Genomic DNA, 288,358 nt, shown 5'->3' with positions numbered 1-288,358 from the left:
TAAGATGCTTGTTCCAGAAACGGAGTTTTAAAACACTCCCCTTATTACGTTTTTGCATAGACCAGATTGCCCGTTGCTTGATAGTTAACCTCAAGAGCTTAATTAAACAACATAGAATAAGAAGGAAGGTTGAGAGAGAGCATCCTGTCTGCTTCAGGAATAAGTCTTTCCTTTCCTTTCTCTATTCTGGCAAGAGGAACTGGGGGTGGTCTTTGATTTCCCTTTGTTGAATGGCAATTGCAACGTGAAGAGAGCTGCAATGAGTGTCACTTTAAAAACAAAGTCCGGGCTCTTTCTATTCAGAGCGGACAAAAGAACGAAGTTGTGCAGCTGGGTGATGATGCTTCTCCCCAGCAGCTGTCAATGAAAAAGGACTGTGGACTTTGGAGAGACGTCATGCGTCCCAACAGCTCTATCCAAGGTTTTCTGTATTACATGTCAGATGATGGATGGTAGGCATTCTGAATTCTAAAAATAAAAGTGTGGCTATAGATTTTTGCCCGAATCAAGATGGGTCTGATGTGTTTTAATTATTGATATCCCAGGTCCTATCTACCTTGCCATATAATGCAGTTTCAAAATGCAGACTAACTGCTTTGAACTGGATTATATGAGTCTACACTCACTGCTGTATAATTGAGTTCAGTGTAGTTAAACTGCATTCAGAAACTGGATTATATGGCAGTGTAGATGGGACCTCATATAATGTAGTCAAACTGCATTCATTCTACAGTGTAGATGCATCCCAAGTGTCCCAACAGGTCAAGTATCACATAAAGTTAATGTTTCAATGCCACATCTCAGAATACTGAAAGAATTGTAAGTTTCACAATCCACTGAAATAAAAGAAGGCAGTTGGTAGATTCATTGCTGCAGGGGTGGCGAATCCACTTTTTGTTGAATGACAACTTAGCTGGTGCTGTATCTCTGCAGGGATAGGGTCCAGTTCTAGCAGGCGGTGAACCTTTATTTTTTGGGATTTCTATACAAGCATTTTAACTGCTAAAGGATCTGGGGGCATCAATTTCCATTGAGTATGGCTTAATTTCCAAGAAATTGGTAAATGACTTAAAAGTACATCTTATACAACTACATGTTTCAAAAATTGCTGAAATATTAAACTGGCATGGAGAATAACTTACATTTTAAAGAGATGCTATTTTTGAATGTCTCCAAATCCTATGTTTAAAGAAGGCAGGAAGCAACCTTTTATGACATACATTTTAGATATGTCAAACATACTTGGATGACTTTGAACAATTGAGGGTTCTCTGGGATATTTTAGGAGGGGAAGGAAGTTGGCTTGAGACAAATATATCTCTTCCTTTTCCTATTTCTGTTATCAATTCTCAACCATTTATGACATACCTTATAGCTGTATCAAAAATATTTTGGATGACTTTGACCAACTGAAGGTTGCCTGGGGCAAAGGAAGACAACATAAGATGAATACATCTCTTCCTTTTCACTATTTACAACTATCAATTTGAACTATTCCTGAAACAAAGTCTTCAAGGATTTTTTTTCCTTTTAAAGGACAGAATGTGATCATCATGCAAGGAAAATATCGAGATGGATAGTACGAACACTAAATGTCAGTCTTTGGACCATTATGAAAATGGGCTGCATTCATAATATTCCCTGTCCTCAGGTCTCACTATAGTCATTTTCCCAATGAATACATGCATACTGTGCTATTTCTTTTTCGCATTACCATCTTTGTCATGGCAAAGAGGCTATCAGAATCTTAATGTCTCAGTTATTTAAGCCATTTCTGTAGTCTTTATATTTTGAACAACCTCTCTGTTTCACTTCTTCCCCCACAGGTTATTAATGCTGAGAATGGGAATTGCCATCAAATTGCTGAACAATGAAAAGGCCAAAGTATTAAGATTGCTATTATCTCTGCAACAAAGATTGTAACAAGGGTGTAAAGAGAGCCTGAGTGAATTTAGTATGAGTGGCAAACCCTCTCTGCCCGCCCTTTCATGACATTAACTAATATTATACATTACTGGTGCCAGGAAGTGAATGCAAAGACTTCCAGGGCTTCTACGTTCCCTTCTACACTGCCATATGCAATCCAGATTTTCTGATTTAACTGGATTATATGGTATTCTCATATAATCCAGTTCAAAGCAGATATTGTGGATTATCTGCTTTGATAATCTGGATTTTATGGCAGTGTTGAAGGGGCCTACATTACTCACTGGTGTTTATGAGATACAGCATTTAAAGTCCTGCAACCTTCCTTACCTCACCCCAACTTTTCTAGATACTGGGTTGTTGTATGTCTTTCGGGCTGTGTGGCTGTGTTCCAGAGGTATTCTCTCCTGACGTTTCGCTCACATCTATGGCAGGCATCCTCAGAGGTTGTGAGGTGTGGATAAACTAAGTAAGGAAAGGAAAGAATATATATCTGTGTAGAGTCCAGAGTGTGGCAAGAGTCCTTTGTCACTGGGAAGCCAGCATTAATGTTTCAGTTAATCACCATAATTAGCATTGGAAAAGTTTTTGTCTCTTGCCTGGGGGCAAGATACTGTATTGTGAAATTTTACAAGGCTTTTATTTCTTTTTCAGAGGGACCTGAAAGTCAACTTTATGAAAAGCAACATTCATGATTGGAGAACAGTTGAATGACTTTTCCATCACATTTGAGGTGAGTGGTTAGGTCACGAGAGGTTACTAAGGGTGCATTTAGACTGTTAGAATGAATGAAGTTTGATACTACTTTCACTGTCATGCATCAATGCTATGGAATCACAGAAGTTGTAGCTTGATGAAACACCAGCACTTTTGAGCAGAGAAGGCTAAAGACCTTGTAAAACTACAGCTTCCATAATTCCATAGCATTTAGCCATCCATTGTACAGTGTAGATGCACCCTTAATTGAATCTATTTGATAGATGATATAGAATACTGGTCAGTTTTTCCAAGCTCTAGTCATACAAAGTAAAGCATGAGGTAGTCTGTGAATGTGTTCTTGTTCGCATCTCAGTTTATTAGATCAAGATAAGATGGTCTGAATATGCACAGCTGCCTTCCAGTTCCCGCATTGCAATTGCACTCAAAACGTAATCTTTCTATACAACTCTGATAGGTGGTTATTTTGACAGTACCTCTGGTTGAATTAACTGTATTTGTCTTCAATAGGGCTGTCACATTGTTCAGTTTGATTGGTTAGGGAGGAATGTCAATGTTGCAATGAAGACATCTGACTTGAAACATAAGTCAACATTAAAGCAGCAGCTGATCAGGGTGATATTTTGACAAAATTAGGGAGTATTATCCCAGAATCTCCTAAGCAGAATGGCAAATGAACATGCTGACTAGGGAATTGTGGGACTTGCATTCTTTTAAAAAAGCAACATTTCCAAACTCTGTTGTTGAAGAGCATGTTATAGAACATTTTTGCTCCTAGAGAATTCCTTTCTATGCTAAAACTATTTTGCACAAAATTATTATAAAACATGTTTGAATGATTTGAAATTATTCATGACTTCAAACTTGGAACAATGTCTGATAGAACTGGGACTATTAAGTGAAGATTAAGGGTTTTGTGTTTTCTAGTATCATTGTGACCCTGAGTATGCCTCCTGACTACCGTGCATGGTAAAAATGCTCTGCAGATTTGTTGTTTCTGCAAAGGCTGTTTCCATAGCAAAGCATGGACCTTTGTACTGAAGCTATACAAGAATAAGGGTTCAGTCACCCATTTACTTCCTTTTTTAAAATCTGTTTCACCATTTACTTGCACAAATAAAGAGGTGTCTTGGGATTTGGTCTTGTACTAATAGATTTTTCCATGATGCAAAAGCAGTATATTTTGACTGAGTGTTTGAGGAAGCCTGGTCAAATTTCGTATCTCCCAGAATATTGGGATTGCAGTCATCATCATCATCATCCCTAGCTAGTGAATTTAGCAAGGTTTTTGGACTTTTGTGGATGATCTCTACATTGGCTTCAAGCTGCTGAAACTTTCCCTTTCTGTGAAGGGACGTTAGCCCACCATAATCTCACCTGGAAGTTCAAAACCCCATCTGCACTGTATTCATTTGAAACTGCACTATGTGGCAATGTAGATGGGGCCCAAGAGGCTGGCTATTCTGAAGTCAGTGAGATGTCTGTTCTGGGTTTTAGTATGAACTTTAGAGGAAATTTATAATTCAAAGAATGATCATGACAAGTCCGACTGCATATTCCTTGCTTAAGGAAACAGTTTGCAGTGTTCTTGACATTAGGTGTGCTGTCAAGGAACTGAAATTTCAACACCTCAAGACAAAGATGTGTAGTGTTATGGCTAAATCTCATATGTCCTCTGTCTTATTGGGGTGCATAAAGGCATTTTTTTTATTTTGCAGCATGCTACCATCTCCATATGTTTAAGCAAATTTGAAAAATTAAATGCAAAAAAGAGAATAAGTCATGTAATCACATGGTATCTGCAGGCAGCCCATTGTGGATTGTACCTATAAACCTTTCATGGTCTGAACAATAGGTTTGTGTAACTGATGTGGCCAAATTCTAACACCATGGCCCTTCCATGCAGCCATATAACCCAGAATATCAAGGCAGATAATCCACAATATCTGCTTTGAACTGGGTAATCTGACTCTACACGGCCATATAATCCAGTTCAATGTGGATTTTGCACAGATGTGTGCGTGGAAGGGGCCCTTGACTCATCCTAACTTGACTTCTGGCTGCCCTTAAGAACATCTGGAGAGTATTGTTGGTTATCCTGAATTAAGCGGCTTTGTTCTGATTCAGACAAAGTTGGGGGTGCTCAGGAGTTTTCTGGAACTCTGGAGTCACAAGGCTTCGGTGCCATCTGGACAGATGAATCTGTTCAGCTTCAGACTGGTCAACAATCCAGATGGGATGCTATTACCATTACCCTTATCCTGTGCTTATCAATAGAGTGAAAAGGGGGTGGATTATACCTGTGATACAGCCTCTGCCACCCTTAGCCAGCCACAGACTGGCCACATTGTTTGAATGCCCAATCACCATCTCCCAAAGCTGTTACTATATTCTCAATTAAAGAACAGAAAACAGAATGTTGGTGGACAGGAAAAGAGATTTAAAGATGGGCTTAAAGCATAGACACCGAGAACTGGGAAGCCCTGGCCCATGAGCATTCTAACTGGAGGTCAGCGGTGACCAGCAATGCTGTGGAATTTGAAGAGGCACGAACGGAGGGCGAAAGGGAAAAATGTACCAAGAGGAAGGTGTGTCAAGCCAATCCTGACCGGGACCTCCTCCCACCTGAAAACCAATGCCCTCACCATGGAAGAACATTTGGGTCAATAATAGGGCTGTGCAGTCACCTACATATCCACCGCCAAGACACTGCACTTGAAAGGCCATCATACTTGGATGAGGGATCCCTAAATAAGTAAGTAAGCAAGCAAGCAAGCAAGCAAGCAAGCAAGCAAGCAAGTAAGTAAGAATCTTATCTATATGTATTCAATCTATCAGTCAGTTGAGGACACAGAACTAACTGATTATGTTGAGACCAGTGACTTAGCAATTTGGGTGTATAACATTATTAGTGGCCATATTGAAATGAGCCCTATGGACACCCGCATTGCTCACTGCAATGTAAAATTCAAGTCTACCCTCTGGCAGCTCATATGTTGGAAGACATGGCTTGCTGAGCAAACATGACGTCAAGTTTCAGGATCCAATGAACAACTACAATAACCACCAGATTTTTAATGTCATGTTACAGACCTTCAGAAGAGAAGAATTCTGGAATTATAAGTGACATTTCAAAAGCCCTGTCTTTATAAGCCAAACATATGCACAGAAAATCTAATTAGTATAATCATTTTTTTCTCAGCTCAAACCATCCCCAGAGTAACTTTAATGCAACTTCTAAAATTAATTAGAGCGTATTATTTCTTGCAGGAAACAATCATTCAGAGTTCTCTGTGCAAACATTATTCCTCTACTTTATCTTTTAAAATATTCTCTTGATCTCCAGCTAAAATGCCAGATAATAACATCATTCTTAATATCAAGTGAGGCTGCTGAAGTCTGATGAAGTGAAAGCAGTGTACAGATTACTTCTCTTTATAGTTAAGTGAGAGTTTCTAAAATTCCTATTAAGAGGGTTACAAAATGAGAAGGAAATCATGAGTCTGTTAGAAAAAGGGGTATCTCCTTCCTGCAGATTTTCCGAATGAGGCATAATTTATAATTTCAAGTCCCTTATTTCTCCCGGAATAGAATTGTAATTGAAGCTGGCAATCTTATACCCATTTACTTCAGGGTAAGGCCCAGTGAAGTAATTCAGGACTCACTTCTGAGCTGATGACTATCATAATGTGCAGTCTATTTCCACTTAAACCTATATTTAAAAAAAATAAACTTCCCAAATAACCTCATCTTATCCACTGGTCATATAAAAATCCATAATTCTGACCCTCAAACCTGCCCTTGACTTATATACAAGGTTGACTTATACATGAATATATACAGTACGTAATGCACATATTTATTCCCTATCAGGAGCCTTCCAGGCAGCTAAACCTTTATCTTTCTACACTGTTACTTCTCTTCCTATTCAAGGTCCTATGGTGCATTGTGAAGGAACATATGTGCTCAATCTAGCTCATTTTTAATGGATTAAAAATAGAAGCAGAGGGACTATGTTTAAATAAGTGCCTCCTTTAATCAAGTGTCCCATGTGCCAAAATAGACTGAAGGGCTTGTTTTCATGGAAATGTTCAAGAAATGATTTCAGGAACAATATAGGAAGAGTGATGAGATTATTAATGAGTTAGATTCACACAGCTGGGTCTGGGAAAAAAACCCTCTAACACATTCTATTTTAAGATCATCTGTCTTTTTATCATTACGTCCACTTGGCAAAGGATTCTTTTAGAAGAAATTGTTTGTTATGTGTGGGATGCTTTCATTTATTTCTACAAAACTCTACCTGATTCACACAGGTCAGCAGTTCCAAACAGACTTTACAATTTTTTATGGTCACAGCGAGGCCTCTGCTGCCGTCAGAAAGGTTGCACAGATGCCTTGTTCTGACATTGGCAGAGTTGTCTGTGGTATTCAGACAGAACTCCTTGGCTATCTGGGAGTGGAAAAGGGACATAGACCTGATTCAATCCTTTTCCATGCACTGCTGGCACCAATGTCAGTCTGGACAGCAGAGTGGGCCAACATAGACTAGTTCCTACAATCCAAACTGTCCCAAATTTGTGAGATACCCCAGAGTTTCCAGAAAACTATTCCCTCACTTTGCCAAAGCAGGGTAAAGTTGGAGTGTATCCAATTTCCTGGGATACACACTGGAAGCCTTTGTTCATCCTGAAGACTGCCACTGGTCTATTCCTGGGTGAGTATGGGTTTGTTTTGCCCATATAGATAAGTCCATAGTCTTGTAGACAATCAAGAGCTTTGTAAGTCATAGCCGGCACTTGAAGGACACTAGCTTGGATGGAGGAGGCATTCTTTGTTCCAGTCCTCACTGTGCTTTACCACTCCTGCAGCTTCCTGTATCCTCTAACTACATTTTCACTGGGTGATGATCTTGTCCTTTTCTAGTTCTTTCTGGCTGCAGTACTCTTCTCTAAGATCTGAGTAGCACAGAAGATGCCAAGGGAAAACCTTTGTCTTCGTTGTGACATAAGGGATGTTAGTTTTTGTGTTGCTGTCACCTTCCAATTCCATAAGTACCTAATGTTATCACCTTGGTCCTGTGATGAAAATAGATACTACACCAGGCCATATTTTGGTGGCATTCTGAATTCCATAGTGAGTACAGTTGCTAAATTTTGCTCAGAACTCCAGAAAGTTTTTCATTGTATCTCTATGCTAATCCATTCCTAGTGGCTTTGCTGGACTTTATTCCATTGGGGTAATAGCATGAAAACCAGGACGAGTATGGGGATGATAAGAAGTGATTAAAATACAAGGAATGGGGGATGCTGCATTAAATGATTCCTTGAAAAAGGTTGGGGAGGGCTATGGGAAAATCTACATTAGCTTGAGAAGGGTCACAGCTATCTTATTTCTATTCTTATTCCTTACTCTATAGATGCTTTTGATGTTGTAGTTCAAACATACCACATCAAGCCTCCGTGACATGCAGCCAGATAGGAGGGGCAAAAAGTCATGACATACATTGATTCTGAAGATGGTGGAAGTGCCCTGGGATCCATAAAATCGCGTTCAATATTGCAGTTAACATCTCAGGTTAGCAGTGTTCAGAAATGGATGAGCAGAAGCATAAAAATCTTTGAAGTGCTATATTTTGAATTGCTAATTGAATTGACAGAGCCCAGTTTCTGGCTGTTTCACCTCTAAAATGGAGATTTTGGGCAGGTTGGATTTTGGAAGACGGGGAAGCAAAAATCTTCTTAGAATTGCTGGTAAAAGGCACAGAGAACTATGTATAGGAATTAGAGGTCTCAATGATGGAGAGGCTGGCCCTGGCCTTATACCTGGTCCTAAAGATAAAAAGGGAAGGAAAACTCATGTAAGGTAAGATGATTCTTTCTGTGGCCTTAAAATAAGACAAGACAAGATGGTCCTGCCCTTATCATTGGCCATCAGATAAAATAAAATAGAATAATAAAGTAGGGTGGCTCTGGCCATGTTCCTGATGCTAAAGACAAGAAAAAAGTACATCAGAGCAAAAATAAAACAAAAGCCAGGTCAGCACGCAGTTCTGAAACCTGGCTGTTTTCCTATTAACTAGCATTAGGAAGCATGGCTTTAATCTCAGGGGCCTTATTCCAAAGGCTGTCCAGACTATTTGAAGTGGAAGACAGTTGAGGGGCAACTAACATACTGTGGCTCTCTTTCCTCACATGGTAATAGCATAGTTTCCCCACTTGGTATTTTCCTTTATTTATTATTGTTGCAATGGCTAGTCTCCAGTATGCTTACTCTCCTGTGTTTCCCCCCTTTCCCCAACATGAAAAAAGTGTTTTTCAAAAGAAGACTACCCATTGCAGAAAATGCAGCCTCCTTTCCACTTCTCAGACGGGGTGGGGTGGGGGGTAGGGGGTACTTCACCTTTGCTCCACCCTACAACTGGACATCTTTTCCTTTGGTGGATTTTCTGCCAGAGATGAGCTCACTGCCTCAAGATACCAGCTTCTATCCCACATCAAAAGGAAAAACTTGGTCCTCTGGATGATTAGTGAGAATCCAGCTTAGTACCTGGTAGGAAAACCTTTAGGTGGAGAGACAGAAATACAGACAACCATGACAAAAAAAATATAAATCCAGTAAATCAATATCCTGTTAGGCCATGACAGTAGTAAATAGCTACCTTTTCAAAGCACAGAATTAATCAAGGTAGGAAAATGGGGTATCTTTGAAAAGTTAGTTTTTGGAGGTCACTCTTTGGAATCTTCTAGACAGCATGACCACTGGTAAATAAATGGTTATTTCTCAAAATGTATTCCTAAGTTTAAATGGGGAAAAAACCTTTCTTTATCTCCTGATCTTTATCTTCTTGGACCCGAAAGATGCTGGCAGTGGATGGTCCTTGGGTCCAGCACTTTTTCTACATGGATGCTGACAACCAAGCTCCTACTATGGGTGGCTTCTTTGTTCCAGACCAGACACTCCATTTCTCCTTGGTAACAGCCATCCTAATGGACCCTTATTATCTGTCCCTCACTGGAAATTATGCCAATGCTCCTTCAGAATTGGCTGAGAGCTGTGCTGAATCAATGAGACAGCTGGCACCCTCCCCGGGGACTGAATGTGTTTACCTTTTTGATTCATGCAGTCTCCGCTTGCTGAGATACAGGATGCCATGAGTGATTTCTCTTTGTGGCAGGTGAGAACAAAAGAGCTTTGTAAACCCATTCAATAGAAGTTGGAGACATGGTGCTCTATTGATTACAAAAATACAGACGCAGTCCAGAAGCATTTTCTCTGTAATTGATTTCTGTGTGAGTTGGAGCTGAATCGTAACAAATAAAGCATTTCATACCAGTATTGTCCTACATATATATCCACAAGCGTGCCTGATCTCAGCAGTAGCACTTGATCAACTGAGCTCTCAATTTTTTCACTGAACAAAATTGGCCCACTGGAGATTATGTATCTAAAAAATCACAGATTTAAGAGATTTGTGTGAACGTACATCTTTTGCTTTCTGAATTACATGGATGTTGCCATGCTAATAATTTGTCACACAATATCAAATAGGTCGGTACTTACTAAAGGCTATCAAATTTATCATGGCAAATGTGTGAAATGCTCCAGTGTCAGCTATTGGCAGGGGAGTGGTAGATTCATTTTGGATTTTAGTCTGAATATTAAAGGAGTGATCCAAGGAACCAAACCTTGGTCCTGAAACTGGCTCTGATCATATTTACCGCCCCACAGATATGAACACTGCCATTGAAGTATTCTGCCTAGTAGATAAATTTCTTGATATATACAAAACAATATTTGCTTGTATCTGTGTGTGTTTCTTTGCAGTCAATGGATTTCTACTACTTACGTTGAAATGCAACCCCTTCCATAATGACACATGTTTAGAATATAATTGTATTAGTCTGTTGTAGCAAAAATAAACAAGGATGCTCCTCTTGAATTTTGTAATTATGAAAAGCATTGGATGTAGCCATATAATGTGGAAATCTAGTAACATTGTGAAGATACGTGCAAAGATTTTGATATATGTGATCTCAGGTTTTTTTGTTGTTCGTTTGTATAAAGATATTGCAAGCAAAATGCCAAACTATGTATTAAAATAATATTTGACATTTTCAAGAGATCTTTAAAGAATTCTTGAATGTGTTTTCAAGTGTCTCTAGGTTTTATTTGCTCATAGCCAAGTTCAAGTCACTTTGATTTTTCAGAATATGATGAGCTGCAATTTGGAGTTTTAGAAAGTTCGAAATCTTTACAATATGTGTTGCATAGAACAACAACAACAACAACAACAACACCTTGATTTAAAACCTATTGATTTCAGTAGAATGAAGGGCTGATTTTCCTGAAGAATTACATCTCCTGTGATGTACAGGAAAGGCTTGATGACTGCACCCAATTATCTTTGGATGATAATGGCAAGAAACAGATGTTACTCACAGGGGTTGTCGATGTGAATAAACTTCTCAATTCCTTATTACCTAATTTGTCCAGAATACTGGTAATGGATATTGTTTTATTTTTAGAACTCCATTCATTTTGCATTTTATAACAAGCATAACTAGCTCTTCTAAATAGTGGTGAAAAATCATTCTGGAAAGTGTGTATGGAAAAGGCACCCCTTTCTCTTTCCCTCCTGCTGAAAGACGAATTTCATTTGTGGGGAAAAAATGTTTGTGTAAAAATAAACCTGGGGCCTTTTCACACCACCCAATTATGGTTCTATGGTTCCACTTTAACCACTATGATGGCTCCAGCTTATGGAATTGTAGCATTAGTCATTTGGTGAGGCACCAGAGCTCTCTTGGTCGTTTATTCTAAAAGCAGCTGAAAAAGTGAAAAGACAAAGCATTGATTGGGACTTCTTTCAGATCAGGACAGTTGCTGGATATGAAAATCTGACTTTCCAGATAATTATCGCAGAATTCCTCCGCATCAGCTGTGTTGCAGGCATGGGCAAACTTCAGCCTTCCAGGGTTATTGGACTTCAACTCCCAGAAATCCCGGCTAGCTTACTGGCTGTTAAGAATTGTGGGAGTTGAAGTCCAAAATACTTGGAGGGCTGAAGTTTGCCCATGCCTGCTATATTGGAGATAACTATGGACAATAGGCTCCTCAGCATTGAAAATTTGAACAGCACTTCCCCATGGCTGAAGTTGAGCATCACCTCCAGACGCCGGGGATAAAAGCGGAAGGCTTTTACCTTTATGTATTGTGTATGTCATTGTTGTTCAGGCATTGAATGTTTACCTTTTATCTGTATATTGCAATCCTCTCTGAGTCCCTCCAGGGAGATAAAGCAGAATATAAATAAAGTGCATTATTATTATACTGTCTTGGACTGCTGTATGCCAGCAACAACTGGAAGTCTGTACTTATTCACTCTTATACTGATGGGTAGGAAATTCAACAAAGATGGGATGGCAATGCTGAAAGAACTGTTCTTAGCCACCATGAGTTGGACTTCCAAGGGATACTGCAATAACTATTTTCCCTGAAGACCACAGAGGTATAAAGGGATAAAAACAGCTTGGAAATATTACTTATTTTGACCAACAATAACCAGATTCCCTCAACTAGCATTGTCGGTTGCCATATTGGTTAAGAATTTGGAGGGTTTTGTGCAAAAATGCAACTGTTCCAAAGTTTTTGAACAATCCTTGAGATAGAAATCAATTCACTCCTCCTTATGGCCCTTCTATATAACCCAGAATACCAGGGCAGATAACCCACAATATCTGCTTTCAACTTAATTGTCTGAATCTACACTGCCATATAATGCAGTTCAATGTGAATTTTATACAACTGTGTGGAAGGGGCCTTGGTGATATTACCTGTGCTTTGACTACTTTCATCAAGCTATTCAGAAACCAGAATAGCTTGACAATGGTAGAAGTCATTCCTAGCTGCTGACCCTATCTGTTCTTGATTTCTTCTGATTTCTTGGCTGCAGCCTTAATTCTGATTAATGACTGAGTCAAGGTTTGGAAAATGGACAATTAGAGAACTGATCAAGATCTCAAAGTGTAAAGATATATAATTAAATGCCAAAGTTAGGATTATCCATGCCAACGTATTTCTCCTTTGTATGCTTAGTTGTGAAAGCTAGACGGTGGAGTATGGAAGAAAATCAACTCTTTTGAAATGTGGTGCTTGTGAAGAGTTCTAGAGGTACTGAGGCTGGATCTACACTGCCATATAAAATCAAGATTATCTGCTTTGAATTGAATTATATGACAGTGCATGTTCACATAATCCAGTTCAAAGCAGATAATGTGGATTATCTGATTTAATAATCTGGATTACATGGCAGTGTAGATCCAGCCTGAGTTTGTTAAAAGGACAAATAAATGTTTCCTAGATCAAATCAAGTATTATATCTCCCTAGAAGCCAAGATGACTAAACTGAGGCCCCATCTACACTGCCATAAAATCCAGATTATCAAAGCAGGTAATCCACGTTATCTGCTTTGAACTGGATTACATGAGTCTTTGCCCTTGTTCAGAAGATTTCACCTCACATTTTGTAAAATTTGGCTTGTTATAGAAACAAGAATTGGTGATAAAACTTCAGTGGAGACACCTTTTTCTGATTATAAGTCTTCCAGGAGTGAATTTCACTGTTTTTGGGATAGATTTCTCTCATTTCCTGTTGTCCCGACTCTGTTCTTAACTATGAGTCATTTGTAAGTCAGATATTTGTAACTCAGGGACTGTCTGTATTTGACTATACTATGACTCACAAGAAAAGACAATAATGCTTCGTAAGGTAGAAAAGGTGATAAGAAAAGTGGCCTGATCTGGCAACTTAGACACTGGATCAGGTTCTCATGGTGCCATTACAGGGACTGCCACTTATTGGGTGACAGCTGTGCTAGGGATCCAGTCCTATGACAAACCAGGGGGCGGTGTGTGTGTGTGTGTGTGTGTATCTGAAACTGTCATCCTGTGTTCTCAGGCCACCTGAGCCCAGGGAACGTGAGATGGCACTGAAGACAGTTGCAGCGATTTCAGGATTGTGGCTCACCCCCCACCAGGGCAAAGCCTTGTTAAAGCCACCTTTCCTCAGTTTGAGTCTTCTGTGGTGTTTAGTTGCCCCTGGGCTTTTTTATTGTGTCAGAAGCGAATTGAGGCAAGTTGCTTCTGGTGTGAAATAATCAGCCGTCTTCAAAAACGTTGCCCTGGGGATGGTTGGATGTGCTACCATTCTGTGGGGGGCTTCTCTCATGTCCACCGGGCTGACCCATGTACACACTGACCTAAGTGGTTGGTGTAGATGATCCCTTAAAAGTTTCTGATTGATGGGGTTGCCATAAATCAAAATCAACATGAAGGCACTCCAAGACAAATTTGTCTGCATATAAGAAGGGAAGTATTGGAAGTATCAGTGGCCCCTTCTACACTGCCATATAAAATCCAGATTAACTGGATTATATAGCAGTGCAGACTTTGATAATCCAGTTCAAAGCAGATAATGTGGATTCTCTACTTTGATAATCTGGATTATATGGCAGTGTAGAAGGGATTCACATCAACTGAAATAATCCAAAGCTGCCTCAGATGCAGCACTGGAGCACTCTGGAGCCCTTTTTGAGTCAAGACAGTTGGCCGAGTCAACCGTGCATTGTGACCACCTTCTTAGCTATTTTGCTAGTCAAAAGCAGCTTGCTGGAAGAGCCAGACTGGTGATGTTGTTTTGGTGGTCAGAACAGAACACCCACGCTGGATCTACACTGCCCTATCTTCCATGATTTGATCCCAGATTATATGCTTTGTATTGGATTATATGCACTGCACTGCCAGATAATCTGGGATAAGAAGATAATCTGGGATCAAAGCCTGGGATATAGGGCAATGTGAATCCAGCCACAGTGGTGGGTCTGTTTAATATGTGGACATTGGATTAAGCCAGATCCAGCTATCTACACCATAGAAACACCAGAGTAAATCAAATTGCTAGTCCCTTTGTGCTGGATTAAGGGCTGAAAGTAACACGTCTTCTGTGAAAGCAGCTGTATGTTATGTGAATTACTTGTAGTGGTTGTTAGATGAGTCTATTTTTTGGCCCATGTAGACATGACCATAGTAAGCAATCTTGAATAAAGGCCATAGAAACACTCACCAAAGAAAACACAATTTATTTGGTAAGTACCGAAGATCTATGATAACAAAACTTAAGAAATATGCCTGGATGATTGAAGATACCAGACTTTTGAAAGGTTGGATGAGGGCAAAGAGTAAGTACTTCTAACCTTCTAGTAGCATTTGTCTTTTTCTCTAAAAGAAGCCTAAACGGCTGCCAAACCAAATGCTTTTTCATCCCTCCGTCTCTTTGTTTCTGAACACAATTTATATAACAGCTTGCATTTGAGCCTTGCTTTTTTAAAAAGTGGAATGTCTTTTTTTCCTTCCTCTCCCTTCTTCCTTTTACCTAAGTAAGGAAGAATGACTATGCGGTATGAAGGTGAGGTGCTGTAAAGCAATTACCCAATGCTGCTGGAGAAAGAAACAAATTACAATCACAGAACAAACTGTATTTGTCAAGGTATATATTATCCTCCTGTGGGATGTGGGAGACAAGAAGCAGGGTGTCTCATCTTAGGACACCGAAGTTCAACGTTTTGTTGTGGTGTATAATTTTCTTATGCTGAGGTTCATATTTGGGTTCCAGTAAATCTACCATTGATTCACATAATCCTTTAATATACATTCAGAAAAGGGCTTTTAACATATAAAAGATATGAAAAAGAAGTTATGAACAACTCAGTTGGCTTCTTTCAATAGCAAGAAAAATAAGATGTAAGAGCAAATTTACCCTGTTGATTAGGCAGTGCTCAGAATAAGTATTTTCAAGACTCTCATTGCCTCCTTTATCTAACCTTTTTAAAAAAAATTATGCAGTTGATTGTGACCTTTTGGTAAGTGGAGACCAGCTAGGTTATTATTTACAGTAGGTGTCAGTTTGTGTCTGACTTCAGCAGAAGAGGTTGTACTCAAGACAGAGAGAGAGAGAGTGAGAGAGAATGAGTCTTGACATCAGTAAGCCTTCAGAGAAGGAAACTTTTTATCTGGCTAATATTGCCATTACTTTTCTGTAGTAATTCCTCCCAGCCTAATGAACCACATTTTGGCTCATATCAGACCTATCTCAGCATATTAAATCAAGCTATGCATGAACCTAGTCCTCAAACACTTTTCTCTCTATCTCCTCTTCTCTCCCAGTCACTGTAGTAGAAGCCTTTTGGTATTAATCATACATTCCCATCCTATCTGAATAGAGAAGATATGGTTTCCGGAAACAGAATAAGGCTGAATCACAAAAAAAACCCATGAATCATTATTTCAGAAGCTGGTTTGTACTGATAGCAAGTGGCAAACTATAGTTAAATATTTTTGTTTGAGAGGTTAATACGGGAATTATTGTTTGATGGTGATTTAGTGTAAAGCAAGAGGGCAATACTGATACTGTTCCTGACAAGTTAGGACAGTTGAGGCAGTGTGTGTGTTTATGTTTGGGGGGGGGGGGTATGTAAAACCCCTTCTTTGTTAGTAAAGGTTTCCCCTGACATTAAGTCCAGTCATGTCTGACTCTGGGGGTTGGTGCTAATCTCAATTTCTAAGCCAAAGAGCTGGTGTTATCCATAGACACCTCCAAGGTCATGTGGCCGGCATGACTGCATGGAGTGCCGTTACCTTCCCGCTGGAGCAGTACCTATTGATCTACTCACATTGGTATGTTATCGAACTGCTAGGTTGGCAGAAGCTGGAGCTAACAGCAGGCACTCACTCAGCTCCCAGGATTTGAATCTGGGACCTTTTGGTCTGCAAGTTCAGCAGCTCAGTGCTTTAACACACTTCACCACTGGGGTAGACCTTGGGAAATTTAGTTTTTGGAACTACAGCATCCAGAATTCCCCCAAAATCTCGAGGTGTAGTCCAAAAATATCCAAGTAAATGTTTACATACAGTGCACACATACAGTAACACATAGGCCTGTCAGAAGGCCAGGGCCACCACAATATATATTGTTGGCTAGGGCAAAATACTGAATGCATCTTACAAATAGGTGTATTTTGCCTACAGTGCCAGACAATTGGAGACAGACTGGAAGCTCAACTTGATAAACTTGAGCACAATCATGAGGATGTAAAACCCATTGAAGTAAATGCAAATTATATCTGGCTTCACATGTCTAGGATGTTGATAGACTCTAGCTAGCTGGCATTGTCCCCCTGATGTGCGATGGGAAGTTGCTGCCAATTGTGAGAGAAATAAGGTTGAATACTGTGAAAGCCACTAACTGTATGGCCACCAGCCTCCTCCTAGTAGACTTAAATCAAGGAAAAGCTTCCTGAGAACCACCACTCCTCTAAATGTTTCTCCAGCAACAGCAAGAATATCCCCATGGGCAGCAAAATCAGACAATTCCAACTGGATGGCCCCACCACAAGTGTCTTCCTCCTGGGGCAAACCCATATTGGGCAACTTGGAAGTCTCTGAACAGACTCAGAAGTGGAGTTGGAAAATCAAAAGACAACCTGGAAAAATGGTACTATGGTGCGACTGTGGAGCAGAACAAACAACTCTGCATCTGTATGCTTGCCCACAATGCCCTGCCTCATGCACAGAGGAAAAACTGTTTAAAGCTACCGACAATGCAGTTGCTGTTGCCCGTTTTGATCTAAAACTATTTAGCTGTATGTGGTCAATTTATTTTATCAGTTTTAAACTTATTTTATGCAATGCTTTTGACACAAAATAAATAAATAAATGTATAGGACCAATCAATTAACACTATATTGCCCTTACCTGAGAAATTGTTCTTTATGTCCAGTGTAGCCACACCAACTAAAGGCAAATGAGAATATAAGGACCATGCTTTATCAGATCAAATATCTGCGTAAAGTAGCATTCTGTCTAGAGACTGACTCCCATATTCCTACAGAAAGCCTACTAGCAAGATATTACAATAGAGCTGTTATGTTTTCCAGCAATTGGCATATAGAGCTATACTTCCTGTGATACTGGATGTCATATACAGCTATTATAACCAGTAGCCATTCATAGGCTTATATTCTATTTTAATTTAATGTCATTTATAAATGTATCAGTTGCCTTTTGGCCCAGTTTTGTCTGATTGACTTTGACACCTGTCCAAGTTGGACATTTTGGGATTTTCTATCTCCAACAAAGGCAAAATTCCAATGAAAGCAAAACTTTCAAATGTAATCATTGTATTACAATGGAAAAGTTTTCTTTTCTAGATGTAACAGTGAGGTACTTTGAAAAATTCAGTGTTCTCTACCTTGGAAGGGAGTAGTCAATGTTTTACAGGACAGGGGCACCTGGATCTCAAGAAAAGTTACTTTTCTGTTAATGGAATTGAAATTTTGCTATCTGTCTTTTATTGCACTTTGTCCCTTGTCTTTACATGGCCAAGAAGTGGAGTGGCCGTTTCTTGCATTGAAATAAATCAGTACCATCTTAACTGACAACAGAGTAACATATGAGATAGAATGCAGGTCGGTGACTCTAACATTGTTTGTCACCTTTTTATCCAATGTGGTTTTAACATCTTTGTCTGATGAAGAAACCAGTCAAGCTTGCATAATGTATTTTATGCTTTGGGGTTGGCAGAATAATGGTATCGCTCCTTTGTGGGTTTTCAATTTTGTTGTATTTTGCTGCATGATCAACATGGCTATCCCTGAAAATGTGCCCATCATTACAACTCAGTTTTCTTTATTAAAACATTTTTATCCTGCTGTATATCAGGAAATTGATGTAAGAAGATTAAATTGACCAAAGAGTCATGCTGGAGGATCTAGAAATTGCTGGTTAACATATTAATCACCCCCACAAACATTAAAACCACAAATGATGCGTTTCTATCTAGACAAAAAGCATTTTTTCCAGACTATGCATCTGTACACAAAATGTGGCAATTTTATGCAAAACTCTTATGATAAATTTCCTTTTTTGTGTAATACAGAATTGGCCATTTTTGACACTTGGGCCCCATCTACACTCCCATATAATGCAGTTGGACTCATATAATGCAGTTTGTTAGAGCATGTAAAATCAATTGGTGAGTGTATTAACTGAAAATACAAAGCACGAAACTGATTGGTTGGGCTACACCTGGGGAGCTAAATAAGCTTGGGAGTTGTGGCAACAGTTACATATAGTTTTCTGTGCAGGAGTTTACCAAGGAAGGTTTGCTCCTGGGCTGCTGGAAGAGACCTTTTTACATGGACATTTAAGGCCTATTTGAATCTCTCTCAAAAGACATTGTGTGAGTCAGTGCAACTGTTCATATGATTGTATATATGTTGCTCTGCATTTTGAAGAGTAAACTTCTTGTTTTTTACTGATCATCTGCGTGACATATCTTGTCTCTGGCAAGACAGTGTATGGATTGGTCAAACGTGAACGGTGGGTGATTTTTCATTCCTCCAGGCAGTTTAACTGCATTATATGAGTTTACACTAACCACATACTGCATTATATGGCAGTGTGAGTAGGGCCGTAGTTATATAGGTCATTCAGGCTGCATTCCTGTTCTAGTTTAACAGGGCTTACTCCATGGCAAAGGAGGGGGTTGCAACAAGTCAGCAATAGTAAATCTCACTATAATCCCTGTTAGATTATTAGACTTGTAGTCAGCCTTATGAAGAGAGTTTTCTTGAAGTTCCTTTAAGCTGTGTAAGTTACTTTTGGGGATTTCAAAACCCTGATCAGAATAGCCATGGTGGTTGAGGGATCTTGGGAATTGTAGTTCAAATGTAACATTTCTGAGTTCTAGCCAAAGGACATGCTTTTCTACACTTGTCCTTTGCATGCAATCGCTTCTTGCCATCTTCATTAGGAACCTGCATGAAAAGTGGTGTTAGAACCAAAGAAGTCCCTGGCTAAAAACTCTGTTTTTTTCTCTCCTGTCTCCAATATCCTCCCCCTGCCCCATCCCAGCCGTAGCAGAGTCTCTCCTTCATCTTCTGCATTAGTAATTTCCTGCTTGAGTGCTCCTCTGCTATAAAACAAGCTTGAAGATTTAGCGATCTGGAGCCGCACACTTGAGTAACAGCACTTCCATTTCCCTTTGACAAAAATTGGCACCTTGCTCCTGCCTAGCAAAAAGCCTTGGCCCCTGTCAGTCAGACTTCAGAGGCACCGAGAGCAAAATCTGAGATGGAAAGAGCAGCGTCAGCCATTTCCACAAGAGCATCTCAGGCCTCCTTTCTTCCCTTCCCTATCTCCTTCGTACCACGGACTGGTGCTCCAGCGTGGCTCTAATTGCCTAAGCACCTGCGGTCTGAAAAGCGATACATTTTCAGTTTCTACATATAGTGAACACCCAGATATCAAGCGAGTGCAGTTGCTTAGAAAATGAAATTTTGTTTCACACCAAGGCAGGCCTTTTCCAGCTTGAAGTCACATCTTGTACTTTCAAGAGGCGTAACTCTCAGAAAAGGGTCTAGCGAAACATTACCGGAATTGGGTTTTTCAAAAATCTCACTCGTTCATTTATTTATTGCAAGATCAAACTGTTGTTATTAACTCCAGAATCTATTTGGGATTCTGAGTGGCACAGTTTCACTGGTAGGCATGCTTAAAATCCTGAAGGGTGAATCTATTTATTTATTTTTTATTTATTTTGTTTTATATCCCACACTCTCTCCCTCATAGAGGCATTAATGCTACACTGTAGAATTAATGCAGCTTGATACCACTTTAACTGCCATGGCATAATGCAGTGGTTCTCAACCTGTGGGTCCCCAGGTGTTTTGGCCTACAACTCCCAGAAATCCCAGCCAGTTTACCAGCTGTTAGGATTTCTGGGAGTTGAAGGCCAAAACATCTGGGGACCCACAGATTGAGAATCACTGGCCTAATGTGATGGAATCATGGGAGTTGTAGTTTTAAAAAGTCTTGAGCCTTTGCTGCTATAGAGTGCTGGATTTTTTATCATGTCAGAAGCGACTTGAGAACATATTGCAAGTTGCTTCTTGTGTGAGAGAATTGGCCATCAACATTGACACTCAAGGGATGCCCCAATGTGTTAGCTAGGAGGCTTCTCTCATGTCCGCACAAGCTAGAGCTGATAGACAGGAATTCATCCTGTCTCGCGGATTCGAACCGGCAACCTTCAGATCAGCAACTCAACCTTCAGGTCAACAGTTCAGCCGGCACAAGGGTTTAAACCCATTGCACCAGCGTGGCTGGTGCAAGCTACAGCTCGCATCATTTCACAGCATTGAGCCATGGCAGTAGTACTAAACCATATTAATTCTGCAGTGTAGAGGCCTTTTTATAACTTCTCCTGACCTGACCTCAAGCCTGTTCTCCAATGATGTCAGTTGTTCCTCATAAGGTTTCCTCATAAGTTGTTCCTCATAAGGTTTAATTTCAGTGAACCTAAAGTCTTCACAGAAGCGTAGAGAAGGGGTTATTTCCTATCAGATCTTGTTAAGTCACAGCTTCCACTTCTCTTGATGATACCTTGGAAATGTAACTTTTTGAATCATAATGTTCTTGTATTCTGTGGGATTCTGTGAGTTGAGGTGCCATTCCTGTGGACGTTGACCATGAAGTTATCCTGGGGAATCTGGACATTGCTAGAGAGTACATATTAATCAAATCTGTGAAAAATCAAATCCACTAAAGTTAAACATGTGGAAGGACTGCCCCCAGAAGAAACTGGAGGCACGTCTAAAGATACTCAATATAGATATATTTTAAAAGATCTCTAGTTAAGACTTGTTTGACCAATAAAATACCCATATTTTCAGCACCTTGAGACACGTTCCCCAGTTCTTCTGTTTATTCCATTGGTTGCTCTCCAGTTTCTTCTTGGTCTCAAGAGCTGCACTTGATCTCTCGTGAGGATCCACTGGTTACATGTTTCCACCCCTGTTGTGCATTACTCAGTCCATTTCCTTTCCCACTTTTCCATTTTTCCCTTTAAATTCCAATGACCAGTTAGCATTCTGTGGCCAATCATTCTTGGAGTGGAAGTAGAGAGTTGTGGGTCACCCCTAACCCATCCTTAGGGGTATTTTCTAATGGTTCTTGTGTACAGCATGACCTTCATATCCATGGGCGTTATATTCCAGGGCTTTCCTGGATATGCAAAACAACAAATAACAATACACCCTATTGAAATTAAAGACTTTTGGCCCAAAAATATCATCGAGTTGCGCTGAAGAACCTTGAAAATGCTTATGGAGATTATATATTCTTTGAGGTGCATAAATGAACCTGAAGATGCTGGTTTGACAGATACTGTACCCCAAGTCTTGGGGTTCTTCAAGAAAGCTGGTAGATCCTTTTGGAGGGAGATAGGTGATACTCTTAGGGCTATGCAAGGAGCATCATTTCAGCCCAGACAGTAGAAACAGAATGGAAATGAGTAATGTAGAGCATGCAATTCATATTATTATCTCCTCCTCCTCTGGTTTCACATTATACTAGGTATTACTGATTGGAGTTTTGGACCATCCATGATTCAGAATCTACCCAAGAGCTTATAGATTTTTCTCCAGGCCCTAAGTTACAAAAGTTGTACCTTACACAGAACAAATACAAGAAAGCAAAAATTGCATTGGAACAAATAATTCCATCCCACTGTTATTTTCAGCACTGGACAGCTTTATCCTACCATTTTTTTAAAACCAAGTGATCCCTGTTGCAGTTTTACATTTAGGCACAAGATGACAGTAGAGGACTTACAATAGCTCTCTCAATTAAGACCAGGTTTTGTAAATCACTGTTGTTGTCAAAGGGAAAATACAAAGGGGATTTTACACTAAATGAGGCAAACCAGGAAAATTGGTCATTTCTCTTCCTTCAGATAGGACTTCACTGCCTCATTTTTAAAAAAGTGCTGTCAAGAGTGAAGCAAAGAAGAACCAATGTAGAATGGGGAACACTGTTTTTCTGTTCTTTTTGGTCCTATTTAAGCAATGCTGTATTAGATTGGTAACTGGTTCTGCGATCTAGTATGGCATCAGCTTAATACAGAGATTCCATCTACACTGCCAAATAATGCAGTTTCAGAATGCAGATTAACTACCTTAAACTGGATTATGTGGCAGAGTAGACTCATATAATCAGTTAAAACCAGTAGGTCCATTATCAGATTTAAATGAATCATATAATAATAGAATCATAGAGTTGGAAGAGACCTCATGGGCCATCCAGTCCAACCTCCTGCCAAGAAGCAGGAAAATCACATTCAAAGCACCCTGACAGATGGCCATCCTGCCTCTGCTTAAAAGCCCCCAAAGAAGGAGCCTCCACCACACTCTGGGGCAGAGAGTTCCTCTGCTGAACAGCTCTCACAGCAAGGAAGTTCTTCCTAATGTTCAGGTGGAATCTCCTTTCCTGTAGTTTGAAGCCATTGTTCTGCATCCTAGTCTCCAGAACAGCAAAAAACAAGCTTGCTCCCTCCTCCCTATGACTTCCCCTCGCGTATTTGTACATGGCTATCATGTCTCCTCTCAGTCTTCTCTTCTGCAGGCTAAACATACCCAGATCTTTAAGCCGCTCCTCATAGGGCTTGTTCTCCAGACCCTTAATAATTTTAGTCGCCCTCCTCTGGACGCTTTCCAGCTTGTCAACATCTCCCTTCAACTGCGGTGCCCAGAATTGGACACAGTATTTCAGGTGTGGTCTGACCAAGGCAGAATAGAGGGGTAGCATGACTTCCCTGAATCTAGAGACTATACTCCTATTTATGCAAGTCAAAATCCCATTTTTTTTGCTGCTGCATCACACTGTAGGCTCATGCTTAACTTGTTGTCCACGAGGACTCCAAGATCTTTTTCTCACGTACTGCTGTCGAGCCAGGCGTCCCCATTCTGTATCTTTCCATTTCATTTTTTCTTCGTAAGTGGAGTATCTTGCATTTGTCCCTGTTGAACTTCATTTTGTTAGTTTCAGCCCATCTCTCTAATCTGTTAAGAACGTTTTGAGTTATCCAACCCTTGGAATTGATTACTCCAACCTTTTATAGAGTCAGCACTTTGGATAGTTCCTTCAACAATTCTAATTAAAATTCAGAGTGGAGTCTACACTGACAAGGATGTGATCAGCCTCTATAGGGCTGCGGATAGAAATCTGAGGGGCTGGGGGTATAATGTAATGTCTTGAATCCCTGAATTAATTTCTACCAAGGTTAGAATATGGAGCCCCGGTGGCACAGTGGGTTAAACCACTGAGCTGTGGAACTTGCTGACCAAAAGGTCAGCGGTTCGAATCGGGGGGGGGGGGGGTTGAGTTCCTGCTTTTAGCCCCAGCTTCTGCCAACCTAGCAGTTTGAAAACATGCAAATGTGAGTAGATCAATAGGTACTGCTCCAGCAGAAAGGCAACAGCGCTCCATGCAGTCATGACCTAGGAGGTGTCTATGGACAAGGCCGGCTCTTCAACTTAGAAATGGAGATAAGCACTAAGCCCCATAGTCAGACATGATTAGACTTAATGTCAGGGGAAAACCGTTCCTTTATCTTCAAGGTTAGGACAGCTTTTGACCTTCTAAATATTTTGCACCGTAACTCTCATTATCCTTTAATATTGGTTGAAATTCCTGGGAATTGGTCCAAGTTTGCTTTTGATTTATAGTATCCTAGAGATTTATTACACATGAATATTAAGAAACCAAAAATAATAACCATAATGATTGATATAACTTATTTGAAATGAATGGTGAAGACATCAAAATAGTTAACGATTTTATATACCACAGTGTAGTGGTCTGAGCATCAGACTATGGCTCTGGAGACCAGGGTTCAAATGCCTGCTGCTCAGTCATGAAAACACACTGGGTGACCTTGGGCAAGGCACACTCTCACAGCCTCAATAAGAGGCACCAGCAAATCCTTTCTGAGCTTTGCCAAGAAAACCTTGTGATAGGTTCAACTTGGGGTTTCCATGAGTCAAAGATGACTTGTCAGCATACAACAACACAACATAACATGTATATGTATGTGTGTGTGTGTATAGATAGATAAATAGATAGATAGAAAGAGAGTGCGTGTACCATGTATACCATGTGGTATTAGACACTTATTTCCTGCACTATATCCCTGACTATTATTAACTTGTCACTTATTTTGTATATATTGTTTATTGTGTTTACTCATGTTGTGAGCTGCCCCGAGTCCTTTCTGCCTTAGGTATTGTGTGTTCTCAGGAGGAAGAAGTAAAGCTGTGGCTGCCATTTTTACTCAGCATTGTGAATCTCTTTCCCACAGCACTGACCAGTAACAGTCTGTGGGTCTCTCTCACCCACACAAACACCAGGGAATAGGGAAAAAGTTTCAGTTTGCTACTGAGCCCAAAGAGATCATCCCATAAATGCAGATTGTTGTACCGTACTTCATAAAAATGAGACATTCCCTGAAAAAAAGCCATAGTGTGTCTCCTTGAGGAAACATAAATATAAGACAGTGTCTTATTTTCGGGGAAACATGGTATATCATAGAGGCCCCCAGTGGCACAGTGTGTTAAAACGTTGAGCTGCTGAACTTGCAGACCAAAAGGTCCCAGGTTCAAATCCCGGGAGCGGAATGAGCGCCTGCTGTTAGCCCCAGCTCCTGCCAACCTAGCAGTTCGAAAACATGCCAATGTGAGTAGATCAATAGGTACCGCTCCGGCAGGAAGGTAACGGCACTCCATGCAGTCATGCCGGCAACATGACCTTGGAGGTGTCTATGGACAACGCCGGCTCTTCGGCTTAGAAATTGAGATGAGCACCAACCCTCAGAGTCGGTCACGACTGGACTTAACATCAGGGGAAACCTTTACCTTTACCTATGGTATATCATGGATTCTGTTGATGGTTCCTTCTGCGCGAACCTCCATATTCATCTTCACACAATGTTCTTCCACATTTAAACTCCCAACACCATCTTTTTACAATATCACATGACACAGCTTGTCCACGTATATTATTGTGGATATCTGTAGGCGTCATACCCTTCTTTTGCAGGTACTTAATCCTGGCTCTCTGCTTGACATGATCCATTTTCCTACTGAACCACCACCTCTACTCCTTCACGAACCGTAATGAAAAAACAACATGTAGAAAATTTTAATAATATATATATATCATATTACGGGAGCCTCTGGTGGCACAGAGTGTTAAAGCGCTGATCTGCTGAACTTGCAGACCGAAAGGTCACAGGTTCTAATCCGGGGAGCAGAGTGAGTGCCCACTGTTAGCCCCAGCTTCTGCCAACCTAGCAGTTCAAAAACATGCAAATGTGAGTAGATCAATAGGCACTGCTCCAGCGGGAAGGTAACAGCGCTCCACGCAGTCATGACCTAGGAGGTGTCTATGGACAAGGCCGGCTCTTCAGCTTAGAAATGGAGATAAGCACTAACCCCCATAGTCAGACATGACTAGACTTAATGTCAGGGGAAAACCTTTCCTTTAGCATTTTAGAATATAACCTTGTATTTTAGTTCTAGTGGTCCCTCCAGGCCATCCTCTCTTCCATCCCAGTGGTCTTTTTTCTTTTCAGATTCATATGTTATTTGAGTGATTATATTCCCTCTGTTTATGTGATTGTTTGGTCAATTGTTATGTTTGGTTTTTGTTTTTAATTCTTATAGCGTTTTATAGTGTTTTCAGTGTTTTATTGTATAATGTTTTATGCTGATTTTATATTGGAAACTGCCCTGAGTCCCTTTCGGGAGAGAGGGCGGTATACAAATAAACTTTTACTTACTTACTTACTTATTTACTTACTTACTTTATCTTCAAGGTTAGGACAGCTTTTGACCTTCTAAATATTTTGCACTGTAACTCTCATTATCCCTTAATATTGGTTGAAACTCCTGGGAATTGGTCCAAGTTTGCTTTTGATTTATAGTATCCATGCAGTCATGCCGGCCACATGACCTTGGAGGTGTCTACGGACAGCACTGACTCTTCGGCTTAGAAATGGAATTGAGCACCAACCCCCAGAGTCTGACATGACTAGACTTAACCTCAGGGGAAACCTTTATCTTTACCTATATCATATTCCATTTATTCTGAAATAAATGAAATTTCAGAATTGAATTATAAGAGCAAGATGCTAACTGAGAATGTGACCTCTTATTGCTAAAATATTTTTAAAATAAATTAAATTAAAAACAATTGCGGGAGCAGCAGAATGTTTACTATCACTGTTTTACTTAAAGATGTGCTTGGGTCCAGAACGGCGCTGTCAGCCTCTCAATGGACGGAAAAGGCTTGACCCAGACAGGGAGCTGAAATGGGTTGAGCAGGCAATCAGTCACTTCCTGAATAACAGCAGAGGAGTAAGAATGCATATCGTTGCGAAACATATTTTACATTGTGCACAGAGTTTATAGCAAGCCCTGGAATTGGCTCCATCAATTACATCAAGCCGTACAGGCTGGTGAATGGATGTCCAGAGTTTCTTCCTGATCCACAGTCTTGAGAAACCAATAAACGAGGATTTGAAAAAAACAAAAATAACCTGAGAGGGGAGGTGGGATATGGCAGGCAGAAGAAAGGAGCTCCTATGGTTAGAACAAGGGCCTTGTCCTGTAGCCTTTTATGTAGGGCTGGCCCTCTAGGGAACACCTTTCCCACTTTTCAGAGATTTGGAGAAAGGTTGAAGAAAACACTTCCTTGAGGCATTTTTAGAGGTTTCTCTTGATTGACTATTTCTCTTTCGGGCTTTTATTTTCACTAGTGAGTAATCTTGGCTCTCCTTGTTTGTTGGTTGGTTTTTAAGTAGTAAAACACACAAAAGTGATGGCCATGGTTGCTAAACAAGGCCTTGGGGTTTCAAAGTCCTGAACTTTTCTTGACATGCCACATTAAATGCCTAGTATAGGGCTGAAGGAGATTTTCTTTTCATGTATTTGTTTACTCACAAGTAAATGCGCAGAGCCTCAATCAAGATGAGCGTAGGAAGGTCTAAATCCATTTCTCTCTGCCTTTAAAAATAAAAACAATTGGGAACCTCAATTGTTTAGCTCCAATATAGATTTTCTGCCTTTTAAAAATTCATGTCTGGAAACCAGCAATTGTAGTGGTTTGAACATTGGAGATGAAGGTCTGAATCCCCCGCCTCAGACATGGAAATCCTTTGAGTGACCTTGGGAAAGTCACATTTTCTCAGCCTCATAGAAAGGCAGCCAGTCCCTCTCTAAACAAACCTTATAAAGAAAAACGCAGTGGTAGTCTCACGTTAGGGTTACCTAAGGGTCCTTCCACACAGCCATATAACCCAGAATATCAAGGCAGATAATCCCTACCAGGGGCTCCCTGTGGCACAGTGTGTTAAAGCGCTGAGCTGCTGAACTTGCAGACCAAAAGGTCCCAGGTTCAAATCCCGGGAGTGGAATGAGCGCCCGCTGTTAGCCCCAGCTTCTGCCAACCTAGCAGTTCGAAAACATGTCAATGTGAGTAGGTCAATAGGTACCGCTCCAGCGGGAAGGTAACTGTGCTCCATGCAGTCATGCCGGCCACATGACCTTGGAGGTGTCTACGGACAACGCCGTCTCTTCAGCTTAGAAATGGAGATAAGCACCAACCCCCAGAGTCAGTCATGATGGGACTTAACGTCAGGGGAAACCTTTACCTTTACTAATCCCTACCAGACAGGCCCTATATTCCAGGATCCAATCCCAGGTTTTCTGTTTATCCCAGATTATCGGATACTGCGGACTCATATAATCCAGTTTAAAGCAGAAAACCTGGAATCCGCTCCTAGGATAAAGGGCATAGCAACAAAGGGGCAGAAAGTGGGGGTTTCCACAGGAACATTGCGGTTTCCTCTGTGGGGAGAGGTACTTGTTTACCTTCTAGTTTATTTTATTTATTTCTAGTGAGGTGTCCTTCCATTTAGTGAGGTGTCCTTCCATTTTTTTCTAATGCTATCTTTGTCTTGACAACTGCTCTGTATTTTTCTATCTTGAGTCCAGCTCTATATGGAATATGTGTAAATATGCTGCACTAGATTTTATGGCTTATTCCAAAATTTCCAGTGATTTTTTTAATACACTGTTTTGGGCTGAATGTGTGCTTTTATTTATTTACAGTATTTATATTCCGCCCTTCTCACCCCGAAGGGGACTCACGGCGGATCACATTACACATATGCCTTGACATAGAACAAAGACAAAGACAAACGCAGGATCCGAGCTGGCCTCTTGACCTCTTGGTCAGAGTGATTTGTTGCAGCTGGCTGCAGCTGGCTGCTCACCAGCCTGCGCCACAGCCCGGGCACTCTGTCCTTGGACAGCTTTGAACTGCATTTTGGTGGCTATTGGAACTGCCCTGAACTTCAGTCTTGAGGATTGTTTAGTGTTCCTTGACTTTCATTTGGCAATTTTTCTTCTCTCCCACACCTTGCATTCAAACAATTTCTTACTATCCATAGCAAATTTCACTCAGCTTAAAAAGTGGTATGACAGAGGATTAATCAGTCCCTGTCAAATCAGGATAGGTAGGAGGTGTGGTATCACACCACTTGTTGTTACTCATGGATGCCTCCTAAGGAATCCTGGGTTTTATAGTTCGGGTTGACTCTGGCTAAGACTTCTAAATGTCCTTCTTTGAACCTCAGGATGCCATAATATGCAACCATGGCAACTAAAGTGAAATCTTGTAGTGCTGTAATTATGTGGTGTGAAAGGCTCTCCTTGGTTTCTTAAAAAAGACTATTTGAGGAGCAAAACAAGCTTAATGCCCTAGAAATAGTTTCTATATGACAAATTGTACCCAGCGGAGAGAACTGTTCACCATTTAGAGGCACTGCCTTGTTAGCTTGCCAGACTGAAAAATTGAGACCAGGCCTGTAATGGCTGCATTTAAGAGGGTATCGCTTGTTATAGAACCACAACATTTGCTGCAGTTTCCTCTTCTACACAACCAACAAAAGTACAGGAGCCCTCTCCAGTTTTCACTCTGGCAACTTTAATAGCCAAGGATGCTAGGTTTCCAATAGGAGCCATATTCACAGTGTTTGAATGATGCTTATTAGGGCTGTGCAAAGAGTCATTTTTGCCCTGTATGTTGGATCTATTTTGTAAGATCTGTACATACGATGCGATTTTCAAACCACGAGTGGCACCCATGCAAAAAAACTTAAGATTCAAAACACTTACCTATGACTTTTTTGAAGAGTTCTGTAAGTATTGTAAGTGGCTCCAGGTCTCCATTGTGGGTGCTGCTTCTCCCCCGAAAGGGCTGGGTTTGGTTCCTCCAAAGGGCACGAGGAGATGGTTAGGCCCAGAGTAAAGCCCCAATCTTTGCCCAAAGGGGGCAGCAAGGGGGCAGGAGGGACATCTAGATGGATGGCCAGACAAGGAAAAAGCCTTCTGGCACATGGCCAACCCAGAGAGAGACAGGCAGAGACCATCACTTTAAAAAAATGTTGTTCATGAAAACTTTTTAAAATTTCCAAAAGATCAGTGGATGTATGAAATGTTCTAAAATTTGGGGGGTAACAGTAGTAAATGTTTTTCTACAGCTGTAGCAAGTATCGTCCTGATAGCAATAAAAATGAGGGAGAAAGTAGCCCCGGAAGCTTCCTCTCTTGCACAATTACATAACGAAATAGCAATGAAACTTTCATTATATTGTTATAGTCACCCCTTACAATATTTTAGAAACACTTCAGAAACAATTCACCACCACCTCCTAATTGAGTAATGAGAATTGATTTTTTTTCTCCATTAATCGCATAGGCCTAATCCTTATGATTCACAGGCAGTAACTTTGTCTACAAAGTTAAGTTGTTTTAGGCTTCTAAGAGAAATCTGGTTTTGTGTTGTTAATGCCCTTTCACCAGTATGCCCAATACAATGTTTCCTGTGTTTACTCTTCTATTCTAAGGACATGGCATAATTTGTGTGTCTTGGCATGCAAAGTCTGTTTCCTGACTATACTCCACTTGACTGCAGAATAATAATAATAATAATAATAATAATAATAATAATAATAATAATAATAATAATGTTACTGTGAAGTCAGAAGATGATAGGAGCCAGTGATCTAGGACTCTATTGACTCCAACTAAGCCCATCAGGCCTATGCCACTTATTTGAAGATCTAACACCACGAGAAAGGAAAGGAATAAGCAATAAGTAAGCAGTAGTAGATTCTTCTCAACATCTATTCTGTCTTAACACATCTCTATCACTTTTTGCCACTTACATTGGCAATGGTTTTCCATTGATAATGTCTTGCCAGTACACTGATATACATTTCTCTCTGCCAGCCTGTAGAAACTTTGGAGTAAAACTGCCTTTCCCAGTTCTAAAGATCACACTTTAGAAGCTCAACAAGAAAATGTGTTTTGGCTCACTAATTTTCCATATTCTATAGTCACAACATAAGAATTATGCAATTATTTTATATACCTATATAGCCAGGGTCATGTAAACGTGTCTCAGGCCAAAGGGGGTCCTGAGCGGAACAGTTTAAGAAGCCCTGGTCTAAGCTTCATCTTGTAGTGACCAGCTGGTCTGGGAGTCCACAAAGTTACTTTCTGTCGCACCTCAAGTTAGTTTCACCTTGCTGAACACACCAGGCTGTACACAGGTTGAAGTCTTTTGTAGTTTATTAGGAAATAGGAAATAAATAGTTCTTAAAAGGCAAAAGTAAAGATCTAAAAGATTGTTGCAAAACCAAGGCTATAAAGAATAATCCAAGAAAACATTAGGCATAAAACAAGGTTCCATTAATACATGACAAAGTCCCATGAACTTGAATACACAAAGCTGCAGGATAATCCAAGAGAGCAAGAGCTGCTTCTAACTCAAACGAAACATTGCTTTTGACAAAGATTTCTCTCTCAGCACACCCTTTAATATTCCCTGCATAGCATGAATGCATTTCTTTGGCCTCTGACCTCTTTCTTGTTTGCTATTTTAACACTCCTGCAAACCCGAAATTCAAAATGACCAGCTCGATCTAGAGATTCCGTTTCATCAAGGCCAGACAGCTCATTAGCAGCAGCCTCTGTCTACATGCTATCTAACTGGGAACTCTCCTCCCTTTGCACCTGGATAGCTTTGGTATCATTATCAACACCATTCCCTGCTGTGGGAATGCCTCCCTGCTCCTCATCTCTCACAGCAGGGACACTCTGAACCTGAATTCCCATCAGAGTCATCTTGAACCTGAATCCCATCATCTTGAACATCTGGAACCTGAATTCCACAATCCCCATCAGAGTCACTCTGAGACTCCAGCTGAGTCACAACACTTTCCCTCCTCTGATTTTGCTATAGAGGATTCCTAGAGGGGATGAATCTCTGGACCCTTTTATTATGTGTGCTGGATTTCAGAGCCAGTAGTCTGACATTTTGAGAATGCACTTTGCTTTGAGAACTAGCTGCATAGAAATTTGCGATAAACAAATTTGCCAGGAGATAGATAATGTAAGTATTTCCTCTACTGATTAGTTAAGAGTGTGTTTCTTCCTACAATCAAATCCACAAGTAACTGCTGATTTGCCAGGCTACCACCCAACCAGCAGTTCATATACAATATATATGGCATAGAAACCTTGGTGAGCTATGCCTCTGAATACTGCATTCTGTGGGATCACAATGAAAGAGGGCTGTTATCTTCTTTGTGGCCCTCTTGTGGTCTACTTGGGTGACTCTGATTGGCCACTGTGGGAGTGGGGCAGGATGATGGACTAGATACATCTTCAATCCAATGATCTAATAAAGGTTTCAAAGATCTTAAGATCTTAAATTAAGCCACAATGGACTCAGGCAACAGTTTAGGAAGAGCAAAGATGTTATGTTCTCGCTATTGCACAGTCTGTATATCCAGAGGCATAGATTGGAGGGAGGGGGGCAAAATAAAGGCATTATTTTCCCAAATAAGAGTTCTGACAGCTAGTAAAATTTTCCTTCAGTCCTTACATTTTGATACTTGTAGAATGTGAGACCTTAGAATCATAGAATCATAGAATCATAGAATAGTAGAGTTGGAAGAGACCACATGGGCCATCCAGTCCAACCCCCTGCTAAGAAGCAGGAAATCGCATTCAAAGCACCCCCGACAGATGGCCATCCAGCCTCTGCTTAAAAGCCTCCAAAGAAGGAGCCTCCACCACGGCCCCGGGGAGAGAGTTCCACTGTCGAACAGCTCTCACAGTGAGGAAGTTCTTCCTGATGTTCAGGTGGAATCTCCTTTCCTGTAGTTTGAAGCCATTGTTCCGTGTCCTAGTCTGCAGGGCAGCAGAAAACAAGCTTGCTCCCTCCTCCCTATGACTTCCCTTCACGTATTTGTACATGGCTATCCTCTCAGTCTTCTCTTCTGCAGGCTAAACATGCCCAGCTCTTTAAGCCGCTCCTCATAGGGCTTGTTCTCCAGACCCTTAATCATTTTAGTCGCCCTCCTCTGGACGCTTTCCAGCTTGTCAACATCTCCCTTCAACTGTGGTGCCCAAAATTGGACACAGTATTCCAGGTGTGGTCTGACCAAGGCAGAATAGAGGAAGAGCATGACTTCCCTGGATCTAGACGCTATTCCCCTATTGATGCAGGCCAGAATCCCATTGGCTTTTTTAGCAGCCGCATCACATTGTTGGCTCATGTTTAACTTGTTGTCCACAAGGACTCCAAAAACCTTGAAAATTGTGCACACTTAGAACTCTCACATGTGTTTGTAATCCCTTAGTAACGTGGTTTTCCCCATTTTTTGGATACCTCGATGTATTTAAAATCAAGGTTTCTACTACAACACTAGAAATTTGGGGAGTGAAGGAATATTTCATTTTGGGAGTCAGAATCCTTGCTTGGAGGAAGGCAGTGCCCACATTGTGCCATACTATAAATATACCCCTTTGAGTGTCAGTATTTCTACCACCACTACCATTCTTCCATTATCTCATCCACCTCTGTGCCAACCCAACTGCAGCTGGTGGTGCCTGCCTATCATGTCCTTCCAGAAAAAAAGGTTGTCAAACTGCTGATCTGTAACAGATTAATTTCCATCCAGACATCGTGGCTTAACCAAGCTGTGAATCAGGCTGAAAGAAGAGCAGCTATAACTTTTGCTATCAACTGCTCTGTCTTCAACTCTATTGCCTTTTGGGAACCTGTCAATTAACAATCCCTAGGGTGACCAACATAAAGAATCTCACTAATTGGATTTTAATGACAAACTTCACTTTAGTCATGCAGCAATTTTTGTAATCTAATTATCTCTTTTGGAGGACCACCCATGTCATTGCTGTTCTGCACAGTATTATGTGCTTGCTCACCATAGGCCTCCCCTTGTATCATTGCTGGGAGGTATTTTCATGCACAAGTGTGTATGAGTAATTAAAACCATGACATTCCCCAGAGTATTGTTGAAGAAGACCTTTCACATCTGATAAATTAAATGCGTGAGATGTAAAAACAAAGAACTATGATATATTTTATAGTGCTGTGATCTTGTACAAATCTTCTAGAGATGATTCTTGTCCTTCAGAGTAATAACAATAATAATAAATATTTATTTATATCCCGCTTTTCTCCCTCACGGGACCCAACGCGACTTACAACCTATTAAAATCACATAAACATTCAGAGTACATCAATAATATGAGCATAATAGGATAAACAGATTAAGATAAGCAACTACAGTACAGTATACATTCAAGTTCATGAGGCATCATGAGTAGCCACAGAGCTAGGATTTGTTTCTTATTCTTTGGTGGTTTGTTGTTAGTCAGAATGCAGATTTTATTGTTCTGTAGTGTGTACATATGTATAATCTACGTTGGAGAATTGCTGTTGGATGCCAGACTTGGACAAACTTGAGTTTTATACTTGGGAGACCGGGGGTCAAATACTTATTCAATGATGGAAACCCATGGGGCAATGGAAACCAACAAGATTAATGTCAGAAAAGAAAGATTTATTTATTTACAACATTTATACCCCGCCCTTCTCACCCAAGGGGACTCAAGGCGGCTGAGTATAATATAAGTTACTACACTTGGACCAACTATTACTTAACAAGGCATAACATCACTCATTTTGTGATATAAGTGTAGCATGTAGAGTTACTTTTATAGTCACATGGTTTGTCCTTACTAAATAGTGGAGGAGGAATACTGCATAGTGCATTGTTGCCTTGTGTTGCAGACTCAGTGGCAGCAGGTGGATTCTATGTTAGGTCAAAAGTCAATTCATCTGCATTTTAGTTCATACTTTAAAGGGACTCTTCAAGGTAAGAGGACAATTTTGTGGACAGCATCTTGGATAGCTTCTTCAAAATGAGCATTAAAATTCAGAAGGCATTTGTGACTCCACTACCATGGAAGCTGCCACCTGCTACTGTGTCTCTTTATGCTCTGTTGTGGCTGTTGAGCTGAAGGCAAGGTGGACAGGAGGCAAGCAGGGTTGTTTTTTCTACGACAGCTCATAGCGGTTTAAAAAAAGCAATTAAAAAGCAACTACTGTATCTTACTTACTTTCGAGAAACAGTAATGCAAACAGATAACTACCATGGCAACTACTTCTGACCACGAGAAATGAATGATAAATTATTACTTTTGAAAAGTAATTTTCTGAGTTTTAATCATGGTCCAATAATTTTACAGAAGTCCTGCTCTTAGTGGAGAAAAGAACTGTTAGGTTTGGTAATATGGATCCATATAAAAAGGTAAAGGTTTTCCCCTGACATTAAGTCTAGTCGTATCCGACTCTGGGGATTGGTGCTCATCTCCATTTCTAAGGTGAAGAGCCGGCCTTGTCCGTAGACACCTCCAAGGTCATGACTGCATGGAGCGCTATTACCTTTCCACTGGAATGGTACCTATTAATCTACTCACATTTGCATGTTTTCGAACTGCTAAGTTGGCAGAAGCTGGGGCTCACCCCACTTCCCGGATTCAAACCACTGACCTTTTGGTCAGCAAACTCAGCAGCTCAGCGGTTTAATCCACTGCGCCACCGGGGGCTCCATGGATCAATATAGCTGTCTGTATATGTAGCTACCAGGGACTACCACAGCATCTTTTATTTGACATATAACACTATACTGTTGGCTGAGGCAATTTGCCTCCTTGAGCTTGTGGTGGGCCCCCATCTTAGACTTCCTACAACAGCTACCTTTGGCTCAACTTTCTCAGTGCTCCTCTCATCCTTGTAAGAGGCAGTGTACCAGTCTGATAGGATGGGAGAAATTGGCCAGTTTTCCTGATTTGAAAGGATTTTATGGACCTTTTCAGCCCATCTCATCTCTACCACAGAGGTAGAGAACACTGTGTTATCTACAACAGAGAGCAAGGTAGGGGCCTCCTTGGTCTGAACCCATGCTCCAGCTGCAGATGAGTGAGTCCCTATAGCAGCTTATGGTAATACATTGGACCATTGTTGCTGCCATTGTCAATTCAACTCACTGAAGCGAAATCGACATAAAGTCACAATTCCAAATGTACGCAGTAGGAAGTAAGCCCCATTGAACTCGGTTGGGTTTAACTTCTCAATAAACATGGGGAGATGGCGCTGCCAGCCACACCACTTCACTTAATTGGGTTGCGGATGAGTCTGCCTGTGAACAAAATCAAATAATATATTCGTGGGCTTCTTGGGTGGTAAATGGAGATTGCACGGATTAAAGACAAGGCAAGAGGGCATAGTTTGCATACCAATCTCACACTCGGTAACAACTCTAAATACTCTTATTTTAAGGTATGCAGATTTTCTCTCTCAATAAATATTCATATGCTCTAGTTAAAAGTGCCTTGTTCAGCAGGCATAACCTGGAAATCATCTTTGATGATGGGAAAGGGCCAAGGCTTAGTGACTGAATGCCTGCTTTGCATACAGAAGGTCCAAGTCCAACCCTTGGCATCTCCCGGTGAAAAGGTGACTCAGTTTTGAAAAGTACTTTGGAAGGCTAGAGTTTTACAGGATCTCCCTGCCAGCATGTCCACTGGCTGGGGAATTTTGGAAGCTGTAATACAAGAAGTAATTTGTGCAAGCTCTGACATTAAGAATCAGGACAGAACATGTCCCTGAACACATGCAAAGCCTAAGCATTTGTGATCAGTATCACAATTGAAATCATAGTTTTTGCACACACAAAAATCCTGCTCAGCATATGCTTCGTCTTTCCTCTAGTATCCCTTTTCAGTAAATCACAATCATAATCATGATGTCTGATGATCAATGCACTCTGCTGCCCTTAAATCTGTACCAAATGATAGAGCGAGTTAAACTGATTTTATTGATATGCTCAAGAACAAATAGTTTGGGAATTCTAGCCAAAGAACTCCACCAGTGTCAACTGGATTAAAGGACTCAAGGTTTTTTTTTGAGTGGGAGGGCAATATATCTATCTCTATATCTGTTTATTTCTGCCAGGATTTGGTGATTTCTTAAGGCCAGATTCAACCCTTTGGACTCTCCAAGAATCTCATGGATTTCAAAAATGCCCCTCCAATTTTTTTGTGTGTATGGGAGGGACTGGAAGTTTTATGGCCAGATGTCTGGTCTGGTTTGGAAATTTTAAAAAAATATTTTAAATAGAGGGTGGGAGTTCCAATGGTAGCAACCCTATTTAAACAGGAAACTGCTGCTGGTGTAGACATCTACACCAGAATACTAGTGGACTCCGAATACCTCCTGGACTTAGCGCTGACACTTGATGCTGAGATGTCAGCAGTGGCAGAGAGGCCTTTGCACAATTAAAGGTACCTCAAGAAGTCTGACTTGACTATGCTGGCCCATGCCTCAGTTACCTCCAGGTTGGACTACTGTAACACACTCTACGTGGGGCTGCCTTTGAAGACAGCTCAGAAACTGGAGGTAGTACAAAGCTAGCACCTCACAACCTCTGAGGATGCCTGCCATAGATGTGGGCAAAACGTCAGAAGAGAATACTTCTAGAACATGGCCATACAGCCCGGAAAACATACAACAACCCAGTACAAAGTTCGGCGGCCAGGTTGTTAACTGGAGTGAATTACAGAGAGCGATCAACCCCCCTATTTAAATAGCTCCACTGACTGCCGATAAGTTTCTGGTCTCAATTCAAGGTGCAGATTATCACCTATAAAGCCCTAAACAGTTCGAGACCTGACTATCTTCGCGACCGCATCTTCCCCTATGAACCTGCATGATCTCTAAGATTGTCTGGGGAGGCTCTCCTCTCACTTCCACACCTGTCACAAGCATGGTTGGTGGAGAGAGAGGGCCTTCTCAGTGGTGGCCTTCCGGCTCTGGAAATCTTTCCCTAGGGAGATTAGACTGGCACACACCCTGTCCACTTTCCATAAAGATCTAAAAACGTGGATGTTCCCCTGTGCTTTTGATTAGGCAGTTCCTCAGATAATTTTGGGCCCAGCGATGGTCTAAAGTCTAATCCTTGCACTTTACTACTGCTCCCTACCCAGAGATAAAGGACTCCTCGATGGCGTAGTGGACTAAAGCCTCGTGACTTGAAGGTTGGGTTGCTGACCTGAAAGCTGCCAGGTTCGAATCCCACCCGGGGAGAGTGCGGATGAGCTCCCTCTATCAGCTCCAGCTCCAAGCGGGGACATGAGAGAAGCCTCCCACAAGGATGGTAAAACATCAAAACATCCGGGCGTCCCCTAGGCAATGTCCTTGCTGGCTGCCAATTCTCTCGCTCCAGAAGCAACTCAAGTTGTTCCTGATACAAAAAAGGACTCTATTTTATACTATCCTTCATTCCTATATTCATCACCTGGCTTTTGCACCTTATCCATCAGCCCTGTCCTTGCACTAGCCCTGCTCGACTCCAGAGACTGTTTACTACCCAGGCCATTGGTGGTTGATCGATTGTGTTTTATACTGTATTCTGTTGTGTGTTGCTTTATATTGTCTTATTATGATGTTGTTTTATGAATTGTATTATGCTATATTTTAACTGTATTGATTGGACTTGTACCCATGTGAGCCACCCCGGGTACCTTTAGAGAGATGGAGGCGGGATACAAAAATAAATTTGTTGTTGTTGTTGTTGTTGTTATATAGTGGTCTAGGTGATTATGGAGGTGTTAAGATAAAACAAAAATACATCTGGGGACCCAGTTTCAGCATGAAGGCCACCCTCTCTCTGATTAGTATCATTTGTGAACTATTAATTTAATTGGATTTAATCCAAGTAGATTTAATCTATAACTAAAGCTGGACTTATTAAGACCACAAAATCAATAGAACTGACATAAGTGTAGATTTACTAAGTTCCCATCCATTCAGTGAATCCAGTGTCCTCAAGAACTAGCAACTTGAATTTAGGCCAGTGCTTCTGCCCTTAACACAGGCTGCAGGATACTTTGTTCACTTCCCCACTTAGTTTTCTTGAAAAAGAAAAAGAAAAGGCAGAAATGAAGAGTTACTCTAGATTTTCACACAACTTAACTTCCCAGCTGCTTTATTGTTGCCGTTCCCCCTCAAAGTCAATGGCGCTAAACTGATTTAAATCCAGTCTGTAGTTCTGAATTATATAGCTTATCTCATCTTTCCCTCTTTCTGAGCTCACTTCAGAGACCAATTTCAATCAGAGTGCCTGGAATGATATGGACTCCCTTCAGCAATATGTTCCATTGAAACCAGTGGAGCTTACTCCCAAGTAAACACTGCAGTTTCTAGTTTCAAAAGGCAATCTGAGGTAAAATGAGGATGAAAAAAGGACAAACTTTGACTCTACATTGGGAACACCCTGCAAGGGAGACACACAAATTGCATTGCCCCCATCATATTATAGATGTTTATGAGAGTGATGTCACATATGAGAGGTGAGGCTTTGGGCATCTTTGGTCATGCAGTTAAAACGGTCCTTTCTTGGGTCTCAATCTGCCTTCTTAGGTTTCCCAGACTGAGAAAGCCCTTTGGGTCTCCTCTTCCCATGTTGCCATCATTTGGTGTTTTCCCAGATTTTGTGCATTTCCATTCTAAAAAGTTGAAATTGTTATCCTCAGGAGTCAGTGGTAGCTGATGGCTTCCTATTAAGTAGGTAAAGGTAAAGGTTTCCCCTGACGTTAAGTCCAGTCGTATCCAACTCTGGGGGTTGGTGCTCATCTTCATTTCTAAGCCGAAGAGCCAGTGTTGTCCATAGACACCTCCAAGGTCATGTGGCCGGCATGACTGCATGGAGCGCCATTACCTTCCCGCTGGAGCGGTACCTATTGATCTACTCACATTGGCATGTTTACGAACTGCTAGGTTGGCAGAAGCTGGAGCTAATAGCAGGTGCTCACTCTGCTCCCGGGATTTGAACCTGCGACCTTTCAGTCTGCAAGTTCAGTGCTTTAACACACTTAGCCATCAGGGCTCCTTTTCCTATTAAGTAGGATTGCTCATTTCAGTCAGGCCTTATAGATGTTAAATGAGCTATCCAGGGTGCTGAACCCTGAGTTCCAAATAGGCCCAGCAGCTTGGATAATGTTGCTGTAATTGAGTTTGTTCCTCAGGCTGAACAGGAGTGGGCCACTCGTGGTGCTGGGCCTCATTTCAAAGCCCTCTGAAAGTGATTAGTAGAGAACTGCCCCACTGGGTGGAGAGGAAGAAGGAGAACCAGGGAAGGGAAAGGAGACACTTAGTTTTATTTTGCCATTGTATTGGCAAACTGTGGCAATGTATTGCTGGTGCCAAAGAAAGAGACACTACTCTCCTTCCAGTTTTTAAGGACAAACACTACCTGAGCAGGCAGCTGAATCTTTCTTCAGACCTATGACTTGACCATGTCCTTCTCTGTACTTGGAAGCAGCAGGCTGACTTAAGCGGTGTGAGGCAGACAGCATGGCAAACTGCCCTATCTTCTGATACCTTGCTGCTATCTGGATTCTGTTTCAGCAATTTTGTTGTGAGGCCTATTATTGATGGTGAGTCACTTTTTTGCATGTTTAAAGTACTTCCTTCCAGAGTATAGGTCTTCTATGCCAAGACCAGGAGAAGATCACAGGTCACTTGCTTCCATCTATTTGATTGGCAACTATAAATGGCAGCAACTGGCATCCTGTTAGTGACTTGCATGTGCAGAAATTTATTCCTGGATAGGGCACAGTGGGCTTTTACTTGCTTTTCCCCCCTCTATCCAACCAGCAGATACCAAGCCATCAGAAGAGATCTTGCTGTTGTCTGTTAATGGTGGGGAGGAGAGGTGGTTCGGAACATGAAGATCTGGCTACTCTCAGCTCTTGGTGGAAGGAAATGTGAGTGGGCACTCTCATTTTCTCCCAATAGGACTGAGCTGAGACCAGTTCCTTCCTTATGATCTTAATCAATCCCATACTCTTTCCCAACTCCATATGTAAGTGTCAGCAACAGGGAATGTTCTTGCTTCTTGATAGCTTCTGCATGTGTGGAGTTATGCACAGATGTTGGATCTCTGTCAATGTATAGTAAAGGTGAAAGTTTTCCTCTGACTTTAAGTCTAGTCATGTCGGATACTAGGGGTTGGTGCTCATCTCCATTTCTAAGCCTAAGAGCTGGTGTTGTCTGTAGACACCTCCAAGGTTATATGACAGCATGGAGTGCCGTTACCTTCCCGCCACCAAAGCAGTACCTATTGATCTACTCACATTTGCATGTTTTCAAACTGCTATGTTGGCAGGAGTTGGGGCTAACAGTGGGAGCTCACCCCACTCCCCAGATTCAAACCACCAACCTTTTGGTCAGCAAGTTCAGCAGCTCAGAGGTTCAACCCACTGCACCACCATACTACCACTTTTAGTAACTTCGCCAAATAATGTATATGCAATAGGCCTGCAAAATGATACCATTTTAATACCTGGGATTTATAGTACAGTGACGAACTTGTAATTGTCTGTCACAGAGCTATTTTGTGCTCTCTTTAATCACAGCTTAAAACATTTCTAAAGATTTTATCAAACCACAAACAAGATACTAGTTTGGCCCCATTGTTCTGACTTGTGTCTATCTCTCCTGCCCACTTGCTTTGTTTGAGAATGGCCTGGTTTAAATTCTTGAGTTATGGCAACTGATTGTAGTTGCTGGGAAATGTGATTATAATCTAAAAGATAACCAGTATGGTGTACTGGTTTACATGTTGGATAATGACTCTTAAGACCATGGTTCAATTCCTCGCTTGTCCATGGAAACCCACTGGGTGAACCGGGGTGAGTCACATACTCTCAACCCAAGGAAGCCTTAGCCTTATGGTTTAAAAAAATACCCAATAAAGAATTGTATTAAAATTCCTAAATTAAAACAATTCCAAACAAATTAAGAATCAAAACATTCATAACACACCCCTTAAAAGAGTTTTGTAGAGGTAAGCTAAGAATCAAGGGGCCATCTAAATAAAACATTCTCTGTCTTCCTATGGCAAGACAGCAGAGTCAACCAAGCTGGGCTGTGGCACAGCTGGCTAGTAACCAGCTGCAATAAATCACTACTGACCGAGAGGTCATGAGTTCGAAGCCTGGGTCGGGTTAAGCCCACGACCATTAAACAGCCCGGCTTGCTGTCGACTTATGCAGCCCGAAAGACAGTTGCATCTGTCAAGTAGGAAAATTTAGGTACGCTTTATGCAGGAGGCTAATTTAACTAATTTACAACACCATAAAACTGCCAGCAACATGCCAGAAAGGAATGAGGAAATACAGCCACTAGTGGACGGTGAAGCAACAGCTCCTTCTATGGCCGAAATTGTGAAGCTGGAATGTTAAATGCCTCTGTGTCTGTCTATACTGTATGTTGTTTGTCTGAATGGCATTGAATGTTTGCCATATATACGTTCATTGTAATCCGCCCTGAGTTCCCTTTGGAGTGAGAAGGGTGAAATATAAATACTGTGAATAAATAAATAATAAATAAGCCTTCTGTTGAAGGTTTTGTACTACTTGGGAGAGAGGAAAGGAGGCAGGTAAGTAAGAGCAGGTAAGCAGAAGTAGCTGAGGATTTCTAGAGTTTCTTAATTTGTCTTGTTTGTTTTACAGTAGCTTCCTCTATTGACCAGGCTGGGAATTGTGTTGCTTGTAGGCCACATACTGCCCTTTGAGGGATCCTGTGAGTTCTTTGCTCCTGGTTCTTCTCCAAATGCAAGTTCACAAAAAAGTAAGAGAGAAACAATGGGCTGCAATTTGTAGTTTAGTGAGGCAACAGCACTCTTGGGAAGAGTAGACTATAGACCTTGTAAAACTACAACTCCCAGGATTTCACAGCATTGAATCATAGCAGCTAAAGTGTTGTCAAGCTGCATTAATTCTACAGTATAGATACACTCTTGGATATCTCCTTCACAATTTGGACTAAAACCAGAATGGATTCAGCACCCCACCGACATGGAAGCCACTGTTTGCCTTCTTCTGCCTGTCTTTAAGACATGTTTATGGAACCAAATTGAGGCTGCAATGTATTCAGTCAAAGCTCACCAGAGTGCCCATTGCAGCCTCCCTCCTGGTCACATCCAGACTCCAGTGCAGTTTATCTAAAGGTACTTAATCACCAATCAGCCTTTTTTTATTACAATGTTCTAAAGCAAGGCCTCTGAGTCGAAACAATATTTTAGAGATTAGTATCAAAACGTCAGGGGCCAGTATTAATCACCCTGACGTGTTCCTAGGGAGCAGGTACTTGGCAGGACAAATGAAGTCCTTTTCTTTTTTCCGCTAGACTAGAGCATTCATGGGATGACTGTCTCTCTCGGTTTCCTCCTTTGGAAGATGATAAATCACAGCCTTTTTCAACAAGTAATGAGAGGTGCCGTTGCTGAGCTTCACTCATTAGACTCTTCCCGGACAAATGCAAGGCTTCCCCATAGCTTCAAAAGGTGGGGGTTATTTACCAAACATTGGAGACTTTTTTTGTGGGACTACAATCCCCAGAATTCCCCAACTAGGGTTCAAATTTCCCCAATTTTGTAAATAAGCCCTATCTGGTGGATTCTGGGTGCTGTAGTTAAAAATCCATTCCAATATCTATTCAGATTTAAGTGTTGTTTTCTCTTCACAAATGCAAAGGACTTTTCCTTTTTCCTTTTCTTATTCCTTGTTACTTTTATATAATTTTTCTGTAAGGTCACACAGGGCATGATATCAAAAGGTATGAGAAGAAAAAGAAATAGATGCCTACCAACATAAGCATTGTAGATAGATGCTAAGGATCATATAGGACAAATCTCATTTGCTGTTGCCCAGCATACTGTATGCAATCCAAAGTGTTCCAGGGAAAGATAGATTAATACTAACTGCATCCTCTGAAAGGAAAACAGCCCTGCAATATTTTGGATACCAATAGCCTAAGACATCTTGCAACACAATAGTAAGATTGTTGTAAGACTACCCTAAGCTTTTAGGAGCAAGATAAAAAAGGTTTTCCCCTGACATTAAGTCTAGCCGTATTCGACTCTGGGTGTTGGTGTTCATCTCCATTGCTAAACCAAAGAGCCGGCATTGACACCTCCAAGGTCATGTGGCCGGCATGACTGCATGGAGCACCATTAGCTTCCCGCTGGAGCGGTACCTATTGATCTACTCACATTTGCATGTTTTCAAACTGTTAGTTTGGCAGAAGCTGGGGCTAACAGCAGGAGCTCACCCCACTCCCTGGATTTAAACCACTGACCTTTCGGTTAGCAAGTTCAGCAGCTCAGTGGTCTAATCTGCTGCGCCACCGGGGGCTCCAGGAGCAAGAGCAAAGTGTAATTATTTTTAAAATACTAAAAATAGCCAAGTAAAATGACAAATTCAGCCTTTCTAAAAGAAAGGCTTCCTCATGTTGCGAAAGATTCCTGTTTGTTGTAGAACATGACTTTGCTTCTTTCTGCTATCTTGCATGTAATGCTCTCTATTTTGTGATTAATTACTGGAAGGTAAACATGGGCTTCATTGGCCGATCTGGATGCTGAAGTACATGTGTCAGAGGAAGCCTAAATCATGGTACGAAAAACTGATTAATAATGGTAAGATATATCTATTTTGACATATGGTTTGATTGTGAAGTGATCAAGATGGCACTCCAAGTTTCACCAATGATAGCTGGTTGTATTCATTGAATCTGGTTTGAATAATGGTGGTAGAACAACATTCCACCAAGTGTGAGACCAGCAGGCTCCTCCAGCAAATAAACTGTTATAACTAGAATTTAAAGCTAGGATTTTACATACATCCTCAAGCATGAACTGGAACTCCTTTGATTGTTGTTAGAACTACTAATCCAGCTGCTCTGTTGTAATTAGCTTGATTAACTCCATTTTGATAATAGCTGACATCCCATCCATGACTTCTGTTGTTTTACTGAACTCTTCCATTTGCGCCACGCCTGAAATTCTATAACTGCAATATCATGCGCCCAGGGCCATTCCATCAGGGATTATGGCTAACATGCCAGACCCTGAGAACATCCCTGTAAACAACAAACAATCTCTGTATCCTTTATGTACAAATCACATAGACCTTGGATAAGAATTACCACATATGAATTAAGCATTGCTCACACACACTTTTTCTTTCTCTTTGTAGCTCTGAAGTCTTATAAAATACTGACGCTTGACATAAATTTGAACGATCCTGACCAGTACTGTGAGTGGGCTGGACTGAAAGCAGTGCTGAGCTTGGTCTTTCCTTTGGCTAAAGTTATTGTTTCCTGTCTTGTTTGCTTTCCTGCTCAGTTTTAGGGCTCATCTTACCTTTGTATCTCACCTGAAACGATGCAGTGGGGCTGATATTACAGTTTTATCATAGAGATCATGCATGAGTGAGGATGAGAAGCCAGCTGCTCAGATGGCATATGCCATACTGACCCCGATAGATAGACACCCAGTCACTCAAGATATGGATCTGTGCTCTTCTGGGCCCCATAAGACTTCACAAGAACATGCTTTCTTTTGGGAAAAGAAAGCAGATATCTTCTTCTGGAATATTCCCAAAACAAGGGTTCATTTTTTCCCCATAGATTACAAGTCCCATTTGGCTATTTAATATACCCCTCTCATTTATCAAAAATAGAAGGGACCCTCTTCTGGAAGAGTGCTGGGATCACAAACTGGCCTTGGACTCACTGAAGATGCCCACCCGGACTGAGATGGCAATTTAGAATAAACAAAAAATGCTGGGAAACTACATTCTTGCACTCATGCTTCCACTCATCTAGTTGAGGGCTGTCTCTACCAGTAAAGGCATAGATTTTCAGTCTAAATCCTATTGCTCTTGGACTAGCTTTGGAATGCTTCTGAGGAATTTCTACTCAAGTTACTTACTATAGATTGGTGGTTCCCTACCAATTCTTTCATGCATTTTAAAGCTGGATTAATTTGTCCCTAGGAGATGTCAATTTATGATCTCTGGCCATTTGTCCACTCTTGGAGCAAAAAAACAAAACAAAAAAAAAACAAAAAACAAAAACCCAAGAAGAGAGACATGGAGGATAAAGGATGGGGGTTACTCTGGAATTCGCACATTGAGGCAGAGCACTAAGCCTGTCTGAACTTCCAACAGTCTATGGTCCGGGGATGATAGGAGTTATAGTCCAACCTACTTTTGGGAAGCGTGAACTATTCAAAAACTGTGAAAGGCATATTTTCAAACAGTTGTCTTATAGGGTTGCTGTGAGCTTTTTGGGCTGTTTGGCCATGTTCTCCTGACGTTTCACTCACATCTTTGGCAGGCATCCTCAGAGGTTGAGAGGTGTTGTAAACTAGGCAAGTGGAGTTTATATATCTGAGGAATGTTCAGGGTGGGAGAAAGAATTTTTCTCTGTGTGAGCGTGAGTGGTGCAATTGGCCAGCTCAATTAGCATTGAATAAACTGGCAGCTTCAAACCCTGGCTGTTTCCTGCCTGGGAGAATCCTTTGTTGAAAGATGTTAGTTGGTCCTGATTATTTCTTGTCTGGAATTCCCCTGTCTTCTGAGTGTTGTTATGATTTACTGTCCTGATTTTAGAGTTTTTAAAATACAGTAGAGTCTCACTTATCCAACACTCGCTTATCCAACATTCTGGATTATCCAACACATTTTTGTCATCAATGTTTTCAATATATCATGATATTTTGGTGCTAAATTCATAAATACAGTAATTACTACATAGCATTACTGCGTATTGAACTACTTTTTCTGTCAAATTTGTTGTATAACATGATGTTTTGGTGCTTAATTTGTAAAATCATAATCTAATTTGATGGCTTTTTCTTAATCCCTCCTTATTATCCAACATATTCGCTTATCCAATGTTCTGCTGGCCCGTTTATGTTGGATAAGTGAGACTCTACTGTACTAGTAGCCAGATTTTGTTCATTTTCATTGTTTCCTCCTTTCTGATGAAATTGTCCACATGCTTATGGATTTCAATGGCTTCTCTGTGTAGTCTGACATGGTGGTTGTTAGAGTGGTCCAGCATTTCTGAGTTTTCAAATAATCTGCTGTGTCCAAGTTGGTCCATCAAGTGGTCTGCTATGGCTGACTCCTCTGGTTGAGTTAGTGCCTTTCATGTTCCTTGATTTGTGTCTGGACAATGCTGTGTTTGGTGGTCCCTATGTAGACTTGTCCAGAGCTGCATGGTATAGGGTAAACTCCTGCAGAGGTGAGAGGATCCCTCTTGTCCTTTGCTGAAGGTAGCATTTGTTTGATTTTCTTAGTGGTTCTATAGACAGGGTTGTTGTATGTTTTCCGGGCTGTATGGCCATGTTCTAGAAGTATTCTCTCCTGACGTTTCGCCCACATCTATGGCATCCTCAGAGGTTGTGAGGGATCTATAGACAGTTTCTAGGTTGTGTTTCTTCAACACTCCACAGATATATAAACCCTACTTGTCTGGTTTCCAACAGACCTCACAACCTCTAGGGATGTCTGCCACAGATGTGGGTGAAAAGTCAGGACAGAATATTTCTGGAACATGAACATACAGCTCGAAAAACTCACAGCAACCCAGTGATTCTGGCCATGGAAAGCCTTCCACAACACAGTTGCCTTGCCTTCTTTCCTGCATGTAGTTGAAAGCTCAAAGTTGTAGTGGGTCACGATTCTGACTATTTAACCCAGGGGTCCCCAAACTAAGGCCCGGGGGCCGGATGCGGCCCTCCAAGGTCATTTACCTGGCCCCCGCCCTCAGTTTTATAATATAATATTTTTATATCAGTTTTAATAATATAATATATTGTATATACATATAATATTGATAAATATATTATAATGTTATACAATATAATACTAATAATAATACCATATAATAATGTTAATTATTTGTTATATATTACATATAATATTACAGTATAGTGGTATAGTTCAATATAGTAACATATGATGCTAATATTGTGCTATGCTAATAATATAATATATTGTATGTACATACAGCTGCTCTGAGTCCCCTTCGGGGTGAGAAGGGTGGGATATAAATGTAGTAAATAAATGTAGTAAATAAATAAATATATAATTTTAGACTTAGGCTCACCCAAAGTCTGAAATGACTTGAAGGCACACAACAACAACAACAATCCTAATTAACCTGACTACCCTGTTTCCCCGAAAATAAGACATCCCCAAAAAATAAGACCTAGTTGAAGTTTTGCTGAATTGCTAAATATAAGGCCACCCCCGAAAGTAAGACCTAGCAAAGTTTTTGTTTGGAAGCATGCAGGATTGGTAAATGTACATACCATAGATTGTTGTACATGGAAATAAAGGTAGTAACAAGAAATAATAATAATATTATAATAACTTTATTCTTGTATCCCACCTCCATCTCCCAGAAGGGACTCAGGGCAGCTTACACAGGGACAAGTCCAACAACAACATAAATTTACATATGAACAGAAATTTAAAACAGTAATTTAAAAACAGTATAGCAATAAAATATAATATAGACATTCTTGAAAGGATTCACAGTTTGGTTATGCTGTTTTGTGATGACAACTACTGTACAGTAGATAATAAATGTTCATTTTTTAAATAATTCAACCATAAATGTGAATTCTTTTTTGTGGAAAAATAAGACATCCCCTGAAAATAAGACCTAGCACATCTTTGGGAGCAAAAATTAATATAAGACACTGTCTTATTTTTGGGGAAACAGGGTATCTCATTGGCCAGTAGCAGGCCCACACTTCCCATTGAAATCCTGATAGGTTTATGTTGGTTAAAATTGTTTTCATTTTTAAATATTGTATTGTTATTTAATTGGTATTGTTGTATTGCACTACAAATAAGGCATATGCAGTGTGCGTAGGAATTTGTTTGTATTTTTTTTTTTCCAAATGATAATTTGGCCCCTCAATAGTTTGAAGGATTGTGGACCGGCCCTCTGCTTAAAAAGTTTGAGGACCCCTGATTTAACCCATTCAGCGTTGTGTGATTTTTTTAAAAAAAAGAGTGTCCCTGGCGATGGAAGGAAAGAGAAGGATCTCTTTTTCACTTCTGCAGAAAAAATGGAATGCAAAGATACAGAATGGGGGACACCTGGCTAGACAGCAGTACATGTGAAAAAGATCTTGGAGTCCTTGTGGACAACAAGTTAAAGGTGAGCCAGCAATGTGATGCGGCTGCTAAGAAAGCCAACGGGATTCTGGCCTGCATCAATAGGGGAATAGCGTCTAGATCCAGGGAAGTCATGCTCCCCCTCTATTCTGCCTTGGTCAGACCACACCTGGAATACTGCGTCCAATTCTGGGCACCACAGTTGAAGGGAGATGTTGACAAGCTGGAAAGCGTCCAGAGGAAGGCGACTAAAATGATTAAGGGTCTGGAGAACAAGCCCTATGAGGAGAGGCTTAAAGAACTGGGCATGTTTAGCCTGCAGAAGAGAAGGCTGTGAGGAGACATGATAGCCATGTACAAATATGTGAGGGGAAGTCATAGGGAGGAGGGTGCAAGCTTGTTGCCCTGCAGACTAGGACACGGAACAATGGCTTCAAACTACAGGAAAGGAGATTCCACCTGAACATTAGGAAGAACTTCCTCACAGTGAGAGCTGTTCGACAGTGGAACTCCCTCCCCCGGACTGTGGTGGAGGCTCCTTCTTTGGAGGCTTTTAAACAGAGGCTGGATGGCCATCTGTCGGGGTGCTATGAATGCAATTTCCTGCTTCTTGGCAGGGGGTTGGACTGGATGGCCCATGAGGTCTCTTCCAACTCTACTATTCTATGATTCTATCTGCAAGGAAGGTGATGTGAGAACTCCACGTTCCTGTCCCAAGTCCTCTCCTCCACCCCTCCCGGCGGAGACAAAGGCGAAGGCTGCCAGCCGTGTGTCGCCTTCTCCTGCCGCCTGGCTCGCTCTCTTTCTTTCTCGCTCTCTCGCTCGCTCTAAGCCCTCTCCTAACCCAACTTTCTCTTATCTCGGGTGCCAGACTTCACGCCCCATTTCTCGAGCCATCTCGCGCTCGAGCCCCTCCAGTCATCTCCGGGAAACCATCGGAAGGCATCAAGCGTCCCTTTCAAGTGCGGTATTATTTGTGCGGGAGCCAAGGGCGACGTCATTATTCATATTCATGGGATATTAATTGCTCAAGAAGAGGAGGAAGGAGGAGGCAAGAAGAAGAGGAAGAAGGAGAAAGGAGAAAAAGAAGAGAAGTGGACGAGGAAGATGAGAGAGGAGGAAAAAAGGAGGAAAGACAGAAGGAGATAGGAGGAGGAAGGAAGAAGAGAGAGTAGGGGGCAAGAAGAAGAGAAAGAATAATCCATCTCATCACACTACGGCAGTGGTTCTCAACCTGGGGTCCCCAGATGTTTTTGGCCTTCAACGCCCAGAAATCCTAACAGCTGGTAAACTGGGAGTTGCAGACCAAAACCATCTGGGGATTCCAGGTTGAGAACTTTGCACTACATCTTGGATCCACTTTAAATCCACTGTAGAGAGAGGGCTTTAAACAGCTCAGCCAGACAGGTCCTGGGCCTGACCAAACTACAAATCTCAGAATTCTGCAGGAGGCAGAAACCGGATTTAGAGTGCATTCATGTTCTAGTGTGATGAGGCAGATAGACTCATAGAGTTGTAAGAGACCTTGTGGGCCATCCAGTCCAACCCCATTCTGCCAAGAAGCAGGAAAATCGCATTCAAAGCACTCCCGACAGATGATCATCCAGCCTCTGCTTGAAAGCCTCCAAAGAAGGAGTCTCCACCACACTCTGGGGCAGAGAAAGAGTTCCACTGCTGAAGAGTGAGGAAGTTTTTCCTAATGTTCAAAAGGAATCTCCTTTCTTTACTGTAGTTTGAATCCCTTGTTCCTCGTCCTAGTCTCCAGGGCAGCAGAAAACAACCTTGCTCCCTCCTCCCTATGACTTTTTAGTACATGGCTAATATCATGTCTCCCCTCAGGCTTCACTTCTGCAGGCTAAACACGCCCAGCTCTTTAAGCCGCTCCTCATAGGGCTTGTTCTCCAGACCCTTGGTGATTTGAGTCGCCCTCCTCTGGGCACATTCCAGCTTTAGAGTCAACATCTCCCTTCAGTTGCTGTGCCCAGAACTGGAGACAGTGTGATTCCAGGTGTGGCAGAATAGAGGGGTAGCAGGAGCCCCCGATGGTGCAGCGGATTAAACCGCTGAGCTGCTGAACTTGCTGACCAAAAGATCCGTGGTTTAAATCTGGGGAGCAGAGAGAATTGGCCGTCTGCAAGGACGGATGTTGTGATGTTTTTACCATCTTTGTGGGAGGCTTCTCTCATGCCCCCGCATGGAGCTGATAGAGGGAGCTCATCCGCACTCTCCTCGGGTGGGATTCGAACCTGGCAGCCTTCAGGTCAGCAACCCAACCTTTAAGTCACAAGGCTTTAACCCTCTCCGCCACTGGGGGCTCCTGGGGAGCAGGGTGAGCTCCCGCTGTTAGCCTCAGCTTCTGCCAACCTAGCAGTTCGAAAACATGCAAGTGTGAATAGATCAATAGGTACCCCTCCGGTGGGAAGGTAAGGGTGCTCCATGCAGTCATGCCGGCCACATGACCTTGGAGGTGTCTACGGACAAGGGGAGCTAGTCGGCTTAGAAATGGAGATGAGCACTAACCTCCAGAGTCGGACAGGACTAGACCTAATGGCCGGGGAAAACCTTTACCTTTGCTAGGACTTCCTTGGATCTCTGAAGAGAGGATAGGGGGAAGAAATAGGAGAGAGAGAGGAGGAGGAAGAAAAGGAGGAAGGGAAAGAGCGTGGGAGGGAAGAACGAGCAGGAAAGGAAAGGAGAAAGGGAGGAAAAAAAGCAAGGAAGGAAAGGAAACGAAGCAAGGGAAGCATCTGGGGTGACGAGGAGGAGAAGGGGGGAGGCAGGGGAAGGCTTCTTTCGGGTCCAAGAGAAGGGCGCCCCCTGGCGGCGGGGCGGCGGCGTTGCAGGGCGCCCAAAGCGGGCTCTGATTCGCTTCTTCACCCCCCCCCCTTCCTCCCCGCGGAGGGTCGGGGCGAGAAAGGCTAGAAGCCCCCTTCCCGCCCTGAGTCTCGCATCCGCCTCCTCCTCCTCCTCCTCCTCCTCCTCTCCCCCTCTCTGCTCCTCTCTCTCTCTCTCTCTCTCTCTCTCTCTCTCTCTCTCTCTCTCTCTCTCTCTCTCTCTCTCTCTGCTCCTCGCCTCCCTGCAATGACTCTGGGACCGCGCTCGCAGGCTTTTTCTCTCCGGCGCTGGCACCGCTCCGCTTTCCCCCCCCTCCTCCTCCTCCTCCTCTTCCTCCTCCTCCCCCTTCCTCCCCCTCCCTTCCCTCCTTCCTTCCCCCGAAAGAGAGGATCAGCCGCCCAGGTCTTGGCCGCGAGATTTGGATCGAAAGTTAAAGAGCGAGGCGTCGCGGAGAGCCCCGAAGTCCTTCCCGTAGAAATCTGAACCGAGAGCCAGAGAGAGGAGGACCCTTGGCTGGAGGCTGCCGAGGAGGAGGGCGGAGGAGGAGGCTGCTTTCCCGCCTCCTTCGGGGCAAGTTTGCCGTCCGAGGGTCGCCTCCCTTCTCTCCCCCTCCTCAGAGGCTCGGGGGCCTCGTGGGGACTTCGTGGGGACCTCTCGGGACGCGCCATGGGGGGCCAGCGGCCAAGGCGGGACCCCGAACCCGTGTAGACGCCGCCCGAGACCGGAGCCGCCGGATGCCGGGCTTCTCCTATGGACTCTCGCCGGAGATCGACGCCCGCTTTCGGACCCCAGAGGCAGTAGGTAGACCGGGTTATCCCCCTCCCCTCTCATCGCGGGACAAAGGGTCTATGTATATGTATGAGTCTGTAGGTGAGTTCAAGCCCATTTCAGAATGCCTGGATGTGTGTGTGTGTGGATCTGAGAGAGCCGGGGATGTTCTGGATCTAAGCAGCACCGTCCTCGTCCTCATCCTCGTCCTAGGTGTCAACTTTGGACCCTGGAGTTCAACACGGGTTCAAAGCTACTTCAGAGTAACCCGGGTGAGAGAACCCTTGGGAACTCGTCAACCTTGGAGCCCGGAGCACTGGTTCAAAGCTATTACAGAATGAGAGACCCCTCAATGGTTGCGTGTGTATGGATCCAAGGAGATAACCTTGAGACGCTAGAGTCCCGATTCCAAACCAGTCGGAGGGTGTCACATCGGGGGGAAAGACCCGTGTCTAGGCGTGAGTGTGGATCCAAGGAGCAATCTTTGCCCGCGAGTCAGCCTCAGGACGCTGGAGCCCAGGACACGGGTTCAAAGGCTGTGCGGAGGGACAGATCGGTTGTCTGTGGGGACCACCTTAGGAAGGCGTGTTAATTTTGGACGCCGGGGCCCAGAACACGGGTTCAAAGGCAGTTCAAAATGAGTGACACGTGTGTGCGTGTGTATGGATGCGAGAGACAACCCGGGTCAACTCTGGAGTTGACCCGTGTTCAATGTCAGTTCAGAAAGAGAGACCTGTGTGTGCGTGTATATGGATGCGAGTCACAACGCGGGTCAACTTTGGAGTTGACCTGGGTTCAAAGTCAGTTCAGAATGAGAGACCCGTGTGTGTGTGTGTGTGTGTGTGTGTGCATGTGGATGGACGCAAGAGATAACCCGAATCAACTCTGGAGTTGACCCGGGTTCAAAGTCAGTTCAGAATGAGAGATCCGTGTGTGTGTGTGTGTGTGTGTGTGTGTGTGTGTGTGTATGTATGAGTATGCATGTGAGTGACAACCCGGGTCAACTTTGGAGTTAACACGGGTTCAAAGTCAGTTCAGAATGAGAGACCCGTGTGTGTGTGTGTGTGTGTGTGTGTGTGTGTATGGATGGACGCGAGAGACAAACCGAGTCAACTCTGGAGTTGACCCGGGTTCAAAGTCAGTTCAGAATGAGAGACTCATGTGTGTGTGTGTGTGTGTGTGTGGATAATAGAGACAACCCGGGTCAACCTTGGGGTTTGAACCTGAAACCCGAGTTCAGAGTAGCAGATCCAGGTGAGAGCCGTGTATGGCAATGAATGCGGATCCGAGGGGCAACTCTGAAGCACTGAACCCGGGTTCAAAGCCACTTCAGAGTGAGAGACCTGTATGTTTGTGATCCGAGGAACAACCTTGGAGCCCGGAGGCTGAAAGTCAGTCCAGAGGGACGGATCCAGGGGACGTCTCTCGTGTGTTAGTGTGATCCAGACACCAGCTCAGCCCTTGGACAGCTCCCCGCACCAATCCGGGCACACTTGCTCGTGTGAGCGTGGCTTGAGGGGTGGAAAAGCAAGGAGCGGTCCACAAGTCCCTGGATCTTGACCCAAACTCTTAGTGATCTCTGGGAAAAGCTCTCCTTCTCTCCACCTTCGGACCCAGACACACACACATACGGGGGGGGGGGGGGGGGGGGGCTGGGTTGGGACCCCAGATCGGGGCTCCACGTACACACAGACACAAGTCCTTCCATAGGAAGTGGCGAGTGGACCACATCCCTCTCCGCCTCCCTTTGCTCCGGAGTCACTCCGCATCCTCTCCCCTTTGTCTCTCCGCCCTTTGCTCTCTCTCTCTTTTTTGGGGGGGAGGGGTGTGAATGACCTCCCTGGGGTGCCCTTTGCCTGCCCCTCGCTCTGTCCTGCGCCCTGCCCCTCCTCCCCGCCACCTTCCTCCCTTGCCTTTGCCAGTTCTGGTCATGGATCCTGTGGTTTCCTCCCGCTCTAGGCTGGCGGCCCTTCCCTGAAGAAGTCGATAGATGCCCGGTGGATCTATATGTCCCAGGAGGAAGCCAGCGCCAGCCAAGGCCAAGCCGGGGGAGTTTGAGCCGGGAGGATGCAGCCGCTCTACTGGTACGCCGTGCTCCTGCTGCAACCGGCTCTCTACCTGGTGAGTTGCCTTCCCCACACCCACGAAGCGCCCGTTCCCAAGCGCTGTTGCTCTTCCACCCGACCTGAGTCCTTTACTCCAGACTGCTTTCTCTAGTGTGGAGTTCCGCCGTCCCATCTCTCTCAGTGGCTCATAAAGAATGCCAAGAAGGCTCCAATTTGCTCCCAGACTGGGATTTAAAGTTCAAGAGGGTCCGCTTTGGGGAAAGCGTGTTCTGCCAAACTTTTCTTCCCTATCTTCTTCACCCGCAGCCTCCCTCCCTCCCTCCAAGCCAGGGCCCTTAAACTGGACTAGAACTCCCATTTCTCTGGCTTGGAGCGATGGAGATGTTGTTTTCCTCTTTCTGGAGTTGAGAGAGAGACAAAGTGCCCATCCTCACGGAACGAAGAAAGCGTTAAGAGCTCTGCCAAAGCGAAGCGGAGTGAGACAGAGCTGGGTGTGGACGCCAGAGGGGGCGGGGTGGGGACCGAATCGGGTTGCCGCTTGATAGGCCCCGAAAGGAGGCCCTTGGATCACTTAGGAGGCATTTTGGGGGTTCAGGGGAAGTCTGTCTCCGGGTTGGAACCGGCTCTTCTGGCTTGGAATGAATGCAAGTGGATGAAGGGTTCTGTAGTTGCTCCAGGAGATCATTTATCTCTATGTGTTCGCCTAACAAGGCTGGATCTGCACTGCCATATAATGTGGATTAACTGACCATATAATGCAGTTGAACTGCGGCTGGATCTATACTGCCATATAATGCGGATTAATTGACCATATAATGCAATTGAACTGCGGCCGGATCTACACTGCCATATAATCCGCGTTAACTGACCATATAATGCAGCTGAACTGCGGCTGGATCTACACTGCCCTATATCCCAGTTTATCTGGCAGTGTAGACTCATATAATCCAGTTCAAAGCAGATAATCTGGGATCAGATCCTGGACAATAGGGCGGTGTAGATCCAGCCGGAATGTATCACTCTCCATTGACCAATAGTGCAGATTCAAACTGCATTACATGGCATAAACATAAACCAACAATGCCCCCATCAACTATTCCCTGTCCCTCTCGCCCATAAAATGCGATTGTACTGTAAGGTCGCCACAAAGGACGCCAGGCAACACAACCGGACTCTTCCTTCCTCCCAGATCCCAAAAATTCCAAAGAAACAGCAGCAAGGGGGAGATCCGAGGGTGCAGAATGAATGAAGCTTCACACCACTTTTAAACAGCCATGGCTCAATGGTATGGGGTCCTTGCAGCTGTAGTTTTGCAAGGTCTACAGCCTTCTTTGCCAAAGAGCATTCGTTATTGGGTTGCTGTGAGTTTTTCACCCACATCTATGGCAGGCATCCTCAGAAGTTGTGAAGTCTGTTGGAAACCATGCAAGTGGGGTTTGTATATCTGTGGAAGGTCCAGAATGGGAGAAAGAACTCTTGTCTGTTTGAGGCAGGTGTGAATGTTGCAATTGGCCAGCTTGATTAGCTTGATTAGCATCGAACAGCCTTTCAGCTTCAAGGTCCGGCTGTTTACATGAAAGGCACTGCAGACTAATCCAACCAGAGAAGTCAGTCATAGCAGAGCACTTGATGAATCAACCTGGACACAGCATATGATTTGAAAACACAGAAATGCTGGACCACTCAAGCCACCACCAGGCATGGGCAAACTTCTGCCCTCCAGGTGTTTTGGACTTCAACACCTGGGCAGAAGTCCAAAACACCTGGGCAGAAGTTTCCCCCACCTGGTCTACACAGAGAAGCCATTGAAATCCACAAGCATGTGGACAATTCAACAGAAAGGAGGAAATTATGAAAATGAACAAAATCTGGCCACCAGCATTTAAAAAACTCTAAAATCAGGACAATAAATAAAGAAAACAGAGGAATTCCAGACATGAATCAATCAGGGCCAGCTAACACCTCCCAACAAAGGATTCCCCTAGGCAGGAAACAGCCAGGCTTTGAAGCTGCCAAGGTATTCGATGCTAATCAAGATGGCCAATTGAAACATTCACACCTGCCTCAAACAGAGAAGAGTTCTTTCTCTCACCATGGACATTCCACAGATATATAAATCCCACTTGCATAGTTTCCAACATATCTATGGATGCCTGCCATAGATGCAGGCGAAACGTCAGGAGAGAATGCTTCTGGAGCATGGCCATACAGCAACCTAATGATTCCGGCCATGAAACTATTCGACAACACAGTATTAGTTATCTCACCAAATGGCAAATCCTAGTTAAAGTGGGGGAGTCAAACATTATGAATTCTGCATTGTAAAGCCAGCCTGGGACTCCGCTCTCTGCCTGGGACTTGTAGACCTGGGCAAAAAAAAGCTTGAGAGACAGCTCGGGGATCCGACAAGTCCTTCACACCTCTCCTTCCGAATTCCCCAAGTACATTTCGTTTGCAAAGGGCTCTTTCTTGGCGCCTGCAATTGCAAGGTTCGGCCGCTCGAGGGCGCCCCGTCCCAGCCCAGCCCTTCCAGCTGGGTTGGATTCGGATGGCCTCGCTTTGCCTGAACAACCTTCACCCACCAAGGCACCAGAGTCGCTCTTGAGAAGGACTTCATTTCCTATAAGAAGAGATATTGACTTTCGTCCCTCTCATTTCGTCTTGAAAAGGGAGCAAGAAGTGTGCATCTGCACTGTACAATGCATGCATCTGAACGACCACGGCTTTAGAATGGTGCGAATTGTATTGTAGTGTGGCACTCTCTGGCAGAGAAAGCCTAGGCAATGTCAAACTACAACCCCCATGTTTCCATAGCATTGAGTCATGACAGTTCAAGTGGTGTCAAACTGAATTAATTCTGCAGTGGAGCTGCACCCCTTAGTATATCAGCGATCCTTTAATATCCGCAGCATAGTGGGGATCAGGGAGGACCTAGGACCCTTCTACACATCCGGATAATCCAGAATATCAAGGCAGGAAATCCCACAATATCTGCTTTGAACTGGAATATATGGCAGTGTAGACTCAGATCACTCTGTTCAAAGCAGATATTGTGTGATTTCCTGCCTTGATATTCTGGGTTATATGTCTGTGTGGAAGGGCCCCCTAGGCCCCATCTAAACTGCCATATCAAATTCAGCTTATCTGCTTTGAATTGGATTATATGGCAGTGTAGACTCATATAATCCAAAGTAGATTATCTGTATTGATAATATGGATTGTATGGCAGTGTAGATCCAACCTTAGCAGACTATGCATCTTTCAAGGGGTAGATCCTTATCCCAGTTTTCCACACTTCATTCTCCTTATGTTACTGTTAGGTGGAAATGCATCCACACTATATAATGAATGCAGTTTGATATTACTTGAACTGCTATGGAATCACAGAAGGTGTCTTTGGGATAGGATCTTTGGTGGAGAAGGCAAAAGAGCCCTGGATTAGTTCCCACTCTCAAACTCTTTCCCAATGACTTCCTTTAGTCTTCATTTCATTGTAAACTGGGAAACCATTCAGTACACATATTATACATATTCAATTACCTTTTGGCTGAATCTTCATTACCTGGATGCTTTTCCTGCCTTCCCCGACCAAATATTTGGCAAGACAAGAGTCAGGAGAATGAAATATGGAAAAAGAGAGATTTCCTAATACGCAATATGACCCTGGAAGACACACACCAGTTTCATGTGTCTTGGTGTATCAGGACTTTCCCAGGCTTACCTGCAATTTACTTAAAACTCCTTGGTCTGTGCTACATTTCCTCCTATTTCTTCCTGGGGAGCCATCCCATAATAAGTCTCCTCTTAGCAATGACCCTCCAGGGCTTCCTTTATGTATTTGCATCCCCTGCTAAGCCAGAAACACTTTTTTTAAGTCTGCCTTTCCTAGAAGAAGCTATAGGACAAGACTATTGGAAGGCATAGGATTTCAACAAAGGCAATGGGGTAGAAAAATAGATCAATGTTCACTTTAATTCCGAGTCTGCTTATCTTCCTCCTACTTTTTCTCAAAGAAGAAATAGTATTAAGAACAATACAACATTGGGATGCTTGTAAACACAAAACCTATGCGATATGGATTCCCATATTCCTACAGTGTGTTGTCTACAGTGTTCTGTCTTGGATCTCCTGTTCTCTGGGCCACAAGTGAGAGATTCTTGCCTTTTTGGCCTAGTGTTCAAAACCGATTTGCACTTGCCTGGAATCATTTCTGATTACTTGAGGACTTTCCTAATGGGGCTATTAACTGGGAGGAAGGCCAGGAAGACAGATAGGACTGAAGGAGGTGTTCCTTGTAGGGCCTTTTTTCTCTTTATTTAGCTGGATTGTTTTATTTCCCTCCCACATCTACTGTGCTTTTTCTTCCTGATTTAAAATAAGCAGAAGTGATAAGGCAGATTTTTATATGGCTCACGGTGGGAGGGTGGATTACCGAAGGTTTTGGAACAGCTTTTGAGCGGAAACTTGGGTCTGATGTCATTTTCTGGACCTTTCCCAGTAGGCTGCTGAGATGGACCTTACAAAAGGCATGTCGGGGAAGAATAATATCCCAAATAGTGTGTGTATGTGCGCCTTTAAGTTGCCTGTGGGCTGATACATTTCATAGCATGGCTAGTATAACCAAAATAGCAGAGACAGTGTCCAAAATACTACAAGGGTGTGGATAAAAATAAATTCAGTGTCTAGAATTAAAATTCCCATGAGTAGAATGTGGATATTTTAATACTCCAAATAAGTATGTAGATGTGTGTTTATGTATTTCATTTAAATGAAAGGAGACCTATGCACACTTTAATGCAACACACATTACAAATGCTATATATGATGGATTGCATGTGTATGTATATATATTATTATTAACATTGATAATAATAATACATTTTATTTGTTACCCACCTCTCTAATATATATCAAAACACACCACTATAAATACGTTTGTATACATATGTGTATGTGTATGCATATACTATATGCCTATTATAGAATATGCATACAATACATATCTATTGTACATGTACATATATATGCATACACATACATATGCATATATATGTATACATATATTAATACACACATATAGTGCATTCATATGTATGTGTTAATGTATAAATGTATATATAACACATAAACACACACATACTGTATATACATATATACATACAATCCATACAAATATATAAAAATATATGACACATAAACAGTCACACACATACTATAAATACATACATACTTACTATACATATATATGACATATACATTCACATGCATACTGTATACATACATACTATACATATAAATATATCAATATATATGACACATACACATACTGTATAAACATACCATATATATATGACACATAGTCACAAATATACTGTAAATACATACATACTATACATATATATATATGACACATACACAATCACATAATACTGTACACATACATACATACAATATATATATATATATGACACATACACATTCACACCCATACTGTATATACATACATATATACAAACTAAAAATATAAATATATATATGACATATACACAATCACATACATACTGTACACATACATACTATATATATATATATATAGTATGTATTTGTACAGTTTGTATGTGATTGTGTATGTGTCAAATATATATGTATAGTATGTATGTATTTACAGTATATGTGATTGTGTATGTGTCATATATATATGTATAGTATGTATATACAGTATATGTATGTCATATATACTTATATATTTATATGTATAGTATGTATATACAGTATGTGTGTGAATGTATATGTGTCATATATATGTATAGTAAGTATGTATGTATTTATAGTATGTGTGTGACTGTTTATGTGTCATATATTTTATATATATATATATATAAAATATATCACATACTGTACACATACTATATATATATGTATAGTATGTAATTGTGTATATATATATATATATATATATATATATGACATATACACAATTACACACATACTGAATACATACATACTTACGTAATATAGACATTCACGCCTGTCCTTCTATAGACGGGACACATGTAACTACTAAGTAGTATACCTGTGATGCTGTTTTCTCTAATTCTCTACAAAACACCGGAAAGAAAGTTAGGAATCTTAACCTATGGCAAGTTGGACTTAACACACGTTTCCATGCGTGACCATAGGACACCGCAGGGGCAAGGCTCAGTATTTAGCCACAGCTTTCTTCAAGCCAACCTTCAATAGCGGGGAAGCCAGTTCTTTTAAAAGGAAACGAACTTTTAAGACATCCCGACTGCGTTCAGAAGGGGGACAGGTTGAAACTCGTACTGTAAACGGGGCGCTTGCGGGAAGTTCTGGGTTGCAGCGACTGAATCCGAAGTATAGGAGGCGTAGTGGACAGACTAGGTAGATTCCTCCGGAGCCAAAACTAGTATTTAGTCTCTCTACCTCCACCTCCGGGGTATTGCAGATGCGTATTCCCATTGTAGTGACACTCGGGAATCCTAAACTCCCTGGTGTCGTCCTGCGTTTTCTCCACCGTGGAGGTCGAGTACGTATCTCCTCCGCGGAGGACTTTATTAGACTCTGATCGCATAAAACCTTCTCTTAGCTTCTCCACTCCAACTCTCGGCTGCTCCTCAAGTTAATTTTTAAGAGGGTGTGGAAAAGAATGTCTTCCATATACCTTTCCCTTTCCTACTCAATTCAGTTTAGGTGATTTAGCTGCTCTGCTTTTCTTTGCCCGTCGAAGGAAATGGGATTGAATAACCTGTACAGTGTGTCTTAATTCACAATGTAATGCAACCTAATACCCAGAGTCTAGGTCTTAGACACGTCAGGATTGAGTGAAGCTATATATAATATATAATGATAAAACAAAACTATAATAAAATAATATATTTAAATATTATATTTGAATATTATATACATACACACACACAGATATATAATATTCAAATATGATAAATATATTATTTTATTATAGTTTTGTTTTTCATTATATATACTATTTTAATTTATATGCAATATTATATATATATAATATTTAAAAATGAAAAATAACAATATAATAAAATAATACATTAATAAAAATAAAATATTTTTTAAAAAACATTGAGATTTCAGGTTCCTGTATGTAAGACCTAAACTCTCACCCGGTTCTAAGTCAGCTATAATAGATTTCATAAGTGAATTCACTGGGTTTCTGTGTAACTTTTGTGTCAATGCGCTCAGGCTCGGACTGAATCATCCTGATTTCCTTGAGTCGGGAGACAGGAGTCTCCAGATTCCACCACCACTCGTGTGGGTGACATTCAAGACTCCAAAGCTCCACGAGAGCGTCGGATGGAGCCGCTCGACCTGGAAAAAGCTTAGTTTGACCCAGATTCTTAAACCAGTTGGAAGAAAGTCAGAGGACAGGGATTTGCATGTCCCCAAAAGCTCTTTTTATTTGTATGAGGAGTGAATGTTCTCTGCAAGCAACGTCTGGTCCTCTTTGCGTGTGTCTCTAGAAACCCGAGCAGCTGGCGGAGACCCTGAGTTGTCTTTTGGCGTGGCCGTGGAGTCTCCGATTCCTGAACTTTTGGAGGCCTTGTTGTTCAAGTAGGAACTGCTTTAAAGACGCGACAGATGTCGAGACTAGGCATTTTGGGGAGTTTTATTTTCCAACTATATTGTAGGCTGGGGAATTCTGCGCACTTTTGTTTCAAGGGGTGCCGATTGGGGTCATTTTAAGCGCCAACACAGGGACTAAACCTCCGGCAAGAAAAATGTTGGGTTGCTGTGAGTTTTCCGGCCTGTATGGCCTTGTTCCATAAGCATTCCCTCCTGACGTTTCGCCTGCATCAGAGGTTGTGAGGTCTGTTGAAAACTAGGCAAGCGGGGTTTATATATCTGTGGAAGAAAAAACTCTTTGTCTGTTTGAGGCAAGGTTGAATGTAGCAATTGACCACCTTGATTTTGCAGCTTCAATGAGTGGCTGCTTCCTGCCTGGGGGAATCCTTTGTTAGGAGGTGTTAGCTGGCCCTGATTGTTTCCTGTCTGGAATTCTCCTGTTTTCTGAGTGTTGTTCTTTATTTACTGACCTGATTTTAAAGTTTAGACAAGAGTTTTTTCTCCTACCCTGGACTTTCTATATTAAACCCCTCTTGCCTAGTCTTCAACAGACCTCACAACCTCTGAGGATGCCTGCCATAGATGCAGGCAAAACGTGAGGAGATAATGTTTATGGACATGGCCATACAGCCTGGAAAACTCACAGCAACCCAGTAATTCCAGCCATGAATGCCTTTGACAACAGAAGAGAAACGTTTCCCGCTAAACCATTCCCAAGTCAGGCCGGTTGTCCTCCTCTAACCCACCCTTGGCAAGGTTTTTCAAAAGTCTTTCCCTCCTTTCAAAAATTTCCTTGGATTTTTATAGTTTTTTTTTAAGTATTTGAACTATTACCCCCCCCCCTCCCTTGTTTAAAGAGAGCTGCAAATCGGAGACTCTAGTTGGGTTTTAGGTGAAGCTGGAACCACACTGTCCTCTATTCCAAGATCTGATCCCAGATTATCTGCTTTGAACTGGATTATAGGAATCTACACTGCCAATCTGAGATAAACAGATAATCTGGGTTCAGATCCTGGAATATAGGGCAGTGTAGATCTAGCCTGACTCTCACACATACAGTTTCCCTAAAAATAAGCCTTAGTAGGATTTCTAAGTGTTTGCACAATATAAACCATACCCAAATAGATCCTTCTGTGTGTGCTGCAAGCTAAGGCATAGAAGTAGACATAGAAAGTGGAAGTATAAGTCTCCTCCGTGAAGTGAGGAGCAGGACTCTCTGCTTTAGGTATTGTGTGTCCTCAGGGGGAAGAAGTAAAGCTGTGGCTGCCATTTTTACTCAGCACTGTGGGACTCTCCGTCTTATCACCAACCAGTAACAGTCTGTGGGTCTCTCTCATCTCCCATAAACACCAGTAAAGCTGCTGCTCCCCAGCACTGACCAGAAGCAGTGTGTGGGTCTCTCTCACGCCACACAAACACCAGGGATAGGGGGAAAGCTTCAGCAAGCAGTCTGCTACTGAGTCCAGAGAGATCATCCCATAAATGCAAATTGTTGTACCATACTTAATAAAAAATATGACATCCCCTGAAAATAAGCCATAGTGTGTCTTCTTGAAGAAAAATAACTATAACAGTGTCATATTTTCGGGAAACAGGGTAGATAATATGTGTGTGTGTGTGTGTGTGTGTGTAAGCCAAATCATAGGGCACTCTTTCCCGTTACTTTTATCCTTCCTCCCCTTACTCCGCTGCCATTTCCTCGGATATCTGCGCCTTACTTTTGAGTAAGCCTCCCTAGGAATACCGCCTCCTCCTTGCCACGGCGCAAGTCTAGGCGTGTTAACTTCAACAGGATGTTGTTGCTGATCTTCAAGCTCTTTCCAGCCTTCCTTTTGCCCCATCGCCGGGTTTTCTTGGTAAGGTTTGCCCAGAAAAGCTTAGCTATTGCCTTGCCTAAAGTCACTCCAGTGGGTCAGAAATGTCTATAAAATCGCAGACTATTAAAAAATACGATTATTGTGTCATCTTTCCCGAAGAAAGTTAATAGGATCAAGCGAGGGCTTCCTCTATAGCGAATGTGTCCATTTCCCTCCGACCTTGCATTCAGAAGCCTTATCGATTTTTAGGGAGCCTCATCCTAAGCCAGCCTGCTTTGGGACCCAGCCTAGGCTTAAATGGATCTACTCAGAAGTAATACAGTGACCAACATGGCTTATTACGAGTCCCGTTTGCATCGCAAGCAGTTCATCCGAATTGCTATCTTGTAGCTTTACAATTCGACTGGTTCTCTCCTGTTTCGGTTGCAAACCATCGCACTCTCAGATTGGATCAATGTAGACCCATAAGGACTGCACTATATAGGTCTACACACTGATCCAGGCTGGGTTTGGACTACATGATATGGCAAACTGCATTGGATGGCAGTGTAGATCCAGCCTTAGGTACAAGGTGGCTAGTATTTATTATTATTATTATTATTATTATTATTATTATTATTATTATTATTATTTTATAGCCCACTTTCTGTTGGGTTTCATTCTTGAACTGCACAAGTCTCTTGTGTCATCAAGTTTCCAGTCCTCAATGAGTCTAGGGACAAGGCTGAGCTGGGGGATTTCTTTCCCTACATTCCTATGAATGTTTCCCAAAAGGGCTTTGGCTTTCCTCCTCCTTTTAGCCTCTGTCTCCACCCCAATTTGATGATGTAGCAATGCAATTCTGTGAGGCAACTTCCTTTTTAAAGTTTTATTGCCCCTATCTGACCACGTGGCCATTCACCATTGTCTTCTATTTTTCTTTCTACCTATGAGGATGCACATTTTCCATCTCTCTAGACAAAATGTAGCTGCAGGGATATTTTTACCTTTTACCTCCTTTAGAAGATGAGATTAGCAAGAAAATCCAAAAATCAAAGTTCAAAATCCGGAAAAATAACATTTAAAATAAAAAAAGGCTACAAAATCTCTTTGAGAAACCTTTCTCTGCTCCTTTTTACCAATCCTTTAAAGCAATTTTCCCTTTTCCGATATGGGCCCCTGCCTGGGCCCATAACCCTTTGTTGGGGAATCTGGGCTGTTAGGCTCAAAATAACCTTCCGTTATGATTCCACCCTAAATATAGGGTGCACTAGAAGTAAACTTCATAATTGGCAGAAACAGGTGTGGTGAGTTAGGATAAGCTTCCATTCCTCAGGATAGTTTAGGGTTGCAGAGTCAGAACTTTAGGTTCAACAATATTTATTGAATAAAAAAAGAAATACATTCTTGATAGAAAACGTCTTGGAACTAACTAGTTTACTAATCTCATCTGCAATTTATACCCAGCTTTTCCTCTCCCACCAGGAGACTCAAAGCAGCCTGAAAGAGGGATGGATCCCAGCTTTGTCATAACATTGGCTTGTATTTAAATATGTTTTTATGCATGCTTATTTTGATTTTAATGTAACCTTCTCATGTTTTATGCTGTAGACACTATGTAGTTCCCTTTGTAAGCCACCTTGAATGCCCCCCTTGAGAAAGGCGGGATATAAATATGGTAAATAAATAATAATGTTTAAATATGTTTTTATGTATGCTTATTTTAATTTTAATGTAACCTTCTCATGTTTTATGCTGTAGACACTATGTAGTGCCCTTTGTAAGCTGCCTTGAGTCCCCCCCAGGGGTTGAGAAAGGCGGGGTATAAATATGGTAAATAAATAATAATAAATAAATAAAATTCCCTGTACAATTCCCTTCTTCTTTTGCAGCAGTTTATGGTTGACATTTTGGAAGGCCACCTTGCCTCCATCTCAAAAGGTTTGAGCCAGATCCATTCTAAACCCTTTTATATATAGTTTTTAGTCTATTTTAGTCTATTCTAGAGTATAATTTCAATGTACATTAAAAATACCTTTTAAAAAGACCCACCACCTTATTTATTAGCTGTGGCAGTCAGAGGCCAAGCGGGTGAGCCAAGCTTTGGCAAGGAAAGGCGCTTTTCCACCCTCTTCCCATGTTTTAGGATCTCTCCCTCCCCCTTATCCTGGTGATTTGCCAGCTAGTTTAAGTCCCAGCCGGCTCTTGTAAGTCAGCCTCTGAAAGCACCCCCTTGGGTGACTGGTAAATAGGGTTTGAGCCATTTTCATGCCGAGGATTGACATGTTGACGACTCTGCTGGAAGCCTGCTTCTCCCTCCCTTTCCTAACTCCCCCCCCCCAACAACCCCCCTTGCTTTTTTTTTTTTTTTTTTTTTTGCAAAAGCTTGGCAAGCACTTCATCAAGGATAAAAAGGTTTCTGCCGCGAGGATGTCACTCAATTTATTGTGAAAGTCGAATGAATTACGTTTAATGAAAGTGCTCCCCCGATGAATATTACCAGCCATTTCCAGAGCTGGCTCTGTCAGATTGATAGGAGGAAGGAAATGCCAGCCAGCCAGGCTCCCTCCACTCGCTCCCTCTCCCTCTCTCCTTCCAAAGATCTGCCACCGCTTTCCAAGAATGCCGAAGGGTGGGCAAGAAGCCGGCATTTGCGCAATATTTATGGACGAGAAAGTGCGGGACCTTCGATGTTGGCCTCCTCAAAGGCATCGTGGGCCATATCTATACTGACCAAGGCTGGATGTACACTGCCACATAATGTAGTTTGAATAGCATTGTATAGACTCATAGTATGCGGTTTGTTGAGAGATGAAAACGGCAGAGGAGAAAGTGAGCATATATCAAGCGCAGGAACGCAAGTTCTATCTACATTGATTATTTAATGCAGTTTCAAAGCGATAGTTTCTCTGTGCGGGTGATTCCATAGGAAATTAATCGTTTTGAGGCCTGGTTGCTGGTGACGATACAAAACACACAGGCCTCTTCTACACTGCCATATAAAATCCAGATTATCTGATTTGAACTGGATTGTATGGCAGTGTAGACCCATATAATCTGGATCAAAGCAGATAATGTGGATTATCTGGTTTTATAATCTGGATTATATTTCAGTGTAGAAGGGGCCTGAGGCATATTAAGGGCATGCCTTCCTTCCATCTTTCTTTCCCCTCCCTCCTTCCTTCCTTCCCTCTTTTTCCTTCCTTCCTTCCTTCCTTCCTTCCTTCCTTCCTTCCTTCCTTCCTTCCTTCCTTCCTTCCTTCCTTCCTTCCTTCCTTCCTTCCAAGCCCCCTTCCACATAGCTGAATAAAATCCCACATTATCTGCTTTGAACTGGAATATATGGCTGTGTGGACTCAGATAGCCCAGTTCAAAGCAGATATCGTGGGATTTTCTGCCTTGAAATTCTGAATTATATGACTGTGTGGAAGGGCCCTTACTTTCTGGGAGTTTTGCTGTTATCTGGCCACTACAGTTTAAATGTAGCTTCGAACTGTATCAAATGGTCAGTGTAGATGGAGTTCTGATCACATCTCAAGCACAGAAACTGGGTCAAGGCCTGGGCTGGATTTATACACACTGGAGAGGATCTGTGCCTAAACAACAAGGATTCAGGGTCCTCTCCCAAAGCCTCAATGATCCTAATTTGGTCTCTCTGTGTAATGTGATTTACACCAACCTAATGCTGATGCATAATAGGAGCCCTATTTTAGAGGTCCCAGCTACACCACCATATAATGCAGTTTAACTGCTTGTAGTGAAGACTTATACAATCCAGTTCAATGCAGTAAAACTGCATTACATAGCACTGTGGATGGGGCCAGAGTGTCCTTCGATTTTGCTTATCCTCATCTAAGGCCACTAGAGCTGGAGTTACACTGCCCTATATCCCAGGATCTGATCCTAGATTATCTGGTATTGTAGACTCATATAATCCAGTTCAAAGCAAATAATATTGGATAAGATCCTGGGATATAGGGAAGATCCAGTGTAGATCCAGCCTAGGAAAAGGGAAAGACTTGCCTGCTTTGCCCTCCCCTGCCACTGAAAAACCAATAGCCCTGGACCAGGTACAGAGGTTAAGGGGGAAGTTCTTGAGGGTAAGAAGGTACTACTGTAAAAAAAAAAAAGGAGAGCACTGCAAGACACATTTGATGATGGGGATGTATAGTCGCTACCTGACTAGAAATATGTATCCAGAAAAGCTCCCCATTGTGTTCAGTAGGACTTGATCCCAAGCATATGCCTGCAGGAATGTCTCAACTAAAGCTTGAATAAGCTTGAAAGGTGTTCTGGCTGCAGATCCCTTTGTTTTTGCAACCAGGCTTAACACCCGATCTCATTTGTATTGCTTGATCCGGATTGCATCTGATGTGTTGAAATGTCCGCCTAAATACAAATTAGGTTGGATACAAATACAAATTTGATTTGCATGAGTCCTAGGATGCATCTCTACTGCACATGATGCAGTTTGACCCAACTGTATCTGCCATGATTCAATGCTATAGGATCCTGGGAGTTGTAGTTAGGTGAGGCACCTGCACTCCTTGGCAGAGAAGGCTAAACTGTGCAAAACTACAAGTCCCATGATGCCATGAGCCAGGGCAGTTAAAGTGGTGTCAAGATGCATTCATCCTACAGTGTAGATCAGTAGTTCCCAACCTGTGGTCCATGGACCACCAATGGTCCTCAAGACCTAAAATATGGTGGGTCTCAGGTTACTACAGCAGTCCAACCAATTTTTTCTTGGTGTCTTTGTTTTTAGGTCTGTTCCTGGGGTTATTTGAGATGCTGATTCAGAAAATTGCATTGGCTAGACCACACCAGCTCTCAATAATTAAATATGGTTTTCTGTGGGCCAACAGATGGCAACTACTGGATGACATATGTTCTGTATCAGTAACTAAAGCTGATGTGGTCTATCCAATGCAGTTTTCTGAATTAGCATCCCAAATAACCAAAATAAATCTAAAGTTGACAAAAAATTGATTGGTAACCCTTTTGGTACTAATGTTGGAGAGTGATCCCTGGTCAAAAAAAGGTTGGGAATCACTGGTGTAGATGCACCCCTAGCCTCCCTCTTTCTCATTGTCATACAAGTAAAGAGGTAGGCCTCCTCCTTCAGCAGTGCTGAAACCAATGTCTTCTACACTCCTGCCAGTATGAGAAAATATTTGTTGATGTTGTTGCCTGCCTTCAAACTCAAGGCAATCCTATCATAGGGCTTTCTGAGCAATGTTCAGGTGAGGGTGGTCTTGCTGCATCTGAGGCTGAGAGGGTGTGACCTGCCCAAGGTGACCCAATGGGTTTCCAAGTGTGGGATTCAAATCTTGATCTCCAGAATCATAATCTAACCTTCAAACTACTACATAAAGTTAGTTCTAAACATTGCCTTTTCCACACTTGTTGGAGGTGGACTGTAGACGGTAGAGAGCCCAGAAAAGTCCAGGCAATACTTCTCCCTATTTGTACTAGATTTTGAAAGCGATTTTAGAGACGCAAAGTTGCAATCCTCAAGTGTCTTATTTTTTGAGTGTCTTATTTTGGGGTCCCTTGTTGCCCTTTTGATGGGATTAGGAGTCTAAGTTCTTCAAAAGAAGTCCCTCTGTTGAGGATTACAGTCTTTGGATCTCAGAGGGAACACTTTTCACTTAGTATTAAAATTCTGCTTCCATGTGTGTGTATTGTATGTGTGTGCTTTCAAAATGACGTACAACCCCATAAATTTCATGATTTTCTGTGGCCATGAATACTCAGTAGGCTTGATCGATCCATGAAAAATTTGATTCTAAACTCGTTTCAAAACTAGAGGGGGCAGTTTTTCGTTTTTGTTGGTAATAACGAATTTGGCCCCCAAAATTTTTCGAAATTAACGAAAATTCGTTATTTTCTAAATTAATTCGTTAATGGCGGACGCGCATGCGCGGTGGCCCAAAAACAGCCCGAAGGGGGGGGGACTTAGGGGGCTCTCCCGCCCTCATTTTTTGAGTGATCTTCTTCAAACTTGGTACAGTGGTAGAACACATTTAACACTGATAGCTCACCAAAATGTGGAACGTTTCCCTTATCCTCTGATTTTTGGCAAATTTTCATAGCTTTTATAATGAACCATTTTTTAATAATTGCAGAAATCTGTTCCTGGTTTGAAAGTCTTATTTCCTGTTAAATTGGGTTGTCTTTACTGTGAAAGTCATTGCTCTACTTTAGAAACTTTGTTTTTGTGGCTGAAACTTTGTTAAATTGGTGTAGTCCCTGCATATGTGTGTGTGTAAAGGTATCCCTTGACGTTAAGTTCAGTCATGTCTGACTCTGGGGGTTGTGCTCACCTCCATTTCTAAGCCCAAGAGCCAGTGTTGTCCATAGACACCTCCAAGGTCATGTGGTCGGCATGACTACATGGAGTGCCATTACCTTCCCGCCACAGCGGTACCTATTCATCTACTCACATTGGCATGTTTTCAAGCTGCTAGGTTGGCAGAAGCTGGAGCTAACAGCGGGCGCTCACTCTGCTCCCGGGATTTGAACCTGGGACCTTTCAGTCTGCAAGTTCAGCAGCTCAATGGTCTTTGCCTTGGCTGCCTTCCAGATCAGGCTTATAACCAGCCTATTATGGGCCACAAATTAAAGAAAATTCAATCCCATTTAAGCACAACATGAACAGTTTTGATGCCAAAACCATAAACTCTGTTTATTAAACTCTACGATCCAAACTTTAGAACAACTTGCAAACAATTGAAGGTTAGACCACAGTAATAATAACCAATTCTATTCCTTTCCAAAATTTAAACATAAAATAGTATCTTTCTTTCCAATAGCATATAAACTTTTCCTTTCTTTACAAAACAAAATTCTAGACAGTAGCCATTTAGAAGATATTTCTATATTTTCCCTGCAAAGGATAGGGCTGCATCCCTCTGGAGACACACATGATAACCCGGACATGATATAAGGCACTTATATACGTTAAATAAACATGATGTCATTGCATATATAAAAGAAGCATGATATTAGGCAATTATAGTTGCAAATAATATAATTAAACATGTAAAAATTATACATCCATACATAAAAGAAACATGTAAAGTAACTGCATATATAAAACACAATATAAAATATGATATAAGGCAATTACAGATGTCAAAGGAACGTGATATTACATATGTAAAAAACATGATTATATGTATAAAAAAGCATGATACAAGGTGTCAGGATCTAGGCTGCTGGGCACCAATAACCATACACTGAGGCCAGATTCTATCTAATATCTTTATTAAAGGAATATATAAAGTCAATAAAAACAAGTGTAGAATAAAGTTCAGAAGCAGACCTTTCAAATGAGGCCAAATATAGTCCAGCAGATTATTGTCCAATATGAAATATTAGAGTCCAAAGATTATAATCCAATAACCGCAACACACGCTTTGCCAAGCAAAGCGTTGGGAAAACAGCAAAAGTCTTGAATCCAATGAAGCTTGACACAAGGCTGAAAGTTACTTGGAACGTGGCTGGAGCTGTGGCTAAAGGCAAAGCAACTTGAAGCATGGAACAAGATCTGTGGTAAATCCGTGAGACGAGGACAAGGCTTGGAACTAGATTCAGGAGGCAAGGAACAGGATTCGAAGTCCACACACACATGACCTCTCTCCAGGAGCTGACGAATTGACTCCGCAAGGAATCCTTCGCGCAATTTCCCTATATTGGGTCTCGTTTCCCCAAACAACAATCACTTTCCCTAGAGAACAGGGAGCGAAGGAAACCAGCTTGCAGGTGCAAGACTCCCCGTATTTTCTCAGGGGAAATACTTCTAATCAGTGGCATATTTGGCAGCAAGGCGAGCACTACTTCTAAATTTTTCTCTCGATCCTCTATCAGTCGTGTAAGCCTGTTTTCTCCCATAAGGGGGAGAGTTCCCACCAAGGTCAGGTTTAATTGGTTCTTGGACTAGAACTTCAGGCAGCTGCCAAGGCTCTGACTCCGACCGGAAATCTGGGGAAAACTCCATATTTTCCTCCTCATCTGCCACAATACTGTCAGGAATAGGACTGCAGGGCCCATGAGTCATCACACTAGGCAACTGACACATCTAAAAGAAACACAATATAATTAACCTAGGTACAACAAATGTGAAAGAAGGCAACAATATACATAAAAAAACATTTCTGGACTCACAAATGTAGTCTAAGAGAATTGGGCTTCCATTCTCCAAACCTGAAACAAAGTGGGAGGAAATGTAAAGAGTGTTAATGATGCTCGAAATCAAATGTTGTTCTTTTACAAAGTCAAACTAAAACTAAGAATAAATGCTTCGGTCTTCTCCTGATCTTCTTATCTCCTCACCTTGCGTCCAGCCGAGTTACGTCCGCACTTGCGATACAGCGACCTCTTCCCTTGGCTCAGTGGGCAGTATTTTAAAGTATGGGCCTTTTCGCCCGTGGCACCGCAGAGCGGACAGGTGTATTTGCGCAAGATGGGGCACTCCACGGTGCCGTCCATCCCCTTCAGCCGGTGGGACGAATAGACCTGCTTGGATTCCCCGTTGTGTTTGCAGAAATTGCAAATCTCCTTGTTTTGGGAAGCCTGGCCATTGGCACTACCTTTGGAGCTCTTGCTGCTGGAACTGCTTCCATTAACCCATTGTGATGCTGTTTCAAAGTTGTCCTCGTTGAGGACTAGCTGCATGTCGTACTCCATTGTGTCCCAACTCTGAGATGGAAATGGGACCTTCTTGCGTTCCGCGATGATCTCCGTAACCACTTTCGCAAGGCTCAGATAGCCCTTCCATCTGTCAAACTCCCTGAACATGGAAGGGGCATAATGTGGCACGTGCATGGCTGATCTGGAGAGCATGGTGCCAATTCTACCCTGGTGTGGACACACACTGAATGCCACATATTGGAGGCGGAGTCTTTGTTTTATATATAAGGGGAGGGGTTCCAAACCTTTCACATTGGACCCTCCCATCTATTTTTACCCTCCTTTGCCCTAGATTTAACCCCCACATGTCTAGACAATCACAGCTTTTCAAGGAAGAGTTTGGTTTTTCCAATTTTTTAACTTCGGAGGTAATGCCACAGTTTCTCCCTTGAGGCAGTGGTTCTCGACTTGTGGGTCCCCAGATGTTTTGGCCTTCAACTCCCAGAAATCCTAACAGCTGGTAAAATGGCTGGGATTTCTGGGACTTGTAGGTAAAAACACCTGGAGATCCACAGGTTGAGAAACACTGCCTTAAGGGAACGTTAGCAGTTGTGGTTCTGTTTGTCCATCCAAGAATGAGTTGAATTTCTGCCTTGGATGAAATAGCAACATTGCACATCCAACGTTTGCAAAAGTCCTGAAGGACGGATCCAGTAATGATGAAGCCTGCAAGAGTGTTATATTGCTTTTGCATGGCAGAATAGCATTGGACTGGATGGTCTCTTCTACCTTTATGATTCTATGATGTTTGGCGCCATGACTCTATGATTCTATCATTTTAGGATTCTAGGACTTTTGGGATGATTCTGTTACTTGGTTCTTTGAGTCTATGACTTTAGGGACCATGTTTCTATTATTCCATGACTTCTGTGACCATATTTCTATGACTTTTGTGACCATTCATGGGCCATCTGGCTAGTATTCCGGGACGGTAAATGATATATCGGTTACAGCACCAGATATTTCTGGATACAGTAGAGTCTCGCTTATCCAACATTAACGGGCCAGCAGAACGTTGGATAAGCAAATATGTTGGATGATAAGGAGACATTAAGGAAAAGCCTTTTGAACAGCAAATTAGGTTATTTTTCAAATTAAGCCCCAAAAAATCTTGTTTAACAGCAAATTAGACAGAAAAGGTAGTTCAATACGCAGTAATATTACGTAGTAATTACGAATTTAGCAACAAAATATCACAATATATTGAAAACATTGACTACAAAAATAAGTTGGATAATCCAGAACATTGGATAAGCGAGTGTTGGATGAGTGAGACTCTACTGTATATTGTTTTTGCATGGCAGAATGGCGTTGGACTGGATGGTCTCTTCTAGCTTTATGATTATATGATGTTTGGTGCCATGTTTCTATGATTCTATCATTATGTTGTCGAGCAATTTAGAACAGTATAGGATACCGCTAACTGTTTCTTTGAGTGGTGTTCTGTGGAAACACAACCCGCCCATCCTCCCCCGCTGATTTCATGAAAATAAAAGAAAAGAAATAATAAGCCACATCCGGCAAGGCCCACACACTGAAATACTAGGCCGGCCATCGTTGGCCGGCAAGCTTCCCTGAGTGGAAGAAATAGAGGCCGCCGCCCCAAAGAAGGGTTCTGTGCAAGATTGCACCAAGGGGTAAAGAACGACAGCCGCGAGAGAAGACAGAGGCGGTGCATCGTGGGAAAAACGTCGACCACGTAGGCCGACAAGGCCCACACGTTGAAATGCTAGGCGTGCCACCGTTGGCCGGCACGCTTCCCTGTGAGGAAGAAAGAGGGGCCGCCGCCCCAAAGGAGGCTTCTGTGCAAAATCGCATAAAGGGGTAAAGAACGACAGCCGGCGAGAGAAGAGAGAGGCGGTGCATCGTGGGAAACCCGACCACGTAGGCCGAGAGGCAGCAAAAAGAAAAGAAAAGAAAAGAAAAGAAAGAAAAAAGCCACAGGCGACAAGGCCCATACATTAAGCCGGGCCGGCCACTGTTTGCCGGCACGCATCCCTGAGAGAGAGAGAGAGAGAGAAAAAAAACCAGAGGACACCGCCCCAAAGGAGGCTTCTGTGCAAAATAGCATAAAGGGCTAAAGAACGACAGCCGGCGAGAGAAGAGAGAGGCGGTACATCGGGGAAACTCGGCCACGTAGGCCGAGAGGCAGCAAAGACCAAAGAAAAGACAGAAAAAGCCACCGCCAAAAAGGCCCACACTATAAAATACTAGGCCGGCCACCGTTGGCCGGCACGATTCCCAGACAGGAAGAAAGAGGGGCCGCCGCCCCAAAGGAGGCTTCGGTGCAAACTCGCATAAAGGGGTAAAGAACGACAGCCGAGAGAGAAGAGAGAGGCGGTGCATCGGGGGAAACTCGGCCACGTAGGCCGAGAGGCAGCAAAAAGAAAAGAAAAGAAAAGAAAAGAAAGAAAAAAGCCACAGGCGACAAGGCCCATACATTAAGCCGGGCCGGCCACTGTTTGCCGGCACGCATCCCTGAGAGAGAGAGAGAGAGAGAGAGAGAAAAAACCAGAGGACACCGCCCCAAAGGAGGCTTCTGTGCAAAATAGCATAAAGGGCTAAAGAACGACAGCCGGCGAGAGAAGAGAGAGGCGGTACATCGGGGAAACTCGGCCACGTAGGCCGAGAGGCAGCAAAGACCAAAGAAAAGACAGAAAAAGCCACCGCCAAAAAGGCCCACACTTTAAAATACTAGGCCGGCCACCGTTGGCCGGCACCCTTCCCAGAGAAAGAGAGAGAAGACCAAAAAAAAAGGAAATGTGGGCCCAAGCCCCTCAGACCCGGGGGGCCGGCCACCGTTGGCCGGCCCCACGCCCACACGCCGCAACCCACGGGGAAGGGCAGGCTTTCTTCACGTCTGCTTGCAAAATGTGGGCCCAAGCCCCTCAGACCCGGGGGGCCGGCCACCGTTGGCCGGCCCCACGCCCACACGCCGCAACCCACTGGGAAGGGCAGGCTTTCTTCACGTCTGATTGCAAAATGTGGGCCCAAGCCCCTCAGACCCGGGGGGCCGGCCACCGTTGGCCGGCCCCACGCCCACACCGCTGGACTCACAGGGGGAAGGGCATGCTTTCTTCACGTCTGCTTGCAAAATGTGGGCCCAAGCCCCTCAGACCCGGGGGGCCGGCCACCGTTGGCCGGCCCCACGCCCACACGCCGCAACCCACGGGGAAGGGCATGCTTTCTTCACGTCTGCTTGCAAAATGTGGGCCCAAGCCCCTCAGACCCGGGGGGCCGGCCACCGTTGGCCGGCCCCACGCCCACACGCCGCAACCCACGGGGAAGGGCAGGCTTTCTTCACGTCTGATTGCAAAATGTGGGCCCAAGCCCCTCAGACCCGGGGGGCCGGCCACCGTTGGCCGGCCCCACGCCCACACCGCTGGACCCACAGGGGGAAGGGCATGCTTTCTTCACGTCTGCTTGCAAAATGTGGGCCCAAGCCCCTCAGACCCGGGGGGCCGGCCACCGTTGGCCGGCCCCACGCCCACACCGCTGAACCCAGAGGGGGAAGGGCATGCTTTCTTCACGTCTGCTTTCAAAATGTGGGCCCAAGCCCATCAGACCCGGGGGGCCGGCCACCGTTGGCCGGCCCCACGCCCACACACCACAACCCATGACACAAAGATACACTCCATAACAGCAAACCGTCTATCCTCTGGAAAAATCTAGCCATTTCTGTAGTCAATGATTCCATTATATTGTGATATTTTGAAGCTAAATTCATAAAGTAAGCAATAGCAACATATCATTTCAGCATATAGAACGACTTCTTATGTCTCCTTGGTTGTATAACATGCATTTATGGTGCTTTATTTGGATAATAATAACCTGATATGATGTGTTATATGCTTTTCTTCAACAAGTCCAATCCAAGAAATCTGCTTATTTCAGCAGTGGTAGGCCCGTTTGGCTTTGATCAGTGAGACTCTTCTGTGTTCATGTTGGGTCAATAAGACATAAGATATAACTGAAGTCACAGTCAGCATACAGCATTACCAGCTTAAAAAACAGTGGTGTAAAAACACGGCTCGAGTCCGAGGACTGAAGAGGAGGTAGTTTGACAGTTAAAAAACTATACAGTGCGAAATACTATTGGCCTGTCAAGCTATTCTTAAATAGGCTACAAACGACCACACAGACCTATAATGCTTTTTGGAGGGGGAAGGTTTTAAGGCTCTGATGTTAGGCACATGTTTCCATGCAGTTCCACTGCAGGTAAGACTAGTGTGTTCTTCAGGGGTTATTAAAGTTCTCCTGCAGATGACCTGGATAGAGGGAAATGACTTCAGTTGGTTGGTATACATACAGTTTAAGTAAACTTGAGGAAGTACAATTATGAAAGATATAATGTGTTATGTAGTAGAAAGTAATTCAAAGTAGAAACAAAGCAGAAATGTGGATTCCAAAGGAAACATGAAGGCATTATTAAGTAATTGTTTTTAATAGCAAAAGAGATTCTGAGTGGATTGATTCTCTACTTCTTACTCTGCGTAAGATTATCATCACATGCTCTCGACTACACCCGCACAAGGCAATGGTACAGTAAAAGAAGACAATTTTGAGAAGTGGTAAAGGCCAAGGTGTCCCACTTCTTTCAGTGATTCCGCGTGCGCGGCCAGAGGGCGAGGGGAACAGCAAGAAACAGTTTCCACGAGACGGAACTTGCGCCCACTCCTTGAAAGCAGCCGCAAAGGCACACGCCCTGACGGGCAATCGGCAACGTCCGTGTGCGCGGACAGTGGGCAAGGGGAACCAAAGGCGGCCGTTCTGCCGCCACATCGTTGAGTACACTTCCTTTTAAGGTGAATGGGACACTGTCCCACAGTCTGTGATCACTCCACCCTCGTTATTACCAACAGACCAGCAATAAACAGTTTCCACGAGACGGAACTTGCGCCCACTCCTTGAAAGCAGCCGCAAAGGCACACGCCCTGACGGGCAATCGGCAACGTCCGTGTGCGCGGACAGTGGGCAAGGGGAACCAAAGGCGGCCTTTCCGCAGCAACAGCGTCAATCACAACCTCTCAGGGTGATGGGAGACTGTAACACTGTCTTTGATCATTCCACCCTCTTCTATTGTTTTACCCACAGGCCAGCAAAAAACATTTACCACTCGGCGAAACGTTCTGCCAACACCTTGAAAGCAGCCGCAAAGGCACACGCCCTGACGGGCAATCGGCAACGTCCGTGTGCGCGGACAGTGGGCAAGGGGAACCAAAGGCGGCCGTTCCGCAGCAATAGCGTCAATCACAGCCTCTCAGGGTGATGGGAGACTTTGAATCGTTCCACCCTCTTCTATCGTTTTACCCAAAGGCCAGCAAAAGGCAGTTCCCACTCTGGGTAACCTGCGCCCACACATTGCAAGCAGCCGCAAAGGAACACGCCCTGAAGGGGGAATTGCATATACCTCTAGACTCTGGCGTCACGTAGTCCGAGAGGCAGCAAAAAGAAAAGAAAAGTAAGGGAAAAAAACAAAGGGCAGCAAAGACCCCACCCTGAGCCAGCCGGCCACAGTTGACCGGCATGCATCCCGGAGAATTCGGCACGGCCCTCCCACAAAGTTTTTTGTTTTTGCGACTTAAACCTCTACCCACAGCAACACTCCACCACCCCAGGGGAAGGCCGTGTACCTCTTCTATCGTCCTGCCAACAAGCCAGCAAAAGGCAGTTCCCACTCTGGGTAACCTGCGCCCACACATTGCAAGCAGCCGCAAAGGAACACGCCCTGAAGGGGGAAGGGCATATACCTCTAGAGTCTGGCGTCACGTAGTCCGAGAGGCAGCAAAAAGAAAAGAAAAGTAAGGGAAAAAAACAAAGGGCAGCAAAGACCCCACCCTGAGACAGCCGGCCACAGTTGGCCGGCATGCATCCCGGAGAATTCGGCACGGCCCTCCCACAAAGTTTTTTGTTTTTGCGACTTAAACCTCTACCCACAGCAACACTCCACCACCCCAGGGGAAGGCCGTGTACCTCTTCTATCGTCCTGCCAACAAGCCAGCAAAAGGCAGTTCCCACTCTGGGTAACCTGCGCCCACACATTGCAAGCAGCCGCAAAGGAACACGCCCTGAAGGGGGAAGGGCATATACCTCTAGAGTCTGGCGTCACGTAGTCCGAGAGGCAGCAAAAAGAAAAGAAAAGTAAGGGAAAAAAACAAAGGGCAGCAAAGACCCCACCCTGAGACAGCCGGCCACAGTTGGCCGGCATGCATCCCGGAGAATTCGGCACGGCCCTCCCACAAAGTTTTTTGTTTTTGCGACTTAAACCTCTACCCACAGCAACACTCCACCACCCCAGGGGAAGGCCGTGTACCTCTTCTATCGTCCTGCCAACAAGCCAGCAAAAGGCAGTTCCCACTCTGGGTAACCTGCGCCCACACATTGCAAGCAGCCGCAAAGGAACACGCCCTGAAGGGGGAAGGGCATATACCTCTAGAGTCTGGCGTCACGTAGTCCGAGAGGCAGCAAAAAGAAAAGAAAAGTAAGGGAAAAAAACAAAGGGCAGCAAAGACCCCACCCTGAGACAGCCGGCCACAGTTGGCCGGCATGCATCCCGGAGAATTCGGCACGGCCCTCCCACAAAGTTTTTTGTTTTTGCGATTTAAGCCTCTACCCACAGCAACACCCCACCACCCAAGGGGAAGGCCGTGTACCTCTTCTATCGTTTTCCCAACAAGCCAGCAAAAGGCAATTCCCACTCGGCGTAACCTGCGCCCAAACATCTAAAGCAGCCGCAAGGCACACGTCCTGAAGGGGGAACGGCACCCTCTGCGTGCCAGGTCAAAGGGGGAGGGGACCCAAAAGCGGCCGTTTAACGACCACAGCGTAGACCACGGCATATAAAGGAGAAGGGACACAAGACAACCATTTGGAGAAATCCTGGCAAAGGCGGAGGAGTACCACTGTCTTTGATGATTCCCCCCTCCGAGTTATAAAGGCACCCTCCGCGTAAGCGGGCAGAGGGCTAGGGGACCCAAAGGCGGCCGTCCCATGACCACTGCGGCAACCACACCCGCTCTAGACAATGGGACACTGAAAGATGACAATTTAGAGAAGTTATGTCCCAAGTCGAGGTGTATTAATTCCAGTGGATAAAGACATCCTCAAAGGTTCAGATGGACAGATAGTATACCTCTGTAAAGTGAGAGTCTGGCGTATTCCTACACCTGAAATGATTATCTGAAGTATCCACATCAAATATAACAGTGCTCTTTCTGTACAGGAGCTGCGAGGATCTGTAGAAGAGCAAACAGTCATGGCTCGTGATGGTAATATTTCCCCCCCCCCCCAAATAAAAAGGGAATTGAATGAAATCCGAACAGAACACAAAGAGGAAGCATTATCTACCTTGGCTTTTATGGTCTAATTTTCCACAGAATATCCTTCAACCTCTACAGAGCCAGTATTACATGAGAGAAAACGTTTTGTAACTTCCGAATACAGAGATGGGCCAAAAGTATATTAAGTTCAACAGGGACAAATGAAAGATTGTACTTCTCTCCGCGATGGTTGTTCGGGAGTGGAACAGTCTCCCCCGGACTGTGTTGGAGGCCCCTTCTTTTGAAGCTTTTAAGCATTGGCTCGATGGCCATCTGTCGGGGATGCTTTGAATGATACTTCCTGCGTCTTTCTTGGGGGAGAACTCGATGGCCCATGAGTTCTATTCCAACTCTACTTTTCTATGATTCCATGATTACATGATTCGTGAAACGGCCCCTTGAGATGGATGAACCCAAAAACGTCAGTGGGGCAACGTCGAGTGATGAAAAAGAGGAGAAAGGAAGGGAAAAGAGAGAGGAAAGCATTGTAGGATAGAGGAGAGAGTTGTTGGACAGAGTCCAAAGGGGCCACCCCCCCGCCCGGACGCCCAAAAAATTGGCCAAAGTTACTCTGAAGCAGAGTTGGTTAAAGGAGGAGAACTGTTGCTCTAGGAGCAGTCGGTCTCAAAATCCAAATCTGGGAAATTCAACACAGGAAGGTTGGCCTTCAGGAAAACAAGTTTCTCAACTGTTTGAGGGTCCAGCAAGCTGCGGTGGGGCGTGACTACATCTCCCGCTATGCTGAAGACCCTTTCGCTCTGGACGCTGGTGGGAGGACAGCTGAGGAACTGGCGGGCTACGTGCGACAGATCCGGCCACATGTGTTCGCGTGAAGCCCAATAGGACAATGGATCACAAGAAATTATCTCCGGAGGCTCCTCAAAGTACCTGTTGACCGAGCATTCGGCCGAGTCTACCTTTTGAGCAGAAGCCAGCAAAGAGGATTCTTCAGAGCAGGCAAGTATGGCCACTGTCTCTGCAAAGAAAACGTTTCCTGTTCGCGGCTGGAGATCCGTATCCCTACGGCAACCCCCTACCGGCTCCGCGGGACTTTCCGTCTCGCCACTAGCGCTAGTGCTTGGGGTGACAGGCAGTTCTGGAAGAGGGGCCGCTGTGCCCGTTTCCTCCACCCTGGCAGCAAAGACCTCCCTCACAAGGTCAACAAGTTGGGCCTTCCACATGGTAAAGTCTTTTGGGCAGACGTTGTACTTTAGCCGTGGATCACACAAGGCCGCCAGCATATGGACCTTGCTGGAAAGAAGTGGCTCTAGCCGTTTCCGTACAGCAAAGGACAACCTCCTCACCACCTCCTGGACCGGCGGTGTCAGCGGTCCAGCCAGGGAGTCCATTGTTCGACCGGCCCCAAGCCTTTCTAGGTGCCTCCTTAGCCTCAAGACCATGGGCACTGCCTGGCTCAGAAGAGCTTTTGATTCCGAAAGTGTCTCAGTGGCATGTTTGAATGGCTTTAGTACGTCTACTAGCTGGGAGATGGTGTCCCACTCTTGCTTAGTTGGAACAAGCTTGCTAACAGGCGCAACCAAAGTGAGGGAGATGCCGTGTACCGCCTTCTGCTGCTCGACCATGCGTTCGAGCATTTTTAAGGTTGAATTCCACCGAGTCGAGACGTCCTGGAGCAGCTTGTGCTGCGGGAGGCCTTCAAGGCTCTGCCTGTCTCTCAGCTGCCGGGCTGCCTTGATGCTCCGGTGGAAGTAGCCCGCGATCTTTCTACAGCGCTCGATCAGCAGGGAGATGTTTGTGTTGCTGCCCGACTGCTCTTCCTGGCTCTTTAAACCTTCCTTGACGGTATTGTGAAGCAAGTGGGCCATGCAGGACACATTCTGAAACCCGGCACTTTCAACCGCTTTGATCATATTTTTCCCTGCGTCCGTCACCATAAAGCCCCTCCTCATTTCTTCCGGCCTACACTGCATCCATTCCCCCATCATGTTTTCCAGATAGTTGCAGATGGTCTCTGCCTTGTGATCACGATCAACTACCTCCAATGCGAGGAGTGCCCAACGATGGGATGTATCCATAGTGCCTTCCTTCTCCCACCAATGTGCCGTGAGAGAGAGGTAGGAGTGGCCTCCTCCCAAGCTTGACCAAATATCAGAGGTAAAATGGATGTGTCCTCCCATGGCGCTACGCAACATCTGGATAATGCGTTCCTTACAGCCCTCGTACAAGCCGGGGATTACTTTTCTGGAAAAGGTGTGACGGGAGGGGATTTTGTAGCGGGGGCACAGTCGTTTCATAAGGCGTACAAAGCCTTCTTGTTCTACCAGGCGGAAGGGATGGTGATCTAGGGCAATCATCTCTCCCACAGTTTGGGTTATCTGCTGGGGTGTGAGCAATGTTTCCCCCGTTTTCTTTCTGGGTAATGGAATGGCCCAATCCTCCATGGTGGACTGTGTCCGCCTTCCACTATCTTCACCTGGTGAACTTTGCGTGCTAAGGCTGCCACTGGAAGGGCTTGCAGTTCCCCCTCCCAGCGAAATGGAGGGATGGTGTCGCTTCATGTGAGAGCTCAACCCCGAGGTCGCAAGATGTCTCGTGTCTCTGCCTCTGCTGATATTTGCCCCACAGTGTCTACAAACTGCCAAAGTAGAACTCTGAGAGTGGACATGGAAATGGTCCCAAATAAATGACCTTGGCCTCCCCACAGCCACTGTGGCAACGCCCTCAGAGATGGGAGTCGTGGGCACCCTTTCAGCAGCATGAGGAAGTCTACGTTTTGATGGTAGTACCTCCTCTACCTCCTCCTCACTGTCAGTAGCGGGTGGAGGGGTGGGGTTATCTATATCCTCACTATCCACCACCTGTAGTTCCACGACGGCAACACCTGTATGTTCCAATGATCGTCCAGTTGTCTCAGCTCCATGCGACAGCCGGCTCCGGGTGGATGCCTGTGAACTGTCTGCATTAGAACAGCCTGGTTCTTCATCAAGTCCACCCACTCCCATAGTTCGCCGTTCCAGACGTATGGGACCCACCTTAACTTTTTTGGCCCCCCACAGTGTCCTGGCCGTGGCTTGACCACTACTAGGACTTGCTCCCCCAGACCCGCGTACAGCTGAGCGCTTCATGTCAAGGGGAGTGTTTTCAGGTAACAGAAGGGATGATGGTTAGGTGTTGAGTTACTGGTGGGAAATATTTGTTGAATCTTGATTGGCAACGTGTTATATTCTGGCCAATTTACTGTTGCAAAAGCGTAGTCTATAACATTTAGTTAGTTTTATTTATTTACAAGGGGATACCTGTACTTTCCAGTTCTACAGGAAAGTATGGGATATGCAACTCTTTCCCAAAGTTGTCTTGGGAAAATCAGGAAGCGTCCCTGGCAGACACACACACAAGGCAAGGCAGAAAGGCAAGGTTTTCTTTCCCCAAAAGGAGTTGTATTTTGAACAGGATGGGATATGCAACTCTTTTTCAAAGCGTTCCTTGCAGACACACACACACCCGTAGCCCGGGGGAAGGCAAGGCAGAAAGGCAAGCTTTTCTTTCCCCGAAAGGAGTTGTATTTTGAACAGGATGGGATATGCAACTCTTTTTCAAAGCGTTCCTTGCAGACACACACACACCCGTAGCCCAGGGGAAGGCAAGGCAGAAAGGCAAGCTTTTATTTTCCCGAAAGGAGTTGTATTTTGAACAGGATGGGATATGCAACTCTTTTTCAAAGCGTCTCTGGCAGACACACACACAAGGCAAGGCAGAAAGGCAAGGTTTTCTTTCCCCAAAAGGAGTTGTATTTTGAACAGGATGGGATATGCAACTCTTTTTCAAAGCGTTCCTTGCAGACACACACACACCCGTAGCCCAGGGGAAGGCAAGGCAGAAAGGCAAGCTTTTTTTTTCCGGAAAGGAGTTGTATTTTGAACAGGATGGGATATGCAACTCTTTCCCAGAGCGTCCCTGCAGACACACACACAAGGCAAGGCAGAAAGGCAAGGTTTTCTTTCCCCAAAAGGAGTTGTATTTTGAACAGGATGGGATATGCAACTCTTTTTCAAAGCGTTCCTTGCAGACACACACACACCCGTAGCCCAGGGGAAGGCAAGGCAGAAAGGCAAGCTTTTTTTTTCCGGAAAGGAGTTGTATTTTGAACAGGATGGGATATGCAACTCTTTCCCAGAGCGTCCCTGCAGACACACACACAAGGCAAGGCAGAAAGGCAAGGTTTTCTTTCCCCAAAAGGAGTTGTATTTTGAACAGGATGGGATATGCAACTCTTTTTCAAAGCGTTCCTTGCAGACACACACACACCCGTAGCCCAGGGGAAGGCAAGGCAGAAAGGCAAGCTTTTTTTTTCCGGAAAGGAGTTGTATTTTGAACAGGATGGGATATGCAACTCTTTCCCAGAGCGTCCCTGCAGACACACACACAAGGCAAGGCAGAAAGGCAAGGTTTTCTTTCCCCAAAAGGAGTTGTATTTTGAACAGGATGGGATATGCAACTCTTTTTCAAAGCGTTCCTTGCAGACACACACACACCCGTAGCCCAGGGGAAGGCAAGGCAGAAAGGCAAGCTTTTTTTTTCCGGAAAGGAGTTGTATTTTGAACAGGATGGGATATGCAACTCTTTCCCAGAGCGTCCCTGCAGACACACACACAAGGCAAGGCAGAAAGGCAAGGTTTTCTTTCCCCAAAAGGAGTTGTATTTTGAACAGGATGGGATATGCAACTCTTTTTCAAAGCGTTCCTTGCAGACACACACACACCCGTAGCCCAGGGGAAGGCAAGGCAGAAAGGCAAGCTTTTATTTTCCCGAAAGGAGTTGTATTTTTAACAGGATGGGATATGCAACTCTTTCCCAAAGCGTCTCTGGCAGACACACACACAAGGCAAGGCAGAAAGGCAAGCTTTTATTTTCCCAAAAGGAGTTGTATTTTGAACAGGATGGGATATGCAACTCTTTTTCAAAGCGTTCCTTGCAGACACACACACACCCGTAGCCCAGGGGAAGGCAAGGCAGAAAGGCAAGCTTTTATTTTCCCGAAAGGAGTTGTATTTTGAACAGGATGGGATATGCAACTCTTTCCCAGAGCATCCCTGCAGACACACACACAAGGCAAGGCAGAAAGGCAAGGTTTTCTTTCCCCAAAAGGAGTTGTATTTTGAACAGGATGGGATATGCAACTCTTTTTCAAAGCGTTCCTTGCAGACACACACACACCCGTAGCCCAGGGGAAGGCAAGGCAGAAAGGCAAGCTTTTATTTTCCCAAAAGGAGTTGTATTTTGAACAGGATGGGATATGCAACTCTTTTTCAAAGCGTTCCTTGCAGACACACACACACCCGTAGCCCAGGGGAAGGCAAGGCAGAAAGGCAAGCTTTTATTTTCCCGAAAGGAGTTGTATTTTGAACAGGATGGGATATGCAACTCTTTCCCAGAGCGTCCCTGCAGACACACACACAAGGCAAGGCAGAAAGGCAAGGTTTTCTTTCCCCAAAAGGAGTTGTATTTTGAACAGGATGGGATATGCAACTCTTTTTCAAAGCGTTCCTTGCAGACACACACACACCCGTAGCCCAGGGGAAGGCAAGGCAGAAAGGCAAGCTTTTATTTTCCCAAAAGGAGTTGTATTTTGAACAGGATGGGATATGCAACTCTTTTTCAAAGCGTTCCTTGCAGACACACACACACCCGTAGCCCAGGGGAAGGCAAGGCAGAAAGGCAAGCTTTTATTTTCCCGAAAGGAGTTGTATTTTGAACAGGATGGGATATGCAACTCTTTCCCAGAGCGTCCCTGCAGACACACACACAAGGCAAGCCACAAAGGCAAGCTTTTCTTTCCCCAAAAGGAGTTGTATTTTGAACAGGATGGGATATGCAACTCTTTTTCAAAGCGTCCCTGGCAGACACACACACAAGGAAGGCAAGGCACAAAGGCAAGCTTTTCTTTCCCCAAAAGGAGTTGTATTTTGAACAGGAAAAACACCCACAGGACAGCCCTTTGCAAGTTTGCAACAACAAAACAAATAGAAAGACCTAAGACCCACACCACCAAACTCAGCCACAGACCACCCCACCTTTTCTCCTGTCCTGGTCTTCACACAGCCATGCTGTGACGCAGCAATGTTTCCTGCCTGCCTACACCAATGAATCTCTACCCTTCCACCCTCTCCAAAAGTCCCAGTGCGACTGAGCCACGAGGCGTGTGCACGCTGTTTTCATTAAGCACGTCCTACCAGCCCCTCCCCCTGGTTAAACGTGCTCTCTGATTGGCTACAAGGGGCAAACAACACACTAGATTGCCCCAGTGGACTTAAAAAAGTTTGGATGATTTGACAAAGCATTTTTTAAAAACGAAAAAAAAGGCGCCATTACGGAAAACGGCCAATCGCGGTTCGAAACCGCGATATCCAGGCGTGTGGACAGCCAAGATTCAATATTGCTTCAAAAAATCCGAAAAAAACGAATCAATAACGGTAAACGGGGAAAACGAATTATTTGAGCAAGCCTAATACTCAGAGATGGTTTCTGCCAATTCCTTTCTTTAAAATATAGCTCTGGTAATTAAAACTTGGCGGTCTCCCATCCAAGTACTAACCAGAGATGACCCTGCTTCGCTTCCAAGGACAAATAAGACCTGGTGCTTTAAGGGTATTTAATGCATCCTGTAATCCATGCCAACCTCCTTAGAAAACTCAGTAGTATGAATGTTTTTTTTCCTGCCAAAAATACCTCCAAAGCTAGCAGTGACTCACTACCTTCGAGATTAAAAACACATTTACATGGAATTTCGGAATGAAGTTTCCCTAAACCCACAGATATAATCAGATTCCCGAGGATGACGTTTCACCTGCATCTATGGCAGGCATCCTCAGAGATTGTGAGGTATTCACACCCAGTTAGTTTTGCACTTTAGGGTGAAGAAATCTGATCAATGGGGTCCAATGTATTTGCCTTACTTGTCTTAAACCGTTTTACTTGGAAATTCGAATTATGTCTTCCAAATGGGAGCTAAGATATCCAAATAGTACACATCTAGGTTGTGTACATCTGAATCCCGGGATTTGTAGTTTGGTGAGGTGCCAGAGAGAGTTAAAGTGCTGGGAAAACTACAACACATATAGCAGATGAAGCATATTGAGCCATAGCAGATGAAATCGGTGTCAAATCGTATGAATTCTACAATATAGATGCACCCTCGCTTTGTCTCCATTCTGTGGCTCGCTTTCTCGGCAAACCACATAGCGGCGCTATTGCGAGGCTGTCAGTTTTAATTCGAAATAAGAGCTAGTCTCCTTTTAACCAGATGGTGGAGTGCGGAATGCTGCTTTTTGTTATGTGAGGGACACTTGACGACAGAGCCCAGGAGCCAATGACTGTTGCTTAAACAGAAAGGCTCATTCTTTACCCATATGATTAAGTAGGCTCGCTACACAACTCCTGCTGCCCTTCCCCAGTCTTGTCTATACTCTCATTTTATCTCCTCTTGACTGGGAGGGGAGAACAGCCTTCTCCAGGTTTTTTTTGGTCTGCATTTCCATTCCCAGGCACTTGCATGGAGGTCTATACACCTTAACATAGATAGCCTGCAGACTAATATTGATTTTCAGAGAAGAGTTGAGATCAAGGAGACAAATATATGATCTTCAGGTTGAACAGGCTCTGCCTGTCTCTCATGTCTTGAGAGGGCTTTTAGGTAAACATATTTGAAATCATTTGAAGGACTAAAGCGAAACCACAGGCTATCCCTGTTTGCTTCCTTTTGACTTCTCTTACAGAGTGAACCTATCACTGCAGTTGAATAGGGGTGAAAGCTACATTGTAGAATTAATGCAGTTTTGACACCACTTTAACTTGCCATGGCCAATGCTATGGGACCCTGGATGTGGTAGCATTAGAAAGTCTTTGGCCTTCTCTGGCAAAGGGTGTTGTCAAACTGCATCAATTCTACAGTATAGATGCACCCCTGAGTGATTTCTCCTTTCCTCACAACTGCTTCCAAGGGATAGAAAATACACAAACTCTTCCCCAGCTCCAAGAAGAAACTTGGAAGCCTAGTTATCTATCATCTATCTATCTATCTATCTATCTATCTATCTATCTATCTATCTATCTATCTATCTATCTATCTATCTATCTATCTATCTATCTATCTATCCATCCATCCATCCATCCATCCATCCATCCATCCATCCATCCATCCATCCATCCATCCATCCATCCATCCATCCATCCATCCATCCATCCATCCATCCATCTATCTATCTATCTATCTATCTATCTATCTATCTATCTATTCATCCATCCATCCATCCATCCATCCATCCATCCATCCAACTAGGCTTCCAAGTTTCTTCTTAGAGCTAAGGAAGAGTTATGTGTGTGTGTGTGTGTGTGTGTGTGTGTGTATATCTTCAAGTTTTGCCCACTCCAACTCGACTGGTTTCTAGCCAGTCAATGGGTTTCAGTCAATTATAGGCATGACAAGCTTTTAAAGATTGAAATAGAGATTCGTCTTGGCTCTAAGGAGTAAAGAGAGAGGCTATGCTATTAAAATTTGGTGTGTACTAGATTTCTCCTTAAGGTGTAAACCAATAATTTGTCTTGCTCTAGGACCTGAAACCTTTGTAGTTGAACCTCCAACTCAGCTTCTAAGCTTGAACCTTCGCTTGAACAGAAAATTCATATCTTCTGCCAAGAATACTTTGTTTCTTGCTCATGTTCCTTAGGAAGCTTAGAGTTCATTCTCACTGCGGAAATAATGTAACATGGCTCAATGCTATGGAAATCTGGGATTTGTAGTTTGGTGAGGCACTAGCACTTTTTGCCAGAGAATGTGAAAGAAGATAAAATGACAACTGCTATCATTCCATAGCATTGAGCCATGGCAGTTAAGGTGGAATCAAATTGGATTTAATTCTACAATGTAGATCACATGTGTCAAACTCAACTACAGCCCACCATGTCATTTTATGTGGCCCTCCAGATACTGGAAAACCACTAGGCCTTATACATCATGACTAAAGCTGATGGGAGTTGTGAAACAGTAACATCTGGAAGGCTGTAATTTGTTCAGTTTGTTGTCAGAATAACTGCATTGCTGTGAGTTTTCTGGGGTGTATGACCATGTTCCAGAAGCATTCTTTCCTGACTTTTCACCCACATCTATGGCAGGCATCCTCAGAGGTTGTGAGGTGTTGGAAACTAGGCAAGTGGGGTATATATATCCGTGGAAAGTTTAGGGTGGGAGAAAGAACTCATGTCTGCCTGAGGCAGGTGTGAATATAGCAATTGGCCATCTTGATTAGCATTGAATAGCCTGGCAGATTCAAGGCCTGGCTGTTTCCTGCCTGGGGGAATCCTTTGTTGGGAGGTGTTAACTGGCCCTGATTGTTTCATGTCTGGAATTCCCCTATCTTTTGAGTGTTACTCTTTATTTACTGTCCTGGTTTTAAAATTTTAAAATACTAGTGACCAGATTTTGTTCATTTTCATGGTTTCCTCCTTTTTGTTGAAATTGTCCACATGTGTGTGGATTTTAGTGGCTTCTCTGTGTAGTCTGACATGTTTAGCCAGAATAGTGAGGTTTGAATGTAGATACATGGCTGACTTTAAAATTTCATTTCTGCTTGTGATGTTGGTTGTGATGTTACTTTTCTGATTTTAAATTGTTTAGTTATATTGTTTATTTGTTATATTTTTAATTGTGTTTTCCTTTGAGATCCTTGTTTATACTGGGCATGGTCCTCATGTAAGCTGCCCCAAGTCCCTTGGGGAGATGGTGATGGGTTATAAGAACATTATTATTATTTTTACTATTATTGACACAAAGACAGAGTATGACACAGCAAATGGATTTTGTATCACAAAATCACAAGTCGAATAGTTTCCAAGTGTTTAGGACTCTGTGATGTATTTTTAGATTATTATTATTTTATTATGATACAGCAAACAAGATAGATGATGCGCGCAGATCCCAGTAGGGTGGCCTTTTGCAGTTGGCAGATCGTAATTTTGTCAATGTCTATTGTTTCCAAATGCGGGCTGAGATCTTTTGTCATGGCACCCAGTTTGCCCATCACCTGTGTCCAGTTTATGATGCTAGCAGTATATCTTATGACAGGTATGGCCCAGGTGTTTATGGCCTTGATGGTGTTGCCTCCATTGAGCTTGCTTTTGAGAATTTTTCTGACCCTTTATATGTATTCTTTGCTGACCACAGTTTTCACATGTTCATGCTTGATGTTGTTCAGCTGTAATATGCCCAGATTATTATTATTATTATTATTATTATTATTATTCCACCTTTCCCCAACCTCAGAGCCATAAGTGCTGTTGGGATGCCACTCCCATTAACCAGGATTATCAAAAGTGATATGAGTTGTCATTCAGTAACATCTGGGGACCCAAACTATGTAAAAACCAAAGAGCACTGACCACTATGTATAAAAATTATAGTGGGTCCTCAATATCCACGGATTCTCTGCCCATGGATTCAATGACCCTTTGAAAGCAACCACAATATAACTGCTGTAGTTCTCAATGGGAATTAGTTTGACACCCCTGGTATAGATGAACCGAAGAGCAGCGCAGACTAGGGCTGATTTCAGGACCTGGGACAGCTCAGATTTCAGGACCTCGGACAGCTCCGCTCGCCTTCTCTCCCTATTAGACTCCAGCCAAGAGCCGAGTCTTCACCAGGACCTTGGACAGCGTCTTAAGCTTCCTTGACTGGCCAACACAATAGAGTGACCCGTTCAACCTCTATCCGGTAGCGCTGGCGACCTTTTGACTAGCCTTTGGTGTTTCCTGCCTTTTTCTTGCCCATCGGCCAGCCTTTCCGACGAGTTAACAAAGCGGCGCCCAGGATGCGCCTCTCTTTCTCTTTCTCCCTCTCTCTTCCTCGCCTCCAAAACAAAGAAAGCGAATAACGGAGATTGATGTCTCATTAACGATCGATGCTGTTTTATGTGAAGCAGCTTGAATAAAACATTTCTCTTTCAGGAAGCCTGAGCGGCCCTGGCTTCCTTTCGCCGGCTGCAAGGGAAACGCCTTGCCTTTCTGAACCTTTTCAAGAGCAGGATTTCTGTTTTTTTTTTAAAAAAAAAAATCTCCAAATAAGGGACACAACCGAGAGGAGCGAGCCCTTGTAGCGGCAGCCTCCGCCTTCCCTATTTATAGTCACACTTTCTGCTTTAAATTATGTTCCTTTTCGGGAGCTGTTTCAAATCAAAGCAACCGGATTCGGGCATTTTCTGGACGGAGAGAAAATCGGATTCGGGGCTATTGACTGGCTGAGGGTCTGGGCGGAATAATCGCATGGCTATATGTGGTATTTATATCCCCTGGAATACGATGTCAAACTCTCCCCAGCCTCTTGTTAGCCTATTTTCCTGCCATCGCTCTCTGATCCGATTTTCTTCCCTCAAACCCACACTTCTATAGATCGGAAAGATTTACTTGGAAGACTATTGACAATAAAACCACTCTGGAAGACTAACGAGGGAGAGTCTTCTTGCGACCTACAGCAAAGGAAGCTAATGAATAAGGAAATCTAGGGGAGATGCCTTATTAAGGAAGCCTTTTTCTTGATCCTGCAAATAATAACAAGGCTCCATCAATGAATGAGTTAATTAATCCCGGCCTTTAAATAAATGGCAGAGGGATGCAGCAAATCTAATTTGGTGCCCAGCCAAGCCCTAGGAAAGCGGCCACAAAGACACTATTGTGATCGGTTAGCAATAGTGTAAAGGGAAAAAAAAAGACAAAGCGTTTTTTGTCCTCTTCATTTAAGTAGAAATGATAGTTGTGGGCATTCCTATGCCCAGTGCCTTTAAGTAAGAGATAATCACTGACTTTCCCCCTCAGTGGCATAAATCCCCACTTAATATAGATGGAGTTGTTCCCCGGGGTCTTGCTTGCAAAGAAATGGTTGTCGATAAAACACAAGGAAGTTGACAAGAAAGTTGTAACTAGGAGAGAGATGAGAAGCCTTCTAACAGAGAGTGCTGATAGGAATAGAGCAGGCAGTGTTTTAAATGTGGTGTTTTCAAATATCTAGAAGATTTTTGGAGTGTGTGTGAAGAAAAGAGTGATGCAAACCATTTAACGGGTGGTTTGCTCTTGATTCAGGAACAAGGTAGATTTGAGGCCTATCTATTCCATTGCCTTTAGGTACAAAACTTGGCCTAACTAGACCTAGAAGCCAGGCCCTACAACAGTGGTTCCTCAACTTGTGGGTCCCCAGGTGTTTTGGCCTACCGCTCCCAGAATCCCAGCCAGTTTACCAGCTGTTAGGATTTCTGGGAGTTGAAGGCCAAAACATCTGGGGACCCACAGGTTGAGAACCACTGCCCTACAAGGAGCGTCTTAGGGAGCTGGGTATGTTTAACTTGGAGAAGAGATTGTTGAGAGGGGACATGATAGCCATGTTTAAATACTGGAAAGGAAGTCACATTGAGGAGGGAGAAAGTTTGTTTTCAACTGCTCTGGAGACCAGGGCATAGAGCAATTGACTAAAACTGAATTTTTACCTAAATATTAAAAAGAACGTCCTGACTGATAAGAGCTGAATGTGATGTAATTTTCTTTCCTGAAGGTTTTAAAACAGAAGCTGGATGTGCTTTTACTGTTATTGTTATACTTACTATTATTACCCTGTTTTTCTCTGTGGATCAAGACTCAGAGGCCATCTGTCAGTAGTGCTTTGATTGAGTATTCCTGCATGGAAGAGAGTTGGACTGGATGGCCCTTGGATTCTCTTAAAACTCTATGGTTCTATAATTCTGAGAAACAAGGAGAATAGGAGGGTGTAGGACAGAAGTGGTTGCCCTTGAACCTCAAGACAGGGAGATTGGTCATTCGCTTTGCACATAAGATCTTGTTATATCTACCACACACTTCCTTCAAGATAATTGAAGAGTCATTTGAAGAAGAAAAGACAGACCTTGATAAGATACTTCAATCAAGAAATAAACAACTATCTAAGCTTTACAGTCTCCTGTTAAAATTACACACAGAAGATGAATATATCAAGGAGTGTATGGTAAAATGGGCTAAAAACATTGGTCGCTCGATTAGCATAGATGAATGGGAATCCCGCTGGAGAGTAAAAATAAAAATTTTCAGAAGTTATTCCCTTCTAGAAAATTTCTACAAAATGTTTTATCAAGCTTATATGACACCTGTTAAATTAGCCAAAATACAGCCACAATTAAAAAACACTTGCTGGAAATGTGTTGTCGAAGGCTTTCATGGCCGGGATCACAGGGTTGTTGTATGTCTTTCGGGCTGTGTGGCCATGTTTCAGAAGCATTCTCTCCTGACGTTTCGCCCACATCTATGACAGGCATCCTCAGAGGTTGTGAGGTACCTCACAACCTCTGAGGATGCCTGCCATAGATGTGGGCGAAACGTCAGGAGAGAATGCTTCTGGAACATGGCCACACAGCCCGAAAGACATACAACAACCCACTTGCTGGAAATGTAAACAAGCAACAGGATCATTTTTCCACATGTGGTGGACTTGTAAGAAGGCAAAAAAATTTTGGATTAAGATTCATAAAACCACTGAAAAAATACTAAAGTTAAAAATACCCATGCACCCAGAAATATTCCTACTAGGAATAACAGATACATCACTGCTGAAGCCACATGATAAGCTCTTCACTTTGATGACTTTTATGCACGAGCCTGGAAATTGGAGGAAACACCAGAAATGGAGGAATGGATCGTGAAAGTGACGGAGGTGGCTGAGATGGACATTCTGACAGGGTATCTCCAGTCAAAAGACCCTTCTGAGTTTAGGAAAGTCTGGGATCCCTTCAAAAGGTTTTTAGAAGGAAAGACCATTTCAACGTGGGGGTTTCAAATTTGACTATTATAAATTTTAATTTTCACCACTCGTTTAACTTCCTTCTGTGAAAAAAAAAAAGGTCATGATGAAGAAAAAAAAAGAACTACAGTTCACAATTGCTGGTGGCTTGTGAATAGGTTGTGAAACAGTGAGCTTTTTGCTTTTGCTTTTTGGTGTATTTCTTTGCCAAGTACTTTGCATTTTTATATTGCCATTTGTTCAGATTTTTTTTTCTTTTTTATATAAATATGGACATTTTAGCTTTGTTTTTGGTTTTTGGTTTTCTCTCTCTCCCTTTTTGATCCTTTTTAAATCTCAGTTTTCCCACTTTCTATACAATCAAATGTTCTCACTCTTTCAATAAAAATATATATTAAAAAAAAAAAGAGTCCTACCCAGCCTTTCTAGACTTAAGTCTTAAACTTAAGTGAGCCTGAATGCTTAGCCTAGGCTGACCTTCAGGCCAGTAAACTAGAATAGGAGCTGTTTTGATTGCTGCAAGTGCCTTCAAGTGCTTTCTGATCATAAATCATGTACAGCCTTTTGGACACACATTTTGCAACTCTATAGTGCCATGGGATCAATTATGAATCAGTCCTAGTTTATAAGTTGGTTTGGGGTTTGAACTTGGTTCAATCTCTTTTTAACTAATCAACAGTCCTATAGCACTTTTAGCAATTCCAAGGTAACTTTCATATGGATCAGTGGTTTTCAACCTGTGGGTCCCCAGGTGTTTTTGCCTACAACTTCCAGAAATCCCAGCCAGTTTACCAGCTGTTAGGATTTCTCGGAGTTGAAGGCCAAAACATCTGAGGACCCACATGTTGAGACCCAGTGGATTACAACTCCCACAACACTTCAAAGGCTCTGGATAGCATGACAGTATCAGAAAAATCATCCCACATCCGTGCTAATATAAGAATATCAGCCAAGTCTCCATCCCATTTGTTGGTCCTTACATGGAGGGCACTTACCTTTGTTTATCTTGGAATTGACCAGGTGGATTTGTCTTTCCTGTTGGCTGGTTTTCCTCTTCGCAGCTTCCCTATCCCATTGCCAGTATGTCTGCTTTGAAGCCAATTTACCAGTAAAAGGCCCTCCTCATTTGCAAATGTGTGTAAAGAGCAGGGGGAAAGAATGAGGCCTCTGCTTTGGTGTGTATTGAATTTTCAGTATCAACTGTCTGACTTCTTTGGCTTTCCTCTTCCAAGCTGAATGAATGCAAAGATTATGGAAGAACAATAGCAAGGGTGACTTGCCTCCCCTTCCTTTTTTCCTGCTGAACTTTAAAAGCCATTCTAATGCAAATATTTTCTAGTGATTTTGAATGCCTGCTTCCTAAAAAGCTCACCAGGGAGGAAATTTGTATCTTGAACTCGCCAGTATATTAATCTTAGCAGCACATCCACTGTGGAAAGGGAGAGCCTGACCACATGGGCACAAACACATTTCTTTGGCAGAATGGATGTTCAGAGGACTCGCAATTCAGATAGGAAGCATGAGATTCTTAAGAGATAAGTTCTACAGTTGTGTGGTTTTTTTTTAAAGAAAAAACAAAATGTAAATTTGATTGGGAGTATTGGACTATAATTCTGGAGATTAGGATCATTAGGATCATTTCCCTACTCAGTTATGGAAAGCTACTGAATGACCTTAGGTCAGCCACAACTAAGCCAGTGATAGGATCATCTTGGGAACATCATAAGTCAGAAACAACTTAAATGCAGACAACACCATCCATTCACACTACAGTCAAATTTAGATTTTTGTTTCACTGTCTGTTCATCTATGGTAATCCACTGGGTGACCTTGGGCAAAACAACCTCTGTCAGCCTCAGAAGAAGGCATTGGCCAAATCATGTCCAGAATTCCAGATAGAATCACAGAATCATAGAATCATAGAATAGTAGAGTTGGAAGAGACCTCATGGGCCATCCAGTCCAACCCCCGCTAAGAAGCAGGAAATCGCGATGGGTCACCATAAGTCAGGAACAATTCACACAACACAACTGTAGTATTTTAACTGCCATGATCTCATCTTCTGGATTCCTGGAATATACAGTGCCAGGAGATACTTATAATTCTCTACCAAAAGGACAATACTAGAGCATTCTAAGTACACTAAATTGTAAATTCCATACAAGAGACCCATGAGAGTTAAAGTAGTATCAAATGATTAAAACCGTGTTTTGTGAGAAGATTTGTTTCCAGCAGTAAAGTGAAATGATTATAAGTGTTTTGAATTTGTTTTGGTAATTTGATCACTTTTACACTTTTATTCATAGACTGCCACTTTTTGTCCCTTTGTCTCTTCCATTTTGACTCCTTTGTCTAGTATGTATGACCTTGAACATTTATTTTAAAAATAGACATGGGAAACCTTTGGCCTTCTAGATATTGTTAAACTCCAGTCTATATCTGCACTAGTGAACATGGTTAATAGGGAGGTATGATGAGAACAGTAGTTCACCATGGTGGCTGGATGCTCCCACCTCAATGGTGAATCTATTCCTGGCTGTGGTCTGAATTTTAAAGGACCTAACCAAAAGGTTGAACCCTATTCCTTACAGAAGCTCTACATCTTGACTTTAATATTTGGATTAAAAACCATAGTAGATTCATCATCATCAGCACCACCATCAATTTATACCCTCCTCCCCTTGCTTATTCCACTGACCTGTAGCCCTGCACTGGCAGTCCTCCAATATCTGAAAGCTAGCTAAGTTTTAAAAAGTGGCAATGCAGCTGTAGCAAAAGTCTTAGTAAGGGCTCCCCTTCAGAATGATTTTAGGTTTCAGTAGTTTTTTTAAAGTAAGTATCTGGCCCTTTCAATTGTGCAGATGTAAAGAGAGACATGTAGGTCTTGGTAAAATTGATGTGCAAGAAAGGAGAGGGAAATTGGCTCCATGACCTGCTTATGGACTGCCATCTGTCAGTGATGCTGTAGTTGCAAGATTTTGGTGCTGAGCAGGGCCTCGGATTAGAAGGCCCTCAAGGTCCTTTCCAGCTCTTACATTTTTATGAATCTGTGCTTCTTGCAGGCAGCTAGTTGGCAACTGTTTTAGTCTTTTCAAAGGCATTGTATGTAGGGTGTCCTTTGAAAAATAAACCAGAAACTGCAATTGCTTCAAAACAGGACTACAACATAGTTAAATATGACTAGAAATTTCATCCATACTATGAGTTTCTAGACCAAGTCTAAAGTGCTATAAATCTCCAAATGGTTTGAGATTAAGTTATTTGGAAGACACCAATATCAGAAATAGAAAACGTTACTTTTTCTGGCTACAGCTGCCAGAACTCTGTAGTGATCAAGTCCAAAAAAAAATCTGCAAGTTTTAAAGCATACCTATCTGACTCTTGCAAACCTTTTGAAGGCCCTGTTCCACATGCTACTGTGAAATGAAGTGATATTCTTTTTGGTTGTGGCACCCTGACTATGGCATTTCTTTTCAGACAGGCTATTCTGGTTCCTTGATTCGCAGCAAGGCAAAAAGTATGTATTCCTGTAGGATAGCCAGTGTGGTGTCCTGGTTTGAGTATAGATGGGAATCATGCCATAATCTAAACAAGTGGTTCTCAACCTGTGGGTCCAAAAATGTTTTGGTCTTCAGCTCGTAGAAATCCTAACAGCTGGTAAACTGGCTGAGATTTCTGGGAGTTGTAGACCAAAACAGATGGGGACCTACAGGCTGAGAACTACTGATCTAGACATTGTTGGAGTGCAGTCTCAGCAGCACTAGATGGAATAGTCAATGATGAGGAATGTTGGATGCTAGTTTTTTCTTCTTCTTTAGCAGCATCAGCTTGGGATCACAGTGAAACAGTGTCAGTTGGAGAAAAAGTGTCATGTTTGCAGGAAATAATGCAGTGAAGCTGAAGGTGGGAAAAGTGGGATTTTACTGTAGCCCAGTGGTTCTCAACCTGTGAGTCCCCAGGTGTTTTGGCCTACAACTCCCAGAAATCCCAGCTAGATTACCAACTGTTAGGATTTTTGGGAGTTGAAGGCCAAAACATCTGGGGACCCACAGGTTGAGAACCACTGCTCTAGCTGATCCTACTATAGATGTGTTTTCCTGCCTATAACAGGCAATGCAAACAGCAACTCCCTGCAGAATCCCTTACTGAGCATGTATGAAATGAAAAAAGGGGAGAAAGCGTAAGCCTTCTATAGCACAACGCTGACAACAATTATAACACACTGCGTGCCACACACATACAACACGGAGGCACAGGAGAGGGATACGTGTTAGAGAGACGTGACCCTGCTGGTTTTTAAAACTTTCTTTTTAAAATTAAAGCTGCCACCAACTTAAGATGTTTTTAGGATTTTCGTTTTAGAATTACTTGAGGTAAACTTCTCCCACTTCTGCCAACACTGTTGTTACCCCTGGCTCCCAAACAACTGTTTATTGAGAGGCTTTTCTGTAGTACCAGGATGTTAAAAGGTTGGAACTATCACACAGGCTTGATGATGGAATGAGGCACTGTAGAGACGTTTTGAAAGTTAAATAGAACAAGATTTATTTTCTTTAAAACAGACAACTAACTACTTCTGAGAGGTACAAAAAGTGTGACTTGTTACAAAAGTTCTTCAGCTTGACTTGGTTGTTTCATCAGTTCACTTCACTTAGTTACAGACAGATTTTTCCAGACCAATTTAACTATTGGTTACCAGAACCCTCGCTCGATCTCTGAGAATAGTAATAAGTTCGACTATCTTAACTAGGTAGTCCCCTGGGTTATTAACTAACTCTATCCTAGAGTTCTTTCTGTTAACTAGCCCAGCCTAGAGAGTCATTCCCACAAGGAATCAAACTGCTGTCTGACCTTTTCCCTGCCAGCTCACAGCAAGCAACTCTCTAACCCACTCTTCCAAACTCCCTCTCTCTCCCAACTGAGCTCAACTCCGACTCTTCCTGGAGCTCAACTCAAACTCCAACTCCCTTCCTTCTCTTCCCTCCTTTCTAAGACTTGGCTCCTCCCAACTTCCTCTGGCCAATCCTAGGAGTCTCCAAACTCCGCCCCTTTTCAACCAGCCTCAACTTAAGATGGCTGCCTCCCTGGCATTCTCTCCCAAAATGGAGGCCTGCCCTACTGTTATCCAGGCTCCCTCTCCGGCCTAACAGGTAAGATTCACTACACCTGCCTTATCAGTATTGCCGGATTTACCATTGCGCTTAAGTCTGCTTAAGCACAGGACCCTGTTGGCCCACCTTCTTGTCATTTTTTAAAATGATGAATTTTGCTTATGTGGTGAAATTCTAAATGTGAATGCATTCTGTTTCGGAGCGATTCAGACATATGTATAGAGTTGATTGTCTATGGGCATGTGCCACAAAACAGGCAGTGTAGGCCTATCGGGCCCGCCTCCTTCAGGGCCTCATAATTTAACTAGCACAGGGTCTCATTTGTCCTAAATCCAACACTGCTTACCAGCTTTTCCACATTATATTATAAAGAAAAGAGCATGAATTAATACATTTGGCCACCAAAACAGAAATCACAGGAAAGGTGGTGAAAGAAAAAAAAATGTCCTCAAATGAAATGTTATAGTAACTTTCAAGTGGTTGAATTTTTAAAAAAACCTATGCAAGGTTTACTTGGGCTGGTTGTTTCATTTCACGTGTACAAGGCAGAGGGTTGGACTGGATGGTCTTTATGGTTTCTTCCAATGCTGTGAATCTACGCTCTTGTTTTTTATGTTGTAGGAACTTATTCTGATTCTTTCCATGTTATTTCTGCCTCTGGTGTCAAAGCTGAAACTTGAACAACAGGATAATCTCTTTCTACCTCCTCCCTCCCACCCTTTGGTTTTAGAAGAAAGTAGGACTAGTTTTACTATTCAGCTACTTTTATTATCTAGGAACCAGTCCGCCACTGTTTATGATCACATACGGTTTTTAAAGCCCCTTTTGACTAAACTGTTCATGAAACAACTCTTCTGTTAAGTTACATTATCAAAAAATGCTGTCATAGACCTCCAGGTATATAAAAGAGCTTATGTAAAGTTAATGGTCTGCCTTATATATTTACAATCTCATCTCGAACACCAGAAGTCTTTTCAGAACGACATATGTATTTAAAATAGATGCCATATAAAATGTGCAAATGCAGGTCTGCCATATAATCAATAGTCATAAACAATGTCATAAAGTGTTAAAAATCAAATGGGTGCAATTTCACAATCACTTAGCATATCCACAGTGTCACTAATAGCTGCTCTGGAACTTGGCAGCAATATATCTTAGGGAATCCTGTATACATTAACATGTGTATATTACATTGACAACTCTCTTTGCATATTGCTTTTGGTTTTTTAAATGAGCATAACTGTTGATTTAATGGATTTTATAGGAGCAATGGGATTAGCCCGTACCAAATCAGGGAGCTATGTGGCAAAATTGGCAAATTTGTATTTTTAGAGGAAGAAAAAGCAGAGCATAGAAAACTACTTCTTGAACTCCAGCTTCAAACACCGTGCAGTCAAAATAACTAGGGAATTCTCAGAATTACTGTCCAGAGAAATTGCTTTTAAAAAAGAAATACAAGACTTGTTGTCACCTGATTAAAATACAGATTTAGTTTTTCAAGTGAGAAACCATAATGAATGTTAGGGGAATATAAGCACACTTGACCAAATAAAATTGCTCCTTTGTAGCTGTTCAAAAACATGCAAATGTGAGTAGATCAATAGGTACCACTCCTGTGGGAAGGCAACAGTGCTCTATGCAGTCATGCCGGCCACATGGAAAAAGCCGGCTCTTCGGCTTAGAAATGAAGATGAGCACCAACTCCCAGAGTCGGACACAACTAGACTTAATGTCAGGGGAAAAACTTTACCTTACTAAGTAAGATTGATGTCCCCAGGTATTTTATCCCAACCTTTCAATGTCAAAATGTCTCACTGCTTGTGTTAGTGTGGCTAGGAATGCCAAATATCCCAAGCCACAGAAACATTTAGCAGAAATCCTAATTTTACATATAAAATGATAGGGAAGGACAGTGTCTTGGCTAAGAAAGGGACCTCGTTGTAGTGGATAGTTTGAAACAGTATGTGGCTGCTGTTAAAAAAGGGAGGAAAATCCCAATTCCATATCCCATAAAATAAGGGATTGAAAACAGAACTGCCAATGCCATAATGTCTTTATTCAAATATGTGGTGCAATTACATATTTAGGGAATGTGTAACGAATTTGTTGAAACAAGGACTACAGTGAGTGAGTCCTTGGTATCCACTGAGGTTTGGTTCTAGAATGTCCATGAGTACTAAAACCCATAGATGTTCAAGTCCCATTATATGCAATGGAGAAGCAGAAAAAGAAATGGGGTTGTGGTCAGCATTGGGCTCATTGTTGGCTTTTTCTGTTTCTCCAGTGATGCCAGCCTCTAATGCTCACCTTGATCTTGCTCAGAGACTGAAAACAACAATTTTTGGGGGGACTAAAACATCCAGAATTCCTTAGTAAGTGTGGCCACTAGAAGTGTGTGAGAACTGTAATGCAAAAAAGTAATTTCTTTTAGCTCTGAAATTCACTTGAAACATGAAAGAATGCCTGTGACCTATTGTAAACTCAGCCTTTAAAATAACGAGAATAGTGTAGTCTACAATGTATACGCATTAATTTTTATTCAGCAGGTAGAAGTAGCATTTCAGATTTTACACACTATTGGCTATATTTAAATTTATATCCCACTGTATCCTGAAGGTGTGAAATAACAAATTACTTGTATAATATAAAGATGAAATACACAATTACAGTACTATTAAAATGCAACTAAATAATATTGTTCATAATAATATTAAAACCTTACCCTTTATCACCTTCCAAAAGCTGGTTGATGTAAAAAGGTTTTATGACATTTCTGGGGGGGAAATACTCAAGATTGAGTCTTAGTGGGTTTTTAAGAATGATAATTGCATCTCAAGAGGAGAACTCCCTATGCACTTTTTGCTGTCTGCAGGTGGTATAAGGATGATATGGTTAAGGGGTTATAAAAAAGAGAGAAGCTTACCTCAAAATATACTGTAGACATGAAAATATTGAACTGATACATGTGTATTTTTGAGAAAATCCTAACCAGCAGATCAAAATTGTAGGCATTATTTAAGCCGATAAAGTATGAACTGCTTATCAAACATTGCATTTAGGATCTGTTGTTGTTGTTGTTGTTGTTGTTGTTGTTGTTGTTTGCTTTCAAATCATTTCTGATTTTATTGCAACCCTAAGGAGAACCTAACATGGGGTATTCTTGGCAAGATTGTGCTTTCCTCCAAGGATGAGAGAATGTCACTTTATCTAAGGTCAATTTGTGAGTTTCCATGGCTGAGTGGGGATTTGAACTCTGGCTTCACAGTTGCCTAGACCAACACCCAAACCACAATACCACCTATTGCTTCTCCTGTCAAAAGAGATAACTAAAGATGCACTCCAGTTTGCTGTATGCTGGACAATGCTTTCAAAATAAGAAAAGCAGAAAGTCTACTGAATCTCCAATGGGAAGAATTCTAGTTCATGGGTGATATACATATTTTTGCCTGTAAACGACATTCTAGGTACACTCCTGGTATTTCCAGGTAGAAATAGGAAACATTATTGCCTGAAATCTCAAGTACACACTGCCAGCCTGTATAGGCATATTAGGGCTTATACCCCAAAGGCAAAAGACCCAATCTGATATTTGAAGCGAAGCAAGTCAATCCTAGTTTTTAGTTGGATGAGAGACCACCATGAATGTAAAATGACGTAAGCTATATTTCAGATGAAGGACCTGTCAAAATAATCTCTGAATATTCCTTACCTAAGAAAACCCAATGGAATTTATAAGGTTGCCATAAGTCAGCAGGTGACTTGAAGGCACACACATGTACATAGGCAGTATTACAGTAGATCATTGATTCCCAGACATGGTCCTCTAGGTGGTGTGGACTTCAGCCCCAAGAAGCCACAGCCAACTTTGTTTGTTAGGTATTTTGGGAGCTGAAATCCAAAACACCTGGAGGGTCAAAGTCTGGAAGATAGTACACTAGTAAAGGTAAAAGTAAAGGTTGTGTCCGACTCTAGGGGTTGGTGCTCATTTCCATTTCTAACCCAAAATGCTGGCATTGTCCATATACACCTCCAAGGTCATGTGGCCATTATGACTGCATGGAGCGTCATTACATTCCCGCTGGAGTAGTACTTATTGATCTACTCACATTTGCATGTTTTTGAACTCCTAGGTTGGCAGAAGCTGGGGCTAACAGCGGGTGCTCATGCTGCTCCCTGGATTCGAATATGCGACCTTTCGGTCCGCAAGTTCAGCAGCTCATTGCTTTAACACGCTGAGCCATCAGGGGCTCCCTACACTAGATACGCTAGTACACTAGATGGACCTTATGATGGGCTTGGTATAAGCTGAGTTCCTGCATTCTTTGGTAGATGGTTGGTTGGTCAGAACTTGTGAAGGCACGTTAAATAAGAACATAGTGATTTCTACTATACTAACTATGGTAGAATTGTGTAGGAATAACTAATAGCCTAAGTGTGCTACAAAGCAGGGTTGTAGTCCCAAGAGCCCTTCTGGTTGATTTCTGTAGGAAGGACAATGCCGGCGTAGTTAGATCCTTGGTTTTTTCTCGTGCGGTTAATTTGTTTGTCTGGCCTTGAATTGCTCTGTGATTAGTGTCGACTACTACTTCAAAAAGTTTTCATGAGAATTGAGAAAGTGTGTTGGAAATGCTTGGTAAGGAACCTTAAGTCCCAGTTTGGGAACAAAGAGAACTATTAGAAAACAAAGCTATGGATAGAACTAGTTCCAGTTAAAGGCTAGTTGAAGCTTCAGATGTACATGTTTTCCTCTTCAGTTCCAGAAACAAAATCAGTACTTAGATTGAGGGAGATAAATGGCTATTACAGCACCTATAATCTCTGACCATTTTTGCTAGGGCTAGTGGGAGACAGTCCAAAACATTTGGCGTGTACTAGGCTGCCTATTCCTGCCGCCGGTGAATTGAAGGGTGGGAGGAAGGAGAGAGAATCACATTATACTGGTAGATTTCAGTCTTGTACTACATGTGACCTTGAAAAGCTTAGCTGTGCCTTGGGTGGGGGATTGGGGAGTGGGAAATTGTTAGTATCCCTTTCTGTAGCAGTATCATCCCTCACCTTTATGTGGATTTAAAAATGTAAATAAAATTGCTGAAAGTAAATGGTTTACATGAAGGTCATGCTCATCTCTCCCATAAAAAGATTCAAATGTACCATTTGATCCATCAGTGGTTCAGCAGACAATAAGGCAGTCTATTGGTTTCTAGTAATCTATTTTAAAGCGCTTTACGGGCCAATATTTATGGGCCTAGTCCCCAGTTTGCGAAATAAGAAATCTGAAATAAACCTTTAAGAACTTCATTGTGACTGTATTTATAGCCTGACTTGCCAGCGTATCAAGCAGTGAACTTTTTAAAATGCCAGGCCTTCCTGGATTACATTTTCTTAGTTGCAAAAATGGCAATACAGAATATTTTCAGAGATAGGAGGAGCAGCCTTTGAAAGATTTTGAGCACTCTCTGCTAGACTTGAAAAAAAAGGAAGAAAAGCTTCAGTCTGCTTATCATCTTTTATTCTTGCATTTACTGCAGCCGGTTATACATTCTGGCTGTGGGGCTCTCTTCTATCATTCAGCCAAAGCTATACAATAAATAATAATAATAATAAATGTAGCATTTATATTTTTAATTGGATCATACATACAGCAGTAAAGCAAATAATCCAGGCAAAGGGTGGATTTACTTTGGTCTGTGTAGACCCATATAATGCAATTCAATGCAGTTTAAACTGCATTTATGGATATACACTGATCATATAATGCATTAATTGGTCAGTGTGGATCAGGCATGGGCAAACTTGGGCCCTCCAGGTGTTTTGGACTTTAACTCCCACAATTCCTAACAGCCTACTGGCTGTTAGAAATTGTGGGAGTTGAAGTCCAAAACACCTGGAGGGCTGAAGTTTGCCTATGCCTGGTGTAGATGGAGCCTGAGTTAAATGTAGGATTTTAAAATAGATTAGATTACTCCTTCATTGTGAAAAAATGCACCCAGGGACGGAACACAATTGTTTTGAGAAGCCAGCATTCTAGTTGTCGCCCCCCAAAAACTCTTTCAAGCTATGGTTTCATCATTTGAAATTGGGAACGTATAGCTGGATTTTCACAAAGGGTTGCTATGCATGTCTTAAAATCACTTCCAACTTATGATGCCCCTAAGAGGAATATATCATGGGGTTGCTAAAGCAGCCACAGGGGTTGGGCTACTACTTCTATTATCCCTAGATAGCATGATCCAGTAACTCAGTACATCTGGAGGGCACAATTAAGAAGAATAGAACTTGTCTCAACTTCTTCTCCGAGGTTGGTGGACCTCTGAGGAGTCTGGGAAATGATGCTGAATGCAACAAAGAAAGGGGGGGAATAGACAAAAATTGTTGCCTTTCTTCCACACAGCCATATAACCCAGAATATCAAGGCAGAAAATCCCATAATATCTGCTTTTAACTGGGTTATCTGACTTCACACTGCCATATATTCCATTTCAAAGCAGAAAATGTGAGATTTTATTCAGTTTTGTGGAAGAAGCCTGTGAATCCCCCCAGGTCTTTCAGCTCAAGCATAGTAGAACATTTAGGGTTCATAATTTCAGGTATTCACAGGGGTTCAGGGAGATGGTCGTGGTTCTTGGACTGTATCCCTTGAGACCATGGGAGTCATATTGTGTAGATTTTTTCTATGACAGTGGTTCTCAACTTGTGGGTTACCAGATATTTTGGCCTTCAACTCTCAGAAATCCTAACAGCTGGTAAACTGGATGGGATTTCTGGGAGCTGTAGGCCAAAAAATCTGGGGACCCACAGGTTGAGAACCATTGTTCTAAGAGGAGGAGTTGGTTTTCCTTTTAAAATGGTGCTTTCTGTGCTACATAAGTTCATTCCTTTCTCCTGGTTTGTATTCTCACTCTACTTTCTTCACTTATATAGTTTTCACATGGGCCCCTTCCACACAGCTGAATAAAATCCCAGATTATCTGCTTTGGACTGGAATATATGGCAGTGTGGGCTCAGATATCTCAGTTCAAAGAATATATTGTGGGATTTTCTGCCTTGATATTCTGGGTTATATGGCTGTGTGGAAGGGCCCATGGAGTACAAACATTTTCCCAGGCAAAGCTTGAGCTGGTACAGTCCTTGCATTAGAATTGTTCCCTCCCAGTAGGAACTTTAGATTCAGTCTTATTTAGGTTTATTCTAGCAACTAGAAAGAATTTATATCAAGGTGAAGATCAGTCGATATGAAACTACCATCGTGATGACAGCAAAAGGGTTGCATTCATAAACAAAGGGCAACATACCGCCCACTGAGAATAATTAAGAACATTTAAGTGTAAAAATGGAATTTTTAAATGGAGCTAGAAGGACCCTCTGGAGACCGAAACAGCATGGGGTCAGAAATACTATGGTAGAGGTCATTGATTCTCTTGAAGCCTTTTTAAAAAAATATGGATTTTACTCTCTTCTCTTTATTTCATTCTGCATTGATATTTTTACATAACCATTATGTCATTTTGCTACAAACACTGCCAGAATTAAGCATTTTATAACAGAGTAAAAAGACCGAAGCTCAATGAGACAATAGAAAACAATATAGGTTAAAAATATTAATGCTGATTGCAAGCATGGATGTTGGACCACCTCATCCTTCTTAGCCTTAATCAGGCATGACTACAAAATGTCCTTAGACTATGTTTTATCTTGCTTCTCTTAAACAGCTGGCCCAGAATTGTCTTCAGAAATCTTTAAACCTGACTCAATGCCCTTTTGATTCTCCTTACAGCTTAGATACTGAGCACAGCAATTAGAAGGCTGCATTGTGCTGATGCAAAGAAATTCTGGCTGAGTGTTACTCTTAATTAATGAACTCTACAGAAAGATGTACTTAAACTGTAAGCAAAAGAAGCAAAGTGTGTGTGTGTGGGAAGGGGAGAGATAAGAGCTTTGAGAAAACATGTGCCTTTGAGGATAATATCCATCTTAGTCTTTGCAGGTCAGAGTAGCCACAGCTTTGGAAGTCTTCCATTGAAAGATTATTATAGAAAAATATTGTGGAAAGTTGTGGAATTCCCTCCCACATTAGGTTCTGTCTGTTCTCTTTTCACTAGGATAGCACTTAACACATATCTATTAACATTTAACGGATGAAAGCTGGCCAACCACATCAGAGTGTGTGCAAGGTGACTAAACACCTCGGTGAGACTGCTGCAGTTTACTTTTGTGTGAGCTTACTGGGAATTGCAAGTTTCTGCCCTTCCTGTCTTCTTCCTCCACTGGGCTGATCCAGTGAAACCTACCTTGGAAATTTGAATGCAGTTTGCAGCAATTGAAATAAGATGAGGATGAAGGGGGAAAGCTGGAGGAGGAGAAGAAAGAAATTGGGACATTTCGAAAGCAGTCGAAAAAGTGAGGCAATAGAAAATTAACTGGGACTATTTCTGCCAAACTGGGACATTTGGAGTATATGTTCGCATACTTTGGTAGAAGGTTTTTTAAAATTCCATTTCCAGCCCCCAGCATGGGGGCGGGGAAGCGCTTTGCTCCCTCCCAGTGAAGGAAGAAGCAACTAGTCCCAGCCGGGACTTCTTTCTCTCCAGAGGCCAGCCAGGTAAGGCATCCTCCCCCAAGCCATTCCATTTTGGAGGCTGAAGAAGGAGGACGTGTGTCAGGCCTCTGGAGAGCCCAGCTACACGTGAGTAGGCTGGGAGATGCGAGTGCAGGCCTTGCAGCCCATTTCCCATCCCCCATTCCCAAAGGGGATCTACTGGGCACCCAGTTGTCCAGAGGTTGGGTGCTCAAGGAGATTTTGGGTATATATATATATATATATATATATATATGGTCGGCCTCGGCTTTGATTCATTTTTTCCTTCTTTTTGTTTCGTCCTTGGAGGGGGTGTGGGGGCTCAGGTTTGGCTGGGCCAGAATTATTATTATTATTATTATCATCATCATCATCATCATCATCATCATTTCTTGGGAAGTTTTGGGGCTTGGCCCTGGGGCTGCCCAGGCAGCAACAGCCCAGAGGGAGACATGGACCTTGCCTGGCATTGGGCCTCACGCTGGTTTCCCTCCCCATACAGGCACTGTGGCTGGGGGCAGAGAATGGGGCTTTATTTTTCTCCTTGGGCCAGAGATGGGCCCTATTCATCTCTTATTAAGTCTGGTTGGGGCTGGGGCCTACATTTTTCTGCGTCCAGGAGGGCAAGAGGGCCCTCAACCCCTCCTGTGCAGCTTGTGGCCGGACAGGAGTTAGTAGTCCGAAGGCTTTGGGCGAGGGCTGTAATTCTTGCCTTTTCTACTGGTTAGGAGAAGCTCAGGCTTCGTGCCATCAGGCGGGCAGCACGAGGTGCAGCAGCCATCTTGGTCTGCCATGCGGCTTCCATGGGGGCATCCATTTTGGATGCATGGTGGGAGGAGCCAGTTCGGCCATCTTGGTCTGCCATGCGGCATACATGTGGGCTTTTCGCCTACCCTACACTGTTCATTACATGGCAAATTGGGTAAAGGGGTTGTAAGTAGGTAGCATATGCGTAGTGCATGTTTCTTTGTATATACAGTAGAGTCTCACTTATCCAAGCCTCGCTTATCCAAGTTTCTGGATTATCCAAGCCATTTTTGTAGTCAATGTTTTCAATATATCGTGATATTTTGGTGCTAAATTCATAAATACAGTAATTACAACATAACATTACTGTGTATTGAACTGTTTTTTTCTGTCAAATTTGTTGTAAAACATGATGTTTTGGTGCTTAATTTGTAACATCATAACCTAATTTGATGTTTAATAGGCTTTTCCTTAATCCCTCCTTATTATCCAAGATATTCGCTTATCCAAGGTTCTGCCGGCCCGTTTAGCTTGGATAAGTGAGACTCTACTGTAATAGTGTGTGGAGAGGTACACTTGATTACCAGATTGTCCCATCAGGCACAACAAGGGGTTGCGTTCGGGGAGTGTGATGCTGCCCCATTTGTTGGGGGAGGAGTTGGCCTTGAAGGGTCAAGGCATCAATCGTATTACTTAGCAAAGTCAAGTGTAACTTCAAGTTCAAGTTTAAGGGCAAGTCCAAGTTTATGGTCACACCCATTTACTATGTTTGTAGATCACACAGATATTTGATTGGTAATGTATAATAAACTTGCCCATAGTTAATCCCACATGTTTGTGCTGTCTCGTGATTTCACTGGTAGGAGAGCAATAGGCTTTGTTATGTACTTACCTCTGTTAATGTGTGTTGTAATCTGTTTTGTTTTAGTACTTCGACTTGGGCAAGTTAAAACTTTAAGATACTGGCTGAGATCCCATTTGAGATGTCATTTGATTGTGACACTAATTAAGAAACAATACTTAGAAGCCATGTATACATTTAGTATCCCTTATGCAAAATGCTTGGGACCAAAAGTGCCTTGGATTTTCCCCCTCCTGGATTTGCATTTCTAGAGTGGACCAAAAGTCACAAAGGAGTTTTGATCTTTAATGACTCCTTTATTTTTTGTTTTAATGTACGTATAATGCCATAGGATCACATAGAGTATATATAAAGGAAAAAGATTACATTATGTGTGAAAAATCAAATCTCGTAAATGGCATCCAATACCATAAGCATTATGTACTGAATATATAGGACAACTTCATGACTTTTGGTCCCACCCTATATCTTGGAGATGGTGTAAATGAAATTAATTTATGTTTCAAGTACACCTTATAGACCATACACAACATATCTTTTTGTAGATTTCTATATGGATATTTACTCTTTGTTGAGCGGGATGATGGATTCAAGCCTACTTTAACAGCAGGAAAAATGATAGTAAATTGAATACTGGATATTGAGAACATTTATTCCTTCCATCATCATAGCCCAGGATTGGGTCAGACCAGCCCATGGGTTGTAGGAGCAGTCCCTGTACATTGACAATATCCTAGGTTTAGCAAGAAATAAATCCCTTCACATTGACAATATCCTAGAGCAGATGCATGAAAAGAAACATTTGCTAACCTGTTCTAATCATATGAATTCTGGAAAAGAAAACACCTGCAGGATGTGGATTTGGCTAGGTGGATCTGACTGTGATGTTAAAAGACCAGTCTGTGGGATCTCTCTACTGTGTGGCCAGACCTTTATCTGCTGGCAAAATGATGCTATTTGCAGGTGGAGCGTCAAGGGTGTCTGTCAATGAGTGACTATCAGTGTTTCCCATTAGGAGCACCAACTGCGCCATGGCAAGCCCCTCCAATGGCCTGAGATGGCAGCATGCTGAATTGCAATCTGTGTTCTTGAAAGAGCCTTCCACTTGTGCGGCCTCTTTTCCAGAAGTGGCCTTGAATTCTGGCTGATGAAAAGTACAGACCCAGATAGAAAATAAGCACCTGGTTGTGCTTGTAAAGGGCTGTTTACATCATCTCGAAAGGTTCCCACTGTGAATTCTCACATGGAGAAGTACCTAGCCAATTTTCTTCTTGAAACTTGAGGGAAAGATTGGAACAAAGTCACTGTGAAGGTAACTTTAGTGTTGCCTGTAAAGGGCAGTGTGGGAGGGTGTCCTTCACAAATAATGCTGTCGATACAGGGAGTGTAACAAAGCTGTGGCAGTTTGTAAGGCGCACATACTGACTGAAATGAAGGCGTAGATCAGAGCAGGCAAAGTCTAAAGCGTTGCCTGTGTAGTTATGTGTCCTGTTCCACTGTGGCAAGTTGTCGAGCCACTGAAGACCTAAGTGATATCCCCCAGGGTCCATGCCCTCCAACTGTATTTTTAAGCGTAGGTTTTTCTTTGTTTCCAATAGTAAAAAACTGCTCAAAGCCACTGCAACATGTGTTGGTTGTGCTCAAACCACTCTGACCCCTCAGATGACTTCTTATGATAAAAGAAAGGAACACACAGGATCTGTGCAAAGCAAGGGAAGGAGGAGAGCCTTGACAACTAAAAGAACCTGTCTTTGAAAAGGCCCCCTTCAGATCTTATTTCAGTGGTTCTCAACCTGTGGTTCCCCAGGTGTTTTGGCCTACAACTCCCAGAAATCCCAGCCAGTTAACCAGCTGTTAGGATTTCTGGGAGTTGAAGGCCAAAACATCTGGGGACCCACAGGTTGAGAACCACTGTCCTGTTTGAATCTTTAGAACTCTGGGCTCTCTCTTAATCTCTGCCTCTCTTAGGCTAGATCTACGCTATCCTATATCCCAAAATCTGATCCCAGATTGACTGCTTATCTCAGTTTACCTGGCAGTGTAGACTTATGTAATCCAGTTCAAAGCAGATTATCTGGGATCAGATCCTGAGATGTAGAGTAGTGTAGATACAGCCTCAGAGATGAATGGATCTACAATGTGCTTTACCTAGAGGAAGCAAATGTGAACACAGAATTCATACAGTGATCATAGATCTAAAAAAAACCCTGTAATTTTGAGAAGATAGGATGAAGGCACTTTGATTTTCCAATAATGTATTATATAATGTAACAGTGCGCCCTAGGTTTCCACTATGGTTTGATTCCAGACCTCCTGTGGATACTAAAATCTGTAGATACTCAACTCCCATTATGATCAATGGTATAATAAAATGGTGTTCCTTATATAAGTTTGCTTTTTGAATGTAATTTTTCTTTCAAGCCATGGGTGGTTGAATATGTGGATACAGAATGCTCATTGTATATGTATTGTTAATAAAGTTATGTACAAAGGCACATACTGTATAAAGAATATTTACTGATTTTTAAATTTTCCTACTTTTGTACTTTGAATTCAGCTATAGTGGAAAAATGTTCTTCAGCTGCATTGTAGTAAAAAAAAATGACAACAGGTTTCCTATCTTTTTGGGTGCTATTGAAGCTGTACCTTGGCTTTTCCAACGCAATTCTACTTCTCTAGGTTGAGGAATCACATATCAATATATACCTCCCCCATTGATTTTTGAATGTGGATTTGGCTCAGGAAACTGCAGATAGTTACAAAGCACACAGGCTCAAGGGGATGCTTTATCTGACAAGCAGACTGTCTGTTTACAGCGAAGAAAGAAGCTTTCCCTGTAATGCAAACAGTTATAATAATTTTGTAAGCCTTTGTAAGCCTCTCTGTGCAGCAAGGAAGGTGTTACAGCAAGGCAAGGCAAGCACCTTGATTTTAGATGATCGCAAACTGTAGGTATTGTTCACATTCACAGCATCTGTGAATAGGTAATCAGGAGGAAATGACCAGTGACTTATCAACCATTTGCCAAATGGGCTGTGAGATTCTTTAGTGTTTGAATTTCACTGCAAATGGAATATTTTACAAGTGACAGATATTATATCATGTTCTATCAGTCTTCCCTGACCTGGTGCATTCCACATTGTGCACTGAAATGTCTATCTTTGGGCCCTTCCAAACAGGCCCTATATTCCAGGATGTGATTCCAGGTTTTCTGCTTTAAACTGGATTATAGAGTCCACACTGCCAGATAATCTGGAATAAATAGAAAACCTGGGATCAGATCCTGGGATATAGGGCCTGTCTGGAAGGACTCTCTGTGTTAGTCTTGCTGATTAAGGATGGTGGAAATTGTAGGAAAACTATGTGGAGATATGGTAATGAAGAAAGGTATTCTGTAGTATTCAATAGTGTGCTTCTTCATTGAAAAGCATCTACATTCTACAACCAACATGTTAGAGAATTCTCCCAAAATAGCAGAGCATCCAAAAATACAAACAGGATACTTAATTGAGCAGTCAGCTCACAGCAAGCAGAAGGTGAAGTGTTGTGGCTATAAAATAATTTTTGAGCTAATAAGGCAAAGATGCAGAGATCTTCAAAGTTTCAAAAAAGACTTATTTTTAAAAAAACATAAAAACTACATTTCTTGATAGAAAAGAATTGAGTCTAAGCTTCTCTTTAACTCAATTTCTTCTAAGGTTCAAAAAAGAGGGAAAAACCTCTGAACACTACATTTCTTCAAACACTCAGAGTAGAGAGAGGTTTGCATGCTTGAGCAGCGTGAAGTTGACTTCCAACAGTAGAAAAAGCCAGACTGAATCATGCAGGCAGGCCCAGTCCAACGTGGAGGCCATTGAAGCGGCTGCGTTGGGCGAACGTCAAGGGGGCGGTGCTGTCGAGGTCTCGACAGCGCCCCCATGTAAATTTACCGAGGAGGGAGGCGGTGGCGGTGGGGACCATCGCCGCCTCCCTCCTCAGCGAATGTGGAAGACCTCATCTGAGGCCTACCGCGTTCGCCGAGAGAGGAGGAGGCGGCGGGGACCATCGCCTTCCTCCTCGGCGAAGGCCTCAACTTTCGCCGAGGAGGGAGGCGATGGTCCCCGCCGCCACCTCCACCCTCGGCGAACACAAAAGGCCCATCTGAGGAATAGCTCTTCTCGAGAGGACCCATGAGGACTCATGAGACCTCGCGAGAAAAGCTAGGTCTCAGATGAGGCTTTCCGCATTCGTCGAGAGGGGAGGCGGCAGCAGGGACCATCGTCTCCCTCCTCGGCGAAGGCCTCAACTTTTGCCGAGGAGGGAGGCGATGGTCCCCGCTGCCGTCTCCGCCCTTGGTGAATGCGGAAGGCCTATCTGAGGCCTAGCTCTCCTTGCGAAGTCTCGTGAGGACTCATGAGACCTCGCAAGAAAAGGTAGGCCTCAGACAGGCCTTCCGCGTTCGACGAGAAGGAAGGCGGCGGCGGGGACCATTGCTTCCCTCCATGGCGAACGCGGAAGGCCTTGTGAGAAGAGCTAGGCCTCAGTTGAGGCCTTTGCCTGGGAGGGAGGTGATGGTCCTCCCCGCCGCCGCTGCAGGAGGTATGTGCAGGGCCTTGGGGGTGGGGGCGCAATTTCGGGTGAAGGGGCGCGGCCACTAGGTTTGTTTACAAGGCGAAATTACCTAGGGCCGCACCTGCATGCAGGTTAGATGAACATGATAAACATTCTATGCAACTGATTTCATTTATTTTGGCTGTGGGAAGAATAAGGAAAAATTGAAGTTTACTCCTTGGCTATTGGATAGCTAAGTTGGGGTGAGTGGTGGATGTTCCACCATATGTATGTGTGTGCCAGTGCCTTCAACTTCTGTTCTTGATTTTACTATTCTTCCCATGTTCACTGCAAAGTGGATGGGATTGCTGAGGTAGATATATTAAGATCATGTAAAACAATTCTTGAAACAGTAGATCGAATAGTTAGTCCCATCAAGCTTATTTCTTCCATGATTGCTGATATTTCTCTGGCCAAGAAAAATGGTTCCCTTCTGATGCTGCTATTTACACTGAGAGGATAACTGCCGATATGAATCCCTGCTCCCCCTGAGTTCCTTACTTCTCCTAACAGTCCATGCAGTTTGCCCAGGTATTCTTTCAGCCTCCCTCAAATACCTGGACCTGTTAAACTCCTCATTCTCCGAAGACTCACCTGAAAAACCTTGCTGTCTGACACAATCTTCCAATTCTCCTTGTTCTTTTTGGCCATCTTATTCTTACCTTTTTTGTGTCCCCCTCAAGATTACCACTGTCCCCTGAGCTCCCCAAACTGCTGCCTGATAATGCTGTTCCTAAATGCTTATGTGCTGCCTTCCCTAGAGGCTTGGGGTCTCCCCCCCCCCCCCCCAACAGCTCATGTAGCTGCTGCTTTGGACCCTAGCTTCTCTTCTTTTTCCATTAATAGCTTCAGTCACTTTGACATTTCTATCAAAATCCCCTTTTCCGTGTGGCTCCCATCAGCCATTCCAGGTCTGGCTCCCTTTTTACTTGTTTCCATTGACAAATCCTTTCTGGTGTCAGGAATTGGAGCTTTGAAAGTTTGCATGATGTTTAATGTAGTTGTCCAAAAATGGTCTTCTTTGTGGATTTGACTTAGTTTATTTCGCTGTGTGCCCAACCCAGCTCTGTTGTTAATTGCCATCAAGTCAACTTCAACTTCTGGCAGCCCAATGAAACCTACAAGTTACCCTATCCTCAACAGCAGTGGTTCTCAACCTGAGTTCCACTGATGTTTTTTTGCCTACAACTCCCAGAAATCCTAGCCAGTTTACCAGCTGTTAGGATTTCTGGGAGTTGAAGGCCAAAACCATGTGGGGACCCCAGGTTGAGAACCATTGCTCAACTGCCTTCTCAGGTCTTACAGATTAAGGGCTTGATCGCCTCTATTCATGTGAAATGTAGGTCCCTCTTTTCCTATTGCTTTCTACCTTAACAAGCATTGTATATTGTATTTTCTAGTGAGTCATGCCTCTGAACATATTTCTTAGTGATATAGGTGAGAATCTCCTTTGAACCCAGTAGCTTTCTGCTTCAGCAAACATTTGAAGTTGAAAGACATATAACTTGGTTTCTGCCTTGGAAGTGTGTGCAGAGATTTTGAAACAGTGCCTTTATTGAATGCATAGTTCCCTCTCCCATATAGGATCAGCCATTAGACACAATCTCTTTCTTTCTCTCCCTCTCCACTCTCTCGCACATAAACACTTTTTTCTCACACTTCAAGGACACAGCACCCCTCACTGTAGTCATCATTTCCTCCTTCTCTTTTATGATCACTCTCCCAATATTCTCCCTCCTTCACAAATTCACAGCACTACTGAAAAATGTGCAAAAAGTTCATAGGTTTGATTTTTGTGGGTTTTGCCCCAATAATTTTTTCCACACACAATGTCTAAAAATGAGAAAAAATCATTAAAAATGTGCAAATATTCCTGTGATCTTGCCTCAGGGAAAAAAAACTTCTGAATCCCTTCCTTCGTGCATGAGAGAATGAGATAAGCAAAAATTTACACCCTTGCATTTTAATTATGTTTTGACTGAAGAAGTGGGTTCTGCTCCTGAAGGTAGTGAAACTAAATAATTAAAAGGGGGGGAAAAGAAAGAAAGGAGGAAAATATGAATCCTTAGCATTTTGCAAGCTCTTAGTTTAAATGCTTTTGGGAGGATTTTGATTGCTAACACTAGGCTAAGTGCAGCAGAAATGGACTTATCACAATATTTGTCTCTAATGAAAAGATGAGGGAAACAAAATGAGTGATATTTATCATTTCGCAAATGAAAACAAAATACCTTCTGGGGAAACTATTGAAGATGTTTCTATCCCATTAATGTAGCTCTTCTCGGGATGAATTATAGTAAGGAAAAACAAAAACATAAAATGCATTTGAGTTATTCAATAATGTAATTGCTCCGTTTATCAAAAATGATAGCGGGTTATGCTTCTCAAGGTGATTAGAAAATGCTTCTGAATTTAAGGCCCATGCCAATCTTTTCTTGCACCAATTTTTTTATATGCTAAAAACTACTTGAATGAAACCGCTAGTGTTGGACTATAACTAAAGAAAACTATTCTATATACTCATGTATAAGAACTTTTAGTCAAAATATCATCCCCAAAATCCTGGGTCCTCTTATCCATAGCCAATGCGACTACTGTACCTTAACTGTTATTTAAAAAGGAACCACCCCCTTCTTTGAGCAATAAAAGGCAAAAACTTAGTCCGTCAAAGCAGAACCTAAAAGAAGCATTGACTCCTTCTACTTTCTCTGCCATGGTGCCACTTCTGGCCTTTTTGAATGCCTGGGCAGGGCAATAGGAGTGGCAGCAAAGGTCAGCTGAGCCCTTGAAGTGGCATTGGAGCTTTCCCTTCTTCGCAGATTAACCCTTGACATATCCATGCTCACACCAAAATCCATAATTAGGGCCTCAAAGCCTGCCCTCGACTTATACATGAGTATATATGGTGGTTTCAAATCCCTGCATACTTATGCAGTTTAAGCCAGCCATATACATTCACGGGGTGAATTATGTCATGTACACTACCTAATATTCATAAATGTCATAAATAAAGCCATGAGGAATAGACATCTGAGCAGGAATGGACAAATGTAGAAGTCTAGCAACCTTATGACATCAGGCTGAGGATTTGCCACACATTATGGTGAATTCATGAAGGTCTCAGTGGAGAGTGTGGAGAACTCGTTGCTCCACGTTCCATGCTACTTTCCCCGATCCCCATCCTATCCCATGGATCTGGTATTTACATTTACTGCAAATTTCAGACAAACGAATAAACACTGTATCTCCTCCCAAAATGGCTGTTTTGGACCCAGTTTGCTTGGAATTTTGTGCAAAACCAATTTTATGCATTGCAGTCATACTTTTCTTTCTTTCAAATCACAAGTGAAATCAGTATCATTTACAGTTCCCAGGTTTTCAAAACAGCAAGAAGGTACAGTTGATACTCATGAGTGGCAGAGGTATTTCAACAAGTTTGCCTGCTCTACTGAAATATCAAATAAAAATATTGATTTCAGTTAATCTAGCCATGAATTTTTACACAAAATTAACACATTGTCCACATTTATCAATTGCACGTTGCCCACACGTCCAAATACATGATGATGATGATGATGATGATGATGATGATGATGCATCTTGTTCAGTTTATATAAGAGGAAAAGCTTTCCAGCCTTCAAACAGTGGACATCCCTAACAATAAGGGACACCTGCCAGCCTGATAAGGCACAAAGCTTTCCAGCCTTCAGATAAGGGACATAATAAGGGAAAGCTGGCAACCTTAACATCAACCCTGGGAGTTGTTTCTCTCTTGTAAATAAAGGAGTGCTGAGTTGAAATTCAACAACTGGATTCTGCCCTCCCACCACCCACTTGGTAGAATCAAATAGGGTTTATACATTGCCATTTCTGCATGATGGAAAAAGCCTGGAGTACCAAATTCCTTTTAGGAACTGAGCTGGAGCCCAGGACTATGTGCTAACGACTTTGACAAACAATTATCTCCCTCGAACCATCCGAATGAGAAAGTCGACTTTGATTGCAACATTCCGGCAAGAGTGAGATGTTCTCTCCAGTCATATTAATGTCATGCTGATTTTCATTTATTTTTAAAGCCATGTGGCTCCCCTACCATGACGAAAACCCTAATAAATAAATAATGAAGCATTAAATGGCTCAGCATGTGCCGGCTATGGGAATCACCAATCTTTTAATTTCGAGATGCTTTAAACCTGCCATAGGAGGTTCTGCCCTGAGCTGATGGCAGATAGAGTTTTGCTCTCAACCGTGGCTTTTCCCTTGTTCCTTCTTCCACCTGGGACTGAGTTCTCCTGGAGAATTAATTACCATAAAGAAGGTCTCTTAGCCCTGAAGGCCTCCCTGCAGGTCACGGTTCATCTCTTCAGCAAAGCAGGGTGGAAATGCTTGAACTTGGGCAGCCTGCGGATCTGTTGACATATAGATAGATGGAGTCTAATTTCCAGTCTCATACCATAATATCCCTAAGCTTTAGAATTTTCCACTTTAGCAAAGGGCAGAGGTAAAGGCTGCTACATCAGGTTGTGCTGTATGATTTCTCCTCTGACAGCCTTGGTTTGTTTCTCAAGATTGGGCATCTTTTTTTTTTGGATGTAATCATGTGAGTGTATCACAATAATTCTTCTTCAGCATATGTGTTTTAAATAATGTGCTGCCATTGTGTTTGGACAACAGGTCAATGTTCTTGTCGATTTTCAAACAATTGTTTGTTTGAAAGCTCTCTCTGGGGAGATGCTGGATGGATTTGTATAGGTAGAAAAGTAATTTCCATGGATCGCTACAGAACTGGGTCTTACTGGGCTGGACTTCTTCTCATAGAATGCACAATGCTGCCATTTCTTTCTGTGGTAATGAGTCATTACCCAAATAGGAGTAAAAGTAGAACATGAATGGTGGATCTCTTTATCAGGACATTTTTTGCCTCATCTTCAGCAGTGTCACTTTTTATTAGGATTAGACGAATGCATCATTAATAAGGCTATCGATGTCTATTGGTCATGATGCCTTGCAGATTAGAAATAAAGCCCAGGGTGTTATTTTTGAGTTATAAATATAGGTATTTATTTAGTACCTATATATTTCTATCCCACCTTTTCTCCAAAGATGGAATCATAGAATCATAGACTTGGAAGAGACCTCATGGGCCATCCAGTCCAACCCACTGCCAAGAAGCAGGAAAATCACATTTTACGCACCTTGACAGATGGCCATCCAGCTTCAATTGCATTGCCCAGAATTGGACAAGTATTCCAGGTGTGGTCTGACCAACGCAGAATAGAGGGATAGCATGACTTCCCTGGATCTAGACACCAGACTCCTATTTATGCAGGCCAAAATTGCATTGGCTTTTTAGCTGCCACATCACATTGTGGGCTCATGTTTAACTTGTTGTCCTGAAGGACTCAATCTTTTTCACACATACTGCTATCGAGCCAGGCATCCCCATTCTGTACCTTTGCATTTCATTTTTTTCTGCCTAAGTGGAGTATCTTGCATTTGTTCTTGTTGGACTTCATTTTGTTAGTTTTGGCCCATCTCTAATCTGTTAAGATCATTTTGAATTCTGCTCCCATCTTCTGGAGTATTGGCTGTCCCTCCCGATTTGGGGTCATCTGCAAAATTGATGATCATGCCTTCTAACCCTTCATCTCAGGGTAGCCTACAATAAAATCAACTGAACACAGTAAATAATCATTAAAGTTTAAAAGATTAAATATTTGTTCCATTTAAAAACAGTTTTAAATGGGTAGAACAATACTGGAAGATATAACTTAATATGTGTTCTATCTGGATCAAATCAGTTGGCCCGAAGGCTTTAAATAAAAGGAAATTGTTTTATTAATGGCCATTCAAGCTGGGGGATTCTGAGAGTCATAGTCAAAATAAATGTTTCCAAGCAGAGGCAGGATGGCTCTAAATACCAGCTGCTAAGACACAACTGTGGAATAGGTTTGCTATCCTCATGCCTTGTTTATGTGCTTGGTTGTCCATGGGAACCAGAATCTCTGTGTACATCCCTGTTGATTTATGATTATCACATGAATTGTATAGGATTTTCTTAGGCAAGGAATATTTAGAAGTGGGTTTTCCAGTCCCTTCCTCTGAAATATAGCCTAGGATATTTGGTATTCATTGGCAACCTCCCATCCAAGTACTAACCAGGGCTGATCTTGCTTAGGATCCGGTTCCTTTAGGGTATTTAGGCTGCTACATGCTGTTCATTTGAGCGGAGGCAAATAGGATGGCAACATGCCTAAAGTGCTCCAGCTTGTGGGTGGCAGCAATATTGTAACAACCAGTTCCAAGAAATGACATTTTAGGTCAGTGAAGCTACAGCAAATAGATTCTAAGTGAGGGTGTCTTATGTTGGATTAATTCTGAATGATGACTTTCATCATATTTATGGTCTTGGCCAAGGATTTTGCAGACCCTTTTGCAAAACCAAGTGTGAGAGTGTGGCTTTGGGGAAAACCTTCAATATTAAATTCACACTGCTGGATAAAGAAATATGGTTTTGTAGCAGCTGATATCTCATTTTGTGAGATGGACAATTGAAATGCTCTGTACAAAGAAGTAGCCTCTAGAGAGGATTTGTAGTGAATGGCAAGCAAGTTTATTAGGATGAAAAGCCAGGATAATACTATGCATTATTGAGTTAGATTCACTTGTGCCTTGTCGACTGCCTATACAATTCTACAGAATGTTGCTAGGGTAAAGGGCCATTTACAATGATCACCAAAAGATTCCTAGGTTTAGTGGACCCTTGGTATCCCTCTGGGGTTTGGTTCCAGGACCCCCACCATGGATACCTAAATGGATAATCAGGTCCTGTGATATACAATGATGTTGTAAAATGGTGCCCCTTATATAAAATGGCAAAATCAAGGTTTGCTTTTGGGATTTTTAAAACTATATTTAAGTTGTGGATGGTTGAATGCATGGATATATGGATCCAGAGGGCCAACTATATTCAGAAGCTAAATCAACAATTCACTACCTCCCTTACTCCTTTTTGGTCCACATATCAGCAAAATGTCTGATATTTTGCAGTCAGAAGAGCAAAATATTGGTGAAAATATATTTGCCAATAAGCCTGTTCTGCTTTAAATCTCAGGAAGCTGTTGACATTTGAAGCAGACAGCACTAGATGAATGACTAAAAGGGGCAAAATCATATGCAACATTAAAAGTTTTTAAAAGAGTTTGTAAGGACCAGTAAGGAAGTCAATGTGCTGAAATGATTTGCATTTTGGACTTGGAATCCGGGAGACCAGGATTCAAATGTCTGCTTGGCCTCTGGATGAACTCCAGCAAATCAAGGTATCTCAGCCTCATAGGAAGCCAAAGGCAAATTTTTGTTGAACAAATCTTGCCAAGAAACCCCTGTGATAGAGTTGTTGTTGGGGCCACCATAAGTTGGGAAAAACTTGAAGTCACAGCAACAATAAAGGATGGTTATTTCTGTGTTGATGCAACACCTGTATGAACCCATGTCTGGTTTTCTCACTGAAAAGTGTTTCCAAGTTTTTCAGCAAAGTAGCAACAACAACAAATGCAATGGGGGGTGTGTTTAAACGCATCCAAACAGCCCCTTAAAAGCGGTAGCCCCCGCATTTTCAAGCAGGCCATTCAAACGATGCCCCACATAAAAACTAATTCATTTGCCACAAAGCAGGAAATCCCTGCTCTGTAGCGAATTCATTTGATAGTGAGTTAGATCTGCGCCTTCTTGGTCAAACCCACTATGGCCACTGTCTGGACTGCCCCCTCAGAAGTCCTGGACTTCTGAGGGAGCAGGCCAGACAGTCATCTCGTGTTTTCAGCCTGGAAAACTGTGAGGGCACCAACCCTCTCCCCCTCCCAAAAGCCTTTAAAAATAAAATAACTTACTGGGCCGGCATTTCCCTGCTGCCAGCCCTCTCCTGACATATAGCAATGATGCACCAGAAGCAGGGGGTGAAAGGAAAATTGCTCCTGCCCCTCCTTTTCCTGGTATGTCATTGCTATGTTCCAAAAGGGGGCTGGCAGCAGGGAAATACTGGCCCAATAAGTTATTTTATTTTTTTAAAGGCTTTTTTGCGGGGTGGTTCGGATGTCTCCCTGTCCTCTCAAATGGTACCGGAAAGACACTCTCGCGAAAAGCATGGGATTTTGGGGCTAGTGTGCAGACTACAGTTGGCCTTGAACCATGTTCTTTAAACCTGGATTGGCGTGGATTTTTCCACTGTCTGGAACCACCCTTTGACTACAAGAAACAGGACTAGCTGTATTTTCCATATTTCTAATATTTCATCAAGATTCCCACTGAGACTTTCCTAGTAAGTCTTAAGCCCTGTCCCCCTTTTGCAATTTTCCTTCAATGCAACATCTAATCTGAGGAAGGGTTTGACGAAGCTTACAACATATTCTGTAAAATCTTGCTTAGCTGTTGCGAGTATATTCTCATTTTGTTAGAGACAGGCCACATAAAAGCTTTGTCATTACTGAAAATTTAAATATTGGTTAAAAGAAGGCATGGACTTGCACGAAAGCTGTATACACTAATTTTAGAAGATAATAATTATGTTGTAAGCATTCACATCCATTTAATGGGCAATCATTCATGACTGAGTATGATTGTCTTCCTGAGGTAAGAGTCTCAGTGGTGGATCCATGAATGACTGTGAAAATCTATTCTAGATCTGCAAGGTCTTTCACATTGAGAACATAGGTTTCCAGAATGGAAGGTGGTTACAACAAGGTTTTGCTTGACACACCTTCCTTTTGGCACGTTTCTTCTTTTCACGCCCACTGATATCTGGTACTATGTAATTGCTGCCATTTTCGGAGAAATAACAGCACAAGTCACCAGAGAGGGACCAGGTGATATTGATGTACAGTAGAGTCTCACTTATCCAACATAAACGGGCCGGCAGAACGTTGGATCAGTGAATATGTTGGATAATAAGGAGGGATTAAGGAAAAGCCTATTAAACATCAAATTAGGTTATGATTTTACAAATTAAGCACCAAAACATCATGTTATACAACAAATTTGACAGAAAAAGTAGTTCAATACGCAGTAATCCTATGTAGTAATTACTGTATTTATGAATTTAGCACCAAAATATCACAATGTATTGAAAACATTGACTGCAAAAATGCGTTGGATAATCCAGAACGTTGGATAAGTGAGACTCTACTGTATTATATTTCACATTTTGCTGATGAAATATGGGGCACATCTGGCCAAGCAGCATGAGAATGTGGTTGGGATGGCAAAAATGCTTAGCAAGGAAGAAAACACAAGCAAGTAGAGCTATGGCAGTTTGCTTTTGACTAAACCTACAGGGAGAGATCTCTTTCCTTTTCTCCTGTTCCAATGTTAATTGAGTGCAAACTGCTCTTGGACTTGGAACTCACTTTGCCCCAACTGAAGTAAATTGAAGACAAAAGGGAAAGTAAAGGAGAAAAGACACACTGAGACATTTTCATTTTTATGATGGTCCTGGGCACTTAACCTCAATAAATGTGGAGGGCTGATAGTATTATAAACAGGACTTTGTATTATAAATGCTCTAAAGATGTGTTTCAACAAATGTTAGAAGATAAAGTGAGATCCAAGGATTCGCGTGACATCTCATAATAATATTTTATCTTCTCATTTCCAAAGCCTGCTGCATATAAAAAAAACTCGACACTGTCAAATTGCCAGTTTGTTACCAGAAATGTTCCTAACAATGTTCTGAGCTAAAACATTTGTGTATAGAATTGATTAATCACATGATATTTGTGGAAGAAGTGAATTACAGCCTGTCAGTCTTATAATCAGGATTTATTACTGAATCACACAGAAAATTTGGTAACACATTTAGAGCTGTTGTTACACCCTGTTAAAAATGGATGCTATTTATTCTACTTGCGTTAAACACCTATAATTTCCTAGATTTTTGGAAGGAAATTGCAGTACTTTGGGGAGTCCCCAGGCAGAGCTCAACCTTGTCAAGATTTTCTTTTTGAGGTTCCTTAGAACAGTCTTTTTTCCAACCTTGTGCTCTCCCATTGTTTTGACTAAAACTCCTATTATCCCTGGCCATTAACCATTCCGGGGAAGGGCAACAGGTTGTCGCATTGCTTGGAAAGTCACCTTGCCACTAAATCCAAACTGTTGATCTTGGTAGATATTCTCCATCAATGCCAGACCCTTCAAATTGGTGTAAATCAGTCTGTATTCCCTTGCTTGTGGTTGCTGAAGCCAATTAAACTAACTTGTACAGGGTCCAAAAAATGTCTGGTTAAAATCTTCCTGGATCGGGCTGTAAGCTTGAAACATGTGTGATGTTTAAATAAAGATGACATATGGAAAGGGGAGCTCCCAGAGGTGCACTAGAAACCATTTACTGTATTCAGGTTTGATATGTTTTACTAAATTACAGGACACTTGCAGAGAGGTTTGGATTAGATTTTTCAAGGAATCAGCAAATGCAGTTGTATCAAGGTTGCATACCATATAGTATTACACAGATAAAAACAGGATGTTTGTAGTAGTTGAGCTGGCTAAAGGCATTAATGAGGAAGAACATACAAGCTAGGAGAGGCTGCAGCCATTTGTTTGTTTCTTGATCCTACTGGAAAGGGCAAGATTTTGCCTACTCTTCTCCTTTCCCCATGCTGAATTAATCGAATGTGAACTACTTGGGCTGAGGATAAAGGGAGAAAGTGGGAGGAAGAGGGAGAATCTGGGACCTTTTAAAAGCAGCTGGGGCCCCTTCCACACAGCTGAATAAAATCCCACATTTTCTGCTTTGAACTGAAATATATGGCAATGTGGACTCAGATAACCCAGTTCAAAGCAGAAATTGAGGGATTTTCTGCTGTGATATTCTGGGTTATAAGGCTGTGTGGAAGGGTCCTGGGATGGTAGAGGATTGAGACTGAACCTTCCAAATCAGGATGGTTGGAGGGCATATATTCTGGCTTGAGCCATGAGGAGAGGTGGGTAACATTACTTTCCTTGTGGTAAAAACTAACAGGAAATTGGAGATGTCAGTTCAGGTTCATCACCATCACTATCATCACCATCACCATGTTAGAAATAATAATACAAACTATGATATTTCCCATTCAGCTCAAGCTACTGCAGGTCCTTGATCCCTTATCTGAAATGTTTGGAATCATAAGTGTTTTGGATTTTGCTTATATTTCCATATACATACATGAAGAGCCCCCGGTGGTGCAGCGGCTTAAACTGCTAAGCTGCTGAACTTGCTGACTGAAAATTTGGCAGTTCGAATCCAGGGAGCGGGGTGAGCTCATGCTGTTAGCCCCAGCTTCTGCCAACCTAGCAGCCCGAAAAAATGCAAATGTGAGTAGATAACGGGAAGGTAACGGTGCTCGATGCAGTCATGCCAACCACATGACTTTGAAGGTGTCTACGAACAACGCCAGCTCTTCGGGTTAGAAATGGAGATGAGCACCAATCCCCAGAGTTGGACACAACTAGACTTAATGACAGGGCAAAACCTTTACCTTTACATTACATGATAAGATATCTTGGAGCTGGAACCGAAGTCTAAACCCAAATTCATTTAGGTTTCATAAAGACCTTATGTCTATAGGTGAAGGCAATTTTAGATATGATATGTGGGCGATTTTGGAGTATTCCAAATTTCAGAATTCTGGACAAGAGATGCTCAACCCGTATTGCTATTAGCTCACTAAATGGTGGGAAAGTCAAATATTTGAACAGTGGCTTTACCTCCATCTACTGAGCTATTAGTAACATTGAGTTAATTAATTAGGAAATTACTGCATGGGAAAAGCTTTTAAAAATCTCTTGTTGGTGTTTTTAAAACCTGCCTTTCAAAATATGTGCTATATCTCAAAATTCAAATCTTCCTCTACATGGATATTCTTATGTTAAACACTGGCACCAACAAATATTTGTTTGGCCAGTTGGGTGGTTTCCATGTCAGTGGCAAAGTGAGCCTGCTCTAGATTTTAGATTCAACTTTAAAGAAGATATTCCAAGGGGATGAGACTATTTCGGAGCAATGACACTTCCTTGGAAGGTTTAAACTAAACCCCAGAGTGTATTCACCACCCCTCTTTGACTTAGGAGCCACCAGCTTTTGCTGTGTTTGTCCTGGAACTAGTCATATATCTAGGAAAGGGGTTACCTTTGGGACCCTTATAGTATAAATCTAAGCATTTTTTAGTAACTTTATGATACTTTTCTTTGTGTCACTACATCTTTGGGTATTCAGGGGTTTTCAGATTGTCTTTAGTGGAGTTGAAATTCTCGCACTGGAAGCTCCCCAGAGAGTTTGTAACTATGCCATGATCACAGAATAGTTCATAGCTGATGAAATTCGATTGCCATTGAAGCATTTTGTTAACCCCCAAGGAACATTTGGTGGCAACCAAAATATGTATGTTGTGTGTCTTTCCCGAGAATCTGGCCCTGAGTGAAGCCTTGGGGAAAAAAGGTAACAAAGAAGAATAAACCAATTAATGACTAAGTTGTACCAGAAATAGGACATCTGTGAGAATTTTACTATCTTCCTCAGGATATTTGAGCTCTCGAGGGTAATCAAAAAAAGCAAAGCAATTGCAGGGTATCTTAACAGGTTTTTTTTTCCCAGTGACCTAGAACATTGGGAGCTGAGTAAAAGATTTATCTTGGGTTTATTCTTTGAACATACTGCTCGGTGAGATGCCATTCATGATGCTATCCCATACATATCTACAGAGACAGCATGGTGAAGTAGTTTAAACATTGAACTGTAACTCTTCAGCTCAGGGTTCAAAACCCTTCAGCCATGGAAGCCCACTGGGTGACCATGGTCAAGTCACACTCTATCAACTTCAGAAGACAGAAAGATAAATCCTCTGTCAACAAATCTTGTCAAGAAAATCCCTCAAGATAGTAGTTCTCAACCTGGGGTCTCCAGATGTTTTTGGCCTACAAATCCCAGAAATCTCAGCCAGTTTGCCAGCTGTTAGGATTTCTGAGAGTTAAAGGCCAAAAACATCTGGGGACCCCAGGTTAAGAACCACTGCCTTAAGAGGTTCACCTTTGGGTCCCCATAGGATTAGACATGACTTGAAGGCATACAACAGCAATACATATCCACATGGATACAACTTCCATTGGCTTCAGGAGAGCTTACTTTCAGTCAGCTATAGGATTGAACCCTTAGGTCATGTGGAAATTAAGTGATTAGAGATTGTGATCAAGGCTACGTAACAGCAGTTCTGATAAACAAGCTGCCTTAGTTGGTACTTCTGGATTTTTTGAAGTACACATCTGTCACCTAGCATAGATATTGGGTCCACTGTCTCCGGCATATTTTGGGAGGCATATTTTGACAAATCTTGAAGGGACTAGGTTGACGAACTGCTATAAGCAATAATATAAAATACTGAGAAAATTAACCACGACATACCAATTATCCGCCAAAATTATTGCTGTCCCAGATCATTTTTCAGTGACACATGGACACCTGATAAGATTATTCTTATTGTCTAGCGATTATTTCACTACCTTTGACTACAGTTTTCTTGTTGTACCTTGTGGTCTCTTTTTTCTCTTTTATTTCATATGGCCTGGATATATATTGGTTTTAGTACAGAGCTAGCAACAAAACATGTTCCTATTGTGCAGACATATTTTTCTTTGTGAAGAAATCATTCATTGACCAAACTAGGGACCTTTGACACTGTACAATTATTTCACTAACTGCAATGGCTACATGCTATGGAATACTGAGGTCTGTAGTTTGATGAGGCACTAGAGCACTCTGCAAACTCTTAATACTCAGTATTTAATATGTGTTGGAAATGTAACAAAGTACAAAAGTTTTATAACAAGGTAAAGGAAGAAATGGAAGAATTAATAGGGCATACATTGGCACTGAATAAAAAAGAATTCTTCACCCAGAAATTAGACAAGAACTAAAACATTAAGGATCAGGCAGAAATTACAAAATACATGACAGTCACTGCCCAAGCAGCTGTGGCCTTGGGTTGGAAAGAGCTTGGAAAGTGAGACGTTAAAAAATGGTTTGAAAGTCTAGTGGACTTCATGCTTCAGGATTACATCCTTGAAAGGAGAACTAAATATACATCAGGCCGAATCAAGAAGAACTGGCATCTGAAATGGAGAAGATTGATAGATAAAGTCAAAGGAAAATATAAAGTACTGAACCATTCTCTTTCCAGGATTGATCAATTAAAATAATATTTGACTGAAGGAAAGTACAGTTCCCGGAGGGTGGGAAGAGATGGGGATGGGAGGGGAGTAATATCGATAGATGCAGATGGGAGATAAATGTGGAGTCGGCAATGTTAAGAATATCAAGAGAACAACTTTATGTATTTTGAAATGGTGACTGATTTTGATATTATTCTACCTGTGTTTACAACAAAAACATTAATTAAAAAATAATACTTAAAATGGAATCATGGCTTAAGGCCACCATCATTTTCTTCCAGAGTAAGCACAGGAAAGACATCCAACTTCTTTTCTTTTGGTTTTGCGATACTTTTGTGAACCTGGGGAGGATAATCTGATGGTTATCTACATTCCTGTATTACAAAAGTATCGCAGAATATTGTTTGGCTTAGGTCAATGGTTTTTTTAAACATTAATCTAGTGCATCAAGTTCTTTTGAATAATTGTTCGCATCAACATTTCCTTAAAATGTCTCCCAGTGACACCCTTTCTTGAGTGCCTTCAAAATCATGATTGAATGGGTCACAATTAATCCTTGCTCACTTACTGATTAGAGACAGACAGACAGATAGACTGACAGAGACAGGCAGGCACACACACACACACACACACACACACACAATAAAGGCAGGATTCTCTGAGAACAAGGGTCATTAGTCACTGCAGAATCTCATTCAACTAAGGAAGGCATAGAATTAAAGAGACATGCTGAATGACTGGGCAACTGTCTGGAGCAAAATTCTGGCAACTTGACTGAGAAAAAGCAAACAGCGCTCATAAAACAAGCAGCAGATATTGTTCCCCCTAGGCAACAAAGTTTTTCTCCAGTTCATATATTTCCATCTGTCTTTCTCAGGGTTTCCAGAATGATAGGTTGTGGATGTGTATCATGGTTAGTTACTTGTATTATACCTTGATTAGAAGATAGAAGTGCAGCAGTTGTTCTACATATGTCAGATAAAAATACCATTGATTCCCAGTGATTTACTATTATGAACATGTTGAAAGACAACACATAGAAGTTGGACCATTGGGTGATGGGATTCTGTTTTAGGCCATTGGTGGCTGGTGGCTCCCATGATAACAGTTCAGTAAATCCATGCCAAGTTTTCAGCTGGACTTTAGAGCTGTCTTGTTGAATGTATTTGGGGGTTAAGGATCAGCATTGTGGATAGTCCATTTAATATTTAGATAAATTTCCAGCATGGATTCACTACTCAACTGACCTGAAAGCCACCAACTATCACTGTCTGAAAAATCTGTTCATACAATTCAAAAGTGTTTAGAATGCAAAGGCAGGGGAATAGGTTTTACCAATTTAAAGTCTTTCCTGGAAAGCCAATTAAATCAGCACCTTCATCCTGATTGTTGGTAGCAAGACATTTCAATAGGCGTGGAGAACCAATGGATGTCCACATTCAATTGGGTTGCATATCTCAACAGCTCCCTCCAAGAGATTCGTGATTATTACAGATAACTGAAATGGTTGCCCAGTTTTATAGAATAGGGATTATTTCCCAAGCAGAGAGAGACCTATTTAAAAATAACATCACCTCTGTTTTGGAAGCCTTTCTCCTTAACTTAGGAATAGGCAACTATGTGAGAGTCAAGGGCCAACTTAGGCATGCATGCATTTAAACATTACAAGATACACTTGTATGACATGGCTGGCTCACATGTGCACTAGTTTACACTAAATATTAATGAAGAGGTTTGGGGAAATTGTAGAAGATTATAGTAGATATTGAAAAAATGCTTTTATAAGATATCACAAGGATTAAACATTGCAAAACTTAATAGTGTCACATGGTATGTAGGAAATGTGCAAACTTCCTAATCTCAGTGAATATGTGACAGATTTTTTTTTCCAGAAAGAATGGCTTTCTGAATTTCTCAAGCAAAATTATGATATTGAAAATTGGGAGAAACTGGTAGATATCACTATTACTGGTAGAACTATTGCAGCATCTATTGAGTCTAACTACCACATCATCAGATGGCCAGCAGCAGAAGGAGGTGGTGGTCCACTTCGCTGGGACGTGGGGTGAATCTAGTGCTCCACGCCTCACATTGTCTGCATTGCCCACCTCGCCGGGAGGGCAATCACATGGGGGAAGTGTGGAGCACCCATGGTGCACGTGGCTTCCCCCCATAGATTGGGCAACATGGAAAGCCTCCCATGTTGCCAGGGTGGCAGTGACACTCCAGTTCCGCCCCTTTGCACCCATGGAGCTGGCATGATGTCATTTGATGAGAGCCAGCTGGCTCCATGGGTGACCAGGGCTAAAGCGACCTTTGCCTCCTGCCAAATCTAACTCTGTATGATGAGGTCTTCAGAATGTTGCATCAGGAATATACATGTTTTAGTGATAACTATGAATACTATTCCCTTGTTCTCCTTATGTTGGAAAGGCTATGTTATGAAAAATGTTTTTTTTTGTTTCTAGAGAATTTAGCTTCCTGTTGGTTGTCTTTCTTATCGCAGAATCACAGCCTCTTTCTCCCCTTCACTCATGTTTCACATTGACATGATTCGCAGCTTTCTCAAATTGGAATCCTTGCAGTCAAACCTGTTTAGTCCATTGATTTTAATTGCATCAAAGGGACTTAATGCCAAGTCTAATTGCACATTTGTCAGCTCAAGCAGCTTGTGATTCATGTCTTTTGGCTACTTTCCTTAGAATTATAGAACTTAAGGTTTGATCTTATGTTTAGGATTTAAAGTAACAGTTTCTTCTGTGAAAATGATGAAAACTTCATAATTGTGGTGCACAATGCAGTCCCAGGCTATGTTTATTAACTTTATATTTATGAGATCTATTTATATATCATCTGTCTGTTTGTGTGTCTACCTACCTACCTATCTACCTACCTACTTACCTACCTATGAATGACAGTTTCTCCTGTAGCTGCCATAAAACAACATTGATCAGATGAAATCAGATTTCAAATAAATCCATCCCAAGTAGATAAATGTGTTTTTGAAGCAGGCCCATGGGATCATGTAAATTTTGTGAAAGTCATTTCTGATACATTTAAAAGATGTGCCTGAAACAGAAATATTCTAAATCTACTTATTTGGAGCTGAGGCATGAGGAAGGTCAGAGTAAAAGAATTGGTATGATACAGTTGTCAGCCTGTTTGGTTGGGAGATTAAGGCTGAAGCCTTCAGTGAGCCATGAAACTGATTTATTTCACAGGATTGCTATGTAGATAAAGTGTGGGGAAAAAAGAGCTATATATGCTACTTTGAATAAATTGGAGGAAAAGGGGTGTATAACAAACAAACAAACTGGAATTCAGCTGAGAGTTCATTTTTGTTAGGTCTCTGTTGTCTCTGTTGTGTTGTGTGGACCAGCAAAAATTTCTTCAAATGCAAGTTCCTCACAATTCATGTACATGCCTCAGAAGTCCCCTGGCAATCAATGGTATGTTTGAAAAGGTCATATGTTAAGTTTTTAGTAGACACAATACAGGAGATATTGACTAAAGATTATAGACATATTCCATCTGTTCGTGTGTGCAGATGTCCACATGGCTGACAAGAAACTTTTTACCTCTCCAGTAGGATTTCCTCTATCATCCATAGTATGGACCTCATCACATGAGAAATGTTTAGCTTCCCAGGATGCTTCTGCCCTAGCCAAGGGATGGCTAGGCATGCAGCCCATTACACAATGTACCTCAACTTCTGGTGGAACCAGCGTGGAGGCATCTTGGGATGCTTCCTTGTCAACAATGGAGCCAGCACACTTCTGCCCTGGTTGGGTGCCACTACCCTGTGTGATGGGAGAAGCGCTGACATACCAGAACTGCACTCTGGGCAATGGAGTCACCCCACATGCCTGTCGTTTTGCCATGCTTGACTACTATGAAGCTATGCTCATAATTTACTTTTGTTCTGAACAAGAGCTTGGGAAGGTCCATTTTTAGCTTCAGTTCCCAGAATCCCTCTACCAAGATATCCAGCTGGGATGTTCTAGGAGTCTCAACCTTCCCCAAGCGTTTCTTAATTCTGGTCTGAACTATATGCTGCTAAAGATAAAATGTGACAAAATCTAATTTATATCCCACTTTTTCTCTCCACAAAGGAGACTCAGACACTTACATTAAAAGCATTTCAATACAGTTTAAAATCCACAAATATACAACCATTAAAACAGAATTAAATATCAATGGGATTTTAAAATTCAGTTAAAATCCATTTTAAAAAATCCATAAAACTGATTAAAAACATATTCAAAGCTAAAAACAGCTTTTTGAGGCCCCTTCTACTTTGCTGTATATTCCAGGATCTGATCCCAGATTATCTGCTTTAAACTGGATTATATGAGTCTCCACTGCCAATTAATCTGGGATAAGCAGATAATCAGGGATCAGATCCTGGGACATAGGACAGTGTAGAAGGGGCCTGAGTCAAGTTGGCACTTTCCACCCCAAATATACTTATTCTCAAACTGTCCCAGTTTGACAAGGACAGATTACTTCCCTGCCATCTCACTCTTTTAAAAGATTCTTGTTTCTCCCTCATTCTTCCACCTTCTCTTTTGTTTTCACTTTGATGGTTGCAAACTGAATTTGAATTCAGTTTAGCAGAAAAGGACAGGAGAGGAGACAAAAACACTCTCCTAAATTGGGTATTCTTCCAGATTGATAACTTTTACTATCTCGACTGCAAGTTTTCTGGTTGTAATCTGTGAAATGCAGGTGGGTATGCATAGAGAAGTCAGGTGGATTGGCAGCTGAATTGTACTTCAACCCTATTGACATGACAGGACAGCATCAGACCTTGCATCAGAGGACACACAACCGCGTCTTCCAAGGACCTCATCACATTGATGAGGGGCAGCGGGGAGATACAACAGCCTCTGAGGTGAATCTGCAGGGCAGTGGAGCAACCCCATCACCCCGTGCTCCACATTGCCCACAGCAACACTTCCCCATCACATGTGGCAAAGTGTCCCTGTGTGGCTTCCTCTTGTGCAGGCCCTGTTGCTGTCTACAGAACACGGTAAGCCTCCCATGTTCTGGGCAGAACATCCTAGGATGCTTGCAGCACAGTTCATCTATGGAACCTCGCCAGAGTTGAGTATGTGTCGGGAGGTGTGGGGCTCCATAGATGAAATGTTCTGCAAGCATCCTAGGACATTTGCAAAGACCCATGGCATGAAATCCAAAGACAACAACCAGAGCCGGCCCTAGGTATTTTTCAAGTGTAGGCGAACAGAATTTTGGCGCCCCCCCAAACCAATCACTGAAAAATAAAAGCGTTGGATAAGCGAAAATGTTGGATAATAAGGAAGTATAAAGGAAAAGCCTATAAAACATCAAATTACATTATGATTTTAAAAATTAAGCACCAAAACATGTTTTACAACAAATCAATAGAAAAAGCAGTTCAATACATGGTAATGTTATGTAGGAATTACTATATTTGCAAATTTAGCACTAAACATTGAACAGGGATATAGGGCAGTGTGGACTTAGATAACCCAGATAGCCCTCAGTATTAAAAAAAACCCTCTAAAATCAGGACAATAAATAAAGAACAACACTCTGAAAACAGAAGAAATCCAGACAGTAAACAATCAGGGACAGCTAACTCCTCCCAAAAAAAGATTCTCCCAGGCAAGAAGAAGCCAGGCCTTGAAGCCACAGGGCCATTAAATGCTAATCAAGGTGATTAATTACAACATTCACACCTGCTTCAAAGAAAAGTTCTTTCTCCCACCCTGGACCTTCTACAGATATATAAACCCCACATACCTAGCTTCCAAGTTCCTACAGACCTCACAATCTCTGAAGGCCCCAAAGGTGGGCTTGCGTGGTGCGAAGGTGGGTCTGCGCTGGCCGGAAGGCCCAGCGCGGCCGCTGGAAGGCCCGAAAGAGAAGGAGGTGGAGAGTGGTGCCCTCCTCCCAGGACGATGGTGCCCCCAGGACGATGGCGCCACAGGCAAATGCCTATTTCGCCTTATGGTTGGACCGCCTCTGACAACAACACACAGTCCCGGCCTCTAAGACTTTTCCACTCCTCTGTGCCTTTTAGCATTTAGCACATGGCATTATAGCTCCAAGAATTTTGCACAGCGTAATTTCTCTTCCTCTGTCTAAAACATCAGTAGAAACCCAATACTTCTGCCTGATTAATGGTCAAAGCAAATAGAAGTATTGATTCAATAATCACTCTCTTACAAAGCAAGTTAAGTATCGAGGCATTTGCCTTTCACTTGAAATACTATTGAGCCTGAAGCTCTATACCTGGTCTGGCTAGTCTCTTATCTAGATAGTACTTCAGGACGGAATTCACATTGATTTCGATGGCACAGTCCTGTAGGGTCTCAAAGGCCACCTTCTTCTATGTACAGATTATATACTACTTTTGTTACATAACAGCAGGAAGCTGCAGACTATTGTCTAAAATCTGCCTCTGAAGATTTGGGGGCTTTAGGGTGAGTAGTTCATTTAAAATAGTTGATGTGAGACTTATTTAAGTAAGTAATATGGAATCTGTGCAATACATCCACTTTCTCAAGCTAGGGATATGAAATAGATAACATTACAGAGCCTGGAAATAAATCTGCTTTAATTGAGGATATCATAGTACTTGTAACATCTTATTTTTAACCAGGACACCATGATGGTAATTTTCAAAGGTCATGTAACTACAGGTAACATTTGTCACCTTTTAATGCAAAGTGCATCGTTTGGCTGTTACTCTTAAATGTTGCTATGGGGCGTTGTCATTATATTACTTCATATCCAAAATCTTTGGAATCAGAAGTGTTATAGATTTTGGATTTTTTTGGGATTTTGGATTGCCTGTACTTGCATCTGCATGCATAATCTTGGAGATGAGACCCATGTCTAAATACAAAATTCATTGATGTTTCACCTACATAGTTAATAGTATACAACATATTCTTTAATTTCGGCATGAAACAAAGTTTATGTACATGAGATCATCAGAAAGAAAAGACATCATAGACATTCATGTGGGAGATTTTTGGGTATTTTGGAACCTGGATAAGCTATACACAACCTGTACTTCTAAAAATACCATTCTGAATTTTTTTAATTCATTCAAATATACATACATTTGTGAGTGTTTGTTGCATACAGTGCAATGCTTTCAGCTATTAGTCTTTCATAATCATTTCTCAGATAATATATTTTGATTATGGAGTCACAGTCTTCTATTTAAATAGTACATATAAAGGTATTATAGGCTCCAAATTAATATCCATTGCTTCCCTTATCTAGAGTTCTGAAATACCCCAAAATCTGAAATTATCCACACGGATAGTGACATCTTTGTTTTCTCATGGTTCACTGTAAATATGGTGTGTAAAATTAAGTTCAGACTATTCATATGAGAAGTATATGAAACCACCATAAATTCTATCTGTAGACTTTTGTTTTGGAGTTACAGGGAAATGTAAAGAACACACCCACAAAAGACAAGTCAGGGATAGCAGTAATTTATAAATGACAGTTTCCAGAGAGGAAAAAATGAATATTGAGATTTGAAGATAGGACTACTTTAACTTTGACATTAGAAAGAATGCTCATTGTGTTTATTTACTTATTAAAAGTATTTAATAATGTTTTTAGAAAATAGTTTTTTTTAGTTTTTAAGAAGCAGTGGGTATTGGAGGCTGGTGGATAAACAACTGTGGAAATGATCTACCAATTCTAGCTAGAAAACACCATTATATATGTATTTTCTAGATACACATGGGGATGTATCTTGGACATCCTCAGATTCTTTAGTATTAGTTTTGATTCATTGATTGATTTAAATAATAATAATAATAATAATAGGTGGTGTCTAAATACACTTAAAAACAGTTGGAGCTGATAAAATTACCATCTGTCAGCTGCAAAAGGCTACCCGACTTGGATCTGCAAGCATTATTCCCCGATACATCACATAGTCCTAGACACTTGGGAGGTGTCTGACATGTGATCCAATACAACAGCCAGCATACTGGTCATGTTTGCCAAGTACTAATCTTGTTGTGTATCAAATAACAATAAACTTTATTTATATACCTTCCTATCTCCCCAAAGGGAGGTACAAAATATGAGATTTATTAGGATACTGACTGAGAAAATATTTTTTCTCAATCAATCAAGCAATCAATCTTTGAACGGGTCACATAATATTCCTTTTAGCTTAGTTTCTGAATTTCATCCCTGGAAATGCCAGATCAATCATGGTTTTTCTTTTTAAACATTTTAGCGGTCACACGCCTCCATCATAGCATTAAAGGAGTCAATAGTTACTGGACATCTCATTAGGCACTTCACACAGGCACTCTGTGACTATTTTGGATCATATACACACACTTCCAACTGACAGTCGACATCCAATTAAAAAGTAAATGTATCCTCATAAATTGGGACTACATGACTTAGATTTGTATTATTTTCTGTTAATTCTTTTTCTTTCTCTTCTTTTGAGTGCAATTAGGTACTCATGAATATGATAAATACTACCTTCCTCTTTACATTATTGGAAAGGAAATGCTGATGATTTTTAGAGGAAATGTCTTCCAAATAAACGAGGAAGGGTTGGTGACTACTGCTACTTTTGGGGAACTTTTGGTTGGATTTCACTTTCAGTAGAATGAATAACTGATTTCTCAGCATGGTTAGTACTTCAGAAGCTCTCACTGTAAAAGCTAAGTGCTTGTGCTGGCACTTGAATGAAAATTTATTTTTGTATCAGAGTGGACAAATTACAGTCACATATAACCCCCCCAGGGATTTTTTTTTGTGTGGGGTCAGTTCTCCATTTGTGTAGTAGATTTTCAAAGTCTCTGCATGCCCCAGTTTGGGGGGTGGGTGGGAGAACTGGCAAATATCATGCTTCTAAGGCAGGCATGAGCAAACTAAGGCCTGGGGTGCTCAGCTCAGGCCCTCCTCATTGGCATAAGGACACGGCAGCCCACAGCAGCTGAGAACCATCTGGAACACTCTCAGCCACTGTGTGCTTTGCCCTCCTCCCAAAATAAGGATGGTCTTATGTGGCTTATGCTGTGAGGACAACCTGAGGATGACCCAGGTTCTGCTTTGCCCTCTCCTGGCCCTGCCCTCTCCCGGGCCCACACGCATCCGGTTTGTGAACAGCCCCACATATGTATAATGGAATGGAATGCTTCACTTTATATTTGAGCATTCTAGAGATGTTCCCAGCTAGGGGAGACTTACTGTAAATAATTGTGTATAAGTTGATTGTTTTGTCAAAAACCTGGGCTGACTTATCCATGGGTCAATGCTGGAAACAGATGACGACGATGACAATAGCAGCTCAATAAGATTTGTGCTCCCCACTATTCTGGCTACTTGAGGTTGTGTGGTGGCCATTTTTAATAGGGACTACTTTATAAGACTTTTGAGATTGGAGGCCATTTTTAATAGTGACTACTGTATTAGCCTTGCAAGGCTGTTAGCCATTTTTAATAGATAGGCATGGACACTTAAGCAGCAATATCTGCTGGGGTCGCCATAAGAACATCCACCCCTTCACATACACATTCCAATTTGTGCTTGTCTAAGTTTTAAATTAGTCCTTAAGTTTTACCCTCAACCTATACATGGGTCATAGTTAAATTATAATTTGGGCCCCCAAACCTCGGGTGACTTATATAGGTATATATGATAATTAGACCAATGATTCTGAAATCTCCCATGTTTGCACCCAAGGAAAGCAACATACACTATCTAAAACTCCATATAGGTACCAATCTGTTAGTTAGGAGAGAGGCTATATAACATTCTGTGTCTGTTCCATTTGAAGCTAGATTTCAGTGTTTTATACACTCTTTGGGTTGCAAAAAGCAAATGTGAACAATTGCTGCAAACCACAACAGTTGTGGATCTTTATTTAACCTACAACATTAATTTGTGGTATGAACTTGCAGCTCATATATTGTAAGCAGGAAAGCAATTCAATTGGTTGTGTACGCCTTAAAGGACAAATATTTTTCAATCAGTCTTTTGGAATTAAGGTCATATTTTTCTGATGAATCTCTGGATTCCCTCCCACGTGAATGGATGTGTGCTCACGTACATCGAGCTCAGTCACATTATGATGCTACCAGGGTGATAGTCTCTCCAGTATTTTTTGAATGCTCCATGGTCAGCATCTTTTATCTGCTATGCCCTTCAATTACTGACAGAAATGGCACATGAGCACTTGGAGCAGAAATGTTCCATTTGTAAATCACCATACAATGATGAAGCGAACACAGCTACTGTGACCAAAGCTTAATGAGATATGGTAGGGTAGTCCACTGACATTGATGGAGATTTCTGGACTTCTAGCTTAAGCAGCTCAGCAGGATCTTTTTTTGAAAAAAAATGTACCATTATTAGCCAAAAATGAAGGAAAATAAGAAAGAAATATATGGAGAGATTAGAGCCAAAAACAGTTGCCTTGCACTGGACATAGAATCTGAATTGTTTTGTTGTTTCATTGAAACCTAAATTTTTATGTCAAACAAAAAATGCGCAAATATTTGTCTTATATACATTGATCATTCCTTTATGTAATATATTTAATCCTGGGAGTAACTCACTTCTCAGGTAGGACACATATTGTAAAACAAATACAAAATGTTAATTTTCCATCTGACACAATTTCTGGCTTTAAAGTGAAAAGGAAAGGGTGGAGCGAGATATAAAAGAGGTCATCAGCAAATTAAGTGCGGAAAGATCAGAGGTGAGATAATGAGCTCATTTACATGAGATGCTGGATTTGTTTTAAACTGTACAACATTTAACTAGCGAATTCACTGTTTCAACATAGCAATCTGAATTAATGACTGCAAATCAAAAAGAGCCCCCCTTTTCATTAACTAACAATTAATCTCTAGACAGCTCTATGATGTTATTGCTGTTTCGGTCAGCTTTTTCATTTTGTAACTGCTGGAAGTTCAGAGATGATTGGGTCACTATTCATCTAACAAGATGCTTTTACCCCTTGTTAGCAGTTTGAATCAAAGTAAATAACATAGCCCACCGAAACTGAGAAGAGCTTTTAGATCTAAAGCAGAACTACTGATGGTTGGCTTGTCAGCCCATTGAGTCTTTTTGGAAAGCTATTTTTCCTTCCAGTGGTGCATCACGAAGCAGAGCACAGAGCACAGCATAATAAAGGTTTGTCTCTTATAGCAGAGGGATAGAAATAAAATGGTTCTTTGAATTCTCCTTTTATACTGCCTTGGTTAATGATTCTATGTAACTCTTCCATGGCCTGCTAATATCACTGGGACATCCTCATAAAGCAGAGGTGGGTAAAATATGGTCTGTAATGCTGTTTTTGAAACCCTTCTCTGTCTGGAAATGAAAATAGTCATTTGCCAGTCTGGGATGTGCAATATTGTATCCTGTTTGTGACTTGGTCTGGCTTGTCCTGTTGTATTGCCCAGCTTTGTGAGCCAGGGCTCATTGTCTACATTTTTGAGGAGTTCTATTTCCAGAAATCAGACTTTGGTAGCATCCTGATCTTGCTAAGGAGAACGCAGTGAAGCATAGGTTAGGTAAAGATTTTCCCCTGACATTAAGTCTAGTCATGTCCGACTCTGGGGGTTGGTGTTTATCTCCATTTCTATGTCGAAAAGCCGGCCGTAGACACTCCCAAGGTCATGTGGCTGGCATGGTTACCTTCACACCGGAGCAGTACCTATTGATCTACTCACATTTGCATGTTTTCGAACTGCTAGATTGGCAGAAACTGAGGTTAACACTGAGAGCTCACGCCGCTCCCCGGATTTGAACTGCTGACCTTTTGGTCAGCAAGTTCAGCAGCTCAGCGGTTTAATCTGTTGCACCACCGGGGGCTCCGCAGTGAAGCATATAACCAAAGAAGTATTCTACTTAGCTTTAGAATGGCCAGAAGTATGTTCTCCAGTTGTCCCAATTTGACAAGGACACTCTCTCACTCCTTTGTTGTCCCACTTTCCCAGCTGCTTCTAAAATTTCTCAATTTCTCTGTACTTCCATCACTTTCTTACTTTGTCCTCACTTTACTGGAATGGTTGCAAATGGAGTTCACAGTGACAAAATATTTTGCACTCAGTTAACTCAGTGGAGAGAGAGGACAGGAAGCTCAGGCAAAAGCAGACTTCTTCAGCATCTCCTTTCTTGCCTGTTCTTCCTCATTAGTATCTTTTGCCATCTTGACACATTCTGATGTTGTTTGGTCACATATGTCCCAGACTGACCAGATGACCTGTAATGCCTGCTGAATCTGTTGTCAAGAATTAACTGTGGATGGGCATCTGCAGCGACTCTCCATATGGTTCTTCATCTCTAAATCTGATTTGGACTGGACAGCCCTTCAAACAGAGGGCATTTTCAAAGAGAACTGTGCTCTTGGAGACTTTCAAATAAAGGATTGCTTCCTGTAAAAGTGTTGCTATATCATTTTGAGTGCTATTTTCTTTTTCCTGTATGTAAGAAAACATGATGGATGGGTCACTTGGATTAAAATTTGAAACCAGAAGTTTTCCTTACAGTGGAGTCACTTGTAATTCAGTTCTCTGTACATTTATTTAGAAGTTAGTTCTATTTACCTCTTTGGGATTTACTTTTGATTAAACTGCACACAGTTGGTTTGCATGGGTACTATAAATATCAGTGCTTGGTAGACTGAATTCGCTGAAAGTATTTGCTAGACAGATGGGCAAAATAATCCTAATTGCAAGATCTTCTGGGTCTGCAGCACTGGGGAAGGCATCTGCTTCAGATATCCAGATATGCAAACAGAAAGTTTCCATGTATAAATATAATGCAGGTGGTATTTCCACCAGCTGTAAGACCTGAAGTAGGCCTTTCCAACTGTGGAACAATACAGAAATAGGTTTGATACCACTGCATCCATAGGCTGTCTAGGTTACTCAAAGCTAGATCCCTGAATTACACCAATCCAGAGTTGTCGTGTTCAGTTTCCCCCCAATATAGTTGTTATGGGACTGAAGCCATTTTAGGTTATTACAAATAGAGCATAATTTCTCAAGTCTGAGAGTCAATTGTAGTATTTCTGTAGCACCAACTGCAAATTCCCACTTGTGTCCTGAAAATGGCATTCTTTAAAACGTGGCAGTGTTTTCGTCAGAGAATTTCAAATGAAGGGGGGAAAAATCACCTTGTGGCATCTTGTCTGTCTCAGAAACAATCCCCTGAATGTGAAAATGTGAGCTTTCAAGGGAAAGATCTGTGGAGCGTGAAGTGAGCAGTTTGTAACCTTATTGTTCTGTTATTTTATTCTCACATGTGATGGTTCAAACTCTTTTGAATTCACAAGAACCTAGTCTCCATGGAAATAGCAATGACATGTGCTTATTGTAAATACTCAGGATTTAATGTACTACCACCGGTAAGGACAACTGAGTGATTGCTAGGGATAAGGAAGAATTTTGAATGGTCTGTATTTTAAAGCACACTGATCTATGTTGAATTTCCTGGCCTGACGTAGATCAGAATACAGTTATTGGTCAGATTGATGTTTCTCCCCCAAGAATTTTGATATACAGTATCATTGTTTGTAGGGAATGTCGCACAAAAAGTAAATGTATTAGGCAAATGCGTACAAAAATGAATATATTGCATTCCCGTGTTGGTTTGAAAATCATAGCTTATGTGTATATTTGACAGAATGGGCGTCTTTGAATACATGAGTGACTGACTTGGAACAGAGATTGCCCATTGCTTTGGGTTGCATTTGCACTGTTCAGATACAAACATAAGGGCTAAGTCCAAACACATGATGCAGTGCAAATGAGGAAAGGGATGAGTTTGGCATTTAATCCAGTGGGATTGAAAAAAAAAAACATTCCCTCGAGTCATTTCCCAGTTCCTGTGTTCCTTCCATTTCGCATTGAATTTAACCAGCCAAATAAACAAAGCGTAATCTCGTTTGGTGCATACCTCAGTGTTGGCACTTGAACAGTACCCAGTGTGCCAGCTGCTTCTTTGTTTGTTTCTTCTTGCTGTATTAATGGATTACACATCACTCTCATTACTTAGTGGAAGGACAAAACAAAACAAAGAAGGAGAGCGGGAGAGAGAACACTAGGGATATGTGGATAGGAAAATGGTGTTGCATGGTGGAGAAAGCAGAAGATAAGGCCTTGGGTGATGTCTGTTTTTGGGAGGTGGATTTTAAAAATGTATTTAAAGAATATGTATCCTTGGCTTTGCACAAATGCAAGTACGAGGCCCTCTAGTTTGCGTTTTGTTAATGTGCACAGACTCTGCTTACATTTTGTCTTTGTTCTGTACAAATACCTTCGAGACAAAGACTCCAAAATGCCCAGGTTTTTTCAGATCATACGTAAAAATGCATTCTCTTCCTGCCTCCATTAATCATTTTAATGGTTTTAATGTAATTAAAAAGGGGAGGGAAGAGTAAGAGGAGAAGGAGGATTGGGAGGAAATGGCTGGGAGAAAGGGGGTTCCTGCAATGCAATATGCCTTTCATAAATGGGAGTTAGAATTTAAGAATAGCAAAACTACATCTTAAATACAGAAGCAACTGCAATAATTTATATCAGGGATGGGATTAGTGCTATCAATGGGCCACATGTGACTCTAGGGGCTTTTTGTGGTCTCATGCTGTCCTCTGAAAGCCCCAGGATGTCTTTCCCATTAAATTTTTGGCCTCAAATATCCTGGGACCCCTGGGAGCAGACTGGTCCTGACTCTCAGCATATGATTATTATTTGTAAACATTCACAAAATATATGCTGATGATGTTGGCTTAACAACACAAGCAAAAGACTTTGAAAAACTTGAAATCCAACTTACTTATGCCCTGAAAGATCTCTTCAGCTACTACAAAGGTGCTTTCCTCCTATGGAACCATAAAGCCAACAGGAAATTGAAAGTTACCTGGGAAGGCCAAGAACTTGAACATTGTTTCCACCCTAAATATCTTGGTGTCACCTTAGATTGAATACTAGCAGATAGGAAACACTTCATGAACAGGATTGTTGTATGTTTTCTGGGCTGTATGGCCATGTTCCAGAAGTATTCTGTCCTGATGTTTCACCCACATCTATGGCAGGCATTCTCAGAGGTTGTGAGGTATGGACAAACTAAGCAAGGAAGGTTTATATATCTGTGGAAAGACCAGGGTGAGAGAAGAACTCAGTTGGAGGCCAGTGTGAATGTTGTAATTAATCACTTAAATCACCTCATGACCTCTGAGGATGCCTGCCATAGATGTGGGTGAAACGTCAAGAGAGAATACTTCTGGAACATGGCCATACAGCCTGGAAAAAAATACAACAACACTGTGATCCCAGCCATGAAAGCAAAGTAACTGCACGCAATAACATCCAGTGGAAACTTACTGGCAGTGCATGGGGTACAGACCCAAAATTAATAAGAACATCAGCCTTGGCCTTGTCTTATTCAACTGCTGAGCATGCCTGCCCTGTTTTGCACAAGGCTGTCCATGCGAAGCAGGTGAACATAGCATTGAATGAAATATGCAGAATAATCACAGGCTGTCTCAAATCTACACCTGTTGATAAACTCTACAAGCTATCTGGCATCCCCCCCCCCCCCCCGCCCGTTGTGCAATGGGAAGTTGCTGCTAACTGTGAGAGAAATAAGGTTGAACACTGTGAAAACCATCCACTGCATGGCTACCAGTCTCTACCCAGTAGACTCAAATCAAGGAAAAGCTTCACGAGAACCACCACTCCTCTTAACGTTCCCCCAGCAACAGCAAGAGTATCCCTCTGGGCAGCTAAACCAGGAAATCCCAATTGGATCCTCCCTCCCCATGAGGGGCAAACCAAGAATGGGCAACTTGGAAGTCCCTGAACAGATTCAGGGGTGGATAGATCAAAAGATAACCTGGAAAAATGGCATTAGCTTTCCTCATGTAAAGAGGAAGAATTGTTTGAGGCTACAGACAATGCAGCCACTGTTGCCTGTTTTTGGTCAAAAGATAGTCAGCCGCTTATGCTCCTTATATTTTTATCAGTTTATCCTAATTTATGCAATGCTTTTGATACGAATAAAATGTTACTTGTTAATTCTTACAAATGATATGGTTGCTTTCAAATTGATCCCACTTCCCAGCTGATCCCATGCAACTTGAGCATGTGAGAAAGCTCTCCCTTGAGGATCTTAAGACTCGGGCAGGCTCATATAAGGAGATATGGGCTTTCTGAGAGTCTGGCCTTAAATCATAAAGATCATAATCAGGACTTTGTTTTGGAATATAACCAATAACCACCTGGTGCTGTTGGCTATATTTCAGTGGGAGGATCTGGCATAACCACCTTTGACTATTTGTCGTCTAAGAAAGCCCTATGAAATGCATGGGGGTCACTACAAGTCAACAGACAACTTGGGGCACATACACTTACTTACACAGTGCAGCTGATGAATATGATGCAAGAAGCACAATATATACTAGAGAGGTTGAGCCCTACAAACAATTTTCTTGCAGGCCACTTTTATCGTACAAAAATCAACTCACATTTCCTTCTCAGCTTTCTTCATTAGAGACCTAGTTCAGGAAGAAATGCCGATCTTTTATTGTTACTGTTCTTAAACATTTCTAGATTAAGTTTTTAACTTGATGTTTCTCAAATATGAAATATTACCCTCCAGTATTTTGGCACTGCTTCTTTCACTTATTTTTTTAACATAAGCACAAGGCAGGATAACTGCAGAACAGAGACACAGCTTACTGCTAGGGAGTGAAGTAGGGGTGGTGATGGTGTCCAGGGGCAAGAGAATGGCCATCACCATCTAGTTCAGTGGTTTTCAATCTGTGGGTCCCCAGGTGTTTTGGCCTACAACTCAGTTTACCAGTTGTTAGGAATTCTGGAAGTTGAAGGCCAAAACATCTGGGGACCCACAGGTTGAGAACCACTGATCTAGTACTAGGGGAATAAGGCAGATGGAAACATTGTTTGGAAATTTGGGTGGGAGGCTTGGGGCCCTTCCACACCGTCATACAACCCAGAATATCAACGAAGATAATCCATAATATCTGTTTTGAACTGGATTATCTGAGTCCACACTGTCATATAATCCAGTTCAATGTGGATTTTATACAGCTGTGGAATGGGCCTTAACACACTGGTAGCTGTGTCCCAGGTCCACAAAACCGTTGGTTTGCTAACTCTAGACACCCTGTCTAAAATCACTCTACCTTTGATGATCTGCTGCACATCACTACCTTAATTTACATTCTGACATGGTCAGACACCAGCAGTTCCCATTGTGGTGTTTAACAATCTTGGGTTGAAAAGCAAGTGAAAGTGTCTCCCTGCAAATGCTGTAGGTTTAAAAATGGCAGCAAATGTGATGTATCTAAATATGTGGCATCATTTAGCTCATTCCTGTTCTTGACAGCCAAAGACATGTAATTTCATCACATGATCACTACCTTTTATTACCATAATGTTTAAATGAATGGGAATCATGAATAAATATCAGTCAGGTCATGGTTAAACATTTATGAACAGATTATTTGCAGAATGCTGGAAAATAGTCTGCTATATATTGCCCATCCGCAATAAAGAAATGGATGAGAACATGTACTCACATGCTCATCCACACACACACAATATTTGAATGCTACAGGGCTTTAAAATATCACCACCAAATGCCTTATGACCAATGTTTGTCACTAGATTCTCTTCCAGTCTGCTTGCTTTACTGCTTATTATAATATAAAAAGATTATCTTACTGGGATAATGGACAATAACAAAAATTGTAATTCATCCTAATAAGCATGAATAGTAACCCACATGCCTTAGACGTTTCCAGGCAGGCATAATTTATCCCTATCTTTGGCTGCGAAACAGTGTGGATCTCTTAACTGAGTCCCTGACAGATGGTTTGAGCTTTTCTTTTCTTTTTTTCCAGGACTCCATTTCCAATCATTTTGCCCATATTGCAAAATTGGCCTTGAAAAAGGGTAAAGAGTTGTTATGCCGCATTAGCATCCCTCCTGAATTGCTCGCTGTGAAGGGCATGAGAAAAACTAAGGAAATCAAAAGAGGAATGCTTTTTAAAGTGTGCCTTTGAAAGTTACAAATGTTCAACACATTGACGATGGTAGATTATATCACAAATCTCCATTTACATTTGAATGCAGGCACATTAAGGATAATAATGAAAACACAAACACCCTTGGTACCTTAGTTCATAAGCCATTTGGATGGCATTCATAATACTTTTTTTTTTAAAAAAGGAGGGGGGAAGTGTTAAAAAGTGCTGTAATTTGGGAAGGCTTCCTATAGTCTTAAATTCCTGCTGTTCTGCTCCACTGCTGGTTCTCAGATGAACAGAGATTTTCATCGTGGCTTTCAAGTTTTTTTCCCCCTACCAGCTCATATAATGAAAGCACTCTGATATCTGCATTCATTTTCCGAGGAACATGAATTGATCACATTCTCTATGCCAATTTTTTTTCATTTTCTTTTGCAGCTTCAGCTGACTGACTTCTTCATAGAAAAGTGCTGCTCTTTTCTTCTTGTCGCCTTTTAGTTTATGATCAAAATCAATGAGGACTGAAGCTTTCAACAGCCATCTATAAAATGCAATTACTGTATACAACACACAGTAAAACTCCTGTGGTGTATATGTTGAGACATAATTTATGCCACTTACCTCCAGAGTGGTATTGATCTTTCTGGCCGAATGTCTTACAAAAGGGCCCTTGAGTGTAAGCTCAAGGAAATATGTGGTTATTGGGACTGATCTATAATTTGATTAATAATGAGCTATCACTTCAACTCTTCTCTTTACATTGGAAATGTGCATGCGCGCATCTGCCGAGGTGACCTGACCTTATATCTTTGGCTTGGCTTTTTTTTCACAGCTTTCACAGGGTGGGTTGTCTGACTCACCGCTTTGTCATTGTGCTCTCCATGGCAGATATCAGTAACTATCTAATGGGAGTAAGAAGCAAAAGCATAATATAGATATACAGTATAACCCTTTCTTCCACTCTTGGCAACTAAGCAAGCTTGGGTGCGGTTGGGTGTTGGGTATGTTAGCAAAATATGGGCCTTGGATCTATTGAACAAAGAATCATGTAGTGCAGGGATAGGCAACTTTAGAGGAAGCAGGCATGTTCCTACCTTGTGCCCATCTGGCAGATCACATTAATGTATTATGGCGTTTGAAGTGAAGCAACAAAATATTCAGGGTTGAGGTTCCCATATTTGGAGTATTAGCCACTCTATTCCTTTATCCAGCATGGAGATATCACAGGTTCATCTGAGGCCCCTTCCACACAGCTGAATAAAATTCCACATTTTCTGGTTTGAAATGGAATATACAGCAGTGTGGACTCAGATAATCCAGTTCAAAAAAGATATTGTGGGATTTTCTGCCTTGATATTCTGGGTTATATGGCTGTGTGGAGATAGCCCATTCCACTGGTAAAGACCTCTTATAGTCAAGAAATTCTCCCTGACATTTAAGTGTAATCTCTCTTCTCGAATCTGAATCCATTGGTTGTTGTCAAAATCTTGGGAGAAGAAGATAAACCTACTCCAACCCTTCAGAGATTTAGTTATGGCTACAAAATCACATGTTAGTAGAAACACATAGTTTTCAGGAGGAATTGACCAATATCAAACCCCTTTGCAAAGATAATCGTAATGTTGTGGTTTGGTTGTATAAAACAAATAAAGAGGGAATGCTTTAGCGAAACACCTTTTGAAATTCTGGTCATGGACAAATCACTGAGCAGTGAAACATTTTATTTGCAAAGAACAACCTTCTATTACTTGATCTCTTGGTGCCTAGTCTTAGGTAAATTCTCCAAATAAAAGGCTGCAGGGTAAAGTCACTAAGCTGACAGGTTCCATTTCAAACTCCATGTTCCCTGGGATTCTCGACAACAGTTGGTAATTTGTTGTATTGTGTTAGAAAACACTGAGTATTAAAAAAGAGTGAGGGTCCTTTGAAGGCCAATTCCATTTGGTCATAGGCTTGTGGAGTTGGTAAAGCTTCACCTTTAATTCAGTTATAGTTTACATTTCTATCTTGTTGTGAAGGTAGTGCTCCTTTTGAGATTAGGAATTAATTGCTTATGGCTGAATGCTTTTTGTGGCAATTACCGTGTTGTCAAAACCACAATAAAATAATAGAGATGGTGGAAAGGCTGGCCTCCATAGCCTAAGGTTGATAGTAACAGGAAATAGAATTTAGACATATGTTTGATAGTGTGCGCCTTCCACTTATGCGCCTTCAAGTTGCCTGTTGACTCCATGAATTTCACAGGATTTTCTTAGGCAAGGAATACTATATGTTGTTTGCTAGTCCTTCCTATGAAATTTAGCTTATGGCATCTAGTATTCCTTGGTGGTCTCCTGATCAATTACTAATCAGAGCTTGCTCTGCTTAGCTTCCAAAAGAAGCTGGGATTGAGTGCTTTCAGGATAAGGCTGCACAGAGTTCTCCTGATATGATATGGAACCTAAGTGGGTCAGAACAAGGTCTGATGCCATTGGATTAATATGGACCCAATCCTCTCAGATCCAAACACTGAACCAAATCCAAAAAACCAAATCCAAATGTGAGTATCCATATTGCCAGTCTTTCCTCCTTAACTTGTACTGGGAAGCCCCAAATGGCTTTCACTATCTGCACAAAACTTTGTAGGAGTGCTAGTCCCCAGTGGGATTAAACCATACATATTTTGACCAGATAATCATGTGAGATTTGTGATACGGCCTTGTGAAGTTCTTAAAATGTTCATAAATGCTATGGACTGCTCAGTCTTTGCAATTCTTTGTCCAGGTATTGTAGTGAAATTGCTCACTATAAGAAAGATGAAGTCCCAGCAGATTGGAGGAGGGCAAATGTGGTCCCTATCTTCAAGAAGGGAAAAAAGGATGACCCAAACAATTACCGTCTGGTCAGCCTCAGGTTGATACCAGGCAAGATTCTGGAAAAGATCGTTAAGGAAGTGGTCTGCAAACACTTAGAAACAAATGTGGTCATCGCTAATAGTCAACATGGACTTATCAAAAACAAATCATGCCAGACTAATCTGATCTCTTTTTTCAATAGAGTTACAAGTCGGGTAGATATAAAGAATGCCGTGGATGTAGTGTATCTGGATTTCAGTAAGGCCTTCAACAAGGTCCCCTATGACCTTCTGGCAAACAAATTAGTCCAATGTGGGCTAGGCAAAACAAGGGTTAGGTGGATCTGTAATTGGCTAAATGAATGAACCCAAAGGGTGCTCACCAATGCGTCCTCTTCATCCTGGAAAGAAGTGACGAGTGGAGTGCCACAGGTTAAAAATCACATTGGGCCCATGGTGCATTGATACTATCCTGGGGATCTGGAGGCCATGTGTGGTCCTCAGATTGAATGCACACTGGTCTGTTCTAGAACATGAGTAAGTTCAGCTCATTAAAGTTGAACAAAGATCAGATATGAAAACGAGGATGAAGTAATAACTTATTTGAGGAGAAAGTACTGTTATTTCATTGTATCAGCAGCAATCCAACTGATGAAGCACCATATAGAGGTATAGGTGATGGGATGATCCTACTAAAGAAGTGTGCAACAACGTGACCTCAGGGGTGGGGTGGGGGTAATTTTGCCACGTTTTTGCTCTTCTGCAGGCTGCTTAAGGCCAAGGAAGTGAATTGGAAGTGACTTAGTAGATAAATGCAGGAGCAGCCTTCTGTAGGGAAATATCACAACCAAGTATAACAGTGCACCATTAGCTCTTGAGTTAAGGTGTTTTTTAAACACCTGAGATAAGGTGGGTTTTAAAAAAAAAAAAAATTGGATGGAATATGAGCTCCGTGGACAGTTAATATGGAAGAGATACTTTAACAAAATATAACAAAATAAAACAGCAAATGACCATACGAATGAGCCCAAAGGAAATTAATGTTGAATTCCATCATTATAAAACCTGAAGTGAAGAAAATTCTGTCCCATCTGTTCTTCCCATTCTGCCACTACAGGAAACCTCTCTGTAGTATGCTTTGCATTTTTTCATCCTGTAAAGTAGAGGGGGGGAAAGATCATAAAAAGAATTCTCAGAGCAGAGTATTATAAACTCTGCATTACATGGAAATAGCACTAGGTTAGGGTCAGAAATAAATTGCTGGTACATATAAATTAGGGGAGATTTGCATAAGCAATAAAGCTATCCCTGATACGTATACTTATTGTCTTAGATAGCCTGGAAATTGGTTTGAAATTACCGCAGGAATAAAGAAAAGACAGTTGATTGCCTTTGAGGATGAAAATATGCCAAAGGCAAAAATCATTAGAATCCCCAAAGAGTTGTGAGAAGGTTCTGGTGACTTTGAGGGCAATTTTTGACATTTGCTGTTGCTTGGTACAAGCACCTGTCAGCTTCCTGTGTATTTTTAATTTCGCTGGTCAAATATATTTACTGCCCTTGAATCACAGAATTTACTCCTTTACACTTATCTGTCAGGATTGCTTTTTTGAGGTTGTATGACATGATTTGCCATTCTTTGGCCTTTGTCTTCTTGATTTGTGCTCACAATGAACCTGAATTTGTTCATTTTGATTTTCTAGCCTGAGAAGTAATAATACATGGCCGGGAGGAAAGATCGTAGACACATGGATATTTACACCATAGAATGCCTTCATTTTGTGGAGGCATTTTTGTTGTCAGTTACCATCAAGTTGGCTTCAACTTAGGGCACCTCTATGAATGAGAGCCCTTCAAGAAAGTGTCACCAACAAGCCTGCTTAGGTCTTGCAAACACCTGGCTGTGGTTTTTTTGACTTATCAAACTACTTTTATTGTGGTTTTTCTCTTTACTACCACATCCCATTTCACCAACCATTATAATCTTGCTGTCTCAATATATGTCCAAAGTAGGATTGCACTACTTTGGTCATTTTAGCTTCTAGGGAGAGTTAGCCACCTTCAGTCCCCACATTAGGAGAAGATGGGATGAAAATAAAATAAAGTAACTCATTCAGGCTTTCTTTGCTCTAATTTCCATTTTTTTTTAAAATTTTAGCATCCCATCAATGAATGGAAGACTTAGAAGACCACTGTAACATAATCTAGATATAGTAGAGTCTCACTTATCCAAGGCTCGCTTATCCAATGTTCTGGATTATCCAACACATTTTTGTAGTTAATGTTTTCAATATATCATGATATTTTGGTGCTAAATTCATAAATATAGTAATTACAACATAACATTACTGCGTATTGAACTACTTTTTCTGTTAAATTTGTTGTATAACATGAAGTTTTGGTGCTTAATTTATAAAATCATAACCTAATTTGATGTTTAATAGGCTTTTACTTAATCTCTTCTTATTATCCAAGATATTCGCTTATCCAAGGTTCTGCCGGCCCGTTTAGCTTAGATAGGTGAGACTCTACTGTACTTGGATATATAAAAAGGTATTTATGACCAGGCATTTCAGGGGACAGGGAGAGGAAATTGGGAGCCTTTCAGTGAGAGAAATCAGAAGGATTCCACATAGAAGAAATTTTGTCCTATCTGAACCCAAAGAGAATGCTGAAATTGTTGAACATGTTCCCTGGTCAATTGGGAAGTAACTAATTGACATTGCTACCTCATCACCTGAGCTAACAGGCAGAAACAGTGTTCCTGCACCAATTTTCCCTTGAACTGAAGATTGCTTTTGTGAGGGGACATGGCAACCTCCTTGGGCAATGGCCAGTTGTTTTTTGAGGAACAGATTCCTGTGATTTGTAGCTACTGCTTCTCAGTAGGTCGGAATTGGGGGACTTTCATGGCCCCTAAATTAGGAGGCATGATGGTGAATTTCAAATAAAGTCACTCTCTGGCCTGTAGCATGATGCAAGCTCCTTCTTTGGAGGCTTTTAAACAGAGGCTGGATGGCCATCTGTCAGGAGTGCTTTGAATGCAAATGTCCTGCCTCTTGGCAAGGGGTTAGACTGGATGGTCCAAGAGGTCTCTTCCAACCCTATGATTCTATAAGTGCATAGCTCTAAGTTGCACAGTCAGCACAGTCATAGATGAGAAAATGAAATACAACAACAAACAAACAAACTCCTCTCACACCTTTTAAAAACACAACTCACTACAACAGCCATTGTTTAATTAAATGGATTTACAAGCTAGTAGGCATAAAGGATTTGAACCTGCAACAGGTTGGAGGATATTTTGGATAGTTGGTGTTAACTCAGGGCTGAGGTTATAGAAGAGGTCAAACTCTAATGCTTCTCCTCAAGAAATCAAATCCTGGGTGTCGGGCCTGCCATGTCCGCAGCCTGGCAGATGCCAAACCAAATCCCATAGTGACCAGAGGAGCTGACCTCTTTGGAAGGAGATGACAGAGATGTGGCCTTAGGGAAACGGTTGTGTCAGCCCCCTAATTCCAGGAGCAGAAGGAAACCAAATGAATATTGCAGCTGTATTTCAGGAGCAAAAGCAATGAAGGCAGACCTCTAATCTGTGCATTGACAGCAGCAGCATCTATGTATCTCACATGGATTCCAACTGAATGGAGAAATAAATGAACTCAGGAGGCATTTCAACAACCTTCTCAGTTTCTATTTCAATGAGGTCTTCCGGCAGGTTTCAAACATGAATTTTAAACTTGCGTCTTATGTTTAATCTTTGTTCTGTGTATTTTAATCTGTATTTTGTAGAAATATGTTTTGATATGAGTATTTTATAGAATGTTTTAGCAATGTTTTAACCTGCCTCAAGGCACAAGGAGAGGTTGGTAAGAAATAAATTTATTATTATTATTATTATTATTATTATTATTATTATTATTACAACAGAGGCAAGACTATGAAAGGGGAGCCCTTATTTTAGCTCATTGGTAGCATCAGCACAGCTGTGGAATGTGATGTTTTCAACATTCAAGGATTAGACAAGGATTAGAATATTTAATATATGATAAGGCTCCCTTTTAGGGACAAGCCCTCACCAGGCAGCTTTTGTGGCACTGAAATAGAATCACAGCACATTTAAAACAAGAATATAGAACATCTAAGCATAAAAAAATAAATGAAAGCAGCACAGAAGGAAGCAAGAAGAATAAGGAAGAACAATAAAAAAACATGGGAGCATCTATAGTAATATCATCAGACGGCAAAATATAATTGAAACAAATACAATAATTTGACATCAGTGTCAATTAATAGCAGTATATTAACTTCGGAAAGAATGGTGTGGAACAAATAGCTCATTGATTGCCATTTGAAGGGCTATAGTTATGCAGCAATACAAAGCTCTGTTGTAGGGATATAAATCCTCAACTCTTTCACCCTTGCATGTGAAGATAAATATTTATGCTAGTTTTTCCCCCTTCTGGAGAACATAAATGTTTCTTAGCATTTCCCTGTATTTGATATGCCTGAAATGTTACATAGGATTTTTTCTGTGAAGAAAAGCACATTTAGTTTTGTGTAAAAATCCTGTTTTCTGCATAGAAAACAGTGATTCAACACAAGCAAAATTGACAGCTCCCATCCCATACTTTTTTGCTGTTTTATTCAGCCATTCCTGAGCTCAGAAGACACCCCCCTCCATTTTCAAGGATGTCTGGGACACTTTCCTAACTATTTATGATGGGTGCAGATACAAAGTCCCCCCCTGTCGTGGGAAGGGTTTCCTCATACATTGTTACCTGTTTCAAAGTGTCTGGAAATTGGGGGCGGGGCAGCGATTTCATAAATCTTCTGCTATATTTCAGGATACTTGGATATTGTGCAGTGTCCTTGCTGTCCCATCATTCTTCCTGATAGGATTTCCTGGCTGTTGGAGAATTTCTTTTTCAGTCTGGGAACAAATGTTCTTTCCATCCGCATTCTGTTGGAATAGTGTTTCTTAAATGGGAAAATGTATCCTCAAAAAAAACAAAACCCAAATGTACATGCTCTAGTAATCTGGCTGCCATAGGATTAAATGTATCTGAATAAGCAATATTTTTGAAAATATAGAAGAGAAATCCATCAGGTATTACCACCTTCAGAACCTTTGTAGCCTGACTGAGAGGTTCACATACAGAGAGAACTTGGAAAAATATCTGCATTAAGATTCACAGAATTTCCCAGTCATGATCAGTATTACCATAGCCATGCTGGCTGAAGGACGCTGAGAGATAATCCAAAAGTAACTCTTCCAAGATCTGCATATTGAATAGGCAGAGATAATTAGGAGCATAGAATCATAGAATCATAGAATCATAGAATAGTAGAGTTGGAAGAGACCACATGGGCCATCCAGTCCAACCCCCTGCTAAGAAGCAGGAAATCGCATTCAAAGCACCCCCGACAGATGGCCATCCAGCCTCTGCTTAAAAGCCTCCAAAGAAGGAGCCTCCACCACGGCCCAGGGGAGAGAGTTCCACTGTCGAACAGCTCTCACAGTGAGGAAGTTCTTCCTGATGTTCAGGTGGAATCTTCTTTCCTGTAGTTTGAAGCCATTGTTCCGTGTCCTAGTCTGCAGGGCAGCAGAAAACAAGCTTGCTCCCTCCTCCCTATGACTTCCCTTCACGTATTTGTACATGGCTATCATGTCTCCTCTCAGCCTTCTCTTCTGCAGGCTAAACATGCCCAGCTCTTTAAGCCGCTCCTCATAGGGCTTGTTCTCCAGACCCTTAATCATTTTAGTCGCCCTCCTCTGGACACTTTCCAGCTTGTCAACATCTCCCTTCAACTGCGGCATATTTGTATTATAACAGTTTGATATCACTTTAGCTATTCTAGCTCTAGCCTAGGAAGTTGTGAGGTTTATAGTTTAGTGGGCTACTTATAATTATTTCCTGGATAGTTTTAGTCCACTCTTCTGAATGGCTGAACTGAAAACTCTTTAACATAGAATTCTAAATACCTCAGATAACTACAAATTCCAGGATTCCATAAGGCGGAGTTGTGGCAATTAGACTGGAATTGAATTGATATAATGGCGTAGTGAGACTCATGATTCCATCTTCACTGGCCTTATCAATCCTAACCCCTGCACTTTCAGTATAATTGTGTGATAAGCAAAGTCTAGCATATTTACACATGGTCATCCCAAATGAACTACATCCGCAAATAAGTAGAAGAAACATCCATCTCCCATGCATCAGCAAATATAGCAAACACATAAAAATGTTTTTCTCAAGGCCTAAAACCAATTACTAGACACAGCTCAAGAAGACTCATTGAATTAATTATTCAATAATCCAAGGCATGGTGTAATAGTTTTCGTATTATACTTGGACTCAGGGGAGGCCAGTGTTTGAACCCCACTCAGTGATGGAACCTTACTGGGTCATTTTGGGCAAATCTCTCAGCCTTGACACAAGTCAATGGCAAATTATCTTTGACAATTGTTTGCCAAGAAAACGGTAATCTTAAACTGAAATCGAAGGCACACAACAGTTACAAATTCTAGTTGGGACTAACAATTAGATTTAGGACTTCATCACATTGAGGTCGTTAAGCCAGGGGACAGTGCGGGAATCCATTGAGCTGTGATGTTGAGCAGTGGCGAAAACTGTTCTTATGCACCCCGCATTGCCCACATCGGCCCCTTACCCATCACACGGGGGAAACTGTTACTGTCCGGCTTTCCCTCCACTTAGCTACCTGTGTTTTCAGTGCTCCATTCTAGGAGGCTTCCAGGTCGGAGCTCCGTCAGAAGTAGCCTGCATCATGTGATGGTCTCCATTAGGCTCCATCCTGGAAGCATCCTAGGATGAAAGCCACATTTCATGTCATTAGGTCCTTAGGCAAGGTGTGGATTTTGTGCAGAACTCCTCATATTGTTGAACTGTGACCCAGCAAGGCTAGTTAGTGTAGTCAATGTCAATGAATGCTGGGAGCTATAGTTTGACAACTTTTGGAGGGCAGCATAATTGCCAGCCCATATTCAGGTCTGTTGTTTTATTTGGCTTCTAGTGACATTTTGATCCCAAATTATTAGTGTTCTTGAAACTGTCTAGAAATTTTATCCATGGGTACTGGCAACTCTTTTTACCTGCAAGAAGTCAAGGGCTTTGTATTAGAAATGTGTACAACTGGATAATATTTTGTTTTATTGCAACCTTGGGGGAGGAGTGGAAATAACTACATCGGTGAATCTAAACAAAATGACTAAGAGCTCCTGAACTGATTGCTGTACATTTGAAAGAGAGAAAGTACTAATAGCCTTTGACTTTTGTTAGCCTCAATGCCAGCTGGAGGCCCTCAGACTCATCACAAGAATAAGCCACATAATTGCAACCTTGATGTGGTGTGCATTTGATCAGTCAAAACCAAAAACATTGCTGCAGCAGTCAAACCCCACTACACTGTATTTGTTTATATATTTGGATGATTTTCGATTTATCTATCTACATCAGAGGTGGGCAATAAGGAGATGCAGTTTTTGTCCCTGAACTGTCATGGTGGACAATATCATGTCATTTTCAACTGAATATTAACAAGGTGGTGGTGGGAGGGGAGGGGAGGGGGAAGGGAGAATAACATATGAAAATTATTTCTAGTTTCAGCTCCTGTCAAGATATTTAGGGGAGGCATTGGGAGGGATTCAGCTAGAGAGATCTGCTGACACAGCCCAGGGAAAGTGAACTAGAGCTCACTGGCAAAGAATTCCATATACCTCACCAGGCTGTGGATACTAAGATCCCATGGGATGGATCTATGGCAGTTAAAGGAGTATCAAATGATAGCATTGATACACCCCAGGAATGACAATAAATTTTTTTTTAAAAAGGCATGTGATGCATGAGTTATACATTTCTCAATGTGGTTTGCCTGAATTCAAAATAAGGCAAATACAGTAAGCTCTCCATATATGCTCTTCTTTAAGAATCTTTAGGTCCTCCAGCATGATTCTATGGTCAATATCCAGTAGAAGTTGATCATAGAGTTGCACTGAAGGACTTTGCACCCATCCAGACAGGACCCAAAATGCAAGAACTCCCATGCTTTTATCAGAGGCGTCCAAATGACACCTTCAGTAAAAGAAGAATAATTCATGACAAAGCAGGAAAACTCTGCTTTGTCATGAATTATTTAGATACTCCATTAGATCCTGGTCTTCCTGAAATACCCGGGTCTAATGGAGTATGGGTGGTGTCCTGGGACTACCGAGGGGTCAGTCCGCTCAGCCCAATTAAATTATTTGGGCCCCATGGGCCCAGAGAAGGGAAGAGGGACCTCCCCCCAAAACCTTTAAAATAAAATAAAAACTATCGGGCCACATTAGACCTCTGTCCATGCTTCTTGGAATGTACCAATGTAGCGCTAGGAGACCGAGGGAGGGGGGATGTTTTTACCATCCTTGTGGGAGGCTTCTCTCACGTCCCCGCATGGAGCTGGAGCTGATAGAGGGAGCTCTTCTGCGCTCTCTCCGGGTGGGATTTGAACCTGGCAGCCTTCAGGTCAGCTACCCAACCTTCAAGTCACAAGGCTTTAATCCACTACGCCACTGGGGGGCTCCATGTACACCATGGAGAGGTTCTCCACCCTCAATACCAGAATTTAGGGTTAACCAATAACAGTAAATTCAGGACAGACAAGATGAAGTGTTAAAGTTAATTACAGCTCAAAGTGCAGTTTATATCCACATGGCTACTGGCTTTCAAGGCTGATTAAACAAACTATGGAAGAAAATCCTGCCTGTTGCTTAGTATCATGAAATCTAAATGGACTGACTCCCTGCTACTGATAGTAGCTATGATCAGTCAAAGTTTTTGGCACTGGTAATGGAAAGTCCATCCCTGATGGCAAAGCAACACCAAGAAATATAATCAATCAGCAATTTGCTGCACTTTTATGATGTTCAGAATCAATTGGCTGAGACAGCTGCCTATTTCTGTCTAATGGCAGGACCGGTCGTGGATTACTCACAGTGTAAAAACATTGCAGCCAGTGGGGCAACGACTTTGTTCTTGAGAGTTGTAAAAGTTTCCAAACTTTTTCGTCCGATCCAGAGAGCTGTCCTTCTGAACATACTGGTACTTGTCTATATATGGACAATCCCAGGAACTGTGGATCCTGACTTTTTATTTTTCTCCCCAGCTTCATTGAAGCATACTGAGATGATTAAACTGATATTACAAGTTAACAAAACCCAGCACGCAGGGAACAAAATAAAGTGGGTTTGCTTGAGAGCTCTTTCCTTATATCCTCTCAAGGCAGCAACATCAGGAAGCAGCTGGTGAGCTTTCAGTACCATAAGAAATCTGGAGGTGGTTTCCTCCTAGCTCTATCAGTCTCCAACTACTAATAAAACTCCAGGCAAATGGAAAATCCATTTGCATTTTGCAGCTCAGCGTCAATCGGAACTGCTGGAACAGTAAATGTGGAGGAAGTGTTGGTTGATCTTTCTAATAACCGGGTTTGTTGATTAGATGGTTTTGTTCGAAGGAATTAAACAGGGCAAAGAGGAGGCGAAGGAAACATGCATATTTAAAGTGCTTCTCACAGCTAGCTTTCAGCCATCAGAGATTGCCGTAATTGGCATTGCAGTCCCATTGTGGGTGGGATGGTTAAAATGTTAGCTAAGAACAGAACTTGGAAACGCTATATCTATTTGTCTATCTCTTTCTCTCTTCATCATAAATCTTTTTATAGACAATTGGTAACCTGCCTTGAATGAGAACCAGTGTGGTGAAGTTGTCTGAGTGCTGAACTGGGGCTCTTGGAGATCAGGGTTCAAATCCCCATTCAGCCATGAGAACCCATTGGGTGACCTTGAAAGAAGTCACAGTTTCACAGCCTCAGCAAACATTTTTTTAATGAAATCTTACAAAAAAAACAAACCTATGTTAAGCTTGCCATAGGGTCACTACAAGTTAGAAATCACTTGAAAGCATATAACTACAAAGCTTGGTCTGATCACTATCCTTTCCCCTAATGTTTGGCATTAACTTGGGCATGGATACCTGAGAGACAAGATTCATTATGTTCTAAACTTGAGGGATTTTAAAATGATGGAACGCTGAAAGGTTTTTTGGATAGGGAGAACTATCTGCAGAGAGGATTAAATTCTTCAGAGCTGAAGCTTCAGGCTTGGAAGCTGTCGGTGCACTGGAGGATTTTATAAACGAAGACTTCAGAGCTTGATGGTATTACCGGGGATACATTGACAGGTGGCAAAGAGTACTCAAGCCAAACAAAGACATCTGCTGTTGATGCCAATACTACAATATTCAGTCTGTAACCAATAAATGACAAGGCAGAAATAGTTGTTTGACTACAGAAGGGAAGAGTATCAGAGCCCTGCAAAAAGGATGATGGTAAATTGTAAGAAAGTACCAGCAAAAGGTTGAGGCTGCAGGAGCCAAAATGTTCTCTATATAATTAGTTGCGAAACTGAAAAGTGGGGTGGACTCCTTGTGTTGAAAGTAGCTGTAAAGTACATAGTTGTGAAGAAAGCAGCAGCAGGCTGCTCAGAGCCAGCAGATTTTTTCTGTCCTCACTGACCACCCTTTTGTGACCTTGGTAAAAAGGAAAACCATGAGCATAATTTGCTAATAGGATTCTTGCCAATGTAACTTAACATTTAGGCATTGTCCTTGAGCAGAAGGGGAACAAAAGTTGTGATTTTAAGATTGTATCTCCATGCATATATCATCTTCCTATTACGTTATCACAAGGTTGGGTGCTTTCCAAATTTCTCCAGCGTGTTTCAAGAGGTCCAAATTATGTAGTTGGCTGTATTTGCAAAGAGGAACTCTTTGTTAGGAATCCTGTATGGATCTTTAAAAATATTATTGTTTATCAGTTTGGTGGTCAAAGCTGTACATGAGTGCTGGGTGCAAGTTTAAATTACTTCATTTTTTGCATGTGCACGCTGATAATGCATTGCCCTCCTTCCCATGAGGATTTAAAAAACCCATGTTCTGCTTTCCATGGTTTTTTGGGGAGGATTTTTGGTTGTTGCATGGTTGCCACAGAATTTTGACCTCTGCAACCACCAAAAAGTGAGTTGCAATGGTGTAAGTCAAACAAGCCGTAATAAAATGGCTGTTGAAGAAGCCATCACTTGACCCCCACTAATTGGAATAACTTTTGGCCTATTTCCAATCTTCCCTTTCTAGGCAAGGTTGTGGAACGCATGGTTGCCTCGCAACTCCAGGGGATCTTGGTTGAAACTGATTATCTGGATCCCGCACAGTCTGGCTTCAGACCAGGGCATGGAACTGAGACGGCCTTGGTCTCTTTGGTGGATGATCTCCTCAGAGAGCTGGACAGGGGGAGTGTGACCCTGCTGGTTCTCCTGGATCTCTCAGCAGCCTTCGATACCATAGACCACGGTATCCTTCTGGGTCGCCTCGCTGGAATGGGCCTTGGGGGTACTGCGTTGCAGTGGCTCCAGTCCTTCCTCGAGGATCGTACCCAGAAGCTTTGATAGCGGACAGCTGTTTGACCCCACAGCCATTGTCTTGTGGAGTCCCACAGGGTTCAGTACTGTCCCCTTTGTTGTTTAACATCTACATGAAGCCGCTGGGTGAGATCATCCAGAGATTTGTAGTTCGGTGTCATCTGTACGCGGACGATGTCCAACTCTATCACTCCTTTTCTCCAGGGTCCAAGGAGGTCGTCCAGATCCTGAACCGGTGCCTGGCTGCTGTGTCGGACTGGATGAGAGTGAACAAATTGAAGTTGAATCCATCCAAGACAGAGGTCCTCCTGGTCAGTCATAAGGCCGAACAGGGTATAGGGTTACAGCCTGTGCTGGATGGGGTGGCACTCCCCCTGAAGGTTCAGGTTTGCAGTTTGGGTGTCCTCCTGGACTCATCGCTGAGCCTGGAACCCCAGGTTTCAGCAGTGGCCAGGGGGGCCTTCGCACAACTCAAACTTGTGCGCCAACTGCGCCCGTACCTTGGGAAGCCTGACATGGCCACGGTGGTCCACGCTCTTGTTACATCTCGTTTGGACTATTGCAATGTGCTCTACGTGGGGTTGCTGCCAAAGAAGCTGGAACTAGTCCAACGTTCTGCAGTCAGGTTATTAACTGGAGCGCCATTCAGGGAGCATACAACTCCTCTGTTGAAGCAGCTCCACTGGCTGCCTGTTAGCTTCTGGGCACAATTTAAAGTGCTGGCTTTGACCTACAAAACCTTAAACGGCTCTGGTCCAACTTACCTCTCCGAACGTATCTCCCTCTATGAGCCGTCCCACAGATTAATATCTTTGAGTGAGGCCCTGCTCTCGGTCCTGCCGTCGTCACAGGTGCTTTTGGCGGGGACGAGAGACAGGGTTTTTTCGGTGGTGGCTCCGTGGCTGTGGAGCTCCTTGCCAAGGGAGATTAGGGAAGCCCCCTCACTCATGTCTTTTAGGAAGCAGCTGAAGACCTGGATGTGGGCCCAAGCTTGTGGCCCATTCTAGGAGACGAATTGATATAAGCAGATGTATTTGTTGGGTTAATGTGAAGTTGAATACAGACTGGCTCTGATTTTTGGCCCAATGCTACTGGTCCTATTGTAACAGTCACACAGTGTTTTACTGTTTTAATTGGATATGATATTGGTTTAAGTGTGTTTTTACTATTGTTGGTTTTTACTATATTTGGTATTATATGTGGCATTAATCTTGCCATTAATGTAAGACCGCTCTGGGTCCCCCTAGGGGAGAAGAGTGGTATATAAAATAAATAAATAAATAAATAAATAAATAAGTCCAATTTAGCTCATTGTAGTTCAGACCCTATTGTTGGACTGAACTAGTTCCCCATGGCTGAAGTTGGCTGGAATATACCCTTGGATACAGTGCATTTGGGGCTTGATTCTGTCTTATTTGTGTGTATGTGTGCTTGCATTGCGGGTGATACCTTCTGAATCCCACAGACCAATAGTAGCAATGGGAGATGTCGCTTCTGCCAGCTCTCTAGATTTATGACCAGACTGACTTTTTTGTTAAATGAGGAAGGATATCGTTAACTAGCTGACATCTAAATTACTGGGCATTTGAGAACAGCTCTTGGAGATGAATGGATGCAGCATCCAGGAGACGTCTCTATATCAATCACACTCAGTTCACATTTTTTGAGTTCTTGCTGCTGCCCTGACAGCTAGAGATTTGCTTCAAAAAAGTAATAATAAACAAAAATGGAGCCTTCTCTAAAGCCGAGACAGCTGCTTTAGAAGAGAACTGCACTTTATGCAAATGCTGAACTTGAAAGGCGAAAGAATTTTACAATTGCAAACCAAGGCCTGAGATCAATAGGACAGAAAATTGTTACTTTGGTTCTGGGCTCGCTATCCTTTCAGTGGGGGTACAGAATGAAGATTCATTTTCTGATATCCTATGGAATGGCAGCCATCTACCTATGCTCTGAAGGGGGAGTGAAAGGGGGCTGTGTTGCTTCCCCATAACATCTCAATATGAACATTATAACCACATAGATTTCTAGGAGCTTTGGTTTTCCTGTGTGACACTGACCTCAATTACTATGGATTCTGATAATGTCTGTTTATAGTGCTCACATATTCCTGTGATGGTAATAATACCAATACTACTAATAAGACTTTTTCTGTGATCTGCTTTCTTCTTTCTTCCAAATTAAACCTTTTCTTTTGCCTAGAATTTTAAATTTGAATTTTGGTTTTTAATTTATTTTAAGCCTAGGTAGTTTTGTTTATTTGTTGACTGATGTTTTAAAAATATAGTATATCCAACTGTCAGTTCTCATGCTGTGGATGAGTCACTGAGTAGCAACAACAACAGGTAGTTGGAGGTTAGGCAGGCAAAAAGGTCTACTCGGGAGCAAGACTCTATTGAAGAGCAACAGCAGAAGAGAATGCGGCAAATACTTACTGAACCTACTGAGGAAAAGTTTGATGTGGATGATGGGTTTGGCAATGAAGCAGTTTCTATGAGAAGTGATGGGAGTGACACTGATGGGATTGGAGATGAGAGGGATTGGACAAAAGTAGCAGAAGTGAGAGAAGTGTGGGCTGTATTGGTCATTGTTTCCACCCAACATGACTGCTGGTCAGGGATGATGGTGATTCAAGTCCTCTGGAATTCAAGGTTGGAAAAGACTTTATGAAATGCAAAGCTGCCATCCAAAACAGCAGCCTTATATTTAATACACCCTGCCCTAGTTATTAAGTTCTCCTTTTTGCTTTTCCAAATATAGTAGCTACCTGTTGAATTTGAGTTCTAAATCTTCTGTGCCAAGAAATAAGGAAAGACCCCACTGGATATTAGACTTGTGCATAGATTCGGAATGGTTATTTCCCTTCTGCCAATCCGACTTGTTTGACTTGGCCGGATGGCCATAATGGCAAGGGCCCAGCTGTCACATTTTCTCATCTGTAATGGGACCATGTGCAGCTAATCACAGCTCCTCCTCTCCTATTCGGCATCACAGTTGCATCCTGCCTTCAGTGTATTTTTGGCTTGGCTTCTGGCTTGGGCCTCTCTCTTGAATATTTTTGATTATCCTTTATTTTATTGATTCATTTTAGTTAGTGGGGCTGACTGGGAGTTGGGAACATGTGGGATGGATGGGTGGGGTCAACACACATGTTTGGGGGCTTGGAGAGTCACCCTTTCAGCTTCTTTTCCCCCTCCCCTCCTCTCCTTCAAAAAACACTTCTAAAAGATAATAATAATAATAATAATAATAATAATAATAATAATAATCAGTAATCCCAGCGAACAAAAATAAAAGCCTAATTCTCAGAAAACTACTACCACCTAGTTACCTCTCCGCTAGAGTAGAAGTAGAAACAGCTTTAAGGAAGCATTAAACCCAAAGCAGAAAGGCATGAGGGAAAAAGGCACCACAGGCCTGCAGTGCAAATCAAGAGAAAGGAGAATTGCTTTTTAAAGGAAGCCCAGGGTAGGATAGCTCCAGGTCATCGCTCTTCCTTCCCTGGGGAGTGGGAACTTGGAAGCCTCCTTAAAAAGCTGCATGCATGCACCTCTCTCCTTTAAAGTGGAAACAGCTTTAAGAAAGCATTAAACCCAGGTGTCCTCTACAGACCAAGGGGAAAGGATTGCAGAAAGAGTGTTATCTTAACTCGGATGCTTTTTAAAACCAAGTCTTAATGCAGGATACAAGGACAAACAACACTATTGCCTAAAATTATGGGAGGGGAGCCTGGGAGGCCTGCCCATTGCCACCAATGGGCCAGATCTAGCCGCATTTTTCAGCTATGGTTCGAAAACGGCCATCTGACTACAAGCTTTTTTTCAGGAGGTAGACAAAAATTGATACAGGAGTCTAGCAGTATCCGGCCAGCAGAAATTGATCGAGGTTCAGCCTAAATGCACAAGACTACTGGATAGATTATAGTCTCCATTCCTTGTTTTATAATACAGAGGGGCCTCCGTGGATACCAACATTCATGGAGGTTCAAGTCCCCTTATTTACAATGGTGTGGTAAAATTATTTCCCTTATATATAATGATAAAATCAGGGTTTACTTTTGAGATTTTTTTTCACTGTGGAAAGCACTGATGTATACCTAAGTCATGTCTTCTTGATGCTGTAGCAGATGATAGGGGAAAAGCTAATCTGGAGAACTAATTCTGAGAGGGCTTTTCATGAAGCCAAAGGGAGTTTTTTCTGATGGCATTTTATCAGATAGTAGACTTCCAAATAGAAAAGTGGCTGTATCTTTCTCTTCTCCATTGCTTCTAGCTGATGGGAAAATCATGCAAAATCTCTATAATCACCACCTGAGGCGCCTATTGTCTTCAACACTGTTTGGAATGCTATGATAGAAGCCTGCTATATTTGGACCTGAGACATATTTCCTCAACATATGTTGACATTTTTTACGCGTGGTTATTGCATTTCAAAAGTGTCATGTTTTCCAACACAGGACATCTGTGCTGATAGACAATGTTTGCGGAGTGTAAACATAAATTTAATTGAATGCACAATAAATATACCCATGTAGCAATGCATTTTCACATTAAATGTGAAGTATAGCCATGCTCACCCACTTAGCTGCAATTTCCAGCACACTGTCAACCCAGCATACATCATGTGGACTCACATAAAATGAGATATGTCTGAAACACAAGCTTTTTCTTCACAGTTTTTGATTGCTTATGGTTTAGTTTGGTCCACAAGTAAAATCAAATTAAAAACGGGTGTATGATCTGATGGTTCTGAGAGATCTCCATCTTTTTGTCTTTGCCACCATGTATTTTTAATTTTCAAACAAGGGGGTTCTTTGCTGTGACAATAAAATGTACAGGAAAGATGTAGAATGGAGAAACATCTCTGAAGTATGTATATGAAATATTCAGTGGTGTCACTAGAGGAGTGTGGAGGATGTGGACTGCAGCTCCTCATCAGAGGGGGTGACAGCAACCATGAGGGGTTGGGAGAGAAGTGGAGAAGACAGGATGGAAAGCAAACAAGTAATGTCAAGTGACTATCTTCACTCTCTTGACTCACTCAAGGTTATCGGGAGAGAGCCTAGCTGGATTTCTTTTCCCTGTGTTGATGATGGTGGTGGTATCAGATGGATTCCACTTGTCCCTCCTTTTCACTTACCATCGTTTCTCTGCCTACCCATCAAATTCCCAACTGTTCCTCCAGCAGCTAAAATGACTTCTGATTCTAGCAACAGCCATTGCATGTCAAAGCATGAGCTTTTGCGACATACTTTGATTTGTGAAGATAAATTTGTGAACACTCTGACATGCGTAGTCCAACCACCCTGTAAATCAAAACAAATTAAAGAATTTTTATATCCTAAGCATAAGGAATGTGAAGAAATCTTGTCAATTGTTCCATTCTCATTGAGGCATGGTATCTTTACATATAGAGGTTGCCCAATGTGAGGTTCCATACCTGTGAGATTCTTCAACTTAGGATAGAACAAAATAGAAAGTGTATTTTGGTCAGGGTTGGGTCAAATCTGTATACAAAACTGTGTTGCTAAGTATATATGCCCAGCAGACATAGAAATACTAGCTGATTGACCAAAGGAATACACACAACTCATCCCATGTTTTATCATGCTGCCAGGCAGCAGCTAATCTGGCTTTTTTTTTACATCTGTGTTAATGCTCAAATTGATTATCCAGATCACCATCAATATAAAATGTTGTCTGGTTCTTTTAAAGATGAGGATTAAAAATGAGATTTTTCTCATTTTCTTGTGTAACACCGAGACAAGTAAAATTTAACTCCAGGACCTGGGGGTGAGTTCAGATCTGTTTACAGCAAAACACAGATTGTCAGGTGACTGGACGAAGTAAAGGTACAGTTTTGTTGATTACAGCTGAACATAAAGTTGGCATCATCATGGGGCATCAACCAACCCACCTATAGATTGATGAACCAAGATGCAGCCTCCTCCTCTTGTGCATATTGTCTGGAATTGTGTGTATACTGAGAAGATACATCAATTCAGGGGATCTGATGATGGTGGTGATATCATATAAATTGGATAACAACCTGATCTTAAGTTATGTGTCAAATAAAGTACTATGCTGAAGGTTCAGATACAGGACTTGTGCTGAAAGTCCATATTTACTTATTTTGGGAGTGGACCCTGTAGAACTCTGTTAAATAAGATAAATGGGACTTACTTCTCTGTAAATATAGAGCAGCACCACTAATCCCTCATGCTGACTCAAAGTAGTAGGACTCACTTTTTGTCATTGATTCTAAGTGTGTGTTGATTCAGTTCTCACCTCTGAAAGGAGGTCAAACGCAGAGACATCTGCTTTTCTTGACAGGCATATGTGATTTGAGAAGTGGAGAATATCTGATGCCGATATTATGACCAATGTAGAAGTAGTGAACACATGAGGGGAGAGAAGCATTCCACTTTCTTATTTCTTTTTCTTACATGGAAGACTTCTATGGATAGAAGTACTTCTTTTCAAAGTTGCCTCTGTGGACAGGTTACCAGAGATATTTGACTGGCTGATTCTGGGGACAGCATCTGATTCAGAAAGGTTCTTCAAATATTCTTGATAACCAAGCATATCTATATTTGGTTGGCAGAACATCATCTGCTGCTGAAAACCACATTTGCACAGAGTGTACTATTCAAATAAAAATTAAAGACCAAGTCTAACAAATTAAGAAAAAACATTCACACAATTTTCTAGGCATTGTGAAGACTGAAGTAGAGTAACAGAATCATAGAGTTGGAAGAGACCTCATGGGCCATCCAGTCCAACCTCCTGCCAAGAAATAGGAAAATCACATTCACAGCACCCCTGACAAATGGCCAAGTAAATGCTCTGAGCTCTGAAACTCTGGGCCAGTCAGTGAGATCTGAGAACTCTACTTGTATATTGTATTAATTCTGCATTCCAGATGCACTCCTAGCTACTGTTTTAGTCCAGACTGATTAGGAGAAATATTTGGAAGTGGAACTTTCCTCCTCCTCCTCCTCTTTTTGCTATTCTTGTACTGTTTGTTGGAAAGATAATAAATACACAAGTTGCCTTCAAAGTGTCAGGTGCAATGCTTTGCAGCAAATGAACTGTAGAATTTTATATTACCAATTAAACCAAAACATTTATCCTCAGCATTACAGCAGGCAGTCCTTTTGCATTTGCAATATCTTTGTTTATCAAAGGTAGGCCAGACAAGCTACTGGCTTTAGCAAAATAGAATGAGAAAAATGTTTTATTTGTTGTGTTTCTACATTGTATATTTTACAGAAAGCTCTTACAAGGCAGCTTACAAGAAAAGTTAACGTGAAAACAGTTGAAGAAAAACAACAGCATCAGATTAAAAACACACACAGTGGGTAGCACTAAGATCAATAGAAAGCGTGGTGGAATAAAAAAGTCTTCAGGGGTATTCAATAATTTTAAAGAAAACATGCCTTTATGAAATCTTCGAATATGACATGACAAAGAATATGTATGTAATATATTCCTATTTCTAGAAGGCTGTGAAACATAGATGCCTGAAATTTGGCATGATCACAAGAATTTCTAACATTTGCAAAACTGCTCATTTCTACATCTGGCAGTGTATGCATAATTCTTACACATGTTTACTTATTTCAAAGGGGAGAGAGTTAACTGATACTTTTATTATTAGGCTGAATGAAAGTGGCACAAATGCATGCAAGCTATTTTTATGCTATCCAGTGTGTTGAAATATTCCAAAGAACCCAGGTTCACACACTTGGAAGATATTTTTGATTGGTCCTAATGATACCAATTTTATTATAGGCCACTGGCATACCCTCCAACATTTCATAGATGAAAAACAGGACACATGCGGCTAATAAATATCAGTATGGGATCAAGATGATAAAAAGTATTCATGAGGAAAATATTGCTTTGGAGCAGTAATTCCCAAAGTGGGTGCTACCGCCCCCTGATGGGTGCTACAATCCAGGGGGGCAGTGACGGCCGCAGGTACATTTGTGGGTGATAAATAACTGTATTACCTTTCTATTCTGAGTTCAAAAAATAGTTCATAATTTCAAACTTCAATGTTTCTAACTTACACCTTTCTTTACAATATTTTACGAAAAAGGTACAAACATTAATACATATATTTTTCTGTTTAATTGCTATTAATTTTTTTAAAAAAAATTAATTTCCAGGGGGCACTGAGTAATATTTTTTCTGGAAAGGGGGCAGTAGGCCAAATATGTTTGGGAACCACTGCTTTGGAGGGATAAGACTCTGAGCATATCTATATGGGCAGTTTAACACAGGGAGGGCAAAAATTGGCCTCATGACATCCACATGATGCACAGGGTCTTCTTGCCCTCAATGCAAGACAAAGCTGCTTAATGCATTTTTGCCGTGTGTTAGGCAATGTTGAGAAGTGATCTGGAGTTTCCTTAAAGCTCCATAGCAGCCCTGCACTTCAGGCTAGTGTAAACGTTTGCCTGGTTCTGAATTGGAACTGACCACACAGTTCACACATCTATCTCACTATCCCTGGGATCCATGGTGTGGGGACAGGAGGATGGTATCTACATTGGTTGTTTCGTCATGGTTGTAATGGTGGTCATGGAGCTCCAAAGAGGTCCTGGCTATCCCTGGGCCAGCAATGGTGCCCTGGGACAGGCAGGATTGATTTGGAGCTCTGTGATCAATATTACAATGGCAACAGGACACCCAAGGTAAGAGTAGCCAAGCCATTCAGCGCGGATGAATCCAGTTTGGCCCTACAGAGGGGTGAAGGTGGGCAGTGGAGTTACTCCCAGGGCTGGAGCTATGGACCAACCCTGGGTTTTCCTGACCATGTAGATACACACACTGTCCTCTCCAAACTCTGGTTGAATTTAGTTTGTATAATAAATCTCCTTCAGTGCCCCTGTATCATTGCTAGGTTGTGAGGAATGCTTGGAGCTGTAGTTCGAAATCATTTAGAAGGCCACACTTTCCCCACCTATGGCTTAGAGAATTTAAACATAACAAAAAGTGTAGTTCTTAAAGACTTTATATGCTATTAGCCACAAGGTTACTGAAAGCTGTTTTCCAGCAGGAGTGCTTGCTGTTGTAGCAGGATTGCTGATAACATAGAGGATATAATGCCATGGTTCTCTGGGGATTCTCCAGTGCAGTTGCCTCTGTGTAAATTGCTTGTATATGTTTCGGCCTCCTGCTTGAAGCTCAGTGGGCAGTCTCTCTATAGGGTCAGCAGTTCATGATCTGACTTATAAATATGTTAGATAATAGACTTCTTTGGGTAATGTCACCTGAAAGAGCAGTCTTAGTAAACACAGGGAAATCTCCTGAATGGCACCAGAAATATTTACAGTTATTTTTCTCTTTGCTTTGGATTGACTGTTGTATTGATCCTTCCCTTTTTCATCTTGGCAAGCTGCAAAAGAGCTTACCTAGGCAAAGCAAAACACTCTTCCTTTTAAAGTAGGGATTGGTGAAAAGTGGTCCATAGGGCACATATAGATCTCTATTGTTTGACTTTAATATATTTGTTTTACTGAAAAAACCCTGCACAAAACATGGCTTTCTGCAAAAAATGTATGCATTGTATACATAAAACCAATTTTTATGCAATGACCACATATCTGATATCCTATACTGTCTACTGAATAATTTCTCAAAACATTTTGGGAAGGATAAATACAAAATGAGAACTGTATTGTTAGGGGTTCACTATTATCCAAGGTTTCCAAGACCGGATCTTAGAATGTATCCCCTATTGATATGGTGTGTGTGAGTCATACTGTAGGTAGTTTTACAAATCTATAACTGCAATAAATAATTCCAGCCAATGTTTTCCTTGTAAGCTACCTTATGGATTTTTAAGAAGGATAAACAAGGGGATAGAAGAGGATATGGACTGGCTTAATGTTTCCATGTGCTAATTTATATTCCTTAGCATAATTAATAATAATGGAGAAGATTGCAAACAGGTTACTTTATACCTGTTCATTCTGATGTCTACATACTGCTGATGGACAGTTTCAAATCTTCTGATGTTGCTTCCCATGATGTTTAATAAATCTTCACATTGAACTGCTCTTCAAATAAGTGATGGCTTCAAAAAGAAGAATGCCATTGTAAAGTAGGGCACATGGCCATTTTAGGCCTGAAAGGCAGGGTAGAAATATTTTTCATAAATTAATAGTGCACACAAGTGTCTGGAGTGGTCACTGTTAAAGCATCCATTAATATATTCAAACTGAATTCAATGGCCACTAGAAATACTGTTTATTATGCCAGTTTCTTTGTATAATGGTAAGCTGTAGCATTGCTTACACTTTCACATATACTAAAGCAGAGAGAATTTATGGAGCAACCATTGTGCCAGTGAATGGCTATTCAAGTGGAATATATTTTTCCGGCTTTCCACTTTGATCAATAGGTTAATTAAAGGTCTGTTTTGTAAAACACAAACATGCACAATCACTCCCGCACTCAGTTCTATATTATTGATTATTTTCATAATTAAAACACAACCAGTTGTAAATATCACCCAATTCAGATCCAATGCCTTCATTCATATGCAGCCAAGAACTGTACACCTACCTCTGAAATCCCATTTTTCTTGTTTAATCCAAGGCAGCAAAGCAAGCTGGCAGCACTTAACATGATTATGTCAACTTCTCACACAAGTTAGCTTCCAGCTGAGGGAGCTGACGTGAAGCGTCAATACGCCAGGGCTAATTATATTGATGGAGAAAAAGTTACCTTTCTTTCGTGTGCAGCAAATGTTTCCCATGGATAAAAGCTTGCTTTGCACATACTGTGATCTTATCCCAAAAGATTTCATAGAGAGGCTAGAAATCTCTATGCAATGCAATTACAATAATGTAGATGATTTGGTCCTCATTGTCTGACAGTTTGATCAGGATTTCAACATGGGTTCTCTGTCATTTGATCACATTGATGCAGTTACAGAGTCTTGGTTGCTGTGATTTTTTCGGGCTGTATGGTCGTGTTCCAGAAGCATTCTGGAACATGGCCATACAGCCCAAAAAACTCACATCAACCCACTGATTCCGGCCATGAAATCCTTCGACAGTTACAGAGTTCTTATCCATACTGTATGTTGTCCCACATGTGCTTGATGTCCAGACTGTGGACCCCATCTTAGATGGAGTGAAATGACTGCTTCAGATAGCACATTTTGGGTGTAGCAGTGGTTTCTGTTGGGCCTGCTTAACTATCCTGCTACCTTTGATGAAGTGGAAGAGCACTATCTAGAGGAGATGAGTCAGGAGCATCCCTGGCTCAGTGATTTTAAGGCCTAAACGGGAGACTTGGAATGGCAATTATGATGGAACAGAGACAATGGTCAGACGTGTATCCCTGAGAGGAGGACATTTAAACTTTGCTTATATTCCCCCTTCACTAGAGGTTCTTAATGATTGGTTGGATGTACATCTCTCATGGATACTTTGCTAGTAGATTTTTTTTTGCTGGCAGTGGATTGGCTAAATCAGTGGTTCTCAACGTGGGGTCCCCAGATGTTTTTGTCCTTCAATTCCCAGAAATCCTAACAGCTGGTAAACTGGCTGGGATTTCTGGAAGTTGTAGGCCAAAACACCTGGGGACCCACAGGTTGAGAATCACTGGGCTAGATGGTACTGAACTATCTTCCAGTTCTATGAACCCATGGTTCCATGTGATGCTATAAGGGGAAGCCTTTGGTGATTTCATTAATAAGCAACCACGTTTAGATAGAGGGTCCCAGTCAAAAAAGAAGCTACCAAGTCCAACCAATCAAGAAATGAATACAAAAACATTTTTAGGATAGAACTCTCACTCTGAGATTTCCTTCACTTAAAGATGCAAGTTGAGATTCTAAGGTATGTCAATACTAATTAGTATTAGTAACAGTGTTCAAGAAAAAAAAATCAAATGGTAGTCCAAAGGGTGTTTGTATGTGACATTGAAGGTTGAGGGCACTGTCTTCTCCTTCAAGCCAGGATATAAACAAACAAACAAACAAACAGCTTGGACCAGACCTGTGAGCCCAATTCAAATGCTATTCATGTTGCCTCCACTTGCATGAACATATGCTAAACTGAAAACCTTTCTATGTGGGGAACATCAGAAGTTTTGTGGGAGAACTCTCAGAATTGTTCATGATGGCTGGACATTTTGGGAAATGTAATACTAAATAGTGGCATTTTCATGTGCTTGGAAAAATATTTTTCGTGCCAAGAATTTCTTTACTTTCGACATCTTAGCTAAGCTTACTAAGCAAACAGTATATGTTGAATAATACATTTGTGTTTTAAATGACAAGTGATTTCTTGCAAAAACTTCATACTATAGAGTACTATTTAAACATCATATTATTTTTGTTTTTTCCCCCCTTTAAAAGTTAATTTTTATTTCTGTCTTTTGGGGGGTGCATCTTACTAAGAAAGTGCTTTTATATGTATTTTTTCAAGTTTAGACTCTAGTTTCCTAACAGAATATCTGGGAAATCAATGTTCCCAGAGGTTCTGGTTTGTTCTCTCAGTGTTAAAATCAGAATTACTTGATTACAGTTTCTAACATTCATGTCCTGTCTTGGGAATTGAAGTTTAGCTCTCTTTTGCTGCAGAGATTAAGGAGAGAAACAGCAAAGGTTTCAGCAACAGCTGCTGTCCTTAAATTGCTGGTATTTGTCTAGTATCAGAATGTCCCCATCTTGAAATATAAGATTGGGAAATGTCAGTGGCTATTTATTTCTCAATTGGTAAAAGTGGCACTGTTAAATAAATAAATAACGAGGAGACAAGGCTGCCCAATTTCTCCAAATGACTCTCCTCTCCACTTAACTTTCAAAGAATTCAAAGTCCAAAGTTGGATCTTTCTAATAGTACTACTTGCTTCTCTGTTTTCCCTCCCTCCCTTCCTGCCTCCTTCTTCCCTGGATAGACTAGGACAACAACTCAATGGAAAACATGTACTTTGTATTCAGGAGTTATTAGATGGAGACAATAATGAATTAGATGATTCAATGGCCCAACTAGATGTAAGACCTCTTCCATTGATACCATGGCTTGAAAGATGAAACTTGATGGTATAGTGGATGGGATATAAATGATCTCATGGTTTGTGTTGGAAACAATGGAAATAAAGCTTTTTCACATCCTATTTTCATTTGTCTTCTAGTGGTAGTGAAATACAGAAAAAAGAGCAATGGCATGAAATTATTGGTTTCACTAAGACTAGTGTCAATTATTTGAGTCTTGGGTTTCAATGGAAAGGGACATGGAACTTTTGGGGGTCAGATGGGGAGAGGAGGAGGTTTGACTGAAAAGGAAGGAAACCCAAATGCCACTGCTTTAAAGACTGATTACTTGAGCAATGACAGTTCACAGATAAAATTCCCTAGGGGAACATAAAAGTCTTGGCATCTGCACTCTGTTTTGGGAACAAGTCTTCTGAAGAGCTATCTTGTTGCCTAATGAACTAAGAATCAAAACCTTGGATTGCCTTACTGTTTTGATTCCTTATCCCACTAGAGTCTCTTATCAAAATGTGGTCTCATTAAGTTCAAGTAGCACTCTTCAAAATGCAATTTAAAATGTATTGAACTAACTCAGAATAAATGGAATATAATTATTTGAAGAAAAAAAAACCCATGATCTTAATTTATGCTGCAATTGAGCAAGAATGACCAAAAGTTTGTATTTCACATTTATGAAACCTGCATGTATCAGATATCACTGTTTTCGCTAGCTCATGTGTTCACACAGATGCCTTCAGAAGACTCCCCAGAACTCTGTGCATCTTGTTCAGTGGATAAGATGAACACCAAATTTACAAACTGCTAGTTATGAGAACTCATTCTCATTCTCCCAAGTTTGGAGTCAATTACTGAAATAAGTTGTAGACAGGTGAACAAATTGTTTTATCTTATGGTTCAACTTACTGATCAGTCAGTCAAACAAGAACATAATCTGGCTTTTAGATGTTTACCAATGGCTTTGTTTCATGTGTCTGTATGTATTTACAGATACGTCTGCATGGCAACTGGATAAACAGTGTTATTGTCGCAGATACCACTTCCCATACAAATCCAGGATATAGTCTCAGGCCTAAATCTAACCGTTGTTGTGAATCTCCTATTGATTCCATAGGACTAATAATTCAATTTATGCTTTTGAGTCTAGTTGCACCATTCTATGACATGTTTGTTTCTGGACAATTTAAGCTAAACATCTTTCCTGACTGGTAGCAAGGCATAGCACATAGAAATGAAGGGAATAACCATTAAGAGGCTAACATTCTGGGTATTATGGCCAGATCCTGGAAAATAACTATTTGTAACTACACCTCCATGAATTCCCTGTTCCAATGGCTTTGAGTATGACCCTTCTTTCATTCCCTTTGCCCTGTCCCATGGGCATGGGCAACAAACTTCTTTCTTTTTTTATGAACACCTTTACTTCTGTTAAAATTAATAGGACTAAGGACCTCATCACATTTGCCACCAGAATCACCATGAATGGTGCCCGGTGTGGGGCGTGGGGAACCTGTTGCCCCATGGCCCTCATTGCTCAGCTTTCCCTTTACCCCATCCCACGGAGGGAAGCATTTGCCACCCAGTTTCCCTTCATTGATCCTAATGCAACACGGGAAGCCGCCTATGTTGCTGTGTCATGGTTGTACACCGGATCCTCTTCTGTTTTGCCACTGAGTCCGCTGGAAGTAGAAGTACATTGTCGGATGGGAGCTAGTGGGCTCTGTGGCAAAACTGAAGATGAAGCGGCATACACTGTTGAATTTGGACTTTCTGATAAGGTTCTATAATAAAATGATTCCAGGCGTTTTCCAACAAGTAAGGCAAACATTCAATGCCAGTATCAAAGACAATAACCATAAAAATTTAAACAGAAAAACCAAAAATTAAATTAAATTATTAAGAAATTAAAATTAAACAATTCACATCAGATTATAACAATTTAAAAAGCCAATCTAATCAGGGTGTTATACCAGTTCCATTTCATCGTCCGTACTATAGATTCTATATCTCCTAATTATATACTTTAGAGTATAGAAACGTTTTAAGCTGTTTTTAAAAAGAAAGTAAAGGAAAGAGCCATTTTCATCACTTTGGGGAGGAAGTTCCAAAGGCACGGGATCACCACTGAGAAGGCCCTCTCTCTCATTCCCACCAACTGTGCTTGAGATGGGGGTGGGACCAAGAGCAGGGCCTCCTCTGCCAATTGAAGAGCCTGGGCATGCTTGTACAAGAAGATGCGATTTGCTAAATTTGGACCTAAACCAAATTTAAAGGAGTCTTGTAACTTTGCTTCCCCTTCCAAGTCCTTCATCTTCATAAAAGGGCACAAATGGTCTTGTTTTTGCCAAAGCTAACAGTTCTTCTAGAGGCATATGAGGAGTACTTCGAATTAGTCCTAGACAATCCAGTAATAATAATCATGGTTTTGCTGCATTAATTGCTTCTGTTGTCTAGGTTAGGATTACTCTTGGCTATATTAATTGCAGAAAGGACACAGGGCAGCCCTTTATCTTTCAATGGAGAGAAATCTCCTTTTCTTCCTCTGTTTTCCAAAGTGACCTCTGCAGAACATAGAGGGTGACACCATTATGCCACATAAAAATGGAAAGTCACAGAAGAGCTTGTAAATATTTGGTGTATTTTAGTTTGTTTTCTCCTTTCTCTTATCTTTCTGACTCCTAAATAAGCATATATAAAAAGATTAATAAGAAAAAGAGACAAGGACAGGATCAACTGATGCAGTTGGATCTAGACACAATTCATTGCATGTTTTAACTCCCATAGAAATAGGATTACAGTAGAGTCTCACTTATCCAAGCCTCGCTTATCCAAGCTTCTGGATTATCCAAGCCATTTTTGTAGTCAATGTTTTCAATATATCATGATATTTTGGTGCTAAATTCATAAATACAGTAATTACAACATAACATTACTGCATATTGAATGACTTTTTCTGTCAAATTTGTTGTATAACATGATGTTTTGGTGCTTAATTTGTAAAATCATAACCTAATTTGATGTTTATAAGACTTTTCCTTAATCCCTCCTTACTATCCAAGATATTCGCTTATCCAAGCTTCTGCCGGCCTGTTTAGCTTGGATAAGTGAGACTCTACTGTATATCACTTTTGTATCAGTGATTTCAATCAGAATTAGTGGTAACTAACATTGGCTCCAATCCATACCCATTCTGGAAACTGAAATTTGCATTAGATCTGGCGCCTTATGAAATCTCCTTATCCTGTCTGAACCTAAACTAGAATACAAACCATAGTTTGCATAGGGATGCCAAATTTGGGATATCAAAGCACAATTTATGTTAATTTCGATTAATTCCTGGTTTTTGAGGAGATATCTAGGTTGCTGAAGCTATTTTGGGAATAGGGTTAATCAGCTTAGATAGCTCCCATCGAACAGGGAACAACTCATATTAAGGTCCTTAAGACGGGGCATTCATTGGGCGAATGGAGAATCCATCAGCCAGCAGGGTAAATCGTAGGGCAGCACCCCTCATCACTTTCTTACCATCCAGTGCTGACATCTGTCGGACCATGCCTTGATTTGGCACTGTCCCTGGCTTTCTCTATGAGAACATGGGTAGTTACCACGTCTGCCACTTAGCATGCTGCTGATATGCAATGTGCACAGAGCTGGCACGGAGCCTTGCCGGAAGCAGCCTTGTGTCATGTGATGGGCTCCATTGGCCTCCGTCCTGGCTATGTCTTGGCAGCATCCTAGGATGGGGCTGAAAGACCATGTAATGAGGTCGTCAATCCACTTTAGATTCATTGACTCAGGGCAACACATACACTGCCTGCCTTGGGTGTGGTGTGATTTAAGTTGAGGTACTATGTCCAAATTTTTTTAAGCAGCAACTTCTCTACGATGAAATTGTTTCCTAGCTGGGACTGAATGGCAAAAAGGCAGTTGTAGTGTACACAAAGAACTAAATACATAATGGGATAATTGGCATAGAATCTAATAGTATTACCCTTTTGTGCTCCCCAAACTGTTGTTTAAAGTAATACTGTTTGTATCATTTATCTCCTTTCCTCTCTTAAACATATAATTCAGAAGAGGTGTTGTTTGAGAATGCTACAACTATTTTATTTAAATCCAATGATTTGCAGAAGACTGAAATCTCAGTAAAGTGGAGGAGCCATAATCAACTGTTGAGCTCAACAGGAGGTCCTAATCTCAAATCCAAATGGGACACTACTTAGAATTTCATAAACAGCATTCCCATATATTTATCCCAGCAATATCTGATAGTTGATAACAATGATACAAGCTCACTGTGTTTCTCCTTGTTTTACTGTCTAAGCAGGACCATTACTGAATGAAAAGAGATGGTTAAAACTTGTTACAGAATATACTTTTCTTCCATTGGGACTCAGATTGTATTAGCAAGGCAATCAGATATCGAGGCAAAAGATAAACACTCAGAAGCACCATCTACACTGCCATATAATGCAATTTGAAACTGCATTATATGGTCAGTGTAGACTCATATAATGCATTTCAATGCAGTTAAGCTGCATTATGTGAGTCTACATTGATCATATAATGCAACTGCATTGCATTATATGGCAATGCAGTTAGGGCCAGAGACATTTATCTCAAATGTGCATGGCATCAAACTTACCCCCCCCCCCCCCCCCCCGCCCAGCAAGACTAATTTTGCACAACTGAGGCAAGAAATAATGCTCTTAATTTAGAAATATTATGTAGTTATGTGCAAGATGTAGAATTAGGTTAATTCCTCCCACTCTCATGACTATTTCATTATATTATATTGCATCAGCTCATTTGGCTATATTAATCCCATAATGATATATTAACCAACTTGGATTGGCCTTTGATTCCAGAATTTGTTTTAAAGGTCTAATAAGTAGCCAAAGGAAAGAAACCAAACTTTTAAAGGAAGAATTAAAAAAAGAGAGAGGCCCATGTGATCATTTCCAGTGCTGAGGAAACAAGAAAAGGAACTCGACTAACAAAGGCAACAATCCAGCTCTCAGCAGCGGCAAAGAGGCTGCTTGTGTGGAAGGCAGTCCTGGAGAAATGGGGGACTTCCGCAGATGTGGAAGAAAGATGCATGGCATAAAAAGAAGCCATAGAGATCTGAATAAGATGGCTGATGTAATCAAAACAGTGTTCTGCTGTATCCTTCTGGTGCAGAGTTTTTAGATGTCATTGGTTTAGTTCAGTGAATGAGAGCACAGTTTTCTTTTCATTAAGGCTAGGCGCAGAAGCTGAAATGAGCTTGCGACTCACAATTTATGTTTCATTTAGAAATGGAGTAGGCCATAATAATTTTTAGGATTAGATTGCTCTAGGTTCGGGATGGTGAACTGTAGCCCTGTAGCCATATGTGCCTCCCCAAATTGCTTTATGCCACCTGATTCCAACATTCCCAGACAGCCTTCTTTTTTTTTCGGGCAAAAGAAGGAAAATAGTTTCCTGTGGAAGCCTCCAGGAACAACTGTTCACCTTTTCAATAAATTATATACCCCCTTTAAAACGTATTTAGACTTGGGTCTCATCTCTAAAATATTTCATTACTAATGTATGTATAGGCAAATACAGGTATTCCAAAATGCACAAAAATCTGAAATCCAAAATACTTTTGGTCTCAAGCATTTCGGACAAGAGATACGTATTTGGATTTTTGTTTCTTTGCATAAATGTATGCTTGCTTACTTACTTACTCAAACAGATATGGAGCATTAAGTTATCCTGACAGATCAGAAAGCTTCAGAAAGCCAATCTCTGCCTCCTTGTTCCTTGTGTGCATATACAACATATATGTTCAGATGCCAGCTCCCAGTCCATTTACTAGCTAGAAGATGGTGGGAATGAGATAGTCATCTTCTCAGGCTTCAAAAGGACCCCTAAGAGTTCTGAAATAGAGTTGGAGCAACAGTGACAGCCCTAATGTATCCTGAAACCTGTGTTTTTAGGGCTTGCTACCTGGTGATACTGGAACTAATTTGAGTTTCTTAATTTCATTCAGGGATGAAAAGAGTGATATATTCATCTCAGTATAGTTGTGATGGAGAATGTCTTTCGAACTAGCGTGTTTTTTTCACATAAAGTATTGTTTGAGAATAAATCAAAATTGCTGCGTGAAATGATCTAAGGGGCAATTTAGACATCACTTTGGTTCCAGGCTATGGAGTAAAGCAACAGGACACCAGCTTTTAAGTAATTAACACAAACAGACTTTATTAACTACATAATCCTAGGTAGGATTTGCGACGTAAAAGCTGCTATTCTGTTTACAGTGTCTCACTTTTCATTGTAAGCATTAACTGTCTTAGTTTATGAGATGATAGTGCTACTCTTAATGAAACCAGGGAACCTGGTCAGGACTGATAATCCAATATGGAGGAAAGGGAGGTTTAATTTGTCCCCTTCTCTGGTTGCCTTTCATGTTCTGTAATGTATAGTGCCAAAACATGATCTGTTTATATCAGTAAAGCTCTTTTTGCTATAATGTGCTCCGGTGTGGGATAAAAAGCTGAACCAGATGCAGCTGAAACATTATAACTCCACACATGAAAATCTGAAACAGGATCAGGTCTTCTGTGTCTTTTTTTAAAATGCAGCTGCTAGTGATGTCTTGTAATATCTGAAGTTTCACTGTAAGTAAAAACAGGAATGCTTTCTGCAAGTGTGAGGCAATCCAAGATTCTGCCTGGGTTCAAGGAGCAAATAAATTAACCAAATAAAATACTGCTTTGATCTAAGTTTAATAACAACAACAACAACAACAACAACAACAACAATGCTTTATTTATATTCTGCTCTATCTCCCTGGAGGGACTCAGGGTGGATTCCAAACATAAAAGGCAATCATTCAATGCCCAAACACAACAAAAATATACCCATAATAATGAAAATTGACAACCCAACATATAAAAACAAGTTATGACTTAACAATTAAAATTAAATTAAAAATGCAACCTGTTATATCAGACAAAAAGCAAAACATAAAAAAAATCAAACAGAAGCCTTCCCAGTTCCTTGGGGGCAAATAGATTGATCATTGTTCAAGATGTCTATTGAGCTGGTGGGGTGAGCAGGGCACAGATATTGATGGTAGCTATTAATCCCAGGAATAATGGAACTATTACCATCTATTCCTCCTCCTCGTAGTAAGCCAGTGAGCTAAGGTATGTCTTCAGCTATTTCTTGAAGGTGGGGAGGGAGGGCGCCACCTGTCCTGTTTTGTCTTTCAAGAACAGCCTTAAAACACTGTGGTAAGTAAATGAAAACTGCTTTACTTCAGCAAAACATAAAGTACAGCACACTCAGTGGAATAATGCAAAAGGAAGCAAGGAAGTCTTAGGGTAAACACAGTTCTTAGTCTTTGTTAAATTCCCAAATCAAAGAACAGTCTTACTTCAGACAAAAAAACAGCAATAAATCCTTAGGAACAGTTTCCCAGATGCAGACTTGAAGCAGGCACAAGGGGAGTGAAGAGCTAGTTTGTTACCAGCAAGAGCTGGCTGCACCTGCTTCTGCTTTATAGTCCTGAGTCTCCTCCCAGCTGCTAGGGCAGTTCCTAATTAGCTGCATTTCTGGCAGCTATTCTAGCTGAACGACATCTCTGCTCTGTTTCCTTTTGCCTCTCTTGAAATGTGGGTACTTGCAAAATCTGCTCCTCAGATTCCAACTCAACCTCAGATTCATGAACACTTTGCTGCCCCCCTTCCTCTTCTGAAGAAAATAAATCCCTAACACCACCTTTATTTCCTTAGGATGGGAATTCCAGAGGTGGGGGGGGGGGGGTGGCCACAGAAAAGGCCCTTTCTCTCGTTTCCACCAGCCGTGCTTGGGATGGGGGTGGGACCGAGGGCAGGGCCTCCTCCAATGACTGCAAAAAATCTTTTTGTTTCTAGTCTATGCCCCCATTGCATGTTTTCACCCATAATTCCATTCATTATTCCTTCAGCTTTAAAAGGTGTATTATTGTTTATTTTCCTTCTGACAAAATTCAGGTGTCCATATGTGTGACCTCCCAAAGGCCATTATAATTCCAAATACAGTATTGTAGTTTTTAATTTTGCTCATATTAAATATGATATTGGTTGTGTATTTAAATAAACAAACAAACAAATAAAGAATAAACAAACACAAATAAAGTCCAGTGAGGACTTAGCCACACATTAATTTCTTATTGCCTAAGAAAACCTTAGGAAATGTATGTGGTGACCATAAGTTGACCAGCAAGTTGAAGGCACTAACACACATGAATCTGGTCATCAGTTTATATAGGGAATTACAAAGGCTGATTTCTTCAAGCATCTCTCTCCCACATACATAAGATGAACCCATAACTTGGAGACAATGTTTCTGACTGTTTCTTACACTCTTCCTATAGAATATTATTTCAGTATGTAGTTTCCATTCAAGACTCCATGAAAGGAAACTTTTTTGCCTCGGTTATATGCTGCCAATTCAAAATACTCCAGATGGAATTGTTGTTCACTCACCCATTCTCTCCTGCGAAATGGCATACTGTCATACTGAAGTTTTCCAATTCTGCAAGATTCACCACCCTTCTTTGTTCTTTCCTTCCATTTTCGACCACTTTTACTGCTACAGCGGCTTCCCTTTTATGCTTTCATGGTTTGAAATGCATGGTGTATTTTTTTAAAACCAGAAGTAAGGAGGAAAAAAATCAATAAAACATTCAAATCCGAATGTCTCAAAGAACAAAGAGAGAACCACAAACAAAGAGGTGAGGATGTTGTGAGATGCAGTTGTAAAACACTTTTAAAAGGTCCGTAGGGTTCCAAGAGAACTATGGATTGCTTAGAGATATGCACCCAGTTGCTTTCTTTTACTTCCTACACTCAGAATAAGTCGGAAACCACATTTGGCTTTGTTCAAGTAACTGGAAAAAAATAGTCATATTGTTGGAGGACAAAGGGGAAGTACTTTATTTATAGTTCTCTTGATAACAGAAAAACTTGACCCCAAACTGAAGCTTTTCTCTTTATGTAGGTTATGAAAATGCAGCGTAGCATGCCAATGTATTGAAGCTACACGCTTCTGTGTAGATGAATAGCAACAAAATATACAACCAACCATGTCAGAATGGTAAATATTACAATTAAAGGAAAAGAAGACAGCCGCTTTTCTTGTATGCTGGGGTGCAGTTGGTTGGACAGATTTTGTTTTTATGCATGTTAGCAAATGTTGATGGTGCTGTCAGATTGTTTTTACCTGACATGTTAAAAGATATCCCTAAGACAGACACATAAGGGTAAGAGTCCCTTTACTTGGCATAGAGATGACAGCAGATATGATCTGAACATGAACCACTGAGAATAGCTAGAATTGAGATGATCTGAAGAACAGACTAGGATGAAACCAGAAAGAGATTTGGATCACCGGTAGTGACAGATGCTTTTGGAATCCATCCTTCCCCTGAGCTGTCTATCTTCTAAGAAAAGCCTGAGATGTATAAACTGTATCCAGTAATTATCATATGGGTCTGTAATGTTTCAGCATCCCAGTTATGTGTGTTTGCTTTGTGGATATACGTGAGCAATTCATTTGTATACTACAACCAGTTAGTCAATCAATAACTGTGTTTTACACAAAAACAGTGACCAACCTGTGGTTCTCCAGATGTTATTGGTATGGATCAACATTACCTACATTTTTGGACTGGATATTTGCTATGGTTAATGTCAGGGTGGCGCCCCCAGTGATGCAGTGGATTACACCATTCAGCAGCTGAACCTGCTGACTGAAAGGTCAGCGGTTTGAATCTGGGGGGGGGGGGCAGGGTGAGCTTCCACTGTCAGCCCCAGCTTTTGCCAACCTAGCAGTTCAAAAACATGCAAATATGAGTAGATCAATAGGTACTGCTCTGACGGGAAGGTAATGGCACTCCATGCAGTCATGCTGGCCTCATGACCTTGGAGTTTTCTACGGCCAACGCCGGCTCTTCGGCTTTGAAATGGAGACAAGCATCAACTTCCAGAGTCGGACACGACTAGACTTAATGTCAGGGAAAAACCTTTACCTTTACCTAATGTAGGGGTTGGGAGAGCTACACTGATCTCCCATGAAACTTTGAAGAGTTACACCTCTTAATGCATGAGCCATTTGGGGTAGTTTAAAAAACAAAACAAAAACAAACAAAACAAAATTTTAAAAAACTCCCAAAACCCTAAAGGCACCAGATTTTACCTGCTCTTGGAAGCTAAGCAGGGTCAGCCATGGTTAGTTAGTTAGTTAATTAATCAATTAATTGGATTTATATTCTACTTTTTATCAGCATGGTTCATATTGGATGGGGGAGTGCCAACAGGCAGGAGTACTCAGATTTTTGCCAGTTCCTCTTCTGAAATATACCCTACTGCACCTGGAATTCATTGGCAGTCTCCCATCCAAGTGCTAAGCAGAGATGATCCTGACTAGGTTCCAAGATCAGCCATCTAATGGATTTATCAATCTCTCTCTCTCATACACACACATACACAAATTAATATATATGATGTCTCTGTGTACGTGTGTACACATAGGATATATATGTATAATATTATGCATACAATATATATTCCATATATTTTGTACAGTACAATATTGTATTGGATATTGGATATTAACACATATAAGTAATATATACTGTATTGGAAGATAATTGTTTTGTATATATATTAATACAATATATACACACATTTGGCCAGCCCCCAGAGAGCTGTTAACCAAGACAAACATGATTCCTTCCCCTTCCTTCTTCACCTGCCAGAAAAGATGCCAGTGGTGACTAGGTGCTACTGTAGGAACTCTCCAAGGGATGAAATTCAGGGCATAGGTCCCAAACAAGGAGCAGATGGTCTGGACCAGGAGAGTGCAAGCCAATCCCTTTCCACAGCTGACTGCGCTTTGCCTGAACAACTCATTTATGATGCTTCTGGGAATCTTGGCTTGTTTGATCTCCATTGGGACACTACTTGGCTTTATCCAGAAGCAATGGAACCTGAAATTCCATGCAAAATGAGCTGAGGGCAGGGAAATGCAGTTGGACAAAGGAGCAGGAGAAGGTGGGATGAAGCAACTGAAATAAACCAGTCATGTCATTGTTAGAAGGGGTTAACATTTCTAGACATATTCTAGAGCAGAAGTCCTCAAACTTTTAAAGCAGAGGGCCAGTCCATAATCCTTCAGACTATGGAGGGGCCAAATTATCATTTGAAAAAAAAAACACGAACAAATTCTTATGCACACTGCACATGTCTTATTTGTAGTGCAAAAGAACAACAGCAATGAAAGAACAATACAATATTTAAAAATGAAAACAATTGTAACCAACATAAACCTATCAGAAGTGTGGGCCTGCTTCTGGCCAATGAGATAGTCAAGTTAATTTGGATTGTTGTTGTTGTGTGCCTTCAAGTCATTTCAGACTTTGGGCGAGCCTAAGTCTAAAATTATTCATTCATTTACTACATTTATTTATTACATTTATATCCCGCCCTTCTCACCCCGAAGGGGACTCAGAGCAGCTGTATATACATACAATATATTATATTATTAGCATAGCACAATATTAGCATTATATATTACTATATTGAACTATACCACTATACTGTAATATTATATGTAATATAAGATAAAGGTAAAGGTTTCCCCTGACATTAAGTCCAGTCATGTCTGACTCTGGGGGTTGGTGCTCATCTCCATTTCTAAGCCGAAGAGCCAGTGTTGTCCGTAGACACCTCCAAGGTCATGTGGCCGGCATGATTGCATGGAGCGCCGTTACCTTCCTGCCGGAGCGGTACCTATTGATCTACTCACATTGGCATGTTTTTGAAATTATATGTAATATATAGCATATAATTAATATTATTATATGGTATTATTATTAGTATTATATTGTATAACATTATAATATTATCAATATTATATGTATATGCAATGTATTCTTTAAGATGATATAAAATATTATATTATAAAACTGAGGGCGGGGGCCAGGTAAATGGCCTTGGAGGGCCGCATCCGGCCCCCGGGCCTTAGTTTGGGGACCCCTGTTGTAGAGCATATGAATTAAAAATATTGTTGCAATAATTCTAAAGAAAACTCCTACACAGGGCACAGGTGACAGGTGTATGCATACTTTGTATGCATAACAGGTATGTGTGTTCTTCTCTCTTGAGTATGGCATGGCCAAAATTATTTTAACTATTCAGATGTGCTCCCAATGTTGTTCTGAAATGTGAATGAAGCATACTATTGATTATCAGTATCAATGCATGTATAAATGAACTAAATGAGATAAGACATCTTGTACTGAAGATAAAACATCACATAAAAGAAAAGTGCTCTTGTTGGAAACTGTGTGGAGCAAAATGGTGGACTCATATATCATAGATGTATCTCACTAAATCGCTCTTCAGTGAGAAAATGAAATGGATTATTTTATGGCTGTTTGTCATGATCACTTTATTTGACTGTAACTCCCTAAATTACTTCAACTTTTATATTGGTTTTAGAGAGGTTATAAAGATTTCCACTTCCTCCTCCACTTGATACCGAATCGAAGGAATCTGGGAGGAAGATGAAACAATAATTGGCAGTGATATTAACAATCTGAAATACCCTTGACTAAGGGCTATCTCAAACATTCTGCTTCTCCAACAAATGAAAAGGGGTTTGGTTAGGATTCTCATTCAGTGGATATTGTGGCCAATGTCCAAGTCTCAAACTGGTTCCTGGGGTGTTTGTAGGTGCTGCAATGCAAAATTGATTTGTTTAAATCCACTTCCAAAGTGGATCATAGTGTCTGTGTAGAAGCACTTTTAGTGTGATGAAAATATGTTTTGGTGTGATAAAAGTCTTTTGCCACTGAACTTTTCCATAAATCTTTGTTGAGTTGGTTCTTACTGGAGTTTATTTTTGAAGTTCTTATGTTAAAAATGATGGCTATGGAGACAAAGGTAGAGTGTCTATTGTAAGAGGCCTTCCCCCAAGTTTTGAATATGTTTATCTGTGTTAAATTTTGCTTTTCAGATGGCGGATTTATTCTTTAAGCATTTTACTGACTTGTCTCCCTTGTATAGATTGCTTTAGGGTGTTGCTGGTAAGCGATGGCATATAGGATATTAGAAAGTGACAGGCAGGTACCTGAACCTCTGATGCTGTAGATGACATTGCTAGGTCCAGCAACAGAGTTGTTGGAATAAACATAGGGATATTGTTGCCCTCTAGGTATAACACAAAGTCTGATACCTGTGTCTTTATCTCTGCCACATTGCTGGTGAATAACCTTTTAATGTCTGTTGGATTTCTTAAAGCAAGAAACCCAAAGATTGTGGAATAAAACTGTTATTATCTAGAACAGATCTCTGTGAATGCTATGATGGTAAATGACTGGGAGTATATTTCAATGGATTTATCTGCAAACTGTAAGCGATAGTAAGTAGTTTTTTTTTTCTGACTTTGTCCCATTGAGTTATTCTGGGTACCAATCTGGCACTGTTGATTGGTTTCATTGGAATGATATTGTAATGTGAAGAAGGCCTGATTTAAATTCTTGAGTTGCGTCTCTCTGTCTAAAAGGTCTGAGCAGATGTGCCTATTTCATTTGATTTAGCTATAGACATTAGACAATGAACAGTGTCTTAGAGATGGAAATGGGAAAATACTTCAGGCAGTGCGGGGGCTTGGCAGAAATGGTTGGGAAAGGAAAAAGTCCTGCCCTGAGGACTAAGGAGTGCTGTAGAAGAGAAATTAAAAATGCTCATTCAGTTCTACTAATAGCAATGTTTCCATTAGAACTACTCAATTGCAGTCTGTTTGGTAATGGTCTACTATGATGCCAAAAATAGGGTTGTTGCATGTCTTTTGGGCTGTGTGGCCATGTTCCAGAAGTATTCTCTCCTGACGTTTTGCCCACATCTATGGCAGGCATCCTCAGAGGCTGTGAGGCATGCCTGCCATAGATGTGGGCGAAACGTCAGAAGACAATACTTCTGGAACATGGCCACACAGCCATGAGACATACAACAACCCTGTGATCCCGGCCATGAAAGCCTTCAACAACACAATGCCAAAAATAAATTAAAATAATAATATAAAGCTAGTCCATCTGATAAAATCCAAAAAACATGTAGCTGTGACTGCTTACCTGGAAGTCAATATGTCTTACTCTGATATCAGGGAGGTTTATTCTTTGGCTGGTGGACCTAGGACTGCATCTTTCCTTAGTCAAACATTGTTTTCTTAATTTAGGTATGTGTCCTGCTCTTAAAACGTCTTTTATTGCAAATTCAGCCCATGCCCTACAAAAAATTCTAGGTAATAGGATTTCAGCTGGGGTTGTGCAGATGATAGAGAGATAGTGGTAAGTGTAGAGTTTTCGAAGAATAGTACAAAATCTAGGGGAATGAGGAAAAGAAAACAAGATTGGAAGGACAGAGATAATAGAATGCCTCAGGCAGGTTGTAATTCACATGGGTTTAATGTGCGGCTGGGGGAGGGTTTGAACAGTGTTTCAAAACCAGGGGGAGCCGGAGATGGAGGCAAAGCGCCAAACGAAGCCAGTCTTGCTTGAGGTATTTTTGCCATTTGTTTTCTGAAACAGTGTGACCTTTCCTATGAAATCACCAACTAGCCTGCTGTGGAACCGGGGTTTGCTTGGTCCCCTGGGTTTGCTTGGTCCAGAGTGCCATGGATATTTCATGCTGGATTAGTTTACTCCATTAGCTAATACATAACATAAGGCATGCAAACTGTCACTCTAGCCATGTGCAGTTCTTTGCTGAGGTTAATGTCTTATCAAGAAATGTCATTGTTCCGATAAACCCACAAACAATTCTATAGCTCCTTTGTTATGATGCTGCTACTACTTCTGTTTGAATCCACTTACAATGTAGAATTCAAGATGAAACAGGTTTATATTCTATTCCTTTTCCTAATGGAAGATAAAAGATAAATCAAGGGAACAGTTACGCCAGTACTCTATACAGTAGAGTCTTACTTATCCCAGACTTGCTTATCCATGGTTTTGTAGTCAATGTTTTCAATATATCATGATATTTTGGTGCTAAATTCGTAAATACAGTAATTACAACATAACATTACTGCACATTGAACTACTTCTTCTGTCAAATTTGTTGTATAGCATGATGTTTTGGTGGTTAATTTGTAAAATCATAACCTAATTTGATGTTTAATAGGCTTTTCCTTAATCCCTCCTTATTATCCAAGATATTCGCTTATCCAAGGTTCTGCTGGCCTGTTTAGCTTGGATAAGTGAGACTTATACTGTATTTGTATTTGTGTTCTATGTTTACAAAAGCTGATGCCTAAAGTGTAGTCACAATAAATTCATTCTGTTGAAAGAGAGAACCTGAATGCATTCATCTGACTCATTGCTAAAAGTATTTGATGACCACTCGATAAGTTCTAGATCCTTTGATTATGTCACAGCTTGGAAAATCCCTTTTAAAAGTTATTACAATCAGCCCTCCACATTTGCTGAGGTTAGGGGCAGAGTAAAAACACCAGTAAAGACATAGAACAACTTTAGAAATTCCTAGCTCTTCCAGCATGTATCTGTGACCAACATCCACTGGAGGCTGACCATAGAATTACGTTGAAGGACCTAGAGTTTCCTAGAGAGAATATTTTAATCAAATCTGAATAATAAGATCTGCGAAACTCAAAACCATGATTATGGAGGGACAACTGTTGCTGTAGTTGTAGCCCCAAGATATCAAACTCACTTTTAGCCAACATTGTAGATATATTTCCTCTAGCAAATAGCTAGACGGAAAGGTATAATTTCCATCCTTTCTCCAAAAGATGAACAATTCCGCTGTCTCTCTATGGCAGACCTGAACAATCTGCAGCCCTCTGGCTGTTTTGGCCTTCAACTCCCAGAATTCCTGTCTATTAGACAAATTGGTTAGGGCTTCTGGAAGTTGGAGGCCAAATCAGCTGGAGGGCTGCAAGTTGTGCAGGCCTGCTCTGAGGTGAGAAATTGTAGGTCTGAGATAGATAGAAAAAGACATGTGGGAAACTGAGTTTGGGCTTGTGTAATAATCTTAGGGGGACTTCCTAATTCTCTGATGATCTAATGTGACCCCAGTGGCCTTTGACTATCTGTCTGAGTGTTAAAGCTGTGTATCTTTGTAGATCTACAAGGACACTAAGCTAGAAGCTCTGAGCCCCTAGAACATCTCACCACTTGTTGCTACATTAACTGCCCATGTGCATGGTCTTCTCATAAGAGCCATATAATTTTGTGGAACATGTTGACAAAAAGACCTCAAATTTAGGAGGTCCAGAATTCCTGGGCGGCTGCCACTATATCACCCATATGCATATGTAATGTGAAATGGCAAGATAAGAATATGCAGGGGTTAAAATTAGGAACTCAAATGTATTTACAGCTGTCTTACACCATGATAACAGGGCAGATTGTGTTTTTAAAGCATAAAATATTCCTAGGTTCTGACATGTCTCTACTGGTCCAGGTTGGCTATTTGGCCTTTCTTGACCAGGAAGACTGAAAAGGCTTTCTGTTGAGTTAGATATTCATTAGATTCACTGCGTAGCATTCACTGGCCTGGTCCCTGGAGGGCAATTTTGGGTGTTCATTGTTGGCTGTCTAGAGCCCAGAGTTAACAGAAAACGTACCTAGGAAAGAGAAAAGCAGATAGTAGGAAGAAAGATAAAGTCAAGTGTCCATCATTCCTGCTACGTAGAACCATCAACCTGCTGCTTGATTTACCTGCTGTTACTATGTCCATACACAGAAAACATGTTAACCTTTTAACTGCTAAAGCAGCCTTCAGTTTCTGGAGTCAGGGAACTGCAACTATTCCTCCTAGTAATTACAAAGATTTTTCACCTCTCTCTTCCCTCATCTCCCTCTTCCCTCCCTGCAACATTCCTAAGCTTCACAAAGCCAGGCTGTGGTGATCACACACCATACCAATCCCAGGAGAAATAGCTCAGTAATGGCCACACACAATTACAGCTGCCAGGAAAGAAATAATGGAGATCATGAGAGAGCAACCTTCAACCTTGGACATAATAAGGTGCTCTAACTTATTGGCCCTGTTTTGAAGCAACACTAGAGAGAAATAAATACAAGCCAATACTAACAGAATCTGTAGTATAGGAATTTTCATACTTGTTGTTGACATTTGTAACAGACTTGTTTTCATGAACTCAGGGTATCCAATAGTGTAGGAAATACAAAGGTAATAACATAGGAACACAAAAGTCTGCTTATGCTAACTTACTGGGCAGTAACCAGCTCAAGTGATGATGATGTATTCCTTTGATAGGGGTGCAGCAGCATCATGTCTACACTCCTCTGTGAGGAAGTTCCAGTGTGACAGTCAGAAGCAGGATTTCTGCTGTAAATCTATTTCACACCAGATATTGTTTACAGGGGAGGGGACTGAACAGCTAATCCACTGTATTCCAATGAACAGGAGAAAAGATCTCTGTCATTCGCAGTGGCTGCTGCAAATGACAGGATTGTAGGGAGTGAAGTATACTTTACTATATATTTGGTCTCAAGTCTCAACCTATATTTATTTTAATATAATCATTTATTTCAGAATGATGAAGATGTTCAAGGCGCATTTTTAGGTGCAGTTAAAATTTGGTTTTGGAAAGGAAGCTCCAAATATTATAGAATATAGGACTTCTACAACAATAGAGGTGGGAGGCGATTTAATGTCCCATATTAGTAGGGCAATGAATCTTCACCAGGATTTACGACCTCATCATAACTTCAGCAGCAGCTTTTGGTGGCAGCTCTTGGCAGCACTCCAGTTTGCCTCTGGGCATTGGGAAGGCACCGCTGCCACTCCTCACTTCACTGGGTTTCTCTGGCATCTCTTCACACAGGTGGAAGCATGGTGTGCACATGGAGCACACAGCTTCCCCCATTGAAGGAATGGCAACATGGAAAGCATCTCGTGTTGCCAGGGCGGGATTCTGTTCTGCCCTCTCATCCACGGAGCTGGCACAATATAGTGTGATCAGAGCCAGTTGCCTCCATGGGTGACCGGAGGTAGATTGGCGTTTACTGCCAAATCTAACCCTGTATGATGAGGTCATTAGTCTAAACTTTAAAGCAGCTATCCAAGGTGCTGAAATCTATCCCTAAAATGTATTCAACACATTGAATAGCTCATTTAAAATTTAGATTAAAACCCAGAACATACTCACCAGCCCACAGACGTGAAAATCACTTGTTTCTGATGATCCTCAGTTGTTTTTGTTGTTATTCTTAATAACTTTATTTATACCCTGCCTTTATCCCCATGAGGTCTCAAGGTGGCTAACAATTCCACACTTTAAAAAGCTTAAAAAGCACAATACAAAAGTTAAAAATAATTAAATAGTACATTATGGCAAAAACAGAATAAAATATAATAAATATACTTAAAATAGCTTTTAAAACTCACCCTCCCCCAATTCTACACACAACCTCCTCAAAACCTGTTTCTTGTCCTTCCCCAAATGCCTGCTGGTAGAAGAAGGTCTTAACCTACCTGCGAAAGTCCAGCAGGATCTCTCTTGGGAGGGAGTTCCACAGTATGGGAGCAGCCACACAAAAGACCCTCTTCCATGTTCCCACCAAATGTGCTTGAACGGGTGGTGGGACAGAGAAAAGGACCTCCGCAGTAGATTGTTTTTGTCTCTCTAGTTCATAGGAGATACAGTCCCCCGGATAACCTAGATTGGAGCCATATAGGGCTTTGTAGGTCAAAACCAGCATGTTGAATTGGGCCTGGAAACGTGTTGACAGCCAGTGGAGCTGTTGCAACAGAGGAGTTGTACGCTATTTAATAGTATGGCTGCTGCTCTTTGGGCCTAAAAAAATTCTGGGATTCTGGGTAAACCCTTCTGGAAACATGGTGGCAAACCCTTTGTGCCTAGCTGCTCTTGGCCTCTCTTGCTTCTTACTTGATCCAGAATCCTCAAGTTTTGTAGTGTGTCAAATAATGAGGCATTTGCTTCCACTGCTAGTATGATTGTTTTCATTTTTCTAGATTTGATCATGTGGGACTCAGGTATTGAGAAGCTTCCCTCCGCGTAATGAAGTATTTTAGTCAGAGGAGTTCACTTTTAAGACCATTTTCAATCAAAGCACATTATTTCATCTTTAAGTTTCCAGTTCAAGCCAGTTTTCACTGGGTGTACAGTGACTAGCTACTGGAGGCAGAAGCTGGACAAGTAGTGTGTGAGAGCCTAGCTTTTAACTTAAATTAATGGTGTCATTTAATGATGATTACATTTGGATGTAACAGGCCCAATAATCACAAGGAATGTGAGCACAACATTTGGCGATGGTTCCTTCCTAGCTGAGTTTCAATTCCTCTTTTGTTTGGGGGCTGCAAGAGAAAACCCCTTAGGAGCCACATCCTATCCTAAAAAGTAATAAATCCTGCTTCCACTGGCAAGAAAGTTTCAATTCAGCAGAGGACTGAGCAATTGAAAAAGGAATTGAAAAGCTGTTTGAGATGTACCAAAAGAACAATTTCTTTCTGCCCCCTTCTTTTTTTAAGAAGCAAAATGCACAAGGAAAAGGTTGTCAGTGACAGCAACAGTTCTTTTGGCTGTGCTGACCAATCACAAAATGTCAGCCATCTATAGAAAGAAATCTGGGATAAATGAAGGGGCAGAGCTAGTTTCTAGCAGGAGTCATGCATGTTCTTTGATATTTAGTAGTATCAAGACCCGGCCACTGAACATTTTGCTCTGGTCCCTGGGAGAGTGTTTGCCAAACTGATCAGCCATAGACAGTAGAGCCCCGCTTACCCAACCTTCGCTTATCCAATATTCTGGATTATCCAACACAATCTGCCTCCACTGCTGGCAGCAAGGACTGAACTTTTTACAGATTTAACTTCCGAATATGTTGTTACTCTAAGCAAAATCTATGCAATTCTATCTTTATTTGTAGTCAATTTTTTAGTAGCCAATGTTTTTGTAATTAATATTTTTAATACATTGCGATATTTTGGTGCTACATTTGTAAATACAGTAATTACCGCATAAAGTTACTAGGTATTGAACTGCTTTTTCTGTCAATTTCTTGTAAAACATGATGATTTGGTGCTTGATTTGTAAAATCATAACATAATTTGACATTTAATAGTCTTTTCCTTAATCCCTCCTTATTATCCAACATTATCGCTTATCCAACATTCCGCCGGCCTATTTATGTTAGATAAGCGAGACTCTACTGTACTTACGAGGTGGATTTTCTAATTCAAAGCTTTCCTGTCCTGATTATTCATTGGTAGATCCTGTTGCTGCAAAGCAGTTTGATAGAGCTTGGTTTTTGTTCCCATCCCCTGCTTGTGCCCTCCTGCCCCATTGCTATGCGGTGGAGAGAAGGCCACATACTCACTTTTGAGCTATGATACCAAAACCATTTTTAAAAATCTTTAAATTGAGACTGTTATCGATTTGTCTAATAGCCAAGAATCTGCTATTAGAAGTCATCAGTGCATGACACAACTATTAAATGTTTTATGTAGTTTTAATATTATCTGAACCATGTGGCATTGCTGTGCATCTGTGGATGAAATACTATGCAAACCATTTTCAAAAGAAATCTTTTTAATGGCTTTCTCATACCTCTAATTTATGTCAAAGCCACAACTACCATGGATGAGCTAAGAATGCCAAGCCTGTTCTTATGCAATCTTGGATTCTCCACTGATGCTAAAGACTTCTAAGAGTGCATCCAGACAGGCGTTAAAACACGCACCCTTCTGCTTCTTCAACTGGGGTGTCCAGATGACGCCCTACGAAAACACAAATGCTTTTGCCCTAAAGCAGGAAAACTCTGCTTTGTGCCGAGATAATTGTACTGCAGGATAGACATGGGTTTTTCAGAAGGCCCGTCTCTTTCCAGCTGTGGGGGCGGTGTAGATCGGAACGGGGATCATGCTGCGTGACTTCTGGTACTCATCTACACAATCTGTTTCTTGTTTTTTGGGCTCCTGGAGACCAAGAAACCCATGACAGCCCCCATCCCCTCCCAAGCCCCCTTAAAACAGCCTTTTAAAAAGTTTAATAACTCACCCTGCAGCCATTTCCCATTGGTCGTACCATGACGCCAGGGGAGGAGGGGAGGAGGAAAATTGCTCCTGTTCCTGTTTGGAGCATCATTGGTATGACCCAGAAGAACGCCAGAGAAGGGAAAATGGCTGCCAGTTGATTTATTTACTTTTTAAAGGCTTTTCTAAGGGGTTTTCTTTTTCTGTCCCAGTGCCCTGCTGGAAAGTCTGGCAGGGCATGTGGACAACCCCCAGAAAAGCATGTGCTTTCTGGGGTGTGTGTGGACTTCAATGCAAGTGCAATCACATTTTTAAAACTCGATTGCACTCGCATTAAAGTGCTGTCTGGAACCCCCCCCCCCCTAAGTTGAAGTTCCCCTTTATTCTCAACTCCACTCATACCTAGACTTTAAAGCGCAAAACCTTGGAGTTAGCTCAACATTAATGGAGTTTGCAGTCTAAATTGAAGAAGAAAAATAGAAGACCCAGGAAAAGAGGAAGAGCAAAAGCGGGTGTTAAGAGAATTTTGGAATGGAATGGTCTATCTGCTTAAAGTAGTAGTTTTGTGTCTTCTTAATAACTTTCACATTCTTGTTCCCTGGCCAAAGCCTTTTGAGTGCCCTTTGATATTTTTCAGCTGCAAGTGTTCCATTTGTTACCAGTGAAATATTGGAAGGTCTAACTACACACAAAATGCTTGTAGTTGATACATTTAGGGAAGGAAGGATTTTACTGTTCCAGGTCCCAACACTTTTTCTCAGTTGTATGTAACCATGTAAATATAGGTTGCTATTGTTGGAATTTACTTGAAAACACACAGAGAACAAAATAATCATTTGTTTTCCATTAGGCTTTTTGTCAGCCCCTCTTACCCCTGAGCTGGGTTGTGCCATACTTTCTACACCAAGGTTAAGAGCACAGGAAGGGGCTAGTTCTGTCAGTCTGAAACAGTTCACTGAAGGACCCCCGCATTGCAGTTTCTGTCATACTTGAGTGGCTTCATCAAGTTTAAGGTGGGTTCCAGGGAGTAATTATAATTGTGACAATAATGTTACAATTATGAATACGTAGCACAGGTGAATCTATAACTCTAGGCTATGAATCCATAACTGCAGGGCAGGATGCCAGACGAAACAAATGGTAATAAGCATACCTATACACATATACACACACCAGCTAACAACATGCCATAATTCTGCATTAAGCAATTATTTTTAGTGTATGCTACTCTTTCAGAGCCCTAGGCAATACAGGCAATACTCCAGGCTTGGCCATCTTTAGCGATTTACTAATATGCTTGGTTCCGGCAGGATCACATTTATTTTAGCAGACTTGTTTTCGCAGCCTTAGTAAATTGATCCAAATGTGAGCATGACGATGACATCTAAAAGAGCCCCGTGAGATCACTATCCAAAAGTTGCAATGAAAACCCAAAGTGATGGCATCATTTTTCTCCCTCCACTACTCTCTTTACCATGGCAATGGATGAATGAAAGCCAGTATAACTTCAGTTCTTGCAATAGTCATTTTCCATAAGAATATCTTAGATACCTAGTGCTTAATGTATTTGCGGAAATTATGCTGCTCTGATACAGATGTAATGAAAGCACACTAGTGAATGCAGAAGGAATTCCAAGAGGCTGTCAGAGGCTGAGATTTTTACATGTAAAGTGACTTTCTTCTTTCACATGCAGAGAATTTTCCATGCTTTGAGTGATTACTTTTAAGACTATAAGCAGGCAGAATATCTGGAGTACAGTCGGGACTATAACTTTTAATGTCCTGGCTTTGGGGCACGTACATTCTCTGGTATAATGCAGTGTTATCATTTTGAAGGTATAATGCCCTTGCCTTTTTCCTTTTCTAAAAAAGAAAGACGAAAAGAGAAAGCTTGAAATAACCAAGGATGCTACTATCATCTAGCCGTAAGAAGTTCTGTGATTAGTACTGCAATTTTCCAGATTTTCATGAGTGTTTGTCCAAATCCTAAGCATAGCTGCAACACAATGTGGATGAGAAGGGAGCTTTGTTGTTCTATTCTATATGCAAAATAAAAAAATATTTTGGAATATGAATAGAATTTTTAAAAACCTGCAGTCTTTGAATACCATTATTAGGTCCAAGTAAAACCTCATGATATTGAAAACATACAAACCAAAGAAGATTAAGGGAAAGAATTAGAAAAAAGAGGTCTGAATGATAAATGTACATGGTTACAGGGTGTCATGGTCTTAAGATGCAACACAGGCATTATTATGGAAATATAACCAAGGGAAGCTGGTGGCTTCATGTCAGGACATGTCAAACCTGCTTCAGGTTTTCTTCCACACTTTAAAGAAGCTATCTGAGGAACTTTACCTTATCAAAATATCTTCAGTATCATTTAAAGCAGTGGTTCTCAACCTGGGGTCCCCAGATGTTTCTGGCCTACAACTCCCAGAAATTTCAGTCAGTTTAGCAGCTGTTAGGATTTCTGGGAGTTGAAGGGATCCCAGGTTGAAAACCACTGATTTAAAGTCTACCAGCTCATTGACATGAAAGCAATTGATCAACACTAGACATAATTGATGGAGGTGTTGTAGGACTTCTTCAAATTTTATTTTTATGACCATTTTGGGGACTCCTAAAAAAAATACTCAGAGGAGAAGCAAGTCTGTTGAGAAAGAACACCACCAATCTACTAAAATGTATACCCTTTTTCTTTATTTACTAGTTTGAAGAACTGGGGAAAACTATTTTTGGGGGCTTCTGCTCCCAGAATCCCCCACATTGATTGGGAGATTTTGGAAACTGTGTTCCAGCAAAGTAACTTTCTCAAGATCTGCCAGTGGTGGCAGTATAACATTCATTTTAGCCATATTAGGATAACAAGACACAGTGAGATGGAAATGTATTATGTCCTTAATTTTCTTCTCAATGTAATCCTCATTCTTGTTCTTACAATCATCCTTATTAATATCCCACCTTTTCCCCTAAACCCAGAACTCAAGGTGGCTTACAAACTAAAACAGATTCCCAATTTGGTGTAGGGTGGGTGAGAGAGAAAAAACTCAGATAATGTCTGATTTAGACTGAAGTGTGTTGTTAAGAACTTGCCCATCACTATGAATTAGGTTGGATGACCTTTGGCTCCATGTTCCATCATCCCTTTTCATGGCCCATACTAGGTGAGACTGATGGGGACTGAAGTCTGAAATAGTTGGAGGATAAAGTGTTCTTGATGCTCCAGTTAGAGCATGTTAGGTCAATTTTAAGGCACATGAAAGGTCACTGAAATGGGAAAACTGATCTCTCTTACAAAATCGAAAAGTCAGCTGCTATCTTGATTGGTTTCAAGCATGAATAAGAATGCCACGCTCCTCATAAGGGAAAGGCCAGAAGTAAGGGGGAATGTGGCATTAAAAAAGCGAGCTATTCATTTTTCATGGAGCAATAACTAAGGACAGTCAACAGAAGGTATGTTGGATAGACTATTTTCCTCTCTGGGTTTTATTGCGTGGAGGTGGAAACAGCACAGTAACTGTTACTGATCTGCCTGCGATGAAAACTTACCTGGTGCAATGAAGTCCATGTGCTTTGTGGTGTCATATTGTCCTCTCTGCACACTTATTTTAAAAAATGAAACAGCAGTTTGCAATTCACAAGTGCCTTAAAAAACAAAGCGGGGAGTGGCACAGTGGAGTTATGCTGTCCACCTGGAAGTCATCATTATCTCAGGTCATGATAGCGGCTTCTATGCGGTAATTTCCTCTCTCTGTCTCTCTTCTCCCTACCTCCCTCTCTTCCCCTCCCTTCTGCAAGAAAAGTAACTGGGCTGGTAGGATTGAACTCAGTGCTTTTTACATTAAATTAACTGATGAATATAACAACAGCCCAGATAGGAGAAAAAATCAATTGGAAAAAGTCATGTTATTTGGAATGTTTCGTGCATTTTCTTAAAATGTAAACAATTTGAGATTAAGTGTTAATCTTTATTGCTAAGCAGCATCTCCCAAAGAGCACTAACTCTGGTTGATTTATTATTCAGCATGCTCCTTTCATGTTGCCTATACAAAAGCAGTATCACAGTAGCACTTGTGGTGGGGGAAATCTTATCTTTAGAACAAATGTTGTGCGTGTGTGTGCGTGTTATGGGCGTGCGAGAGAGAATGTAAGAAATAATGTAATAACCGAGAATATTTTCATTTAAAAATGGCCTGTGGAGTCAATTAGAGGCAAACTGAAATGCTTTGAAAAGAAAACACACACACTTAAATATGCATGAGGTTTCAAATCATTAAGGACCAAAACAGCTCAGTGATAAATACTGAACACATAGGGACATGGCAGGATAGTTCCTTATATTAGAAAGATGGGGAAGAACTGTTAGAAGAGATTAAGGAATGCTTCATACATTACCAGAGCCCGTAAAGGTTACATTTACAGGGTGGAATATTGACGATGCATGATGCTAGAGGCAAAAGAAGGCAGACAAAAATCACTCTATTCTGAATATCCTATTTTTCTGATGCCTTCCTTTTGTCGTGGCCCACTATATAGCGTACCAACAGAATTTTAGCCAGGATCCCACAGCCATCATTGCCACTATGTAAAGCATTCATGGTGTCTAATACACTCTGAGCCTCCTTATGGGGCTTTTCCTTTGTCCTGCTGGACAAAGAAGCTTCTTAATGCCTGCATACAGCCACACACAATCACTTAGAGGTTGGGGAAGGGTCTATGTAGGCCTTAGTCCTGTCTGGAGGCATCCAGTTTTGGCCACTATAATTCAAGAAGGATATTGACAAGTTGGAACACATCGAGAGAAGGGCAACCAAAATGATCAAGGTTTGGAAGTGAAACCTTGAAAAGCGTCTTAGGGAGCAAGGTATGTTTAGCTTGGAGAAAGTAGACTGATGGAACATGATAGCCAGCTATGTTTAAATATCTGAAACAATATCACAGGGGGCAAGACTGTTTTCTGCTCTCTAGAGCAATGGAGTCAAATTGCAGGAGAAGAGATTCCATCTAAACAATATGAGGTCCTTCCTGATCAATAGGTACCACTCCATGCAGTCCTGCTGGCCACATGACCTAGGAGGTGTCAACAGACAACGCCAGCTCTTTGGCTTAGGAATGGAGATGAGCACCACCTCCCAGAGTCTTACTCCACTAAACTTAATGTCAAGGGGGAAACGTTACCTTTTATGGTGTGACTGAGTATTCATGGTGCTTCCCCACCCCATGGACCTCTTCCTGTACCAGACCTTACAGAATTCTTACTGTAATATTGTTAGTCATAAATCATAATTTCCAAAGTTGCTATGGAGGGCACCTGCCCTTTCCCTACTATGGAATTCCACAGTAGGTGCGCTTCATTTCGAAGCACACCCTCATTGCTGCCTCCTTGACTGAGCTGTTTTTCTCTCCTCTGTATTGCTTCTCCACTCTCCACCAGTAATAAACAGCCATAAGGGCCCTTCCCAGAACTTGACAACTGCTAGACAATGGAAGGACATGGAACTCTATGTGGAGCTGCAAGCAGCTATAGTATATCTGCCTTGGACATTTTCTGCTCAAAATTATGCTTGTTTTTAGATATGGGAAATGTATTTTCTGCACAGAAGATTTGGTTTCCTGCACATTCTTTGCTCAGGATAAATCCCAGCCTGTAAAGGATCTCATCTGTCTAGGATTTTCCTCCCCAGGACCTTCCAATGCTTAAGAGACCTGTTTCACATATATTTTCCAACCATTTTAGAATATTATTTCCATCAGCTTGTCAGGTTCCTTTAATGTCTATGTGGAAGAGGAAATTCCCTCTCCCACACATGACCACTGTTAAATCTACATGAATACTCTACCCCATAGTGCTTTGTTAGCCTCAACCATCAAAGTATTTTGTGTATTTAAGGGGCAATCCTGGCAGCTACTCAGATGTGCTGTTTGTTGTCCTCTAAAACAAAGTGTGTTTTCCCCGCCTAAATTAGAGATGTTGGGAGAAGGGAGGCAGTCCAGTTTTGATGATGCGTAGTAGCAAGAAAGGGGAAATGCCTTTTGCTGAAGTTGCCTGCCCACCATGCTGTTGAGGCTGTAAGAGGCAGGATTTATGAAAAGAAAAACCAGGGAAGCCTTCATTACTAATTAAAATTAATGACCTCAGGAAGGGCATTTGATTTCCATTTCTATGGGGTCTAGGAATGAGGAAATTCTCTTAGAGAATTTAAGAAATTGATGATGAATGAAAAGGGGAGGAGAACCAGATTTTGCTACCTGAGTGAAGGAAATGTGATATTTAACACTGACTGCTTTGCCAGCTGTCCCCCAATATGAAGTGTTGTCACTTTAAAAGGGAAACCAGTGATGTCGACTTGTTCAAGCTTGGCAGTTATGACCAAAGAAAGTCAGCCATTTCATAGTGCGTTTCAGGAAAAACTTACCTCAAATTTGATTTTATTTAAAAGTTTAAAATTCATGTGTTAATGTGTGTGCTTTCCAAAACAATACAGTGCAAAAAATAAATAAATAAAGTCATGGATGACTAAGAGCCCAGTTCAGATTTTGTTATCAGGAACCATGTGTATGTGTGTACTCATGTACATTGTATACTTGTGAAAGATTAGTGCAGTTGTGGCTGGTGGTTTCATGTCAGTGATAGTGCTGAATGTACTCTAGGTTTTAATCTGAATGTCTGATTTTGGACTAAATTCCAGAGTGGATTGACCAGCATATTGAATCAGCTACCACTGTTTGGAAGAAAAAGATTATGGCAAAGATGGATATAAAATCAAGATGATCATGGATGTTAAAATGGCTATTTTTGTCCCTCATGATTATTTAAATCTGCTGTAAGAATAAGCACTTTGTAATATCAGGAGACAGGAAAATATTGTAATTGATGTAAGCTGCTTGTGATCTTTTGGAGAAGTGATGATAAACCTGCCTCATGCTGGAGCAGTTTGACTATTGTCTAATTCTTTTAAGACATTAAGCTTAGATATGGGTGCCCGGAATATGGATGGTGGGTTTCATGTGGCTTCCAAAGACATTTTCTGTTACCTGATTGATGCTTCATTTTATTTACTGTACATACTCACGTATAAGTCTAGAAATTTTAGTCTAAAACTCAAACCCAAAAAACTGGATTGACATATCCATAAAGTAAAGGTAAAGATAAAGGTTTGCCATTGCCATTAAGTCTAGTTGTGTCTGACTTTGGGGGTGGTGCTCATCTCCATTTCTAAGCCAAAGAGTCGGCATTGTCCATAGACAGCTCCAAGGTCATGTGGTATGCATGATTGTATGGAGTACCATTAGCTTCCCGCCAGAGCGGTACTTATTGATCTACTCACATTTGCATGTTTTCAAACTGCTAGGTTGGCAGAAGCTGGGGCTAACAGTGGGAGCTCACCCCATTCCCCAGATTTGAATCACCGATCTTTCAGTCAGCAAGTTCAGCAGCTCAGCGGTTTAATCTGCCACCAGGGGCTCTGACATATCCATATGTATGTAATTATTGTACTCGATTCTTATTAAACAACCCATACACTTCTCTGAGTAAATGTGAGAGCGTAGTCCATCTCAGGAGAACCTAAAAGAGGCACTGAATCCCTCTACTATTTCCAACATTGTGCTGTTTCTGGCCCATATTAATGCCTGAGTAGGAAAATTGTGGTAGCGGCAGTTGAGATAGCTGGTCCCCTGATGTGGTATCGGCATTTTCACCTTTCCACGGAACAACCTGTGATGTATCCATAAGTCATATCAAAATCTAGAACTTTGGCTCTAAAGCTTCCCCTCAACTTACACATGAGGTCAACTTAGACATGAGTAAATATGATAATCTAAGCTGAACTTGTATTCGAATTTATTTGGGAGTGCCCCTTGTCCCATGGAACTCAATGGCCCTTTCTTCTGAGTAAACATATACAAGACTCTACTAGGAAACAGTCATTTAAGCATTGTAGCCCGAACAACTTCACTTCCCAACTATGTCTGCTGCCCTTGATTGACATGACTGAGAATGGGAGGCTAATTTTCTATGTAATTCTTAGCAATGTGAGTCAAGAACTAAAGATCCAGCAGTTTATTCCCCCTTGCCACAAGCACCCAAAGTCTGATATTTCAAAGAATTCAACCCAACGGTTCTGAGCTATGCACGTGTATATCCCAGCTACTTGATCTTTGTGCAGCACCTCACAGTTTCCTTTTTAATTTGGCTTTAAAGAATGCAAGAATACTCTGTGAATGAATAACATATTCCATAGGTTCCCAGTGATTGCCCAGATGTACCATTTATCTTGCCAAGATTCCTTGGACTTACAATCACCTGCAGTGTTCAGAAACACGATGCCTGTGTAGCTTTTCTTTCCTTCATTAGCCCGTTTGTTGAAGATGACGTAAGTTGGTGCCATTATCTATTGCCAGGAAAAAAGAGCGGATGAATGTACATCTAGGATTTCTTTCATGAATTTGACATGAGCAGCTGACACATACACACACTGCCTGTGGCTTTAAGATTTAGATCTGTGGATAACACCTGGTTATTTTTATTTCACATTTTTATGTGCATAGTACAATATCTTCCTTTGTTAGTGCAGAACATTTTTTCTCATGTCCTATGGACAGCCGGTATGTATGGGAGCCAGCATTCTGTAGCGCTTTGAGATTGGGCTACAGTTCTGGAGACAAGGGTTCAAATCCCTGCTCATTTATGGAAACCTACTGGGTGGCTCTGAGCAAATCACACTCTGAACAAATCTTGTCAATAAAACCCTGTGATAGTGTTGGCTTAGGGTTGACATAAATCTGAAATGGTTTAAGAGCATACACAACAACAGTTAATAGAGTGGTGTGAAGATTCAACGTAAGATATCTAAAATCTGTGTCCTCCTCTCTGCATAGCTACAAGGCTTGAGTAACCTTGGTGTAGCTGCTGCTTCTAGCTGGTGATATAGATTAGCTAAGGAGAAAAGGGCCTTCCAAATGAGATTTCCCCCCTTCCCATTGAACTTTCTTTCAAAGCCCACAGGTTTCTAGCCTTGCAGAGGATGAAACATTGTTCATATTTAAAACTCGTGTTTCAGAATGGACCTAAGACAGGGGTCCCCAAACTAAGGCCCGTGGGCCAGATACGGCCATCCAAGTTCATTTACTTGGCCCCCGTCCTTAGTTTTAGACTTAAGACTCGCCCAAAGTCTGAAATGACTTGAAATGACACAACAACAATAATCCTAATTAACTTGGCTGTCTCATTGGCCAGAAGCAGGCCCACACTTCCCATTGAAATCCTGATAGTTTTATGTTGGTTAAAATTGTTTTAATTTTTAAATTTTGTATTGTTATTTCATTGTTGTTTTTTGCACTACAAATAAGACATGTGCAGTGTCCATAGGAATTTGCTTGTATTTTATTTCAAATGATAATCCAGCCCCTCAACAGTCTGAAGGATTGTGGACCGGCCCTCTGCTTAAAAAGTTTGAGGACTCCTGACCTAAGCTATATAGCTAGTCTTGCTCACCACACCCTTAGATGCTTTCGATCTAAGTGTCCTTTCCAAGCCCAGCATGATGTCAGGACAGTCACAGCTGTTGTGGCCCTTTGCCTATTTATTCAATAAGTAATAGCATTTTTCCATGAAGGAAACATGGTCAGTTTGTCTTTTATTGGTTCCCAGAAGTCCATTGCAGCTTGGCCAACTATCAGGACTTCTGGGAGCTGAATCCCAAACCACCTGGTGCACCAAACCATGATTTTAGTAGACAAGACTCTGTTCTAACTTTTGGATGAATGCAGACAAGTTGGAGAAGTTCCCTTTATATTGACCACCATGGCTTCATCCCCTATACAAACTGAAAATATGAGTAGGGCCAAAATTGTAGTCCTTTGAGAGGTATGTGATTGGGGGATTTAAACACTGTCAAACTATAAGCTTCTCTGCCTCCAGCTAGATAGTGCATTTAAATAATGTGCAGAGAGCTTATTTAAGTTTGCCCATGAATATTCAAGCCTAGACGTCACCTTCTTCTGGACCCTAGCTGCAGGCCTGCAAAGAAGGTGCTAATTCCCATCAGGCTGCTGTTAAGTGAAAACAGCATGCAGTGTCTTCCGATCTGATGGTACTGCCTGTGATTACCATTTTTGACTTTTGAAGAAATCTCCTAGTTATTTTAAGTTATTTGGCTTTTCCAAGCACAGAGGCATTCACATACCCATATGTTACTAATTTGAATTGAAATCAAAATGCTGGTATATGTAGCATTGGGCCTAAAATAAATGTAGGCTTAATCTTGCATCGAGCAAGCAATAATTGCAGGTGCCTTTTGCAGCGTTTTGCCTGATTGCAGTTTTAATATCTCCCACAGGCAGCTGTGGTGAAGAGCATTCCATTGGGGTATGTTTTTTTTTTTATTTCCTTGGGATTGCGGATTTCTCAATTTATTGCTGCTATTGTCCTGAGGATTATCATTGGACATCGATAGTTCAGGGGGGGTCTCAAATGTTGTTTTCTTCTTACAGATGGCCCCACAGATGGATGATTTGGCTATGATCAGAAATCTGTTCTTTCCTATTTCTTGTATATCAAGAAGGGATAAGATTTTTTTGTTATGAACAGAATCAGCCTTAGAGCAGTGGGGTTTACATCCAAGTAACATGTATCAGTTTGAACTGTGACTGTTTAACCCTGTTGTAAAGGTAAATTATGACCTTCTTTACTACTGCCATCCTGGCCAGTTTAAAAAATTTGGCGAAGGTTGTCCCTGAGGAATTGGGGAAGGGTAGATAGTTGCATGAAGTGTGTATATTTTCCAACATTTTGCGGATGAAAACCAGGAAATGTGTGACCAAGCAACATCAGATTGTGGCTCAAATGGCTAAAGTCTATAATGACGATGAAGAATATGAAAACTAGGAGGACTGCAGCAATTTGCATTTGCCTGAGCTTACTGGGAAGTACAGCATTTCATCCTCTTTTCCCTCCACTGAGTTTAAAATAAATATGAGTTTTGTGTTTTGAATTCAGTTTCAGCAGTTGAAGAAATCTGAGATTAAAGGGGTGGGGGAGGAAGAAGCAAGAGAAACTGAGGCACTTTAAATTGTGAAGGTGGGATACTAGAGTATTAATTGAAATTGTCTCTGCCAAATCAAGACAGTTGGAGGCCATGGGTGTAGGTATAAAATAAAGTTAGTGAAAGAAAGAGCCCAACACACAATTAAACCTCAGAAATAGTGTGCATGCTTTGTCTGCAAAAGAGTCAAGGTTCAGTACTCAGGAATTCCAGATCAGATTGTGAAAGACCCCCACCAGAAATCCCAGAGAATGAATGCATAGACCAGCAGAAGAAATAATGTAGCCCTTCAGGTGGTTTTGAGTATACGTTGCAGCAACTTGGGCAAGAATAGCCACTAGCCCAGTGGTTCACAAACTGTGGGTCCCCAGATGTTTTGGCCTTCAACTCCCAGAAATCCTAACAGCTGGTAAACTGGCTGGGATTTCTGGGAGTTCTAGGGCAAAAACATCTGGGGACCCATAGGTTGAGAACCACTGCACTAGACAGTGGTGAAATACACTTACAGTTGCAGTCAAAAGTAGCCATATAATCCCTTAGCAAGAGTAAATTGACTCATTAGAAATCTGGTGTCAAAGTAGCCATGATAAGGAAAAAGAAACCAAAGGGAACAAACAGGGGAAGGAATGTAAGAAAAAAACCTAGTATCTTTCAGATGGCATCAAAGGGTCACACAGTCACAATTCAAGGTACATACGACAATTCCTTCTCCTTTCTTAAAGATTGACAGTACATTGAATATACACATACAGAAGTGGGCAATTCTTTGGGATGACTGAGCAACTCTGTCTTTGTGAATTTTGATGCAAACTGACCTTATCTGCACTTCCCAGACTAATGCCTGGATCAGCATGTAATTATCCTTCTAATTTCACATTTCTCCAAATTTTGTGATGCAGTACTTGTTCAATAATATACCCAAATGCATTAAAATGCAAATTTTAGGAAGTGTGTTTAAATATGAATTTTCCTGCGGATTAAAAATATTGCAGATCATTGCAGAAAATTAAAATGTAAAATTGGCACATCCTGGAAAAAAGACTGATCAGTATTCAAGAATGGAATACACATTGTAGAGTAATAAACAGAACAATTACAGTATCGTGCTGGATGGGACACCATTATATTGCACGGAAGGATCCTCTCAGGATGATTTCTCTAGCCTAAATCTTAGTTGCTACATCTATGTCTTACTTAACAAAGTCGATGAGTTCATTTTCTAGGGTGGAGTCCAGAAATCCAAGAAGGCTGTTTAACTGGATGAATCACATGTACCACTTTTATATATGTATCCTGTTATATTTGACTAATCAAAGGCTGTGATGATTAAACAACCTTCTTTTATTTAGTTTCATCAACATCAAAAGCCTAATTTATTTTAAATTTAACTATAGATGACACTGACACACTTAAGTATTCATTGAAAATGAAATGTTACCCTGTTTCCCCTAAAATAAGACATCCCCAGAAAATAAGACCTAGCAGAGGCTTTGTTGAATTGCTAAATATAAGGCCTCCCCTGAAAGTAAGACCTAGTAAAGTTTTTCTTTGGAAGCATGCCCGCCAAACAGAACACCAGAGCATGCAGGATCGGTAAATGTACATACCATAAAGTGTTGTACATGGAAATATTGGTAGTTACAAGAAATTCTTGATAGGATTCACAGTTTATCTGGTTATGCTGGTTTGTGATGACAACTACTGTACAGTATATAATAAATGTTCATTTTTTGTTCAACAATAAATGTGAATTCCTCTTCATGGAAAAATAAGACATCCCCTGAAAATAAGACCTAGAGCATCGTTGGGAGCAAAAAATAATATAAGACACTGTCTTATTTTCGGGGAAACACGGTATATATTGCTCATGATTACGAAGACGTAGCTATAGGTAAGCATGGATAGAAAGGCTTGCACTTTATAGAAAACAAAGCCTCTACGTTTCAGTCCAGAAATGTGTAATCCTAAAATTTAGGCATGGGAATTGTGTAAAATGGTAAGCATGCAGAAGTGCAATAGACACCACTGATGAAATGGATTCCTCTTTCCACTTCAAGCCCACACTTTCCCTGGAATACAGATCTGTTTTAGACATTGTAAGGAGTGATCTGAAATGACAGCATCTAAGGGGAAGCCCGACTGTGTGAGCAACATTTGCTTGTGTTATTGGATGTAGTAGTGCAACTTTGTAGTAGTGCAACTTTAGGTTGGTATCACCCGGTGTGGTTCATGGTGTAACCGCCATGAACCTCTTCCTATACCAGATCATACCATAACACTGTAGCTAAAATATCAAAAAATTGGACAAAGTTAGTGGCTATAAAAATAACAGAAGTGCATGCAGATGAAACCACATGGTTTGAAACTTCATTGCAATTGTGACCAGACTGCATGCATTTGAGAAGGTCAGAAAAGCAAATTAGCAGAGTTTTAGCTTGTAGGCATATTGATGCAGGGCATGCAAGCCATCTTACAAAAATTATGGTTATATATAAGTACAGGGATAATTAGATAAAAATTAATAAATTTCTGTTGAAATTTATAGATTCCGAAATGCTATAGGCAGTCATTTTGGTGTCACCCCTTCTCAGTGCATTCCCCACTGAATATAGTCCATAGTGAATTCTGTAATAGCATAATAACATTTTGTTTTCACATGCTTTATTTTCATTGATGTAGACATTATGCCTAAACAGTGAAATTCAATAGGAAGAAATTAAGCGTGAAACTAGTATGTACATCAATAAATAAAACAAGATTAATTTAATAATGTAATCAAACAATCTTCAATAGAATAGGTATCCATTTTAATCTAGTTTAACTAAGCTGTGTATCTTTCACGCTACTGATAAAATTATGAATACTCTGCTATCAATTTTTCCTTCTAAATCAATGAAAACAACCCTGATTAATTCCTATTTAAGTAGTGAAGCTACTAAGTACATACTGAAATGCAGTCTTATTGGTGCTTTAAGTGTTGTGTTTACTTTCTTTTTGTCTGCATGTTGAGGTGGTTACTTGCTTGCTGTTTATATTTATGACCCACCAAATTTTTTCTGGAGTATGTAGGAATAATAGTTCTTGGGGTTATAAATATCGTAAGAACCTCCTTCACACCTGGCTGTGTTCATTTTTCAATCAAATTCACTCCTATAACTCCTTTGCTTAAGATAGCTTCCTAGGACGAGGACAGTATATTGAATTATTGTCCTCTTTCCAAATTGCCTTTGCAGAGATGAGAGTGAAACTGCATTGTTGCAACATTTTACCAATAATAACCTCCAAAAGTAAACACTGTCTGTAGGATACATTCAGGCAGATGTTTGGCATTGTTGCAACACTGAAGTGGCCTTTGATGTCAGCTCCAAATAACTTTTCTCGCTGATAACTTTAGAAACTTTATTATTAATAAAATTGGAATAATTAGAGACAACTAACAACTAGGAGATAGAGTGATCAGGTAGGTGTCAGAGTGATACATCTCATTTTATCCTGTGAGGTTGCCACTTTGAAAGAGGGTATAATATACCCCTTAGAAGATGTTCCTGGACTTAAAACTGTATAAGAACTACCACTTCATCACATTGTTGTGCCATATGTTTTCAAGTTGACTTCAATTTATGGTAGCCATATTATAGGATTGGCCTCACAAGATTTATTGGTTTATCATTATCATATCTCTAACACCTGGGACATCATCACACTGAGGTCAAAAAGCCAGGCAGCAGTGTGGGGATTTGCCACAGAGTGTGCCAAATTCGGTGGGTAGCAGGGGGAAACCGTTGCCTTGCGCACTGCATCGCCTGCTATTCTCTGGGAAGTATCCTAGCAAGCTACCAGGACACTTTTTCTATGGAGCCCCACCAGAAGTAGCCTTATGTCGTGTGATGGTATCTGGCAGGCTTCATTGAGGAAGTGTCCTGGAAGTGGTCTAGGATGCTTTCCTTTCTCTGTGTGATAAAGTGGTTAGAGCAGAGTTTCTCAAACTGTACCTCTTCAAATGTTTTGGACTTCATCTCCCACAATCCATAACAGCTAGCAAACTGGCTGGGATTTCTGGGAGCTGAAGTCCAAAACATCTGGAGGAGCACAGTTTGAGAAACACTGGACAAGAGAGGAAGACTTGTTCATAGTCACCAAGTGGGTTTCCATGGTGGAACAGAGATTTGTACCTTGACCTCCCAGAATCCATGACCAATCAAACCACCAAATAAGTGGTATCAAACTCATTTTTATCAAAGGCCATATCAATCTTATGTACAGCCTTCAAAGGACCATTGAATCCATGGTTGGAGAATCTGGATACAAAGGAGCGACTATAACTTTTTTACATAGTGGTCAGTGCTCTTTTGTTTTTACCTAATTTGTGTCCCCAAATGTTATTGAATGACAACTTTCATCACTTTTGATGATCCATCATGCAGATTGGGGAGTATGGGAATTGCATCTCAACAACATTTGTGGCTCTGAGTTGGGGAAAGGTTAAAAGACATTTCAAAGTCAGACAGCATATTGGCAAGCCTTGTATCTATATTCAAACCCTACTATCCTGACTAAATAGAACAAACTGCAGCCTTCCAGATGTTATTGATTCACATCAGCTCTAGTCACTGTCTACTGATGAGGAATACAGGATAGTTGTAGTCCAGCATCTGGAGGGCCACAGAAAATGACATGGAGGGCCAGATTTGGCCTGCAGGCCATGAGTTTGACAAATGTGCACTGCATCATACTGGTTCTTTGGTATCCTATTGGTAATATTCCCTATTTAGGTGAGAGGTTATGATGACTTGGTAGTTTCAGAATTTCTTGTAGAAATCTGGTGACGTATGTCAAAGGTAAGCAGCTAAGGACCTTTGAGGGCCACCATCCAGTTAAGAACACATTCAATATACATTACACAATTCAAACATAGATGTTATGCGCTGAATGTCCTTATGAGCAAACCAGTTGAAAGGCTGTTTAAATAAGATGATTTTTGCTTATTGGCAAAAAGAGAACAGATAGTGAGCTAGCTGAGACTCATCCGTAAGAGAATCCAATAATTAAGAGAAGCCACAGACAAGATGAGTCTTTGTTGGGAAGGAGAGAGAATCCTGTTCCAAAGATTGTAGGACTTGGGTGGCTTTATATGCAGGATTTCTTTGCTCATCCATGCAGTATGAAGTGATTCAGTCGAAAGCTTAACTATGGAGTCACTGCTTAAAAGCCTACTATATGGTTAGTTTTTTTGGTTTCCTATTATACTTTTTCATATATTAATTTATTGGCAGGTGTCCAATGCTGAATATGTGCATATTTGTAAATGGAAAAATGTAACAAAAATAAGGAATTTTATGTGAATTAAGAGTAAATAGTTTTAATGAATACACCATATAGGCTGTTCCAAAAATGTGTCGGAAAAAAAGGTTAATAGATAGCAGTTTGTTTGTTAAAAGACACCAGTCATTTCTAAAAGATTAAATACATTTTGACTTTATAGCAGAAGAAAAGTGAACTGTTTGATATCATTGTTGTTAGTGATTTGACTTTGTTTCTGAACTCTGTAGTTTGGCTTTTGTTCTGTTGCCCATTTCTGAAGGATAAATTGTGGATAATCCATGTGCTGGCACAAAGACATTAGATTTTCAGAAAATTAATTAGACCATATTTGCATACGGATATCTCTTTTTTGCATCTAATGGATAAAAATAGCTCCCATTGATTGCCTGGGGAGTTCGGGATGACCCAGCATGGCTTAGTTTAGAAGAAAAATATACACAAGAAAACAATCCCTTTATCCTTTCACACAGCCAATATGTAATCTATCATTATTTCAATTAAATAGTCTCCCGTTTTTAAACTCCATATGTAATAGGAATGTAACTTTGTGTGACTCTGAGTGCATCTACATTGTAGACAGTTAAAGTAGTGCAGTTTGACACTGCTTTAACTGTCATAACTCAATGCTATGGAATCAAGGCAGTTTGGTGAGGCACCAGCACTATTTGACAAAGACAGCTAAAGACCTTCTAAAACAGTGGTTTCCAACCTTTTTTTGACCAGGGCCCACTTTGAACAGGGTGCACCTAACCAGGGCACACTTGAACGGGGATCACTTGACTGTAACCAAAAGGGTTACGAATCAGTTTTTGGTCAACTTTAGATTTGGTTTGGTTATTTGGGGTGCTGATTCAGAAAATTGCATTGGATAGACCACATCAGCTCTAGCTTCTGATACAAAACATATGTTATCCAGTAGTCACCATCAAAAAACCATATTTAATAATCTAGACCTGATGTGGTCTATCAAATGCAATGGTCAGCTCTGTGGAAAGGGGTGGAAATAAAATAAAATAAAATCAACAAAGAAGAAGGAAGTTCATGGACCGGATTTTCGTTCTCTTGGCCCACTGTTGGGCCACAACCCACAATTTGAGAACCACAGTTCTAAAATTATAAATCCCATGATTCCAAAGCATTGAGCTATGGTAGTTAAAATGATTTAAAACTGTGTTAATTCTACAGTATAGATTCACTCTTTCTCAGCTACGTATGTCTCAATGTAAAAGATTTTGCAACACAATTCAGTGGAAGTGGGGGAAGATGATCTTCTTAGTTTAACCTTCCTTTTCCAACTCAAAAACATGTCTTGCAGAGCTGGTGAGTGGTTGGGAAGCTCTTAGGGCTCATCCAGACAGTTCCTTTAACGTGGGAGTTCCCTCAGTTAAAAGGGGGTTTCTGGGATGTCCAGATGATGTCCCAGAGAAACACGAATTCATTCGCCACAAAACAGGAAATCCCTGGTTTGTCACAAATTTAATTGTTAGTAGGTTTATTCCGCGTCTTCTTGGAAGATGCACGATAAACCCACTACTTTCGCTGTCTGGACTGCTCCCTCAAGTTCTGAGCTTTTGAGGGGGCAGTCCAGGCAGTAGTCCTGCGGTTTTCCGGGCTAAATTAGCCCATAAAATCACGAGGACACCAACCACCTCTCCAACTCCCCCAAAACTCCTTTAAAAAAAGAACTTACCCAGCCTTCATTTGTGTGGTGCCAGAACTCTCCTGGCACATAGGAATGATGTGCCAGGAGAGGGGCGGGGCGGGGCGGGAGGAACAACTTTCTCCTACACACCAGGAGAGCTCCAGCACCATGCGAATAGAGGCAGGGTAAATTCTTTTATTTTTAAAAGGGGTTTTGGGGGAGGGGGTTTGGGTGTCCAGGTGTTATCCTGGAAAGATCCGGGAGCGCATCTGGACACCCACCTCAGAAAGCACACACTTTCTGAGGCATGTGTAGGTTAGCACTGGGGATCATTCGCATTTTTAACCGCGAATGTTCCTGGATTAAAGGGCTGTCTGGAAGCGTCCTGAGATATGCAGCACATACTGCAATAAAAACTGAGACACCCGTGGCACTGGCTACCAGGGCCGGCCCCACCATGGAGGCCATGTGACGCCGCCTCCTCGGGCGCAGGTCCCGGGGGGCGCCGTTAGGCTGGGCGGGAGGCGGGGCACCGCTCTGACGGTGCCCCGCCGCCCGACCAGTGCGCCCTGGCCTTGTGGCCTGGCTGGCCTTGCCCAGGCTCCCTCTTTCGCCGCCCGGGAAGGGGAGGAGGGATCCCATCCTGCCCTCCCCGGGCGGCGAAGGCTCTCTCTTTCGCCGCCCGGGAAGGGGAGGAGGGATCCCATCCTCCCCTCCCCGGGCGGCGAAGGCTCCCTCTTTCGCCGCCCGGGAAGGGGAGGAGGGATCCCATCCTCCCCTCCCCGGGCGGCGAAGGCTCCCTCTTTCGCCGCCCGGGAAGGGGAGGAGGGATCCCATCCTCCCCTCCCCGGGCGGCGAAGGCTCTCTCTTTCCAACCCTGGCCCCGCCTCCCACGCTGCGTGGGAGGCGGGGCCAGGGCGAATAGCATGGGAGGTGGGGCCAACCCTGGCTCCGCCTCCCACCCAGCGTGCTCTGGCCCCGCCTCCCACGCAGCGTGGGAGGCGGGGCCAGGGCACGCTGGGCGGGAGGTGGGGCCAGGGCGCAGGAGGCGGGGCCGGCGGGGGGCGCTTTTCAGCACCCCCTCTTAATATTTAAATTTATCTCCGGCCGGCCCTGCTGGCTACATAACATTAGAGTGTGGTCAAGATTAGGCATTATTAATGTGGAAGAATACATAAGCTAGGAAAGGCTGCAGCACTGTGCTTTTGCCTGAGTCTAAAGGGAAGGGCAGGAATCCTCCCCTTCTTTGCTTTTCCCATTGCTGAGTTAACTGAGTGCAAATTACTTTTGCACTTTCATCCAGTTTGCAACAACGGAAGTAAGATGAAGACAGAGACAGATAGTGGGAGGAACAGATTAAAACCAGGACATTTTAAAATCAGCCAAAAAATGGGGACTGTCTTGTCAAAACCAGGCAATTTGGATGGGCATGCTGCAGTGGAGAAGGGAAGGAGAGGAAGTAAGTTTTCTTTCTGCATGCCCTGCTTTCTAGCACACAGAGTGATGAAAATCCCATTGCTGGTTCCAGCAGTTTCATACAAGATTCACAAGCTCCACAGAAGTGCTAGCAAATTTCCTATATGCCACTGGAGATTTAACACTCTTAATATTAAGACAGCTCCTACTGAGATATATTTTAAACTCTCTATTCTCTCTGCTGAGCCAACAACACACTAGATAGCACAGAAACAGCTCAAAACAAATAGGCCCGATAAAAGCCCTCGCAAGAAACGTTAGGTTAAATCATTTTTCTGAATGTGTGTTTTGCAGTGTGCCCAGTGGATTGAGGCAACTTGTTGAAATTGGCTTCTTAAATCTATCAGTTGTTTGGTCAGATAATACTGGAGGGGACTGTAGTACTATTCCGGTAATATTCATGCTATTTGTGAATTGGAGGGTAGGGAAAACCTCATTTAGATTTTCTGTATATTTTACACAGTTTCAGTATCCTCTTCTTCATGACTTATTTCCTTTTTTGTGGTAAACTAAGTGGGCAAAATTCAGCTCTCTGGATATTGTCAAATGGCAACTCTTATCAGCTCTAGACTATCTAGTGAATAGTGAGGAATGATGGCAGTTGCAATCCAACAGCAACATTTCTCCTAAACCTTTTTCATGGTAATGGAAGATCTTTTTATATCCTTTTCCTTCACATTTCTTTGACAAGTCTGCGACTTTTTTTGCTTCCTCTGTGGAGTTATCAACGAAAGGAATTATTTTCAGCTTGTTTGCCTTTGCCTCCTCAAGACATCCAAACATAATTCATAGATATGTTCAGACTTTAGGAAGAAATAAATCCTGATAAATTTACTGTAGCCATTAAGATATGGTGGGATAGAAATATGAGAAATAAATAAATAAATGAGTAAACCATTGTGTACATTCAAACTATTCCAATTTTACTGTCTTGAACAATCTTTGAGGGCCCTTCCAACTTTATGATTCTATGATTTTCTTACTTTTTCAGATCTTTTAAAGTGCCCTAGTTTTTCTCAACTTATAACACTTCTCTCCTTTGTTCTCAGCTTGCTTCAGGTGCTTCAAACTGAGTTCAAAGTGCAAAAGTAGGACTGCATTACACTAATGCCTGGAGGAGGAGGAGGAGATTTGCCTTTCCCTGTAAACTCTGGCCCCTTCTACACAACTATATAAAATCCACATTATCTGGATTATATGGTGGTGAGGACTCAGATAATCCAGTTCAAAGTAGGTAATGTAGATTATCTGCCTTGATATTCTGGAATATATGGCTGTGTGGAAGGGTCATCAGATTAAAAGCAAACTGTTGTAGCCTGTCCCACTTTGAGCGTTTTTCCTCATTAAAGTAGACCCACTTTAATGACACATGCTCATTGAATGCATTTTCAGTAATATGTCTGCATGATGCCATAGAATCATGCAGGAGGACCTAGCAATGCCCAGAGAAGTGTTAGTATGCATCCATTTAAAGAGAATTGCCAATACTGAAGTGCTTTCTTCTAGTCCTTTTCCTTCCTAAGTAGCTTTTTCTGCTTCAAGCCAGTATTTGGCCAACAACCCTGGAAGCAATTTTTAATTATGAAAGTCAATTAATGTTTTCATTTCAGCTACAGCAGGTGTACAAACAGCTTAATGTCAAAATTCTCATCTACTCTACGCTGCTGCATACAGAAGGAGCAAAAATTCAAAACTCCTTGAAACAAACTGGCACCAGAGCTGTTTATTTAAGAGAGGTTTCTTTGGTGTCAGAATAAAAAGTGCTTCTTTTTTCTCTGTTTTGTTTGGAGATATAAAGAATAGCCCACAATTTTAATTTCAACAACCATTTATTGTGATATTTTAGCCCCGCTGGCAACGCATTTTACATTAGTTAGTGTTATATGAGTTACAAGCATTTCCATTCTATCCATCTCATCCTTTTTAAAATGGGAAGTAAGGAACTTCAGTTTCTGTTTACTATTGCTATGCCCCCCTAAAAGCACACCAGAAAAAAAAACCACTATAAAATTACACTGCAAAAGTATCCTAAATTCAGTTTTTGAAATCTTGGAGGGAATGCTTTCACTGTAAGCTACATGTGAAACTCCGCAATTGTAGGATTATTGTGAGGGCAAGTCTCCTGACAGCCATTTTACTGTGGTGCTTCTCTAACCTGCAATAAGCCTTCTTTTGTCGACATGCATGGTACAATTATGGAATAAGAGGTCTGTGTTCCACCTTCTGTGAATATTTGTGTGTAAGTAAGAGTAGTGATTTTAATCAGCTTTCATTATTGTGAGGAATGTACAAGTCTATGCCAAGTCTCCGGGCCAACGAGACCTCTAAAACACCCCCAAATGTACTGCACTGGACTAAATTCATGTTATAGCTATTTATATAAGCTCCTACCTTATTTACTTGAATGTCTGTTAATTTAGGTAGGAGGATGCTATGTACTGTGAAGCAGAGTAAAGGTGCCAGATTAGATATGGGATCCAGGTTTAATAACTTCAAACCCGAACAGATTGGCATGCATGACAAGGTACTGTTAAACTCCATGAACAACTCCGAACTTTCAGCTGCAGCTCTTACCTCCCAAAACGGTTCTTCTCTGCCTGGTGGAGAATGTGAGCAGGGATTGGAAGCACATCAGTCTCTGTTCTAGTTGCTGGCATGTCTGTATCCACTTTCCACAAGGAAGGCAAAAGTTGTGCTGGGAGGGGACCACTATGGCTGAAAATCTATAGTTGGAAAGGAGTGTTATGGTATCTCAGACTGCTTCTCAGTCTGGGCTTAGTTCAACAAGATCCCTGTCCCATAGCTAACCTGTGACACAGGGACCACAAGGAATTTAGGGATGGGTGCGAGCCAATGTGGCATAGTGGTTTGAGCATTGGACTAAGACTCTGCAGGCCAGGGCTTGATTTCCCACTTTACCAAGGAAACCAACTGAGTAATCTGGGGATAGTCACACACTATCAGTTCCACTATCTGGGAAAAGATGAAGCCCCTTAATCCCAGACTGTTTCCCTTCTTGTTAGAATGATGAATTCAGGTGAAAACCATGAAAATGAAAGTTCTCCATTACAATATAGTTATCATGAAAAAATAAGGCTTTACAACAACTCTCCTCCTCCCACAAATTTTTGGAATTGCAATACGTTGGTGACTGTGCATATATATATTGGCAGTGCATAGAGTGTTGTTGCTGGCATGTTGCCTAAGTATTTCATTGGTATCCTTCTCTTTGTTTGGCTGCTACAATCCCCACCTCTCAGGGTTTTTTTCCTGTTAAATGTAGCATAACTCCTCCCTTATTTTCAACTATTCTTTTTTAATAAATCATTTTTATTGATATTTTCTTACAAAGTAACATTAAAAAGAAAAAATGAACGGGAAGGGAAAAATGAAAGACTAGAGATAGACAAGAGGGGAAAAAGAAAAGAAAAAAGGGGAATAGGGTGAGGATAAAGAAAGGAATGGGGTAATAAAAGAAGAGGTAAAGGAAAACTATTCTTAACAACTATGTCATTCTCTGGCATGGCTTCCTTTCAACCCTGCAATTGCAGCAGCATCTGAGGCCCTTCTACACTGCCATATAAAATCCAGATTATCTGCTTTGAACTGGATGATATGGCAGTATAGACTCATATAATCCAGTTCAAAGCAGATAATGTGGATTATTAGCTTAGATAATCTGGATGTCATGGCAGCATAGAAGGAGCCTCAGTCTAATACATGTGATTATTTGGTTCAGTCATTCACATCCATGTTGATATGTCATGAAGGAAATAAGACATTCAGTACCAGAAGTTAGTATTATGCAGAGCACCTATAGTGCTTTATTCCTTTTTAGTGTTTTTAATTTTTTAGCGTTTGAAATTCTATGTACCTGGTATAGAGTCTTTTTGATTGAAAATTCACTAGAAATAAAAAGTGGACTAGCTATTAAACGTACAAAACATTCATTTATATACTTAAGGTGGGATTTCAAAAATTCATGTGACTATGGATAAAAGGGTACATTTTGAAGAAAGAGCAGAAAATAGAGAGATGTTGAGGTTCTGGGTTGGTTTCTGTGTGGGGATGGGGTATTGTGCACATTTCAGGGAGTTTCTTCTGGTTTTCAGGTTAAAAATGCCTGGATATTGCACTCGGGGCCCTTCCACGCAGCCCTATATCCCAGAATATCAAGGCAGAAAATCCCACAATATCTGCTTTGAACTGGGTTACCTGAGTCTACACAGCCATATATCCCAGTTTAAAGCAGATAATGTGGGATTTTATTCAGCTGTGTGGAAGGAGCCTCGGTGTTTTTTAAATAGTGTTTGGGGGCTGGTAATGGGTGGCGGGCAGGCAAAGGGCTTTCAGGGCGGTAGCAGTTGGCTCCAGGGACCATATGCAGCACTCAGGAATCTAGCATAAAACTACAGACCTTGGCTGGAACCCGGCTGGTGACATTCATGCATTTTTATCCATGCTTATGTCCTTATATAATCATCGGGCAAGTGGGTATTCAACACCTTTTTGCACAATGTTTTTCAGATACACTTGTGGAGGTGAGGGGGGCACTGCACAAGGGTCTATTGCACCTGTATCACACTGAATATCATTTAATAGAATTTACAAGAAAAGACTATCAATGTGTGTAGGAAACTATTTCACCAACAAATCCCATCTGTGATGGGAAGGAGGATATTTGGATAAATTGGTGAGAGATGTTCTGGACAGTTTACTAGCATGAGCTTCAATTCAGTGGCTAGTCTCAATTAAAGGAAACCCAATGAATCAATGTCTTGTAAACTATCCAATTATTAATTCAATACCTCTTCTGATTGAGACTAGCGATTGGATTTTACTTTTAAAACTAGCTGTGCCCGGCCACGCGTTGCTGTGGCAAAGTATGGTGATATGGGAAATAAAGTCTTGAGGAATTGGTGGTAGTTAAGGTAAAGGGTCAAGGTTTTCCTTGATATTAAGTCCGTTATAAATGGGTTATATAGCTGTGTGGAAGGGCCTTGAGTCTACATTGCCATATAATCCAGTTCAAATCAGATAATCTATATTTTATAGGCAGTGTGGAAGAGGCCTAAGTGAGGCCTAACTCTGCCTGTCCCCTGGGCTGAGTACCCACTCAGCCCAGGGGACAGGCAGAGTTAGGCCTCACTTAGGCCTCATCCACACTGCCTATAAAATACAGATTATCTGATTATCTGCTAGGAGACCAAGTGGACGGAGCTTAGCCTTCTAACTGGCAGCAATTGGATAAAAACAATTATTCCCTTCCCTCTAATTAGGACTTAATTTTTCTTTTCTTTTTGTTGTCAGAACGTAGAGGCATGGATGAGGGGTTGTGCTGCCAAGTTTAGTGTTTCTGGGATGTGTAGTTTTGTTGTTTTGTCCTAGGCCGAAATTTCATTACCCTTTTATATATATAGATAGTATAGAATTGGGTATTGGAGAAAAATACAGTAAGCAACAGATTGATAGACTTTCCCACAAAGTAGCAACTGGTGGGTTCTGTGAGAGTATTCAAATAGTGGATTTATTATGGTGTGGCATATAAACTTTTAGAGTTATTCCAATGAAACATTTGGGGCATAGGGTCCAATGTCTTCAGTAGCTCCTTCAAATTGTAGATAAAAAACCTTGAGTCACTTCATCACCTATTGAAGTGGAGAGTTGCCCCTCCACTAAAATTTAATGGATGTGGTTGTGTAGCCGGTTGTCAGGGATGTATGAATAGGGACAAGTGCACACATAAAAGAGAGGGCCTTCTCAGCTCAAAATTGTCAGGGGACATACAGCCAAACAAACTTTAGTTTATGTCTGAAGTGTCTAGCAAAGCCCCCCCCCCCCCTTAGGTTTAAAAATTATTTGTAGCCTCTGTGTGTGTGTGAGGGTATCTGTGAATCAGGAGGAAGAATGACTAGAATTTAAGAAAGACAGTAAAGATCTAGCTATTAAAAGCAATTCCAAGCATAGATATAAAGAGAATTCCTAAAATTGGAAAAAAGTGTAATAGTTAAAAAGAATGTATATTTTTACTGGAATTGATCAAAAAAACCCCTGAGCCCTAGTGTTTTCCATATCCTTGACTGTAATCTGGCATGCAATAGTCTTTTTTGACATTCTGTTGTTCAGTGGGAAATGCATGTTGATGGTCTTTCCCCCCTGTTGGCCAGCAAATCCTTGAATGCCACCATCAATGGCTAGGCAAGGACAAAAGTCAAGTTATCTGAAAGAAAGCACAGCTGTTTTGTGGTACATCACAGTGTGACACTGCCTGATTGAAGCTGCATCCCCATGAATATTAAAAAACAACCCATGTGTTGGGCTTTTTTTTTATGCTGACAAGATGTGAAGGGATTTTTTTTTTGTGTTTATGGACTTTTTCAAAATAACGTACTTCTGTTGCAAGAATTATGATTCTCTTACTTCTATTAACCAATAGACATCAGAGAATAGGGCTGTAGCTCAATCGTAGAGCACATGGCATGCAGATCATTCAAGGTTTGGTTATAGGTGCCAGGGCTAGGTGAAGGCACCCTATTGGCCATAACTGAAGCCAATGGTACGATAGTTGACTCTTACACCAGTACTTGTTATGGGACAGTATCTTCCACCATCTCTGAGGACAATGTAGGGTTTGCATGGTAGAAAATGTAGCCCAAATAGCTCCATCTTCCCACAAAGGGGCCTATTTTGAGCTGGATTTGGCTGTAATTCTAGCTCTCTCCAAGATGTTGTTTGGTACAGAAATATGATACATGTTATTGTTCTAAGATTATTTTTATCTGTGATAAAATATGCAGCAGGTGGTCTGTAATGGGAAAAACAGTTTGAATGAGGTGTTCAGAGCTCTTTAGTGTTAGTGCAGTTGTTGGTGTTTATTATTTTAGTTTAGAGTTTTAATACTGCGTTTTAGATTCAGTTTAGTTTTTCTCTTGGTTAGATATACATGTGTCCCTCCATATATGTACGGTATATGTTTTCTCTTTCCTCTCTCTCTTTCTCTCTCTCTCTGAAATACATTATTTCCATTAAAATCAATCAATCAGTTATGTGAAATACCCTCACATATTCAAAGTGGACAGTGTTAAATGGGATGGATCAATGCAGGGCCATAGCCAGAAAAAAAATTCATGGGTGGGGGTGGGGGTGGGTGGGTGTTGAAACTTTTGTTTTAGTGAATCATGGAGAGCAGTTCCATAACGCAAAATAATTTAGAAATTAGGCTCCATCAATAAACCTCAGTAGACACTCATGGGGATTTGGTTAATCAGTGAAAATTCATGAGTAAACCAGGTTTTTTTAAACCTGAAAATTTTCAGGGGGGAGGGGTTTGAACCCTCACCCCCCGCCCCCGGCTACAGCCCTGGATCAATGTCGTCAATGGCAGCTGAGGGCTTTTATGTTGTTGCGGTGGTGAATCTGCTCTGGGGTAAAATACAAACTCCAAAGGAACCAGTCAAGGTGTTGAACCCTGTGCCCCACTATAGATTAAATGTTTTAAATACAGGAGCCTCCTACTTATCCATAGGTTTGTTTTCCATGGAATTAGTTACTTTTGGTCAGTTGTGGCCTGAAAACATACTGGGATACTGAATTTGGAAGCTGAAAAAGGACAGATATCTGTGTCTTCCTTGACAGTTTTATGGTACCTTGCTCTGCCCAAAGATTAAGGTTATGGGAATCCCTTTTTGTATCTGATCTAGCTATTCTATATATTGGGGATGCCATAAGAGAAATTTCTCTTAGAAGAAATGTAAATTTAATGTTATACAAAGGAATGTACCAGTATGGGTATCTATTCAATAATATTTCTCTCCTACATAATTTCAGCCTGCACATATAGTACCATTGGAAAGTGGCTGATGTTTGGGTTTGAGAATAATTAAGTTTTCATACTTAAGAAAATTCGGTTTGGACACAGGAATTATATATGCTGATTTCTGCTTGGCCATGAAGAAGCTCATAAGAAGACTTTGGATGTGACATTATCACACAACTAACCCTCTCTAAGGAGGTTATTCTGAGGCTAAATGTCACACTGAGCTCTTTAGAGGAAGGACAGCATATAATTGCAAGAAATAAATTTCATAAAGTGAGTGTGATGAGCAGAGACACACATAAATATATTTTTCAATGTTATCTTTGATGTATTTTTTTTGAGAAGACAGACTAAGGCAAGTACCATGACCAGGGAATTAAGCTAAGTGACATAGCTAACACCTTGTGGTGTTAGCTATGTCACTCAAAAAATGAAATTCATGTCTACTGGAAAAACAAGCATTAATGTTTTTCCAATGAGAGACAGCTCTTTGCTGCATGAGTTTTATGGCTTCCCTTCAAAAAAACATTTTGCATACATTCCCCGGCTTTTCATTTCAACTGTGGTTCACCTTTAACCACAAACTTGTGCCGTCCTCAAGTGTGATCTCTAATTCAGCTTGGAGAGCAAGTTTATTGGGCTCTCAGTTGAGACAGTTTTGCAGATGCGTGCCCTGATTGTTGGTATTTTTGTAAACAGTGTGTGACTCTTCAGCATTAAGAGACTGACCCTGTGTTTACTGCATGAGCTGTGCGCACAGTGGATGTGGCTGTACTCCACTCAAAAAAGTGACAGGAGCCTATTTGCAATTGATTTACAGTGTTGCAGCCACTACGAATTGAGACAATGAATCTTGCCAGGAAAAATAAATTCAGAAGTTGGCAAAGAATGAATATCTAAGGCAATTTTCTTATCCTCAGAGAGTTCAGAAAGCAGATGGCCAGTATGAAAATCCCTAATATTATGGAAGCAAATAAAAATGTCCAAACCTAATTATCATGTTTGATAAAGAACCAGGCATGTTGTGTATCTGGGGAGAAAAAGAAATGCTAGCGTGACATCCTTTGAACCATCTGGGAATACTTAGCCATGGACCTGATCAGAAAGGCTGCCCAAATCGCCACACACCGTGGTGTATCCAGCGGTGCCATTCGGGGGACGTGGAGAACCCATCGTCTCACATCCCGTATCACCTGGCTTACCAGCAAGCCCATCCCACATGGGGGGGGGGGGGAGAGTATTTTTAATCTGCCTTCTCTTCCATGAAGGGACTCAGGGCATATTCCAATAATGAAGATGGCAAACATTCAGTGCCATGTGCTTACTTAGGCACTTTTTGCACTACACAATTGCAGAGCTATGATTCATCTTTAACTGCTCTGGTTGCTTCTTATGGAATCCTAGAGTTTATAGTTGATGAGCTATCTCACTGAACTACAAACCCCAGTATGAACATGTTAGTCCTGTACAAGTTCTGCATCAGAAAGTGAAAATCCTGTCCCCCAGTCTCCTATCTGTTGTGGCGATGGGGGATGATATGGATCTGACCCATCACTGAGCACAGGGAGAATGTTCTGGAGCCTCCAGCCCATGTGGACAGTATACTGGCTCACAGTGGAGCTGGTTGTGCTGTTCACACACTTGAAGTGCAGGGCTGCTCCAGAGTTTCAGTAAAACGTCAGAATTTCCCATGACTTTCCTTAGTGCAAGGTTAAAATAGTTTGCCCTGGTTTATGCTGTTTTGAGGACCAGAAGTCCTTGGATATTATTTGAACTTCCAGGAGCAACTTCTGGCCCACTTCAGGTTTTGAGGCTATTATAGACAAGCCTTAGACTTAAGGTGTGTGTGTGTGGGGTCTTTCTGCCATTCAGTGTCAGGACCGCATTCAGTATCAGGAGAAAAATTGTTGCCCTGTGATCCAAACAGATGGTCACCTACTATTCCATTTCAGGTTGACCCCTTCCCATTTGGATCATGGAATGCTCCTAGCTAAAAATCAGAAGTTGCGCAAAACATAATCACATCACTTGTTCCTTGGAAATGGTAGCATTTCAGAGGATCATGCTCTTATAATTTTGATAATTTATCACAACATATTCCTATATCTCCATAACAGTTTTGAAGACCAAAACCTCCCCTATGTCAAAAAGTATTTGTACAGAAATGAAGGGACTTTATAAACGGCCTCTCCCAGTGTGAAAATTTGATGTACACCCTTTTCTCGCGAAAACAAGAGAGGTGTGTGTGCTAATGAGTAAATACTGGATTTAGTAATCTCTGCTCAGTGATAGAAACTCATTGGATGAACTCGGGCAAATCACATTCTCTTAGATCCCTTCTACACAGCCCTAAAACTCAGGCTAAAAATGAATTAGTTTCAGGCTAATGCACTTTAACCTGGAGTAAACCGCATTTACTCAGTTTAATCCAGGTTTAAAAAACACCTCTAAAGATCTGGACCTTAAACTAAGGTCTGGATCTTTAAAGGTGAGGGCCCTGTTGGAACTGACTCCCAGGACTATTGCTGCAATCCCTACAGCCATCCTGCTTCTTTGGGCACCCCCTCCACGCTCAGCCCCTCATTCCTTCCCCCAAAACTAACCTGAGGGGCCTGCCAGCCATGCAGACTACTCTGAAGAGCTCTGTTGTTGCGTCAGAATAATCCTTCGGGGCAGGGGGTATGTTTTGGGGGAGAGAAAGGGGGGTTGGAGGGTGGCTGGATGCCAGTCTCCATCCACCCTCAAGGGAAAGCCGGGGTTTGGGGGTTGGCGTGGGGACAAACTCTCTGATATGTTTGGATGGATCCTCAGTCTCAAAGGGAAGGCAATGGTAAATCCTCTTTAGACAAATCTTGCAAAAACCCCAACCTTCAGTAGGTTTGCCTTGGGTCGCCATATGTCAGAAATGACTTCAAGGCACACAGCACCATATACTATAGGTTTTCAATTTTAAAGGATAGAGCATTGAATCATGGTAGTTGTAGTTTGGTGAGCAGTGCAGAAGTCTCTCTTGGAAACCTCTTAACACTCTAAATCCTATGGGGTATACTACAGCAGGACTTCTTGACCCCTTTCAACCCAAGGGGTAGCCGGGGGGGGGGCGGGCTTGAGGGGCTTGAGCCCCCCCCCCCCAAATTCTCAGGGTGGTCCGCGAGAAGGCCTTATATTTATTATGTAAACTGTTATGTTTATTCATATCATGATCTGATCACCATGCTCACTATATCCCATATGCATGGGGGTATTGGGATAACGATACAAAAGGTTTGGTAGGGTAGATCCTCTCTCACCCAGACTCAGCCCCCCCCCGCAACCAAAATCCCAGCCCCTCCCGAATCAAAATCCTGGCTATGGGCTTGTTATGAGCATAGTACAATACTAGCATTAAATTACTATATTGTGCTATGTCATTACATTGTAATATTTTTAGTAACATTACATTTAATATATAATATATAATTAATATTATTAAATTGTATTATCAGTATTATATTGTAATACATTATAATATTATATTATCCTAAATTAAGTTGTATATTATTTACTATATATATATATATATATATATATATATATATATATATATATAAGCATAGTAACATGCTATGCCAATTATACACACACACACACACACACATATATACACATATATAACTAGCATAGCTTGTTACTAGAGGGAGGGGCCACCAGCTGATGCCAAAGGAGACAAGATGGAACTGTCTTCCCAACTCCCTCTGCTCTGGCCCCAGAGCGTCAGTTGGTCAATTTTATAAAATAGTTATAAAAACCAGACATTTACAGATAATAAGTCAGCATTTGCAAGGCTTGCTAAACAGGCTGATTTTCCTTTTTATGAAGTACAGGTGAAGCATCTTCTGATGAGTCCACTGTAAACACTGCACAAAAGATTCATGGAAATGTTCAAAACAGTTACTAGGTGCCTTTTATTGTCAAATTTGTCAGGGCCCCAGCATTAAGATAAGGGAACACCATATGGGAGCTGTGCACTACAGAAGAATAATTTGAATGCATACTTTTAGGAATTGCGTGGCTGTGCTCAAGCATCTGTGCATATTGGAGTAACATTGAATTAGGAGAGTCAGAGGTGCCCAGTCAGTCTTTTCAGGCATATATTGGTATAAAGGTATAATCTGAAAATGCCCTAATTAGCAGAAGTCAAACATGACATACCTTTCATAACTGATTCCAGCATGTTTGTTAGCTTCTTCCTTGAACTGTGTCAACCAGACACTGATTACTATTATAACTATTACTACTGCTGCTACTAAATGTTGCATTTAGACAATTATTTTCAGCGTTGTTTCACCTTTAAAACTGAGTGTGCAATGGGGAGAAAAAGAAGACGTCTCATACAAAGGCATCCAAATTGTACTATTTGTATCAGCAGCCTCATCCGCTCATTCTAAAATAATGATATGATTCAACAAACTAAAATGGGAAATAACAAAGGGGTTCACTCTAATTTGATCTAACAACTGCCTTGGGCTATAATTATTAGATAAAGAGGGGAACATGAAATAGCCATAGAAAGCAAAGCAAAAATGCAGCACTGATCCAAATAGGTAATGTTAATTAAATAAAAATGCATATGGACAAATGACAATTAACACCAGGCACATGAATATTCAGTTATCCTGTCAGCACATGTTATACAGCTATTATAATAAAGTACAATAGGAAATCAGATCAGACAATAATTCAAAGAACTACTTCAAACAGGATACACCCCTGTGGATGTGACATAAACATCCAAAACAAAAGAAAGAGGACAATGATAAATAAATATAGGAATTTGATTCAGTATGGCACAACCACCGATAAGACTACCAATGAATTGAGGACATGTTTACGGTCTCTATAGTACTTAGTATTCAAAATGTCTTGCTATCAATATATCGGCAAACTGACCTGTTAAGGAGCTAATCCATTTTCACATAAAGGACGCAAGAGAACAATTGGTATGGGGCAATAAATGTATCATTGTTTGGGAGCTGAAGATAATTGTGCTATCATAATTGGTTTATTAATTTATTAAAATGTGTGTATCTTGTGCAAATGTAGGTTGTGGCTCTTGTGTTGGTAGGATTGTGAATCCATGCTTCCCTGCCCTCCCCAATACATTAATTACCTTTGTAAAGTATTAGAACTATTTTGGGGATAGGGTTAATTACCTGACACATATAAAAAGAAACTGTAATTGCTAGCAAGAAGCCCTTTTTGATATTTATAAGACATTTATGCTGTCCTCTTCTTCTGTCTTACGACCATGAAGTCACTCGTCTGAATATTCTTCTCACTTAACATTGTTAGTGTCAAGATGAAACTTAGTCTGGAACTCGGTCAGTTTGTGGACTTTTTATTGGAAGCTAAAACTATATTCAAGCGGCTTGGCATTTTGCAGCTTCTCTTTTACGTCTCCCTCTCCTAAAATGAAAGCTACTGATGCATGGATTTTGTGTGCTGGAACAGGTCGTGTCCCTTCCCTGTCACAGTCCACCTTGTTTTGTGATTGCATATTCTTGGCTGCCTAACAGAGATATGGCCACTTGTGCATATAGAAACATGGCTGAAATGAACCATGAAACGTTATGCTGTATAAGACAGCGCGTTCTGAATGCTTCTCCCCCTTCTGTGAGCAAATAAATCAAAAGCCCCATGTAAATGGAGCATAACTTTAAATATGGTCTCCTGAATATGCGAAAAGCTATTTACTTCAATTGCCTTGATACAGTGTCCTACATTTTTGTGGGTTCGGGCCTTGTACTTGAAGCAAATGAACATTTATTAGAATTTATCCTCATAATATTTTAAAATCAGTTGTTGTTGCTGCAAATTGTTTGGGCTGGCTTAAATTAATCTTCATGCTGGCTCAGGAGGTCATTTCCTGCAGTGTCGGGACCCGGCTGTAGGTGAAAGAGTAAGACTATGTCAAAGGAGAGATTGGACTATGTATATACAGATATACAAAACATATTGAAATGGATAGTGCAGAAGTGATTAAAGCGAAGAAGCATCAGGAAGTACACAAAATATTCACATATATACACACCTAGGAGACCCTGAGCAATTATAGTTTTCTAACGATGGAACCCCCAATGGCACAGTGTGTTAAAGCACTGAGCTGCTGAACTTGCAGACCGAAAGGTCACAGGTTCGAATCTGGGGAGCAGAGTGAGCGCCCGCTGTTAGCTCCAGCTTCTGCCAACCTAGCAGTTCGAAAACATGCAAATGTGAGTAGATCAATAGATCTGTCAGGAAGGTAATGGCGCTTCATGCAGTCATGCTGGCCACATGACCTTGGAGGTGTCTACGGACAACGCCGGCTCTTCGGCTTAGAAATGGAGATGAGCACCAACCCCCAGAGTCGGACATGACTGGACTTAACGTCAGGGGAAATCTTTACCTAATGATGGAAGCTTTCTCCTTAACACTATATGATGTTGGGTGGTGAAGAACTGTTGATCTGATGTATGACTGGTCACACTAGATTGTTGCAGTGCTATGATTCCACTTTACATGCTATTGGCAACATCCTATGGAATCCTGGAGTTCTCAGTTAAAAGGAAGGGTATTTAAAATTCTCAGCTAGAGAAGCTTTGAATCCATCACTGAACTTCAAAACCTAGGAGTTCATACAATGCAGCCATGGCAGTTAAAGTGGAATCATAGCACTATCACTGTGTTGTGTGAATGGGCCCCTGATTCACACCTCCCAACTAACTGTGACCACTATAAAAAGAAAATTGAAAGATAATAGTTTGGAGTCAGGAGATCAGGATCTAGCCCCAATTGATTCCTGAAGACTATTGGCAGACCTTGGATCAGTTATTGTCTGTCAACTTGACCTACCTCACCATGTGTGTTAGAGAGAAAGCACAATCAAAACGTAACAAATAAATAAATAAATAAATAAATAAATAAATAAGGAAACTAGAAATAAACTGTGTATGGAGAAAGGCTATGGTTGAATGGGAAGCTTATATGAGCTTGATCACACATTTTTATAACATTCAGCAGAATTCAGGGCCAGGCTGAAGTTAACTGTGTGTGTTAATTTGTTTAATTTTTTGGATTATGTTTCAATCTAGATTGAAATCATAAACCAGATTGCTTGCCATAAATGCCTTCGTCTACAGTGCTATTTATATTTGTATAGTATTAAGCAAATATGGGCAATTGGAGCTAGGAGGCATTTTTGGCAGGAAACAAGAATAGACCCTGATCTAGATTGAGAGTATAAGTACTCAGTGTTAACTTGCTTGCTTTCTCTTCAGAATACAAGTGGGAAGCAGAAAAAAGCTCCAAAATATTGTTAAACCTGTCTAATGTCCATGCATGCTCAGTGGAGGAAACCATTGTCACTCCTAGGAATCTATTTAATGTTATTCTTTGAAGTTTGACATGAGACATCTAATGTTTCTGCAAAAATTGTGTAAGGAACCCCTTGTGTCGGCAGGATTGCTGACTCAAAGTTTGGGTTGCTGACCTGAAGGTTGCCAGTTCGAATCCGGGGAAAGCACAGATGAGCTCCTTCTGTCAGCTCCAGCTTCCCATGTGAGGACATGAGAAAAGCTTCCCACAAGGATGGTAAAAATATCAACATCCTGGGCAACATCCTTGCAGACAGCCAATTCTCTCACACCAGAAGCAACTTGCAGTTTCGAAAGTTGCTCCTGACACACAAAAAAAGTAATTGCGTATTTTAAATGAATTAAAGTGTTGTCAAATGGCATCAGTTATACAGCGTAGATGTGCAGTTAGACCCACTTCAACCACTGTTGCTCAAAACTATAGAATCACATAACCTATAGTTTTCCTTTGCCTTCTCTGCTAAAGAGTGCTGGTACCTCACAAAACTATACATCCCATAGCATTCAGCCATGGAAATTAAAGTTGTGTTACATTGTATTAATTCTACACTGTAGATGTATCCACTGTTTCAGAATTTTTAGGTGAGATATTTGGTGGCATAACTTTGAAAGCAGTGATGGACAACACAACCAATCCTGTTACAGCAGTCCTGAGGTGGAGGGAGCATGTAGCTTTCAGGCCATTGAGACCAAAATACTGGGATTTAAATCCACTTAAATCAAGTGATGTCGAATGGTCCAGACAAGCTTCAACCCAAAGACAACAGCTTCACCAAATTAGCCCAAAATGAAGCAATGCTGGAAAGAGAAAATGCCAGGCACCATAGCAACGAGCAGTCCATAAAAGAGGATACTATGGTAATTTATTGACAGGCGTTCTAGACATTAATTTAATGATTTACCTCAGCATTCACAAAAGAAGATGCGGGACAGATGCTAGAAACAGACAGAAATTTCCCTCGAGAGGAAGAAGAAATACTGAGGGAAATCAGGACCATGCCAGAACAGATGATCAGGATATTAGATTGTCTGAAGATTAACAAAGCTCCAGGGCCAGATGGAATCCATCCCGGAATTTTGAAACGAGAAAAGAGATAAGAGATATACAGAACCATCCAGGGTGGCGGAAAAGAGTGGGGTGGGGAAGCATTGTGTAAGGATGTTTAAAACACCCATAGAACGTCTGCAAAGATATGCGAGAAGACCTGGGAATTAGGTTTATATATGCCTCATTTCTTCAATAGACTGTAAGTGCTAATCAGGCTTTACAAAAAGCCATGATTTAATTAAGGTCAGCATGGATTCATGAAGAGAGGCTCCTTTAATATTATAATCGGTTGAATAAAGCAAATTCAGAGCTGATTGTATGGAAGAGACAGATATAATTAACATAGACCGTAAAATTCAATCTATATAGGGGATTTTTTTTGCCCAAAAGTATGTTTTTGGGTTTTTTTTGTAATCTGATTTTGAGAGGTACTAACCTGTTGACGGTAACCATGGGTCATACTCAGATTTAACTGAAACCCACACAGCAATAGATACATAATCACAGCAGTACGTATGATTTCAGAGAAAGCTTATGGCCACAACTTCACTATAGCAATAAAAAATTATGTTGTCTAATACCCTTAATCTTTTTACAAAATAATCTTTAGATGCCATTTAAAACAAAAAAAATGAGTTTATGGTCTAAATTATGAATGAACAAATGTCAGGTGTGTCTAGACCTGCTTTCAAGATTTTTACCACAATTCCAAGCTCCATTAGAGTTGCCAGGTGAAATATGGGAAGGTCTTTCTGTATTTTTATTGTATTTGATTTTCTTGGGAGCCCCCAGGGGCACAGTGGGTTAAACCCTTGTGCCAGCAGGATTGCTGACTGAAAGGTTGGTGGTTTGAATCCGTGGAGCGGGGTGAGCTCCCGTCTGTCAGCTCCAGCTTCCCATGTGGGGATATGAGAGAAGCCTCCCACAGGATGGTAATACATCCAGGCGTCCCCTGGGCAATGCCCTTGCAGATGGCCAATTCTCTCACACCAGAAGCAACTTGCAGTTTCTCAAGTAGCTCTTGACATGAAAAAAAATATTTTCTTTTATCTTGCATTTCTCTCAATAAATGGCTCAAGACAGCTAACAATACATACAAAACAATGAAAATTGAAATAAGATCTATATATATAAAAGAGTGATGGCATCAGGGCAGCGGACAAAACAACAAAACTACAGGCCCCCCCAACCAGGAAATTTGACAACACAACCCATCATTCATGGCTCTAGGTTGATACAACAAAAAGAAAATAAAAATAAAGTCCTAATTGCAGGGATATAGTTTTTATCCAATTGCTGCCAGTTTGAAGGCTAAGCTCCACCCACTTGGTCTCCTAGCAACCTACTCAGCCCAGGGGACAGGCACAGTTAGGCCTCACTTAGGCCTCTTCCACAGATTATCAGATTTTAACTGGATTATATGGCAGTGTAGACTCAAGGCTCTTCCACACAGCTATATAACCCATTTAGAATCTTATATTATCTGCTTTGCACTGGATTATCTTGACTCCACACTGCCATATAATCCACTTCAGTGTGCATACTAAACATAAAGACAACCATACAACAGACATTCAATACCACCACTACCTCAACAATTTCTCACCAACACCACCAGACAATGCCACAGCAACGCGTGGCCGGGCACAGCTAGTAAAATATAAATATGCTAATTTAAAAACAATTAAACCAATTGTGTCTTTAAAGCTATTAAACTTTAACATAAAAATGCATCAAAACTCCACACCATACCCAACAGCCTGCTTCTCATCAGTCCATAGATGACTAATGGCAGAAAAATATTTTCACCTGCCTACAAAAGGCAAGTAGGGACATTCTCTAGGGATGGTCTTTGGGAGCACCCACCAAAAAGGCTCTCTCCTTTGTTCCTACCAAAGGAGCTTGAGAGAAGACCCTCTCCAGATGACTTTAGTGTTCTGACAGGTTGATAAATAATAAATAAATAATAAACTTTATTTTTATATCCCGCCCCATCTCCCCGAAGGGACTCGGGGCGGCTCACAACAGGGACAAGCCCGAAAACAACAACACAAGACATTTGACCAAAAACATATGGTTTTGACCAAAAAGATATGGTCCTTCAAATAACCTGGACCTTTAATGGTTGTTTAGAAGAGGACATTTCTGCAGTTGTTGCTTGCATGGCAATCTACAGTGCTGTAGTTCTCTCAATTACACAATTATTAAAGATACCAGACACCTGGTGATTATACAAGAAGCTGATGGAATTAAAGGATACTGAGCTCAGGGTTCTTCTTTTTTCCTTTTTTAAAAAATGCACCACATAATTCTGAATCAGAGTTATAATTCTTCCACATGATATTCTAAGGACAGGAAATGTGGTTTTCATCAAGTTGTTGAACTATATCTCTCAGCATACCTCCCCATTCTTCTATATGTTGGAAATCATAGTCTGAAAGCATGTGAAGATCTGCATGATTCTCATCCTGGTGGCCTAAGATGTCTTTGTTGGTGCCGTGTAATTTTCTGCCATTTGTTGTTATCATTAAACCAGTGGTTCCTAACCTTTCATCCTCCAGTTATTTTGGACTTCAACTCCCAGAAATCCCAGCCAGCTTACCAGCTGTTAGGAATTGTGGGAGCTGAAGTCCAAAACACCTGGAGGAACAAAGGTTGGGAACTACTGTGTTAAACATGTGAGAATCAGAAATCCTTTCTGACTTAACACAAATCATCCAGAGAGGTCCACATTTTCCTCATCCCCTCCCAGAGCTAGTTGGCTTTGGATGTTCTTTCCTTTCCTTTATCATTTTAATAATATGTTACATTGTAATTATGTATCACTAGAAATTACCTGTATTTCGCTTCATTTCAGCCTTGTAAATGAACAAAAAGAAGATAAGAAACATAATGACAAGCACAGTGTGGATCCATCAGTCTTTGGGTAACTTCCAAAGCTTTGGGGCCTCCATATGTTTCACTCTGACTTTGAAGGGTTATTTCCCCCTAATCCTCAGTGTTCTGTTAAAAAACATTTCTTTTTCAACTTTAAAAAGCCCTTTATGTGATCTAGAGGGCATGGGAAGCAATTTGCTGGGTTTTTCTGGCTCCCAAAATTTAGCCAGGAGTCCTTCTCCCCAAGAGTTATAAATTGTTACATCCCAACCGTCCAATGGGGAAAGATTTAACTGCAGATAAAGAAAGGTTTAGTTCTCTGGTTTGATCAAAGATCATTTATTCAGAATACAGAGAGATGTGAGCTCATGGGTGCCAATGAATTTGGGACATGAGGCAAGGAAATCGGGAACCTTTTTATAGCTTAGTCTTGCACGTGCACCATGAGGAGAGGTGTACGTGTGCCAATCATAGAAAGTCATACAGGTGAATGAGTACATCTGACATATAACCTATCAACAGTTAAGTTACCTTCAAAAGTACAGATGCCATGAACCTTATTTCACCTTCAAACTCTATTTAGAGAGGAGGACTGTCTAGGAAAGTGCAGGGTGTGTTGTGGGACTGAATAAATATCACACTTTATCCATCTGTGGATTACTAGGAATGGTATGACTTCCTGTGATCTTAAAGTATGGTCCTGCAAGGGCCACTGATATAGCTATATCCTATTTCTCTGAAGTTCTGTTGATTGTGCCTTTAAAAACTCTTCTTTCATATCCATTTTAAAATTATAGATTGCAATTGTATATACAGTAGTCCCTGATCTGGGAGCAGAACTGAACATGGTGGGACTCAGGGGTGATGCAATGGGAGGTGATATTAGGGCAATGCCTCCCAAATAAAAATCCTGCGCCTATTGCATGAAACCTTCCTTCTACCCCTAAATATCTTGCAGTAAGTTAAATCTTTCAATTCAACATTAGAACTATAGTTTAAGCATCCAAAGAAAAGAGGCTGCCAAGTTATCATGATAATACATTGCAGACATAAGAAGTATGATTTCTAGATATGAACAATGTTCCATGTCTCACTTCTCGCAATGCTAGAAATTTGGACAGTACTGCCATTTTTCCCTCCCCATAGCTACGTATGATAGATCTGTGTGAACATGTATAGGACTGCAGAGGTAGTCTTAGGATTTCATAGAGGGACATATTTCTGTTAGAGATGCCAGAATATTTATTTGAAATCAGTCTATTTAAAATTTATGACTTCTGTTAGAGCTGGTTTTCATATCCCATTTCACTTTGATCTCATCTCCCTCTCTCCCTGCTACACTAAGTGAATGTATATATATGCCCATGGCTTAAATACAGTAGAGTCTCACTTATCCAAGACTCGCTTATCCAAGGTTCTGGATTATCTGCATTTTTGTAGTCAATGTTTTCAATATATCGTGATATTTTGGTGCTAAATTCGTATATACAGTAATTACAACATAACATTACTGCGTATTGATCTACTTTTTCTGTCAAATTTGTTGTATAACATGATGTTTTGGTGCTTAATTTGTAAAATTATAACCTAATTTGATGTTTAATAGGCTTTTCCTTAATCCCTCCTTATTATCCAAGATATTCACTTATCCAAGGTTCTGCTGGCCTGTTTAGCTTGGATAAATGAGACTCTACTGCACTGCATCTGAGGAAGTGGATTGCAACTGACAAAAGCTCATACTAAAACAAATATATCATAAAGGTGAAATAAGACTACTTGCCCACTTTCCTTATTTTTTAAAAAAGAAACAGAGCTAGCTCCCTGAAAATATGCAACCATCTTTTCTTGAAAAAAAAATCCTACCTGACACCTGTATCCATGGGGGAATATGTTCAAAGATTGCCAGTAGATACTTGAAACTGTGGATATTAGTGGAATCTATATTTTGACCATGTTTGAGGCAGAGGCATACCATAGAACTTCACTGGAAGATCTAAAAGAAACACAAACACTTCGATAAAGAGGAATTGAGTTTCACAGTGAGGGCAAGTGAAATAGTAGGTATAATATTCATGGATAGGAGAGTGACACTGTAGTCTTAAAGGTATATATTATTGGTTGCTAATAGCCATAGTTGTCATGACAAAATGGAGCTCTGATCTCTTTGTGCCATTCCTCTGTAATAGAAAACCACATATGGGAGATTTCTATGGAGCACAAACATATGTACTGTGGGCTGGCATTGGTCATATGGGCAAAAGGAAATGAGGGGATGACAACCCTGATTATAATACTTCTTAAGAATGCTGGTGCCATTTTAGGCAGAGGATAGAAAAAAGAACTTTGTGATAAAATGGAAGAAGGCCTTACAAGAGTCTCTTCTATGTCATCATACATTTCTTTGCTCTGATTATAGGAATAGTTGCAAAAATTAGCATAGGGATTGTCTACATTTACTCTATGAGCATGAGATGGAGCACATGTTCCAAGCTGCAGACAAATGGCAATAAATCAAACAACAGAGATCTAAAGAAAGAGAGAAAGCAAAAAGCAAAAGAGGATAGAGTCCAACACAGTTGCTTTTCACTACATCAGATACTCAAACCAAGAAGTTGTTTATCTGGGTGATTTATAACCAAAACAGAAGAAATAAAAGTTTTTTAAAAAACAAAATTGAACTAAGAACTCAGTGACCAACTGTCTCAAATCCTATCTTGAGAAGAAGCCAGCGCTTAAATTAAGCTTCATCCCTCCTCATAATATTAAAGAGCAATAAAGGAAGCACACAGTTTGGGAAAGGCATAAATGCAAGTGCAGAATCTCAGCCAGAGGACATTATTCAAGTGTTGTATAAACAGCCAAGAAATCCAGCCTGGAAAATTAGGCATTCTTTGTGTCACTTTGAAATTTACATTTGATTACATTTCATTACAAAGGAAAGCATCCCTGATAAAATATACATAGCCCAATAATTCTATAAAGAAAATGTGATACACTGGAGGCGTAAACTGATCCGCATAACTAACATGGAAATTCTCACCCGTTGTCATTAAAATGACAGCAATACAATGAGATTTGGCAAGATTTTCTGCATTCAGAAGAAGGGAAGCCCTGTTTTTCTATGTATTATAAATTTGTTGAAACAACTATATGCAATTATAAATACAAATAATGTTAAGGGATCAGTCAAGCTGTACTTTTAGTGAGTTCATTCAATGATTTTAAATTTCAGGTGAAAGGCAATCTCTTTGGTTGAGAGAAGGAAGGAAAATGACAAATTCAAAGTATCTAACAGAAATAAAAAAAACCCCCTCACATTTACACTATCTCCCAAGCTTGGAGGTGTATATCACTTGTTCCTGTCTCTGTGTTTGATTTGACAATGCAAAGTAGGTAAAATAAGTTAGATGTAAAGCAACAGGCTTCATGGCTAATGGGGCTGGTTAGGTGGGTTTGAATATAAGTTTTGGTCATTGCAAAGAATTATTTTATTAGAACCATTGAATTCAATGTTTCAATAGCTAATTTGGTTTAAGAGAGTTGGGGCCCATCCAGACAGGCCCCAAAACCAAAACCTGTCTCGGTTTTTACTGGAGGTGTCCAAACGATGCCTCTGGTAAAAATGAATTAATTCAGAACAAACCAAAGTTTTCTTGGTTTGCCCCAGATTAATTAGATTCCCTATTAGATCTGGGCGTTCCTGCAAGGCCCAGGTCTAATGTGGTATAGGATCTGTGGAGACTCACTTCCAGTTAATCCCCATTGCCATCTCACCCGTCCCCCAAGCTCCCAATTTAGTTCCTAAATGTTAAAGAAAAGGTACCTGGCCACCATAACTTACTTCCTTGTGGCCTCTTGACTCATCATTACCTCATTCGTCTTGGTTATTATGTGTTTTATTGTATGCTATGTTTTAATTGCTTATTTTATTTGACTGTTGTATCATTGTTTTTAGCTCTAGATATTCATTGTCACGGTCATATTTTGTTTCTGTTTTGGACTTGGCCCCATGTTAGCCGCCCCAAGTCCCTTTGGGGAGAGGGTGGTGGGATAGAAAAATAAAGTATTATTATTATTATTATTATTATTATTATTATTATTATTATTAAGGAAATGATGCACGAGGAGATGAGGGCAAGGAGGGATTTCCCTCCTCTTCCCTTCCATCTCCTCAGACATCATTTCCTCTCTCCAGGAGGCTAAAAATAGGGAAATTATAGTGGCCAGGTACTCTTTATTTTAACATTTAGGGGGAATTTGGGAGGCTTCAGGGTGGCTTCATGCCATCCCGATTTGGGGAGGGGGGGGTGAGGACAGAAATTCATGCTAAAGCTGGTTATTTAAACCTGTTTCGGTGTGGATTTTGGCGCTGTGTGGAAGCCCCCTTGATTACATTATCTGAATGGAAGGAAAAGAAGTGAAACAAATAATAAATCCTATTGGAGTGTTTAATTTATTTCAGAGAGGAGCATGTTTTTCCAGAATTTGTCTAACACTTATTGAAAATGAAGGGAACCCACTATGAAGGAAAGTCTATAATTAGGCATAGCTAAATATTTCCATAGAGATTAATGTAACTAAGGATGTATCTACACTGTTGAATTAATGCAGTTTGACATCACTTCAATTGTCATGGTGCAATGCTATGGAATCATGGGCACTGTCATCCCATGAAGACACCAAAGATGGTAAAAACAGTTGGGAATGTATCTACTTCTGCTATAAGTATATCTTTAGAAGTGCGCTTTGCATTAGGCCGAGTACTGTGATATACTCAGGACAGAGCACTGGTTTATTATTCATTATAATAAGCATTGCTACTCTGTATTAAACATTTTGTAGGATTAAATTTGTTATATTAAACATGTAAACACATAACACTATGTGATAGATGGCAAAATATCCCTGGTGTTTCGTGGTGTTTTGTTTCTTTTTATTTACGTTACATTTATATCTTATACTTCACTATGTTCAAGGTGTCTTATGGCTAATTTCTCCTGTAATTTACCTTTGTAAAAAGCCTGTAAATTTGACTAGTAAATACCCTTAAGGTAGTAGAGGTTAAGCAGGGTCAACCCTTGTCAGTACTTTGAGGGCAGACCACCACTGAATACCTGAATGGTGCTGAGTCCCATCAGAGGTGAGAAAGGTGGTATATAAATATAGTAAATAAATTTACCCAAGGAAATTCTATGAATTTTATGAGGTCACCACAAGTAGACAGGCAACTTGAAGGCAGATGAGTCAGACTGGGGTGACGGGTCCAAGAGGTCATGGGCATGCCATGGCTCAGTGATGAATAGAAACTAGACTTCTGCCCAACACTCTCAACACTAGACCACATTGGCTGTCAAATAATTGAACAGTTACACTGTGGGGGGGGGGGGAGCTCACTTGAAGGGAAATGAACAATTGGGAAAGACTTTTGAAACTGCACAGTCAAAATTCTTGATCTAGAATACTCTAAGGCTGACATCTACTCCAAGATCCTAGTTTGTTTACTCCAAAAATATGTGCCATTCAACACTGGGAAGCTAATAACATATGTATAATGACAAGATGTGTTCTGTTTTCCCTGTTCCTCCATCATCAGCACAACCTGCATTGCTTTCATGCCAGAAACAATATTGTAGGTGTTGGCTGATGTACAAAAAAAAGAAAAGAAAGAAGACCATTTAATTTGCAGATCTCAATTTGCACTGCTAGCAGGTGGGAAGATCTTGTTTTGATCTGCAAACTGAGAAAAACTGACAAGAAGGCACTGATGAGAAATGGGAGACACCAGAATACCTACCATTTGTAAAGTCAATTTGCTAAGCAGAATATCCTAGTTGTTTCATTGTCAAATTGTATGGCATTTCTGGGTTTCTTTGGAAGAATTTGTTTCTTTCCACACTTTGCTAAATGTAATTTTTCTCTCAGTCTTCTCTTTAAATGTGTTTTTCAGGCTTTCCTGTTACTATGTCCAAGTGAAAAATGACCCTTTCTCACTGATGTGGTATTGGCAAAAAAAGCTAAAGCATTTATCTACAGATAGCAAGAAGCAGTTTCTGAGAGATTTCTATTCCATTTTTTAATCTCATATAGATTGTGTATTGTGTACCCAATGAGAGTGATCTAATTGAGGGCCCAGGTTCATAACATTGAGCTTATTATTGGGTGATAACTTAATTAGATTTTCACTTTCTTTTTAATACACAAGTACTTATTTCATTATGTTCAGTCCAGTCTTCAGCTGGCATTTACATGATAAACCAAGGAGCAAAAACCAGAAGGCAATAATTGTAAGGCGATGATGCTTATATAATGATCTCCATTTTTAATTTACATAATCAAGTTGTACATGTACATATGCATATATGTGTGGATAAAAAAACCTTCTGAATTGTTTACATGAAAAGAATGGGAGATGGGGGGAAGGGTTAAGGGTAAACTTGAACTTCAGGATCCCACTGGAAAAAGAGAGATAATACAGCTTTCTAACCCTCTCAGTTATCCACCTCTATCATAGAGGAGCCTGTGAAAAAGACATTAGTCATTGGACAAGTTTGTCCTTCCTACAAAGTCCATTTTCATGTTTGCAGTTGGAAAGTCAAAAGAGCCAACCACCTCTGAGCAAATGCTCCAAATATCAGATCATATTCTGACTGCTCAAAATGACTACTGGGTGTTGGGCAAGTGCCGTTTTGCCATTGCTATGTCAAAACTGAAGATCAAATTAATGGTGAATGGAAGGGGGATAGTGTTGTCCAAGGGTTCACGATCCTAATTTTTAAAATAGTTTTAATGATTCTTTGCATGCAGGAGGTTACAGAATTGTATGCGTAAAGGTATGGAGTGACTTGGATGCAGGCTTCACTCTGGCTGGGTAGCTGGGTATTTATTTGGCTGCTTTTTTGCATGCTCATCAATCTTCTTGAAGCATCAGCTCACCCTCCCATCCCCTATTGCAATCACCTTGCTTTTTTGTATCTTAGGTCTTAATTATTGTTACCTTATATACTCATGTATAAGTCAACCTCATGTATAAGTTGGGACCCAAATGATGGATTTTGATATGACCCATGGATAAATCAAAGGTCATTCAGTGGAGAGGTGAAACTGCTAGCACTGCCTCAGGGCTGATGCCAACATTTTCCAATTCATGCATTTTTAAAAAAAAACCAAAAGTGGCACAATGCTGGAGTTAATAGTGGGCATAAATGCAACTTTTATGTTCTTCTGGGATGCACTAAAATCTTTCCTTTCACCACTTCTATAAAGAGGAGATTGCCCACCTTCTGGGCTACTAATAAGAGCTTCTGCTTTGGACCATCTTGTCCAGCAAATCGGGCGCGGCTCCTGCATAACATATGCTGGAACAACTCAGCACTAAGCTCCGAGCTGAAGAGAGCAACAGATGAAGCAGCAGAAGCCTACAAGAGTCTGCTCTGCTTGCTTGCACAAACAGCTCAGAAGGTTAGAGTTTCACACCTAACATTTCTGCTTGCCTACCTTCTGGGCTACTAATAAGAACTTCTACTTTGGACCATCTTGTTCAGCAAATGGGGCATGGTCCCTGCATAACTTCTGCTGGAACAACTCAGCTTTCAGCTCCCGGCTGAAGAGAGCAGTGGGGAGAGGCATTTTTTTAGGGAGGGAGGGAGTCCCCGGATTCATGGGGCAGCCATGGGAGTCATACAGGGCAGGAGGAGATTCCGAAGGGGGGGGGGGTAATAGGTTCAGCACCAACAAAAGGGGGAGCAAAATAGAGTGTTTAGTGCCCTGAAATTGTCTCCTATATCTAATAACCTGGATAAGCTGGGTAACAGTCTCTTTAGGTTGAAAATGCTACTGTTGAATGCCAGATCAGTAAATGGAAAAACGATTGCCATCCAGTTCAGTGCCACCTATATGCAGATAACGCCCTATTCTACTACTACTTTCCACCTCATGACAAGGAAGCTGTTCTGACCCTGCACCAGTGCCTGTCATCAGTAATAGGACTGGATGAGGACAAACAAATTGAAACTTAATCCAGACAAAACAGAAGTGCTCCTAGTCAGTTGGAAGGCAGGCCAGGGAATAGGGATCCAGCCTGTGCTGGATGGGGTCACACTCCCCCTGAAGACACAGGTCCTCAGTTGGGGGTCCTCCTGGACTCAGTGCGGAACCTGCAGGCCCAGATATCTGTGGGGGCCAGGAGGGCCTTTGCGCAATTAAAACTTGTGTGCCAACTGCGTCTGTTCCTTGAAAAGCCACAGTGGTATATGCCTTAGGTACATCCTGTCTGGATTACTGTAATGTGCTTGACGTGGGACTGCCTCTGAAGCATGCTCAGAAATTTCAGCTGGTTCAAAGAGCTGCAGCCAGGTTTCTAACTGGGGCTGGCTGCAAGGTGTAGACAACCTGTTGCAGCAGCTCCACTTGCTGCCAGTCTGTTACCAGGCACAATTCAAAATACCTTTAAAGCCCTAGATAGTTCAGATCCAGGCTATTTTGCCAACGGTTGGTGGGAACGAGAGAGCAGGCCTACTCAGTGGCTGTTCCTTGACTCTGGAACTCCCTGCCCAGGGAAGCCAGAATGGCCCCCTCCCTGCTGTCCTTCCAGCAGCAGGCTAAAATCTTTTTTATTCAAACTGGCATTTAAAGATGGCGTTTAAGATCTGGTCAAGGGATTCTATGGTTTTTAATTTTGAATATGTTTGATGGATTTTTACTGAATTTTTCAAGAAAAGATGTCAAGATCTAAGCTAGAATAACTTTCCGAAAATGGAAATATAGGAAGGCTCTTAAGCAATGTAAAATCCCATTCCTGAATTTAACAATACACTACAATAGATAGAATGACTACAGTTTACCAGTATTACGCCTGGGCCAATTTAAGCATATTTGTCATTATTGCCATTACCATGAGAAATGTAAATGATTAAAATTTCAGTGATTATAGAAGACTCTCACATATTTATGCATACCAGTTGTATGACGTGGATAATATTGAAAGGCAGGTAAGAACAAAGAAATGTTTTTTGATTAGGGAAAAATTAACCATAGTTGAAGAATTTATGGCTTGCAGCTGAAAATGCTATCCTACTTAGCATTTCATTTTTTTGGTTTGTTTTAATACAGTGTTCCCTCGCTACTTTGCGGTTGACTTTTCGCTCCCTCGCTGTTTCGCGGGTTTTCAGTTAATATTAATGTCCACATTTATTGCAGTATTTTCACTGTTTCGCGGGTTTTTGTGGTGTGCAAAGGGTTTTGGAAGGGAGAAATAAAGTGAGAGGGGGGAGGGTAGGGAAGGGTTGGAAATAAAAAAGGGTTCTTTAGCTTCCATTCTTCTTCTCTGCCGTTGTACTGTATATTGTAACTGCTAAAATAAAGTACAGACTGCATTGCAGTAAGTGATCTGTGGTTTGCTCTCCACCACACATAGAATAAATATAGTGTCCCTACTTCGCGGATTTTCATTTATTGTGGGTGGTCCTGGAACGTAACCCCCGTGATAAGTCAGGGAACACTGTAGATCAAATATTTTAAATGGTGATTAGAAAAGCCTTGTTGTTCTTTAGTATTGGCTACATAGTGATTTCCTCCCAAATGACGCCTTAAAATGGTGGCTCATCTCCTTCCTCCTCTTTTTTCTCTACTCCTGCTGCTATAAAATGAATCTTCCAGGTCCAATTGGCAACCAACTGTGAGGAGGCAAATCCAGAGCATAGAAAAGTTACTTTGGGAGACTACAACTCCTATAAACCTGCATGTGGGGCATCTGTGAGTTGTATTTTTAAAAGGTGATTTTCCAAGCCTTAGGTAAATCTCAAAATATCCCTTTCTTGTGCAGTTCTCTCCGTCCCTTCCATAATCCCACTGAGCACTTTAAAAAACAATGCACTTGCCCTCCTTTCAGCCCTATCTGTATCGTTTTAGCGCTTTTGTTTTATACTTCACATTTTTCTCCACATTCTTTTTTCATCCCTTCAAGCTTAGTTTATAGTCTCTGACGGGATTCTCTCTATGCTATCTGCCAAAACATCTGTTCCTTTACTGAATAAAAAGCTTCCTTTTCCAGAAGGTGTCATGCAGGTCTACAAAAACTATAAACCTTTCTTTTTCTACATGACTTTGCCAATGTTAGACTCAAGCTGAGAAGCTTTACAGCCCTTTCCTGTCGGGTCTCATTTTTCATTATATCTAATTCAACACAATTTATGGGGGCAAGGGGGGGGGGGGAACAGAATGACTTTGCTGGGTTTTGAATCTGAAGCTCACTCCATTTTAATGCCCAACCTTGGTTATTCATCGTTTCTATTTTTGAGACTGGACTAGTTCCCTGCATGATTAATCAAAGTGGATTTTTATTACCATTTTAAGGATCAGTTTGATCATGAAATAGACAAATGCAAATTTCTAAACACTAAGAGCCCTTATCACTGGGTGTTTTAGAGACATATGTGCAAAAATGTGCCACTTTGACAGTTGATTTCATTCTCAGGGAGACTTGTTTCCCCAGCATCTAATTACTTTCCTACTGCTGTGAGACAGGGCTACAGGAACATGAAGCAATTGTGCATCAAACAGACCTGGAAGAAGACTTTTCACCTTCCTTACAGAGACCTTCCTGCAAAGAAAAAAAATCTCAAATTGTAAAAATTTCACCCATTTGAAATTCTTCTCATCAAGGTTTTCCAGAAATCAAGAAATATGTTTTCGAAGCATTACTTTAACATTTTTAATATTCTTTTTCTGTTTGTAGTGTAGTATGAAAGTAAGTATTAGATTTATTTTGAAATGTCTTATTTCCGAGAGGTGGGGTACATATCTGCGCATGTGCATGCCATTTAATCTGAGCATGATCTGGAGCAGCAATACTCCAGTCTGGACCTAGTGGTCGTTGTATTGCCCATCTTTGTCTCACAGTGGGACTGAAACTGGTAACCTCAAACTGGGTGGTCATATTACCTTGGATGTCCGTGTTGCCATTGCTAGACTGTCATTGAGCTCTGGAGTGTTGCCAGGCATTGCCTTTGGCCAGGGACGCCTTCCTTTTTCCTGGTCTGCAAAAGCATTCAGCAACAGCCAAATAAAAATAAACTTTATTTATACCCTGCCATCATCTTCCCAAAGGGACTTGGGGCGGCTCACAGAAGCATTACCAGTGCTAAACATAAAGTAAACAATACATAAACATAAAGCCTATCACAACATAAATATACAACTGCAACCATGCACAAAATGATACATAATATAACATTTCTAAAATGCAGAGACCAAGAGGTTTCTGAAGCTCTGTGGCTGTCTGCTGTGGTGACAGACGTGACACGGATCCAATCCATCCCTTTTCCCCTGTGCCATGTACATCTCAATTCTACTCCTGGTTGAAATCAGGATTTTGGGCCAGTGTAGACAAGCCACGGGTTTCCCATAGGCTTTTAGTTGAACAGCATGAGAACACAGTGCTAGACCAGAGAAGTCTTTACTGTTGTGTTATCTCAATAAGGATAATTATTTATTTCTCTTCTCCAAATGGTTTAGTAGGAGAATGCCAGATTCTATAAACCTCTAGCTCAGCATAGTAGCACACAAGTTAAGGCTTTCAGAAGTTTGTGCCTAACAACAACCGTCCCCCTCCCTATTCTATCTTCAGTTTTCAAATCTATTAAGGTGTGTGTATGTGTGTCATGCTAGTCCTTATGTGGATTGGTGAGGTAATAACAATATTTCAGTAACAATAGGTATTGGCTAGAAGATTCCAGGTCGATTTGCTGAATTTTGGTTTCTAGTTTTAGCACTTTGTAGCTAAAGTAACTCCACTGAAATCAAACAAACTGCATTTATGCAAACTTTTCTAATGAGGCAGTGCTGCAAATAGAAATGTCTTCTCTCTAGTGACCAAAACTGTAATCTGAGCAGTATTTACACCATAAAATGTCTGTGTGGGATGTTGAAGAGTTGTAATTTCAGGCAACAAATCCATAGGTTAAAAAGCAGCTATAATATATCTGATTGTTTCATGTCAAGCCACAAGCACCTGCATAATTTAAAAATAATCACTGATATACAACATCAGAACTGATCCCGGGAAGCATCATTTTTCTGTCTTTCTGTCCTTTCATTCTATTTTCTTCTCTTTTTGTCTATGATTTGATCTTCAGTGCCAAATAATACAGTTTGAACAGCAGTATATGGTCAGTGTAGAGTCATATAGTACAGTTCAATGCAGTTCTAATTGCATTATATGGCAGTATTAATCCAGCCTATCTCTCATAAGCTTTATACTAAAATACAAAGCAGTAGACACGTGCAAATAAATCGTAAGTGAGAACAAATTTGTTAGTTTTGTACTTACGACGTGATATCCGCACATGGTCCATGCCCAGAATTAAAGAACTGAAACTTAAGAAGCTTTTATTTCTTTGTAAGTCTCTCTGTGTGATACAGTTAAAATTCACAGAGCAACCAATCCCTGTTGGGAGGCGAAGCCAAACATGTTGGCATGCCTCTCAACCAATCAGGGCTGACAGAGCGGGGAGGGGAGGCGGAGCAGCCGCCATTAGCCTTTATATTCCAGAGTGCACTGGAGCAGCCTCCATTCATGCTCTAGAAGGGATCAAGGGTGGAGATCATTCGAGGCAAGTAGGCAGGCAGGCCGCCGGAGAATACAGAGAGACACACAGACAGAGAAGAGAGACAGACAGAGAAGGGAGACAGCTTGAATGAAGGAGAAGGAGGAGAGGAAGAGAGTGGCTATGGGCAACATGCTGAGCTAACTTTTGAGTTCAGAGTTATTGCTGGTTGGCTGGTCTTGTGCAAAAGGGCTACTATGATTTTTTTTGAGTTTAATAATATAGTATTAATATAGTATTAATAGCTGTCTCAGTGCCCACAGTCTGACTGGGTAGTGCTACCAGTGCCTGCTGCATTTTTGATGTGCCAGCACAAAGGGGCAATCCTGGAAATTGAAATTCTTTTGTGTTTAATATTATAGCAAGTAGCAAGTACTTGGAAATTGATATTCTGAGTCTAAGATGAACACTGACGCAGTCTGGCAGTGCTGCCACAAGGGGCCACTGGCCTCAGCCTCACAAAAAGGGTGAACTCTGCTGTGAAATTGAAGATATATTATCTTGAGTCTAATACAATAGCAAGCAAAACTTTCGAGTCTAATATTATTAGCTGCACCACACTGACACTGGCAGTGCCACCACAAGTGGCCCTAGTTTCACAAAAAGCACCAACTCTGGTAGAATTTTGAAGATATATTATCTTGAGTCTAATATTATAACAAGCAAGAACTTGGAAATTGATATTTTGAATCTAATATTATTAGCTGCACCACACTGACACTGGCAGTGCTGCCACAAGTGACCCTTCTGGATTTTGTACTTATTGAGCATCCTGATAGCTTTCTGAGCACCTTACCGGTCAATATACATGGCATAGGTAGGCAAAGCCCCATTTAAGCCCACTGAATGTTGTCATGAGGCAAAAGTCATATAGTTTTCCCACACTTTGGAAAAAAGGATTAGTTTTGCCCTCATATTAATATGTTTCTCTACACTATAATTTTTGTTCCTGAGTTATAAATACCTTTTTCTAATTGGTTCTATCATAAAAACATGGGGAAAGTTTATTAAATTGCAAAAACTTTGTCTTTGCGGGACGGATATCATGCTATAGCACATTTTGCTCTAGTATCTTGTAGAGTCTCCACCAATTTAACAAAGGTTTTGGCACAAAACAAATTTTCTGGAGCACAACTACTTTCAAATTCCCTAAAATCAGTAAATGTATGAATATTTCTGAAAGTTGGGGGGAATGATCCCTTGTTATTTGTATCATTGAGTAGAAAATTCAGAGAGATTGCTCTTGTAGTTTTTTTTAAAAAAAATAAAAATGTTGTTTGTAAAAAACTTTGAAAATTCCCCAGAAAATCTGTGGATAAGTGAAACTTTCTGAAATTTGGTGGGCCAACAGTGTGTTCTACCATTGTAGCAAATTTCGCCCCAATAGCTGTAAAAACGAGGGATAAAGGAGCCCTTGAGGTTTCCCCAATGCACAATTACTAGAATGAAAAGGTAATGAAATTGCATTACTCTCATTACAGTAACGAAATTTTGAGTACATTAAAAACATTTTAGAAAGGAAACGCCTGCACCCCCCAGTTTTGTAATGACCTTTTAAATGCTTTTTTCATGGTTCGCACATGCCTTCCAAGCAGGCCTCACCCTGCTTAGCTTCTAAGTCCAGATGGGATTTTGCCTTTCGGGTTGTAAAATACATTTTTCTGTTTTACAGAAGCAAATAGATTGTTTGATATTTGGGGTTCAGAACCAAACTGTGTCTTACAATTAAGATTGTTGCAGAAGATACCTGTCCTTTATGACTGTGCAGGCTGAGATAAATAATTATTTTGAGTAGGAATAGTTCTTATATTGTGATGGTGCCCATGATAGTTTCCCAGAGACTCCAACAAGTTGGAGAATGCTAGTCCACAGTAGTAAAGATATTACATCTCTTCTTCCAGGTACCTTTCAGCAATGAGAAACTGTTATAAGAAGATTGCAAAGATGGGTCTATTTTAATTCTTGCATTTTGATCTCTGTCTTGCATCTTCAGGTGTTTCAGTTGTAGAAACATGATGTCAGTTGGCTTCATTATTGGATAGAAATGTATTTTGGATGGGCGGAAGATTCACAGGAATGGGAAGTATTCTCGCAAATTCTTACAGTCATGTTTCTGGGTAGCCCTGCATTGCCACATGGAACCACCCTGCCCTGAACCTCAGAGCTACATTTTGTGCTGCTTAAGATTTCCAACGGAGATGGGGATTCCTAGTCATAAAACTGCAGTTGGTATTCATACACTCTCATAGATAAAACTTGACAACTCTGCATGCAGCCCAAAATGGATCTGGATATTTGAACAGCCTCCCTCAACTCCTGTGTCAATGCCCCAAGGCCCTTCTATTCATCTAGTTTAAATTAATGATCTCACTGATGGCACTAGCAATTGAACCAGGGCTCTCCTGAGCCAAGCACTTTCATACTGAATTTGATTAATTCTGACGAGTATTAATTCTCACTGTTAATTAGGTAGAGCGCTGCTGTAAAAAGGATATAGCGTGTTGTATAAAAGCAAGCACCATGTAGCTTCTGTTGGATATAAATAGGATATATACATTAGAGATGCTCAGTGTATAGGCATAAAAGGTATGGTGTGGTGCAGTGTTGTACAGTGATTAGAGTTCTCAATTGGGACCTGGGGTGTTCAGATTGAAGTCCTCACTAAACCTTTACATTTACCTTGTGATTTAGGGCCCTTCCACACAACCATATAAACCAGAATATGAGGGCAGAAAATCTTACAATATCTGCTTTGAACTAGGTTATTTGAGTCCTCACAGCCATATATTCCAGTTCAAAGCAGATAATATGGGATTTTATTCAGCTGTGTGGAAGGGGTCTTAGATCAGTCCACTCTTTCACAGCTTACCTCAAAGTTTTGGTGAGCAGGAGGAAAGATGTAAGGAAAGATTGGATACTGTCCTTAATTTCTTAGAACGACATGGAAAAGAATGCAGTATGTGGTACTCTTTCCTCTTTCAGTATTGTGTAATTACTGAAATTTTGCTAATTTATTGTAGACATCATATTTGGGCTTTTTCTTTTTTCCATCAGAATTAGGATTTCACACCTACACACAAGGCATAATATATATGTGTGTGTTTCATCTTTAAACTTTTTGGACATTTCAGAGAACCCGTGGAATTACATGAAAGTTGCATTAATCTCTGTCTCATGGGATAGAAATGCCATTGATCATCAGGAAAAGTTCCATATTTAGACTACATGCACCATAGACTCACCAAACTTTGGTTGTGCTGTTCAAAATTGCCAAGCACTCCCTTCAGGTTTCAGTTGTAGTGTGACATATGGGGGATATTTTACCAAATGATTTAAGGATAATCTATTCTAAAAAGTTACAGCATATTACCAAGATATGCCTCATGATTACACAATGGGGCTCTCGGTTTGATGCTTGATATGCTCCTTCATCTCTTTGTTCACCTTCCTTAGATTCTGAGCTATCTTATGAAAAGGTAAAAGGAAAAAAAAAGGGGGGGAGAGAGAACATCAAAGATATAATGCAAGAACAAAGATACTATTATCCCTGAAGCAACTCTTATCTCTTTCAAAGTAGTATTTTGACATTGTACAGTGATCTGCTCTGTACTGTGAGGTTTGTGTTATAGCCTTAATTCATCAAGAGGCAAATTTACTTTGGATTCTGTGGCTGTGAACAGGGATTCAGGTCTACCATTTCCGAAAATGGTGATACGTGCAAGTGTATGTCCTGGAATATAAAATTCATGGGCCTAAATTCTATTTTAATCCTGACTAGAGTTAATTCAGTAAACTCATTAGATTTATCTACACATTGACTCATCATTCAATAACTGATTGAATGGATTTATTCTAGTTGGGATTGACTATTAGAATGAAAGCCATTGTCCTAAGCATGTGGCTAGGATTAGGGATAAAATAAGGACATTCATCCTCCAATTATGCCCCCCCCCCAAAAAAAAAATCCATCTACTCCCCAAATTTCTAGCATTACATGGAGTGAAACATCAAAAATGGTTCAATCTAGATTTTTTATATTTTCTGTGTGCACATCTCTTGGTAATTTTGCCTGCTGTTTTCCTTTGGATGCTTATACGCTATATCTAATGCTCAGTTGAAGTTTTAACGTAATAAGGTTTACTCTGGTCATGTAATGCGTTCCCTTGCTGGTCTTGAGCATCCCCACTCTTAGTTAAAATTTCCCTTTGATTTCTCAGATCTTGTGGAAGAGGTCTCTAAAGCTCTTTGAGGACTGACTGAGCAAGACTCTTACCATGTCCTGAATTTTTAATTTTTTTTTGTAGTGGTGGCAGTTTATTTAAGGCAATATTCTATATTCTTAAATACATATAAGCTGCTTTAAGTCACCTTAAGTCCCAAAATGGGGAAAAAATGGGATATAGATGCTGATTCTGCTGATAATTTTTATTAGATCTACATCCTTTTACAAATTGTATAAATATTTTTTGCAATTGCACTGAGTTTCTCTTAAGAAGAAAAACAAGAAGGAAGGAAGGAAGGAAGGAAGGAAGGAAGGAAGGAAGGAAGGAAGGAAGGAAGGAAGGAAGGAAGGAAGGAAGTTCGGTTCCATAATTTACATTTGGCTCTTTATGCATTAGTACCTGGAGGTGCTGATATCCAGGGGACCATAAATTGCATTTAGATTTTAGTCCAAAATTGAGATAAACAATCCAAAGCATTGAGCCCCCTCTCCCAAATTGGTTCAGCATGTTGGATAACTCTTTTAAAGTTCAGATTGATACTGAAGTAGATTTTAGTCTGACATTGGAGCTATCAGCTTCCAGTATTATTACTATTACTTGAGAGCTATCTAACATAAGATCTCTCTCGCATAACCATGGAAACATTAACATGACTGCATTTTAAAGATAATACTGTTGTTTCTTACATTGAGAAGAATTCCTATCTGGGCCTGGGATGAGATCATTTCCTAGATTTCTGCTGAGTGCTTGGTTTGATTCTCATATGAAAAAGGGCATCTTTTTAAACAAGTGGCATATGTAAAGTGGAGCACGAGGGAGATTTTGATTAAAATGTTGCTCAGTGGCCTTTCAGGCACATTCAAAAATTATTTAATATTCTTTTCTGTGCATACATGGGAAATGGCAAATACAATATTAATAAAAGAAGGCTTATAGAGGTGTAGAATCAGAGCACTAGCTCCTTGACAAAAGTTATTTACCTAGCTAGAGTTTCATTTCAAAATGAAAAGAAACTCTGTGGTGCCAGTATTATACAGGGGCCTTAAAACTCTGTTAGACATTTTAACCCACTCTAATTTATTCCAGGAAACTTTAATCCCCTGCAGAATGGAAACTGCTGTGAATTTTTCAGAAGTCATAATCATCTACCAAATTGAAGAAGGAGGAAGAGAAGGAAGAGTAAGGGAGAAAAGTCTGTAATGTTGACATTGGCACTGGCTTTCAGGAGTTTAGTCTAAATTCTTCCCAAAAATGTAAAACAGAGGGCAAGAGTTAATCAGATATTTCATATAGTTAACACTTCAATCCTCTTCCAAATCTGTATAAATTCACTTGCATCACTGCCATTAGACACATTCTGACTGAGCAGTTTCCTGACATCTAAACCAAAATGTTGCAAAGAAGCACTATCGGAGAATCTGCTCTCCGTCTTGTAGCTCATTTGGTATTTTGATCACATCATCTGCAGCACCTAACAGTATAATGCATTCCAAATTGAAAGGAAAGTGAGCTGTTTGACATATGAGACATGATATAACTATATTATCTGTCATGGTATAGTAGCAGACTCGCAGAAAAGATGAAATAAAAACAACTCTTCCCCAGAACCACAACACAGAGAACCCGAGCTCCATTTTAACGGAACGGTTGCCTTCCTGCATGGATCAGAATGAATCTCATATAACCCATCATTCAGTTTCAAAAGCAATTGTCTTCATCTAATAGAGCAACTGATAGAGAAATATCACATATATGCAGCCTCTGAATGCAGAAGTGTCATTCCACTTATCTTGGTTACAAGATATCAGCAAGTGGAACCTGCAATGAAATGCTACAGTGGAAAATGACACCAGTTTATCCCAGCCATGTCCTTTGCCACAATAATTCATTCTACCACCACCCTGATTTTCCATTTCTCTATGAAACAAATAATTAGTGTTTGATTGCCATTAAGCAACATTAGTAGATTGAATTTTCAGGAGGCGTGGAGGGCACTCCCTTTAGGATTTTCTCCCCCAAATTTTTCTTTCAGTTCTGCAAAGCTTGCATTGATTTCACCATCTCATGTGAGCTATAATGCTACTTTTTCTGTATGAGCATTTGCTTTCTGAGAATGAGTTTGCTATTATTATATAAAACAGATCTTTTTTTCATGGATTCTTCTCAGTTTTGCTCTAGAAGTGTGCCATTAGGTGACCATGAATTTAATAATTAAATTATGTACAGGGTGGCCAGTGGATCTGCTGCTGTAGATTTTCTAAAGCCAAGAACAACATGAATAATAATAATTTCTCACCCACTTCTCCCCATGGCTTGAAGTGGGGTACAACACAGGTTAAAATATAATATATAACTGAAAACACATAAAACCATTTAAAACATGTTAGTCAAAAACAGACAGATATAAGATGAAAACACAAACCATTGCACATTAAAATAACCCATACATCAACTTTAAAATGTCAATTTAAAATTCATTATCAAAAATTGACTGGGTAGGTCCACCCAAAGAGACCAATTTTTAATGTTTTTAAAAATCTAGATAGCATGTTTAGTCACAGAAGTGCTTCTGACAGGTCTAGGGGTGGCAAACGAAAGGTCTTTTGGTTACCAGTTGCCAGTTTAGTCCTGGCTGATTAAAGTAAATGTCACCAGAGGATCTCAGTGTTCGGTGTGGATTATTGTACAGCAGGAAGTGATCCTGCAGGCAACTTGGACCCAACCATGTAGTGATTTGAAGTTGATAACCAACACTTTATACTTTACCTGGAAACTAATTGGCAACCAGTGGAGTTATAACCTATATTTACCACGATTAAAGCTGAATGCCATCCTAGCTCCCCTTTCAAGCAATTGTCCTCTCAAAAGTGTTCCTGAAATTGTGTCTGTTGTATTATATTATATATCTTTTCCTAAGGCAGCTGATTTTAGGGGCTATCCCTAAAATCCAAACATGTAACTAATGACTTCATCATATGGGGCTAAAATCAGCAGCATATGCCGATCTGGTCAGCTGGCTCGCTTCAGATGACGCCATGCCGGCTCAGTACGGCATGCCACCACAGCAACACAAGATGTTTCCTGTGTTGCCATATAATCTATAGGGGGAAGCAGTGTGCACCACATGTGCTCACACTTCCCTGCATGTGACTGCCTTCCTGGCAATGCGAGGCATGGAGTAACAAATTCCTTAGGTCATAAGAATGGTTAATGTGTTGTCGAAAGTTTTAATAGCCAAAATAACTGGGTTGCTGTGAGTTGTTTGGGGTTTATGGCCATGTTCCCGTACTTAGCCATGCAGCCCAAAAAACTCACAGCAGCCCTAAGAATGGTTATAACAACCATATATTGTGATTTGAACAGCATTGAACTGCATTATGTAGTCAGTATAGAACAGTGTAGAATAAGCCAAAATCTAATCTCCAAACCTACTGTAATAGCCAGAAGATGCACTGAACAATGGAGTTGGGGGAGGCTGATCTCATGTCAATTGGGATCCTGGAGAATGAGGTACCCAGCATGTTCCCATCTGTGATTTCCAGTTTACAACTATTGCAGATCCCTGTTACTCAGCAGCTCACTGGTGGGAGGGGAATGAAAAGATATTTCATTGCATCCTGATCATTGTCACAATAGACCTCTATTGCTTGATGTTCAGGTAGTAGGGAGCATTTGTGATCATGGCAAGGGCGTCATGGCCATGTATCTGAAATGTAGCTGAATAAATATATAAGTCTAGGCTATAAATCCGATTTAATTCTAAGATCAATAGTTTCATATTTATTTTTAGTTCTTTTGGGGCTCTGGAGGTGAATTCTGACTAGTTCTGGCATTCATTTAGAATTCTTACATTAATGAAAATGGTTGCTTAATGCCTAGTTGTTTAAATGAGTTCCTTAGCAACAGTGTTCCAGAGATAGGAATCACTCCAGCATCATCTGAAATAAAGTATGATGAAGAAGAATTAATTTAGCTTGCTTGCAAAGTCATATCATCCTTCAGTGTACCTATGTTATGCCATGTCATTATTCAACCACATACAGTTCTGTTCTGCTAAAAGAGCTTTCTGCATTTTGATGCCTTCCAGTTATTCTGGGTTTTAATCTGCCCCAGTCCACACAGTCAATGGACAAGAATAATGGGACCTGGCTGCAAAAAGGGCAGTGAATGGCATGTTTGTGTTTGCATAGTTACAAGAAGACAAAGGACCCACTGTCTGTGATGGCAAAAAGCACTTTATGGTCTTCTTTATCTCTGATTTGTGGCTTGATTTCTAAGATCGGTATTTTCACTGTATGGGTCAAATGTCAATAATGTAATTGTACACTTTGAAATGTAGATATTCATAATGGCTAAATCTATATCCACATTGTAAGAAAACTCCAAAAATTGAGGTAACTGTAGCAGAGAAAGAAATTGAGTGTAATGTTCATAGAGTTGTGCAATGCCATCTAGTGAATTGCAGTGCCAAATACACCTGCATATCTGCAAGTAGAATATATAATGTGTATGGATGTGCAATGCAAGTTCATGCACCATGCACATCAATTTTTACTTCTGTAGCCTGGAACTGAATTTAGTCATTCTGAAGGGGACAAAATGCCCAATTTACTTCCCTAGAAGAATGAGTGTACTCAGAAAACACCAACAGTTTGGTAACCTGTTTTGATCCAAATTAGTAAACCTGTCCTAGCCATTTTCATCTCCATATGGGATCGGTCTTTGATAGAACTAATAGGAGTCAATTTCTCACTCAAGACCAGGCTGTTATAGGATGTTTTGTCTGGAATCATTCAAAATATTTTATTTCTGAAAATTTCGCCCCACATCCCTGCTATTGGGATGGCAGTTAAGAGCAGAGAACAAGGTCCTCTACAAAGAATGGCAGAGGATGTAGCCATCCCTACTAACCAAAGCCTGCAACCTGCTTAGTGACATATGTGTGCATAAATGTGTCTTATGAATATATATACCTCATTTTAGGTGGGGTGAAATTTATTATTCTGTAGCTTTTTGGGAAATGTCCAAAGCTTTCTCCCATCTCAGTCTAACCCTGGAAAAGTATTCTGCTGGTTACTGATATAGAGGGGAGAGAGCAGGGAGACAATTCAGCCAATGTAGTCCAAGGCGCTCCATGCAGTCATGCCAACCACATGACCTTGGAGGTATCTACGGATAACGCCGGCTCTTCAGCTTAGAAATTGAGATGAGCACCAATCCCCAGAGTCAGTCACGACTGGACTTAACGTCACGGGAAAACCTTTAACTTTACCTTTTAGTCCAAGGTAAAGGGTGGGTACACGTCATCTGTGAATGCACTCTTTCCCCCTTTGAGCCAAGACAAGCCAGTTCATCGATTCCTGAATTGCTTTCCAACTCTCATGCAATGTTATCCCATGGACAGGAGGGAAGTGTGTGGGGGGAGTGGAGGAAAGCAGAGGAAAACGACCTTTATAGTGGGGACACGGCCAACCCTAGTAAGATCCGTCCGAGGATGGCCAGCCATCCTATCACATTTCTCCGCTTTCCTCTACTTCCTGCTACTGTCTTTTATCAGGAGTCAAGGGAACATCTGATTCCTGAAAACAGACTTTTCTCTCAATCTTTTCATGCTGGTGTGACGGATTACAGTGGGAAGACCATTATGCCAGCATGTGAAGGTGGTGAGAAAATGGAAATTTAGGGTGAGATAAGGTCCTTAGATCCCCATAGGTAAGCAACAACACAATTGGTGGCCCTTCCTGAAGCTGGATTGCCCAGTCCCTTATACTCCATTCAATAGAAGACATATGCAGGGGTGGGCACAGAGCTGTGCAAACAGATGCAGGTTATGCTCTGCCTGGCTGATGTCAGGTGTTGGCTAAAGGGTCCTGGGGCTCTATCCCTGCAAGCCCTGGATACTACACCAGTGATTCTCAAATTTTAGGCCTCCAGCTGTTTTGGACTTCAGCTCCCAGAAACCCTGGCCAGATTGGTCAATGGTCAGGAATTATGGGAGCTAAAGTCCAAAACATCTGAAAGACTTAAGTTTGGGATGTGCTACATTACATCAATAAGTAAAATGAAAAGTCTTCAGGAAAGAGGACTTCACTATTATTCTGGATATTTTTAAAGCACACCTGATCTTTAGCATTTGAAATTCCATTAAGCAATGGTTCATATTTGTAAAGGGTGCCTTTCAAGTAAATTATTCTTCTCTTAGTAGTCTCAGGGGATGGGCGGGCAGGCTAATGTTCATGAAAAAACACACCTAATGAAGTCAGTTGTCACTTGGAAAATGTCTCCAGCCTGTAAAGGGATGCGACATCCAGACGGGAGTCTTCTTTTCAAGATGTACAAAACTAGACAGACGGATCAATTCCCTAATCATGAAAACATACTCTGTCTTCTTAATATGCCCTTGGGCAAATTACGCTCAGTCAAAATGCTGCTCCAAATAACAAACTATTGAACAGTGATTTTTCATTATTGATGGAACATGGGTCACCAAGTGAGAGAGTTACCTGATCATCTCCCTTGCGGCAATTATCTCTGGCCACATTTTCACAACTGCCAGGTACCCTGATCCTGAATATATATGCTGTTGTAGTGGTACATTGTGTACTGAGTACCAGCAAATTTCTGGAAGAGGAAGGCATACTCATTTTCCAGTGCCATTGTGACAGTTTACTTTAAAATGTTTAGGGTACTGATGTTTTTATTTCAAGGAGCTTCATAGTATTTGTAAGAGGTTTAAGAATTATACTTTTCAGTTTGCTGCGGCTCTATCCCAGAATACCCCCATCTATTCCACAAAATATAAAATGTGGCTTCCACTCCTAAAGAATGTATGCAGTAATGAAAACAGCACAGTCACTGCTCTCTTTATAACACAATCAAGCATCACATAGCAATTTGCTGCCTTTTGTAGAATCTCCTTCTTTGTATGTTTCTAAACAGAGGCTGGGTGCCATCTGTCAGGAGTGCTTTGATTATTTATTCCCATGTGGCAGGGGGTTGAACAGGATGAACATTGTGGTTTCCCTCAGCTCTACGATTTAAATTATTAGTGTTGTAATTGTGGGAGAACTAGGAGAAAGGCCACGTGTTCTTTCACACTTGTGTTTATAATCCAAGCACATATCACCAATCAAAGCACAGTCCTACAATGTCAGGAGATTTGGGAGATCACTTTTCTAAAAGTGAGATACATGCATGCAGAGCTGTGCACGAATGCAGCTTGTAGAATAAAGATGGTTTGGTTATTCACAGCTGCGCAGCTGTGTAGATACATAGTGGAAAATAGTCTTCCCTCCACACCATCAGTAAGAGTTATAACGCAGAACTGCTAATTAGTGCATGGAAGTCAGAAAAGTGGCCTCAAGGGATGGGATAAACACCCAGATCATTAAAGGAGAAATAATGTCAGGACAATAGCTGGGGAACATATGTGCTGTGCAAGCGAGCAATGTGTTAAAGTACTGACACAAAACTAGTGGAGATTGTTCCAGAGCTGACGTTTACAATAGGCAGTTTGCATTTCCCACATGTATAATTTCATCAAGAATGCATTTTCACTGTAGAATTAATACAGTCTGATATCACTTTAACTGGCATGGCTCTGTGCTATGGATCGTAGTTGTATTTTTATCACGTTTCCTCGAAAATAAGACAGTATCTTATATTAATTTTTGTTCCCAAAGATGTGCTAGGTCTTACTTTCAGGGGATGTCTTATTTTTTCATGATTTCTTTCTTGTACTCGATGGCTCCCTCCTCCTCCACCAAGGAAGGTGCATGCGGCGTGAAGGAGAAGGAGGGAAAGGTGCACACCTTTCCCTCCTTCTCCTTTGTGCCACACGCACCTTCCTCAGTGGCAGCTCCCTCCTCCTAGGTCTTACTTTCGGAGGATGTCTTATATTTGCAATACAGCAAAATCTCTACTAGGTCTTATTTTCAAGGGATGTCTCATTTTCGGGGAAACATGGTACAATGTCTTTAGCTTTCTCTGCCAAGGAGTGCTTGGCAGAAATCCAGGATGCCATAGCATTGAGCCAAACTGATATACTGTAGGGTAGATCCACCCCAAGACTCTTCCCCCACAAATCTTAAATGTGTGACTCTGAGCTTGGTTTCATAAATTCACCAGTGTTTATTTATTTCATTTATTTCAATTATTTATACCCTGCCCTTCTCACCCGAGGGGACTCAGTGTTGCCTTTTAAAATTCACTTTCTGGTGTTCCATCCCATTACAGACAAAATTTGTTGTTTAATTGTGGGCTGCTCAACACATTCAGAGAGATGGCTTAGTGGTGACATGAAAGTGAGAGATGAAGTATATTTTTGAAGGGCAACAGAACACCCTGAAATGGCTACTGGGCATTTCTGTTCTTTTGGCAGTTGCAGGGATATGTTAAGTGGCCAGTTAATGACCCAGGTTCATATTCTGCTCATCGATTCATGCAAGACCGGCACATTTCACTTTTAAAGCCCCCTTCTCCCTCCTAATTTGCTCGTGCTCCCAATATGCTGCTTAAGAATTACTGTATATTCTAAGTCTTCCCTCCTCTCACTGTGACATCTTCATTGCTGCTTCATTAACTGGTGCACCATCGGTGCATTTCATTATAGTGTCTCTCGTCACTCACTGTGCTGATCTTATTTATTTATTTATTTATTACATCACTTCTACCCCGCCCTTCTCACCCATCAGGGGACCCAGGGCGGCTTACAATATAAACATACACATTAAAAACAGTTGTCATCAAATTTAAAAATCCATCAAGATTAAAAATTACAATAAAATTAAGAATATCCATTAAAATATACATAATTATACATTTAAATATACATTTAAGGCGCTTTCCATGTTCATGTGGGGTCTGTCAGTAGGTCATATATTCTTATCTCATTTTTGCTGCTACTCATGCTCAAATGCCTTAGATGCAGATACAAACCAGCTATCAAATGCTAGGTGGTATTTATCTTCTTCGCAATTTCAAAAGAAGGGGAAATTGGCTAAATCATCCCAGGGGCAAACATACCCATATTTGTCTCTCTCCATCATCCTGTTCCCTCCAGCAGCTGGAAGGATATTTAGTTGAGAACAGTTGTGGGGCTCTGTATGCCTGTGTGCTTTAATCATCCTGAAAAGATTCCAGGTTTTTGAGACAGTCCATATCGCATCTCTTTGGGAAAGAAAGATCTGATCTGAAGCAGTTCTCAGTGAAGCAGCCAGCAAATAAGTTGAGCAATTGCCAGCGAAGGAAAAGATCTCCCTGTTTGCTTACAAAGGTCTTGGCATTTTCAGAAAACAGGCCTCTTTGAAATGCTTTTTCCTCAAAGAAAGGAAGAGGCTCTGTGAACAAGTAGGGATGTGAAAATCAATCGGTTTCATTTTTCCTTGTGTTTCTCAGAAACCCACTGGCATTTTCTTCTTCCATCCCAGTTTGGCATTGGACTATGAGGCTCTTCCTCCCGCTAAAATTCATAACATACTCCCCATTATACACATTTTAACCCATTTTTTCTGATTTACACATTTTCTATGTTCTTCTCCCATGGACCATAGCAAATATAGCCCTTTTAAAGATGTGCACATTTCAGTTGCACACATTTCTTCTTCATTAAAATGCAGCTTTATTTCCAACACAAGATGCACTTCATCTTGCTGTTAGTTACAGAAAAGTGGATCTTTTCACAAGGAAATTTTATACAGAAAATACGTTCCACTTTATCACATTTACTAAATTCCACTGAATGCTACATTTAAAATCCAGGAAGCCACTGTTCTCATCACATTAATTTGGCTTCAAGTGTCAGATAGAGCATTATTTGCATATTTTAATCGTGGGGGCCAACATTTTTTTCAAACATTTCAGGAGCTGGTGGGGAAGTGGATTTTTGATAATGGTCTAGGTGTTTGGCCAATTCTCTAATGTGATAACATTTGTTGCTCCCAGGTTTAAATTGAAACGTTATTAGTTATTACTTTGCCAGAACAATTTCTTTTTAAAAAAATAGCCTTTCCAGGCCCATCCCTTCTCTTCCCTTCCCTTCTTTCTGTGATATGTCTGTGCTTTGTGTTGCATGGGAAAACTGGGAGAGAAGGATCATCATCATCATCATTATGCCATGTCCCCATGCTGTGCAGTCGCGGGAGTCATAGTTTTCCAAGGTGCATACCATCTCTTGGTGCATTTGCACTATGGAATGTATGCTCTTGGACCCCACTTTAAATACCATAGCTCCATATTATGTGGTCCTGTGAGTTAGACTCATTTCAAAGAGAGGAGTTTTTTTTCTGACAAAGAACCAGGAAGGGGGGGGGGGGGGATGATGGGCGGTGCCTAGCGATTAAAATGTGATGGCAAATGCTGAGTATCACTGATACATTTGACAGTGTGATGGAGGTAGGGAAATCATCAATTTCATTCCAACATTGAGTTGGACTGAGCTCTACACTTCCCAGCTTCAATATGATGAAGTGGTTTGTTTTCATTCCTTACCAGTAAGCAGAAAGAGGGGAGGGAATGATAAATCGTTATATTCTAATTTTGGCCAAAGTGACCCTCTGCATCCTTGGATAAGTACGCCTAATAACTTACACAACTAGTTTCCAACTATAACATGGCTACACAATAGGTTCAGACATATATATATATATATATATATATATATATATATATATATTGCAGCGAAGAGGCTATGGACTCAAAGGGATATCCGGTTCCTTGAAATGATGTTTTAACCTTTTTATAGAACAAAAATCTTAACCTCTTGTGTCTTTGTGCCTTTAAATGATATGTTGACTTATGGTGGCCCCATGAATTTCATCCTTTTTTTGGGGGGCAAGGATTACTTAGAGATGGGTTCCTTTTTCTCACTTATGAGAAAGGAAGGTATTTTATGTTCCATTTAGTGTTGATACCTCGTTGGATGTGATTTCAAAGATTAGTAGAATGTATGAATCACCTATGTAAAAGAAGACTCATTCTTAATATTTCTTCGATGTTGATATACAGTGCTTCCTTTTTGTTGTTCATGAATCTTTTTTATCAATAACAAATGCTCTAAAATTTATTGGAATCTACAGTCTGTTTGAACACAATGGAGTGCACATCCATTTCTAAACTGGTCTTTTCCTTTTATCTTCTTGCAGGTTACATGTGCAAATTTAACCAGTGGTGGGAAATCAGAGATTCTAAAAACAGGCAGTTCCAAATCCACACTAAAACACATATGGACAGAAAGCAGTAAAGACTTATCTATCAGCCGGCTGCTATCACAGACTTTTCGTGGCAAAGAGAATGATACAGATTTGAGCCTGAGGTATGATGCCCCAGAAACGTATTCTGAGCAAGATCTCTGGGACTGGTTGAGGAACTCCACAGACCTTCAAGAGCCTCGTCCCAGAGCAAAGAGACGGCCGATTGTCAAGACTGGGAAGTTTAAGAAAATGTTTGGCTGGGGGGATTTTCATTCCAACATCAAGACAGTCAAACTAAACCTGTTAATAACCGGGAAAATAGTTGATCATGGCAATGGGACGTTCAGTGTTTACTTCAGGCATAATTCAACTGGCCAAGGGAATGTATCGGTGAGCTTGGTCCCTCCGACCAAAATCGTGGAGTTTGACTTGGCACAACAAACAGTGATTGATGCCAAAGATTCCAAGTCCTTCAACTGCCGCATTGAATACGAGAAGGTGGACAAGGCCACCAAGAACACTCTCTGCAACTACGACCCTTCAAAAACATGTTATCAGGAGCAGACCCAAAGTCACGTCTCATGGCTTTGCTCCAAGCCCTTTAAAGTAATCTGTATTTACATTTCCTTTTATAGTACAGATTATAAACTAGTACAGAAGGTGTGCCCTGATTACAACTATCACAGTGACACGCCTTACTTCCCCTCAGGTTGAAGTGGGCCATGTGTCTCAGACTGGACCTTGAGGAACAAACAAATTAATAATAATAATAATTAATAATAATTTAAAAAAGAACAAAAGAGGTCATACAACAGGGCTGTTACCTCAAAGAAGAAGGCCACATCTCTTGCCTGGAATGTGTCTACGCTCTGCTGCTGATGTCAACTGGCTGCAAATATGTTAGTGGAAACCAATTTAATGTCATTTCTGCCCAGTCAGCTCCATGTATCACAGCCCAGTTGTAAATCACTATGGATTTTAAATAATGCCGCACACGGTTTCTCTCTCTATCTCCTTCCCCCTCTTTGCAGCTTGCATCTATTGAGATTCCTGTTAAGAGGGCTTTCATTGTCTGATGTATAATGTTTCAGGATAACCTATCATCAAGCAAAAAGGATTAACTAGACGGAGAATGGTTTCTTAACATAGACTGTTATGGAAATCTCCTTTTTAAGTCTTGAATACATGATAATCAATAATCCCCACTCATGCATTCTATCATTTGGAGTAGCTGTACTGGTAAATAATACTGTGTAGGAGTAAATGCTTGTTAAAATGGGGGCGGGGGGATTGTGTGTCTAGAGTTCAGTATTTCTCTTTATATGAACACAACAAAGTATCGTGACTTTTCTCCAGCACACAGTGGGCACATTCGAGGTTGTGTAAGGTGGTCCTTTTTCTGCTGAGGAAGCCTGTGAACTAATAAAGATGAGCAAACATTTGGAATTTACACGTGAACAGATCTTCTGCTTTTGTAGTTGGGTACTCATCCCTGCAAACATGTAGAGTCGACCAAGACGGACCGAGATGCCCTTCAGTCATCGTGTAAGAAAGAAAAAAATGCCCACTAGGCAACATGTAAGTTGTAAGTGTCTGTCTTATCTTTATTACACAATATTGTAACAAATTCAATATCCTAGTCTTCATTTGTATGAATGGTTTGTATTGTACATAGTTTAACCTGTGTTATTTGAGCTGCTTATTAATATTAACTTGTAATTGTCTCTCTGCTTGTTATTGGTTAAAAACAAAAACAAGGGAAATGAGGAATTCGTTTTATCAGTGTATACGTAAACTCCATTTAAGAAGACAGAATTCTGTACAAAGCATTTATTCAGCTGAAGTATTGTTGGAAGCTATACACTTACAACATTTACAATCTGTCTGTATTTAGATCTTTTATTTCCAGGTGAAAAAAGATTGAAATGTATATAAAAATAAAATACTTAAATTTGAGTTTCAATATGCACTCTGTAAGATGATGGTTTAATGAGCATTAATGTAAGACTGATTCGATAAGGGAAGTAGGTGCATCTTTTGCTACAAACTATATACTGAAGACATGTATGTCTGGTTTCTCCATCCTTTCTGCTCCCATGTGATTATGTGTTAAAGACCCTGTTCTTTATCATTGTCTAGGATTTTATAGTACCTTTTAGCACACAAAGCATCATATACGTATATTAATATATAAGTTAATCTCATGTGTAAGGTTGAGGGCAGGTTTGGGGCCCAAAATAATGGATTTTTATATGACCAATGGATTAATCAAATGTCACTTCATGAAGAGGAGAAGCACCAATGCCACCTCAGGAAAGCAGCAGTCCCCATACTGCCATTTTGCCATCCAGGCATTCAAAAAGGCTAGAAGCATCATCATGGTGGAAAGAATAAAGGAAGTCTTTTATGTTCTCCTAGGACAGACTAAGCTCTTGTCTTTCACTGTTGTATGGTTTCTTTCTTTTCTTTTTTTTTTTTTTTGATAAGGTATGGTACTAACATTGACCTGTGTATTAACTGACCCAGTTTTTTTGGGTTGATTTTTTGACTAATATTTCTAGACTTATACATGAGTATTTACAGCAGTTTACAATTTCTGTACCATGCACCTACATAATACACCTATGGCTGTCAAATGGTAAATTTAGCATGATGGGAGCAGGGTTGTTTTTTCAAAATAAAGCTTGTACAAATTTCAGGAGTATAGATAAGAGGTGGACTAAATGAAAATGCTGCCCCCTAAGAATTCTGTCTTCTCCCAAAGAAATTTCCTTTTGGTCCCCAAATTTCTAGCACTGTGGTAACTTCAGCTGAACATTTGGGACTTCATCAGATGGGCAGGGGGAAAGTGGGGGAAAGCAGAGGGAAAGGAGTTCCCTACTGCCTTTCCCTGTCTTCTGGGATGGCCTCCCATCCCATGTGGTTTCCTGTCCTTTCCCTACTTCCTCTTCATGTTCTCCTCAAAAGGCACTCTCTGGACTCTGTTCCTCCGTGCTGCTGAAATGAAACCCCATCGAATCCTGCCTGAATCATGTGATGGGCTTCATGGGACTCAATTTTGGCAATGAGGAGAAATGGGGAGAAGACGCAGCGTTTGATAAGGTCCTTAGAAATGCAGTTCAAGCATCAAAACAGAAGTGGCAAGAAAAGGGACCAGGAGAATGTGAACAAAGCAAATATAAAAATGGTCAAGTGTGTAATGGGAGGCAGAATTCTTATTGGAGGACAATGCCATCATTTTCCCCCTAGCTACACCCTTGAGATGAATGGACAATGTAGTCTGTGCATGATATATTTCTGTGTGCACATGCACACATATATGTATTCTCAGGGTAGAGGTGATCCTGTCCTGTTTCCATTGCCTCTCCATTTCCTTGCTATTGCTTCTTTCTGGCCTTTTTTATCCCCTCTGATGATAGCCAATAACTTCTGTTAGAAAGAAAATTAAAGGTAAAATCATAATTTTGAAAATGGCGGCTGGAATCCTGTTGGGGCCTTTTTGCAAGTGGACCTTTTATGTGGGAATTAGAATCAGGCAATTCAATAAAATCAATACCACGTAAGGGACTGCTGGTACATTATTATGTAGAAGAGTTGGCAAAGTGGCTGATATGCATCGGGACCACTGCACAATAGAGCCAATGCTTAACAATTCACACCAGTCATGTAATGCATTGGGGCACCAGTTAGGGAATGCCAATATGCAACAAAAGAGCCTGATGTACATCATGACACTATTGCAAGTGTTCTATTCAAAATTCACTAGATGGGGTTTCTTAATATCTCTGCAGCATTGCTAAGTATATGTGAAGTTCTGCAATGTAGACTGTGATAAAGAATTTTAACCATGACTTATTCCACGACTATACCCTGAATCCCCAGCCAGTATAACCACTGATGATTCTGGAGATTGTAGTCCAAAACATTAACAAAATTTCTGAGTTCTGGGGAAGGCTACATTTCAAAACAAATATAGTCTTCCCCAGTTATATTTAGCATAGGAAGATTAGTATCTTCCTTTGCTGCTCCTTACATTCATCCATACTACAGCCTGTAATTTCAGACACCATGCCCATACTTCTGGAAGATATGACACCGCCCTGTGATGTACATATGACTAGTGGCAATGTAATTATTTGAAAATGTCACCACTGAAAGTCTGTTCCATCTTCTACCAAGTGAATGTTAGTGAATTTCTTGGTGATTTAGGGTAGATAATTATGTCATACAAAGTGAGTATAAGTATGGTGGGAATAATTTTGGTCACATATACAGAAACTCCTGCCTATCATATTTGTACCCCATATATGCACCTGAGATTTCATGTGCCAGTGAGGTAAGACAGGTGATTATAAATCTATCAAAATTTCCCATTGAGACCCATGGGGCTTCAATCTAGGCAACTACAGCCTACATTAGGGTTGTATCCTCTAGAGCACATTGACTTCAGGTTCCTTTATATGCATTGTCTCTAGTACTTGGGAGAAGTTTAGTCATCAGTGCTGGAGAAAGGTACAGTACTTTTAATAGAGCTTTTTTTAACCTATAGCTCCATAAATTTATTCTGCGATGGATGATTTGAGGAGCTAGAGTCCAAAAAATAATTTTTCCAAGTGCTCATCTACTTAAATACAAAAGTACTGAGCAGATGGTGGGTCCATAAAAATTACAGTTCCTAAATAATTAATTTCACAATTGTATTTGGACTGCCAGTTTAGCCTTGTAAGCTTTTGCCAGCATTGTTGCATTTCATTTAAGTGGAGATTGTGTCAAAGACTGTATCTGGGGCTTCTGTATGCAAAGCATGTGCTATACTAGTGAGTAGAATTCTAGATTCGTATATCTGTTTCTATCAAGAATTAGCCTAGATAACATGTCTGGATAAAAAGCAAACTAGAAGAGTGACTGATCTGGACTACAACTCCGATTCTACAGTTTCTCCTGCTTCCACCCCCAAAGAACTCCTGATGGCATTGGACTCTGGAAAAGAAATGCGTAGCTGAAAGTACAATAAAGTCTCGTTTAAGCCACACTTGGATGCATCCATCAACCAACTAAGCTCTGCAGACTTTTTTTCCACAACATTTCTTTTCATCTCAGTAGGGATATATAGGCGAGCCAGTATGGCATAGTAGTATGAGTGTTGGACTGATATTCTGAGAGGTTTGGAATAGACTCACTAGATGATCTTGAACAAGTCACACCCTCTGAGTTTCAGAAGAAGGCAATAACAATCTCTTGCCAAGAAAAGTTTGTGAAAGGATCACCATTATCTGGCACACTTTAACTGGGACATATGAATATGTCAATTCCAATTTTTCCTGGTTGTTTCTTTTCCCAATTTTTAACACAATTCTTGAAAATCTTCAGAATTTTCTTAAATTTTGCATGAAAATGTATACACATTTTGTGTGTGTGTCTGCTAGTGCATGCATTTTTGTAACCAGTTTCCATATTTTCTGCAAATTTCCTCATGGAATGCATTTTAAATATCATGTTAACACATATGTGTTTTTGTTGTTTTCATATTTTGCCTTACATAATTCTTACATACATTTAAAAAAATGAATATGCAAAAATTCGGTTAACTTTCAAAATGTGTTCTAGGAATTCTTTAATGGAATTCTCCATTGCAGTCCACCTGGATCAGCAATGCTAGCATATAATGAAGGGCAATAAGAAAAGACAAATAATACATTACAGGTGCCTTGATTCAGTGAAGGAAATCACAGTCTTAAGTTTGAAAAACATGAATAGGGCTATTGATGGACCAGGGCTCTTGCACATCTCTCTAACATAAGGCAACGCTGATGTGGTGGCAAATAACCACAACAAATATGCATTTTTATTTATTGGAGAATTCCATAACAAAATATCTAAAAGAGAAAACATTGAAGGATAGACAAGTTTTACATACTGATTCCAAGGTGCAAATTTTGGTAAGTTTTCAGAAAAACGTGTTGTCGAAGGCAATCTCTGAGGATGCCTGCCATAGATGTGGGCGAAATGTCAGGAGAGAATACCTCTAGAACATGGCCATACAGCCCGGAAAAAACAACAACCCTGTAAAGTAAACAAATTTCAACTCCAGCTCTACTCACTACTTCCACTGTTATGTTAGCTATTATATAGCCTATCACAGGCATTGGCAAACTTCAGCCCTCCAGGTGTTTTGGACTTCAACTCTCACAATGCCTAACACCCTACCGACTGTTAGGAATTGTGGGAGTTGAAGTCCAAAACACCTGGAGGGCCGATGTTTGCCCATGCCTGGGCTATCACTTTCCTGAGAAGATAGTGTGGATGCTTTAGTAGCTTTGAGTTTGCAGAAAGAGTGATTTATTGGAAGAATCACCATTACATTATTAGCTTGGCTTCCTTGCAGGAGTAACTTTGTCAATTGTCCTGGAAATATATGCTTGTTTATGTGTCTATGCTGGAAATATGACTCTGTTTATAATTCCAAAATGAATGTTTGTCTGGAATACTGAAAACTTAAGAAAGACATGGGAGGTCTAGGCTACTTGGACATTTACCGGACATCCTGCTCCAACAGTTCCTCTTTCAACATGAAACATTCTCACAATGAGTGATACTTTAGCGAGGTCAGTTTGAGATTAGTTATTTTAAACCATTCTTACAGTCCTGGAAGCTCATTTTAGTTTTTAAAGTCCTTCTCAGTAACTACTATTTCATTACCCCATCCACAACATCTGGCTCAGGCTACCCCGAGGCAGCCTATTCCTGCCAGCTTCCTTTCCTATAACCTGCCAATTGCTTGGCACAATTCCCCTTGCTCCAGAAGTATGATAGCTTGGAAACAACATAAGTGAACAAACATGTCAATATTCGTTACTTCAATTAAGCATTTAATATCAAGAACTTGTGATGTGACATCTCTGTAAGGAGAAGAGGACAAACCAGAATTGGTTGGCTCTGTTCACTATTGACCTTGGCTTCACTTTCCATTGGCTGCTCTTCCCTATACCTTCCCTGCACTTGTCCACCTTTTACCCTTGTTCTTTTTCTGGGATTGGTGGATTGTATCAAGCATTTTAGACTGTTCACCTGCATTGAAGCTGTTTCTGGACTTGGTTTGAAGCAGCCAGTAAAATGTTTTCCTTAAGCATAGTCTTAAAAGTCAGTGATTCAGAAGGGAAATCTGCTAGCTGCATATCAAATGAATTCATTAGTTAAGCTTCCAAATGAATTTGCTAATGAATATACAAACATTCATCTAGGAATAATGATTTGTGTGTTGATATTATTTATGTAGCAATTGTCTCATGCTGTGCCAGTATGATAACCGCAAAACAGGTTAGTTTTTAAAAATGTTTGTTAGTCAACTGACATAATTGTTTTTTTTTTAAACTTACTCTCACTCAGCTTTGTTCTGTGTAGTCATTTTGGTTGTTAAAATTACTATTTTGTACACCAAGTTGAACAAGTCTGAGTAGAAAGTTTGTAAAAGTCACTTGTGCAGGGGATTACAGCTTCTAGAATCCCTCAACTATCATAGTACAGTAGAGTCCCACTTATCCAACATAAACGGGCCGGCAGAACATTGGATAAGCGAATATGTTGGATAATAAGGAGGGATCAAGGAAAAGTCTATTAAACATCAAATTATGTAGGTTATGTTATTAAAAATTAAGCTCCAAAACATCATGTTATACAACAAATTTGACAGAAAAAGTAGTTCAGTACACAGTAATGCTATGTAGTAATTACTGTATTTACGAATCTAGCACCAAAATATCACGATGTATTGAAAATATTGACTACAAAAATGCGTTGGATAATCCAGAACGTTGGATAAGCGAATGTTGGATAAGTGAGACTCTACTGTAATTCTACATATTGACTGGGGATTGCTGGAAGTTAGAGGCCAAAAAGTAACTTTTCCAGGTCTGAACAGAACCCAACCCCTTGCTGGATTGAGATTGATATATTAGTATTGCTTTGATTGAAATTTCTATTTAAAAGTACCTTGGTAAATAACTCTAACATTAAATACATCCAGTGTGATGGCCCTACATGTTTATATAGTCCTTGGAATCATTGAATCATAGGACTGAAATTATCCAAAAAGCCATCTTGGCTCAACAAGTTCTGGTATTGACCAGTCTTCACATGGGCACATCATGTATCCAAGCAATGTTCTTACATGAAACAGGAACCTTGTCAGACTTGTTCCATTTTGATCTAAGTGTCTGACTCTGTACACCTGCAAGAGAAAGCAGAATCTCAGTATGAAATCACCAGCTTTGTTTGCTAGCTTTTAATTTTTCTAAGAACCTGATTCTAATTATGTTTCCTAAAAAATAAAGTTGTCAAATTCAATAGTATTTGAACTTTTTAGTAAATATTCTTGAAATTGCAGCCATAGCCTCTTTCAGAATGTAGACTGCTGTTCAACAGCAGACACTATGTTGAATATTTATTGTTGTTCCTAACACAATCTAGCATGCTAGTTTCTTTTTCTTTAGCAGAAGCTGATTTTTTTCTTTTTTCTTTTACTTTAAAGCCATTGTGGTTAGAAATACATAATTTTGAATAAACATGTCTGTGCAAAATGTGTTTACCAAAACCAAAAGATAGAAATAGAGGATGAATGCAACATACGGTAGTGTCATGTTCATCTCTTGAGTGTGTTCCTTTTTCTTATTATGTTCTCTGTATTCCTCTTCCCATCATAGAATTAAAGTTCTGCATTAGGTTCACAATATTGCCATGTGTTATGTGCAAAATTATTTACATATTTATGGTAAAACTGCCTAATAGCATGGGATTCTGCGTCTGTTATGGGTATGTAGAAATCTATATTATCCTTACATGTTTGTCTATTATGATATACACATCCACAGATTTGATCACAAAGTCACCACAACATATGTGTTATCTAATGGTACTAAAATGGAAACGATAGTAAAATTTTAGACCTGGACAATCTATTACTTCGAGCAGCACCTGAAAAAACATAGAAGAGATCTGATATTATCATTTTTTTAATCTGCAAAACACACTTATGGACTAATTTTAACCAAAATTGATATTTAGACTAAGATTGACATGATTACTATTTATTTATTTATTTATTTCCAACATTTATATCCTGCCCTTCTCACCCGAAGGGACTTAGGGCAGCGTACAAAATTCCATGTAAGTTCCATGCAAGTTCGCAGCCAATCAGCAAACACTGCTTGGTTATTGTGTTGGTTTTGAAAAGTACTGGTTTTGTTTCATTTCATGTGGATGAGCAAAATGAAATTTGAGGATTGCTACCCATAAAAGTTTATTTCACTCAAGTCATAAGTAAAAAACCCAACAACATCAGCCCCAGCAACATTGGTGATTTCTTTTTGTATATTGTAGTCCACATTACCACTCTGGTCTATTTTATGTTTGTAGACATAACTATGACATTTTCCAAAATATCTTGTATACTGCAGTGTTGAAGAGATTGGAATTTGAAGGAACTTTAAAGGGAAAACCAATCGTTCACCAGGGTGTAGACATAAATCTCCTTAACTATTCTTTGTCCATTGTATAGTATGAAGGTAATTGATCTGTGAACATTTCATTGCCTTTCCAGAATAAATAAAGCAATAATGTTTTACAGAAGACTCACTACTTCTGTTCCACTTTTATTTAGGAGCACCTCCAATATTTATATGAAAGATATTGTTCTCATGATAAGGTTGTCCGTTATTAAGATCATGACAATCACATCAATATCAACACATTACATGTATCAATGCTCTTTTGAATAACTGTTCAGTCATTTTTTCACAAGCCATTCTTCTTTTTAGTAACAATGCTAGCTGCACAGCAGTACTAATATGTTCTTGGTTCTCACTGCAACTTTCCTACCTCAATTGTTTGGTGCACTGGAATCACCATCATTTTATATATTAGGCTGAGTGAAGAAGCTAAAATGTTGCACAGATTCATCTGGCAACACCATCAAATACAACCAGGTAAAGAAGCAAACTTTATAATGTAGTAGGAAGATCTTCCTGGATAAAACACATTTTTGTTGTGTTCGTTTAAACAGAGCAAAGAGTCCAGGAACATGGAAACATTGCCCTTTTAAAATGACAACCACCAGAATTCTCTAGCTAACCTGTCCAGTGTTTCTGACAATTAGAGGATCTTGGGATTTTTAATTAAAAAACAACTTTGCCCAAGCTCTGGAAGAGTCTAAGAAGGAAGAGAACCTGGTGTCCTCTACATATTTTGGACTACAACTCCCATGATTCCAGAACATTAGTGCTGAGAGCGAGCTTATTGATAGTCAACATGACTCATTCCCTTGATGGCAAGCCTTTTGCCTCTGTGTAATGAAGAGACACATTGGTATAGTGAGCAATATCACTATGAAGCAAATGAAGGAGAGAATAGAAAGTTAGATTTTTAAAATTCTCTCATGTTCCTTTTTTGTAGTAAGGTACATATGCTCACATGACTAAGAAAGTACCAGCAGAAGCAGGTGACCTGGTCATCTTTATTGGCTCATGTTGGTTTCAGGAACAAGAAAAGGCTATAAGACCAAAGTCTGTCTATCTATTCTGTGAACAGGTCACCAAGATGTCCTTGGGAAAGAATGTCAGGACTAGCTACCCAGCTGATCTGGACATTACTGAACTGATTTAGTGCCCTTTGGTTGAACTCCATGAACCCTTGCAACTTGCAAGCTTACATGATTTCCTACAATTGTTCAGGAAATGATCCCTCAATCCCCGATTCCAGCCCTGGACATAGGTTTCTAGCTCCTGCCATGACAAAAGCCCCTTGCCAGTTGCCTGAGGATGCAATGTGCTAAAATATGATTGAAAAAAAGTCATGAAGGTGAAAGCTTGCCACTGTTGTTTACTTAGCTAATAGGGACACGAGGTCATAGTATTTCAACACCTAATGGCTTTCTTCAGTATTTCAGATACTTGCTTCAGATATACTGTAAGTCAAACTGGGAAATCAATCCCCTTTTTCTATTAAGCTGTTTCTGATTAAAGGTTCATACAAGAGAATTGCATCTTAAGACAGATGCCTTCTCTTTATCCAGTGCTGACCTGCCTCTCCTAAACATTGTAACATGCTGAATATCATTGGATCATAAGTTGGAAGGGACAACAAAAACTACATTCTCCAACCTCTTACTATTTAGAAATACACATGGCTAAATCATCCCTGACAGTTGGCTATTCGACCTCTGTTTAAAAACCTCCAATGAAGGAGAATAGTCTATTCACAATAGTATATTCCATTGCTGAATAGTTCTTTCTGCAAAAAAATGTTTTGTTTAGGTGGAATCTCTTTTTCTTGCAAACCTGTTTGGTTTCTACTGCTTTTGCTTTCCTATGGTGCAAATTTCCCTCTTTAGAGGGCTGGAACATGGAAAATCCACATTCCCAGTGCAGTATGACCACAGGACTAATTGCCACCTTTTCATCTGCCTCCATCTGGCAAAACATTTTCTTTATAGGAATTTTCTAGGTCCTGGAGTAGAGAGAAGTTATGGCTTTGTAGCTCTAGGTTAAGTCTCCATAACTGAAGTGTGGATGCCAGCCATTATTTATAAGCCGTGGTTTATGTTTAGTAAAATAGAATTGTGTCTTGCAATTTCATCAGACAGGACTTTTTTGGCAGCATATGCCTGTTCTGCTATAGTTTAGCCATGGAGCCCGCTGGCTCCCATCTCCCAATGCAAAACTACTTCTTGCGGAGCTCCGTGGCTAAACTACAGCACAACTAGTGTATGCTACCATGGTGGCAACATGGGAGGATTCCCGTGTTGCACCAGCAACAATGAGGGATCTGATGCCTCTTCTACACTGCCATATAATCCAGACTATCAATGCAGATAATCCAGATTATTTTATTTGAACTGGATTATATGAGCATACACTGCCATATAATCCACTTCATAGCGGATAATCTGGATTTTATATGGCACTGTAGAAGTGGCCTGAGTCAGAAGTACAAAAATGATTTGTTTTAGCAGAAAAACTGTTCTGTCACCAAAATCACTTTGCAAAATCTCTGCATGTGATGATCATTAAAAAAAGTTTTCAATAGATAAAAGAACTAAATGAAATGAATATAAATCCAAGAGCCTTGCCTATTGGTCCTCTTCTTCATGCATGTTTCCAGCGATTTTGATATTATCTGCTTTGTCCTTCCTACTCTAAATCTCAGAACCTTTCAGGAAGGTCTTTCGGGATACTCAGAAGTCTTCAGTAAATCAGCTGAAAATCTTTTGAATTACTATTGCACAGGATATAACATACTCCTTATCAGGAAGCATCAACTGTGAATAAAGTTAACTGTTTCTATAAAAGCCAGACTAGACACTAGACAGTGTAGCATGTTTTTAAAACAGAAAACAATGGATGAATCCTTTTCCCCATTCCTCTTAAAAATCATCTTTCCCTGACTGTTTCCCATCTCCTCCCTGCCTCATCTCTATATCAATAAGCTGTATCACTGCAGTCTTCTAAAACAGATGATGGGCAGCAAAGTTACAGCTTTTCTGGGACATTTTGGTCTAGTTTGGCTTTGCTCACCCTGGAACTGGCCATTGATTTATATGAGCTCCAGTGTACCTTGATGTTTCTAATCATGCGTTGATGCTAGACTGCTCTCGGATCTTGGTTCATTCCTTAATCCCGATTCCTCTGCAATTCTGGCTCATTCCTGATTGCTGATTATGATCCAACTTCGGCACATATGAAGCAGTTTAGTGATTTGCTAGGATTATGTTACCTATCATAAAATGGCCATATCAAACCATAATAATATTATCCATATGTTCAGTTTGCTTGTGACCACAATGAATGTTAATCGATTTCACGATAGCACAATCTTCCCAGTCACCAGCATTTGAAATATGATTTAAATAAGTAAAATGAAAACTTAGGGAGAAATTAAAAGAGAACCAATTTATTCTCGTTATTGCTGGTTTTACACTATTCTGAAGTTGTTGCTAACTGATATAAAGTCAATTTCAATTTATGGTCGTCTGCAAGTGAGAAACTTTCAAGTCGCCATATTATTAACAGCTCAGCTCAGGGCTTGCAAACTCAGTGCCGTGACTTTCTTGACTTACCTGTAATATATTATTCCTCTTTTCCACCGCCTTCTGTTTTTTGAAGTATCACTGACATTTCTAATATGCCATATCTTCCCCAAAGTATGACAACATCAGTTTAATTATCCTGGCTTTTAGGAAAGGCCTGATTTACTCTAAAAGGTAAAGGTTTCCCCTGATGTTAAGTCCAGTCATGTCTGACTCTGGGGGTTGGTGCTCATCTCCATTTCTAAGCCGAAGAGCCGGCGTTGTCCATAGACACCTCCAAGGTCATGTGGCCGGCATGACTGCATGGAGCGCCGTTACCTTCCCGCCGGAGTGGTACCTATTGATCTACTCACATTGGCATGTTTTCGAACTGCTAGGTTGGCAGGAGCTGGAGCTAACAGCGGGCGCTCACTCCACTCCCGGGGTTTGAACCTGGGACCTTTTGGTCTGCAAGTTCAGCAGCTCAGTGCTTTAACACACTTCGCCACCGGGGTTCCTGATTTACCCTAGCATCCATTTATTTATCTTTTTGGCAGTCCATGGTATCTCCTCCAGCACCAAATTTCAAATAAATGAATTCTCTTCATGTCAGTTTTTTTTCCACTGGCCAGCTTTCGCAACCATCTAGAAATTGGAAATACAATAGCACGGGCAATTCTGACTTTGGTATTCAATGACATATCTTTACACATGAGAATTTGTCTATTTCCTTCTTAGCTGCCCTTTAAAATCCTAGTCTTTTGATTTCTTTACTGTAGCTTCCATTCTGATTAATGACTGAGTCAGGGTATGGAAAATCTTTGTTTCATTGTTTTTATGGTTGACATAGGGCTAAATCCAAACACGAAATGAATTGCTGAATATAGGTCAACACTTATATAATTTCCATTGATTAAACAATTTTACCCAAGCGAGAGCTATTGGCTGGAAACATTGATGGCGTTCTGAAATGAATATCCATACCATCATCTCGGGAAGTACCTCAGTTCCAAGACACACGATAGCACAGATGTATTTGTTTTGCTTCTTTTGACTTCCTCCCACAACTTGTGATTTAGAATCATAGAATCATAGAATAGTAGAGTTGGAAGAGACCTCATGGGCCATCTAGTCCAACCCCCCACTAAGAAACAGGAAATCGCATTCAAAGCACCCCCGACAGATGGCCATCCAGCCTCTGCTTAAAAGCTTCCAAAGAAGGAGCCTCCACCACAGTCTGGGGGAGAGAGTTCCACTGCCGAACAGCCCTCACAGTGAGGAAGTTCTTCCTGATGTTCAGGTGGAATCCCCACCATTCTTGTCATGGTTTGCAGAAGGCACTGTGCTGTGTGTGTTAACTGGAAAATGAACTGTATGAAGCCGATTGGCTAAGCCTGCAAAGACCTGCGGATTGATTTGATACTGTTTCTGTTCTGCTGCTGCAGAACCAGTTTGGACAAGTTTTCAGTGCTGACTCAGTACTGCTGGTTGAAGAGAGCAGTGTACTCAAAGAGGCCTTGCTATTTTGAGGCCTGTTTGCTGCTGAGAAAAGAGGTTGAAGAACCAAGACTGTATTCTTCTCTGAAGCAGATTTATGGACTGAGAAAGGACTGTTTATGACTGTGGCCTTTTGTAAGTGATCAGAGGGGCCGTTGTAAATACTACTGTTTTTTATCTCTTGGAATCAGTAAAGTTTCTGTATTTTTGTTCTGCAAACCTGAGTGACATGCTATTGTTCTGTGGGTGATTCTGGATCACGGGCACATGTAAGAGCTTCCATTTATTATCATCAATCCGTAAAAATTCTTACCTCTGCAAGCAACTACTTTCCCTATTGTGTTTTCTCCCATCTGATGTCTCATTCTGGTACAGGTTGGATGGTGGGTAGATGGGAGTCCAACATTTGGGCACCTAGCTGAAATTGGTGATATTTTGTCCTTTATAAATAAACTTCTTGCTATTTTTAAGGCATCAGATATACAATCATTATTAGGCTATAGAAGATGTAGTTTTTTTGTTTGGTTGAAGCTGTTGATGCTTTTCTTTCATCTGGAAAATGAAGGTTGGACAGATTTTATCGATGGCATGATTGGCAATTAATGAGAGCAACCCCACAGCCGAGGATGTACATTCATTTCAGGAGCTCATTCAATCCTTTGATGCAACAGAATAGCGTTGTCTCAAATGGCGCCATCTGGTGTCTTTGTATTCATGCTTATTTACTAGGAAGAGATATAGAAAGTACAGTACATACCTTTCTTTCCCCCATCTCAACATCTTATATTTAGCTTTGATTGCTGAAAGGACCAATGGGGTATATTTCTTTTTCTTTTTATGAGATTTCATACCTGTTATCAGACCTGCGAACTTTATTTATGATGACAGACTGAAGCTGCATGAATGGATAAGCAGCAACTCCGGTATCTATGAACTGTGGAAAGGTTACGGTTCATTGAATGTTTGAGTTATACTTGGGCAATTTGGCACATATCATGTAGAAAACAGCAAACTGCTCACTCATGATTTTTCAGATTTTTTTTTTGTAGAACTCTATCATTTTTATTTTCTGCTATCATTCGGCTGGTGTAAAATGTCTGTTCTCATCACCTGCTTCGACTACATTACTACCTCCTCCTCTGGATTGGCCTAGACACTTGCAAGTGGTATGTATAGGCACACACACAATGTCTAATCAGGAATTGCCTGTTGCACATCTGACAACATCTCTTTTTAATAGGATATGAACAGGCTGTCTGCAGACAAATATATTGCCCATTGATGAAAGCGCTGCCAGCTTTCCTACCAATTACTCGAGGCAACAGAATCTCAATCTCTCTCTCTCTCTTTTCCCAGCTTTCCTCTTTGCACCGAAAATCATCTTTACAAAACACATTGCAGTTCATTTCACACTGTGTTAATTGTGTAACACACTGTAACTATTACCTTCTACCAACCACAATTGCTTGTCTAATGGAAAATGATGAATTTAACAAGGAATTATGAGATCCGTTTGATCCTGGAATGAACATGTGGCTAATGATGCCTGTTGGTTGAAACATACTTCTCTTCTGGCAAGATTTTTTTTGAAGGAAATAGAGAGTGGAAATATAACATAAATGGAAACAGCAACTGAATGTTTCAAAGGATTTGGTCAGGGTTTCCAAAGCTTGGCCACTTATAGCCAGTTCAAACATCCAGGAAAAACTACACGCGACGATCATTCCAGGATATCTACTAGACCATTGCTTCTTAAACTGTCCCAACTCTAAATGGGGTCTCCTTAGCTCAATTTTAGGGTCCCAAAATTTGGCAACAATAAAAAGGTTTCTGAAAGCCACCAATTTACACAAATCTGTTAGCAACAATGTGCAGTGTTTACAATGTACTCTGCAGAAAATGCTTCAGCTATACTTCATAAAAAGGAAAATCAGCCTGTTTAGCAAGCCTTACCAATGCTGGTTTATAATTAGTAAATGTTTGATTTTTTTAAAAATATCTAATGTATAATGTCTAATCTATATACCCGAAGTCACATGAAAATTTCTTGGGCAGAAAGCATGGAAAAAGTTTAAGAAGTCATGTGCTAGACAATGCAGTGGGAAGGCATATTTGAGAATCCCAGTCCCATTTACACAGCCAGTTTTCCCTCTATAGTTTATCCAAATCAGCTCATAGTTTTGAGGATCTTAATTCATAGATCTCCTGGATCCCCTTGTGTGATACCTGATCTGCTAAAGAAAATTAGGAGATAGAAATGCTATAACATTTTTATGAAAAAGTGTTTTAAATATATATTCAAAAATACCACTTGTACCTGCTAGGAATGATTTTCCAGCATTTTCAGAGGATCGAGAGCTATTTTATTTGTGGGAAGACTGCCCCCATTGGATATTACCAGAAATCATCTTATTTTCTTTTAACCCCCCCCCCCCCCAATAAAGCTAAAGGAGAGCAGTCCACTATTGAATATTTCCTCATGCCTATGTCTTTGCTAACGCCACTATGGGAAAGGATGTAATCCCATGGTCTGTAAGTTGCTTGTGATCCTTTGTGGAGTTTAGTGCATGTTTTTTCTTCATTTGCCTAATTTTGGGGTTGTTTTTGTTGTATAGCAGCCTCTTGGTATACTGGGGTGGGAATAGTTGCTGATGAGTTGCATATCTCAGCACTCCTCACAATTGGACTTCTGGAACTTTTAGTCTAAGGGCCCTTCCCCACAGCCCTATAGCCAAGAATATCAAGGCAGGAAATCCCACATTTTCTGCTTTGAACTGGAATATATGGCAGTGTGGACTCAGATAACCCAGTTCAAAGCAGATATTGTGGGATTTCCTGCCTTGATATTCTGGATTATATGGCTATGTGGATGGGCTCCAATTCCATCTGGTGAACCAAACAATTCCTGCTCCTAATGTACATGATTTACTGTATATATACTCATATATAAATCTAGAAATTTTAGCCAAAGAATCAACTAAAAAAACCTTGATTGACTTATGCATGGGTCAATGTAAATACTGTACCTTAACTCCTATATATGAGTGGTGAAAAGCAAGACCTTATTCCATTCCAGGAAACCTAAATGAAGCACTGACCAATAACTTCCTCTGCTTTCTCAATTGTGGTGCTACTTCTGGTCTTTTTGAGTGCCTTTTTGAGCAGCCTGCTGCAATAAATCACTCTGACGATGAGGTCATGAGTTCGAGGCCAGTCCGTGGCGGGGTAAGCACCCGTCAATTAAAAAATAAAAAATAGCCCCTGCTCGTTGCTGACCTAGCAACCCGAAAGATAGTTGCATCTATCAAGTAGGAAATAAGGTACCACTTATAAAGTAGGGAGGCAAATTTAACTAATTTACGATGTTGGAATGAGGAAGTGCCGTCACAGTGGATGATGAAGCAGCTGCTCACCCCTGTGGCCAGAATCGAACATCCCCTCAGGAGAAGGTTAAATTGCCTCTGCGTCTGTCTCTGTCTTGGTTCTATGTGTATATAGGCATTGAATGTTTGCCCTATATGTATATAATGTGATCCGCCCTGAGTCCCCTTCGGGGTGAGAAGGGCGGAAGATAAATACTGTAAATAAATAAATAAATAAATAAATAAATAAAATAAAATGGCGGCAATAGTCATTGGGCCACTGACCACAAGGTGGCAATGTCATTTTCTCCTCTTAATTTATTCACCTGTCATATCAAGGTTTTGGTTCTCAAATCTGTACTTGACTCATGCATAAGGTTGACTTATACATGAGTATATATGGTGTGTGATCCTATAAAAACCAAAAGTGTTAGAGTCTGATATGGTGAGTGCAGCTTTTCTCCTCATCAAATGGGAAATTCCACACAGAAGAACTGTGAGATTTGTTTATTTATTTCTTTACATATGTATTCATAGTCCACCTTAAAATATGTCTACAGGACAATGAACAATTGCAACAAACAATTTAAAAATTCCAGATTGTAAATTTGGCATAGCATAAAACCGTAAAAAAGTGAATTGGTATGAGCAGAAAATTAATCATAAAAAAGCCTTCTGGAATAAAAATGTTTTCAAAGTGCAATTAAATGCAACAGGAGAAGCGGGAGGAAGCATGAGAGAGAGAAGCAGGAGCAGATTGGATGGATTATTTAGAAAAATTGAGACCTTACATCTTGTCAATGAAAACCATGAACTGTGGCAAACAACAATGGAACATGGTCAAAATGGTAAAAGCCGTTAATGAGGGAGAACACACAAGTGAGGAGAGGCTACAGTTGTTTGTTTTTCCTGAGTCTACTGGAAATGGCAAGATTCTGTTTTGTCCTCTCCAGCTGAGTACAATTAATCAAGTACTAACTGTTTTAGCAGTTCAAACAAGTTTGTAGCAAGATGAGGACACAGGAAAAAGGTAGGAAGCAAAGAGAAAAACTGGGACATTTCAAAAGCATTTAAAAAGTGGGATGACAGGGGATTGATTGGGATTGTTTTTGTCAAATCAGGACATTTGGAGGGTATGGAGCTGAGGCCCCATCTAAAGTGCCATATAAAATCCACATTATCTGTTCCGAGCTGGATTATATAGCAGTGTGGACTCATATAATCCAGTTCAAATCAAATAATCTGGATTATCTGCTTTGATAATCTGGATTATATGGCAGTGTAGATCCAGTTTAAGGCCTGCAGTCATAGTGCCCATCTCTGGATTAAAGAAGGGAGGTTGTAATCCTATATCCATTCACTCAGGAAGAAGGATTGTTGAATTTCACAAGGCATAGGTCTGAATAGAATAAATTAATAGAATAACAAATAAACGATAAAGATGACACAGACTGACCTATAGATAAGGCACAAGGTTTTCGGATGAACGGATCTGAGCATATATATATATATAAAATTTATATACTGTAATTTTATATTGTATTTAATTGTTTTAAACTGATTTTATGTATTGTTGATTGTTTTTGTATAGGCATCTAATTGTGCCAGTGTTGTAAGCCACCCTGAGTCCCTTCAGGAGAGAAGGGCGGGATACAAATATTGGAAATAAATAAATAAATAGGTATGTATATAATGTGTTCTGAGGCAACAATTTTAACAGTGATTTGACTGTTGGACTAGGATATTGGGATACCAGGGCTCGAATTTCCGATTAGCCATGGAAACCCACTTGGTAACCTTGGGCAAGCCACACTCTCTCAACCTCAGAATAAGGCAAGGGCAAATCCTCTCTAAACAAATTCTGCTAAGAAAGCCTCACAATGAAAGCCACCATAATGGCCTGAAGACACACAGCAACATCATTTAAGAAGCTTCCAGTTTATTTAGTGTCTTGTGGCTAGCTAGATGGAATGGGCTCTGATCTGGAATTGGCTAAAGACCTTGTAAAACTGTAACTCTCATCATTCCACATTTAGCAATGACAATTAAGGTCGTGCCAAACTGCATTAATTCTACATGATGCACCCAAAATAACATATCCTGGACTGATGCTCCTCACCCTGGTACATGTTAAAAGCAAACTTCCAGAATGGGCAACAGAGATCTGTTCAGTTGGAAATGACATGTCCAGCAATTGAGGTCTTGACACAGTGTTGCAACAGGGGTCCAGTTTCTGATGGCTGCAGGCTTATTTGCTGATGAAAGGAGGTTAGAAATATCTCTCTTCCTATGCCCTAAACACCAGCTGATCCTGTGGCCTTCACTAGATTTGGTGGCTGTGTGACTACATAAGATTATAGAGCAGTTGTGGATCTCTAAATCCAGGTCATGAATCTGTAATTGTGTCACGAATAACCAGCCTTAGTGTCTAAATTTGCCAGATTGTTTTCATTGTATGCCACCCTGAGATCTCTAAATAGAGGGCAGGATATAAATATTTTAATAAATAACAATAAAAATACACCATCAAGACAATGCAAATGCAATTCTTAATATCTCAATCAGAACATTGACGGACACTGAGATTATTATAAAATTTGAATTTCATCAAGTCCATTGAGTTTGAGATTCATTTCTTCAGAGAGAATATCTAAAAAAATATATCTTTTGCAGCTTAATAGATTTTTTTGTAGTTTTGATTCTACCCCCACCTCAGGACATTGTTATTTATTCAGCTTATATGATGGAAGACTGATAAATTGGGCAGTGCTCATATTCTTTATTACCTTGAGTTGAATTACGATGTTTAAACCTCACAGCGAGTGCAAGCAAAACTGAAGAGATTACATCTTTTGATAAGATGAGAAGCCCCTCATGTAAGTTAATATTAAAATTGACTCTGAATATAATCAAGGATTTGTCCAGCTATCTTTAATTGATCTGCTAGGGAAGGATAGAGCAAATGTAGATGGCATGGCAGAACATTGCAAATCAAAGGAATAACGTAAAATGAAGCCGTAAAACAAAATGACATTTGTGCCTATCTCAGACCCAAGTTGCCTCACCTGGAGAGAAGAGATTGTCTGTTATTATGGAATGTCGAAATGAAACAATAGATCTTCAAGCAATCTATCCTAGTTTACAGCAAGATTACCCAGCAGCCTTGTTTTTATACTATGCTGCAATACTGCCATAGGATGGGTGCACACAGCAAGGTCAGAAAGTGAAACTTTACCACAGAATAAGAGTTGGTGCTGATCTCTGTTAGCTGCACCATGCCAGTGAAACAATTTTGAAGGAGCTATCCAAGGTGCTAAACCTAATTTGTGAATAGGATTCAGCACAATGGATACCACCTTTAAAACTGGGATGAGGTTCACTTCGTCATTCACATGGAAGTGACTAGAAGTGACTGTCAAGAAATGGGCAACATGTGGTCATCTGGATTCATTGATGCACATCAATTTGCCCTAGATATAGATAATGTTAGTTATTGTTCTGTGGAATCACAGTTTAACCACATCTGGTGAATTAGACATTTATCACTCACAATCTAGTTAACCCCACCCCCAGAAATCCTGAGCTAAATCTTCTCCATTAAATTACTGCTCAGCCATTGCTTGAAAATGTGGTGTGAAGGAAAAGTTTCCATAGCCAGCTCTCTCATTAGGTCAACTAAGATGGCACAGAAGAACTAAAATGCTGAATTGTGCTACAGCTCCTATCTTGAGAGGACCCATTGCTTCATTCTAGAGCAGACCAAGCCTCAACTTCCTATCTCAGAGTCAGTCAATATGGATGTCCTGAAGTATTCCTTGTACTGTTAGGTGAAGCTTCCTCAGTGTCAATCACTTAGAATCATAGAATTGTAGAGTTGGAAGAGACCTCATGGGCCATCCAGTCCAACCCCCTGCAAGAAGCAAGAAAATCTCATTCAAAGCACCCCGACAGATGGCCATCCAGCCTCTGCTTAAAAGCCTCCAAAGAAGGAGCCTCCACCACATTCCGGGGCAGAGAGTTCCACTGCTGAACAGCCCTCACAGTGAGGACGTTCTTCCTGATGTTCAGGTGGAATCTCCTTTCCTGTAGTTCGAAGCCATTGTTCCGCGTCCTAGTCTGCAGGGCAGCAGAAAACAAGCTTGTGGATGGTTGGATCTCTGGAGGAGAATGTCAGGTATGCTGAATAGCTGGCACTCCTCTATTGAGGAGGATCAATGGTAGCAGCAGTGGCAATAAGGTAGCCATGGTGTGTGGTTGGTAGGTGAGTTAGTGGCGATCCTTACTACCCTTCTGTACCCTAAACCCATTATATCTAACACCACTCTCTGCAGCAGTAGAAATTGGCCTTTTCTTATTTATCATTGACTGATTGGTGCATTCAAAGAGAGAAGCAAAAGTGGAGAAAGAGTGAATCCTCTTGAAGAAAATGTAGGAGAAAAATGCTGCAGTATAACAAGGCCATGCTTTGAGGCCAGTTTATGCGAGCAGCTATTCTGGGAGCAATGAGTGAACTTGCTTTAACCCCTCATTTATTAACACATCCAAGAGGGGGATTAGGAGTTGAAGTGAACGGCAAAAACAATCAACCTTTGGAGGATTGTGATTTGCATCTCTTTCATCTTGGGATAACGGAACATGTACATTATAATATACACACTATCGCTGGTGAACGAATAGTTCCACAAACAAATGTGAGCAGCTCTGAACTGTTAGTCAGGGTGTAGTGAAACAACCTTGGAAACGTACTTGTGTAGATTGTGATTGTTATCTTGGTACAGTATTGTTGTGTTGTGATTGGGAATTCAGCATTTGAATCTTCTTTGAGTGAGATCTTAAGCAACATAGGATGTCAGAAAACAGGAGCACAATCTTATGCAATATAGTGGCTGTTGTTGTTTGTCTTCAAGACATTTTTGACACTGCCTTAAGGCAACTCTATCATGGTATTTTCTTGGCAGCATATTTTCAGTTGTCTTTGCCTTCCTTTGAGGTTGAGCGAGTGTGACTTGTGCAAGACCATGTTGTTGGCTTCAATGGCCGAGCAGAGGTTTGGACCCTGGTCTCTAGAGTTGTAGTCCAATGCTTAAACCACTACACTACTTTGGTGGTACTTAACATGAAATGAAGGATCCTTCTATCCAGATTGGATAGGTCAGGAATTTCTGACACCTACAGATAGATCTGATTGCACAAACCAACAAACTGGGAGCCTTTTTGAAAGAGGGATGAGAAAGATTATTGCTATAGATCAGTGGTTCTCAACCTGTGGATCCCCAGGTGTTTTGGCCTACAACTCCCCGAAATCCCAGCCAGTTTACCAGCTGTTAGGATTTCTGGGAGTTGAAGGCCAAAACATCTGGGGACCCACAGGTTGAGAACCACTGCTTTAGATGCATGGGGTTGAATTCATAGCTATTTCAAGATATTTTGATACCCGAGGCAAAGGACAGGATGGCACCTCTTCCCATTTTGTGGTCAAAAACCTATCAGACTGACAAAGTTATTTGATTTTTCAACACTTGCGATAACATTACAATAACAAGAATTAGCAGGTTAATTTGGGATGTGCAGAGCTTTCTTATCCAACATTTTGCTGCTACTTCCCAGTATCTGCAGTAGCTGAAGAAACCTAGTGGTAGGGGATGGCTGTGATTGTGTGGCATCCTAGGTGAGTACATAGGATCAGGGCTGGCCCCACCATGGAGGCCACGTGAGGCGGCCGCCTCGGGCGCAGGTCCCCCAGGGGCGCCGTCAGGCTTCCCCCGCCCCAGTGGGGACCATGGGCTCACTCGCCGGTGAACAGGAAGGCCTGTTCGGCGATGAGCGAGCTCCACATGGCCGCTGCCGGCTGCGCAAGGCCAGCCAGACCAGGGCGCACTGGGCGGGAGGCGGGGAACCGTCGGGGCGTTGCCCCGCCTCCCGCCCAGCGTACCCTGGCCCCACCTCTCACGCAGCGTGGGAGGCGGGGTCAGAGCGAGTAGCACGGGAGGCGGGGCCAGGGTTGCCCCCGCCTCCCGCGCTACTCACCCTCGCCCGTCTGGCCTTTTCCAGCTTGCCAGACTGCAGCGGAGGTCCCTCCAGGCCGCAATCGCAATCACGACCTGGAGGGACCTCCGCTGCAGTCTGGCCAGTTGGAAAAGGCCAGACGGGCGAGGGTGAGTAGCGCGGGAGGCGGGGCCAACCCTGGCCCCGCCTCCCACGCTACTCGTCCTGACCCTGCCTCCCACGCTGCGTGAGAGGCAGGGTCAGGGCGAGCAGCGCGGGAGGCGGGGCCAGGGCGCGGGAGGCGGGGCCCGCCGGTGCCGCGGGAGGCGTGGCCATGTGCCTCACGCAGCACATGGCCACGCCTCCCGCAGCGCCGGAGGGGGGGGTTCTTTTCCCCACCCCCGCTTAATATTTAAAATTATCTCCGGCCGGCCCTGCATAGGATGAATGATTATACCAAATGTTATTCAAGTTTATCCTGAAAATCAAAATGAGCAGGCATATAATGCTAAAATCCATGGGTGGTGATTAGGGAGGGAAAGAATATTTCTCATTATTTTTTTTTTACTTATATCAGATAATTTTATGCCACTTTTGTAGCATTTCCTGTTCTGAGGTGTTGTGGAGGAGGAAGGTGGGTGATCTTGTCTTGGAAAAACGATGCATGAGAGTTTAAAATACACGATTGCTTGAAAAATAGCATTTCCTGTTATTTCCTACTTTCCTTCCCTCCCACCCAGAAAGCCAGTGTAGTGCAATTACCATATAACTGGAGGCTCTTCAATATTGAGCTGCCAAGTGGGCTCGATGGGGACTTCCTCAGCCACTTCTTAGACAGCATGGGGTCCAGTTACGCTGAACACCTACTTTAATCTTTGAGCACCCTGGTCATCATCAGCTAGTGCACCACTCACAGAGGCAGCTGGGAGGTGAAGGGGAAAAGCTTACCCCCACCTCCTTGGTAAGGCCATAGTCTGGCTGATTATTTATTATTTATTTATTTATTTACAGTATTTATATTCCACCCTTCTCACCCCGAAGGGGACTCAGGGCAGATCACATTACACATATAAGGCAAACATTCAATGCCTTAACATAGAACAAAGACAGAGACAAACGCAGCTCCGAGCTGGCCTCGAACTCATGACCTCTTGGTCAGAGTGATTTGTTGCTTATCAGCCTGCGCCATAGCCCGGGCTGATGGCAGCCATATCATCCAGGAAAATGAAGTTGGGGGTTGCTGCCAGCTGCGACATGGGGAAAAGGGATAGTAGCAGACTGCCATCCTGTGTGCCCAGGCTGCTTGAACCTAGTGACTGTGGGATGACAGTCAGGACAGTTGTGATTTATTCTGGTTAGGAATTGACTCATCTGTCTTGATGCTTCCTAGCATGTGGAAGAACTTTCCCTGAGTTATCTTAACCCAAGGAAAGCCACATTAAAGCAGCCTTCCCCCTTGTTAATCCAGATAAGACTTTGCAGCGTTTAGCTACCGCAGAGCTGGTTTAAGTTCACACTGACCAAAGTGGTTGAAGATTATGCAAAAATGATGTAAAGTCTCAGCCATAATGAGATAAGACTTCCTTACCAGAGGGTATCCCTTAAGATTTTAAGGCAGGAAAAGTACTACTAGTTCATAAAGAGCATGTGGATCACTATGTGGACTAATTTATCTGTTGAGGACACTAATTCCCAATTAAGTATTATAACTTCTTGGCCAAATGCTTGCAACTACCAGTTCTATAGATTGTCATGGGCAACTCTGGTATGGCATACAAATCTCCACTTGTGCATTATGTGGTACATGCTATTCCACTCACCATGTCAGATTGTATTTTGTAGATGGGATAAAAACAGTCCACAAAAAATATTTTATTCTGTTCTGGTTTCTTTTCTGCAGGGTATATTCAGATGTCATATACTGAGAACTATCTTGAAACTCACTTCATCTTATATAGACGCAGGGAGCATTCTCATTCATCCACAGTATTGGTTATCAAAATATTGTGGGTGTCCAGATATCATTTAGATTAATGTGGTTCTACTATAATTTATCTTTTAGCATTATCATTATCTCCACATCTGAGTAGGGAGTTCATCACTATTTTTTCTTGCTTTGAAATGACACTACTCATCTTCTTTGTGTTAATTTAGCACTTCTCTATTGTTCATTCTAGGGATTTATGGACTATTTTGAGATGCAATGACATGGAAATTGTCACTCAGAATTGTCATATCAATACCATATGTCATTTCACTTTTATTATATTACCGAAATGGTGGAATGAGCAGTCATTTAAGTCAAAACAAGCTAAAATTGTTGGTTTGTTTGGAAATGTCAATCAGAAGACTGCTCCCCCCAGCACTATTTTTTTGAAGAGCCAATCAAATGTCAGAATGGAAACTTCTGTCTGAGAACTGAAAGGAAGGTAAAGTAACTAAAAGCTTGAATGACATAAAATACGTGGCTAGGGTTCAATGAATGTTAAATATAGACTGATGATTCTCTCCTTTGCAAATATTTTTAAATTCAGGGTGAAAGAAATGTGGCATGATAGGCTATGAATTTTGTTTCAGTTAATTTTTAAAAAAAATTATCCAAATGTGATTATTTCTTAACATTTGAGATAGGAAGAATGTGAGATTTTAAATAATCTGCCCAGGCACAAGGCCCTGTGTATTTGACCCTTAACAATGTGGAATTCAATCTCTGAGTATTGAAATTTGTTGGCACAGTGTTCCCTCATTTATCGCGGGGGTTAGGTTTCAGGACCACCCGCAATAAGTGAAAATCCGCAAAGTAGGGACACTATATATTTATGTATTATTTTAGTAGTTATACACTATTTTGAGTCTTTATCAACCAATTGTGTGTTGATAAATCGCCTCCTTCTCTCGTTGCCGCTTGGGCTCCTTTTCTCTCCCTTTGGCTTCTCCTTCCTCCCTTCCTTAGGCTGTAAATTATAATTTTTTATGATTTATAATATTATTTTAGAGTTTATTGAAAAACCGTGAATCGCGAATTATTGAGGGAACACTGTATAGTGAAAAGCATGGATTCCATGCTTATCAACATCAGAATTAATTTTGGAGTAGTATGCATTTGTATGAACCTCCGGTGGCACAGGAGGTTAAACTGCTGAGCTGCTGAACTGGCTGACTGAAAGGTCAGCGGTTCAAATCTGGGAAGTGGGATGAGCTCCTGCTGTTAGCCCCAGCTTCTGCCAACCTAGCAGTTAGAAAGCATGCAAATGTGAATAGATCAATAAGTACCGCTCCGGCAGGAATATAGCAGGACTCCATGCCGTCATGCCAGCCACATGACCTTGGTGGTGTCTACGGACAACGCCGGCTCTTCGGCTTAGAAATGGAGATGAGCACCAACCCCCAGAGTTGG

The 288,358-nt window shown here is 41.0% G+C and overlaps 1 protein-coding gene across 5 annotated transcripts; it reads left to right on the top strand.

Moving 5' to 3' along the window:
* The first annotated feature begins 52,040 nt into the window (after positions 1–52,040).
* nxph1 (neurexophilin 1) lies at positions 52,041–263,023 on the top strand. Of its 5 annotated transcripts, none has more exons than XM_062957822.1 (4): positions 52,041–52,729; positions 54,587–54,748; positions 160,549–160,655; positions 261,013–263,023. In XM_062957822.1, the coding sequence occupies exons 1-4, from the start codon at positions 52,594–52,596 to the stop codon at positions 261,772–261,774; spliced, it is 1,167 nt and encodes a 388-aa protein (XP_062813892.1). In that variant the 5' UTR covers positions 52,041–52,593; the 3' UTR covers positions 261,775–263,023. The 5 variants fall into 5 exon arrangements, with proteins under 5 accessions (XP_062813892.1, XP_062813893.1, XP_062813894.1 ...); XM_062957821.1 differs by lacking the exon at positions 52,041–52,729 and adding an exon at positions 53,008–53,881; XM_062957823.1 differs by lacking the exon at positions 160,549–160,655 and having other exon boundaries at positions 52,076–52,656.
* Positions 263,024–288,358: the final 25,335 nt, after the last annotated feature.

The sequence above is a fragment of the Anolis carolinensis genome, chromosome 6, assembly GCF_035594765.1.
Source record: "Anolis carolinensis isolate JA03-04 chromosome 6, rAnoCar3.1.pri, whole genome shotgun sequence".
NCBI classification, from domain to species: Eukaryota; Metazoa; Chordata; class Lepidosauria; order Squamata; family Dactyloidae; genus Anolis; species Anolis carolinensis.
The sequence above is the reverse complement of the archived record's forward strand: the minus strand, read 5'-3'. Positions and strand labels throughout refer to the sequence as shown.

Excerpts from the sequence above, each read along its gene's own strand:
- nxph1 (XM_062957821.1), top strand. The coding sequence starts at position 53,710 with ATGGATGGACGCGAGAGACAAACCGAGTCAACTCTGGAGTTGACCCGG. Across the intron at positions 53,882-54,586 it reads GTTCAGAGTAGCAGATCCAG|GCTGGCGGCCCTTCCCTGAA; the intron begins GTGAGAGCCGTG and ends CTCCCGCTCTAG. Across the intron at positions 54,749-160,548 it reads TGCAACCGGCTCTCTACCTG|GGTCCAAGGAGGTCGTCCAG; the intron begins GTGAGTTGCCTT and ends CCTTTTCTCCAG.